At 32.9% G+C, this 217,377-nt stretch overlaps 33 protein-coding genes, 5 long non-coding RNA genes and 1 pseudogene across 51 annotated transcripts; 13 read left to right on the plus strand and 26 right to left on the minus strand.

The window, feature by feature from the left end:
* Positions 1–5,554: 5,554 nt before the first annotated feature.
* LOC112539128 (uncharacterized) lies at positions 5,555–6,517 on the minus strand. Its single transcript, XR_003082728.2, has 3 exons — positions 6,375–6,517; positions 6,208–6,286; positions 5,555–5,788 (listed from the first exon to the last, which is right to left on the minus strand). It is a non-coding gene; the product is annotated as an uncharacterized LOC112539128 (long non-coding RNA).
* Positions 6,518–8,965: 2,448 nt separating this feature from the next.
* On the plus strand, positions 8,966–10,758 carry LOC149093587 (uncharacterized). The gene is made up of 3 exons (XR_016200003.1): positions 8,966–9,113; positions 9,193–9,629; positions 9,796–10,758. It is a non-coding gene; the product is annotated as an uncharacterized LOC149093587 (long non-coding RNA).
* A 172-nt stretch (positions 10,759–10,930) lies between these two features.
* LOC107364719 (neuropeptide CCHamide-1 receptor) lies at positions 10,931–13,246 on the minus strand. Its single transcript, XM_015932156.3, has one exon. The coding sequence runs from the start codon at positions 12,966–12,968 to the stop codon at positions 11,526–11,528; it is 1,443 nt and encodes a 480-aa protein (XP_015787642.1). The 5' UTR covers positions 12,969–13,246; the 3' UTR covers positions 10,931–11,525.
* A 1,400-nt stretch (positions 13,247–14,646) lies between these two features.
* Positions 14,647–16,874, plus strand: LOC107364707 (uncharacterized). Of its 2 annotated transcripts, none has more exons than XM_015932137.3 (3): positions 14,647–14,782; positions 14,865–15,150; positions 15,221–16,874. In XM_015932137.3, exons 1-3 carry the CDS (start codon positions 14,669–14,671, stop codon positions 16,807–16,809), a joined length of 1,989 nt encoding a protein of 662 aa, XP_015787623.2. In that variant the 5' UTR covers positions 14,647–14,668; the 3' UTR covers positions 16,810–16,874. The 2 variants fall into 2 exon arrangements, with proteins under 2 accessions (XP_015787623.2, XP_089125616.1); XM_089269490.1 differs by having other exon boundaries at positions 14,647–14,773.
* Positions 16,875–18,586: 1,712 nt separating this feature from the next.
* On the minus strand, positions 18,587–27,998 carry LOC107371064 (uncharacterized). The gene is made up of 5 exons (XR_016200004.1): positions 27,863–27,998; positions 27,702–27,798; positions 26,985–27,057; positions 18,761–18,855; positions 18,587–18,650 (listed from the first exon to the last, which is right to left on the minus strand). It is a non-coding gene; the product is annotated as an uncharacterized LOC107371064 (long non-coding RNA).
* LOC149093588 (uncharacterized) lies at positions 19,171–23,661 on the minus strand. Its single transcript, XM_089268707.1, has one exon. The coding sequence runs from the start codon at positions 23,659–23,661 to the stop codon at positions 19,171–19,173; it is 4,491 nt and encodes a 1,496-aa protein (XP_089124833.1).
* Positions 27,999–29,586: 1,588 nt separating the features above from the next.
* LOC107364718 (ribosome assembly protein METTL17, mitochondrial) lies at positions 29,587–33,314 on the plus strand. The gene is made up of 10 exons (XM_015932154.3): positions 29,587–29,780; positions 29,921–30,065; positions 30,144–30,275; positions 30,339–30,535; positions 30,665–30,904; positions 30,975–31,256; positions 31,320–31,421; positions 31,483–31,549; positions 32,447–32,570; positions 32,648–33,314. The coding sequence occupies exons 1-10, from the start codon at positions 29,679–29,681 to the stop codon at positions 32,727–32,729; spliced, it is 1,473 nt and encodes a 490-aa protein (XP_015787640.1). The 5' UTR covers positions 29,587–29,678; the 3' UTR covers positions 32,730–33,314.
* Positions 32,083–43,177, minus strand: LOC107364698 (uncharacterized). 3 transcript variants are annotated; one of them, XM_089269489.1, is made up of 10 exons: positions 43,034–43,177; positions 41,123–42,236; positions 39,139–40,975; positions 37,771–38,140; positions 37,430–37,590; positions 37,191–37,339; positions 36,758–36,852; positions 36,333–36,435; positions 33,619–33,747; positions 32,083–33,160 (listed from the first exon to the last, which is right to left on the minus strand). In XM_089269489.1, the coding sequence occupies exons 1-10, from the start codon at positions 43,079–43,081 to the stop codon at positions 32,691–32,693; spliced, it is 4,476 nt and encodes a 1,491-aa protein (XP_089125615.1). In that variant the 5' UTR covers positions 43,082–43,177; the 3' UTR covers positions 32,083–32,690. The 3 variants fall into 3 exon arrangements, with proteins under 3 accessions (XP_089125615.1, XP_089125614.1, XP_015787610.1); XM_089269488.1 differs by having other exon boundaries at positions 39,139–42,236; XM_015932124.3 differs by lacking the exon at positions 43,034–43,177 and having other exon boundaries at positions 41,123–42,802.
* A 960-nt stretch (positions 43,178–44,137) lies between these two features.
* LOC107364724 (SH3 domain-binding protein 5 homolog) lies at positions 44,138–46,202 on the minus strand. The gene is made up of 2 exons (XM_015932162.3): positions 45,367–46,202; positions 44,138–45,242 (listed from the first exon to the last, which is right to left on the minus strand). The coding sequence occupies exons 1-2, from the start codon at positions 45,951–45,953 to the stop codon at positions 44,564–44,566; spliced, it is 1,266 nt and encodes a 421-aa protein (XP_015787648.2). The 5' UTR covers positions 45,954–46,202; the 3' UTR covers positions 44,138–44,563.
* A 2,440-nt stretch (positions 46,203–48,642) lies between these two features.
* Positions 48,643–86,938, minus strand: fw (CUB and Sushi multiple domains furrowed). Of its 2 annotated transcripts, XM_015932125.3 has the most exons (8): positions 86,721–86,938; positions 85,679–86,212; positions 54,405–54,581; positions 53,334–53,636; positions 53,144–53,266; positions 50,500–52,587; positions 50,049–50,409; positions 48,643–49,966 (listed from the first exon to the last, which is right to left on the minus strand). In XM_015932125.3, the coding sequence occupies exons 2-8, from the start codon at positions 85,884–85,886 to the stop codon at positions 49,570–49,572; spliced, it is 3,657 nt and encodes a 1,218-aa protein (XP_015787611.1). In that variant the 5' UTR covers positions 85,887–86,212; positions 86,721–86,938; the 3' UTR covers positions 48,643–49,569. The 2 variants fall into 2 exon arrangements, with proteins under 2 accessions (XP_015787611.1, XP_015787612.1); XM_015932126.3 differs by lacking the exons at positions 85,679–86,212; positions 86,721–86,938 and adding an exon at positions 64,312–64,875.
* Positions 86,939–87,062: 124 nt separating this feature from the next.
* Positions 87,063–89,528, plus strand: LOC107364745 (uncharacterized). Its single transcript, XR_001569223.3, has 5 exons — positions 87,063–87,349; positions 87,445–87,528; positions 87,678–88,044; positions 88,239–88,529; positions 88,909–89,528. It is a non-coding gene; the product is annotated as an uncharacterized LOC107364745 (long non-coding RNA).
* Positions 89,529–90,384: 856 nt separating this feature from the next.
* LOC107364714 (serine/threonine-protein kinase 3 pseudogene) lies at positions 90,385–93,890 on the minus strand (annotated as a pseudogene). 2 transcript variants are annotated; one of them, XR_016200006.1, is made up of 4 exons: positions 93,767–93,890; positions 93,257–93,549; positions 90,965–92,941; positions 90,385–90,884 (listed from the first exon to the last, which is right to left on the minus strand). The product of XR_016200006.1 is annotated as a serine/threonine-protein kinase 3 pseudogene, transcript variant X2 (transcript). The 2 variants fall into 2 exon arrangements; XR_016200005.1 differs by having other exon boundaries at positions 93,257–93,552.
* A 233-nt stretch (positions 93,891–94,123) lies between these two features.
* Positions 94,124–97,495, minus strand: Usp5 (ubiquitin specific protease 5). The gene is made up of 5 exons (XM_015932131.3): positions 97,290–97,495; positions 96,959–97,084; positions 96,678–96,857; positions 94,815–96,608; positions 94,124–94,718 (listed from the first exon to the last, which is right to left on the minus strand). The coding sequence occupies exons 1-5, from the start codon at positions 97,383–97,385 to the stop codon at positions 94,386–94,388; spliced, it is 2,529 nt and encodes an 842-aa protein (XP_015787617.1). The 5' UTR covers positions 97,386–97,495; the 3' UTR covers positions 94,124–94,385.
* Positions 97,496–97,850: 355 nt separating this feature from the next.
* Positions 97,851–99,747, minus strand: LOC107364740 (uncharacterized). Its single transcript, XM_015932183.3, has 4 exons — positions 99,216–99,747; positions 98,852–98,965; positions 98,663–98,785; positions 97,851–98,403 (listed from the first exon to the last, which is right to left on the minus strand). The coding sequence occupies exons 1-4, from the start codon at positions 99,423–99,425 to the stop codon at positions 98,371–98,373; spliced, it is 480 nt and encodes a 159-aa protein (XP_015787669.1). The 5' UTR covers positions 99,426–99,747; the 3' UTR covers positions 97,851–98,370.
* A 1,615-nt stretch (positions 99,748–101,362) lies between these two features.
* Positions 101,363–103,269, minus strand: AP-1mu (adaptor protein complex 1, mu subunit). Its single transcript, XM_015932161.3, has 2 exons — positions 102,323–103,269; positions 101,363–102,168 (listed from the first exon to the last, which is right to left on the minus strand). Exons 1-2 carry the CDS (start codon positions 102,993–102,995, stop codon positions 101,573–101,575), a joined length of 1,269 nt encoding a protein of 422 aa, XP_015787647.1. The 5' UTR covers positions 102,996–103,269; the 3' UTR covers positions 101,363–101,572.
* Positions 103,270–104,263: 994 nt separating this feature from the next.
* On the plus strand, positions 104,264–105,268 carry SsRbeta (signal sequence receptor beta). Its single transcript, XM_015932180.3, has 3 exons — positions 104,264–104,544; positions 104,704–104,998; positions 105,083–105,268. Exons 1-3 carry the CDS (start codon positions 104,375–104,377, stop codon positions 105,215–105,217), a joined length of 600 nt encoding a protein of 199 aa, XP_015787666.1. The 5' UTR covers positions 104,264–104,374; the 3' UTR covers positions 105,218–105,268.
* A 98-nt stretch (positions 105,269–105,366) lies between these two features.
* On the minus strand, positions 105,367–106,776 carry LOC107364735 (vascular endothelial growth factor A). The gene is made up of 4 exons (XM_015932177.3): positions 106,532–106,776; positions 105,959–106,355; positions 105,689–105,893; positions 105,367–105,626 (listed from the first exon to the last, which is right to left on the minus strand). Exons 1-4 carry the CDS (start codon positions 106,658–106,660, stop codon positions 105,611–105,613), a joined length of 747 nt encoding a protein of 248 aa, XP_015787663.2. The 5' UTR covers positions 106,661–106,776; the 3' UTR covers positions 105,367–105,610.
* Positions 106,777–107,439: 663 nt separating this feature from the next.
* Positions 107,440–108,905, plus strand: LOC107364730 (uncharacterized). Its single transcript, XM_015932168.3, has 3 exons — positions 107,440–107,574; positions 107,676–107,865; positions 107,935–108,905. The coding sequence occupies exons 1-3, from the start codon at positions 107,470–107,472 to the stop codon at positions 108,624–108,626; spliced, it is 987 nt and encodes a 328-aa protein (XP_015787654.1). The 5' UTR covers positions 107,440–107,469; the 3' UTR covers positions 108,627–108,905.
* Positions 108,906–111,205: 2,300 nt separating this feature from the next.
* LOC107365032 (nose resistant to fluoxetine protein 6) lies at positions 111,206–113,716 on the minus strand. Its single transcript, XM_015932500.3, has 3 exons — positions 113,370–113,716; positions 111,874–113,273; positions 111,206–111,795 (listed from the first exon to the last, which is right to left on the minus strand). The coding sequence occupies exons 1-3, from the start codon at positions 113,626–113,628 to the stop codon at positions 111,289–111,291; spliced, it is 2,166 nt and encodes a 721-aa protein (XP_015787986.2). The 5' UTR covers positions 113,629–113,716; the 3' UTR covers positions 111,206–111,288.
* A 4,069-nt stretch (positions 113,717–117,785) lies between these two features.
* Positions 117,786–120,681, minus strand: LOC107365034 (nose resistant to fluoxetine protein 6-like). 2 transcript variants are annotated; one of them, XM_025161380.2, is made up of 4 exons: positions 120,251–120,681; positions 119,894–120,121; positions 118,435–119,825; positions 117,786–118,333 (listed from the first exon to the last, which is right to left on the minus strand). In XM_025161380.2, exons 3-4 carry the CDS (start codon positions 119,788–119,790, stop codon positions 117,827–117,829), a joined length of 1,863 nt encoding a protein of 620 aa, XP_025017148.2. In that variant the 5' UTR covers positions 119,791–119,825; positions 119,894–120,121; positions 120,251–120,681; the 3' UTR covers positions 117,786–117,826. The 2 variants fall into 2 exon arrangements, with proteins under 2 accessions (XP_025017148.2, XP_015787987.2); XM_015932501.3 differs by lacking the exon at positions 120,251–120,681 and having other exon boundaries at positions 119,894–120,244.
* A 132-nt stretch (positions 120,682–120,813) lies between these two features.
* On the minus strand, positions 120,814–122,017 carry LOC107364977 (CAAX prenyl protease 2). The gene is made up of 2 exons (XM_015932438.3): positions 121,780–122,017; positions 120,814–121,691 (listed from the first exon to the last, which is right to left on the minus strand). The coding sequence occupies exons 1-2, from the start codon at positions 121,890–121,892 to the stop codon at positions 120,992–120,994; spliced, it is 813 nt and encodes a 270-aa protein (XP_015787924.1). The 5' UTR covers positions 121,893–122,017; the 3' UTR covers positions 120,814–120,991.
* A 1,061-nt stretch (positions 122,018–123,078) lies between these two features.
* Positions 123,079–124,314, minus strand: LOC107364978 (CAAX prenyl protease 2). The gene is made up of 2 exons (XM_015932439.3): positions 124,102–124,314; positions 123,079–123,953 (listed from the first exon to the last, which is right to left on the minus strand). The coding sequence occupies exons 1-2, from the start codon at positions 124,206–124,208 to the stop codon at positions 123,254–123,256; spliced, it is 807 nt and encodes a 268-aa protein (XP_015787925.1). The 5' UTR covers positions 124,209–124,314; the 3' UTR covers positions 123,079–123,253.
* Positions 124,315–125,751: 1,437 nt separating this feature from the next.
* tweek (transmembrane protein KIAA1109 homolog tweek) lies at positions 125,752–151,608 on the plus strand. Its single transcript, XM_089269374.1, has 11 exons — positions 125,752–126,000; positions 126,187–130,100; positions 130,172–138,113; positions 138,300–138,659; positions 138,853–142,587; positions 142,698–142,897; positions 144,069–144,482; positions 145,544–146,399; positions 146,589–146,948; positions 147,141–150,875; positions 150,986–151,608. The coding sequence occupies exons 1-11, from the start codon at positions 125,930–125,932 to the stop codon at positions 151,185–151,187; spliced, it is 21,789 nt and encodes a 7,262-aa protein (XP_089125500.1). The 5' UTR covers positions 125,752–125,929; the 3' UTR covers positions 151,188–151,608.
* Positions 151,609–155,184: 3,576 nt separating this feature from the next.
* Positions 155,185–157,965, minus strand: LOC107364809 (E3 ubiquitin-protein ligase LRSAM1-like). 2 transcript variants are annotated; one of them, XM_015932247.3, is made up of 7 exons: positions 157,640–157,965; positions 157,318–157,569; positions 156,920–157,217; positions 156,751–156,842; positions 156,621–156,650; positions 155,523–156,560; positions 155,185–155,451 (listed from the first exon to the last, which is right to left on the minus strand). In XM_015932247.3, the coding sequence occupies exons 1-7, from the start codon at positions 157,715–157,717 to the stop codon at positions 155,341–155,343; spliced, it is 1,899 nt and encodes a 632-aa protein (XP_015787733.1). In that variant the 5' UTR covers positions 157,718–157,965; the 3' UTR covers positions 155,185–155,340. The 2 variants fall into 2 exon arrangements, with proteins under 2 accessions (XP_015787733.1, XP_015787734.1); XM_015932248.2 differs by having other exon boundaries at positions 157,666–157,829.
* A 1,046-nt stretch (positions 157,966–159,011) lies between these two features.
* Positions 159,012–159,894, minus strand: LOC107364993 (calcium release-activated calcium channel protein 1). The gene has a single exon (XM_015932452.3). The coding sequence runs from the start codon at positions 159,892–159,894 to the stop codon at positions 159,217–159,219; it is 678 nt and encodes a 225-aa protein (XP_015787938.1). The 3' UTR covers positions 159,012–159,216.
* Positions 159,895–160,566: 672 nt separating this feature from the next.
* On the plus strand, positions 160,567–162,544 carry Ccdc58 (Coiled-coil domain-containing 58). Of its 6 annotated transcripts, XR_016200008.1 has the most exons (8): positions 160,567–160,770; positions 160,879–161,007; positions 161,087–161,221; positions 161,384–161,443; positions 161,523–161,684; positions 161,774–161,869; positions 162,077–162,165; positions 162,272–162,544. XR_016200008.1 is itself a non-coding variant. In XM_025161423.2 (7 exons), exons 1-6 carry the CDS (start codon positions 160,723–160,725, stop codon positions 162,131–162,133), a joined length of 525 nt encoding a protein of 174 aa, XP_025017191.1. In that variant the 5' UTR covers positions 160,567–160,722; the 3' UTR covers positions 162,134–162,165; positions 162,272–162,544. The 6 variants fall into 6 exon arrangements, 3 of the variants coding, with proteins under 3 accessions (XP_025017191.1, XP_025017192.1, XP_089125618.1); XR_016200007.1 differs by lacking the exon at positions 161,523–161,684 and having other exon boundaries at positions 161,971–162,165; XR_016200009.1 differs by lacking the exon at positions 162,272–162,544 and having other exon boundaries at positions 161,971–162,238.
* A 299-nt stretch (positions 162,545–162,843) lies between these two features.
* Positions 162,844–164,342, minus strand: LOC107364995 (leptin receptor overlapping transcript-like 1). Its single transcript, XM_089269494.1, has 3 exons — positions 163,782–164,342; positions 163,507–163,702; positions 162,844–163,276 (listed from the first exon to the last, which is right to left on the minus strand). Exons 1-3 carry the CDS (start codon positions 163,868–163,870, stop codon positions 163,163–163,165), a joined length of 399 nt encoding a protein of 132 aa, XP_089125620.1. The 5' UTR covers positions 163,871–164,342; the 3' UTR covers positions 162,844–163,162.
* Positions 164,343–165,660: 1,318 nt separating this feature from the next.
* LOC107364970 (uncharacterized) lies at positions 165,661–168,138 on the plus strand. Its single transcript, XM_015932430.3, has 4 exons — positions 165,661–165,694; positions 166,014–166,226; positions 166,387–167,398; positions 167,470–168,138. Exons 2-4 carry the CDS (start codon positions 166,080–166,082, stop codon positions 168,036–168,038), a joined length of 1,728 nt encoding a protein of 575 aa, XP_015787916.1. The 5' UTR covers positions 165,661–165,694; positions 166,014–166,079; the 3' UTR covers positions 168,039–168,138.
* Positions 168,139–168,215: 77 nt separating this feature from the next.
* LOC107364676 (uncharacterized) lies at positions 168,216–169,820 on the minus strand. Its single transcript, XM_015932101.2, has one exon. The coding sequence runs from the start codon at positions 169,526–169,528 to the stop codon at positions 168,632–168,634; it is 897 nt and encodes a 298-aa protein (XP_015787587.1). The 5' UTR covers positions 169,529–169,820; the 3' UTR covers positions 168,216–168,631.
* A 979-nt stretch (positions 169,821–170,799) lies between these two features.
* On the plus strand, positions 170,800–181,224 carry htt (huntingtin). The gene is made up of 14 exons (XM_015932360.3): positions 170,800–171,021; positions 171,273–171,356; positions 171,554–172,916; positions 173,019–173,244; positions 173,325–173,704; positions 173,769–173,959; positions 174,031–178,265; positions 178,335–179,727; positions 179,794–179,908; positions 179,977–180,190; positions 180,253–180,521; positions 180,599–180,759; positions 180,850–180,937; positions 181,015–181,224. The coding sequence occupies exons 1-14, from the start codon at positions 170,921–170,923 to the stop codon at positions 181,129–181,131; spliced, it is 8,937 nt and encodes a 2,978-aa protein (XP_015787846.1). The 5' UTR covers positions 170,800–170,920; the 3' UTR covers positions 181,132–181,224.
* A 5,795-nt stretch (positions 181,225–187,019) lies between these two features.
* Positions 187,020–189,131, minus strand: LOC107364677 (ABC transporter G family member 23-like). The gene has a single exon (XM_015932102.3). It carries the CDS (start codon positions 189,129–189,131, stop codon positions 187,020–187,022), a length of 2,112 nt encoding a protein of 703 aa, XP_015787588.1.
* Positions 189,132–190,368: 1,237 nt separating this feature from the next.
* On the minus strand, positions 190,369–193,716 carry LOC107364981 (chitin deacetylase 1). The gene is made up of 5 exons (XM_015932440.3): positions 193,133–193,716; positions 192,809–193,018; positions 192,008–192,479; positions 191,578–191,929; positions 190,369–191,137 (listed from the first exon to the last, which is right to left on the minus strand). The coding sequence occupies exons 1-5, from the start codon at positions 193,254–193,256 to the stop codon at positions 190,685–190,687; spliced, it is 1,611 nt and encodes a 536-aa protein (XP_015787926.1). The 5' UTR covers positions 193,257–193,716; the 3' UTR covers positions 190,369–190,684.
* Positions 193,717–194,583: 867 nt separating this feature from the next.
* On the plus strand, positions 194,584–195,619 carry LOC107364982 (peptidyl-prolyl cis-trans isomerase C). Its single transcript, XM_015932441.3, has 2 exons — positions 194,584–194,692; positions 194,844–195,619. The coding sequence occupies exons 1-2, from the start codon at positions 194,618–194,620 to the stop codon at positions 195,396–195,398; spliced, it is 630 nt and encodes a 209-aa protein (XP_015787927.1). The 5' UTR covers positions 194,584–194,617; the 3' UTR covers positions 195,399–195,619.
* Positions 195,620–195,866: 247 nt separating this feature from the next.
* Positions 195,867–197,397, minus strand: Tbcb (tubulin-binding cofactor B). Its single transcript, XM_015932457.3, has 2 exons — positions 197,072–197,397; positions 195,867–196,952 (listed from the first exon to the last, which is right to left on the minus strand). Exons 1-2 carry the CDS (start codon positions 197,091–197,093, stop codon positions 196,255–196,257), a joined length of 720 nt encoding a protein of 239 aa, XP_015787943.1. The 5' UTR covers positions 197,094–197,397; the 3' UTR covers positions 195,867–196,254.
* A 991-nt stretch (positions 197,398–198,388) lies between these two features.
* Positions 198,389–201,553, minus strand: LOC107364678 (ABC transporter G family member 23-like). Its single transcript, XM_015932103.3, has one exon. The coding sequence runs from the start codon at positions 201,431–201,433 to the stop codon at positions 199,262–199,264; it is 2,172 nt and encodes a 723-aa protein (XP_015787589.1). The 5' UTR covers positions 201,434–201,553; the 3' UTR covers positions 198,389–199,261.
* A 606-nt stretch (positions 201,554–202,159) lies between these two features.
* On the minus strand, positions 202,160–204,372 carry Gcat (Glycine C-acetyltransferase). The gene is made up of 4 exons (XM_015932416.3): positions 204,209–204,372; positions 203,622–203,830; positions 202,657–203,521; positions 202,160–202,499 (listed from the first exon to the last, which is right to left on the minus strand). Exons 1-4 carry the CDS (start codon positions 204,264–204,266, stop codon positions 202,342–202,344), a joined length of 1,290 nt encoding a protein of 429 aa, XP_015787902.1. The 5' UTR covers positions 204,267–204,372; the 3' UTR covers positions 202,160–202,341.
* Positions 202,367–204,407, plus strand: LOC149093589 (uncharacterized). Its single transcript, XR_016200010.1, has 2 exons — positions 202,367–202,505; positions 202,618–204,407. It is a non-coding gene; the product is annotated as an uncharacterized LOC149093589 (long non-coding RNA).
* Positions 204,408–204,792: 385 nt separating this feature from the next.
* LOC107364960 (DNA (cytosine-5)-methyltransferase 1) lies at positions 204,793–212,480 on the minus strand. Its single transcript, XM_015932418.2, has 5 exons — positions 212,434–212,480; positions 208,939–211,150; positions 205,826–208,831; positions 205,531–205,676; positions 204,793–205,253 (listed from the first exon to the last, which is right to left on the minus strand). The coding sequence occupies exons 1-3, from the start codon at positions 212,478–212,480 to the stop codon at positions 208,739–208,741; spliced, it is 2,352 nt and encodes a 783-aa protein (XP_015787904.2). The 3' UTR covers positions 204,793–205,253; positions 205,531–205,676; positions 205,826–208,738.
* LOC107364959 (uncharacterized) lies at positions 207,539–208,642 on the plus strand. Its single transcript, XM_025161437.2, has 3 exons — positions 207,539–207,684; positions 207,798–207,938; positions 208,359–208,642. Exons 1-3 carry the CDS (start codon positions 207,582–207,584, stop codon positions 208,592–208,594), a joined length of 480 nt encoding a protein of 159 aa, XP_025017205.1. The 5' UTR covers positions 207,539–207,581; the 3' UTR covers positions 208,595–208,642.
* Positions 212,481–217,377: the final 4,897 nt, after the last annotated feature.

The raw sequence follows: 217,377 nt of genomic DNA on the forward strand, positions 1-217,377 counted from the left end.
AGCTTGTATTTACTTTGTATCAACTTTGTCTTATATTTGATTTAATCATTGTAAACATAATTATAAAGTGTTACTCTTGTAAGATTATATTTTTAAGGATTGTACAGGTTTAAGGATAGTTCATGACAATTCTGAGAGGAAAATTTACCGACTTAGGAAGTTGATTGGTTGAAGTACAATTCAACAGTAAATCACAATTAAGTCTAGGAACATTCAACACTCTATTAATAGCTTTAATCATAATGATGGTAAAACAAAAGTAAAATTCATCTAATATCATCTTTACTTGGGCGCATTTTAATTAGCTAATTGTAACAAACTCCAAGAAATTGGGTTGATTGTTGTTCTCGACATTTATTGGTAAAAATATCAAAATGTCAGAAGGTTTTTGTTAGGACTTTATGAAAAGGTATTAACATTTAAAGTAAATTAAAGTAACAATTTAAATTGAAAAATGCAAATCAAAAGATTGATTATTTTTGATTTCAATAATGAAAATGTCGAGAGAAGGTAATTGATCAATGTTTTTGTATATTATTGGCATAATCATTAAAATTGAATGAAATCCTTTTGCTTTGATCTACTTCAATTAAATGTCAATTGTTTAGTAATGACATTTTAAACATTTTGCCAAAATTTGACTGTTAAATTGTATCGATTAACGATATAATATGCTTGAAACAAAACACTTGTGAATATAAGTACATAAGGACATTGAGTTGCTAATTATTGTCGATGAAAATTATCCCTGAGCTCATTTTTATTAATAAATGTAAACCATGTTATGAAATATTGAAATAAGAAACGCCATAAAAATAGAAACCCAAATAGATTGAAAAATTTTAAAAGCATTGTTAGTCTAAGGTTAGGTGAACCCAATTGAATTTTTGGGTAACTTGCTACTTAATATTGGAGCTTGAGGCTGATTTTGAGTTGATTAAATGTTAATTTATCTAGATTATACGTTTCGATACAAACTGATTAATCAATTGTCCGAGAATCGAGAAAAGATTGTGACTTTTGAAACATTGCTCGATTCCAATCGATAAATGTCTCGAGATTCAGCTTTTCTGGTTCATATTTTGCCATTTATAGAGTTGACTGCAATAGTAATCGACTTGGAAAGCGAGATTTGTTATTGATTTAATTATTATGAAGACAAGCAATTTAATAAGCAATTTAAGTCATAAGAAATATTTAATTTAAGCAAATGTTTTATATTTTTAATGATGATCTTTAATAAATATCATTATTAAACTGTATGTATTAATGCTCTCATTATTTGGTTTATTGGATTAGCTTTTCCATGGATTTAAATTAATTCCTTTGATGGAGATATTATTGAATTTGCTTTACATTGTGGTAATTGAGAGTCACTTGGTTGTTAACTGTTTAAATAATGATTAATACCATTTAATCAACAGCTACAGCTCTTAGTTCATTTGTACTTGATAGTAACTCCATGCGAAAGGTGAATGCCTGATATTAATATTAACACTTGAAGGCAATTTTTAGTTGTGTGTTGTTGCTTATGTTAATGTTTTAACACCCAAATGTATCCATTCAATTGTTGTGGTGTTACTTAGAAGACATTATTGTCACATTTATCCACAAATTTCAACAAATGGCACATGGCCTAAATCGAGAGAACTATCGATAAATTGAGCAAAGTGCTCAATTGCTATTGCCACCCAAAATGTTTTATAGCCAAATAATAAGTTTCAGTCATCCGCCTTTAACGGACACAGAATTATGTCACTTAAACTGAAAATCGTAGTTAACGTTTTTGTAGAAAAGACAAAACTTTACTTCTCGAAATAAGTTCATTTTATGGTTGACCATCAAATGTTTTATGAGAAAACTAAGTTTGATGGACGAATTTGCTGCCAGAGTGGCACAAAAGGCGATCGAAGATTCAACTTTAAACTCGCTTTTCTTGAGCGCTATTGATCAGAGAAGCTTTTAAATCGCTCGAATAGGCTTACCTTTTATGTCTCTTTAAACCAACTGAGTCTAAATACGAAAGAAGTTTATTTTTACCCGCTTTTGTCCATTTTTCTGTCAGTATTGTATCAATTTGTGCATAAATGTGCACATTTGTGTTAATAGTGTCTTTTTAGCAAAAACAGAATCACTTATGTTAAAATCATCAACACAATTGACACTAATGGGCGCAAATCGGGTAAAAAATAATTTCTGTCGAATTTAAACTCTGTTAGTTGGTAGAGAAATAAAAACTGAATTTATTTGTGTGTGTTATAAGTTTCTCTGGTGAACAGTTCTCGAGAAAATCGAGTTCAAATTTGAAACTTCGATAGCCTTTTGTGCGCTTCTGGAAGCAGATTTATTCATGAAACTTATTTCTCTTATAAAACTTCTTATGATCAACAATAAAATGTACTTATTTCGAGAAATAAAGTTTTCTTCTTTCTGTAAAACCGATAACTTCGATTTTCAGTTAAAGGGACATAATTCTGTGCAAGTTAAAGTTAGATGGCTGAAACTTATTATCTGGCTATGAAACATGTTGGGTCACATTAGCGATTGAGTACTTTGCTCAATTTATCGATACTTCTCTTGATTTTTGACCATTGGCCTCAAAACTTTGAACATAAATATTTCGAGAATGGCTTCACCAACGATTCAAGTTGTTTGATCAAACATTAGATTTTGTTATTAGCTATAGCATTATGTAACTGGAAATTGAATTAATATGAGCCAATTCATTCAATAATGATTATTCTGCTAACACATAATAAGTAACCATTTACCTTTGTTTATCTTGTATCAAACCAGAAAACCAAACAAATACAATGTTATAACTTTTTTCGTGGTTTCTTGAATGATCTTAAATTTGAAAGCATCATAGACCATAATACAATTTAATGTTTGGCCAAAGAATGCTGATATTAGATCCTATCATTTTCAAGATACTAACGGTCAAAGTTTTGAGGCCAATGGTCAAAAATCAAGAGAACTATCGATAAATTGAACAAAGTGCTCAATCGGTAATGTGACCCAACATGTTTTATAGCCAGATAATAAGTTTCAACCATCTAACTTTAACGGGCACAAAATTATGTCGCTTAAACTGAAAATCGAAGTTATCGGTTTTACAGACAAGAGAAAACTTTATTTCGCAAAATAAGTACATTTTATGGTTGATCATAAGAAGTTTTATAAGAGAAATAAGTTTCATGAATAAATCTGCTTCCAGAATTGCACAAAAAGCACTCGAAGTTTCAAATTTGAACTCGATTTTCTCGAGAACTGTTCACCAGAGAAACTTATAACACACACAAATAAATTGTGTTTTTATTTCTCTACCAACTAACAGAGTTTAAATTCGACAGAAATTATTTTTTACCCGATTTGCGCCCATTAGTGTCAATTTTGTTGATGATTTTAACATAAGTGATTCTGTTGTTGCTAAAAAGACACTATTAACACAAATGTGCACATTTATGCACAAATTGATACAAATACTGAGAGAAAAATGGACAAAAACGGGTAAAAATAAACTTCTTTCGTATTTAGACTCAGTTGGTTTGAAGAGACATGAAACGTGAGCCTGTTCGAGCGATTTAAAAGCTTCTCTGATCAATAGCGCCCACGAAAAGCGAGTTTAAAGTTGAATCTTGGATCGCCTTTTGTGCCATTCTGGCAGCAAATTCGTCCATCAAACTTAGTCTTCTCATAAAATATTTGATGGTCAACCATAAATGAACTTATTTCGAGAAATAAAGTTTTGTCTTTCCTACAAAACCGATAACTTCGATTTTCAGTTAAAGCGACATAATTCTGTTTCCGTTGGAGTTAGATGGCTGAAACTTATTATCTGGCTATAAAACATGTAGGGTTACAATATCAATTGAGTACTTTGCTCAATTTATCGATACTTCTCTCGATTTAGGCCATTAATCTGAAAACTTCGAACACAACATATCTCGAGAATGGCATCACCAACGACTCTTCATCAATTGACCAAACATTAGATTTTGTTAGTTCTATAGTATTCTAAGGCTGAAAATTGAATTAATATGAACCAATTCGTTTAATGATGAATATTCTCTTAACACATAAGATTCGCGTTTGAGAAACTATTTAACTTTATAAAGAAACTCAAATCTGGCAACATAAGTAAAACAATACTACGATTTTGTTTGTAGAATCTTGAGTAGTTTAATTTTTCAGCATAGTATAGCCCATAAGGCAATCTAATGCTTGGTCAAAGAGTGATCATTGTAGGTGATGCCATTTGCGAAATATTGATGTTCAAAGTTTTATGACCAGTGGCCAAAAACAAGAGAACTGTTCAAACACTTAAAAAACTGTTCACTCCATTATGTCTACCAGCACTTTTTATGGACCGATAATAAGTTTAAGCTATAGTTTAAGTTTTATTTCTTATAATGAAGTACATTTTCTGGTTGACTATCAAAATTTGTAGGACAAGAATAAGTTTGATGGACAGATCTGCTTCCAGAATGGCACAAAAGGCTATCGAAGTTTCAACTTTGAGCTCGATTTTCTCGAGAAATGTTCATCAGAGAAACTTTTAAAACATACAAATGAATTCAGTTTTTATTTCTCTAACAACTAACAAAGTTTAAATTCGAAATAAATTTATTTTTAACCTCATTTTTGTCCATTTGTTTCAATTTGTGCATAAGAGTGACAATTGGGTTAACTTTTTAGTTATAACTGATTGCTGCAGAACATATTATTGAAGTTTAACATAATTGTCTTTAGAGAATCGGTGACAATGTTTAGTCAAGTCCAGTTTTGTACCTCTACTGGACTTGGATAATATTTTTTTATTCAACAAAATGAACTATCGATTTATGCTTATAATGATCTGAATTGCTGAAAAATTATTTCTATAAGTTTTTATTCAGTTGCCATGAATGTAAGTCAAAAATGAGTGATTGCTTTACATTGATAATATTCTGATTCTTAAATATTTAATGGTTTTCTGTCAAACCCATGGTTAAAATTAATCAAACCAGTGACTTTGAACCATTTGATCAAATTAAATCAATATATTACCGCAACTATTTAATTAGCCCATTATGATGACAAGCTATTAACATTAAAAAACAAGTGAAAGCCATTTTGTTGCTCAACCAGGGAACCCAATTTAATTTCAATGGATTATAAAATTTGTTTCCGTGATTATTTCCTTACCTGTTATTAAATGTGCTCTAATGACAATTAACTAATATTGACTTTCCAATTAACTCGCCCCATTGTAACCAATCCCTGATGGTTATAATTGTGCCAATTAATCAGTGACAATACGCAAGGTAGAGAGGCTGAGCGCTTTGTATAACCGATGTAATGAACAGTTGATTATAACTGTTGCTGTTTCTATGGCTCTCAATGTTGATATAATTTTGTGTTATTAGAAAAGGTTAAAGCCTGTAATCAACAGTTTTGATCATGTGTGTCAACTGAAATGACTGAACTGTTCCTGAAATTACATCAATAAATATTGAAATTCCTATCATCACTGAAATAGATTGAATTACATTGAAAAAATGTTTCACTTCAATTTAAGGGAATGCAACTGTTAATAATCAATGATTTTGATATTGATTTGGAGAGACAATCATAGGTTGATGAGCAAACCCGTAATTACTAATTCTTGCGATGAAATTTCCATCTTTTCATGTTTCATCTTTTGAGTTGTCTATCATTTGGAAACCAATATAAATGAAATTCAATCATCAATTGGCATTTTACCTTTGAAGATGAATTCCGAGATTGGTGAAATAACCAGGGAAACCTGAAGATGGAGAGTTTAAAAAAACAAAAAAAAACAACAAATCTGGTCAAACAATCAAACAATATCAATTTCGAGTTTTCAATTCAATTTTGTTTCTCGTTTCAAGTGATTGTAAATACTGTTATAATGCTATCAAAATGATTCAGTTTTGATAATATCTTTAGATTCAATGATTAAAGATTTTACGTCAATTGTGACCATTTAAAGCGAGCTACTTTAGCAAGTATTGAAGGATGGATTTGGTGTAATTACTTGCAGTTAAACATTACACTTTATATTGTATAAGAAATGCTATTGATGTTGTTTTTGTCAGTTAAAAGGTGGATTAATGAACAAGGTTGAATAATCGAGGTTCAAGATGGTGAGAGACATGATATTGGCTGATATTGAATCTTGCTTCGTGTAATGGGTAGACTTACCTCAGCGAATGATGCAAATGATATCGAGATTCAACCTGAATCATTTATATTTCAAATCCGTAAAAATAGCCTCTGATAACTGGAACAATGACAGGGAGAAAAGGTTAGGAAACCTGTTCAATGTTATTGAATCTAATTGGATAAATTCAGATGACAACGTTTCTTACCTTTTACCAATGATAATTGGAGTAAATTACAAATACAATCAATTGAAGGACAACCTCTCAAGTATGTTTACAATTACCTTTACAGTAGTTAACAGGGAATCCAAGAAAACAGGAAAAAATGTTTTCTAAAAAATTGTATAAGTAAGTGTTTCATCAGGGAATAGAGATCAGGGAATCTGAAATTTATTTCCTATTCTGTGACTCTACACACTGAGATATACTTTGATGAGAGAGGAAACAGATTGACCAGAGGTAAAGATGATCTCCAGAAATGTTTGTTTTCCAGTTTTAATAGTCAAACCAATTTATCATGAATATGTCTTTGAAAGGATGAAGACTGTAATGATTTGAAATGTTCATAACAGCCATTTACACTTACACTGGTTTCATTTGTTTTGATACGTTACCATTTATTAATACCCAAGTCTAAAAAACTGGTTTTCTGGTTAAACTCTTTGGGTTAAAAAGCATTTAAATTTTCAACCAAAGTGGTGAAACATTTTTATTGTACAGACAAATTGAAAAACTTGATACTCAAACAATTTAGCAACAATTGAGGTTGAAATAAAGGTAACCACAAAGGATGATAAAACCTTATTAATGATAAACGTATTCAATATCAAATTGAATTTATATATTGATAAATTGTGAAACTATTATTAACAATCGATGTAATAATATCATTATTGTTAATGATAATCACTTGTTGATCATCGCTACCAAGGTTAACCCAAACTATCAACTTGATAAAATGTTAAATTGAATGTCAGTTTGAATAAGGTTTCCCACAAAACGGTCACAATTAACTTGATCAATGCAAGTAGTAAAAAGGTGAACCCAAAATTTAATAATAGTAAGCTATTAAACAATCAAAGATTGACCATGATTTTCATGCAATTCATTGAACAAATGAGTAGCCTTTCCAATTAACATACGATACCTGATTGTAACCTTTTTTTTCTGGTTCTATGGTTAACAATTGAAAACAATGGAAAGGCAATTTACTCATGGAAACAAAGCATAAACTCTAATCGATTGATTGAAGTTATCAATCTAACTCTAATAGAATTGACCTTTCCAAAATCAATGGTTGGATTAAATTAAGAAATCAAATTATAAGTTAATTTCCTTGATTATTAAGCAAAGCAAACCCAATTGGTTGGTAAACATTGGTTGTGCTTAAACAAATACAGGATTATTATCTGGTAATACAGATTGGCTTTCCAACTATCCACAACGAGGTAATCATTTACCAAACAATTAGACGATCGACCATTATCATCATCACAATTAATATCAATTGATTGTTGAATGTAACAACCTAACCCAATTCATCTTGGCTTTAACCTGTTCCAGTAACATTGTAATGCGATACAAAATACATGTCAACCCAAAACTAATCAGGCCTAATAATGTTTACTCATTATGATAATTTCTGGTCATCATTTTTCATTTGATTATCTGATTCAGTTTCAAGTCTATTTTCTCAACTAATAGACACATAAATAATATCAATAACCAATAGGATAAAATAAACAATTAACACAGCAAACAGTTTAAATGAAGATTCATTATCAAACATTTGAGTTGCCCTGACATGGCATGGTTATTGGTTTATTATTCAAGAATCTTCCTAAAATCAATGATACCAGGTTGATGATTTTGTCTGCAAATGTAATTAATTGTTGAAATATTTATTACAAATGATATCTATAATGATAAAATAACATCAATGTAACGTAAGCATGTAACAGTTTGAAAACAGCAAGGCCTAGCAAACCTTGTACGTAATCAATTTAAAACAAATTGTGGAGGATGTTTGTGATTGAAATATGTATTGTATACAATAGAAGGTAAAAATTATTAAAATTTCTTGCTTGATATACTGATATACATTGATTCATCAATAGAATCAAAGGAATCCTTGTAAATTGTTTGAAATTATTTGGGTTACCAACGGTTATTGTGATGTATGCCATGGAAATCTTGTCAAATCAAACTGACAGTTTTACCTTATAAGACTGGTATTGTTATTTATGTAATGACATTGGCCATTCCTTTATTGTAATCCTAATTCAGAAGCTATTGTAATAAAGTTGAAATAGCCTTACACTTACGTGGATTATAACGCGATAGTCTTTTAGGCTGAATCGCCTCTGGCTTTTTTATCCAACAGTGCATTATTTGTTGTTCATTTATAGAGCAAGCAATGATTACTTTGAATATTCAGCTGTCAGGATTAATAATAGGTTGAAAGATGAATATTTGATTAAATTAACGAGAAAAAATCAACCCAAAAATATTACTTTGTTGAAAAAAAACTGTAAGGATGTTATTAGTTTACTGTGTTATCCAGTTAGCTGTTCAAGTTGAAGTTTTACTTTTACTTTTCCATCAACAGAATGTTATATTTAATTATCTTTTCTTATAACACTAGATACGAACTGAATTAAAATTTAATAATTAATTTAATTATTTGTTTCTTGTGTTTTAAGATGGAAGTCTAATTTAACCGCTTTTTTGCTCGTTTTTTAGCACCAATGCTTTCAAAGATCATACACGAACACTCAGCTGATGTCATGCTTAAGTACTGTTAATATTTGTTTCGTCTCAAGTATTGAAGCTTTTGAGTTAATTGTTAAAGTTTAATATTATCATTTTAAGTTTATTCAATAATTAAACAGATTTATTGCGTAGCTCTCTACAACTTTAATTGCATTGACTATATTAATACTTAAAGTGGGTATAATATATGAGCTAACCTAATGAATTGATTAACCTTATTTATTTATCTATATTTTTTTGTGTGTGTACTTAGTTTAGCTTGCCATTGGTGAATTTATTAACCCCGTTATCCTGTGCTATCATAATAATCACACTCCGATATAATACCAAGTTTGGCTTACGGAAGGAAATTTGATCTGATTCGGAAGTGGCTTCATCTTAAAGAGATGCAAATAAGTGAAATGAATCCAGTAATTCGATATTTTTCAAGATTGGAATATTGCTCTTTTGTTTTGAGTTGTTGCTGCTAAATTAATCATCCTAAAAGGGTATTCTCATGTGGATCGTGGTAACTGTCGACTGATTTAAGAGGGTAAACCAGAGAGTTTCAAAGTGTCTGGATGGCAATAACAGTACTCTGTGCATCTATTAGCTGTATACAACTGGTCGACTTTATACAATTGCATCTTATGATTGAAAAAAATTCAAATTGCCTTTTCAACGTTTTTAGTTGAATTTTACTATTATTATGTAAGTCTATTATCCTTATGATGATACCGTTTGCATCTCTTATAAAAGCTAGTAACCAAAACCAAAATCTGGCATAATATCAAGATATGATTGTGATCAGTACCAGATTTGAATTTTTACCCTGTTCTGATTTAATATATTTTTTTCATTTTGTTGTCCTTTTTAGACTCACCATACTTTGGATAGCTCGAGATAAAATGGATAAAATCAATAAAATGGATGGAAATAAATTTGGGATAAAAAAACATCGATATTATCATATTAAGGAGACAAACCATTTTAAATCAACTCTTGTCCACGCAGGAAAACAACATCAAATTATAATTACATTATAAATTGATATAATCATTATCTCATTGTTACATTACGGATGTTTTGATCACTCAAAGACTAATTGTTAGACTTAATGAGTAAACAAGCGTTCAAGTTAAATAACTTGTTGTTCAAGTCTAAAGCGTAATTACTAGTTAAAATAAGTGTAACAGTGAAATTGGCAGAGTAGATGACAAGACATGGAAGTGAAAGTAAAGATGGAAACGGAAAAAAATCCGGAGATTGCACCTTATTTTACATTGGCTTATCCTCATCATTATATTCCCATAATCATGATCAAGTTCAACAGATGAGTTCAAATATCTTATTAACTCAAGTTCATTACCCTTGCACAGCCATACACAATCATAAACTGTCATTTTGTTGACAAATATAAACTTGACATGAATGACGGTGATGGTGATATAATAAATTGGGCAACATTAATTTTGACCATTCGAGTAAATCCATTGAACCAGCAGAAATTTGCTTCCCTTTTTCAGGTCCAGCAACATATCAAGATCATGTCAATGGCTAATTGAATCATTAATTTGGCTATTTTCTTACAAACAACTTAATTCTCCTTTTATTACCTCAGTATTTAATTGTAGTAATATCATTTTTTACTTTTACCAGAAAAAAATATCCCGCAGTATCTCATCTCTTAGGGTCAACCTCTTTGACTTTCTGGTATCACATTTGGTCAATTTAAGATTCAATTGACAATTTCAATTCCAAATATTGCCTTGAATAACCTTTTGATTGGCAATTTTTTCATCAAAATTATTGTTCATCAAACCCTTCCGACTAAACCTTACTCAAATGATTGCCATTTATTGAATTATTGATCCTTAAATTTTGTTTATTATCGTTATGATTTACAAATTGAAAAGCATATTATAACAAAAACTCCGAGTAACTGTTGAATGTTACATTATTTTTACAAGATTGTCTTGTTTAATCAACTGTTATACACCATTGATAGTCTCTTCAATGATTAACTATTACATGAGATATCACTTTATTGCTAACTAGTTTAGTGGGCCTTTAAATCATTAAATTCATCATTAGATTATCGATTGTATTGGAAGTTTAAACAAAAAGTTTACTTTGAACAAAAGGTGAACCAAATAGACGATAAAAATAAAGTATTATATGATCAAGTAAAATAAAAATTTGAATCAACAAGAAATCATGAAGAGGAAACAAATAAATTACAGCTTATTACAATAAAGACCAGAGTTGATTAAGTTTATGATAATCAAAAGTTCCCATAGGAATGCGTGAACATAAATACATATTAATACATATTCATTGGCAATTTTGTTACATCGTTTTCAATTGACACTGAATCAAATAAATTCGGTCTGATTTTTTTGGTTTGTTACATTATTGGATTTCAATTCAATTGGTGCTTAATCAATATGTTGACAGTTGACTGAAATTTGTAATTTAAAAGCACAATTCAATGTTGTTACGGACAAAAAATTGGCATCATAATAAATAAAGCAGTGACAAATCGAGAGATTTGGTTATTTGTTTTGGTTGGTTGTTTAATGAAAATTGGCTTAATAAATTAAATAATTAGTAAGTTCTCACCGGAGAATCACAACCTTCCGGTTGATGTTGTTGATGTGGGGAATCGTGGTTATGATGATTATCATCTTTATAATACTTTTTCATGAATTGGGAGAGATAATTTTTCGTCTCTGCTCGAAATCTTTGAGACGTTAAATACAATATGATTGGGTTGAGGCAGGAATTTGTAAAGGACAAGATGTAACCAACAATACGCCAAACATGCCAAAAGGCTTGATTGCTGTTGGTTCCATCGGGATTCCAATAAAACCAGAGCAGGTAAACATGATTAGGAAAGAAACAGATTGCAAAGGCAACCACAAAAAAAATCACAATTCGCCTTCTGAATCGATGCCGACGAGTTAACGGGTCACTTGTGGTTAACTTGAATCCACTTTGAAGCCTAGAACCTTCAGGATTGGCCAGACTTGAATTGGTTTTGGAGTAATGGTGTAGTTTCAGGCTTATAAGTGTATAACAAAAACAGATAACAGTGAGAGGAATCAAATAGAGGATGAGAAATTTGACCGAGATTACAATTTTTGGATACCAAGTGCCAAGATGAACTGGAAAGGGATAGCAAACTTGGATAATTTTACCGTCTGTCAGGTCAAGGTTCAATATAAAGGCATTAATGGCTGGAAGTCCAATGATTGCGGACACAATCCAAATTCCTGTTACAATGTTACCATAGCGAAGAGATAACAGTTTAACATGGAAAGGTGTTGGACCAATTGGTGGTGGGTGACGACGGTTACCCGTAGTAGGCCGTGAGTAATTTATCAGGTTAGAGCGTGGAGAGAGAGCAAAGGTTGCCTTGTATCGATCATAGGACATAACTGTTAGAGTGAAAACGGTCACCGAAACGGAAACATCACGTATAAATTCACTTAGCTTGCAAACTGTTTCTCCGTAAGGCCATGATTCAAAGGTGTAAATGGTGGCCGCAAAAGGTAACGATCCTAGGATTACAATGAGATCACCCAGCGACAGGTTAAGGATAAACAAATAGGATGGAGAGCGGTAAAGGCGTTCACGGAAAATGATTAATATGGTTAAACCGTTGCTTATTGAACCGATTAAAAATATGAAAGCAAAAATGATAGGAACCATATAGGTTTCAACTCGTTGTTCATAGGGTTTATAGTTGATTGATCCATCTTGGGAACTTAAATTGTTGTTGTTGTTGTTTTTATAAAAATTATTAATATCATTATTATTGTATTCGTTGTTGCTGGTATAAACATTATTCTGGTTACTATTACTTTTACTGGAGATCGTTGGTGGCGTTAAAAATGATGGTGAAAGGGATGGCGGTAAATTTAACGGTGAACTTGATGATTGGTAATTTGGGTCCACAGATTGTTGCTGTTGATTGTGATGATGGTTAACATTTTCAGATGAAAGTGCTGTCATAATACACATAATAAACATTATCAACAAAATCATTATACAATTAGTTTGATGTTTGTACTTTCAATTGTCAACTTTTGGTAGCTTTTTTTGTCTCAAGCTAAGAGTTTAGCCAGTGACAGTAATGATCCGTTTGCTTGTTTAATTATCCAATGAATGTGAACAAGTGTTGTTAATTTAACCATGTAATTAACCATAAAATTGTAACTTAAAATGAACATCATTTTATTCACTACTAATTGGAGTCTTGATTGGAGTCTCTGGCTGACATTCATTAGACACAAAACCAAAACTTTAGATGTTGCTGTTGAACCTTTCCAATGATAACTGAAGTTGAAACCAAGGAGTTGATAGAGCCAAAAAACAGGATAATACTGAGCAAGCTTGAACTCACCAAGTGAAACCTGAGTGACAGAAGAATGGAAACAATTAGTAAATATTATTACAGAACAAAATGAAGACAAATTGTAAATAGTAAAAAATTGATTATGATATCAAACAACAGACTGAGAAAAAACAAATAAGTTAAAACTGGTGAGTTGTAATGAAAAAGGTTAGTTATTCTGGTTAATCCTTGGAGCTTTATAAGAAATTGAAAGATATAATTGTGTGTAAATCAACCCAAAAACATGGAAAATATTTAAATTGTTGCAACATTTTACAATCAATCTCCTTGGATTTACAATTGATCTGCTAAGCTATTCAATTCCTAATAATCTTTTTCTTGTTGCTTCAACAAAATTCCAGTCTCAAGACTTTGAACTTTTCCCTCTTCAATTTGAGCCATTTAACCTGGTTCCATTCATACTGAATTATTATGTCAACTGTTTGCATGAAAATGAATAACGTTGACAACTCAAGATTCAAGTTACTCAAGTTGAAATGCACTTGTTAAATAATTGTAACATGAGAGACGGAAAAAGAAACAAATGAATTTTTCATTAAAAGTAATAACTTTCTAATTCTGCTCTCAAATCATTTGAAATATTGAAAAAAAGTGAAACATTTATGGTTCATAAATTTTTTGTAACAATTTTTTCTTCTCTTTGAACCCAAAATACCCAAAAATTGACAGTTGATGTCTATTTTGCTTTGTTTTTCCTGAGCTTTTCCGTATATAAGTAGCTAAACATGGATGACATTAAATAATCATTGTAAATTGTTACCATTTGTTGAAAAATTTGCTACATTTCACTGTTGCTTTTATACGAATGGAAATCTAGCAAAAAATTGAGGCTTAAAGTACATTTCTGTATATTATTTATGTTTCCTTGATGTCTTTTGATTTCAGTGTTTCAATTATTAATCTCAATGTAACTGTTAATGTAATTCAACTAATCAATACATTAATACACTCTAAGTGGTTACAATTAATGACTGTAGAGCATTTACAATTGATTAACGAGACATTATTGTAATTTTATTATCAATGCAGGTCAATAAATTTTAAGCTTTATTTTCCGCTGAATGTTCACAATGAAAGTTAATTTAAGTCCAAAAATATGAAGATAATTACTGAATAAAAATGGTTGTCTTGCAGATAATTATCACTCAAGAAGCATAAATCGGCAAATAATCTATAAACTGTTTGAAACAGCAATTTATTTCAAACCACTTGATTAAAATTAAAGGTTAACTGCGTAGCGACAACATCTATCTATGAATTTAATCATAATGATACTTTTGTCATGAAACCAACCTTATTAACTTCAATTGTTTATGCTTGCTAGAAAAATATGACTCCATTAAAATGTGTTCATTTAAATTCAGTTACAAGATTCATTCTAATAACAATATTGTTTTCCATATTCAGCCAATCATTTGATTGTAAACCAGCAAATGTAAGTAATGTAAGTATCATAGTTAACAATCAGTCTCATCAAAGATGACTTTAATTTTGTCATTGCTACTTCAATTTTGTTCAACCATTAGCCTGTGACAGGGGAAACCTCGGAACAAGGAAACATCAGTCAACCTATTGACCCAGCAATAACTAATGATAAACCTTCAAGCAACAACGATACCAAAAGTCTAGGAAACATCAGTCAACCAATGGACGATGACACCAGACCTGAAGATTACTTAATTAACACACCTGACTGTCCTTCGGATGTTTGTATTCAAATGGTCCCACCAAAAACTACTGAAAAACCTTCAAGAAACAACGATACCAACGGTCTAGCTCGTAAGCGTCAAGTCCTAGATCTTCCAACTAACGGTATGTTTGACTAATTTCAGCATATTAAGCCTTAAATATTAACTGTTGATTCATTTTAAATTAATTTCAGATGATTTTGGTGACAATGCAAATGATGATAAATCTTATGGAAAGGATGGACCCATTTCGCCTGAAAATTTGTTGTTTTCTTTACAAGATTATAAAATTGTGATGGAACCAACGGTAGAGAAGGTTAATGATTTAGATTACAAAGTAACTTTGAATGTGAATGTAAGGCGAAAATCAGATGATCGAAAAGTTATGGAATTGCCTTCAATGGAAATGTATCCAAATAATGAAAATGCGCTCGTTCCTAATTCATCAATAGTTGAGAGTTTAAAGAAAGAGTTGAATGGTACACTTTCAAAATTCGATAGCTCTTTTGAAAACAATAACCGAGATACATCAGACAATTCTACCAACTCTGCCCCAACCGATTTAAGTGTAAATCTTAAAGAAGGTAAAGAAGGTAAAGGTGATCTAACCCCTGATTCATCAAGTCAGAAAAATGAAACCACCGATGCTGTATCTTCACCATCATCGAGTACCAGTGAAAGCAAGAGTTACAGGGAGAATAACACTTTCGTTGCAACATCATCTACAACAATGGAACCTCTAACAACCGCAGAACGAAGTTTGACACCGTTACCGCCAAATGAATTCGATAAGAGACAAGAAAACTCAACAACTCAGCCTGAAACTACCACTACATCAAAGCTTGAGATTACAACGATTACAACTTCTAAACCGATTGATAAAATTTCAGCTTCAACTTTATCTAGTCAAGTTGAGTCGAGTGAAACATCTCATGTTTCATCAAATGCTTTCACTGCATCAACTGAAGTGCCCAGAGCTGTTGAAAGTCGAACTATTTCGTCAACTTCAAATCCAATTCAAACCTCCAGTAGTTCATCAATGCAACCAAAGATGAGCGAAATTGAACTAAACCATTTAAAAAGCTTGTCTGACAAACAAAATTACAAACCAATAAAGCCGATACCAGAAACACCATGGATTCCAGCATATGAAGTAAAGCCAATTGGTACCAATAAACAGGACACTGATAATCATATTGAATACCGATTTACTCAGCACGAAGAAGAATTCAATAACAGACGAAATATTCCAAGTAACCAACCTAAACTTCAACCTCAACCTCGACCTCAGCTTCAACCTCAACCTCAACCTAAACTTCAGCCTCAACCTCAGCCTCAACCTCAGCCTCAACCTCAGCCCCAGCCTCAGCCTCAACCTAGACCTGCACCTCGTTTGCCCCCTAAATCACGATATGAACCTGGTATGGATATGCGCTCATATAATGATCGTCAACCACAAGTAGTTAAATATGATCCTTATGTACCAAGGAATCCTAGCGTACCATTGAAAGATCTACGAGCAAATGCACCTAACAACAGGAATGAACCTTATGCAGTTGAAGAAATTGTTCATTTTGAAGGGCCAATGCAGCGGTTAAATACTCGCCAACAAAAGCCGTCGCCAGAACTTTTTGTACGCATTATTCGCCATTATTTTGAGAATGCTCTAAGTCCTGCTGAAACGATATACACAACTAAGCATAAGTCACCAATAATTGCTCCAGGACAGCCTGTTTATCAAAGATCACCAGCTTCATTGAGTTACCAAAATTCAAAGCCATGACCACCAAATGTTGTCCTGTAACTATTGAGTAAATCAATAAAGAAAAATGGTAAAAGTAAACTTAATAGCAATCGTAATAACAAACATTCATTTCATAAAAATTGCATTTTGATTAAGAGCTAAAACCTTTCAATTGCTTAAAATGACAGTTTAAAATTTCAATCAATAACATTGATCAGTCCAACAAGGGAATTGAAAATGAACAAAAAATATGTTCAACTGATGGTTAACTAAGTGATAGCTAATTCAATTGCCAGTTAACCATCTAACAATTACCCATAAAAATAATCAAGATTTAGTTTGCCATAATAAAATTGGTTAAAATTTGAGCTCAACGATTTTTAATGAACACATTAAAATTCATCAACTTGGACAACAAATTAACATTCAAACCAATCAAACTTATTTCTTCTATCAAAGATTGCCGTTACAAATGTCTGTGATCAGTATGAATTTTCATTTCCTATACAATATATAACATTATCACAATATTTAGGATCAACAAGCGGATTCTCCGATCATGATTGATCCCTGTAAAGTCTTCTTTACTGTGTATTAAACAACATATCCACATCGAAAATACCCAAATTCCTAATGAAAAATCATCGCCAGAATAAGATAAAATAAAAATTTTTCCATTAATTAAAAAACCTTTCTTTAAGTAAAAACTTCGTTTAAGTTGGGTAGTTGATGCTTTTGATGGTTATATGGGTCGAAAGTTGGGTCTATTAGTGCAATAAAAAAATCCTTTTGATCGAAAGTCTTCGACGAAATTGGGTTCAAAGTTACTTCAATCTCCTTTTGTACATTCAAGGCACCAGATTTTTTTGTCAAACTCTTTACTTGTTACTCAAGAGACAAAGTTTTACATATAATCCTAATCTAACAATAAACCACCAACCTTAATAACCAAAATAGTTTCCGTCTTTTAGAAATGTTATTGAATATGGATTCTGTAATTTCCCAAAGCCTTTATTTTCATGAATCTCTCAGAATCTGAATTCTGAGATTAGGTTTCACATTTTTCGTTGTTATTGTTGAATCAATGTTTTTGCAACAAACATTAGTTTTGTGCAATTTTTTCTTCTTTTTGTCTGCTTTCCGTTTGGCCACAATTTTGACCTAAAAATTTGATACATTGACTTTTATACATTGTGTGTATGGATCATCCATAATGGATGTATAAATTGAGTTGGATTAAGCTTTTCTTGCTCAAAGTAAAAAGACTAAAAATACATCCATTATAATCTCTTTTCTCAACGGTAAATGTTATATAAGCTATTGGTGGAAATTAATAACCTTTCAATTATTAGTTTCCAATTATAATTCAATTGATTCAGCTAAGAGTTGGAAATCAAAATACAACACTTACAAAGGATGAAAGACTACGTTCGATAACCTTATAACAAATTTGGTTTAATTTAATCAAATTAAAACCATTACTGTTAAGTCACTGGTAAAAATTTGGTGCTTATCGGAAGAGGATTAAGAATCAAGTTACAGTGACTACAAAACCAATTTGTATTCATGATAAACATGATTATTATAAATATTAATCATCTTAAGACTAAATCGATATTCAAATGAAAACCTCTCAACGAGTAAACCCATTTTTCATCAATTTATACTAATTTCATCTCATCTCTAAGCTAATTCAATATCAATCTAAAAATAAAACTGAAATTTATAAGATTTTAAGATTTGTGTCTAGACTGAAATGTTTCAAAAATTGATCTTCTTTGAATTTACATCAATTGATAGATTGCTCTTGATTGCATGGTAATTGATAAATCAGTTTATATGATGTCCAGTTCAGATGTTGGTTGAAGACGGAAAAAAAACTGGAAGAAAATAAAATTTTAGTTGAAAAATTATAAATATTGTGATAGAATGCAAAATATGCTGAAAATATACTATTTTAAGTGAATTGTATTGATATTAAAAAGCTTACCATTGAAAAAAGTGAAGGAATTGAAAGCTTTTAACAAAATCCTAAGCCAGTTGAATATCACAGGCTATAGTCAGGGTGACAGGTTTGAAAGCTAACTGTATTCACATGTGAAATTTTGAACAATTAGGAGGAAAAAAATTATTAACTAGGTCAGCCGTGAAGCGGCGTAGTCTGAGCGAGCGTGCAGAGAAATAAGGGGACTGAATTCTGAGGGTTTAAAAATTTGATTAGTCCGCATGCATAATGGCAATATAACATAAAATTCCGAATAAAAAATACAAAAGTATTTGTAAATTTGAATAATTTTTATTGATAATTACAAAAATTAAAACAAAATAACTTGACCATTTCAATATAGCAATTATTCAGATTCAAACTAATTTTTAAAAAGTCATTTTGAATGACAATAATCAAACAAACTTTCTGAGAAATTCACTCCTTGAAGGCATCATTTTACACTTCGAAATATTATCAATCCTATTTTTCTCAAATGAATGAAGTAGCATCAAACCTTGCAATGTTTTCACTCGACTAAGTGCCACATAAGAAAGCCCTAACATCATTTCTTTATCTCCAATATCTACTACTGCTTTATCAAGGGTAAGGCCTTGAGACTTATGAGTCGTTATAGCATGTGCAACAATTAAAGGGAATTGAGTGCGTGTAAGAGAAATTTCACCATCTTTCCACTGTCTTTTAAGTGGAACAATTGGCACACATCTGTTGCTATAGTGTGGACCGTTGTAATTTTCAAATTCTACCATAACAACTACCGGTAATGAAGGTGGTCTATCTCCTTCTTTGTATCTTATTTGACGAACCATGCCTAATGCCCCATTTACAAGACCAACTTCAGTCCATAAATTGGACCTCAACATTACTTTACAACCAACTGAAAGATATAATTCATTAGCTAGACCATGTACTTGATCTTCTTTAGCTCTTGCCCCCTGGGGTGCATTATGCATAGCTAAGATTCTAGCCACAGGATTACCTGTTTGTCTAAGGTGGTTTTCATTATGATTTTTAACCATATTTTTCTTTGGAAAAATGTTAATTGCTTCGTTGAATGATCTAACAACATCAGGGTTCAAAATTGATGCCCTTCTAGACATCAATAGTGAATACGACGTATCTGAGATTCTACCCATTGCTATTTCATCTAATAATACTCGAAAATCTCTTTGATCATCACCCGCTTGTCTGTGACATGTTGTAAGTAAAAAATAACGTTGAATAGAGTCAGCAATGAGTTTACCCATTGAACCCAGACTATATTCTGACTCATCGTACCATGGGTAATCTTGCACTGGAGGCAATTGCTGCATATCTCCAAAAAAGTAGACGATGTAACCACCAAAAGGTTCATCAACAGAACCTGAACCTTCTTGTAGCCTTATAGATATTTTTTCTAACAATCTTAGTCCTATCATAGACATCTCATCGAAAATTAGAACTTTGACGTTTTGCATCTTAAGTTGAAACTTTCTCAGAGACTCGCCCTGAAGACGCTTGTGTTGTTTTTCAATGCCTATATTAAGATAGGAATGTATTGTTTTCCCATTTATGTTTATTGCAGCAACTCCTGTTGGAGCTAAAATGGCCACCGAATCTTGTCCTACACCCAACTTAAACTCATTTGCGATTTGTTCGATAATGAAGCTTTTGCCACTACCCGCTTTACCTTGAACCATTATGCGTTTCACTCTCAACCTTGCGTTTTGATTCAAACCTCTTATTTGTCTTCTGCAAAGCTGAATAATCTTCAACTGATCTGCAGAAAAGGATGTCACTCGATTCACAGAACGTGAAGCAGTGTGAAAATTTTGCTTCTCAGTTTCTAACCAGGAATCAATTGCGTTTTTCTCAGCCTCAGAAACAGAATTCTCTTCCCAGTTGAACTCTTCATCTATTTCTCTGGTACCTAAAGACCTAATTTCATGCTCAACTGGAGCTGCTCGAGAGATTGCTTGAGCTGGGTCTCGTTGTTCACGCAAAGGATCTATTGGAATTTCTTCTTCAAATAGATCATCTGGCAATGGGAAATCTAATCTCATATCAGGTGGGACTTCTGTTGGGAGATTTTCACATACACTTAACCATGGTGTATTTCCTGAAACATTCTCTATCAATGTTTCAGGATTACCTCTCCATGGTAAAAAGGCAGTAGCGAGTAATTTGTGGTACTTCTCACTATCGTTAACAGTTGTTCCCAGTTTCAATCTTGGGAAAATACGAACAATTGCTCTTTTCGAGCGCATAGTATAAGCACCTGACGAGTATCTGACTTCTCCTGCAAAATTATATAGAGAAAGTCCAGAAAAATTAGTTGGTCTATCGATATAACGTTGAATAATAGCCGCATTCTGATTGTCAGAATGCAGTAAATTTACCCAAGAATCATCTCTGATAACTAAATTTACGACTTGTCTTGATGAGTGGTAAAGTGGCCAGCTCATCATTAAATGGCAGCATTCTTGAGCTGAAAAATCTCTCTCAGCAGTTGAAGCTATCAAAAGTTTACTTATCAAAGATTTGGCCATGGTGGAATCAGCAGAGTTAGCGACTAAATCTCTTAGTGTTCTCTTGTGCACTACAGAAGCTTGTTCACATTTAGTTGCGTATCTAGCAATATAATTGAGTACAGCTTCTTTTGAAGTGATGGGAGAAAAATCTGTATTTCCTCTCCATAATTGAGTAATAAATGGATTATATCGTGCCATCTTATCATCATTTCTTCTTGGCTGAAATTGCCAGTTTCCGTTTTCTTTCACAAGAAGGTTGTTATTACAAACAGGCTTAGGAAAGCCATAGCGACATTTCAACACTCCTGTTCGCTTTTCTTTCCTTAGGCAATGGCGTCCACAGCGCGTATGCCTCTGCAAACAATTCAAAAGATCATTGAGATCTGTTTCTTCAGACATTTTATTCGTAAATGTATATCTAGATGGGTGATTACTCCCAGCCTGTGTTTGCGAATCGAAGTTCCATGCGGAACAGAAATTCGCAAACCACTGGGCAATTCTATCACGACTTCCTTCACTGATATCATCCAACTTGCTTACATCAGGTGCTCCATCAATCCACAGCACACCGTGGATATGAGGACTGCCCCTCCACTGCCATTCATATCTATACCATAGATCATTAACTGGGTAAATTTTTTTCAACACTTTATCAATAAATGTTTCAGCACGCCGCCTAAAAAACCATGAAGTTATCAATGGATTTTTATGCATAAGCTCAATCCTCTCTCTTTCAGATAAAAGATTTGAATCATTATCCGGAGATAAGAGTCTGAATAGATCAGGCCAGTGATAATCAGCAGCCGATAAAGTAAAGAAGATTGTAGGTGTACCTATTTGTTGTACCATATCAAGTAATTCACCGCAACGCTGACTCCAAAAACTCTGTGATGCTCTAAGCTTACCAACATTGAACATAACTTTTGATAACAAATTCGGATTCTCTTCTAACATAACTCTTAAATCCTCTGCATTTACGTTAGCAAAAGCATTACGCTGGATGAATAAATTACCCTGTTTTAATGCTTGCCATCGCATGATAGAGTCGAAAGCTACAAAACGAAAACGTGGGTGGCGTGCAAATCTTCCATCATGATATCGCATTAAATACTGAAAGTATAGTAAATAATCAATTTTTTTAGCTCTAGGTTGTCGTAAAGCTGCTGTACCTTTAGGAAAAAGTGTAGGAAAAGCCTGCGTGAGATAACCATCAGTTGTAAACTCACTTATAGGCATATTTTGCATCAACGGCCATTCTAAATCTGAACCTAATGCAGCAGAAATAGCAGCTGCTTGATCTAACTGAGGGATGCTCGGATAATTGCACTCATAAATGATATTATCTAGGTCTTCTTGTTCAGGCTGTTCTTCTTGAGAACATTCAAGTACAGGGACATTGATGTCTCCATCAATTGGAAGGCTATTTAAGACATCTTCATCAATTATTATGTCATGATAATATTGATGATTATGCTTTAAATACAACAATGCATTTCTGATTTTTCCGCTCCTTACTCTTAAATTGGCAACACCACTTGGAGTTGTTCGAGAAATTATAGCAATTGCTTGGGAAAAGGATGGATCTATTGGTAATTTACTATATAAATTGACAATATCTTGTTTAAAGTGAATGACGTGACCTGAGTAAGACATTTGCTGTCCTCTAATACGATAAAAGCATACCACTGGATGGATCTTTGCTATTAGCATTTCTTCGATGGGAGTCAAATCTTGCAATACTTCTGGAATGGGACCAGGGTCCATTTCATTACCGCTTGTGAATAGCCCTTCAGAACGTTTATTCGTACACAAACGACAGGAGTTTTCTGATCCGCCTTCATGAGTTATACGTTTCAAGAAGAGATCAGGAAACTTCTGACAGCATGTAGTGCATGAATTCCATCTGATCTCAGACATTATTCTATCGAATTTCAATGCAGTATCTATCCAAGAATTTGGATAAGAGTCTATGGCAGAACTCATCCCAATATGTCTATTTAAATAAACGGGTTCGGTTACAGGAGAATATACTTGCGTATCAGAGTCACTATTATAAGGATGCGAGGGTAAAAGAGGTGAATACACTTGCGTTTCACAATCACTGTTATAAGGGTGATGTTCAAAAGCAGGTGGATTCCCAACTATGACTGGCCCAGCGTGAGATGGACCAGCCACCTGACTGGAAGAGATATGATAATTGCGTGGAGGTCTAAAACTTTCTTCACTTTCAGATGATGAAGAATATTGGATAGGATTGATAATATTAGGAGAGTTTGAACGCTCCTCCAATGCATCCTCTGCATGAGGAATTGTTGGATTATTTCTATTACGATTCACGAAACGTCGTGTTTTGGCAGACTGTCTTTTAACTCGCATATCTTAGTTGAATAATACTGAATAATTGCAATTGAAATGGTTTACAGTGAGATTGTTTATAAAACGTATATTTCTACCTTGGGGCTTGTGAAGTCTTAGATTATGCCTATCTGGCTCCTCAACTTTGTGTGTTCCTTGTGAGCTTTGTCAATACCAGTTTGAACTCTCGTGGGCTTTTGACTATAGAATTTGTTGCAATTCGCTTTTAATATAAGTACGTAGTTACTGAAACAAAAGAAAAAAAGACGTTAAAAAGTGTAAATTCAAAAATTTTCAAAATTTGGGAAAAATTGGTTTTTTACTTACATTTTCAAAATGTTTGATTTTTATGTTGTTTTTATCGCTTAAATAGCTTTAATATGATGTAGAGTCACTGTTTTACACGTTAAAAAGAAGTAGTAAGTTGAAATAAAAAAGTTGAAAAAAGTCACAAAGTAATAGGTTTTCACCTCACAGACCAAAATCTTTTGGTTTTAAAGTTGTTTAAAGCAATGAAATATGCTTAAATAAGTGCGTAGTTACTGAAACAAAAGAAAAAAAGACGTTAAAAAGTGTAAATTCAAAAATTTTCAAAATTTGGGAAAAATTGGTTTTTTACTTACATTTTCAAAATGTTTGATTTTTATGTTGTTTTTATCGCTTAAATAGCTTTAATATGATGTAGAGTCACTGTTTTACACGTTAAAAAGAAGTAGTAAGTTGAAATAAAAAAGTTGAAAAAAGTCACAAAGTAATAGGTTTTCACCTCACAGACCAAAATCTTTTGGTTTTAAAGTTGTTTAAAGCAATGAAATATGCTTAAATAAGTACGTAGTTACTGAAACAAAAGAAAAAAAGACGTTAAAAAGTGTAAATTCAAAAATTTTCAAAATTTGGGAAAAATTGGTTTTTTACTTACATTTTCAAAATGTTTGATTTTTATGTTGTTTTTATCGCTTAAATAGCTTTAATATGATGTAGAGTCACTGTTTTACACGTTAAAAAGAAGTAGTAAGTTGAAATAAAAAAGTTGAAAAAAGTCACAAAGTAATAGGTTTTCACCTCACAGACCAAAATCTTTTGGTTTTAAAGTTGTTTAAAGCAATGAAATATGCTTAAATAAGTACGTAGTTACTGAAACAAAAGAAAAAAAGACGTTAAAAAGTGTAAATTCAAAAATTTTCAAAATTTGGGAAAAATTGGTTTTTTACTTACATTTTCAAAATGTTTGATTTTTATGTTGTTTTTATCGCTTAAATAGCTTTAATATGATGTAGAGTCACTGTTTTACACGTTAAAAAGAAGTAGTAAGTTGAAATAAAAAAGTTGAAAAAAGTCACAAAGTAATAGGTTTTCACCTCACAGACCAAAATCTTTTGGTTTTAAAGTTGTTTAAAGCAATGAAATATGCTTAAATAAGTACGTAGTTACTGAAACAAAAGAAAAAAAGACGTTAAAAAGTGTAAATTCAAAAATTTTCAAAATTTGGGAAAAATTGGTTTTTTACTTACATTTTCAAAATGTTTGATTTTTATGTTGTTTTTATCGCTTAAATAGCTTTAATATGATGTAGAGTCACTGTTTTACACGTTAAAAAGAAGTAGTAAGTTGAAATAAAAAAGTTGAAAAAAGTCACAAAGTAATAGGTTTTCACCTCACAGACCAAAATCTTTTGGTTTTAAAGTTGTTTAAAGCAATGAAATATGCTTAAATAAGTACGTAGTTACTGAAACAAAAGAAAAAAAGACGTTAAAAAGTGTAAATTCAAAAATTTTCAAAATTTGGGAAAAATTGGTTTTTTACTTACATTTTCAAAATGTTTGATTTTTATGTTGTTTTTATCGCTTAAATAGCTTTAATATGATGTAGAGTCACTGTTTTACACGTTAAAAAGAAGTAGTAAGTTGAAATAAAAAAGTTGAAAAAAGTCACAAAGTAATAGGTTTTCACCTCACAGACCAAAATCTTTTGGTTTTAAAGTTGTTTAAAGCAATGAAATATGCTTAAATAAGTACGTAGTTACTGAAACAAAAGAAAAAAAGACGTTAAAAAGTGTAAATTCAAAAATTTTCAAAATTTGGGAAAAATTGGTTTTTTACTTACATTTTCAAAATGTTTGATTTTTATGTTGTTTTTATCGCTTAAATAGCTTTAATATGATGTAGAGTCACTGTTTTACACGTTAAAAAGAAGTAGTAAGTTGAAATAAAAAAGTTGAAAAAAGTCACAAAGTAATAGGTTTTCACCTCACAGACCAAAATCTTTTGGTTTTAAAGTTGTTTAAAGCAATGAAATATGCTTAAATAAGTACGTAGTTACTGAAACAAAAGAAAAAAAGACGTTAAAAAGTGTAAATTCAAAAATTTTCAAAATTTGGGAAAAATTGGTTTTTTACTTACATTTTCAAAATGTTTGATTTTTATGTTGTTTTTATCGCTTAAATAGCTTTAATATGATGTAGAGTCACTGTTTTACACGTTAAAAAGAAGTAGTAAGTTGAAATAAAAAAGTTGAAAAAAGTCACAAAGTAATAGGTTTTCACCTCACAGACCAAAATCTTTTGGTTTTAAAGTTGTTTAAAGCAATGAAATATGCTTAAATAAGTACGTAGTTACTGAAACAAAAGAAAAAAAGACGTTAAAAAGTGTAAATTCAAAAATTTTCAAAATTTGGGAAAAATTGGTTTTTTACTTACATTTTCAAAATGTTTGATTTTTATGTTGTTTTTATCGCTTAAATAGCTTTAATATGATGTAGAGTCACTGTTTTGCACGTTTAAAAGAAGTAGTAAGTTGAAATAAAAAAGTTGAAAAAAGTCACAAAGTAATAGGTTTTACGTGTTTTCTCGAAAACGTGGGCATACAAACCGATTTCTTTAACAAGTTTTCATAATAAATTTAAGAGCTCTTTCAGAAAATGACTCGGACAAAAATGTAGAATCAAGTGTTACAGACTTCCGTGAAAATGGCCTTTTATTCAGTTGTTCCGGAACCGGATATTTTAAATCCGGAAATTCAGTTTTGCAAAAGCTGAAAACCATGCTTTGAATGTACAGTAGAAGTACGCAAGTCACCGACGCGATTTTACGCACTCTATGATGATTCTTGTGAAAAACCCTTTTTAGCTTATAAAAGCTTTTGCTTATTTTTTTTCTTCATAAAAAGCCTTTCAGAAATTCTTCATAGTAGTATGATAATGTTGTGTAAGTTTGAATACAGTGGGTGCAATGGTTGCTGTGATAATGTTTAAAATAGGTGAAATTTTGGTAGTATAGGGAGGGAAATTTTAAGTCTTTGCTTCGCTCAGACTAATAAATGTCAATATCGTAATAAAGAGTTACTTACATTATATCAACTGGTGTCAATTTCCTATTCTTATTGTAATCAGTCGGTGTAAATAATATGTAATAATATTGATCTATTCATGGAAAGGATAAAGGAGAGATAAATAAATGAATAAGTAACATGGTAATTTCAGTTGATGGCGAGTGAAGCCTGTAAGTTGGTATCAAGTTAGACAACATCAGAGGTTATATGCAGAAATTGTGTTGAAATTATGGTTAAATTATAAATTGTTTTGCTGTTTCAAGATCAATTACATATCCACCTACTTGATTTTATCATCATTTCATCAGCATTTCATTTAATTATCATTTCTTAAGGCTATTGGATTGAGTTAATCACAGTAATCCACGTGAGCCTGATGAGATTAGTGATGAAGAAAGCGAAAGAATAACATTGAATTGAATCTAAATCATGATAATTATTAAGTTACCCAACGACCAGCAAGTAAAATTGCTAGGAGACATTGGATTTGCCTTATCCATGTAAATATTAATCATAACCATCCATGTTACCTGCACATTAGCATCATATTAAAGTGATATTAGCAAACATTCAGATCTGTTGCTATCTTGAAGGCTTGTATTATATTTCAATTTAATAATGGTTATTAAGATGATTACTTTTAACCTCTTCCATGATTAGTATCTTGTATCAAGGTACCAATTTACTGTTACTCAAACCATTCGTGGCTACCTTATCATGAGTTATCATACATACGTTTTTAGGCGAAGATAATGAGCTTTTTTGAAATTAAATTTTTCTAAATGTTCCTTTGATTCCAATATTCAGAGCAAGGTTTTGCAATGCCAAAAGCCTGGAAAGATGATGATAGTGTTGGGCTTATTGGAAGGTTTGTTGTCCTCTGATTAGTTAAATACCTTGTATTAATACATTAACTCCATTATGGTTGTGGTTTATAAATAAATTGAAGGTTGAAGGTTATCATGAAGTTGGATTGAAAATGCTGAGGATTGATTGAAAAGAGTGAGGATTACTTGGAGTGAGAAATCACTTGAGATCAAGTTTGGTCATAAAGTTGTTGACATATGTACGATTGAATAGAGTTACAGGAAATCAAATTCGTTTCCATGATTCGATTATTTTTAGATTGATCCATAATAGTTGAACACTTTACAATCATGTAAATTGAAGTGAATCGAGCAATACCATGTTCTCATTTTGAGTCAAATTTATTCAACTAGCCTACACATACAGTTGAGTTGAAAGGAAGTGCAAGAACCTGATTTAATGAAAGAAGACATTGAAATTAACAATTCTTGTTTAATTTTCTCTGAATAAATAAAGTTAACTTACCTTGTCTGAAGTGATGATTAGATTGAATAACCTTTATAGTTTTGGTTATTGACTCTCAACACTATGTCAAGGTGATTGATATTACCGACAATTTGGTTGAAGCATTTGTCAGCTTCACCAAAGATAATGTCATTAACACCCTCTGAAAGTTAAATTAGATTGACTTGTCCAAATTGACAAAGTAATGACCAGTAACTCTGGAAAATTATGGTTCAGGCAATACATAAATTGAGGTCGTTGGCAGCATCTATAAATGAAATTCATAATTATCAAAGATTGGACATTTGACTTGAAAATTTTATCAAACAAATCGAGGAAACAGCATAACAATTAAAAATTAAACATTTATGTTTAACATTTATATTGTAGCTAGTGTGACTTTTATACATCCAGTTGGAAGAGAACCATTACAATATTTGAATTTGAATTCCAATGACTCTTATTTAAGGATTCCACACCAGTATTAGCCTTCCTATGATTATATTTCCTGTTGGCAATCTTTTGATTGAATAAACACAGTCACCCGAATATCAAATTCATGTAAACTATTCCAGCTCGTTTTGATATGTTTCTTGTCATCAAAGTTGAGCGCTAAGGAGTGATGCCAAAAATTTATGGATTTGTAAGGACATGAAAACTGAATCCAGTGGCGCTATTAACAAATTTTAAATATGTCATTAATCAACTATCCAATTCAAGACATTCATGTTCGAGTTGATTTAGACGCCAATAGTGACCAAGTCGGATTAGCAGCAAGAAGTTAAGCCCAGTTTATTCAAAACAATTCAATTACACTGCGATTTGGAGTTTATAACTCATAACTTCTCGGCTTAACACTTGTTAACCAGGTTTAACAAAAGAGGCACAATTTTCAAAAAAACGTTTCATCTTTCATCATTTATACTTCTTCTTCGAGGCTGTGTGGACGAAGATTGTACAGGTGAACGAGGTAATAAGGACGTTGTTCTTGAGCGAGATCGTTTATTCGATGAACTTGCGTTTTTCTTTGTATAGTTTATTCCAAGCATTGCTTTAGCCGGTTAAACACATGAAAGATAAACTATAAAACAAAATCAAAAATCAATTTTTTACATGTAAAGTATTACAGTGAGTACACAAAACAAAATCACTGAAACAAAAGGGTTCATCGACATAGGAATTTATCATTGCTACCAAAAATTAAAGTAATTGTTACGTTACTCTTTGCTTTGATTGCTACTATTAATGCTTGTAAAAAAAGCGGTAAAAAAATCACGTGACAAATCATCTGTTGTTTTTAGAAAGCATGAGATTTTTCTCGTGTTTACTTTAACTAGGTTTCTGTAATAACTAAATTCAATTAGCTGTTCTTTTGTGCCGATTTTACTAATTATTTAATGAATGATGTTTACAAGAAATCAGTTAAGACTATCATCTTTCAATTACTTCACTGATAATCTATTTAGTGTCTATACAAGCCAGTCAATTCGTCAAGTTACTACGGTATGCTATCATTATTACAATTTCACCAATTAATTGGATGCTATTTATTATCACTGGTCATCATTTGTTTTGCTAATTTTATTGAATTAACTCATGAAATTGATATATCCTTTTGCTACAATCTCTTTAATTGAATCAAGACTGTCAATAAAGTTGAACTTCATGCGGACATTGATGAAAAACTGACTCAAGGATTACGTGCTAGGGCACAGCCTGGAAGACGTGCATTACCTACTGTCGATTTACCTGTTACATTAGAGTCTGCATGTTACAAAGTGATTTCAAGTAAGTACGTTCCTCGCCATGTGTTTTAAATTATTATTTTAATTTGGCTCATAGTTTTGCTTTGGTGATTCATTCCAGAATATAAGAGGCCTGCTTTCAAAGATGATGTATTCCGGGTCCACAACCAATTTCACCATCGACAACTACCATCTGAGCCGGCCGAAATTCAACAGAAATATAAGGAAATTGAATATCGATATGTACAGAAAGGTATGTAGTTCTGTGCAAAGTTTACACTTAACTCATTACAAAAATGTTTTTATTCATTTCCAGAAAATTTTGTTCTCTCTGAACTTGACCCAATCAGCAGAGAGGAAGAACTGCGGAAAAGAGAAGAGAAAATTCAAGCAACGCTTAAAAAGGAAATTTACAATTGGCAACCAGTTGAATATGATGAATACAATAGTATTGTCTATATGGCTGCTCGACTCGCCCCAAACTTCGCCGCGACTAAATTTGTTTTACATGATGTAATGTTAAGTCTAACCTTTAGGCCTTATTTCACATTGCAAAGCGTTACTTCTATGCTTATACTAATTCAATTCATATCCCTTTTTAATCTATCAAACTAATTAACTTTTAATTTTATTTCTTTTTAGATAAAATGCACTTATCCTGACTTCAAGCCAAAAACACTGTTTGACTTTGGATCGGGTGTTGGCACAACTATTTGGGCAGCAAACGAAATATGGCCAAAATCATTTTCAGAATATTTTTGTGTTGATATCTCTAAAGAGGCCCATGACATAGCTCGCTTGCTGTTAAAACAAGGTGATGACACCAAACCATTAATTTATGAAGGAATTTTTACTCGTCAATTTTTACCCGTAGCATCTGATGTGAGTTTCATCTTGTTCTCATCAAAATGATAATGATAATTAATAATATTCGTTTTCTTAAAACATTTAGATAAAATATGATCTAGTTGTTAGTGCATTTTCCCTATTAGAGCTTCCGTCTTTGCGATCTCGTGTTAATACCATTGAGAATCTGTGGCACAAAACTGACGACTTGCTTGTTATTATTGAACATGGTAAAAAAGCTGGATTTGCCGCCGTTTTAGAAGCTCGTAACTTGGTTCTTCAAATAACCGGACACAAGGTCACTGATACATTTAATGTTGACAGTGAAATTAGAGGAGTTACTGAATCCGATGATAATCAGGTCCCATCATCACATATTATTGGTCCAGTTAGTAAATGTACATCCAGTTTTTATACATTTTATATTAATTTTTATTTTCTTTTGTTTCAGTGTCCACACAACTATCCGTGTCCTAAACTCTTTACTGGTCAAATTGAACCTTGTAATTTTTCTGTCTCTTTCAACCATTTACAATACGGCGAATTAAGCAAGGTATGAAATTGAGAAATCTGTCAATCCATTGCTTTATTTAATTAATCTTGAAATTTTCCAGATTCTCTGGGGTAACCGTGAAGAATTTTCTTATTGTGTGATTCAAAAGAAACCAAGGAATTTTAAAGGTATAGTATTAAATCTACTGCAGTGTTAGCAACATCTAGACTTTCATAGATACTTGTGATTGAATGATTTCAGGTAAACTCAGTCAAGTCAATCGTGAACATCAAACTTGAACTAAATCATTTTATGAAAACTCTACGAGCGGAAAACTTAGAATCTAAACTCATTTATCCATAAGGAACAATATTTGAGCATTTAATGGCTATCATTTGTGAATGAGGAATCGAACGTGAGAATTTTTTTCCATTCAATTCCAAAATGATTTTTGCATCTAAATTTTTACCATTCAATTGACCATTAGAGTATTTCCTGGTGTGTTAAAGTTCATGAGTGACAGTCCAGTATAAGTTGGTCTTGTCAAATCTCCAATAACACTTGAATTCGTTTTCTAATCTTAGCTGTCTCGTCGAATGAAATTTTTGTATTCACATTAGAGAAGAAACTGATTTAATGGTTCATTTACTAATCACGATGCATAAAAACGATAAAACAGAAAACGATTTTATATAAATAGATTCGCGAAAAAAACAGCATCTTGAAACAAAATCAACGTATATTTATATTTTTGAATTAGTCATAAAAAAATGAGTTGCAGGTTAAATTTTAAGTCCGCCAGGAACATCGTCAGAACTCAAAAAAGCTTATAAACAGCGACATGGACATGACAAAAATCATGCAATTTGATTTGAATCAAAAATTATACAGCATATCTACACCCACCCATGAGCTTAGGGGATGGATATTTGAAGAGAGATGAAGGGTCTTTTTAGTGCGCTGGAACGTTGAACTTCATCTTAATTTGTCTGTCCCAACTTAACTGACAGACAAATTAATTCAAGAAAATCACGGTTTTCCGATTTCATTAAATTGAATCTTTTGAATTGATCTTTTTTTTCCAGAAAATCCTCCTTGGCCTCGAGTTATTTCCCCTGTAATTAGGAAACAAGCCTCTGCTCTGTGTAAATTATGTTGTCCAGATGGGACAATTAAAAATATTAGAGTTGGTAAACAAAGAGATACTAAGTAAGTTATATATGTTAGATTTTTTTTATATATATGATTTAAATGTTCTAATTTTCATCATTGCGTTTTTGTTTCAGAAATCTTTACAATTTAGTCAAGTTAAGTAAATGGTCTGATCTGTTACCAGTGACAATTCACCAAGTCGAGAAATTGGATTGAACTTAAATCCAGATCAGTCTCATGATCAGCTGACTCTCCATTTTCGCCTCCCTCTAATATAGTTGAAACGGCGAAATCGTTTTCATTATCATATCTGTTATTCCAAACATCGATTCGACGATTATTGGACACAAAATTGGTACCCTTCCATTCTTCATTATTATAAGCCATTTCTTGAGTCCCATTCCTTTGAGTATATGGATTGTTTAGTGAATTTACATCAGTTGGAAGGGCAATTCCAGGATTATTACTAAAATCTGGATAATATCCTAAATCAGGCACAGATTCTGAATGATGATTAGAACCTAGATATTTGGCTATATCTTCAGCTGCATTTTCTTCCTCATCATCCTCGTCCTCACTATCATCTTCATCGTCATCTGTATCACCAGATTCACGATCTTCAATATCATATTTTTTAATTTCGGTACCTTTGGAATGAGGAGAAAGAAAGAAAGAAAAAATTGTGAGAAAAGGTCAAACAATTAATGTAACAATCAAATATAAATGAGCACTTTTGGATTTACGCTCAATCTAAATAAACTTGTTAGCTCTTTGAAAGCTGCTAACAAAAGCAAAGTTTAATTCAATGCATCTAATTGAGAGATAAACCAATTGAAAGATAAAAAGAAAAGATAAATAAAATAGAAAATTGGATCATTGATTTTTCTAACAATTAAATAAATGCAACAAGTAAGTGTTTAATTAAATGCAATAACCTAAAAAAGCAAAACTCAAGTTACGTGTGACGAAGATATTTACATAAAACTGAATAAGTAAACCAAAGAAAAAGCGTTGATAAACAAGTAAACTAGTAAAGCAACTGTAAATTATCTTGTAAATCCTTTTAATCCTTAAGCTGCAGCTCATTGTCAGATTATTAACTTACAATCAGCTAGAAAATCTTCGTCCAGCGCAGAAGATTTTCTCTTGCGATTAATTGATAGTTGTTCTTCTTCTTCGAGACTGTCTCTGATGATTTTTTTCCAACTTTCAGGAGGCGGAGGTAATTCAAGCTCTGTAATGGAAGGAAGAAAAATAAATAATTAGAACGAGGTTAATTACAAATCATAAGCAAAAGAAAAATGAAAGAATCAACAAATCATGAAATCACATTCCAATGAGTCTTAATTCATCGTTCAACACGTCAGCAAGACAGTTTAGTTTCCCCTCAAGCTTTATCTTGCTTTTCTTTCTTTCATTTCTAGCGTTTTTTTTCAATGAAAAATGTGGTTAGAAATGAAATTCAAACAAATGTGAAATTCAGCAAAAACGTTAGAAATTCAAGTTTTTTAAAAAAAACCATAAAGTCTAAGATTTTGTGAGCCTCCAAAACTTGAATCAGATTAGCCTAAAGGTAAGACAGCAACAGCTAAGGTGAACTATCACAATTACCTGGCCCATTCCAATGACCTCAATTTTTCAACTTTTGTTCCTGCTAACCTCCCCTTCCTAATTTTCAATTTTATCCCCAATATGACTTCATTTTTTCACCATTCCTCCTTCTCTCTCTTTTACTTGAATAACGTTTTCAACATCTTTTTATTTAGGTCTAATTTTTCATTCATACAGAATACGTATCTTCCTTTCCTGACCTTTACAAGTTGTTCATGTTTTTCATCTTTTAACTTTTTCTGAAGCTCTTCTTGCTCTTCATTTAACCTATTCAAAAGCAGTAACTTTAATCAATAAATATGGATACAAATTTAACCAAGAAATTGACTGACCAATGTGAAGTGATCAAAATGATCGTCATAAATGTCATCTAAACTCATCTAACCAATGGTAAAGTTCAGTTATCAAATGGTTTCCTTTTCATTGTAACAAGGAAAACAAAAAACAACAATAGACTTGAAAATAACCTTATTTACGAAAATAATCGGTTAGGTAATTGTCATAAAAGGGTATAAGTAAAGTAAGCAAAGTCAAAAGACATGAAGATAAAGACAGGTAGGGCTTAAGGAAGGTAAAGAAGACAATGTTCAAGTGAAATGAAAGACTTGACTATTTTTTGGCGCGCATAGGTAACATTGACTAACAAAAGAGCAGTTATACAAGAAAATAAGAAAAGACTAGAATGGAAGAGATGATGATGACAAAGAGAAGATAAAAAGAGACAGAGAAAGGACAAGGAGGAAGAAGGTGGTGGAAGAAAAGTAAAAAGGCAAAAAGAGAGAAATGAGAAAATATAACTAAAATATTTCCCTGGAATATCGATCAAAATTGTAACCAGCAACTGTGTATCTCTTTCTTCACCTTTTTACTATAACAAATAAGCAAACAATTGAAAAAGCTTTCACTTCCACTTTAACAAGGGCAGAAAGAAAGGGAAAAGTTCATGGAAAGCATGGGAGTTACGAATAGTTTTCATCTGTTACAACACACGAAATTATCAACTCCTCTTTTTTAGTTTTTTTTATTCAACCTGAAAGGGAACATGAGCATAAATAACAACAACACTGGCATCAACAGAAAGCCTCTTGATTTGTTCAAAAAACTATGGGTATTTGGATAAATATTTGTGCTTGAATAAAACATTCATTTAACCAGAATTTGATGATCTTATGTCTAGTCAATGGGTAAATATGTTAACACAATTGACTGTAAATCACTTTCTTTATCAATTTAATCCGAGGTAATCTCATTCATTGGATATTTATTGGAGGAGGAAATATTTTTTTTTGTATTTGGGTGAGAAAAAGAAACTGCTACCATGAAGAAAAGGGAAGAAGAGGGGAAATTAAAGAGAAACTCAGGAGAGTGAAATATGGGAAAGATGAATAACATTCAGAGAGAGAGAACGAAAAGGTTGAAGATGAATAGGATGAATAGGATGACGAGAAATGAAGAGGAAAAAGAGTGTGTGTAAGAGAAGAAGAGAAAGAAGAAGAAGAATAAAAAATAACAAAAAAGTTTTTCTCTTATGCTATGAGGTAGACATGAAAGAGATGGAAACGAGTGAAGATGAAAAAGACCGAAGAAGAAAAGAGTAAGAAGAAGAAAAAAAGAATGAAGATGGAAATGGATTCTTTCAGGATCAAGATGAAGATGATATCCATCTTGAATGGGAGAGTCGACTCATAACCAAGCATGATTCAAAATAAATCGATATCATGTCTACAAGTCCTGAGAGTGACAGGGAAAAATGAAAAAAAGAGAGAAACATCTAGTGGAATAGGAAGAATACAGAAACGGAAAAAGAAAGATGAACAGAGAAAGAAAGAGAGCATGCAATCAGAACGAACTGAAATACGAAATCCTGAGCGGACCTTGACACTTGATGGATCAATAAAGCAAGATGAAGAGAGAACTGAAGATTGAAAAAGAGAGAGAGAGAAGAGAGAGATAATGGGAACATGAAAAAGAGCCACATATTGACACATATTCACTTGATAATGCACAATAAGAGAGTGAGAAATAAGAAAATGAAAGAAGGGAAAAATTGTTCCTTTTTTTCACTTGAATTAAGGGAATCTGGGATTTGTCTTTGCTTCCTTCGAGTTTTTTTGCGAGTGTTTTTGTGTACTTTACAACTTCACTGAACTGTTGACTCAATCATAGTTGTTGATGTAGCTTTACAATAAGCTTAGAGTGGATTCTCACCTTTCCCCTGAGCAACTAAGTCTTTATCCCTTTGAAGTGAAATGTTTTCATCGTTTATGAACAATTTGTTTAACATTACGTACTCTGCTTTAGGCGTTTCAATCTGTATCAAAAAAAAGAAAGAAAAAAGAGACAAAATTAAGTTAAAGTTAATCAGATTATTTTTAAAGATTAGGTAAAATTGTGACGTTTTTTCACTCTTATCCATTTACTCTTTCACTAGATTCAACCAGATATGTAGATAGGTAGCAATTTATTTATAAACATACATTTAAATCATTTATTTATTTATTTATGAATATCGTCGAGTCACTCATAACGAGAAGAGTTAATTTTTCAAATTTTCCTGATTTTTTGCACTAGTCTTTCATTCATAACTCTGATATTTAACACTAAATAAGCACAAAAGTTGAAACAATACTTACCATATTAGATTTCAATAAATTATAACGGAATCTATTGAAGAGTTCATTTTTCCTCTTTAATAAACTTTCAGATATCACCTCGAAATCTCGATCAACTGCAATGATAAATATTGAGAAACAAAAAGTGTATTAGTTGTGGAACAGCACCAAAGATAATTGTAAGAAGTAACAAATTGTTAGTAAAACATACAGATAATTAAATTCATTGTTATTACGATGATAAAATTAACAGTTAACAAGGAAAGGATAATGATGTATTGAATTGCTCAATAGCACAAGCTAACTTATAATCTTATTAAGAGTGGTTTAAATTGAGTGTAAAACCTGTTAACATGTTATCAAATTAAGCTTGCTAATTTATTGCTTATCCCAATCAATTAGGTGAAAAAATCAGCTGAGAAAACATTGAAATTTAAAAGATAAATTTATTTACCTTTGGACAGTTGCTCTTCAGTTGGGACTGGAGCATTAAAAACATGGTAACGCAATAAACGTTTACATGCATCACTTCGACTTTTGAAAGGTGTTTTTGTATCGGGTTTAGTTGCGGCAGCTTGATCAGCAGCAGCTTGTTGTTGAAAACTGAAACAGAAAAGCGTAAAAGTTAAATTGTAAATAACGCAATTGTAAATAGATAATTTTGACTCGTTTCATTTAAAATTCAATGCTTACAATCGACAAATTTTAGCTTTGGTTTTTTCACTTTCTAATTGTGGCGATTCCAATGGTGCTTTAAAATATTTGTTCACTGAATTTGTACTTGAAGTGGAAGTATTCGGTGTTCCTATCCGTACAACTTGAATTGTAGTTGCATTTGATCCTCCACTTGATTGCTGAATTTGCAAAATCGATGAGAAGAAAAAAAATTAGTTTAAAATTAGTTTCAAATGTAAAATAAGCAGTTTCCTGAAAGTGTTGCTTTTTTCCTGAATTTTTTGTCCAGACAAAGTGGGAAAGATTTTGTTTCAATTTGAATCATGAATTTCAATCAATTGTATCAATTAAAAGCTTACCTTTTGATGTGAAGTTGTCTGTAAAGAGGATTGGATTGAAGGTTTAACAGGTGAAGCAGCAATCGTTATCAATTGAGTTCCAACCTGAATTGTAGTATTACCATCTAGATTATTGGCATTAGTTTGATTTATTAATCTAACGTTTTGAGCCTGTTGTTGAGTTGCTGTCACTAGTTGCGGTTGATTTGGATGAAGCTGATTACTATTAGTGCTACTGTTTAACTTAATGATATTGAATTGCGGATTAGGTGATTGGGGTTGGTTTAATTGTGATGAGGTCTGCAGATGTGCGGTCTTTGGTAAAATTGAAGGCATAGAAGTATGTTGAGTTTGTTGTTGGTGATGCTGTTCAGTTTCATGTTGGGACTCCCTATTCAAACAAAAGGCAAAGAATACACAAGAAAAGTTAAATTGTAGCCTTGGAATTCAAACAAAGATTCTTTGTGGGAAGAAAGGTAAAAATAAAAGAACGAAATGAAAGAGGTAAAGAGAGTAAGTTATCTTTCTCTCTCTCTCTTTTCTGAGTAAAGATAGCCACGAATGCTACCTTAATTGAGCTTTCTTTCATGGTCATCAAGAGAACAGAAAAGGTATCACGGGAAAGTTTCAACTCTTTTTGTTGTTCTTCACAGGTTGAACAACACTTACCATGAAAGTAGCAAAATTATTTTAATAAATTCATAACTAATATCTTAAATTTTAGATGAAATAAATGCTAGTAATGAAAGTCTCATTCCACAAAATAGACAATTTGTTATCGATGTTTTTCAATGTATTGTACAAATTATATTTCATGTTAATAAGCTTCACTATTAGTGTATATTGTGAAACTTGATTTACTAGCATTCAAATGATCATTGTAAATATAGTTTATCTTTCTTTCTTGTTTCACTTTCTCTTTCTCTTTTACCTAACTTTCCTCTTTCTGCTTATCTAACTGAGTCATAAAAATCTCGCCAAACCTTGAACAAAAACACTCATGAAAAAATGAAGAGAAAAGTGAATTAAGTCTTTCCATTGACTCGTCACAGATAACAATAGAGCTGATCTTGAATGTCTATGAAAGGTTTATGCAATGTTGCAGTAAAAAGTGGATTTTTGACTCAGTGATGTTGAGCGTTTAAAAAAGTAAGAAACTTAAATATCGCTAATTATCTAGTTAATTTAGTTTGAACAATATTTAAATAAAGTGTCGGAATAATTTTGGTGAAAATAATGTTAAGTGTGACAAAAGATTTTAAACTTGAAACAATTTTCTAACAACTTTAAACTAAATTGCCTTTCTTTTAAATAGTCTTGTTTTTTTTTCGTTTGTTTAAATTTCAATAATTATCGATAGTAATTAACAATATAAATTGTTAAACTTACGAAAACATTTGCTGTAGATGTGATTGGATTTCTTGAGGTAAAGATTGTGGACCGGGACTTGATATGGGTTTTCGTTGTAATTGTTGCGGTTGTTGTTGAGTTTGTTGTAACTGTTGAGGTTGAGTTATGAGCAGCTCAGGTGTATGACTTGGTTGACTCAAACTCGTTAATATGACTTTACTCTCACCATACATTGAACTTTGCGGTTGAATTTTGGCTTCGGACATTCTTTTTTGTAGACTGAGTAACTCTTGAAGCAATTTCTTTTGATCTTCTTTAGGTGATTTTAAGGCGCGTAAATTTTTTATCTGAGCCTCCAGTCTCTCGATAAATTCTTGATTATTTAAACTAATCTGTACAAATTGGAAACCATTTTGATCAACAAGAGTTGGTGCTGCAGAAGATGATAAAGATGAAACCGAGCTCATCTGTTGACCTGAACTTAGACTAGGTATGGAATTTGTTAACGGCGAAGCTGAATTATTGGTATTGGTTGGTGTTAAAACATGACTTCGATTATTTGATGGTGCTGATGGACCACTGGAAAGTTTATGGTTACTATTATTGGTACTTGCATCATTATCGGGTATAATTAACGATGCGTTGGTTAAAAGGACCGGCATTGAAGGGTTTTGTACCAAACTATCACAGTTGCTCATGGTTAAAGTTGTAGTTGACGTTGATGTTGATGAACTTGGTGTAACTGAAACATTACAAGGATTATTTGAATTCAGCATATCGGTCAAAGGAACGCTGACTATTTCTGTTTTGGATTCACTTGAAGAATGGTCCATCATAGACTTAGAGGATGATTCTTGTTTAATCGTTGTTTTGTGATTAGTTGACTCTCGAATTGACTCGCTTGTAATTGTCAATGGAATAAATGGTGAACTTGATTTTGAATCATCTCGATATGATGGACCCATAATAGGTGTAATGGTCATTGATGTCACACTGTCACCAACTTTCATCGTTGACCCAGCATTCAAATGTTGCATTAAAGTTTGTTTATGACTCAGAACAGGACTTGATGCAATTGTAGTGATAGCTGGTGAACTTGATTTTACATTGGTTAACGATATTGTTGAAATGGTTGATGCTGATGTTGGTGTTGACGCATCCAAAGTTGGTGTCGTTGAATCAGGTGATGGTTGAGATGATCCTGGTCCACAAGAATCTCTAAGTGTATCAATAAACTTGGAATTGCTTATTGAAGCCATAGACGTTGACCCTAAATCTTGGATAAGCTGAGTCGATGTTCCTGTTTGGTTTGTTAAATTGGATGGATTCGATAATATTGTGTTGGCTGTAGAAACACTGGGTCCCAAGTTAGGTTGAAGGATAACACTTCCATCAGCAGCCAGTGATAATCTCAATTGATGAGTTGTACCCGGAGTCATACCATGTCCAGGAGCTATTAAAATGTTTGATGCTTGCGATCCTTGATCAGGAAACGTCAACATTGTTGGTTGTGCTTGGTTGGCATGAGAATTGTCTAACATTGTCGGTGTTGTTCCGGGTCCAAGTGAGTTTGCCTGTGTAATATCAGTTTGTGATAGTAAGCTATTGGTCAAATCTCCATCAGTTGAAGTTTGTCTAATAGTAATTGAGGAAGGCGATTGAGGTGGAGAAGAGTCTTGTAAAATACCAGTCTCTTTCAATAAATCAGCTAAATTTAAACCTTTCGGCTCTTTCCTAGCTTTTGAGTTACCTCTGATCGAGCTGCTATGAGGAGTTTGTGGATGGTGCTGGTGTTGGTGTTGATGTTGTTGATGCTGATGTTGATGAGGTGTCAACGTAGTACTTGTTGTTATTGATTGAGAAGTTATCACATTACCTGATTGAGAAAAAATTATACTATTAGCTGAAAGAGGAGCACCAGATTGTTGTGTTAATGATGATTGGTTTAAAGATTCGGCTGATGATGTTTGTAAAATAGTGTGCAATGTGGGATGGTTCGAAGCATTTTGATTACCAACAGTACCTGAAGATTGTAAGGGCATGATGGTGCTTGTAATTGGAACGGCTTGAGGTGATGGAGTTACATGAGTCTGAATGATTGGGGATCCTCCATTTGGTGGCCCAAGTGTAGGAGTTGTTTGCAAGGCAACCAACATTGGACCGTTAGCAGTTTGAATTTGAATGAATTGAGGAACTGTTTGGGCTTGATTAGCGGTGGGTGCTCCTGTTCCAGGACCTTGAACCATAGAGCCTGTTTGACCAATCAAATTAGGAGGCCTGGTGAAAATTATATTTTGACCTCGAAAGTTATGTTGACCAGACATAACCATAGTTGGTGCAGTAGTCCCAGTCATAGTAGACCCATGATTAGAGAACAAATAAGTTGGTGTTGAATGGGTTGATCGCTGTACAGATGATGATGTTTGCCCTGCTAAAGTACTTATTAAAGGAGTAGACGAACCTTGAGATGAGGCAACACTAACACTAGTACCGTTGGCACTACTAACAGTCACTACTGATTGAGGCTGTTGTTGCCGTAACGTCAATTGTAAAGGTCCACCGATATTATTTAAATTTCCTTGAATCAAAATAGGTTGAGATCCAAGGCCTGGAATCACTTGGTTTAGTAGAAATGTTCCGGGTGGGTTTGAGGTGATGAAGCTCATTTTTTGATTTCCTGGAGGACCAAGAAGAATCTGTGGTGTTATTGTTGTTTGTCCAGGACCTGTTGATAAAGGTCCTGTGGTAAGCGTAGTTCCAACTGAGTTAACATTTGAAGGCATATTAGTGACCAAAGAACGAGCTCCATGGTTTCCACCGTTATTATTACTATTAACTGTGGAATTATTTGTTCCAGATCCATTATTATTGGCTTGAGAATTGTGCTTTGATGACCCACCCGATTGACTATTAGCTCCATTACCTGGAGGTTTAGGTAATATCTGTTTCGTTGAACGGGAACTATTAACAGATGAGTTCTTATTTGAACTAGCGGAGACAACAGGCTGTCCGCCACCGTTACCATTATTACCTCCACCAACAGCGTTATTATTTGGCGAAGAGCTTGTAGTTACAAGTTGTGTAGCTCCTGAAGGTGTTTGAATCAACTGCACAATTGGCCCAGATAGAACCATAGGCTGAGGAAATAAGAATGTATCCATTGACAATGAAAGAGGGATATATAAACCGTTAAAATGATGATGATGGTGATGATGATGATGATGATGGAGATGAAGGAGATGGAGATGTGTGTGATGCTGATACTATCAACAATAAGATTATCAGTTACGTTGTTGGACAAACAGATTTAAGAAAAAAGAGCAAAACAATAATAATAATAATATTAATAATAATAGTGAACAGAAAAGAAGGAGAAGGGAAACAAATGATAGAAAGAGAGAAAAGAGTACACGAGCAAAGAGTAAGAAAAAAGGTCTTTTCCCACTTTAAAGCTCGACTCTAAACCAGACTTGAAATAATAAGTTTGTATGTTATCAATGTATATGTATAAGTGTGTGTATAATATATATATATAAATATAATATTAATGAATATATTTATATGATGAAGAAGCTGAAGCAGAAAGGAAAAAAGTGTCTCTCCAATTATACTTTAATCCAATGGCCAATTGATGAAACGTTTAATCCAATACAAGGAATAACCGAGTAACTTTAAATTAACGTGAACATCGATGGAGAGAATAAACAAGCAAACAAATTAAAAATAATAATACTAATTAAGAGAAGAAGAAGCAAAAAAATGGATAGTTGATTGATAAGTTGTTGTTGTTTAGGTAGTAATAGTAGTAAGTCGTGTATATGTGTGTGTGTTGTTTTTGTTGTGATAGGTTAATAAAAGTTGATTAAGGTTAACATTAGTTGATCACTTTAATTGTTTCAAAGGCCATTCTACTATGTAGCCTGGCCAAACTTACTACGTTATTTAAAACACATGATTTTATTATTACACCAATTAAACACATTATTAATTAATTAAAGATGTCAACATTCTTCTCTCTTATACTTTCTTACAGTCTTTTTGCTTTCTTGCCACTTTTTTTGTTACTCTTTCAATGGACTCCATTTTGCTTTACCTTTAAGCCGCCGCCGTTTACACCAAATTATACTATTTATCCTGTAAGTCGATATTCAGCTTTGCACATAAGCTAACCAAAAAACCGCTCAATTTGAATAAATTTAGGTCATTATTGAATGACCTCTTTTTATCTAATAATTTATTAAATTGAACTAATTGTTAACCTTTAAGATAATCCTAAAATCCTTCTCAAATCTTTATTATCTTGTTTACTCTTTAGATTATTTTCATACTTAGTATAACTAATTATTGAATCTTTCTTATTGTTATCATTCGAGTGATTATTTCATCATAATTTCAATTCATTGCATTTTATTTATTTTACGTTGACGGTTAGTTAATTGATATTCAAGGATCTTGATACAGTTTTTATTTGAAATAACCTCTCAGACTGAAATGTGGTAACGCCATCTTTTAAAGAATCACAGGTAGATTGGATTGAATGTCAATTTAATTACGGATACTATTTGATTTTCAACAATTCAGGTGAAGTAAATAAACATTTACAATGTTACATAATATTATTCAATATTATGACCCATGAATCTGAATTTAAATGATTAAATGGTGACTGTAAATTAAATCAAAATATCTTATTCGCTTTTGAAAAATACATTCAAATTTTACAAATTGCTTTGGATTTGTTTTTCATCAAGTCGACGGTTATATGTAAGCTCTTTGAGGTCCTGCTATTTTACAAATTTTGACCACTCGATCTGTCCATTTCTTGCCCTTAATAATCTTCATAGGGACAAGCTTCCATGCAAGTTCATCATTGATTGTGATCAGGTCTACAACAGGTTTACAACCTGTAAAGATGAGGGATTAATGTGATTTACTATTTATTCATAGCATAATCAGCTGATTTTAATGATCCTAGTGCGAAGTGAATTAATTTTCTGGTAAAGTAAAATTGAGGAAAAAGATCAAGATTGAAAAATGCTTCTTAATGGACAATAGAATTTTATTCTAATGATTAGCAAATTTGATAAGATGATTAAAATTTTATACAGTACTAAGAGCAAAATAAAAGTTCTACATTTGATGAATAGATGAATGAGAATTTCAGCAATCAAATTACATAATATACCGGGAACGACTGGTCATTTTTTTGACATTTAGTTTGTTTTTTTCAATCAAATTAAACATTTTTCGTTTTCAACACAATAGAACAAAAATAAATATTATGGGTTAAGGTGATGACATTAAAAATTATACTTGAGATGGTAATTTGATTTCACAATATTTACAGGGAAAAGTGCTAAAAAATAATAAGCATAAGCAAAAGTTGAACTTGAAGTGAATTTTAAAATTTGCAATGTGAATAGAATCCCAAGAAAATGATTCACAAATTTCTAAATAGAGACAATTAGTGAGTTTCGTTTAGATTGATACTGGTCAAGTCGGGCAGCGTTTTAACCTCTTCAACATCTTGATATTCATCTTCTCCCGTGTCTTCTTCTTTATCTGATTCATAGAATTCTTCTGAAGTTCCATCTTGACTTTCATCTGAATTTTCAGATTTCGAGTTGTCTTCGCTTTTCACTTGGATTTCTTTTTCATCTAATGCATCTGATACTGATTTGGTTTCTTGGTCAGCGCATACGTCATCTAAAACTTTGCGTTTATCAGCATCATTGACTTCAGCGTTTTCATCCTTTGTAAATGCATCTAAAGAATGGGAGTCTTTTGTATAATTGATGGCATCGGAAGTAGAGGCTTGGCTGTGTGAATCATTATCACTTGATTCAAAATGTTCAGTTTGTTGGCAGTTGAATGTTTCGGAGATTTGCAAATCAAACTTATCCAATTGAGTAGGGCTCAGCATCTTACATGAATCAAGTGTAAGCATGTCAGGTTTATATTCAGCTCCAACTCCAGGCTCTCTTTTGAGATGCTTCAAAATTGAACAATTACGTTTCTCGTGAATTTCCTCAGAAATTGCCTCCAATTCTTTCAATGTTGCAGCATAACGAGCCTTGGAACAATTAATTTGACTAATGGTTAATTCAATCTCTTCTTTGACTAGAGCCAATTGCTCTTGGAATCTAAATGAAAGAAAAACAAATGATTAAACATTAATGTAAATGTAATAGACATCTGCATGTCATGACAAGTAGAAATGATTCAAGTCAGATAGAAATATCTTCAATTTTATCTCTATGAGTATACCTTCTTTTTTCATCAAAATAAATTTTTGACCGTTGAAGGGCTCCTTTGAGCTTCTTTTCGAGCTTGAAAACGACAATCTCTGCGCTGTGAAAATCTTTCATCGATTGCTGGTGGATTCGTTCACTTTGCTTTTTCATAGTTTCAGCCTCCATCAATTTGATATTAGCTTGATTCAACATTTCCTGCCATGTCGTATCAAACTCATTGGATGCTGAAGCAAATTTTTTCTCCGCTAATTTAATCCGATCTTTTGCTTCAAGATACGCTTGACAGGCTTTTTCATAGTTTATTGCTGCTCGTTGACATTTTATTTGCACTTCAATCAATTTTTCTTTGGCTTCATAATAAGGCCTTGATTCTTCAATTGATTTACCCAACTTCGATGCTAATGATTTGAGTCGATCCGTAGATTCATTTAAAATAAGACGAAAATTGGAATTAGCTTCCTCGAAGCTCTTCTCCAAAGCGTTTATTTTACCAGTCCATTTATTGAGATCTTCCAGTCTCATACCAATCCTGGGATCCAAATTGGCACTTGAATCATGATCCGTTTCTTCCATAAATTTTCCATCAGCATTTTGATTCATTCATTTAACTAATCAAGGTTAGCAGCTAAAAAATAAATAGGAAATGTGAGTTTACAAGCAAGGATAATAGATGAAATTGATGAGATGGAATAAATTGGATCGACAACAGAATGGAGAGATTACAGATGTAAAATGATTTGAATTAAAATAAGAAACTGGATCAAGTTGAATCATAGAAAACAATGGAATGTTAAATATTATTAAAATAAGTCACTGCAAATCAAAAAGACTGGACCAACTGGAGCACCACAAATAAATTAAATCAAAAACCAATTTGACAAATGACAATCAAATGCTATTTTCATTTCATAACAAAACTGTTTTCTAAAAGAGACCACAGAGAGCACCACTGAAACTCCGCTGAAATTTAAATGCAAAATCAGATGAAAATCAATTTTAAAATCAGAGAAACCGTATTGACCTCAAAAAATGTGCTGAAACAATCTCTAAGAGACCAAACTCCAATGCCTGGAAATAAGATCAAATGCCGTTTATGAAAATGGAACGAGACTTCTGGTTTCAAAGTCGATCAACAAAATTGTAAATGTAAGTCTGAACAATGTTTAAATGAAACTGACTCAACACAGGATCAGAGTTGGATACACTCACATGCAATGATGTTACAAGACCAGATTTGAAATGACGTAAGAAATGGAAGAATTTGAAGATAAAAAAATCATCAGAACAAGAAAAAAACGATTAACAATGGCTTCTAATTTGAAACAATTTCATGGACAAGAAACATATTACGTGAATGTTTTGCACTTTTAATACTCACATGGGCATTGATCTAACGAGAAGAAAAGCATGTTTTATAAAAGGTCAAAAATTCAAGCTTTACTTAACCGAATCTAAGCGAAAACTTGAAAAATCTTTTGATTGAAACTTTCATTTAATCCTTGCGAGATTAAATTTTTCAGTCAAATTGATCAGCAATAGACAATTTAATTACTTACATTTCATCCTTTCTATGGGAAACATTCATTCAAAATGAAAAAAATACACTTGTTTATTTTTTCAAATCATTTTATTTTTCAATGGCAAGGAGTTGCAAATACAAAGTAAACCAAGAAGGTAAAAGATTACACGAACGACTGTTGTATAAGTTGACTGGTATTTGATTCGGGTTCAGCTATCGGTTTCTTTGATTTCTTGTATTTCTATCATTTCTATCATCGCGTATATGGTCTGGGAGGTTGACGTCATGTGGTGATCTCTTGGGTATGAAGACTATTCTACTAGCTTCTGCTGCGATTCCCGCAACCGATAGGTTACCAGGATGATTAGGATTATCATCCCAAACAGGGGCTGGCCCGTCAACTTCCCTTCTACCACCTCTTCCTGCAGGAGGGTCAGTTGGTCCTTCAGGTTTTCGCTGTTGTGGTCTTCCATCAACTTCGTCACCAGATCCGTTGGCCATTTGATCACCATTAGAAGACATGATTAAGAGAAAAGATGAACACAAATTGAAATGAAAAATCACTAGAAACAAATTCAATGTAACTCAAATTCACAATGATCAAGAAATGTAAAAGATCACAGTTTATATAACAACAATGAAGACAACAGTGAGAGTTCACAATGATTAGGAAATTCAATATTTATAATCAATACTTTCGAAATTAAATTTTTGAAATCAATGATGCGTTTAAACTATTAAGAAACTGGCGCACTAACTCCAATTAAAACTGGTTAAAAGCTATATATATTATGGGGAAAGCTTCTAAGAAATATCTTATTAAGAAAGACTTTGTTGCATAATTCACATTGCTGAGTCTTATTTCCCAATCATTGTGAACCCTGTCTGTTGCTTTCCTTTTTGCTATATAAACTGTTACATTTCTTGTTTTTATCAATTTGAGTTACATTGAATTTGTTTCTAGTGATTTTTTATTTCAATCAATTTGTGTTCATCTTTTCTTTTAATCATGCCTTCTGAAGATCAACAAGTGCCTCCTTCAGCTGCCAACAGATCTGGTGACGAAGTTGATGGAAACGAGCCACAACGAAGACCTGAAGGACAAGGTGGCCGGCCTGCAGGACAACCTCCCCATCCAACACCCCAGGATCAAGAAGACATCCAGCCTGAAGCTTGGGATCCTGATCCAAATCATCCTGCCAACCTATCGGTTGCGGGAATCGAAGCAGAAGCTGGTAAAATAGTTTTTGTACCGTTTACCAAGAAATCACCAAATGATAAACAGAAAAAATGATGGAAATGCTAAACAATGAATTCGAATACCAGTCAAATTATTCAACAGTGGCTTGTATAATCTTTTGCCCTCTTGGTTTACTTACTGTATTTTCAACTCTTAAGCATTGAAAAATAAATGAATTTGAAAAAATAGACAAGTGTGCTTCCTTCAAATGAGTGTTTCCAATACAAATGATCAAATGTAAGTATTTAAATTTGAATAGTCTATTGCTGATCAATTTAGCTAGAGTTCATTTTAAGAATGTATCTTTTTTGGAATCGGTTACAAAGTCTCGTGAAATTTTTAATTAGTGTTCAACAGTGTAACAGTCCAACGCTACAACGGTCCAATCAAATTGGGTACTTTGATTACAAGAGTATCATTATTTTGAAATTGCGCGTAAATCACTAAGACTCATTACTCTGTTTTTTATTTAGCATGCATATAATTTGTATAAAAGTTAAATAACCGATTTTTGATGAAAAAACGACGAGTTTATGTAAAAAACGGTGAACAATTTATTTAATGACAAAAGTATGAGGACAATTTAAAATCTAGTGTATTAACAGATGAATATTTTTTAATTGTTCACCCGATAAAATTTAACACAAAAAACGGGTTCAACAATAGTTGATGAGAATGAGATGACGAAGATGAATATGATGGAGAGAAAAATGATGAAATGATGATGACAAATGACTATGAATAAAGTTGATTCACTAAATTTTTTTGATTGATGGGAATCTTATCGCAAACCGATTGGAGCTTGCTTGATATCTCGCACCAAATTTCACAATATTTTAGGTGAACTTGACGGTCACAATCGCATGTTTTATATCAGGTTATCGGCTTGCCTAATCAAATTACTTCCAATCAATTTGGGCTTAACAGACGAGTCCAATCATCCCTTGCAATTGGTCAACTTTAGGTGTATGATAATGAACGAGTTGAGTTGTGATTAAATTGCAAGTCATTGAATTTAAATCCAACCATGAATCACTTTTCAAGCTCCAGGTATACAAGAAACAGATTTAATATACCAAATAATTAATTACAATTACGCATGAAAAAAACGTTGTGATTTAAAAATATAACTATTCAAATTTAAATACAAATGTGAACACAGTCAGCAACAGTTGGATGGTTGTAGCGGCATATTCAAGTGATTGATTGGATGATTTGAAAGGACTTGAGCAAAAAAATTAAGGTCCATTTTAATTGTTGCCAAAATTGGGCTGGTAAAAGTATTGCCGTTGCTGTAAATTTTTCGAGTTGAAAATTGATTGGAGTCACTCTTGGTCGGCTTTTAGATGGTTTTACCATGATATTGATTTTTGTGGTTATCTTTGAGATGTGTGGAACGGACGAGCAGTTTTGTAAAAAAATAGTGTCTCGATTTTTGAAGAAAAAAATAATCACAGTTACACTTCTAATGTAGCACTATTATTGTTACCATTACGATTTGCGGCGGCAGCCATAAATCTTGGAGTTGTTGTACCATTAGAGAGACCATGAGAGTTTCGAACAGCAACCGAAACCGTGCTTCCTGGATTACTTGCTGCTCTATAGCCATTTGTATTGGCGTAGATGGGCTGGTTATTTGGATGATTGTTTGCCGTTGAATTGGCTGATGGGGCGCTAAAAGTCACCAAACCATTCGGATGATGACGAATTGGACCCGAAGCAGGCAAACTTGCGGCTGCTGCTGCTTCAGATTCCAGACTTAATCGTGAATAAGACATCACGGTTGCAGTATCTTTGTCCGGGGGACGAGTTATCTCAACATTTTCAGTATTTTTTACAGGCTTTGGTTTTTTACTGTTGAGAAAAAAGAGGAACACAGAATTAACAATTTTATATTAAGTCATTTTTTGATAGAAATTAATAAAAAAATATTTACGTTTTAAGGCAAACTATTGTAATTGTAATAATTAAAACTAGTATAACACCAATGGCGACACTGATGCCGATTCCAATGGCTTTGGAAGATTGATAAATGGGTGAATGATTGGTAAATGAAGAGGTTGAGAGATCAAAATCGCCATCAACTTCATTCTTTTCCATGTCCATTAATTTACGATCGAAACAGCGTGGCAGTGATCCAGACCAGACTCCAGAGGACATACATCGACGAGTTTCTTCGCCAATAGTCTTGAAATCGGGTAAACAGTGATATTCAACAAGACTTCCATAAGTAGTTGATCCATTCAACAAGACTCCACGTCCGTTAACTGGTATAGGAGGTTTACCACAGTCAACAACTATGAAGAGAGAAAATAAAAACAGTTAAATTATATTGTTTAAAGTTTGATTGGAATATTTAATTGAATTGATTTTTGTTTGATAATTACTTCGACAATATGGGGTATCATTTGTCCAGAGTCCATCTGAAGCACAGGTCCTTTGCTCTTCTCCAACAAGTTCATAACCATTGACACACGAATAGGAAACCTTTTCACCAACTGCAAAAGTGAAGCCACCTTCGACAATTGTTTTATCGTCTCTAACCGGAGGTTTTCCACAATTAACCAGTGAACAAAGCGGCGCCACATTGGACCAGGTTCCGTTTTCCAGGCAAATACGACGAGCAGGACCTTCCAATCTGAAATTGGATGAGCATTCATACTCGACGGTGCTGCCATAATGGGTTGAATTGGATGAGAGTAACCAACGACCCTGTGGTATGAAACCAGGCAGGCCACAATCAATGTAAACACAGATTGGTTGGCTACCATCCCAGCTACCGTCTGCTTCACATGTTCTCAATGATTGACCTGAAACAATGTGACCTGAAGCACAGCGATATTGTACCGTTGAGCCAACCTTGAAGGAATCTGAGGTTGACCTATCATTTCCTGAATATACAACAGAAGAGTTTTTGGGTTTCTCTGGTGGTAGACATCTAATCTCTTCACATTTCGGTGTTGATCCTGTCCATTTACCGTCAACTGCACATTCCCTGACCGAGAAACCTTTTACTCGGTACCCAATTGAACAAGAGTAGGAAATTTGTGAACCAAGAGATGTAGTGCCATTAAGATATTTGACTTCACCCTTGAAAATTGTTGTAACTCTACCACAGTCAATAAATCGACAAGAAGGTGGTACTCCAGTCCACTTTCCATCTGATCCACACGTTCGTTTTGATTCACCATTGGACATAAGATGACCCGGTCTACATTGGTATTCAATGACGGAATCAATTGAGAAAGTATCACCAATTAAATCAGCTCCAGAAGGTATCTCGGGTGGACCACAGTCTATCATCCTACAAACTGGTTCAACACCAGACCAAGTTGCGTGTTCTGTGCATTGGCGTGTTTCGTTGCCAGTTAAAATATAATTTGGATTACATTCATATTTAACGAGACTTTCATAAGTTGTACTAGAGTTGAGGAGAGAGTAGCGACCAAATCTAAGGTCCAATGGCATCCCACAATCAATATATTTACAAATGGGTTCTTCACCGGTCCACTTGCCACCAATTTGACAAACCCGGGTTCCATTGGATAAAAGCTTGTGCCCCTTGAGACAAGAGTAGGAAGCAACCCCGTTAAGAGTACGATTGGTTACATTAAGGATACCATTTGGAATAGGCAGCAACTCTGGACACCAGCTGTAAAGACATTTAGGTTCAGTGTCAGACCATGAACCATTGGCAAGACAAACCCGTGAATCATTACCAACAATGGTATAATCTTGATCACAAACATAACGAGCGGTTGCATTGAAAGTAGTCCGCGATTGATTAACCAGTAAAACGCGACCATGTTCAATATCATTCAATGCACCACAATTAACATATTTACAGGTTGGCGGACTACCAGACCAAAAGCCATTGGATTCACAGTGACGAGATTCATTGCCAACAACAACATGACCAATGGGACATCTGTAGTGAATTTCCCTGCCAACTCGATAATCTTTCTCCAAAATGGTCGAGTTTTCCGCCTTATCAGGCGATCCACAATTGGAAGGTGTATACTGACATATCCATGGTAAATAGTCAAGATCACAAGTAACATCGTTCCACTGCCATTTACGGCCACCATCCAGGACAATACAATTTTGCTGTCCATTGTAATTGTTGGGTTGATCATCGGCCCATAAAAATTGTGTTATCAATCCACCATTTACCCAGCGCCAAACATTGGATCGACTTCGATGGGTTACTGGTTGATTGGCGGGTATCTCACGCTTTGCTCCTAACCAAACAAGGCGACTTTTCAGCTTTGCCTTTAACCGTTGCAGTTCATATTGGAGAAAATTTTGCGTCACATCGCCGACCGAGTTAACGACCAACCCACCACGAGCTTTACAATAATTTTCTGCATCATTAAATGAGCCACCTTGCTGTGTTTGAAATTCATAACAAGTTTGATTGAAACTGATTAACTGTTGATGCTCCATTTGAGTACCACAGCGATCCTCGGAAAACTCTGCAAGGGACAAGTAAATAAAGGTAAGAAATAAATAATTTACAGAAAATACAAATATTTCAATTTTATTGTAACCAACATTAAATCCTGTAAAATATTCTGATAATCTTTTCCAATTTAGTTTCAGCCTTCATTTCCCAAAAAGGCTAGTCAGATCAGGTAAACCTGATGAAAACATGCTTTATTTATTAATTTTCAAATTTCGTTTCAACGGAAATTCAAGCTTTTAACCGTTTTTTACCTTCTCCTGTACCATTCTAAATCTGCTTTATACTGTTGTATGAATATTGACTTAATCAATGTGAGTGTAAAAATGTGAACACGCAAAGTTTTACTTGAATATACCAAATTGAATCAACTGTACTCGTCTCTTACAGTTACCGTAATTAATAAAGTAAACTAGTTTTTAATATTGATACACTTTTGAATCAAATCTCTGATTTAACATTAATAATTTAGACTTCAATAAATCAAGAATAGCTAAAAATCAAGTCAAACAGAACAGCTTTTATTACAATCAATATAACCTGTAGACCCACTGTTACCAGAACCTTACCTTTGGTTGTAAAAACAAGAACCTCGCACAATGATAGTGAGGCTTCAACGCCAACCATTTGGATATAAACATAACGACCACTTATTGGATGAGCGCATTCAAGATCTTTGGTAACTCCATCATCTAGAGAGTTGATAAAAAATTGAAATTAATTTAATTGATTTCGATGAAAAGCTTTTATTCACTTTACCTAATGTTCCTGGATACCAAGCACAAAGACGATTTCCCGAGACAACTGAACTATTTCCCACTCGTATTTCAAGATCGTGTAAAGGTTGATGACCGCAGCAACCTCGGGTTATTATACGGACAACTCGAATCTCGTAGGGTTGAAGTAGATCGACTTGCCACCAAGGCGAGTTTTCATTTTTAGTTTCAGTACAATACCTATTTTCATGGATTGTAACGATGTTACCATCATTGGCGTTGCGCGATTCACCGCCTCGAATGGTGCTTGACTGATCACTTGGTTTACCATAAGCTACATTAACGGCTATAATAGAGTAAAAAATGTAAACAATTAATAATGTTACCAACAAATAATGAACCAGAAAACAAATCAAGAATCAAACTCTAAAGGTAAACCAATTTGATATTGAAAGTCGCAACAAATGTGTTTATTGATCTCTTCATCAACTATAATAATTATTACGATCAACTGATGGATTAATGTTGAATTCATTTATTTTGACCTTTTTGTATATCAATTGACTTTAGTGCCTGAAAAGGTTTCAAATCAAGAGTCAAATACATTTAAACATTCATTTATATTCCCACTCTTTGATCACTTTCAACATTAAATTATCCCCCAAATTATTTACAATTTTTGATTATTTTTCTCTCTCTTTAGTCAATCACTTGTCCTTACATTATGACACTCAACAAGTACCAAACACGCAAACAAAATACATATTGAAAGACACGAACAAAATAACGTGTTTAAAATGTTTATCAAGATGCAAGTGAAAGCTTTTTATGTAAACTTGAGGTCAAACCTTCAACTCAGATCATTTAATATTAAACTGCAATCCTAAACAATTAACAGCTTTGGTCAGTAAATACTGATTACAATCAATTGTTACCGATTCTCATTCACTTTACAACAAATTGACACAATACTGATCTAGATATTAGAGTGTAATTGTTTTTACTAATTTCAATTTCATTGATATTCACTTTATTGTTAATTTTGATAACTTGACAACAAAACGTTTTATGTTTTTAGATCAATCCAGAATCTATTTTTCCTTATTCAACTTACCACAATAAGGCAAGTCCTCTGTCCATTTACCATCAAAGTTACATGTACGAACCGATGGACCAAACAATTCGTATCCATCATCACAAGTGTAAGTAGCTTTTGAGCCAGGTTGAAGATCATCGGAAAGGTTAACTTGTGCGTACAAAGGTACAGCTGGATTGGGACATGGTTTACCGTCTGAGAGATGAAAAAAATTGGATGATTAAATAATTGGCAAAAGCAGTGAAAATTGAACAATTCAACAATTCCTTCACAGTTGATTGGTTAAACATTGAAATGTAAATCTAAATTGAGATCAAATTTTGGTCATTTACAAATCACTTGCATAATAACATGTTGATCAACCAAACTACAATTGGATCAAAAATGAAAGCATAAAAAAAATGTTATCAAAAATTATTAAAATTGGCCTCAATTGAAGGTCAATTTGGCAAGTCCAATGACAATGAGCAAGCAACATGAAACACTATTGGGTGTTTGCTTTGATTTCAATATACTATGATTTTGATTGAATGAGTGCAAACTGAAACATAATCATTAAAAATGGTCAACATTGATTAATGTTGTTGTTTTTGTTAATTGTAAGAAAGTCAATTTACAAAACAAAAGGTTACAATAGGCAATGTTTTCAAGTCCATTAACAATGTATTCAGGCTTCAATCAATTTCAATATTGAAAGTATTTCCAGTGCACTTGATCCATTGATTGAATCAAATTAACAATTAAAACATGGTTAAGTCTAACAATTTAACCTTGATTTAAACAACATTTAAACACCAGCTGATGTCCGGGTTTATTGTAATTTTCAACTTGAATGTTTCAAAGTTGATCTTAAGGGCGGTTGAATCACATTTTTCAACCTTTTAATTTATACTTTTGCATTTATTGTTACAAAATGATTACAATCAACAACCACATCATCATCATCATCCATATCATCAACAATATTCATTGTTTACATCATTGTCATGCTAACATTTGAATCTTTTATTACATTTCAATTGACAACTCCTAACAATTACAGTTGAATCCTTAACCATTTTTATATTGTAAACTTGACCCTTTTAGATGATAAAATAAATGAAAATGATTCAAATTGTAAATCATATGAAAACAGTATTACACTGTGATTTAAGATTCATTTTATAGTTAACAATTACTTGATAGAGAATTGATTGATTTTTTGATTTCCTTTTGATGGATTCAGAAGGCAATGTTAATCAATTTTAACCAAATAATTTAATCTTGATAGGAATTTACAATTTAATTGTTTATCCTTGTTAAATAAGTAGCCTTAAGCTAATAACAATAATAGTAACAATAAAAACCGGTAAAGAGATGCGGAAATGTAAAACCGGTCATAAGGTCATCAAGATCATCAATTAGACCATCATATAACCATTGGTTTAAGTAAATATTATTACAACATGAAACGTTGACCAAACCGGTAATTGATTTATAAAGCAATTTGTTAAGGTTAACAAAAATATCAATCACTTTGGGTTAACTTTTCTGGTTAAAAATAAATTTTGGGTTCAAATGGAAGTCAATTGTAAATTAAAACAAATGATAAAAAGGTAGCCAAAGGAATCGGCCTTTGTTTTGTTCGCTGTTTAATTGCTAGATTAAACTGATTACAAATTATTTATGAAATTAACTGAAGGAGTGGATAATAAAGAGATGAAAATTGAAACTAAATATGAAGGTAAATAAAAAGGTTAATAAATGTGTAAATCTCATTGAACCTGTTGAAATGTGTAATGATAATGGCTAAGCAACGGTGAGAAGGTTAATTTAATAATACTAATGATATGATTATTTCAAGGTAACTTTAGGTAAAACAATACCAGAAACACACTGGTTTTCACTGAGTTTCTGACTAACGTTTGAAACAAAAAGCAAAATTGAAACTGCTATTAACCTGTTCATGTTCACTTGAGTAACACAAAAGAGCACCAGTGTAATAATACATCAGGTAAGTGAGAGGTACACATAGGGAATTAAAATGAACAAGTCACAATTAGTTAATTACCTTAATTGAGAAGAGCGGTGAGAATCGTGCGAAAGATACAAAAATTATTTGTAGTTGACGGTCGAGGTAACACAGTGCTTATCAAACATGAAGACAATACAGATGGCAACAGATTGCAATGGTCATAAACAGGTAACAGACTTGAGATGCAAACATTTTGGGCTCAAAATTTTACCCACCTTTTGTTTTAAACTTGTTCAATTTTTGTAGCAACAGTGCTGTCACAATCTTGGCTTTTTGTCAACCTCAACATTATTTAAATTTTAAGCTTTTCAAAAGCCTCACATGCTGTCTGTTCATGAGCCATGAATGTTAGGATTCATTTGTTTCGATAGAAGCATACATTTCATCAGTTTCTTGTCACAATAAAGCCAATGATTGATATCAAGTTTAATTTTTAGGTAAACTTGAAAGTCTGGGAAAATGGCATTTTTGGTCAACTTGACTATTTGTTTCAATCAACTTTAGCCATCAAATTTACAACCTTTTCAAACGTTCGTGTCTACAGTTTTATCAACTTTTTGTCACATTAATAACGCTAAACGATGATAGTGAACCTTTCATGTAAGCCTGAGAAAACAGACTTTTATTTTGACTACTGTAGTCTTGAAATCAAATTTTGTTGTTACAATCAAAATAGTCAAATGAATATTAAATTTTATTACATGAAAACCTGTGAGTCTGAGAAAATGTTTCACTTTATTTTGAATCATGAAATGAACAGTCGATTAATGAAAACTTAATATTCCTGTAATCATTTCCTAGTTCATTATTATTTCCCCTAAATCACTATTAATGGTTTAAAGCATCAAGTAAACCCTGAAGAAAAATTAACAGATCACGAATAAACTAGCAAGTGTATCATTAACAAATGATTAACTAATCATTGGTCAGTCTTTCCCTCTTTCATCTAATCACTAGGACAAAGTTTACTTTTCCAATTGTTTCAATTACCAAAAATTATCTCTGAACAACTCAAATGACCAGAAGTAACAAAAGTCAATTTTCATTCCTAAAATGTCCAGACAATTGACTGAACAATTAATCCAAGATTACTTTTTTTGTTTTACTTTTTCAACCCAAACCAGCTTCCTAATAACACACAATAGAGCAGACAAAAAAACTGGTTCATTAATTTAATGAACAATTTAAAGCATCTTAACAAAATTTTAACCTTTACCTGAGAAGTTATCAACAATGAAACCAAGAATGGAACCAAGAAAGTAAATGAAATTCAGCAAATGGTTAGAATGCAGATTTTAATGATAACAATATGAATAGCAACATTAACAATGATAACAATTGTGAATGTAACTCGAAAGCAAGAGTTAACCGTTAACCAGGTAAAAATAGCAATGGTAATGGACTGATAATCAAGCCTTTTTTTATTGCCATTATTAACGTTATGATTATAATGATTAAAACGAAAGAGCATCAACAACAATTGCGTATAATAATGAAGCCAAAAAGATCAGTAAATTATAACTGTAACGCTGAAACCAGGAAACAAGATTCAAGAGACTCACCATCAGAATCTGAGAAATTATTACATGTTTAAACAACGTGCTATGATACAGAATTAAGAATAAAATTGAGGTTCTTTTCTTGAGATAAAGGAATGGGTAAAAGAGCATGAAAGCGTGCTCAAGTTGGCCTTAAATGAACAAAGACATGAAATAGGAAGAGCTCTCATGTAAGGTTAAATGTTGAATATAAATAACTTTTCGATCAACATTGCGAGTCGTGATCGACTTGGAAATGGCCTCAACACTGAGAACATTTATTGAAACTTTGTCTTGTTTTATCCATCATGTAATACGAATACTGTAATGTAATCATTAATAGTTATAATCATGATAATCATCACCATGATAATGATAATGGTAAACATAATTACACAATAACAATTGAACAGTTTGTTTCGCGCTTAACCATGAAAAGTTCATCAAATTCAATCTTCTTTCAACCTTTTCTTACCTTAAAATCAAGGTTCATCATTCAATATGAATTTTGATAAAGTTGCAATATTTATATAAAAACACTTTTCACCAAACAATTAATAATTCACCTGACATTGAGAATTGTGAGAAACTTTTCAACTCTATCCTTAATTATCATGAAATGGTGTAAAAAGTATACATCATTATGATAACTGTTTTTCATGGAAACCCTTTTCAATTTTGAATTTCATATTTTCAAATGTCTTTTTCAATCAAATTTGAGAAAAGATTTTCCAACTTTTTTCTTTGCTGGTTTCCTCAATTCAGCTCATGGAGTTGGAATTTAATTTGATGAAAAAGATTGGAAAAGATTAAACGATTCAATCTAATCATCTTAACCATTTCAACATTAATCTAGATTTAAAATGAACTCTGGAACCTTTTCAGCAACAATTTTCATTTATGCTAAAAGTATTTAAATTTATCAAAATGATAGGAAACTGTAACATGAAATAGTCTACATTTTGTATTGTTACAAGTGACAATGATTCAAGATTCAGTTGAAATGGACATTCAGGTGTTTTTCATGCAAAAATGAAACTTTAAAGGCATGATGTTAAGTGGCTGGTAAATTGGTGTACATTCACGATAACCAAGAAATCACCAATTCTTGGGGTTTACAATTTACTTTTCAAGTTGAGTTTCTTTACAAATTGTTATTTGCCACTTTCATTGTAACGTAATTACAAAGTTCAACCAAATTACCATTGTAATCATGAAAAGAGGTTTACATTTGAGATGCAATTTTGGCAACTTGTCGCTACTTTGTGTTAACTTCAACTGAAAAGTTTGCCAAAAAAGGAATCAAAATTTTCAAATGTAATAACAAAATTGAACTTGAATAACAAAACTTTTTCATACAAAAATCTCAACTCGCAAGTTTAATATTAAACTTGAATTTTTATCCAAAATTAAATTAAATTTCATTTCAATTAGCTTTAGCATCCGGAAATGACCTTCAATTCTGGTATAAACTCGGAATAATCAAGTTCATGATAGTCTTGTTAGAGTCGATAAAAGTTGATGATTTACTTGAAAGAGTTTTAATCAAATTTCAATTGTCTTTGATGATTTAAAAAATGGAAAAATTTTGCTTATGAAAAGCAATTTTTGCAATTGGAAACTTTGATGAAAGATGAAACGTTTCCAGTGAACTTTTACAATGAAAATTTGTTTCACTCTTATCTGTATTCAGTTGATCAATTCTGGAACTTTTCTCATGAGAAAAGGAACAAAAAAGTTGAACGCTTTTTAACCTTGACTCTTCATCCTATGTAACTGTAATCAATTGGATCAAAGTTGATCATTTTTTCAGCAACAAACAAACCTTTTTGTTTTGATTTACTCTCTTTAACTGTTAACAAAAAAAGGTAACATTTGATTGTAAAACAATGAAACGATTGTCAAGTTAACTGTAAACTCGGAAAATCTGAAAAGATCAACTTCTTTTTTCATTAAATTCATTAAAATTAACTGTAAAATCTTTTGTTTTTAAATTTACTTTTAAGGTGAGAAACAACCATTTCTGATTAATTCAGATTGAATGAGAAATTAAAATATTGAGACTTTCCTTGATCGGTAAAACAATAGATTTGATGAAAGTTGTCATTAACTTGATATTGTCAACATTTTTACAGCTTTACGGAAGTCGATTGCCTTTGCATAAGTTGACCAAAGTTTCTAACTGGACTTAATGATGATTATCAAGCTCTGTAAACTTGGTTAATTACTTGGACAATACAATAATAACATGGTTGTTCAGGTCAACTTGTCCATGAAAGCGTAAAAAGTGAACAATTAAAAGGTTGAAGAAAAAAGCATTTCCTTACAAAAAGATTTCACTCATCTTTCAATGTCAATCAATATCAGTGAATCTGAATATTCTGGATAAATCAGGGTTGAGAATAAAATTCAATTTCAATTGATCAATAAGTCAAACGGTAATCAAATCAATAGATTTACATATTAATGTGATCAAAAATTGAATGTTACGCTTTCCAATTTTAAATCACTTCTCCAATTGACATGCATATAATGATCAAAGGCAATTTACATAATCACATTGATAGTAAATGGATCAAGAAATGTTATCTTGAAAATCTTCCGCCCTCAATGAGCCAATCTCAGGTCAGTTCACATATGAGGCCAACTTTTTTTGAGACCGCACTTAACGATTCTCAACGTTTCACTGTAACCATACAGGTCATCATAATGATAATAATGAAAGATAATGATATGAAAAGGTAATGCAAGTGGACATGATAAAGATGCCTTAAACAAGGTCAACTAGCAATAATTGTTGAATCAGTTGAAAGGTTACAATTTTCATTTACAAAAATAGTTTCAATCAAAGCTTGTCATCTTTTGACCTGTAATTGAATCAATTTCAATTTGTAAATGATAAGTGATTAAAGTTGATTTGAAAAGACAAAAGGAAAATGACTTTTCTCAATTTATTTGTTCAATTTGATCAATGAAATCAATTTTTGTTTAAATATTAATATTCAATTTGTTACCAGGAAGTTTCACTTTCTGTCAATATGCTTGAAAATTGATTTAATTTAGCAAAATTAAATGCAACAATTAAAGACATTTATGTTGATGTTTGGGGTTCAACAGACACTTTACACACACGTACAGTACACAGTTAATTTTGTTTAATTGTTGTACCCTAAATTTAACAATTAAACATGAATAAGGTTGAATCAATTTCTGTTCATTCACTTTTCTTACCAAACTTTCTAATAACAAGCACAATTAGAGTTACAATTAATCATGTTCAATAGATAAATTTAGTTGTAAAACATTCCAATTTGTCAAATTTTCTGAATCAATCAACCTTTATGTATCATTACTTGTGCTAATTTGAATATAAAGCATTTCACTTTTTTCCCTTCCTACTCCTCATCTGAATCCTCAGTTGACATCCCCTACTCACCACCCCAAAGGGTGACAAACAGTGTTTACTGAGGATAAATTTACATGAAAAGTAAAGTATAAAAGTGAATTGATTTTCACTTAAAAATCATTCCAACTCAGTGTTTCAAACAAACAACAACAACAAGTAAAAACATTTCATTCTCTTTTGTTTATCAGCAACAAAAAAATCAACAGTCAACATGAACACCAACATGATCATCTGTTTAACCCTTCTTCTTGCCATGGTTGCCATCGCTTATGCCGGTGACAAGGGAGGCTCAAACATCATCATCCAAGACTGCTGGGGTAAAACCATTCTCAATGACGGTGGAAAGGGCGACAAGAAGGGAGGTGGAAACATCATCTTGAAGGAAGACTGCCACAAGAAGGAACACCACTACGAACACATCTGGGGTGAACCCGTCTGGGGACACGAAGAATGGGGTCACTGGGGATGGAAATGAATAACCAATAATCAAAGTCAGTAGTTCACCAATCAAGGGTAATGTATACTCATCGCCACCCAACCATCCTTTCATCAACCCTTCACTCCTTTCCTTCCACCTCCCTGTCTCTCTGGTATTTACACCTCCACTTGCCATCCTCATCGTCATTCCTCTCGCCTTCCCTCGCTCTCCTTCATCCTGTTACGGGTTTAATGGTTACCATGAAAGAGGATAACAATGTTTATTTCACATTTCAATACTGGTTTACCCATTTTACACCAACACTCATCAACCTTTTGCTTCCCTCTTCCTTTTTGGTCTTTCGCGGTTTCCACACTCCGGGGTTAACATGGTCATCCTTTCCCTCTTCCTCTCTCCTCTGATCATCATTCATCATCTTTCATCACCCTTTACCATTACAATTGAGAACTGGATTCTCTTCAAAAGCAACTTCTGTAATTTCAACACTTTCATTCACTACTAATCACAGGTTTGGTTAAATTAGATGAAAATAAAAACATAATTTCTAGCTTTAAAATCAATTGTTTCAATTTATTTTTTTCGGTTAACAATAACAATCAACTGAATCATCAATTTCAATCATTGATCAAGAAAATTAATTCACAACTTAAACAACTATCATTAACTTTAAACAACAAGTTGACTTTCAATTGAATAAAACGTTGACTCCAAACTCGAAATATTCAGAAAATGTTTCTCAGTAAATAAAATCAGAAATCAATTGAAACAAAAATATTAATAACAACGATTAATCATCTTAAATAGCAGTTAATTTGGTTGAAAAAATGCTATAAATTTCAAAAGTTATTAAATCTTGAAATGTAAAAATACGAGAAAACAGTGAACGATAAATTTAAATGATTATCAATTCATCATCACCTTTGAATGATGAACGGCAAGAGGCGATTCAAGTCAACAATGAAAACAAAAATCACCAACAGTGAAGTCAATCACTAAGCTAAAATAATTGAACAAATCCTGATAGTTTTCAATTAACATTTTCAAAAGCCTTCAGTGATAATACAATGATAAAGGTAAGATGATGAGAAAAGTTGGCAAACATAAAAAAAAAGATCAACTTGAGAATCTAAATCTTGGCATCTTCAGATCATCGCCATCATCATCATCATCCTCTTGATCAATGTAATTTAAGCTGCCACAGTTTGCAAAGTATTGGGTGCTAACGTAATAGTCTATGCTTGAGTTGCCATAACATTGGCTCATCTGCAAGGCCTTTTTCAACAGAGGCTTTCATCAACCTCTTACCTGTTCAACCGTCAAAATAGTCTTTTAGCAAAGTATCTTCAAAATCTTTACCTTTTTTGACGATCAAGTAAAGGTATAAGAGGTATATTTGAACAATCATTTTAAATGTTAAAGCCAACAAACTCAAAGCTCACCACAGCTAAAATGTGTATCATTAAGTGAATAATCATCAGAGGAATCATCGTCATTTTGGTTACGCCAAGTTAATCATTACCACTAATTTGTTAACCAATTCATTGGTAGAAACCGATTGACAACTAAATGTCCGTTTAAAGTGTTTACTGTATCAATTCATCGACAGTCATTAAAGAGATAATTATTTTAATCACTACAAATGTCTTCAACTTTTGTCTCAAAATAACCTCAAAATTTAACTTTTCACCAAACCTGAAAATCTAGTAAAACTGAAACTCTTTTTCATCAACTAACTGTTCAAATTATTTAGCAAAGTTAAATCGATTTAGTGATTGGAATCAGTTTTAGTTTCAAGTTTTAATCAGTTATGATCAAAGCTTTGAATTTGAATGTAAAATAACTCGATAGTGAGCGACTAAAAAAGTTGAAATCTGTGATTCTGCGAAAGTAAACATTTCTGGCAATATTTATATTCATGACCATAAAAAGGTCAATTTTTACCCTTTTATTCATTTTTGGTTTCTTTGTTGACCCAAATTTCAATGTTTACCACTTCTCATCTTAACCAGCATCTTACCTTTTCTCATCTTATTCATCATCACTTCACGGGAAGATGATGAAGATAGATTTTTAGAGTAGGTAAAAACAAAAAATGGGCTTCACCGGACTTGATGGATAAGTTTATGTTAGTTTTTTTTGCTTTTGTATTTTGTTTGGTTTACCTTAAAGAGTACTAACCTTAAGCAGTAAAAAAAAGTTGAGAGCAAGAAAAATTGTGCGAAAGGAAGAAACGAAATTTAGGTTAAGAAGAAGTGAGCGAAATGTAAAAATTCAAACAAATGACCAAAACAAATTACTGGTCATTTCTTTTTGCCTTTCATTACAATTACCTTGGCCTGGTTCACTGTTTACTGATTCACATTGTTATTACAATTAACTAATCATCTAAATGATTCTACGGGAATTAAGGTGACAATTTAACTTCAATTGAAGTTAAGCTTTAAATTGGAGGGAAAAGTGAATATCAACTTTTAACCAATTTGCAAACAACCGCAAACAAAATGATTAACTTAAATTGTTCAACTTACATTGATTGCTATAACGTCGTCCACTACTAATCCGTATAAATTGTAATATACAAAGTAATCCAAAAAGTGGTTTAAACTTCATTGTAATTGTAAGTTAGTTAATGACACAAAATGTAACAATTAAAACAAAACTTTAATCACCAACATTGGAATCATGATTTTATCGTAATCCAATGGAATCAGATTTTTCAAAATTTTCACCTAAAAATGTCACATTCTAACCTTTTTATAACAATAATCAATAAATCCAATGTTAAGCACAAATCACTAATTTAAACATAATTGGCATAAATGGTTGAATAATTTAAATGGAGGTAAAGTGAAAGGTTTAAGGTGAAAAAAGTGATAAACGGAACCAAAGTAAGGCATAAAAGGTTAGATGAGTTGGAACATGTTGAAACAAAGTTGAACGATCACTGAATTAATGATAAATGGTCAACTCGATGGTCAATATAATCATGATTAAACACGTGTAAAAATTTAATCAAAGTTAGTTGGAAAGAAAAGTTTAATTGAACAAAAAAATGTTGCTTTCAAGTGAACGGCAAAGTCTGTTGTGTTGGTCTGATGGAAGATGAAAAAAATCTCTCTCTCTTCACGCTCTTTCTCACTCATCTTCTCTTTCGCCATTAATCATCTCTTTCGCTATTTACCTTTCTCTCTTTCAACTTCATTTTCTGCTGAGAAATGAAAGATCGTGTCAAGCATGAATCGCAATCTTCCGAGTCTAGTCTCAATCTTCTCTTTCATCTTCTCTTTCATCTTCTCTTTCATCTTCTCTTTCATCTTCTCTTTCATCTTCTCTTTCATCTTCTCTTTCATCTTCTCTTTCTTTGTCCTCATTCAATGATGATCATGATGAGAGAGGAAAGAAAGAGAAGATAAATTTGGTTACCTGTAAAGGTTACCAAAAATGTTGATTTTCAAGTTGAATCAACTTTTCTCACCAACATATGAATAATGGTGATGATCAACTTCATCTTAACTCAATGAAAAGTTAATATTGAACGATTACAATGAAAAGTGTTTAATTAACAATTGAAATTGTGTCGAACCATTTTCTTGATCATTTATATTGATGATTATTTCATATTGAATACGATGAGTTTGAGCATTTAAATTGTTGTTGCATTTGCACTCCCAGTGATTATACAAATGATAACAATTGTAATGAAAATTTGCATCATTGATAACAATCAATAACTGTTAATGTTAATCATTAACTTTTCATTAAACTTTCTCCTTTCAACATTTCCTATTGAACTGGGTTCAATTAAAAGTTTTAAAACATTTGAAATTGGAGCAAAAAACATGACAATAATTAAACTAATTGTTAGTCAAAATCATGGTCAGCTGAGTGTCTAATTGAACAGTTAAAAACACATCAATTTCATGAATTTCATCGAAAAAGTTGAATTTTCAAAATTTCAGCTTCAAAAGGCTTGAACTTTATCTTCAAATCTGTAACTTATTTTGCCATTTCATTCAGTTATTCAAAGTTTTTGTACAAAGTTTCATATTACAATGAAGCTTTATTTTTTGGTTGCTTTTCCGATCAACTTTAATGCAAATGTTTTTGTTTGAATTTTTTGATACTTGCACTTTTTTGCACCCAAATGATCACAATTCAGGTCATCAACCTGTTGGACTCGGATTTCAACCTTTGAATAAACATGATAAATGATATTTTCAATTGTTATTGATCAATGAATAGGTGAAAGGTAACTACAATTTCATATGAAGATAAAGGTAAATATCGGATAACAGCAATGGTTAATCATATGCAATCAACTTGTTGGTTATGATGGTGAATTCAATAAGGTTAAGATGAATCAAATAAAACAAAACACATGGTCAATATTCAGACCAAACAGACATGAAGTCAAAATATTCAATTTAAACAAGTTTATTCAAAATTGTTAAAGATGATGAAGAAGCAATTGACAGATTCAACTAAAAGTAAATTAACACCAAGAGGACAATACAGTAATGATACAAAAACTAGTTAAGTTTAAACAGACGACAAAAGTACACCATCGACATACAATATACACCATAACCTGTTAAGGTGACATTTTAGGTATTTATAGTAGGCAGGTAAGACAGCCCTTTTGAGTCCTCGGTGAGTAAGAGTTTGTTTGACGGTTAAGATGGACAAGTGGAAGAAAACCAAGGAATGTGAGTTCCTCTAGGGATTTGTGTTTGTTGATAGCAAGAGGTTGAAAATAGCTTAAGCAGGTAAAAATGGTCAAGTTGAAGGGTCAAAATAGCTTCTAGCTTTAAGGGGTGAAATTGGGTGTTTTAGTAAGTTAGAATAGGTGAATAGTAAATGATTAAAAGAAAGATTAAGTTATTAGGTTGAGTGGTTGAGATACAGTGGACACTTTCCCTAGGACTTTGAAGGAGTCATAGTTCATGGAGAAACTGAGGTTTTCTCATGAACTATGAGTCGTACAGGTAAACAAATGTTACCACCAGATTTGTCTCAACGAGAGGAAGCTAACGATATGTAGAAATATCGAGGAATAATAGAGGTTCCTGATTCAGTAGCTACATATGGAGAAAAAGTCAAAAAGTCAAAAATTGAAATGAATTTAGATTAAAGGTAAATCATGACTAATAAGTCATATTGAACATTTAGATAGATAGAAAGGTTAGTTTAAGTTATAGTAAAACAAGTAATGTTGATATTTTCAACCAACAGCCTCCCTTGCTAGGAACAAACACAATTAACTGATGTTGAGCAAATTGATACATTTACTCAAATTTGCTGGTGTTAACGATTTGGTTAACATATCGGCTGGTTGTTTAGTTGTCGGAATGTATTCAATTCTTATTTTACCATTCTCTTGATGGTCTCTAATAAAATGAAAACGCATATCAATATGCTTGGTCAGTTTTGGTAAGCAACTATTTTTCGATAAAAGTATCGCTCCTTGATTGTCGCTGTAAATGGTGATTGGAGTGGTCAAGTTAACATGTAATTCAGTTAGCAACTGAATGTACCACAAAACATCTTTAGTACATTCACTAATTGAAACGTATTCTGCTTCGGTAGTTGATAGGGCAACACTTTTCTGGAGTCTTGAAGCCCAAGAAACTGGTGAATCTCCAAGTGTCACAGTAAAACCATTTGTTGACTTTCTTTTAACGAGATCACCACCAAAGTCAGCATCACAATAACCATTTAATTGAAGATCAGGATTGGGATAATTGTAGATGATGCCATGATCAATTGTACCTTTAAGGTACCGGAAGATTTTCTTGATTGCTCCCCAGTGAATGTCATTATAACACGAATTGAATTGACTGGCTTTGTTAACCTGAAAGGTAATATCAGGTCGAGAGATGATGGACAGGTACAATAAAGCACCAACAGCTTCTTGGTAAGGAATTGATGCATCAGGAGCATCATTAGTTGCAATTAATTTAAGGTTAGGATCGCCATGAGAACCAATTGGTTTACAATTTTCCATGTGGAATCGCTTGAGTAGTGATTTGATGTAAGCTGATTGCTTGATTTTGATTGATGAACGATCTGGACTCTGAACTATCTCCATACCTACAAAAACTTGAGGCGATTGGAACTTCATATCGAAAGCTTTGGATAAAGAATTAGTTAGTTTTTCAAGTTCATTTTTGTTATTACTAATAACCAAACCGTCATCAACATAAATGACACAAATAGTTAGAGCATTTTGATTGTTAACAAAAATACATTGATCAGCTTTACACTGAGTAAATTTATGGTTTGTAAAAAACTCAACAATTTTTGCGTTCCACTGACGTGGAGCTTGTTTTAGGCCATACAAGCCTTTCTTTAATTTGAACACTTTATTACTTTTATCGTCAAATCCAACTGGTTGCTGCATATAAATCTCTTCATAGAGATCACCATAAAGAAATGCAGTTTTAACGTCAAACTGTAGTAAATACATTTTGTTAGCAGCAGCAATTGAAAGTATTGCTCGTATTGAGTCGTAACGAGCAACTGGACTGTAAGTCTCGAAGTAGTCGACTCCATATTTTTGAGAGTAACCTTTAGCTACCAATCTAGCTTTAAATCTCTCAATGGTTCCATCACTTTTACGTTTGATTCGGTAAACCCAACGACAGGAAATTACTCGTTTACCTTTTGGAAGCTCAACTAAATCATAAACATTGTTATCATTTAAAGATTTCATTTCATCTTTCATTGCATTCAACCAATTAGCTGCATCTACTGAATTCATTGCTTCGTCATAACTCAATGGTTCCAATGAATTATCAGCAATAGAAGCAAGACATAAGTTAACAAATGAATTTCCTTTTAAATTTAGGTTGGTTACTTCGTCCTCATCAAGTGGGTCATAAATGATAGTCTCATCACTATCAGAGTCATTGTCATCTTCATTTTCATTTTCATCATTCACTCCACATAATTTTTTCAAGTTAACAACTTCGTCATTATTAACACTATCAATTGTAGCTTCTCCATTGTCATCATTTTCGGAAAACTTGACATTACAAGTTACACTAATTTTGTTTGTAAAGGGATCGTAAACACGATAGTTTTTTGTTGATTCGGTGTAACCGATAAATATACACTTCTTAGACTTTGCGTCCCACTTCTTCCTTTGTTGATCAGGTATTTTAACATAGACAACACAACCAAACACTCGAAGATGGTCGTAACAAGGTTTTTTATTGTACCAAAGCTCATATGGTGTTATACCTTTATGTTTTTTGTTAATTACTAAATTCATGACATAAACAGCAGTGTTCATGGCTTCGGCCCACAGTCTTTTAGGTAATTTACTTCTGAACAACATCGATCGAGCTAATTCAGCAATCGACCGATTCTCTCTCTCAATCAGTCCATTTTGTTGAGGAGTATAAGGACAACTCAACTCGTGAGTAATAACATGGTTTTTCAAAATTGCTTCAACTTTACAATTAACAAACTCTAGTCCATTGTCGGACCTCATTATTTTTACCTTTGAACTGGTAACCTTTTCTGTTTCTTTAACATATTCATCAATTTTAGTAAAAGTATCTGATTTATGAGTAATGAAGTAAATTGATCGAAGTGAACTGAACTCATCTTTAATAACTAATGCATAATTTGAACCTCTGATTGATGACACTTCCATTGGACCAACTAGATCACAATGGAAAGCTTCACCAACCTTTATCTCTCTAGGTACTGCAGTCTTGAATGACTTGGAACACATTTTACCCTTCATACATCCATCACAAACAAATTTATTAGGATCACAATCAATCTTTATTCTAGGTAACAAACCTTCTTTGGACATTTCAATGATTTTATGGACATTAACATGGGCAAGTCGTTTATGCCACTCACTTAGTGATGCATCTCTAGCAATCAAAGCAAAATTATTTTCATCTTTTCTTGTCTTCAAATTTAAAACAAAGGAATTACCAACTGGTCTGCAAGTCATCAATACTCTACCAGTCTTACTATCAGAAATTTCAGTTCCTTCTAATGAGGAGAATAACTTGTAACCTTTTTTCATTGCTTGCATCCAGGAGAACAGATTGAATTTACCAAGTCGAGGGGTAAATAACACATTTTCAAGTTTACACTTATTCCATTTTTCACCATCAAAACATTCAGCTAATACTGTACCTTTAGCTATACCAGTAATTTTATTTCCATCTCCAATAGTCAAAGGTATTGGCTCTTCCAATTCAACAAATTCACTAAAACTATTAATGTCACTGGTACAGTGATAAGAACAACCTGAGTCCCAATACCAAACTAACTCATTTGATCTATTTTCATGAGCTGTATAAGCAATATCATGTTCATTACTCATTTCATTTTCATTGTTATTCAAAGCTAAATTAGCTTGTTGATCGTTATTTCTGTTTGAATAATTATTTCTATTGGAGGGTAAGTTAACATTGTTAGGACGTTGAAAGTTCCTATTTCCTCTGAAATTATTGTTGTTATTATTTGAGTGATTTTGTCGGTTAATATTGTTGTTACTGCTGAAATTATTGTTACTTCTATTCTGATTGTTGAAGAGGTTTGAATTATGTTTGAAGTTACTTGATTGAGCATTCCAATTGTTTCTGTTATTGTTATTTATGTTATTTCTAAATGAATTATTGTTATTGTTGCTGTTTGCTCTTCTTCTACAGTCATTCTTCAGGTGTCCTTTAAGACCACAATTGAAACAAAATTTATCTTTCACATTATAATGAATTTTATTCGCAGGTTTAACTAACAAGGCTTCACCTTTCTTACCAGGATTACCTTCATTCAAGCGTTTCTCAGTTCTTAAAAGATTTGCTTTCAACTGAGCTAAGGTAATTGAATCACCTGTATCAATTCTCATTTCAATATTTTGTCGGAAATTTTCATAAACAATTGGTAAATCGTCCAAAACTTTCATTACAAGATTTTCTTCATCAACATCAATTTTACGATCTTTATTTAACTTAATAGCAGTCTCAAGTTCGGAGAAATAACTAGAAACTGTGTGAGCCGAAGTGAACTTTACTTCAATGATTTTTCTTCTGACACTGAATGAACTTTGTTTAGTTCGCTCTTCTTTAAAATTAATGATATTGGTAAACATTTCATGAGCAGTGGTAGCATTAATAAATAAACTTGTTAGACTTACATCTTCGGAATCGATGCTAAGCATGATTAATTGTTGAGCAGTGGAATCCTTGACATCCCATTCATTGATTTCGGTGTTTCTTCTGGTGATGTCACGTTGAGTGAGAGTAAGAATCTCATCAGCATTATATTCAGATGGACGTGATGATGAACCGTCGAGGACTTGAAGTATTCCTTTGGATTTACAGATGGTTTCGATGGATCTTTTCCAAACATAATAATTTGATTTGGTTAATTTAATTACTTGGATATCGTTGGTAATCATGATGGTGTTGTCGGTGATGAATATTCAGAAAGATGATGTACAAATGTAAACACAATAGCCAATATTCAGGCTCAAAGATTTAGTATCAAAATACTGGTGACAAACAAACACAAGTCAGCAAAGCGTGACTGAGCCCATAACCTGTTGGTTATGATGGTGAATTCAATAAGGTTAAGATGAATCAAATAAAACAAAACACATGGTCAATATTCAGACCAAACAGACATGAAGTCAAAATATTCAATTTAAACAAGTTTATTCAAAATTGTTAAAGATGATGAAGAAGCAATTGACAGATTCAACTAAAAGTAAATTAACACCAAGAGGACAATACAGTAATGATACAAAAACTAGTTAAGTTTAAACAGACGACAAAAGTACACCATCGACATACAATATACACCATAACCTGTTAAGGTGACATTTTAGGTATTTATAGTAGGCAGGTAAGACAGCCCTTTTGAGTCCTCGGTGAGTAAGAGTTTGTTTGACGGTTAAGATGGACAAGTGGAAGAAAACCAAGGAATGTGAGTTCCTCTAGGGATTTGTGTTTGTTGATAGCAAGAGGTTGAAAATAGCTTAAGCAGGTAAAAATGGTCAAGTTGAAGGGTCAAAATAGCTTCTAGCTTTAAGGGGTGAAATTGGGTGTTTTAGTAAGTTAGAATAGGTGAATAGTAAATGATTAAAAGAAAGATTAAGTTATTAGGTTGAGTGGTTGAGATACAGTGGACACTTTCCCTAGGACTTTGAAGGAGTCATAGTTCATGGAGAAACTGAGGTTTTCTCATGAACTATGAGTCGTACAGGTAAACAAATGTTACCACCAGATTTGTCTCAACGAGAGGAAGCTAACGATATGTAGAAATATCGAGGAATAATAGAGGTTCCTGATTCAGTAGCTACATATGGAGAAAAAGTCAAAAAGTCAAAAATTGAAATGAATTTAGATTAAAGGTAAATCATGACTAATAAGTCATATTGAACATTTAGATAGATAGAAAGGTTAGTTTAAGTTATAGTAAAACAAGTAATGTTGATATTTTCAACCAACACAACTAATTCAAAGGTTTCACCTTTTCAATTGTAATATTGTAATACAATAAAAGGTTGAAGATTAACAAATTGGCCAAACTTGGATTAAGGGCAACATTTGATTTTAATCAAAAATGCTTAATTTAACATTTGTAATTGTTGTTGTAAATGATGCTAATAATGGCCAATGTTTCCATATAAAACTTTGATTTTGTGATACAACAAGCAACAATTAAAGGTTAACTTTTAGACACTTTAATTGTTAATTTATTCATATCAACGTTTATTGATCAGTTGCAAGATAGTTGAACATAATTTTGCAATTTGTTAATGTTTTTTGTTTCAAACTGATGAGTTAAATTTAATTGTTGCAAACAAAGAACAGAAAAAGTTGCAACAATTAATTTTGACCGATTAAACTGATTTACCGTAACCAAACCATTTAACCTTGTCCAGTTGCCGGGAAAATGGTTATAACTAGATTAAGTGACCCAAGTAAATGTTGTTAAATTGTTGATAAAAATCAACAATCTGTAACTGTCTAAAACCTTTAACCACGTAAAAGTTTGATGAGAATTTGTTAATCACTTTAATCAACAATTTACTAACAAGTGTATGAAAGAGTGATGAAAGTGAATCGGTAAATTTAGCTGAATAAATTGTTAATCAAATCAAGAGCTTAGTCAATGGTTAACTTTTTTACTTGAAAGTTAAACTTGATTTTTAATCATAATTGTTGTCCAAACATAATGGACATTAATAGTGATCAAGGTTTACTTTTTTAGATGAATCGTGTTTGACGGTTAATTGTTATGAATTAACCTTTAAACATTCACACAATTAGAGTTGAACATTGTTGGTTAGATGAAGACAATTATTGTTACAGGAATTATTTAGATTTACTTTGAACAATTTGATTGTAAAATGGTGAAGAGAAAATTGTGATTAATCTGAGAAAATTGAATAACCTCTGGTTGCAATCAGAATCAAGTTTAATGTGAAATCACATTTTTAATGTTCATATCGTAAAGGGTTGAATAACTGCAGAAACTTTCATTACAATGAGATGTCAATTTTGCAAATTATTTCAACCAAATTGTTATTTAGATTCACATGAATCCATGTGAATCATGAAAAGCGTATTGACATAAGAGTACTCACATCATCGATAGATGCACAATTATCATGGTTGGTGTAATTTTTTCATAAATTATGAGATAATTTCATAAAGAAGTAATCAATTTAACAATGATATTGTTATGGATCAATGATTGGCTTTCAATAGTTGATCCAAGAAATTTGCATTTCTTGCAATTTTTAAACCAAATTGAGTGAAACTTAATTGTGAATGTTTCTGGTTTTTATCATTGAAATCTCTGAACAAATTAGACTGAAGTTATCGAGTTGTTTGATTAAATCTTAAGCGAGTTGATTGAGGTTTTGTTATCAATCAAATATTGAAATTTTACTGGACTTTGGGCAGAAATTTAAATTTGATTGCATGAAATAAAAGTCTCAATTTGATTTGGAAAATCAAGTTCAATCAATTTAATTTGATAATCAAAGTGATCAATCCAACATCTAATTAAATCGTTTAATGGACAGTTACATTTGTTTCAAGTGAAAACAAATAGTTGTGTCAATTGAATAACCGTAAGGAATAAAGAGTCTGAAGGTAAATCATATTGAATAACCTGTTGAATACAATAGCAACAGGTTATTTGATCGTCTTCTTCCTCTTTTTTCATCATTTAACCCTTTACTATCTTTATCAACTTTTTTCTCTTCCTTCTTCATCTTTTAACCTCAACCAGGTTCCCATGCTCTTTAGTTGACTCAACATTTCAACAGCCTCAAGATGATCATCATGAAGAGGTGGCAACATTAACACTATCAAGGATTAACATCATTTGAAAACTTGATTTAACTCGTTAAATCGTTAATTAACAGTAAAAGGTGAATTGATTGGTTAATGTTTCAATATCATTGAATAATTAAATGCAATAGAAAATTCAAAAGACTATTTTACTCTGAAATCCGTCAGATTTTGACCTTTCAATATAAATTATCAATTTCACAGAACAATTAAGATTGTTGTTAACTGCAATAATCAAGAAAATGTTTCAATTTTTAGAAGCAAAAATAGCCTTAAATAGTCTTTAGTTATTGTTGTGTTTCATTTCTTGACCGATCTAATAATTTAGTTAATCAAGGTTGACTTGTTGACAGAAATGGTAATTATATCTAATTTTGATTGGTTTAGTTTAAACTTTTCTTTGATTCTCTAAATTGTATTATTGCAATCAATTTGAAGGACAATCAACAAGGAAAAGGGAAATTGATGAGTTTTCATTGATCAATGATAACATTTTCAGCAAGGTTGAATCATGAATAGAGACTGTTATTGATCACAACTTGAACATTAAATTGAGTATATTGGTCAACCTGTTCAATGCATTAAACGAAGTCAATCTTTGCTGGTTATTTGTTTTGCTCATGAATCAAGTTAATCAAGGTTAATCAGCATATTTAACTGATTTATGATTAAACGAATATATAAGATGAAATCTTTGAAGTAATTAAAAGTGATTCAAATTTTGTCGGTGAAACCAATTTGAATTGATTTTACTTTTATCAGTCTTTCAACTCGCTTCTTCATATTTAAGAGTCATTTGTCTTAAGTCAATGGTTATGTAAATACATTCAACTTTTCAATTTTTAGTACTTTTTGTGTGTTTGCTGTAAAAATTCACTTTTTATCACAACAATTGACTAAAAACAGTTAACAATCAATAGATGAAGCGAAGCGCAAAATAATTATATAACAATGAGTTGAACATTATGCTAACGGAAAAGGCCATCAAACTCATTTGTTAAACAAAAACATTGAAAACAAAAAGGTTTACAAAAATAATCACAAAAGCTGCAAGGTTGAACCAGGTTGAGATAACAGTTTGAAGCTATCAGGTGTTAAGAATCGCATCAACATCACTGGCCACTTTGGTCAATCCTTCAAGTCTAAACAATATTAACTTCTTGTTACAATAATAACGCAAAATATAATAATAACTCAATGATTAAGATGAGTTGGTTCCAGGTTTTGGCTGAGAAAAAGGAAGACTTTTGGTCAACTAAATTATCGAAGAAACTGAAATTTTTGAGATGATCAAATTCATGAGATACAATTGAATTATTGTGACAATAATGCAAATCTGATGATGCATGGTAAACCTGAATTGAGGTCAATCAAATTAGATCCTATCGAGAGCCATTGTTCATCTCATTTGCAACCTTATATCAAATCAAATTTATCAATCAGTATTGCTATCAGCATCTTTTTCTTATCACCAATTTCAATGGCTCATGAAAGTTCTGAATCAAATTAAACTTAAACTGAGACTGAAAAGTTTAAATTCAATAAATTAATGCTGATTGATTGTCCAGATACAAAAATAGCAAACTTGTTGACCAAATTGATGATTGATATAAAAATCCAGTTAACTGGTCAACCAAAGATTCAATTGGTGAATAAATGCAAGTAAAATTGAAAAAAGCTTCACAATCCTAAATAAGCAATCAAGTGAAACTCAACTTTTCAACAAATGATACAAATTTCATCCGGAAACTTCTTGACCATTACACTTATGTTGGATTAACACTGATATAGCTTTTAAACATTAAACAAGTTGAACAGCAAATTGTTTAATTGTAATACAAGAAGAGCAAAAAAGTTCAATTTTTTGCTAAACATTTCAAGCTTCATTACGATGACATCAAAAGTACAATTAACTCAATTAAGACACAAATAGAATCAACAATCTTAATTAAACTGCTTTTTTCGGGTGAAATTTAATCCTTAAATTAAAACTTTTAAACGATTAAAATATCAAATTAAGACATCATCATTGTCCAACATTTTGCCATTTCTGGTTTATATTTGTAAAACCAGTAAAACTATCAGAACCCAAAATTGGGTTTACAAAAGTCTCGGTTAATCTCATTAACCTATTGAACTTGTCTTAAGACATTTCAATGTGATTACAATTGACCATTTAATGGCCAATAAAACTTACAGTAAATCATCAAACTCATCATTAGAGTTAATCTTTGGTCTTAACTATTTAATATTAAGGTCAGCATCATCATTACAATCTTAATCAATTGGACAATTAACTTTGTCTTTCAATTTAAATTTCAATCATTAATATGAACACAATTGATGTAGACTGAGTTTAATAATAAAAATGCATCAATTCAGTAAATTCAGTAAGTTCAGTAATACAATTATCTACGACTCTAAGTCATTAACAATGGTTTTTAAACATGATTATTATACAATTATAATAACCATCAAAATGATGTTTAAATAACGGTCAAAGTGTTCATCATTTGAATAACATTTGTTCCAAATCTATTCACTTCTATGGATTGTGATTTAAATATAAATCTGTTTATCGTTAATCTATGAAAAGGTCAATTTTGGCTTCATTCTTGCCTTAATCGTAAAATTAGATTAACAAGATTACAATCTTGACATACAAATGTATTTAATCGAATCAAATTGTGTTGGTATTTTTATCTCTTACCGGTAATTATTAAACAATAGAAGTCACTATTTGTGAATCCAATTGGGCTACTGATCATCTTTACCATTTCTCATAATCAACTTGATTACAGTTGAAATTAACCTAATAATTGAAATCACGATTAACTGATGAGAATTGATTATGTTTACATTTGCTTCTGTACGAGAAAAGTGTATTAATAGTAGACTGAATCACGAATTTCAATTGTTTGAAACTCGTCTAATAATATGATTATAATTGTTAACAATCTGTATTTCACGATTAATGTGCTTTATATTTTTCAAGTTAAAACATTTTTACATGACAATTGAGTAAAAATTACAGAATTTTCTTCATTGATTGGTTACAATTATTAACATTTGCGCTACTAATCTGGAATCATTAATTACTGGTTTACAGGTCAAACAAAAGTTTCATTTCAACCGACTCTAGTCAATTGTTTCACCATTTAATTGGATTCAATAGGTGAGGCTATTGTATCATCGCGATTAAACTTCATCATCATTCTGATTAAAGATGAGGAAAAAGGTTTTTCATTATTTTTCAACCGAATACATTTTATTCAGGAAAACAAAGAACTTGATAATTCATTAATATCCAAATAATGAGCAATTTTTTTGCATCTTTACTCGGAAAGTGTATTTCAGCAGATCTCAATTACATCAGTAATTGTTGTTCAAAAGTCGATCAACTTTCACTTGAATTATCTGTTAATCTGAATTTGAATAAATTGACGAATCAAATGTTCTGTAATTTAAAACCGAATCAATGTTGGAATCACAGTTTAATCAACTTTCTCTCATTATTCAATGAATACATTTACACCATGAGTAAGCTGGTTATAAATCAATTCCTGGTTCAGAGCAAATGTTTCATGATAAACTGTAAGATAATAGATTTGAATAAAATTTCAAGCTAAATGTTTATTAGAACTGAATCAATCGCGAAATCGTCATCTTGATCATGGAACAGCAAGATTCAACCAATTCAAGATTGATTCAATTTTGAAAGAAGCTTCAAGTTGAATTGGTTGAGATGAACAATTATCATAATTGTGATCAAAGTATTATTCATAAAATGATCAAATTGATCAATTGTTTGAAATTGAAAATTTGACTAAATTAAAGACAAATGTGATTCGAGTTTTCTGTTGAAAATAAATTGTTCAAGATGATTTAGCAAATTGAGTTTCAACAATTTGGGTTAACCACAATTATAACAATTGTGATTGGAAACAATGCCAATTGAAAGTCCAGTTAGTGAAGGTCAAGTTCAAAGTTAATCCTTGATGGATCATCAGCAGAACCCATCATCATCAATGTTCATCATCAATATCAATGAAGAATCAGTTAACTGTTGAATGTAACATCAACTTAAATTGTTAATGCAAACCTTTTAATCTGAAAAGTTAATCTGGAGTCACCCTTTTTTTAGGCCTTTAACAGACAGAATAATTCAGTCTCAACTTCATTCCGAACTATCAACTTGCTTCCTTTCATCATCACATGTCAAAAGATTAAACCAAAGATGGACATTGAAGGAAAAGATTAAAATAGTTTATTAATTTTTTCAACCTTTTGTTTAAACTTTGTATTGTTCAACTTCACATTTTATGGTCAACTCTCAATTAAAGTTCAATCTTGAAATCAGCTTTTATTATCCTAGTAAATCTCATCAAAGGTAAAAGCTTTTAATGGTCAATGGGCTTAGTCTACTTCTTACACTCACCTTGAATCACTTCATCACTTTCAATCCAATTGTGCATCTCACACAATGATACTAGTGAATGATTATGGGTCATTTTTCAGCCCATTTCCGGACAATTATTCGCTAAATTTGATCCATTTTCGGGTAAAATATCAACGATAATTTGGTTAATCAATGGTTGAGTAAAGCCATTGAACCAAAGATGAAAGGGAAAGTCTAGTTGGTTTGAGTGAATCAATGAAATTGATTGAAATGAGAATAATGAAAATCAAATTTAAATCAAGGTTATCAAGAGGTTACAGGTTAACTAACCTTGCTTTTGTTTCAAATGATCTTAAAACAATACTTTTGTTTATGATTTATTGTAAACTAAAAATTGATTGAGTAGCCTTTCAATTTGTTCAATATGAGTTATTGTAATTTTAGTGAAACATTATTAAATTATCGTTACAATCAGACAATCAACTTTCAATTGGATGGATAATTTGAAACAAAACATTCTTGTTATTCAGGTTCAATTGGGTGAGGTTAATATTTTCAATTATAACCATTTCCAGAGGCTCTTTGATCATCATAAACATCGTTAAATTCAATAAAGGATTGACTCTAAATCAGGTCAGTAGTTAATTTGAAGCACAATTTGCAAACATTTCATTGAAATAGTAACTTTTTTTGGGATCAACAATTGATTTTTGATTGAGATTAATAATCAATTAAAGCTTCTGTTTATTTTCATAGATTTAGCTTAGTAATTGAGATTAAATTGTTTCAATTAATTAAGATATTAGTGAATAATTTGGATTAAAGAGTTGTGTTCATGTAAATATTTGAAAGGTTAACATAAAATAATAATTTGTTTCAATCAGTTTATTGAACTTTTCAATTTGATCTGAACGTGTAAAAGCTGAGAAATAGTTTAATATCAATTTTATTTTAAGATCGTCTGGCAATTAACTCGATTGTTTAAAAGTAGATTTACAAATCATTGAGATTCAATTTACAGTTGATGAAATACAATTTAATCAATTGATTTGCAACCTTTTTCACTCGATCTTCAATTAATAAGAATTAGACAATTTCGTTGATTAACTCAACTACAGCTGATATTTTCCCACAATCAGTTTTGATGAGACTGTTGGATTGATGATTAAAAATTGACTTTTAAAATGGTTAACTCAATTGTTCTGTGATAAGTTGAATTTTAGGTTAAATTGTTAAGTCTAATTGGTGCTTCAATGTCTCCATTCAAATAATGAATTTCACTTTTAATTTTCCTGAAACAAAAAGTAATTTGGTCAATTGCTAGCAATCATTAAATTGTTGCCTAAAGTTCAACTTAGACATTAAATCAATGAAGATGTTGAGACATTTTCCCTGAACTGCATTTTACAGAGTTATTTGATTGTTGATTAACAGTTTTAATCTTGAAATGCGCAAGCAATGATGATGATTAAAGTTTAATTGTTTGTCCTTTAAATGATTAACTAGCCTCAAGTATTGTGAATGTAAAAATGTTTAATTGTTGAAACTAACAATGAAAATTATTGAAATGAAACACCTTTAAGTTGATACAAGCTTTGAATGGCAAGATTTCCAGTTACAATGAAAAGGCATTTCTCTTCAATAAAGATGTTCATAATAATTATAATTATCATGGAAATAATCATGATCATGGAGAAGAAAAAGTGGTTTTTTGAAGAAACCATTGTAATATAATATTACAATAAACCAGTAACTAAAAAAAATAATGATAACTTTGAGAAATGATTAAACGTTTGGTTCATGTTGGCAAGCACCAGTAAAAAGGTGTAAATCGGGATTGCAGTGATTTGTGTTAATCAAACGATGCTGTGTTAAAATTATGAGCAATCAATGAAAAATAAAGTAAAATTAAAATGAAAGTAACATCAATGAAAAGGTTTTGCTCTTCAACCATTTTAATGGCCACAAATGATTGGTACCAAAAGATGAACATTATTATCGGGTAAAAATGAGTGTATAATTTTACCTGAAAAAAGGCCCATGTAAAGGGAGAAAGGTAACAAAGTTGATAATTTAAGTGTTTCAAGTTATCATCAGAAAATAAGCTGGAAAGATGGTAAAGGAACCCAAATGGCAACCCATAATCAGAGGAATTTTTTCTTAAGAAACTGTAAAAAATGCATCAACAAGCTGAATGGTGAGAGGAAATTTTGTGGAGACGATGAAGAGGATGATGAGAGGGGCGACTCATCCATAGGAAGAGGGAGAGGTTTGGGTTCTTTATGGGTTACCATTAAGTTACAATGAAAAGTGAGGATTATATCCGTTTTATGGAGGAGGTTGAGAGGTGGAAACAGAGAGGTTAGGAAGAGGCATTCATCTAGAGTAAGGCTTTTTATCAAATGGGTCATTTTGGGTTGAAAATGGTTCTTACCTAAGATTGACTTTCTCAGTATGTGATATCGTCACACAGTAAGACAGGATTCAAGGAACAATGCTTTTCTTAGATTATCATTATTACCACGATTGCTAATATTACATTGATAAGTGAGTCAAATATTTGATGAGGATGTACGGAATAATTGTGATGAGACTGTAATTGAAATTTGTAACGATAAGGGTAAAGCTTCAATTGGTTTTCACGTTTGTTAGACTTTCGTCAATTGATTGCTAATTATCCATGAATATACATGAATGTAGTTAAATGATTGTGGGTTTGATTTTTACCATTTACTATGATTAACCGTGTTTGATAAACTAATTTACAAAATGATTTTCTTCATCGAATTAATTTTAATGATTCTTTCAGTTTTAACACGATTGACGTTCACTTGGGAAGGGTGATCATGATTAATGTGATCATGATATTGGTGACCAAATTGATCAACCGTGTTGATCTCAAAGTTAAATATTGAGAGGAAAAGATGACCGCAATTATGATGCCATTGATTGATTGACATTCAATTTTAGATGATTTTCATTGAAATTTAATTAGATAATCAAAGTTGCAACAAAAGGTGAAAGTGAATTGAAAGTAAAATTTGATTAAAGGGGATCAAAGTGGGATTAAACAGGTCAATTAAGTGGACAATCAGAGTGAAACATTAATGAGTAAACAAGCAATTTTTGATTTACATGAAAATCAAGAGAAAGTCAATATTCAATCACAATATTGATTCAACTTTTAAGATGTTTTCACTTGATATTTACATATTAAACGTGATGTAAAGATGGTAACAATTAACTGTTAATTTGTGAACCAGTGATGATGAGGATGAAACAAAGAAACTGACCTCTATTAATACAAATGGGGAAACTTGAGGTGAGGCTATTTCCGTTGAGGTTTTGTTGACTTTAAAAGTACTGTTGATGAATATATAAATAGTGCTATTAAAGAGTTCATTTTGTATTCAACGGTTTTTTCACTGTTGACAGACTTCTTTTTTTGTTATTCACTTCTGTCTACATTTAGACTGGACATTGTTCAAATGGGTTGAAACTTTTATGAATTAATATTTATCATCTTTATTCATCTTCACCAAGAGTAATCATAATATCATTTATCCTTCCGTGCAACTTGAATTCATTATTGACTTGGATTGATGATTGACACAAAAACTGAGTAACCCTGTTAAGATGGGAAACAAATCAAATTATCTGACCAACACTTAACAATTTAAATTTACAATTCAATTGTGAACGACAAAAGAAACGTCTTCTCACCAATTCAATCAGAATCCATCAGTCTGAATCAATTGAAAGTATCTCTCAACATTCCTTTCAATTTTCACAGAAAAGAAGACTTTTTCAGCAATTCATTTCAATTTTATCAATAAACACGATTCAACATGATGATGACAAAGAAAAACTCATTTTTCCTTCGATGGTTAACCATTTGATTGTCCGGTTAAAGTTTACCAATCTGCAAATCTGAAACAATTTCACATTTTTCAGGGAAAAAGAAATTTGAAATGAAAAGTTTCAACGCAAATATTCAATCAATTTTGGTCTTCAATTGAATCAGATTTGAGTTCACAATCAATTCTGAACTCAATGAAAGTTAAATGTTTACAAATATTTCCTAAAAGCCTTTCAAAGAAACAAATGAAAAACAAAAAAAAGCTCAAAATCAATGGGAAATCAAGTTTTGTTGTTCGATGACAAGATAACATTGTCACAGCTGATTGTTAATTGTCATACTCATGATCACCATGACCTGAGTTTTAAACCCGAAACCCAAGTGACCTGAACAATGTTTACAAAAGTAAAATGAACGTTTTATCAATAATATTTGAACAAAAACAGGCAAACAATGTTACGAGTTAACTCTTTTTTTTCATCATCTTCTTCTGGTTTCACTTGGATAAGTTATTTAATTCATTGGAAAGAGCAAAGTTTCCGTTCAAAAAATTGGCCTACAGATTGAAATTGATTTTAAAGATACTTTGGTACATTGGGATACTTTTGTGTACCATTTGGTCAACAAATGTTGAACAAAAAAGTGCAAGTTGATTGATATTTTTTAATCAACTCTCATTTATTGATAGTTTCATATCAGGAAGGAGTGAAAAAACACACTTTGATAATGATATTTACATTTGACACGTTTAATTGTCAATTTAACGTTCAATCTGCTTCAATAATCATTCAGGTTGAAATTTAGATTTAAATGTATTTCAGTTTAAAAAATTCATTCATCTAATTCATGATTGATTTTACCTTCAGATTTAGCCTTTTTTGATAGAAATTAAAGAAAAATTTACAAAAAAATAAAGATATTTTTCAGTTGATATTAATGACAAGTTAATTGCGACAGTTTAACCTAAAATATCAAGCAATCCTTGTTAATCAAGTTGTAATGGTTTAACAAAGATTTAATGAATTAATCAAAATGAACAAACCTTGCAAATGAAAGTAAATTTGGTTTCTAATGAAATGTAAATTAAGATTAATTTTGCTAAATTGCATTTAGATTGAGCCTTAAATGAAACTGTAAAATTATGGAAACGGTAATCAAAAATAAACTCAAATTTGGTGGAAATGTTTCAAGATATTTTGGGTTTCAAATGTTTGAACTAATAATTTAATTCTGGTTAATTGAAATTGAAAGGTTGACTTTTGCAAGTCGATTAATGAAACATTTTGTTTTTGAAAAGTGAAACAATTGAATTACAAAGTAACATGACAAGTAATATGTATTAGATGGCGATGTAGATGATAATGAAGTCAGGAAAGTTGAATTAATAGGTTCACAGTAATTTGTTGATTCATTCATTTTTGGCGGTTAACTTGATCATAATTATCATCATGTTGATGCTATGTAACAATTGAACTAGGCAAAGCTTAGAGGTAAACAAGGTTTGAAGGAAAGATGAAAAGAGCCAAAGCAAGAGATGAATAGTGACCTTACCCAACAAGGTCTGGACCAATATTTGGCACAACTAACTGATATCATAGGAATGCTGAGATGCAACAACCAGAGTAAACTTAAGGAGTGGAGAGGTTAAGACCAACCCACAGGTAACCTTAGGATAACCTTTAGTCTATTTTTCATCTTCTTTTCTTTACATTATTTTACCTTTTCATCATCATCGTCGTCTTCCTCTTTTCAATGAAAAGATGTACAGGAACAAAAAAAACCTGCTCCTGTAACAACTAACTGGAAAAATATGCTGCCTACAGAATTTTTGTGGTCCTTTTTTTGGATATTCACTTGGGCCAGGTTCAGTTGAAGCAATAAAGAGAAAATGAATTTTCTTATTCTTGGTGAAAGGTGAAAAAATTTGATAATCTTTCAAGTGAATCGTAATGCATTTAAATTTTGATCAATTGGAATCAAAGGTTGACTAAAAAAATACATCATTAAACAAACCATGAAATATCATGAAGCAGATTCATCTGTGAAAAATGAGAGAAAAGTGGGAAAAATTGGATAATTTTACTATCAACAGCCAATGATCCAAGTTAATTTAATAGCGATTTTTATGTTGCCACAAAAAAACATAACTAAATTAACTTTCACCTCTTCAGTCAATCAGAACAATGAGATGAATCATTACCTGGTGCTTCACCATAATCTTACATGAGTAAAACGGAAAAGTCGATTCAGTGTTAATGATCATCTTTCCTCTGCTAATACCAATAAAATTGAATCATTGAAGAGGAAAGAGTCACACAGAATTGACAGAAGTCAGAAATGATCATGGAAAGTGAAATATCCAGCAATAAAATTATTAAAAAATTTGCTAATGATTTGTAGGAATTGGCTGCTTGTGTCAATGTGAAACTTAATCAGTTCTGGAGTCACTTTTGTCTAAACTTATTGTCTGAAATGTAACAATAATGATGAAATTTCAAGTGAGTTTTGCGGGGAAAAATTCACAAGAAAAAAAGATTGAAATGAAGTTTAATGATGATGATCAAAATTTTGGCTAAATTTTTAAAATGGATGAATGATATTGAAAAAACATTACTATCGTTTGTTATTTTTTTGGGTTTTGTAGCAAAAAAGGTGAAATTCAAGTGTTTGCTTGTCAACAAATGATCATCTTAAATAACGAAGAATCTTGTAAATTAAGAAATCTGAATTGGCTGTTTAATCCTGCATTTGGACTGAGCAAAAATGGCGGTTACAGGTGATGTGGATGGAAAAAAAGTTTTGATCAGAGTCCAGCTTAAGCTGATGACCGTTTGAACACGCCAACAACTTGAACAATCAAAAGGTTCTTTGAATCTCACGCAACCAAGTATACAATCCCCAAGAAATTTCATCACAATCATCATTAGCATGATAAGTTGGGGTCAATTATTGAATAAGATGATGAACTTGAAAATAATGTAGACTGTAAAATAATTATAACAGGTAAAAAAGATGGCAAATCAACATCATTACATCATTAATTGTCAATAGAAATAATTGTAAATAGAAATGTTTTAACGTTTGATGCAAATGCAATGGAAATGGAAAAAGTTGATTCGCTCTTTTTTTCAATTTTCTGAATGTGTGTTTCATGTATTGCCTTTTATACTTGATTTAGCTATGGATATTATTCAGTATCGTCATTACATTAAATAGTAATCATGACTGTGAAATAAGAGGATAACCTTTTGTTGAATTGTTGAACGGGGATAAGGAATAAACACACGCAAACAATTACTCACCTCGATCGGGTTCACAAAGGATTGGTTGAATTTGATTATTGACCAACACAAGGCACAGTAAAATTGTTAAATATGATCTAGTTGATAACATTGATGATAATAATGAACATGCAAAGTGTGATGATTTAAAAGATCTCAAAGATGTTGATGTTGGTGATGATATAAAAGATTGTAACACTGGAGTTGATTGTCTTTTGATTGTCCCCATATTGTAATCCAAATCACTTTGGAAAAATAATCAAACCACAAATCACATTGAATCCATTGAGAAAAGGACGCTTTTTTAAAAATAGGTTGATGTAAAATTTAACAAAACAATCATTTAAGCTGGTGAAACAAAATTCTGGTCACAGTCCATTGAATAATCAACTAAATGTGTAGAAATGTTTCTATTTGAAATCCATATTTATGTCTCATAACTGGACCAAAATGGTTGAGCGCAATTATATGAGACAGTTAAAATTGTGTAAAGTTATCCGGTAATCCTAAATGGTACACATGGTTTTACATGATTGTTTCTGGTCATCAGAAAACCTATTAAAGAAAGGAAAAGGTAACAAAAATTAAAACATTTCACAGTTAATGACCAGAGTATAACCCGAAAAGAGTTGTTACTGTTAAGAAAAAATTGGTAAACAAAAAAGAAAAACTTATTTTAAAAAAAAGGACAGACAGAAAATGTAAATTAACAGTAAATATAAGCATAATTGTTAATCAACTCTACATTTCAGACATAAAATGAATATAAGTTAGCAACATTAAAGTTGATGGTTAAAGATGAAAGTTAATTGGGTAGACTGAAGCAATTGAAGTAAAGGTAGTTTCAATAAAATTGGGTTAACAATTGGTAAACCAGAAAACCCGAAAAAATAAAAACAGACACAAACAGAGGTTACAACACAGAGGAAAATACAAGAACCAGAAAAGACGCTTCATTTTTGATCCTTGGATTGAGAAAAAAAACATTAAGATGATTTATCCTGATAATGGCAACCATTTAGGTACATTAATAAGTTTTGAACAAATAATTGAATCAACTAACCATTTAAATTAATTAATAGGTGACCACAAATTTGTAGGTATATTAAAAAGATCCACAGAAATAAAAAAAACACTCTTGATGTATTTTGCTTTTGGTTAAGATGATAGGTAGAGCTGATGCTTTGAAGTAAGCACCGAACATGTTAAAACAGGTAAACAGCTTCTTCTTATCTTCCTTCTTTCTTTCTCTTCCTTCCCTTCTCTTTCTTTCATTACATTCTTTTCTCCTTCATTCTCTCTCTACTCTCTTTCTTTCATTTTAGCACCAAAAAATGTCTTACAGAAAGAAAAAAAGAAACCGAAGAAAGAGAAGAAAGAGAAGAAAAATCAAAGAAAGATAAAAGTGAGAAAGAAACCTGTTCGGTTCGTCATCAGGTTATTCATCAGGTTATGACTTCTCTGTCTACTTGCTTTTCTCTTTCTTTTTATTCTTTCGCAACTAACCATTGGTAAGAGTTCAATGTTAACATGAGACCCATAGCCTTTGCTATGGAAAAAGCGGGAATCAAAACCTAATGGTGAAAGTCATGCTTTTTTGAAGTATAACCTTTCTGTTTACCTGTTTTCTCTCTGCTTTTGAACGGTTCCTCTCTGCTCTTTGACCCTCTTGATGTATGTAAACAATATCTGGTAGGTAACCTTTAACCTCACGTTTTTGGATTAGTATAAAGTAAAAACGAAACAATCATTTATATCTTTTTCCCACTTTTTTCCCAATTTTTTAGAGTTTACCATTTTTCTTGTGTTTCGAGTTAATGCTTTTGTTTTTATCCCACGAGTTGAGTTTTTTATGCTTTTTAATCAAAAAGGTAAGCCATTTTTTTTCATTAATCACTCAATTAACTATTCACCTAAACAGATTTTACTTTATTTTGATTCAATTTCACTTTTTTTCCATTCCATTCTCTTAATCTGTTTCTGTTCTTCCGACCTTACGTCTGCAATCTGGTTATTCAAGGAATGTAAACAATCAAATTCTGGTCAAAGTGACGATGGTGACAACAGTAAAAACATCAGCGTTACTGTTATTTGTGTCTAAACTTGAAGCTCTACTTGGAGTTCTACTTGGAGTTCTACTTGAAAGAGAAGCCTACTCAACTGGTGTTAATAACCAAGGAAATTTAATTGTTAATTGTAACAATTAGAAGAATCAAGAGTTACCAGAAAGCAACGTGATTGTTGAACAAAATGAAAAAGACAAATATAAAGACTATAAAAGGTGCTTTTAATAATGATCATCTTTATCAACTATTTGCACGTATTATTAAAAATGGGTAATCGCTATGCTCTGAATATTCATCAATTGTTGCAATCAATCTCTTCTGGTAAGTTTAGTTGCATAATTAGAAATGTTTGTTTGACATTGAAAGATGCTACAAGCAACAAGAAGGATCAATTTCAATGTTCAAACAAACAGTAACGATCAACAACAGTTAATCGGTTCATTGAGGATGCACAAATTTTTATTTTTATTTGTAAAATAATTTTCATTCTTTTTCTTTCTTTTTGTAACATTCAGACAAAAACATATGATAATCGTGATGAAGACTATGACAGACTACAACTGGCAACCATCATCATCCACTACATCAATATCACCATTTAAATCATCATCAACCGTCATGCAGAGAAAAGTTAACCCGTTCTCGATCTAATAATTTACCATCCTTGTCCTTTAGATGCTCTTCTGTAATGCATTTAATCTCATCCTGATCTTTGTTTTCATTGATTTCTGAATCAAACCTGGTGACAATGATAATCTTGAAACAGTTAACCAACACAATCATGGGCTTGCTGTTGCTGATCTCAGGTTTGTTTAATAAATTCAGCCAATTGTTATTGAAGACTGATAAAATTACAAAAGGTTAGAATAAGAAAAATATCTCTTCTTCTCCTTCCAAGGAGAGAGGTTATTTTTCTTTTTCTTTCCTTTCTTCCATTATATTAATCAACAGAATTATATCATTCTCATGGTTACTCATTTGAAGAATGAATTGATTAATTCGGGTGCGGTTACCTGCTATTTCTTAAACATTCATCCTAATAGTACATAAATAACGTTGTATTCATTTTTCTGGTCCAGCAAAATTATTCAATATCATGTTACTTTGTTTGGATTTGCTTGCTTCTTCAACCTTTCAAACATCTCTTACGGATTCAATTTTTAACCAACTCTTTCTCTTCTTTAGAAATTCATCAACACTTATCCTTAAACTATTGGTGTTTGAAAAGCCGGAAGAATCAACAAGTAACAACAATTACCAGCTTTTAATGCGAAAACATTCATTTATTGAAGTCCCTTACCATCAAACAAATGGTGGATACCCAATTCGTTGACAAATATACAGTTTAATGTAAATGTTGACAATAAAAGACTTGATACTTCAACAAAAGTCAAATTAAAGTGGTTTTGCTGGCGTTTTACCTGGTTGGACAGTAACAATTAACGTTGAAACAAATGATAAAATTTATAAAATTATATCATTCGACTGTTGATCATTTACATGTTGATTTACTTGTTTAAATGTTCAACAGTGAATTTGATTGATTTGTGCGGCTTGCTCGAGTAAACTGAACCGTCTTTGACAGACAAACTCAATTACATAATTTAAATAGCAAGCCAAATTAAACTTAACCTTTCCTTGTGTTTGTAAACAATCAAGAAATACTAAAAGTCGATTGGATTGTTTGGCAACTTAATGGATTTAAATAATTGACTTATCAAGTTAACCAGAAAACCAGAATTTGTATGTACTCAGAAATTAAATTAAACTGGTTAACATCCTTGGGTAACACCCAAAAAAAATAGTGTATCCCATTCAATTGTGGGCTGTTTAATCATGATGGTGGTAGTGAACCTAGAAGTGTTTAAGATAATTAACTACAGGGTAACCTTGAATTAAACTCGGGGAGTTTCAGTAAGCAACTGTGGATTTAAGTTTCAATCGTTAATCATTGTATATTTACTTGAATCCATAGTCTGTCCAGATTATCTGATTCATCTAGTAACATGTTTACCTTGGCTCCTTTTATCTGTTTTTTCATTTTGTAAATGCTGATAATTATCCTACTTTTTCCGAATAGTGCGAGTAAAATTACCAGACTAAACCTCATGAAACTCTTAAAATCATGAAAATTCTCAAGCTTTTTATTTATTCCAAGTATTGACTTCATTGAGTAACCTTTCGAGATGACAAGGCTTTTATAAGTATTGAAAAATCAGGTTAACATCGGGACAGTTTGTACATTCAATATGTCAATCATGCTTCGTGCAGTGATTATTATAAATTAACTGTTAGAGAGTGAAAAGATACAATTTTAAGTTAGTTAACTGAATCAAGAAATATTGTTTGAAACGATTTAACGATCTCTTCAATCTCATTTACCATCGAAGACTTGAAAACAACATCAATGTTGATTAAAAGGAGATAATTTTCTTGAACTAAATATTTTCAACTTTCCTATTAAAATCATTATTAATGGTGTTTCTAATGTTGAATAAATATTTGATAAATCTATTGCTAATAACAATTATAATAAACCGCGATAATCGATCACATTTTCACAATTTTTACTTGAATCAAAACCTTTCCTGTCACACCTTTATCACAGTTTCAATTCATTATGAAACTTGCTAAATTAATTGATTAAACACAGAACACTGATTAATACTGTTGATGGGTTTTCCTGTTTATGATTCAAATTAAATTACAGTAACACTTCGAAAGGTTGTATAAAATTTAGTAACGGCGTCTTTGGATATTCAAGATTCTCCTCGCTTTTACATTTGTGTTGGATAAACAATATCGCTAGGCAGCAAGACCGCTCACAACCTTTGCGAGGTTTCACTATAGTTGGATAACAAAGTCAATTGATTATAAATATTGGCAATAAATTGGCATTTTCAGATTTTTATCACTTTACATGTTGCTTTTCAAATTCATGGATTATAAGAAAATAATATGCAATCAAATAGTCTTTTTACATGTTAACTTCTGGTGTTGAAAGTTCCCATATAAATTAGTATCAGCTTATATTTTTCATTTCCATCTCGCAATCGACGAGAATCTGAAGATGCAAAGATTGGTACGGCGTGACATTTGGAATATTAAGAGCATCAACTGTATCTGATTCATCATGATTAAAATCAAGTCAATAGTTATTCCTAGTGAGAAAGAAAATTTAAAAACAGAAGTTATTTTAACGATACATGGAATATTGAAATTTTGATAGGAAAATACTTACAGTTTCTTTGAGTACACAAGTAACTCTAGTACTTTTTATATGAATTAATCCAAGGCGATGGAGTCAGGAACAAATTGGTCAATTGTAGGTTGGGTGAAGTTTGTTTGAATATCAACATTCAAATTTAAAATATTTGATTGATTTTTCATCTATTGAGAGTTCATCTTGATTTATCACTCATTTATCAATATGTTGAATAAGCAATGTAATATGTGTTACTAATGAAATGATAACCCATCTAATTGTAAGCGGATATTTAGATTGTTCATATTATAGAATGGCAAGTTATTAGATTTAGTTGAATCTAAAAATTTTGCTGCTGCTTTCTTTTAGCATTGATATCATCAATGATCGGTTGTCTTTTGGCCGCATATCGTCGTCTTAATTCGTCAATCTCATTTTCCATTTCATAGTCAAGATTAGCCATTCTTTTGAGCAGCTCTTCAGTAGGCAAATATCGGAGAAATTCAAAATCACTTTCTAGCATAGCTGCCCGCGACATGGGTTGATATTGAGGAGGTTGCTGAGGCTGCTGTGGTTGATAGTGTTGGTGTTGTGCTTCCTGAGATTGTAATAGTTTTGAATGAGTTGAGTGTAAATTTTGTTGAGAAGCAGATTGATGAATCTGGTCTGTTAATAGCATTGTTTGAGCTTGTGCTGGATTGTGTTGTAATTGTAAATTATGAATTGGAGTAATAGAAGTTGAAGTTTCTGCCAATTCTTTATTTAAATTTCGTTCCTCGCTGCTTGTTGTATTTACAGGGCTGTTGTATTCTTTATCTAATTCTCGGGTCCTTTCGAAATGTTGCATGAATGCTGGTTTCATTGTTTTACCGTTTTCATCATCTCCAGACTCGTCATTAATTATAAGTGTTCCAAGATCCGACTCTATATCTGAAACTGTTGTGTTTGTTTTAATAGTTTCTGATTTACTACTGTGACAGAGAGCATCTGAAAAAGACAACTTAAGAGTCTGATTGTTCAAATCAGAAACCATCGTTAATGAATTGATATTATCCTTAACGGTCAAGTCTTGTTTATAATGTTTTTGTTGGATTATTTTCGCTTCTTGGATTATACTAATCAATGAGCTGACCGGTAAAGCTCTTTTAATGAAATCGTGTTTGAGTAAACTGCTAGCTGAAACTCGGTGTTCAGGATTTTTGACGAGACAGTGAGATACAAAATCTATAAACTCAGTTGACCAGCGGTCAGGATCTCTGAATGAAGGCGGTGGTTTGGTGGGTATCATAAAAATTGCTCTCATAGGATGAATATCTCCATAAGGTGGTTTGCCTTCAGCCATTTCCAATGCTGTTATACCTAAACTCCAAATATCAGCCAAACAGTCATAACCAATTTCTTGTATAACCTCTGGAGCCATCCAAAAAGGTGTCCCTATAACAGTATTTCTTTTGGCCATAGTATCTGTAAGTTGACCAGCGACACCAAAATCAGCCAATTTAGCATGGCCTTCACTGTTTAATAAAATATTTCCTGCTTTAATGTCTCGGTGAATCTTTCGTCGAGCATGAAGATACTCCAACCCGAGTAGAATGTCTTTTAATATGGTTGCGATTTCCTCTTCGGAGAGTGTTTTCTTTCTTAATCTCATGATATCACTGACACTTCCACCTCCACAATATTCCATTACAATCCATAAATCGCTTCCTAGAGTTTTACTTTTGAAATAGCTTCCATAATATTTAACTACATATGGCGAATCACACTGCTGCATGATTGATATTTCTTTGATTATCTCTCCAAAATCACTTTCAACTGGTACTTGTTTGATTGCTAAGATTTGTCCCGATTCCTTGTGTAATGCTTTAAATACAGATCCATAAGAGCCTTCGCCTAATTTACAAATAATGTCAAAAACTTCTTCAGGTGGACGAGTTAAGGCTTCTTCACTTAATTTTTTGAGTGTTGCCATTGTGAACAATCAATCCTTATGTGTCGATGAATACAAATTATCTAGAGAAAATCGTAAATTGATTAAATGAGTAAAATTGGTGGCATGAAATAGTCTTTAAATCATTGATTGTCAATAAAAATGTTGAACATCAGTGAAATTGCAATGTGAAAAGGTTAATTCGCTCTTATTTCAATTTGAATTTTCTGGATGTTATGCTTTCTTGTGTTGCTTTGTATTTTATTTAGCAATGGGATATTATTCAAAAAGTATCATCATTACATTAAATAGTAATCATGACTGTGAAATAAGAAGACAACATTTGAATTGAATTGATGAATGGAAGGAGTTGAAAGATAAACACATCAATTACTCACCTCGATTAGGTTCACAAAGAGTTTATTGGATTTTATTATTGACCAACACAAAGCGCTGCGTAATTGTTGGATATTATCTAGTTGATAATACCAATCAAATTGAAAGAGCTGGAGATGTTGATTGGACTGATAAATTATGATCACCTTTTAATTATCCTCGATTGACAAGCCTGATCATGCCAACGAAATTTTACACAAAAAATCACGTTGAACAAATTGCAATTATTTAAGTTATCCGGTAATCCTAAATGGTACACATGGTTTTACATGACTGTTTCTGGTCGTCGGAAAGCCTACTGAAGAATAGAAAAAGCAACAACAATTAAAACATTTCACAGTTAATGACCAGAGTACAACCCGAAAAGAGTAGTTACTGGTAAGAAAAAATTGGTAAACAAAAAGGAAAAACTTATTTTAAAAAAGGACAAGCAGAAAATGTAAATTAACTGATTATCCTTATAATGGCTACCGGGGACATTACGGGGTAAACAAATAATTTAACCAACTAACCATTCAGGTCAATGAATAAAGAAGCACAATTTTTCATTAGATTAATTAGATAACAATCGTGAAAAAACGCTGTCACAACTTTGGATAAGGTGTTAGTAAAGTTGAAGGTGCAGTTGTTACATTGATTCAATTATGCTGCATGAAAAAATGTTAGCGCCGTCAACAAAAAAATTTTCGCTAATAGATGGCTCTGAGTATAGAAAGTTAAAAATTAATAAATGATATCGATATAAAAAAAATTAATTGATTGATTAAAGCTCTTGCTAAATTGTTGAAACATTCAAATTAGTGGAATAAATTGGAGAATAATGAACGTCCAATGATAGGAAATATTAATGAAATAACAGAGGCAAAGAATTGAATCAAAGATGTCATCAATTTTAATCATTTTTCTTGTTTTTTTTGTCAAATGAATCAACTAGAAAATATTGATTGGTTAAGTAAACAATGGATTGGTTGACAATTTGAATAGAAAAAACAAGAACAGTTTCAAATATCGGATGATAATGTACTCGTTTTTATGGATGTATTATGTGACAAAAAAAGATGCTGATGTTAGTTACCGAGATAACTTTACACACTGGGCTAATTGATTTGATTATCACAATTTTTTTTTTGATCAGATTCTTTCATATAGATATAGATAACCAAGATCTTTAGGTAAATTTTGAGAGATAGCAACTTTATTGTCATTGAAAATCACCCAATGACCGTCCTTAAGGATATGCGAAACATAATGACCACACATAGGCGAAGTTCCCATATGACTTATAATAGCTATCAGCTTATATTTTTCATTTCCATCTCGCAATGGGCGAGGAGAACCTGGAGGTTTTGAAGATTGTTGGTATGAAGTGACATTAGGAACAGTAACAGCATCAACTTGCATTAATCCTTCATCTGATTCATCATGACTAAAAATCCAATCAATAGCCATTTCTACTGAGTTATTCTGAGAAAGAAAGAAAAGTAAAAAAATGGATTAATAATTTATTTTGATGATAATATTGAAGCTTAAAAAATTTAGTTTCAGTAATAGAATACTTACAGTTTCTTTGAGTGCACGAGTAGCTCTTTCTCGAGTGATTCCCATATTAATTAACGAATCCAAGGCACTGGAATCAGGAACGAATTGATCGATTGCAGGTTTTGGTGCAGTATTTCTAATATCAACATCCTCATAGAAAGGTTGATTGACTTCAGGATTATTGCTATTTTCTAAGAGCCAGTTAAGAGCAGCCTCAACACCAGTGTTGTGAGTTCGAACTAAAGCTCTTTTAGCAGCATCCAAACTGAATCCACATTCCCTTAAACTGTCAATATGATTAGAATCTAGTACGATGATTTGTTCTGCTACAGGAGCTTGTTGGGGTAATTGTTGAGGATGTAGATGTTGGTCACTACCACCGGCTGCTGCACCGGCTACTGTATCTTCAAGAAGCTCTTCACCTTCTTGCAATCCTCTTCCTCGTAAATGAGAGATGTCGATTTCATCGGGAATTTGAAGAGAAACGTCAAGTTTTTTGGGAACCCAATTAGTGTCTAATTCAAATTTTTTAATATGTAACATTAAATAATCTGGAAAAGTTCGCAATTTGGTTATTTTGGAGGCTGTTGTTTTAGAGTTAACTGCTGTACTGTAAAAATCTTCAATAATTTCAGGTTCAATTAATGAATCATAACATGCTTCTAGAGGAACAATGTATCGGACAAGATCTATCTTTTCATCCTTATCAGCATTCTTTTTCTTCTCCTCGTATGCAGCTACTTCTTCCTTATTTAGTGCTTTGTGCAATGGTATTTGCAATGACAAGATGTATTCTGATCTGGTTGTGTAAGATACCTTGTGAGATTGATTACATTCTATACGTTCTTCAATCTCAAATTTTAGGCTATCTAAAGGATTCAACGAAGATCCATTGCCGGTTTGATGTCTTTCTATCAGGTTAACCAGATGAAGAAAATATTCATGAGCATCTTGCTGACGCTTTGTTGAAAATTCACAATGTCCTCGTCCTATCAAATTTTTAAACATGGTAGGCTTGATTCCAACTTGTTCAATACAATTATCATTTCCAGGTTGTAAAGGAATACTATATTCACCAGATAGTAAACCATGAGATAATTTAGCCATTTGAGTGGTAAAATCATTTGTTGGGTCACAAGGTGATTCACAGAAGATATTTCTATCATGATATTTGTGTTGAAAATCAGGAATGGTAAAAATAACTTGCATAACCGAATTGAGATAACAAGAGTTACCCAAGTTAACCATGCCCGTAAACCCAGGTCCAGTGATTGGAGTCAATTTAGCATCAGATTCTTGAATGATTGCCCATTCACCAATACGTTGATTATAATCCAACTCTAGCTCTAGCATTGTCTTTTCCGTTTTTCGCAAAGCTTTAACATCAATACCAAAATGTGCTAAATGATTATGTAAAAGTGGATCTTCGACCATGCTATCCTCATCATATGAGTATACATCAGCTGATACTTTCTCTTCGGTAAAAGTGATGGTACCCAGTTTAACTGCAAGCGGATATTTAAATTGTTCATAATGCTGTACAGCGTGATTGTTTCCACCAGATCCGTCGAAGAATCCTCTTCCACATAAAATAGCACCATCAGTTAAATTTAACCAGAGGTTATCTTTAAGGTCGCATTTTTCACACTTCCAGCCTTCTGGTTTAACTTTAACACCATTTTCAAGTTGAGGAAGGTTATAGGCATGTTTGGTAATCTGCCTTTTCTCACCATCCCATGTTCCACTCAGTGAATTTATTTCTTCAGACAAAAAAGCAGAATCAGAAGCAAGTATACTGGACACACAGGCCAAAACCTTTAAAGAGAAGAAAACATTAATATACACTTATTGCAAACAGAGGGGGCAGAATGATAGGATAGTCACCTTTTCTGGTAGATTTTCATTGGGCAATGGGATTCTTTCATATTCAGGAAGAATAACTATTTCGTTTTGCTCATGATAAGAAACTTTACCAGCACCACCGGGATTGTAACCTCCTTCGAGACCGATAGCAAGTTTAGTAATCTTCTTTGGCTGCTCTCCATCACCGGTTTCGCTAGGTTCCTAAAAAATAAAGAAGGAAAGAAAAGATAGGCTTAGAATTAAAAAAGACGAGAAAAAGGCTGTAACTTGGTTAGCAAGATACATTTTTCACCAATGCTTACATGAATTTTAATCCTCTTAAGTTTAAGGTATACTCTAGACCTGGTTTTCTCGTAGTTTAAGTTGACATATTTGGCGCTAAAACCAAGAAATGTTCGCATACAAACAAATAACCCATCCTCGGATTCCTGGATGAAAAATGAAAGATGAAAAATCAAATATTTTTAACAGAGAACATAGTAAAACAGTTGTTTTGCAGAGAGTTTTATTTCTTCTATCGATAAAACCAACTATTGATTGGCAACCATTTATGACAACTCAATATTTAAGAAAGCAAACAATACCAAAAGCAACAATGATTCACATTTTTTGATAAATAATAAAATGAATTACCGGAGTATCATAGCTGTAGACACATTCATCTTTGAAAATTTTATCACCAATAGCTGGAACCCGGATATTTGGTAAATTTTCTACAAGTAGATCCATAATTGACACTTCAAATTAAGTGGAAGGTTATTAATGACAATAAGAGAAACAAAATAAAAGAGCAATATTGCAATAATTCAAATTAACCAACTCATGAGATGATCAGAACAGCAATTTTTAATGAAAAGTTAAATTTCAAGTTTGATTTGCCAAGATTCTCACCGCAAAAAGGGATCGTTATGTAATTACGTAATATAAAAAAGATTAACCAGTCAAGATTTGTCTGAATTTTCTTTGGAAGAAAGATTCTGAGATTAGATATTTAATTTATTATATTAATTATCTGAATAATTATTTCGATTGTAGATAATTTTCTCAAGACAATTTGAACCGAATCCAAATCGAAATTCTGTACCATAACTGTTGACAAAATTTAATAAAAATCTATGCTTGTAATATAAATATTGCACATTTGCTATTAATTGTTAACAAATAGGCCTCTGCTGATGAATAAATCAAGATTAATATCTTCCATTCATTTTATTTTGCTTTTGAAGAGCAACATGATTCGTATTTTTAGATAATACTTTGATTTTCACGGTTAAATGTACTCAATTCTAAGAAATTTGGTCCTTATTTAACAATGAAATTAAGTACAAATTATCTTTTTTGGGGTAAATAATGGTAGAAATCAATAAATTAAATGACAATTACGCATTTCCGTTCTCGCTACGAGTATGAAACGCATTTATGACATCTCAACCTCTAATCATTGATTTTGGCGTCAGGGTTAAATCAATCAACAAGTTTGTATTTTTTCATAAAAACATAACAAAATAAACGCTCAATTAAAAAATTACAAAAAATATGAGCTTTGTTGACAATATAATCAGATAAAAGAGGTAAAAATCCATTCTCAGTTGAATTATAGATAATTTCCAGGTTAATCGTATGAAAGGTCGTACGAAAGGTGTTATTAAGATAACAGAATGGAATGGAGTTTAGGAAGCAATACCAATAGTAATTTCGAGTAAGGTCAATTTGATCATTTGATTCCAAGAATATTGACAAAACATTTCTAGAAAAAAAGACAAAATACAAAAAAAATATTAAAAATGTAATATAGTAAAGGGAAATTACATCTCTTTTGAATGTTAGATGTTTAGAGGATGAATAAAAGGAAGGTTGATGTATGATTACAAAAGATGTGAATTGCTTGAGTTAATTTCAGTAAAAAATCAGACAAAAATTAGCTCAATTTGGAAATTCATTATACACTCGTTGCGAAAAATTGCTTTGATTGGGCTCTCGAGTGTATTGTAAACTTGTTAACTAACCATTGTATCTCTTTGCATTTTATCATAACAGTTTTCTCGTTTTTTAGATGATTTGATTAGTAAACATTTATCCACAATATGTCCATGGTTGAGGCCTTTACCTTCCCTGATGCACATAACGAACTGTCGGAGAGAAAATTTAAGATCATTAAAAGCGTTGTTTATCACATAAAATTTAATAAAATATACCTCTTTCAAAGTGATATCTTTGGTACAAACAGCTTTCCTCATTTTATGGTAAGATGTCTCGAAATCATCAGATGGAAATGACTTTTCAACACAATCCCGAATCTCATTTGGTTTCTGTTAACATGGAAAAAACAGTTTAATAATAAACATCCAAGATAATAAATCAGACTATTGAATATTGGTCAGTTGAAATACATAAATTAATCTTCACATTTACTGATTATACGAAACATTCACTTCAAACAAATTCAGAGCAAACATTTTCAAATTTAATCAGCTGTAAGCTTAATTTCAGACATCAATGAACGGAAATTAACTGCTATGAGTAGAAGAAAAATAAATTGAAATCAATGCAAAGACTTACCACATGAGTTGGTTTAAAGATGCATTCAAAAATTTGGTGATTCTGTTCATCGAGAAGATAGTTCTCCAAATTACAGTATTTCTGCTTTATCATAGGGTTCAGTCCTGTTTTACCGAGCTTTTCATCACGAGAATAAGCCTTTTTACTTTCACAAATTGTGATTAAAAACACCAATGTGAAGACACATAAACACAAGCGAAGTAAAACCATAATGGCTGACGAGCGGCAAAAAAAGGTAGAGAAAGAAAAGCTTTGCCAAGAAAGTAAAGGCAAAACAAATGATGAACTCTGATGAATCAGGCGATGAGTTGATAACAAATTTTTGAATTTAAAAATTGACAACACATTAATTTAACCACTAAACTTGAAATTATTAAAATGAGTTAATCCATTAATCAATTTTTGAACCTTTTACTGTTAATTACAACTAAATTTTGATAGAAACGTTTGTTAACAAGAAGAAAAGAAAGGAGAAAAAGGAGTTGAAAAAAATGAAGTTGTAACACACGTTAACTTGAATCGACTGTTACAATGAACATAATGAGCCACCTTATTATCTCACACCCATTCAAGACACTCAATTGTTGATCATGTTCTTGTTGTTGACGTTGTTGTTACTGTTATTATAATTATTATTATTGTGTTTTTGCTGCTACTGTTGGGTTGAAGAACCACAATTAGATTAAGAAAAGATCATCAATTTGATGTTACTATTGTCAGTTTGCTATCTGTTCAACAAATATGCAACGCTCCAATTAACCCAAAGACTTCTTTTCAAATATAATCATCACCGTTAATTCTCAGCCTGATGAATCAATCATGATGAATGGAAATAATCTACAGTTACACTGAATGCAGTTCTAACCTCTAACCAAAGCCAAGTTTCAAATTTTTGGAAGTCCATCCAGTTTTAACCCAATCTTTACATCATCTGTCTGCTTTCAATGGTGCAATCTGTTATTCATTTACCAGAACTTGAGACTCAACTCTAATTTCATTCGCAATAGTTAATCAAGGCAAATCAACCTGGCTACAGATCATTCGAGTTATATTATTCAGTAAGGCACTAAAACCGATCAGATTCAATAGAGCGAAAAAAACATTCGACCCCAATTTTCTCTGTTTATCATTGGTTCATTGATTCTTGGACTTGACTATTATTTTTCAAGCTTAAGAGTCCTCATTCCCAACATTATCAGTATTTCAATAATAGCCAGGTGTGCATGTAATAGTGATTATCAATAAGTAAAAAGGGAGATTTTTGATGAAGCATAATTAATTAAAGATCACACATTAAAATATTGAATGAATGTTTAACCATTTTAACATGAAACTTTCACAACTTTACATTTGATTATACGAGCCATTGAATTTGATGATCTACTAACAAGTAAACTGTAAGCATTCATAACTGAGCGGACTTTAGTAATAGTAAGATCGTAAGATCATAAGATCATAACAAGCTTCCTTGTCTATCATTAATAGATTGAGAATTTTCTCATTTAATTGTAATCATTTGTTTTCAGTTTTTCCATCAAATGCGTATTGTCTCTTTGTTTAACAAAGTGTATCTGGTTTGCGTTCAAGAAACACCAATGAATGGATGAAGAAATTAAAAGTGACGAGGAAATTGTTACGGTACCGGTTCGCTCAAACAGATTTTCACCTTCCGATAATGAGACCTTGAATTACCCACCTTGTGAACCAATGGTAATGCTCATAACGCTATCGGAATCATCTGAGGCAACAGAAGATTGAAATCTTAAGCCAGACGATGAGCCATTCTATTTTTATCAAGCCTAATTTTATCGATCCAAATCTTAATAAACTTAAAATGTATTTGGGAAACGTTTGAACACTTTAATTGTCATAATAAGGTCTAATAACAAAGATTAACACTCCGATTGAGGCGAGATTTGAATCAGTGGGGAGGAATCAATTCTCTTGTATTTATGATTGTCTCTGCATCTAAATGTGCGATTCTTTTGAGATAAAATGAACACGATTCTATTTAAGCATCACAATAGATATTTTATCTAAATTTGTATTTGGTCCATTTCTAACTCTTTTTTTCTTAATATATTCTTGAATATTTGTATCAATAATACTTGCAGAAAAAATAACTTATGACTTAATATTTGAATATACGAAATCGAAAAATTATAAGTGCACTATTCTTTTGAAATAAAGAGTGAATTACAATAATATGATGATTGATGACATTATTTGGTTTATAATAAATGTTTTTATATTTATGTATTTTTTGTATAAGTTTCTGATAATAAATTGAAAATCTGCTCAGTCCCTTTTGTGAATAAATGTAAATAAATTGCAATCGGTCAAAAGTACAATTTTAACTAGTTTGTCCGCAATTGATAGTCACCATTCTGAGTGATATAACGAACCCATGGTAAAGCTTGATAACCACTTTTCTCAATTATCTTGAGATATCTGACTTGAATACCAGAAGTTGTGAAATAGGGTATTTCAAATTTAACTTGAATCGGTGGTTTACCCTCTGTTTCTTCACTAATGACTGAAGGCAAACCAAAATGAGCCCTCATTAGAAACTCTTTACCACCGGGGAAAGACTTTATACTCCAAATAATAGCATCTTGTTCAGGCGCATATTTAACAGAACCTATGGATGTCTTAAACTTAGGTGAATCAGCATCATGAGGCACAGGAATTACTATTTCAACATTATTTGCGGTTGATCTCCTTTTGAATTGACTTCTTGCTTTTATCATATAAGCTACTCTGGAATGGGGATGACGTTCTATGACTGATTCGATCCAAATTAATGGTTTAACATGGGTATTCAAGCGATATGACATCAATTCAAATTCACCATCAGGTGGAATAAATGAAATGGTTCTGTCATTTTCAAATCGTGATAAGCGAACACATTGATGGAATTTGACATCTTCCAATTCAACCGATTTACTTTTACCTGGTGAGAAAAAATAGAGCAAACAGTAGATTAGATCATGATAACAAGTAAATAAAATGAAGATGAGCTGTAAAGATACTTGAAGAAATGATTTAACAGAGCTACAAATGTGTGCAAAGTTAACATCAAGAGGACAAATAAGTTGGTCAATTACCTCTACCAGTGCTTTCAAATAAAACTTTATCGTTCAAGCCTAGTCTTAATTCGGGCATACCAGTTAGATAAACTCTCATTTTTATAGAGCCAACAATCTCTGATCTCAACACATTTCCACTGGCATTGGCCAACAAATTAACTGATTCAATAACGTCCAGGAAAACTTCATTTTTTCGGTATTTAATTCCTTCTGATCTCCAAGAGACTGCATTTGTAACTGCCATGGGTGGCCTAGGTGCGACTTCCATTTTATGGCTCTCTTGTGTTATATATTGCTGTAAAATTTTTGCATCGGTGGTCTGAGGATATCCAAAATCCATGAATTCATCTAACAATTCATAAATGAGAACAAAATTATCCCGAATACTTTCTTCTTCCAATTCTTTTAGGTAGTCAACTAAGACGGAGACAATTTTGTGTAAAAATGCAAATACTAAAGCAATGTTAGCATTTTTTTTAGTTGATGCAACGATATATAAATTATTATATTTAATCCACATGAAGGTAACGTCATTGTACTTTATAATAGGTGAGAGGCAACCTTCCTCCTCCTTCTCCATAATTAAAGACATAAATTTTTCAATCCGATTCATCTCGATTTCTCCACGATAATTACGAGATATCAGAACTTTGCCCTTAAGGTCTAAAAAGTATAAACCCGAGGCAGACATGATTCACTTGAAACCAAAAAAATATCTATATTTATAAATCGACGGGTGAATAAAAATAACACTGAATCACAGAATGAAGATATAATGAGTAACAAGGCAAAAATGGAGACTGAAAGATATTTAAATGCAAATACAGGTATCACTTGTTCCTCAGAATGGTAAAACTAATGGGTTAGAAAAATTAACCATAACTGAAACAAAAATTATAACCAAACTATTTAAAAAGAAAAAAGGTAAACAATTAGGTTGATTTTGAGTTTTTTAAAACTCATAAGTTGATAAAATTGAGATGGTCATAGGCTGTGACTCATAGCCGCATAAATTTACCGTCACTGGATTTAGATAGTGGATCTGAATCCTGAACAAGTATTCAGTCAAAATTATTCACTGAAAACTCTTGAACTAAATTCCAATGTTCAATGGATAGTTCATATTGTTCAATGAAAAGCTATGTAAGCAAACGGTTGATCATAATGTTCAAAATCTGATGGTAATCACGTTGAGTTGGTTAAACATTCACGGTTTGTGTCACTTATTGAGAAACCGCACTTCACTTTTCCATTGATCTCTATGGAAGAACATTAATTTTGAATCGAATTTGATTTTAACCTTTACGATTATAAGTTTACATTATTAAATTTCCATTCGTTGAATAACAATTATCATCCTCATGAAATCAATCAACAATGATAATTTCACCTTAAGATCTATTAAGAAAGATTGCAACTCATGAAATGACGCTGCTCGGTGAATAGTGAAAATAAGCTATTTCCAGTGAAGATGAAAAGATATTTAAATCACATTTTAATGTTTATCTTTCAGTAATTGAAGATTTCAATTGAACTTGTGATTATTTTGCAGTTTTGATTTGTAAATCTTTTCTTTCTAAAGTTCTGTCTTGATCTTGAACTATTCAATTAAATTATCCATTTTAATAGGTGAAGCTTAGTTGAATTAAATATCAAGAAGAAAGTTTGAAGCGGTCGAAATCTTGGAGCTTTTCTTGCAACCTAATTTTACCAGCATTTAAATTTCTCGATCAAAGTTAATTAATCGTGAGTATATTGTTGTTTATTATTTATATTGCATTAAATTTGTTTTAAACATTTCGAGATAAGTGTTTTATTAATATCAATAATAATGATCTCATTCTTAATCAAGTACAATGAGTAAGGTTTTTATACTGTTATGTGTATCGGTTAGGTGGCGTTATCTGTTCAAAGATTGAGTGTTGAGAAAAAGTGTACGTGGAAACTCCACGGTGGAATTAGGAAGTGTTCATCAATCAACTTATCTCTATTTTAAACTGTATTTTGTTTCTTATTTTTGATTGTAACCTTTGTTAGTTTTTTTTCTTCTAATTCATAGAAAATTTCAAAATGAGATTCATCACTGCCTTTGTATTTCTGCTTTTGGCTGCCTTGTGTCAAGCTGAAGGAGAAGCTGTATCACCAGCCCGGCTTTTGGTTGAGAAAAAGGTTCTCAATAAATACTTAGTTGAAAATAAAGATTTAATTGTGAGCTACAATATCTACAATGTTGGTGAAAGGTATGTATTTGGTGGTTTGTGCATTGCCTATTGTGTATTGCTCATAAAACTCTATTTCTTACATGTCTTATTACCATGTTGAGAAAAACATGAGTCTATCCGCAAAATTAGGAATGAACAGTTTCAGTCATGTTAAAATAATGTTTTTTGTCTTCACAGTGCTGCTGTTGATGTTACAATCAAAGATGTAAATCTTCCTGAGGAATATTTCCAAGTGATCAGTGGTATCAGCTCATTTACCATTCCTAGGATTGCACCAAACCAGAATGTTTCACATACAGTTGTTTATCGTCCAAAGCCTGGTGTTTGGGGTCAATTCAACTTCACCTCTGCTGAAGTCAGTTACTCACCTCAAGAAGATTTAAAAGATGTCCAAGTTGGTTTTACCAGTGAACCCGGTGAAGGGTATATTGTCTCACTCAAAGAATTTGACAGAAGATTTTCACCTCACATTGTAAGTTTTTTTTGATTTTTAGACTGTCTACCTCAATTCAATCTTCATTTCAATCTAAAATATTATTTTACTTTTTGTTTACAGCTTGATTGGATTGCATTTGCCGTTATGTCCATGCCAACTTTAGTGATACCTTTCTACTTGTGGTTCAGCAGTAAAAGCAAATATGACGCGATCCTAGCAGCTAAACAAGAAGCTAAGGCGGCTAAAAAACACTGATCGTTAATTTAAAATTTTAGAATTTATATTAAAATTATTTTCCATGGGTAATACTGAATTCTTCTTTCGTGTCACTTTCATTAATTACCAAATGAGAAAAATTGTCCAATCAGGAGATATTTAGCCGTTCAAGTTTAGTACAGACGAGACAAGGTTTTAATTTATTTATTGATAGGCGATTATTTAAGTGAACGCTTTGATTTTAACTTTAGATTCTGACGAGTTTCCTATTTAAGACAATCATTGATTTCGTGCTGAAGATTAAAAGACAGCAATTGTTTAAACAGATTCGTACTTAGGGATTTGCTTGGCTGAAGATTGTTTCACCCATAAGTAATTGTTTGATGAGTAGCATAGTGGACCATCATGAATGACTTGACCATTTTTACTTCTTTAAGAGGCCTCACAACTGAAAATAAATTAGCAATTAGAAGTGTGTTGAATTGAACTGAATATTACATCTGAACTTACTTGCAAGTATCATGACTGAACTCAGTTCCTGATGGACAATGTTTAACGTCTCTACATTTACATTTGCATTCGTTATTATCCCATGATTTGGCCGGAGCCATATTACGACAAGCGACGGCATCTTGTTCATTATTACAAGCACATTTACAAAGATCTGCTTGGTAAACATGTAAACTGGGATTGCAATGCTCTTCTTTTACTTTACCTAAAATTGAAATGAAGGTAAATGAGAAAGCTAGTGAATGCGAAAATTGATCAAAATTGACTTACACATGCAACGACATTCATCATGCACTTCAACTTGAATAGTCTGTGAGGAGGCGGAAGGTGTTGTTGATCGTCGTAGCCGTATTTTTGCCCGTTTAACATCTCGGTGTGATATTTTGGTTGGTGTACAAGCCATTCGATCACTGATATCACAGCAACCGCCACATCTCAAGACTCGAACACATCTGGGGAAAAATATTTCACCCGATTCAGTTCTTTGATCGCCAACTTCAACAGTTCGTAATTCAGGTTCACAAACAGCTTGTTCAGCATAATTTGTTTTCTTTCGCCCTGCAAGAGGATCTTCATTTTCTTCATGAATACCGAGAGTAGCAAAGATATCACTCACATTCCTTAACCCAGCAGTCCTTAAAAGAGCAATATCAAATGAGTTTTGTTGCTATTGAATGAATAAAAACAGAAACAAATTTATTAATTATACCTTGAAATTTTTGAGGTTTGAATGATTTTAACTCTGAACTTTCAACTATTTATTAAGTAAAATAATATTCAACATCAAATGACTTGAAAAGACTGTAAGCTGAATTGATTATTAAAAAGATGTGATTGACTTACACTTTGAGGTCTCTGAGCACTTGGGAAAACAATTGCACCCGATGAGCCGCTGGAACTAGATGTTGGTTCACTGAGCCGAGCACTGAATGTACAATGAATAGTTAGTAATAGGATAATTAGATTAAACATGATTTTTAATGAATTTTAGCGATGGTACAAATGATGATAATAAAAGACAATTAAAATGGTAAATAATTAATGGTTTTAGTCAAAAATCAGCGGATTTTCAACCATTTTGTCGTTTTTCTGAGCAAAAATAACTGGAAACATGGAAAACCAGTTTGATCAAAGACCAAGACTGATAAAAAAAGCTGGTTGAGTAAGATTCACGGAAGAATGCTGAGTAAAATAAACGAAGCCAAGGAAAAAGGAGGAGAAACGAAGGCTTAATCAATGAAAATATTAATAAATTTAATAAATTTCATGAACAAAAATCAACATGACTGGTTGAAAGCAGCCAAAAACAACCGAATGACGTTGGTTACTCTTAATACTTATCGCTTGTTATACAAAATTTATTCAAAGTCTGAAAAGAAATATTTTGAAATAAAATTCTAGAAAAGTTCATCTATATTTAGATTTGCTAGACCACTACATAGAGGATATTCAGCGCTCGAAAGCTTAATCCTGAACATCTACAATACAGGAACTTTTAAATTCCTTGGGAATGTTCACAATGAAAGTTAATTTAAGTCCAAAATATGAAGACGATAATTACTGAATAAAAATGGTTGTCTTGCAGATAATAATCACTCAAGAAGCATAAATCGGCAAATAATCTATAAACTGTTTGGAACAGCAATTTATTTCAAACCACTTGATTAAAATTAAAGGTTAACTGCGTAGCGACAACGTCTATCTATGAATTTAATCAGAATGATACTTTTGTGATTAAAGCAACCTTATTAACTTCAATTGTTTATGCTTGGCAGCAAAATATGACTCCATTAAAATGTTTTCATTTAAATTCAGTTACAAGATTCATTCTAATAACAATATTGGTTTCCATATTCAGCCAATCATTTGATTGTAAACCAACAAATGTAAGTAATGATATTATCATAGTTAACAATCAGTCTCATCAAAGATGACTATAATTTTGTCATGGCATTTCATTGCTACTTGAATTTTGTTCAACCATTAGGCTGTGACAATTGGAACCTCGGAACAAGGAAACATCAGTCAACCGATTGACAATGGCAGCAGACCTGAAATTAATTTAAATAACACACTTGAATGTACTTCGGGTACGTGTATTTATATGGCCCCACCAATGATTCATGATAGACCTTCGATAGACCGTAAGCGTCTAGTCTTAGATCCTCCAACTAACGGTATGTTTGACTAATTTCAGCATATTAAGCCTTGAATATTAACTGTTGATTCATTTAAAATCATTTCAGATAATATTGGTAACAATACAAATAATGATAAATCTTATGAGAAGGATGGACCCGATTCGCCTGAAAATTCGTTGTTGACTTTAGAAGATTTTAAAATTGTGATGGAACCATCGGTAGAGAAGGTTAATGCTTTAGATCACAAAGTAACTTTGAATGTGAATGTAAGGCGAAAATCAGATGATCGAAAAGTTTTGGAATTGCCTTCAATGGAAATATATCCAAATAATGAAAATGCGCTCGTTCCTAATTCATCAATAGTTGAGAGTTTAAAGAAAGATTTGAATGATTCAATTTCACTCTCAAAATTGAATAACTCTCTTGAAAACAATAACCGAGCTACATCAGGCAATTTGGGTGTAAATCTTGAAGAAGATACGTCAAATTATCCAAACCCTGATTTAAAGAAAAATGAAACCACCAATGCTGTATCTTCGCCATCATCGAGTACCAGTGAAAGCGAGATATACATTGAAAATAACACTTTAGTTGTAACATCATCTACAACAATGGAACCTCTAATAACCTCAGAACGAAGTTTGACACCGTTACCGCCAAATGAATTAGAGTATAGACAAGCAAAACCAGACGATCAGCCTGAAATTACCACCACATCAAAGCTTATGATTACAACTTCTAACCCGATTGATGAAATTTCAGCTTCAACTTTATCTAATCAAGTTACGGCCAAGTGAAACATCTCATGCTTCATCAAATGTTTTCCCTGGAGTTGTTGAAAGTCGAACTGTTTCGTCGACTCCAAGTCCACTTCAAACCTCCAATAGTTCATCAATGCCACCAAAGATGAGCGAAATTGAACTAAACTATTCAAAAAGCTTGTGAGCATTATTTTCAAAAGTTATAGTCATCAAAGAAAGGAAACAATCTGCCAATTGTGAACAATCCTGATCGACTCTAACAATAGTCTTCTTGTACTCATTAATATTAATAAATCAATTATATTTGACATTTAATCACACAATGCTTTGATGTTTTGTCGTCGAATGTTTGGTCGAAAAATGATGATTGTAGATGCTATGATTTTCGAGATACTGAGCCTAGTAGTTTTAAGGCCAATGGTAAAAATCGGGAGAACTGTTACAAAATTGAAAAAAGTATTAAAAGCATGATGTGTATGAGCAATTTTTATCGACAGATTATAAGTTTAAGACGTCTAACTCTTACGGTCACCGATTGCGGCCACTTTAACTGAGAATCGAAATGATCTGTTTTAAAGGAACACTAAAATTTATTTCATATAATAAAAGGCATTTTCTAATCATAAAACCAGCAAAAGTTACATCGATGCAATGATTTTCATGAATCTACTTCCATAGTTGTACAAAGATCGATCGAAGTTTCAACTTTGAGCTCGATTTTATGAATAACTACCGATCAAAGAAATCTTTAAACGCACAAATAGACGTAGTTTTGATGTCTCTACAAACTAACAGAGTCTAAATTTGCAAGCAATTTATTTTTACCCGATTTTTGCCCATTTAATTTGTTACCATTGTGTCTTTAACCCGCTTCTTGTTATTCAATGAACAGCAAATTTTTAAGCATATGCTAAGGCCTTGGAATTGAATTGATGAGGAATGAGTTTAGATGTACCTTGAAACGAAGGTTTGAAATGATTCTAATGTTATTTGCATGGACAATGTTTTGGATATAAATATTTTTAACAATGCATTTGGTTCGTGCTAAAAAGACACAATGAACACAATAATGCACATTTATTCACAAACGGACACAAATAGTGAGAGAAAAATGGGCAAAAACGGGTAAAAATGAATAAAATTCAACTTCAGACTCTGTTGGTTTGTAGAGACATAGATTCTGAGTCCATATGTGTAATTTAAAAGTTTCTCTGGTCAATAGTTTTCGATAAAATCGAGCTCAAAGTTGAAACTTCGAACGCCTTTTGTGCGGCTATTGAAGTAGATTTCTTCATGAAACTCATTGGCATTGATGTAACTTTTGATGGTCAATCTGAAAATGCCTTTTATTATCTGGAATAAAATTTAATGTTTCTGTAAAACAGATCACTTTGATTTCCAGTTAAAGCGACTTCATTCTGTGAACGTAAGTTTTAGTAAGCTCAAACTTATGATTAGTCCATAAAAATTGATGGTAAACAATATGAAGCTAATAATTTTTTCAATTTATTGATAGTTCTCTTGATTTTGGCCATTGGCCTTAAAACTTCAAGCCTCAATATTTCGAGAACCATAGCGTCCATAATCATCATTCTTTGACCAAACATTAGTTTTCATTATGAGATATAATATATTGAAATTTCAGATCATTTAAGAAACTACATCAAAAGTTATAACATTGTATTATTTAGGTTGTCAGATTTGATATCAGATTAACAAAGGTAAATGGTTACTTATAATGCGTTAGAAGAATATTCAATATCGAATGAATTAGCTCAGATTTCTTCTGTTTTCAGTCATATCATGTTACTTCTCATAACAAAATTGAATGTTTGGTCGCAGAATGATACTTGTGGGCGCTACCGTTCTCGAAATATTGGTGCTTAAAGTTTTAACGTCAATGGCCAAAATCAAGAGAACTATCGATAAATTTAAAAAACTATTTGCGCCATGATGAGTACCATCAATTTTTATCGACAGATAATAAGTTTGAGCTCTCTAAAATTTACGGTCACAAAATGAAGTCGCTTTAACTGGCAATCGAAGTGATCTGTTTTACAGGAACACTAAATTTTATTCCAGATAATAAAAAGCATTTTCAGATTGACCATCAAAAGTTAGATCAATGCCAATGAGTTTCATGAAGAAATCTACTTAAATAGCTGAACAAAAGGCGTTCGAAGTTTCAACTTTGAGCTCGATTTACTCGAAAACTATTGTCCAGAGAAAGTTCTAAATAGCAACAAACGAACTCATCTTTAATGCCTTAACAAATTAACAGAGTCTAAATTTGAAAAACATTGATTTTTACCCGATTTTCGCCCATTTGTGCATCAATGTGAATAGTTGTGTTAATTTTGTTGATCGCGTCTTTACAGTAGCAATCAATTGATTCACGTGTGGCTGAGTAAGGTCTTTGGCTCATTAATCAACCATCAATGATTGCGACCAAATATTTGAAAATTTTGTCACAAATCTAAAGCTTGATCAATAATTTATTAGAAAGCTCAATATGTCGATATTTGACTTAAAGTTTGACTACTGATCTTTTCTTTGATTACAAAAAAGTAAATTTGATTTGGTACAAATCTCTCTACAAATAATTAAAATCGATGTAAGCCAAAACAAATTTATTGTTATTATATTATTGTAATACATATTGTATAAGTTAGACAAAATTCATATTAATTAACAGTCGTCATTTCGGTGAATTCATTTCACTGTGATTTGAACTTTTAGATTCCGACGAGTTTTTATCCAAATCAATCATTGACTTGATTATATTTCTCGTCGGAGCTTCAATTAAAATCGAGAAAAGAAACGCAACCGCATAAATCGTTACATATATAGGGATTCCCACGCTAAATGTCTGTTCACCCCAATTAATGTGAGTAGTTGTTTGATAAGTGGCATTACGGATGGTCATTATCATCAGATTTACCAATAAAACAGATAAACTTATTCTGGAGAGAACAGTTAAAGGATAAGAACTAAGAAAGGAATCAATTTTAGGCGATATTAAACCATGATGTAAACAACAGATAAACCAAATGAGAATCAAACTCCATATTATTTTAGCTGTCCCTGCAAACATCAATGAGATACCAAATCCAATGGGTTCAGATCGCTTATTGATAGCAAGATCATAACTGAACAAAATACACCACAGAATGAACCAGGAAATCCAGATAATTGTACTAGTTACCTAATGGGAAATACAAGAAAATATCTGTCAGTTAAACAAAATAATCATTATGTTTACATTGTATCATTAATGACAAACCTGTTTAAATTGTGGTTTAATTTTGTTTACAAAAAATGCTGCTAAAACACCCATGAAGTATGAACTGAGATGAGACCAAGGTTTGCCATGAATAGCAGCTGCATATTTGAAAAAGGCTCGGTTAGGGAAAGTAGTTGTCAACCAGGTATGGTGAGTTCCGTGTAGCTCGATGATTAAACAAGTAGTTATTGAACCGAAGATGATCATGAAGAGCGCATAGTAAACGGAGAGTCTGGGTTTACCACGTAAACATGCATATATCACTGGAATGAGTGCTAAATGGTAAAGATAATCTGACTCTAGGTACCAATCTGGAAGAAGACAGTAACCAAAATCATCGGCAGAGTCGAAAAAGTGGGCAATGAAGAGAACATGGTAGAACCAATTATCTTCACAAGATTTCGATATTGAACCAGCAGCTCTTTGATGGCCCCAGAGTGGACCTCCTATTAAATTTTGAGAATGGCGAGAAAATACCAAAATACTAACGACTATGGTCCAGATAATTGAAGGGACAAATCGAAACCAACGAAGAATCAAGTATGGAAATAGTCTGAATGCAGATGCGGCTGATGATCTACTCTGTTGATTGTATGTTCTACTCAATAGTGTCCAAGTTGATTCGAATCCAGTAATCAACAGAAAGGTATCGGTCATGTAGTCACCGATGAAAAATATGTGGATGGATGGACCTCTAGTCAAGTCGTACATTGTAAATGATGTTTTTAGGTTGGTATGAAGTATGGTAATAGCCAAATGCACAAAAATCATGAAAAACATTGTTATTGCTTTGAGTCCATTTAGATAGGTTAAAGTTGTTCCTAAACAATACGTCTTTTTAATTTCATTATTATTATTATTACTTGATATCACAGGGGCAAACAATTTTCTACAGTTGTTTGTGAAATTGAAATGATACATGAAGGTTCCTGGAGTCGACCAGTTAGTTCCGATTAGAGTGATAATTATAACTGAAACAATGATAGCCAATGATATAATTTGACCCCAAGTAACTGGTACATGTTCATATCGGTTTTGGCATAAATCAACATTCACAATTAATCCAGTGTTTAAATAATTGTTAGCTGTTTCATTAGCTAATGTTGTGAGCTCTGTAGGTGAACAGCCTTTAGGTAAACACAATGCTGATGTTATGTTCATGTAGCGAAAAAAATGAACATAATTAGTAACCGATTGGAATAGACGAGTTGAAAAGTTGAAATAAGCTGGATTGTAAGGTCGGTCAAAACCTTCAATTTGATGTTCATTCATCAGTGGAAGATGAGCCATCAAAAGACAATATTGACTATTATCCAGAGATAAACATTCATGAAAACCACCATGATCAATCCATCCACCAGACATTAAACCACTCGGTATTCGTCCCCATGAGTCGAATTCTGGAGACAAAAGAAACACACAAAAATTGTGTTAAAAAATGCAATAGAAATACTACAAACTTTAGATTGAGACACAAAAATAAACTGTTTACTAACGTTTAACGGCTGTTGGGTCAGTTGATTTCAGATTATTAACCCATTTCAACAATGAGTTAGAGCACTCTTGAGATACATTTGAATGATTTAAGACATTCTTTAGATGATAATCCAAATCAGTGGCTATGTTAGTGACCAAAGAAGAAGTAAAATTTTCAAATTTAGACCATGATTGGAGGTAATCACTATTGGGATTGGTTGCTGAGACTCCATAACTGAAGAATAAAGAAAAAAGTGATAAAATAAAATAAAAAACCATAGATGTTGAGTAAAAGTTTACACAAATGAGGCTCAGTTAATCGAAATGTAATTTTACCATCAAAATCCGCTGGAGCACTAATGATCATTTAGTTTGATCACTCACTCAATTAGATTGGGAGAACCAAATGAAACCCTTTTGACAAAAATAAAATATCCTTGAAAGATCGCTATCATTAAGTTTCGTTAATCTGAATATCAATCAGTACAGGAAAAATATGGTTAGTCTATTGATTGATCGATTAAAACAGGCACCAAATCGGTCTGAGAGCAAAGTTCTTATCAAAATAGCCTCTAAAAATGTTGCCGGCGCCAACAGCGAATATCCTTTCATTAAATCAACCATTATTTGAAAAGTTAGCTTAATAATCCAGTTTATTTAGATGCATATAATTGTCATTGTAACTTTTAATTGCAATGTAAAGCTAAGATCGGGTTTTATTGATAATTGGTTTAGATTTACCGTGACTATAAAGGGATCAGGTGATCGATAAATTTATAAAAAGGGCCTCTTTGAATTTAAAAATTTAAGATTGCAATAGATCGACTGAAGGATTTCAGGTTTCAACTGAAAACTTGTAACCATGTTTCTTGTTTATGAATTAATTTGTTTTTCCTTTCTTAATCGTAATTTTATTGCTCTTGTAAGCATCCATAGGAATTACATTATACAGGTGGACTCCCGATGATGACTGGTCAATTTGTTTCGTTAAATGAAAACATGCAAAACTGTGTTAATAAATATGATTGAAAACAAAACTTTCACTCATTACAGTAATTTTATTCAACCATTGGACCTTTCCAGTGTAGATTCAGGCACAAACATGATAGAACTGTTTACTAACGTTTAACGCGTGTATGTTCAGCTAATTAACAATGCGATTGATGTAGCAAAAAGTGATTGATGCAAATTACCCGATGAAAAACCCGATTTGATATTACTATTCAGTCAGAAATTCTTGCTGAATGCACTAGATGATACATTTGTTAAAGTTAAAGTGACAAAGTTTAATAATTTTTAGAAAACGATTCTTATTTTTCAGAATGATACTCATTACTAAATGTATTAAATCGAAATTCAATCGTATCATGTTATTACTAATAATGAGATCTAGTGTTTAGTCAAAGAATGATGGTTCTAGGTGATGCCATTCTCGAAATATTTAGGTTCAAAGTTTTTGGGTTAATGGTCAAGATCAAGAGAACTATCGATAAAATGAACAAAATATTCAATTGCTAATGTGACCCAACAAATTTAGAAGCCAGATAATAAGTTTCAGTCATTTAAATTTATCGGGCACAGAATTATGTCGCTTTAACTGAAAATCGAAGTGACTTGTTTTGCAGAAAAGAGAAAACTTTATTTCTCGAAATAAGTACATTTATGGTTGATCATCAAAAGTTTCACAAGCAAAATAAGTTTGATGGACAAATCTTCTTCCAGAATGTCACAAAAAGCGATCGAAGTTTCAACTTTAAACTCGATTTTCTTTAGAACTGTTCATCAGAGAAGCTTTTGAATCGCACAAATAGGCTCACCTTTTATGTCTCTACAAACCAACTGAGTCTAAATACGAAAGAAGTTTATTTTCACCCGTTTTTGCCCATTTTTCTCTGAGTATTTGTGTCGATTTGGGCATAAATGTGCATAATTGTGTTAATAGTGTCTTTTAAGCAACAACAGAATTACTTATGTTAAAATTATTAACACGATTGACACTAATGGGCAAAAATCGAATAATAATTGATTTCTTTCGAATTTAAACTCTGTTAGTTGGTAGAGAAATAAAAACTGAATGCATTTCTGTGTTTTAAAAGTTTCTCTGATGAACAGTTCTAAAGAAAATCGAGTTTAAAGTTGAAACTTCGATCGCTTTTTGTGCGATTCTGGAATCAGATTTGTCCATCAAACTTATTTTGCTGGGAAAACTTATGATGATCAACCATAAAATGTACTTATTTCGAGAAATAAAATTTTCTCTTTTCTGCAAAACAGGTCAATTCGATTTTCAGTTAAAGCGACTTAATTCTGTGCCCGTTAAAGTCAGATAACTGAGACTTATTATCTGGTTTCTAAATTTGTTGGGACACATTAGCAATTGAATACTTTGTTCAATTTATCAAAGAATGATCATTGTAGGCGATGCCATGCACGAAATATTGAGGTTCAAAGTTTTTAGATTAATGGCCTAAATCAAGAGAACTATCGATAAATTGAACAAAGTATTCAATTGCTATTGTCAGCCAACAAATTTTATAGCCAAATAATAGGTTTCAGTCATCTAACTTTAACGGGCACAGAATTATGTCGCTTTAACTGAAAATCGAAGTGAACTGTTTTACAGATACGCAAAATTTTATTTCTTATAATGAAGTACATTTTCTGGTTAACTATCTAAATTTACATCAGAAAAATAAGTTTGATAGACAAATCTGCTCCCGGAATCGCACAAAGAGCAATCAAAGTTTCAACTTTGAACTCGATTTTCTCGAGAACTGTTCATCAGAGAAACTTTTAAAACACACAAATGGATTCACTTTTTATTTCTCTACAAACTAACAGCGTTTGGATTCGAGAGAGATTTATTTTTACTCGATTTTTGCCAATTAGTGTCAATTGTGTTAATAATTTTAACATAAGTGATTCTGTTGTTGATAAAAAGACATTACTAACACAATATTGAACATTTATACACAAATTGAGACAAATACTGAGAGAAAATGGACAAAAACGGGTAAAAATAAACTTCTTTCGTATTTAGACTCAGTTGGTTTGTAGAGACATAAAAATTGAGCCTATTTGTGCGATTTAAAAGCTTCTCCGATCATTAGCGCTCAAGAAAATCGAGTTTAAAGTTGAAACTTCAATTGCCTTTTGTGCGATTCTGGAAGCAGATTTTTTCATCAAACTTATTTCTCTCATGCAACTTTTGATGATCAACCATAAAATGTACTTATTTCGAGAAATTGAGCTTCCTCTTTTTTGCAAAACCGATAACTTCGATTTTCAGTTAAAGCGACACAATTCTGTGCCCGTTAAAGTTAGATGACTGAAACCTATTATTTGGCTATAAAATTTGTTGGTTGACAATAGCAATTGAATACTTTGTTCAATTTATCGATAGTTCTCTTGATTTAGGCCATTAATCTAAAAACTTTGAACCTCAATATTTCGAGAATGGCATCACCAACAATGATCATTCTTTGACCAAACATTAGATTTTATTATGAGCTATAGCGTTTTGTGACTGAAAATTGAATTAAAATGAACCAACTCATTTAATAATGAATATTCTCCTCACACACAAGATTCTCGTTTGAGAAACCATTTAACTTTATAAAGCAACGCAAATCTGTCAACATAAGTAAAACAATGCTACGAATTTGTCTGTAGAATCTTTAGTAATTTGATTTTTCTGTATATTATAGTCCATGATGCTATCTAATGTTGGTCAAAGAATGATCATTTTAGGTGATACCATTCTCGAAATATTGAGGTTCAAAGTTTTATGACCAATGATCCAAAGCAAGAGAACTGTTCAAAGAATTAAAAAGTTGTTCACTCCATTATGTGTACCAGCACTTTTTATGGACCGATGATAAGTTTAAGACAGCTAACTCTTACGGGTACAGAATACGGTCGCTTTAACTGAAAGTCGATCTTATCTGTTTTACAGAAGACAGAAAATTTTATTCTCCGATTTAAAGCCATTTTCTGGTTGGCCATTGAAATTTACATCAGAAAAATGAGTTTCATGAAAAGCTTGCTTCCATAGCTGCACAAAAGGCGATCGAAGTTTCTACTTTGGCCTCTATTTTCTTGAAAACTGCTCGTCAGAGAAACTCTGTAATCTCATAAATGGACCTAGTTTTTATGTCTCTACAAAACTAACAGAATCTAAATACGAAAGAAATTTATTTTTACCCGATTTTTACCCATTTGTGTCAATTCGTGTCTTTTATTAACTCTTACAATGTGTCGCTTTGTTGCTTAAAATTATGTTACTTAGAATTGATTTATATCAAATCAGCCCAATTTATTTCAGTGATCTAAGTTAGTTGACAACTAAATTCACATGCAGACTTATTGAATGATCTAATACTCATTACCGGTAGGAAACTTTCTCTAAACAGATGAAATCAATTAATGGAATACAGTTTAGACAATTTGCAATTTATTTATTTATTAAGCATAAAGATTATTTAAGAGAATCCATCTCACTTTGATTTGAATTTTTAGATTCTGACGAATGTTTATTTAATACAATGATTGACTTGATTATATTTCTTGTCGGAGATTCAATTAAAAGAGAGAAAAATAGAGCAACTGTATAAACAGTAACGTACATAGGGATAGCTAGGCTAAATATTTTTTCACCCATAACCATGTAAGTAGTTGTTTGATAAGTGGCATTACGAATCATCATCAGCATCAGATTAACCAATAAAACAGATAAACTTATTCTGGAGAGGACAGTTAAAGGATAAGAGCAAAAAAAGGACTCGATTTTGGGTGAAATCAAGCGATGGTGTAAACAATAAATGAACCAAGTGATGATCAAACTCCATATTATTTTACTTGTTCCAGCAAACAGCAATGAGATGCCAAATCCAATGGGTTCAGATCGTTTATTGATAGCAAAATCATAACTGAACAAAATTAACCACAAAACAAACCAGGAAAACCAGATAATTTTACTAGTTACCTAAGGGGAAGGAAAGAAAAATGAAAAAAGTAGTTTGTCAATATAAAAGAAACAATATAACAAATTATCACTACGTTATGATTTTGTAATTAATTGCAAACCTGTTTAAATTGTGGTTTAATTTTGGTAACAAAAAATGCTGCTAAAACACCCATGAAATAAGAGCTAAGATGAGACCAAGGTTTACCGTGAATCGCAGTTAGATATTTAAAGAAAGCTCGATTAGGGAAAGTAGTTGTTAACCAGGTATGGTGAGTTCCGTGTAGCTCGATGATTAAACAAGTGGTTATTGAACCAAAGATGATCATAAAGAGGGCATAGTAAATCGAAAATTTGGGTTTACCCCGCAAAAATGCATATATCACTGGAATAAATGCTAAATGGTATAGATAATCCGATTCAAGGTACCAATCTGAAAGAAGACAGTAACCAAAATCATCGGCAGTGTCAAAAAAGTGGGCAACGAAGAGAACATGGAAGAACCAGTTATCCTCGCAAGATTTCGATATTGAACCAGCAGCTCTCTTGTGACCCCAAAGTGGACCTCCTATTAATTTTTGGGAATGGCGAGAAAATACCATAATACTACAGACTATGATCCAGATAATTGAAGGGACAAATCGTAACCAACGAAGAATCAAGTATGGAAATAGATTGAATGATGATGATAATGAAGATCTACTATGTTGATTGTGAGTTCGACTCAATAGTGTCCAAGTTGATTCATAGCCAGTTATTAAGAAAAAGGTGTCGGTCATGTAGCCACCGATAAAAAAGGCGTTGATGGACGGATCTCTTGTCAAGTCATACATGGTAAATGATGTCTTGAAATTGGTTGGTAAAATTGTGAAGGCCAGATGAATAAATATCAAAATAAACATGGTTATTGCTTTGATTCCATTGAGATAGGTTAAAGTAGATCCTAAGCGATACTGCTTTCTAACTACGTCTCTATTTAATGTCACAGGGGCAAACAATTTTCTCCAGTTATTTTTGAAATTGAAATGATACATGAAGGTTCCTGGAGTCGACCAATAAGTTCCGATAAGAGTGATGATTATAACTGAAGCAATGATAGCCAATGAAATAATTTGACCCCACGTAACTGGTACATGTTCATATCGGTTTTGGCATAAATCAACATTCACTATTAATCCAGTGTTTAAATAATTGTTAGCTGTTTCATTAGCTAATGTTGTCAGCTCTGTAGGTGAACAGCCTTTAGGTAAACACAATGCTGATGTTATGTTCATGTAGCGAAAAAAATGAACATAATTAGCAACCGATTGGAATAGTCGAGTTGAAAAGTTGAAATAAGCTGGATTGTAGGGTCGGTCAAACCCTTCAATTTGATGTTCATTCATCAGTGGAAGATGGGCCATCAAAAGACAATATTGACTATTATCCAGAGATAAACATTCATGAAAACCACCATGATCAATCCATCCACCAGACATTAAACCACTCGGTATTCGTCCCCATGAGTCGAATTCTGAAGACAAAAGAAACACACAAAACTGTGTTAAAAAATGTGATAAAAATACACAAAACTTTACTAACGTTTAACGGCCGTTGGGTCAGTTGATTTCAGATCATTAACCCATTTCAACAATGAGTTAGAGCACTCTTGCGATATATTTGAATGATTTATGACATTCTGTAGATGATAATCCAAATCAGTGGCTATGTTAGTGACCAAAGAAGAAGTAAAATTTTCAAATTTAGACCATGATTGGAGGTAATCACTATTGGAATTGGTTGCTGAGACTCCATAACTGAAGAATAAAGCTAAAAATGATGAAATAAAATAAAAAACCATAGATGTTGAGTAAAATTTTGCACAAATGAGGCTCAATTAATCGAAAATGTATTTTTTCCATCAAACTTAGCTGGATTACTAAAGTTTTTTTACTTTACCTCACTCAATTTGATTGGGAGAATTAAATAAAACCATTTTGACCAAAAAATGTTATTGAAAGATTGCCATCATCGAGTTTCGTTAATCTGACGATTTAAATACTAATGAGTATTTTCAGTCCAACTATTGTTTTGGTAACCAATTATGAGATTCAAGTTCAGTAAAATAATTTGGATTGACATGTTGGTTGATTGTATAAAGATATTAATCAAAACAAGGAAAAAATGTGGTTAACTTAATGATTGATAAATGAAAACAATGACTTAAGTTGATCATTAGATCCGTTAGGATAAAAATACCTTATCAAAATAGCATCTAACAAACTTGACAGCGCCAACATTGAAAACGCGTTTCAAATTTCATCACAAAGCAATATTTTTCAAAAAATTACTAAAATTACAATTTCGTGATTTATTGATCAATTGATGATTGATTTAGTGAAAATATTTATCAAAGGTTAACCAAAATTGGTAAAACTTGCCCTTCCGAGGTTAAAAGGACAAAAATTATTTGAAAATTGTCCTTCATTGTAAATTCATCATTTCAATAATTACAAACAGTATTGTGTTTTTTTCAACTAATTTAAATTTATTAAGTTTCAGATTGTTTTAATGTCATAGATCATTATCACAGTTCTTAAAAAGTCAGAGTTCGATGTGAAGCTATTGATGATAAATGTAAGAAATTTTGCGAAAAGCTTCGTCAAGTATATGAAAATTCATGATTGGTGTGATATTGAACTATCCATAATAAATCAAAGCGCGATATTGAGTGTAATCCTTTGTGAAAATATATAAAAGAGTAAATCCAGAAATCAGGCCAATTAGGGTTGCAAAGAGCTTATAAATTTTAGTCCAGAGTCGACTATATCTAACTACACTCATCCAGTTACAAAAGGCATGAATCAATGACAAACAGACAATTGATTTAGTCCTAACGAAAAGAAGGCCGGAATACAATCCAAAGAGGAAGGTTGATAGTGAATGGACGCCCAATTCACTCCAGTCACATGAGCCACTCCGTAACAGTGCCATATAATGATGATGAGTATGGCTGAGTGAGAAAAGAATCGCTGTTATTAAAATTGTGGACTCAACCGAGTAACATTTAATCAGTAGTGATGTCAGCAAAAATCGATACAAATATTCCTCAATTATTGGACCAATGATGTAACTGCGAAACTTTTCTTTTATCTGATAGTGTGTAGGTGCAGTGAAAAGAGTTCTGCTCAAGACTCGATCAGCAAGAGGCCCAGTGAAAAGCATTAAAGTTATCCCAAGGGGAATCACCATAGTCTCAAGGAACAGTGGAATTGAGTATTCAATACTAGGAGTAAGTTCTTTTTCCGTTATAAAACCAGCAGACTTAAGAAATAAAGTCGAAAGAAGTGCTGACATGAACATACCAAACAATCGTAAATTGATTCCTAAAGTAGTATTCCTTTTAAAAAACAAAAAAAATACACAAAACGAGTTGTAAAGTATTGTTGGATCTATTATATCATGGTGGCAATTGGGAAAACACTTACCTGGGAGTTCTACATGAAAAAACGTATATAAGGACTATAGTAAACACAGCGATATTAAAGGCTATTACAGCGGTTAAGTTAAAGCAAGACGTCCTTATTCTGCCCACGAACATGTTTAGAGCAAAAGTGATTAAAATTGAAATCAAGTCAACACACTAGAATAATTTAAAATTGAAATTGTTGAAAATTAAAATGAAATGCTTAACTAAAACACCATTTGTTAAAGTGCATCAGACGATCAGCTTTTCTTGTTTAAAATAACCCCAACTCTTTTGATTAGCCAATTTCTTAATCCATTTCTTAGCCAATGAAATTTAAATTTAGATTACACTTGATTTTGCTGCGGCAATTTCAATTTTGATTGGAAGTAAAGATTTGTAAATGTTTTCTGATAAAGTGGTAAATTCAAAGATAAACAGTGATAACCATTGACTTTGTTTACGTTGAAATTCATATCAGTTGCGACAAAAATCAATTTTCACAATAAATCCAGTGGTCAGATGATTGTTAGGCAACATTAGCTAATATTGCAGACTGGTTCGGTCAGTAACCCTCCAAAGCAAAGAGTATAACTCTTACCTTTAATTCATGTCCATTAACGGAAAATGAAATCATCAAAATAAAATATTGACATTATCCAGGGATAGACATTCATCCACCCATCAGACTTTGATTCTCAAGTGGTGAGTCAAATTCTGCTTTTGGATTGAATCAAAATTCAGCGTATCACTAATGATTATTTGCTTTACCTCAATCAATTTGATTGGGATAATTAAATAAAACCATTTTGACCAAAAAATGTTATTGAAAGATTGCCATCATCGAATTTCTTTAATCTGACGATTTACTAATCAGGATTTTCAGTCCATCTATTGTTTTGGTAACCAATTATGAGATTCAAGTTCAGTAAAATAATTTGAATTGACATGTTGGTTGATTGTATAAAGATATTAATCAAAACAAGGAAAAAATGTGGTTAACTTAATGATTGACCAATGAAAACAATGACTTAAGTTGATCATTAGATCCTAACGGATAAAAATATCTTATCAAAATAGCATCTAGCAAACTTGATAGCGCCAACATTGAAAACGCGTTTCAAATTTCATCACAAAGCAATATTTTTTAAAAAATTATTAAAATTACAATTTCGTGATTTATTGATCAATCGATGATCGATTTAGTGAAAATATTTATCAAAGGTAAACCAAAATTGGTAAAACTTGTGTTAAAAGGACAAAAATTATTTGAAAACTGTCCTTCATTGTAAATTCATCATTTCAATAATTACAAACAGTATTGTGTTTTTTCAACTAATTTAAATTTATTAAGTTTCAGATTGTTTCAATGTCATAGATCATTATAAAAATCAATAATTAAAAAGTCAGAGGTCAATGTGAAGCTATTGATAAGTGTAAGAAATATTGCGACAAGCTTCGTCTGGTATAATGAAAATTCATGGTGTGATATTGAACTATTTACATGGAATCAAAGCGCGATATCGAGTGTAATCATTTCCGAAAAAATATAAAAGAACCGTTGCAGACATCAGGCCAAAAAAGGTTGCAAAGGTCTTATAGAATTTAGACCAGAGTCGACTAAATCTAGGTACATTTATCCAGTTACAGAAGCCATGAATCAATGACAAACAGACTATTGATTTACACCTAACGTAAAGAAAGCCGGAATACAATCCAAAGAGGAAGGTTGATAGTGTGTGGACGCCCAATTGAGACCAGTCACATGAGCCACTCCGTAACAGTGCCATATAATGATGATGAGCATGGCTGAGCGAGAAAAGAATCGCTTGTATCAAAATTGTGTACTCAACCGAGAAACTTTTAAGCAATAGCGATGACAGCAAAAATCGATACAAATATTCCTCAATTACTGGAGCAGCGATGTAACTGCGAAACTTTTCGTGAACCTGATAGTGTGAAGGTGCAGTGAAAACAGATTTGCTCATGGCTCGATCAACAATAGGCCCAGTTAAAAGTATTATAGTTATCCCAAGGGGAAGCAACATAGTTTCAAGGAACAGCTCAAATGAGTATTCAATGCTAGGAATCAGTTCACAAGCCGTAATAAAACCACCTAAATGAAGAAATAACGTCGAAAGAAGTGCTGAACCGGCCATACCAAACAATCGTAATCTGATTCCTGTAGTAGTATGCCTTTTAAAACACAAAAGAAATACACAAAACGAGTTAAAACAATTTGGTCATTCAAGTTTTTGGTTTAGGACAATGTAATCAACTAGATTTAGGAAAACGATTCAAGTATTGTTGGGTCTATCATGGTGGGAATTGGGAAAACACTTACCTGGGAATTCCCCATGAAAAACCGTATATAAGGGTTATAGTAAACACAGAGATAGCAACGGCGATTCCAGCGGCTAGTAGCGGGTAAGGTTCCACCATCTTGAACATGTTTAGAGCAAAAGTGATTAAAATTGAAATCAAGTCAACACTAGAATAATTTAAAATTGAAATTGTTGGAAATTAAAAATGAAAAGCTTCACTAAAAACACCATTTGTTAAAGTGCATCAGACGATAATCTTTTCTTGTTTAAAATAACCCCAACTCTTTTGATTAGCCAATTTCTTAATCCATTTCTTAGCCAATGAAATTTAAATTTAGATTACACTTGATTTTGCTGCGGCAATTTCAATTTTGATTGGAAGTATAGATTTGTAAATGTTTTCTGATAAAGTGGTAAATTCAAAGATAAACAGTGATAACCGATGACTCTGTTTAGTTTGAAGTTCATATCAGTTGCGACAAAAATCAGTTTTCACAATAAATCCAGTGGTCAGATTGTTAGGCAACATTAGCTATTATAATATTGCAGACTGGTTCGGTCAGTAACCCTCCAAAGCAAAGAGTATAACTCTTACCTTTAATTCATGTTCATCAACGGAAAATGAAAATATCAAAATAAAATATTGACATTATCCAGGGATAGACATTCATCCACCCATCAGACTTTAATCAATTTGGTGAGTCAAATTCTGCTGTTGAATTGAATCAAAATTTAATGTATCACTAATGATTATTTGCTTTACCTCACTCAATTTGATTGGGATAATCAAATGAAACCATTTTGACCGAAAAATGTTATTGAAAGATTGCCATCATTGAGTTTGGTGAATCTGACTATTGAAATACTAATGAGAATCTTGAGTCCAACTATTGTTTTGGTAACCAATTATGAGACTCAAGTTCAGTGAAATAATTTGAATTGACATGTTGGTTGATTGTGTCAAGATATTAATCAAAACAAGGAAAAAAATGTGGTTAATGATTGATCAATGAAAACAATGACATAAGTTGATCTAATGGATAAAAATATCTTATCAAAACAGCATCTAACTTGACAGTGCCAACATTGAAAATCCGTTCATGATAAATCAATGTTGGATAAAATAACAATTACAATTAAAATTTACTTGATTTGGAAATCGAAAAGCTAGTCAGATTGTTTCAATGACATTCAATAGTCTAATAAATGTAATAATCTTGGCATCAGATTCAAATGAGTTTCATTTTATTACAAATGCTGTAAATAACTTCAACTCTTCATTGTAAATTGTTCAAATGTTGATGATAATAAATGATGAAAATGTCATTATCATGATCTTTAATTGATTAGATAGCTTTATGTGGAAAAATTGAAGAGTTCATAGCAAAGCTCCTCTTTGGTTCATAGTGATTATGCTTATTTGTATTTTTCTGCATCACTTTGTCTCATGAAAGATAATTAATAATGAACAATATCAGGTGGCTGATAACAAACAATTATTAACCGAGTAAATTCAAGTTATCCTTTGACAGTTATTCAGGGCATAAATAAATACCAATAAACTGATCATAATTAACAATCTATTTTCATGTCTTCAATTTAGGCGCGATTATGTTGTTGCTGTTAAAGGCGTCATCTGGTGAACCTGTTTATTTTAGGGTAAACTTTGCTATATTTGTAAACAGTATTTTATTGAAACAAAATGTGAATTACTTTTTTTTATTGCTAATTGATGAATAATTTTTTGTTTTTTCATTTTAAATAATATTAATTAATTATTTGTTGATTTCTACCCTTTTTCGGACATTCACCAATCTAGGAAATTTTCAACCATTAACCTTTCATCTGATGAGTACCTCCGGAGTGTTTCAATTTGGTGTTTTAGACAAAAATGATAATGAAGAAGAAAAAACTGATGTGTAAGTAAAATTTTTAATTAATTAATGACAGTCGGGTAAATGTTTAAAAAATAGACTGTCAGGTCATCATTGCTTTTGATTATTCATCGACTGAGTTGAAATTTTCTTATTCATTGCTTTTCTAACATTTTTTCATCATTTTTTTCCTCTTCTGTACTTTTCTTCTGATTTTTTCCCTTGCTGTAGATTTAAAGAATTCAAAGGTTTACTTCCCAACTTGACTATCGGTTATGATGAAGTTCCTCTGGATGCAGATTTTGCATGGCTTCTATTCTTACTTCTTCTCTCAACTATTTGGTTAACATATTCATTATACTATAATTCAAGATTATTTGGTTTTATTTTGACAAAATTTGTGAACAATTTTATTATTGCCCGTTATCTTTATCCTGATACCAAAAGATGCGAGCAACCCTATTTCCGAGTCTCTTCATTTTCACTTACATTCATATCAGGCAAGATTATGTTCCGAGATCTTGTTTGGATAACAACCGATTACTCTTTGCGAATTCAAGATGGTTGGATCATTCTACGATGGTGGATCCCTTTTGAGCCTAGAGATGTACGGAAAAGTGATTTTAGTCATTCTGATGCTAGACTATCAATGTTATTCAATGGTTTTGAACTGCATATTTATAATAGATCTCATATGTATTCTGAATTGGAACGTTTGTTTGGTATTAGTCCACCTAAATTTAATCCAGATTATGATAAAGGAGGAGGTAAAGCACCTCCTGAGCCGGGAGGTTATTCGTCATCATCTTCAACAGCTTCACACATGAAAGCATCGGATAATGATGAACTTATTAGTGTTTACTTGTGGAGAAATTTTTTCCCTCTCACAAAGATTGAAATACTCACTGGTCGATTTGTGTTTGGCAATCATACTATCCCTAGTACCCTGTTGATCACTTTTGAAGAAGGTCATATTACTTACACATCCCGCCCTACCGTTTCACCTCATGATCTCTTCACCCACATAGCGAAAGCAAAAGCTGAAAGTTTCAAAATTATTTTAGCTCCTAGTCCTAAATATATTGGTCTCGTTGAGGAACCACCCAGATTTATGGGAGAAGGCTTTGTTGTTTTCCAAACGAATGCCATTGATTTGTATTATTACCAAGATGAACCTGGTCTGGCAGGAAGTGTCCCTGAAACAATCGAACTTGCCTCTGGAGATGTTATTGTTGACTTCACTGCTCCAGCTTGGGGTTTAGATATCAAATGCGGAAAGGGAACACATTTTGGTTACGGTCCATGGGCAGATCGTAATCGTGATCATCTTTACAACTTTTTCTATCCACCAGATTATCAACCTATTGTACCAACATCCAAGCCCAAACCAGGAGAGTTACGACAGGCAGAAACATTTTATATACGCTTAAGTACTCTAGCAGATGCTGCTATTGATATATTGTTCATTACTAAAGAAAAAGAAACCAAAGCTCTCCATGTTAATGCTGGACCAGGTTCATACCTTGAAATATCCATTCCATGGACTTGTAAAGAAGATGGCTATCAATCCCATATCTGGGGACAAATACTTCATCTTGATGCAACGACCAATCTAAACTTTCGCTCACTAGCTGAAAGTGAAACGTTGGAATTTGATTTTAAAATACTTTACCCGAGAGTGTGGAATCATCATCAAACTTGGATTTGTTCACTTACTGGGTGCAAGGCTACAGTTGACCTAATATTTGCCCATAAAATTTTCTTCTGTGATTTAATTGATGACTGGGCTGGTAAAGATAGGCCTGATATTGTTCGTTTTATCCCATATACTTGGAAATTTTCTGTGAAATTGGTTGATTTTGAATTAATTACTTTGGCCAATGAATATAATTGGATTGATTGCTCATCAAAGTTGAACAGTGAAAATGCTCAGCTTGCCATTGTCGGTGATATTTATGATATGTCTTTTGATTTACCTTTTAATGAATTTCTTCCTCCTAACGTGTCAATTAAAATATGGATCCAAGGAGAAAGTCTCAATGCTGCTCTTTATCTTCCTGAATGTAATCCTCATCGCGAAACTCTCCACATGTTAGATAAATATGCCAAATTGTGTCCACCTCTTTTCAACTCATCTAACCAAGAACCATATTTTACCGCCATTCGAACTTCTGATCTTTTCTCTTGTGATAAAAAATGGCACCGTTCGGTGAGTCGTGCAAATGGATGGATTGATTGTTGGTCTGTAAGAATTGTAGCTCTCTCCATTACCTACACATATCATCCTTGCCCACCTAAGACTCATTCACCGAAAGCTTCTGAGATAACTACTCCAGAGAGAGAAGAACTCCTTTTGGAACCCATAAGACCTGAAAGCTGTTTGTCCGCCAAAGCCTTGAATGCCATTCCTCCTGATTTTAATCCAGGTTCTATGGACCCTGATCTAGTCGAGTTGGAGCTTGAAGTCGGCCCGTCTAAAATTTGTCTTTATGGTACATTATTTCGAATGCTTTGGAATTTGAAAGAAAATTATATCGGTGAATATCAGACATTTACAGACTTCAATTCCAATCCAAGTGTTACTGAGCCTTATGAATTAAACAAAACACCTTCCAAACCATCATCCATGTATGGTGAGGCTAATAAACCATTTGACGCTCGATTATACCGACCTTTAGCAGTAAATGTTTCAGTAACTCTGCATAATATACAAGGTCATATTATGAAAAGCTGTGATGAAAATGACTCCAACCCCAATATTCCTCCCTGTCCTTATCTTTACCTGGAAAGACTTTGTTTTGAAATGGATAAACAGTACTCTGAAACGAAAATGCAACTACTCCTTTCACCTTTAATACTAGATGCACCTGAATATATTATGTCTCTAGGCAATCGTACATTATCAAACACTGGTCATCTTATTTTAGATTCACTACAATTTCGTGGACATGCAATGTTTTCTGGTCTTGATCGTCCTCTTGATAGTGAAACATTGGAATATGCTTGGCTTATTGAAGTTCATCTCGGCGAAATTGCCGGTCGCTTGAGTTTACCACAATTTCAACAAGTGTTTGTTGGCTTTGAAACACTTGCTCTTCAAGTTATGCAAGAAGATTGCTCCCTTCAACCACCCACACCCTACCAAAAATGTCTCCACGATATGGTTCAGTCATTATGTCCCAAGACACAAGCCAGTGGAGACAATAAAATGTGCCCTTATTCAGAAGATCTGAAATATCGCATGGTACGGATTGATTTGGATTCAATTCAACTTTTCTTTACCGATGTTAATACTGTTTTAGCACTTGAACTAGATCAGATAAAATTTTGTACCTGTAATATTCATAGTTGCCATACAAGTAGTGGAATGACTGCCTTATTCAAAGAAATCACTCTTCATCACTATATTTCTATGAGTAGCTCATTGAGTAATTTTAAAAGTTCAAAGCTTTATTTAGCGCCAACAAATAACCAGCAACATTCAGACTCAGAAAACACATTCTATGAAGTCTGTAAAATCAACTTTGGACCCATCTTCGTAGATTCAGCTGAACTTCTCTCGGTTGTGGATAATTTTACCGTTAGTCAAGATACTTTCCTTCGTACCCATGATGAGGCAACCAAACGTCTCTGGTTTTTGTGGCCTTATAAAACAAATGAAAATAACTGTAATGGTAAATGTGGATGTGTTGGAGGTTGTGCATTTTTCGGGAAAAATTCTCGCGGAAACGATTTCTTTTCTCTTGGTAAACATGATCCCACGGTAAATTCAGAAGGTAACATTCTTTGGGGAGAAAGTCTTTTAAGACCAGGTGAACCTGTGGCAGGTTTCGAAATAAATACTGTTTTTCATATGGAAGAAGAAAGCGAAGACGCTTGCGAGTTAGCTCCTCTCTTTGAGCGATCAAATTACTGTGTTACAAGTCCATTATCACCTTCAGTTCGAAGTAATTCCTTAATAGCTGGAAATGATTCGTCCTTGCAAAACATATCATCATTTTTATCAACTAGTCAAACCAATAAATCAGGAAGAATTGGTATATTCTCACGGCAGCTTTCAAGTCCAGCAAGGTCCAGTCCTTTTCCATCCAGAGATAATCGAAGCATCACCAATCTCAACACATCATTATCTGTTTCATCAGCTGGTAAGAAATTTGTTTTTTATCTTAAAAAAATATCGATTTTTAATGAATGTATTTTAATTTTTAACTTATAGTTAATGACAATAGACCAAAGTTGCCCATACCTGATCGTTTAAGGAACCGCAGTCTTAGTGAAAGTGATGATATTGAAATCAGTAAAGATTTGTTTAAAACCGAAGCTGGAGTTGAAGATGAGTTAAAAAAGATCGTCGACTTTAAACCATCAAACTCGCGAGACGATTCATCAAGAAGTGGAGCTTCTAAAGCAACTGAAACTTATTTTACTGTTACCGATCCTTATTTTTCTGCCAGCGATTCCTTTTCGTCATCTTCAAAAGAAAGTAAATCAACAGCTGACCGTACGTTAGTTACTGCACCTACACATCAACCTGTTGAAGCAGTTAAAAGTGATGACACTCTTGTTTCTATTATGTCAATTCCTGGTTCAGGACCATCTGGTGCAACATTCCGTGAACAGTGTGGCTCAATGAGTCAAAGTGCTCTAAACAGATCTATAACAAGTTTACAATCAACCTACAGTGCCCCGCCTGATGCAGGTCAGGCAACAATCACTGCAACCATAACGCAAGGTAACACTGCAAATGATGCTGAATCAGAGACAGACAATCATTCCATTTCAAGTTCATCATTTCTTTCGGCTGTTTCATCGCAAGAAGAAATTGGAATCAATGCTTTAGTAGATCTTCGTAATCAAATGGAAAAGTCAATCATTGAATCTCCATTATTAATGTCTTCCTACACCAACCATCTAACTCGATTTGAATGTGCTAATTATAAAAACACAAATTCATCAATTGATATTTTAACTTTACGAGGAAGGAAAAAAGTTATTCCACGTTTTGTTCGATCAACCTCAAATGGATTATCTTGCATTAAGTTAGCGGAAAAATCAGGACCAGAAGTGTCTTCTCATTCAAAAAGCGCCGAAAAACAAGATTCAGAACAAGCAAAGTATATGAATGAAGGTCGATTTATTTTCACTCCAGGTTCTGTTTATGAAAAAATTGAAAGTAAAAATTTAGATCCAAATAATCAAAAAGATACTGATGAAGGTGATACCGATGGCAGTTGTGAAAATCTTGCTTTCAAAAAGCGAATGGAGAAACAATTCAGTAAAACTGTTGAATTTAGAAGTGAAAAGGTGACCATTTTAATCCGAATGAATGGTGAAGCTTCTGTTCGCATATCACCATTAAGTTTAGATGGTCTCAAAACATTTGTTGATAGCATTACAGAATCATTAGCTCATGTCCATTCTTTGACAATCATCAACCATTTGAATGTTAAATGTTTTACATCAGTTGCTCGTAAAAATCAGTTAAAGAAAGAGAAAACGTTGGAATATGGTCAATTAAAACATAAAGCTTGGAAAAGTACATTGGATCGTGAAAATCTAAATTCAACTAATCAACAAGCAACAACCAGTGGAGCACAAAGTGGAATTACAACTGGTCGAACTCGATTTGGTGAAGCTTTTGAAGATGTTAAATCACAATTTAAATCACCTCCAATCGAATCAACAGTAACAGCAAATCAATATGAGGAGAATAAAAGATCTAAATTTCAAGTTTTTGTTCAAATCTCAAAGATAAATATTATTGTCTTGCAAGCTTCCCTTGTTGAGGAGTTCATTACATTTTCAGCTTTAGACGATATTCGTGACTTAACCTGTGTATCGATGTTTTCCGCATCTCTATCAAAAACAAATTTTGATTTTTATAGCAGCCGTCAAGAGAGACGATCTCTTCATACTGTTATTAGTAATAACATCAGAACTCAGCCAACCTCTGCTTTTGCCCAATTTGCTCAAAGTGATATTGTCAGTCGACTACTATTCCGTAAACCTAAAAAGGAAAGAGCCGAAGTGGAACCTGTGACCATCGAGACCCATGAGCTTCTAGAAGAAGAAACTGTTGGCAGTGGAGGGATCGGAAGTTTACATGTTCAATTAACTCGACTCAAGAATAGTAGTTCAATATTGAAGGAAGCAATTCTAACTGTTATCCCACTAAACCAAAGTCGAGTCAACTTTTATCTCGATAAAACAATTATTGTTGACCAGCCTGGACTAAAAGTGTTGACATCTACAGGTCGAAGACGATCAAGTGGTACAGCCAGAGTATCCCTTCGACGACAAGAAGTTGCTGAAGAAAAGATTGAAACAGAAACTGTTTCATTGGATACAAATAAAATTGGTGATGGTTCTAGTGGTGAAAGTGACAATCCATTATATTCAGGATTTATCATGTTTGAAGGAGGCTTGGAGCATATTGACTTAAAAGCTGTCAAAAAACGAGAGATGCTAGATTCTAGTTCTACTTATCCTGACCAACCGCACAACATAAGCGAAAATGTTGAAACCAAAGAAGATGGTAACACTGAGAACAAGAAAGATCGAAAATCGTACAAAAAGGAACGAGATAAAGGAGCTTCATCATTTATCGGTGAAATTGGTGTTATATGGTTAAATTTTGCCGCTCCTCTTAAGACCCCCAACACTCGCAAGATTGACTATACTCGATTAGATTGGCATTTATTGAGTACGGCAACACCTTCCATCAACGCTTGGCTGAGTGTTGGTGATCGTCTAGGAGTTGCTGTTAAAAAAATGAACTCTTTGTACGAACAACGAGTTTCCTCTGTAATTACATATTTAATGATTTCTGGCCTGGAAGTTGAAGGAATTCACATTCCGCCGCAAAGTAAATGCTACATTCGAAAATATACACCTTATTCTAAATCATTACAAGAAGATCCTTCCTGCCAACTGATGAATGTCCTTCGTCGTTATCTCAACCGTCACGCAAATCTAGTTGAAGTCGAAGCAAACCTAAAATCAACTTTAGTTCCTCCCCTTCATGTACTAAAACGTGGTGTTATCGCTGCAAGTCGTCAATGGAAGAATGCTCTTTACATGCCACTTTTAGTTGAACAAAATATTCGTCTAACGCGAGGTGAAAGAGATGCATCCTCAATTTATCAATCGAGCATACCTTTACGTTTACTTTTTGGTTCCTCTGCTCCTCAAAAGCCTCCTCAAGAAGCTCCACTTTCTTGTATGCCTGAACCATCTCAAAGTGATGAAAAGATTGCAGAAAACGTAGACGAGCAAACTAAATTACTTTCTCAAGTAAAAGAATCAAAAGAAGTTATTCATCTTGAATTGAAACAAACAACAAGTAAGGGTGAGGAAACATCGCATGAACGAGTTGGTTTTGGTTCTAGACGTGATCGAACCTCAAGTCAACCAGAAATTATAATAAATAGTGGAGTTAGAGGCTCACAAGCAGAAGAAAATGGCGTTCATTCAACTAGACGGAAAATGTCTACTCTTCCTAATATCTTTTCCCGTTCATCTCGGGGATCAGTTCCATTCCCTTTATTGACCTACCCATTAGAATCATTAGGATCTGGTGTGAATAAAGCATACGGATTCCTTTTTAGTCCCAATAGTCACCAAAGCTCTTGTGTAAAGGGTAATAAGCGTCAAGAAAGTCAATGCAGTTTAAAGTCAACTTCCAGTTCATCAAGTGCTGCTGATCCTGCGGCCATGGGAGAGTCGTTATTTAACCCAAAAGGAGGTGACAATGCTGATTATCACGAAGAAAATCTATATTTATGGATGTCACGGCAACAAGATTATATGGAGGCGAAAAATTTGTACCAAACTACTAACCACCATCGACGAACCTCATCACTTAATCCTCGTAATGTTACCATCGATTCAACTCGGTACAACACTCTTGGCTCTGCTTATTCCTATGAAGAAGAGACTGCTGCTGCTTCGGGTGATCCAGTCGTTGAAGTTCCTCCTGGTTTTGTTTTTGTACCAACTGGAGTGCAGCTCAATAATGTTCGAATTATATTTCAACCTCTTTTCTCTTCTCTTGGCGTTGAAAATTTTACTGAAGAAGGTGAAGCAAGCATTTCTTTTGACCAACTTGGACCTAAAATAACTCTTTCAGCAGCCATTAAAATGTTTAAAGTGAACATTGTTGAAAGTGAAGTTTCAGATGCCAATAGATCTCGATCATCGCCAATATCATTCACTTCGTCCGCTGACCGTCCAATCAATAAATCGACCATGACTGCAACTACTTCGTCTCATATTCGACCAGATTTCCTTTTTACATCTTTCCCAGCGAATCAAGGGCTAAAATTAGAAACATCGGCATTTATTTGTGATGGACTCGCTGTTGGTCTTGATTTACGTAAAGTTAAAGACACAATGTCTGCGGGTGAGCCAAGTGTTAATGATGCTTCTAGCGTACCTCATTCCAGTGTCCCACATCCAACTGGAATGGATGACAAAACCAGTGAGCATGATGAAAATGTACCAATTGTCATTGTTGGACCAGATGGTGGAATCAATGAAATTACAACTACAATTAATTTCAGTGTTGATGTTCACCAAATTATTCAACGAGTAAACTTACCGTTACTACGTTTATTACACCAAGTAGCATCCATGTGTGAGAGTATAAAGGAAACTCGTGAAGAGTTGAAAGCAAACAGGATTGAAGGAACATCTTCACCGGGCGTTAAAGTCGGTGCTTTTATTTCATCCAATACTAATGGTAAAGAGTTTACTGGGGAAGAAGATGGTGAAATTGTTGGAGACACAAGTCGTACACCATCATTGATTAGTTTACAACCAATCGATCATACTAAACAAAATAAGAGTCCACAAGGTAGCATTGTTGATATTAAGGAGACCATTATTGAGATTCCCACTAATGATGAAGATTCCGTTGAAATCAAAATGTCTGAATCAGTTATGGAAGAATTGCCATCAATAAATGTTGAGCAACCTAAGTGTTGGAGGACAATGTATTATTTGCTAGATCTTTATGAAACTACACCAGAAACTAAAACAATTATTGAAAGATCCGAACGACCACCAACAACAATTCAACAAATGGAAACCAAAATAACCATAGAAGATGATGATGTTAGAAATCGAGGTAAAGGTGGATATGAGCAATTACGTGATAATTTTAGTGATGTAGATGATTTGAGTACACCAACCACAGGTGGACGAAAAGTCAGCCTCATTGAAAGTGGTGCTCAGCGAAAATCAATGATTAACATTGTATCAAGTGACAAATTGAAGACATACACCCAAGCACTAATTCATCGTGAGCTTACACCTCTAATTGTTTTTGGCGTTGTCACCATTCAAAAAGTTAATCTAATGGCCATGCTGGGAGGACTTAAATTAGACGGAGAATTATCATCTTTCCAGGTCAGTTTAACCCACAAAATAAAATCTCGTGGAGCAGCCGTTCAGATAAAGAAATGGGAAGAAAGTTCATTAACCGGACAATTGGGTCAATCAACCTTCTCATTGTTTGAAGAGGTTCCCCCTAATCAACAAATGGTTGTTAAAATGACAATCGGTAAATCGCAGACTTTAATTTCTTCACAAAATCGAAAAGGCAAAGATGCCAATTCTGCTTTATTAACAATCGGTCCAATAATGATTGACATCCCTCAACACCCTGTTGCATTACATGGAATGATGACCCGATCAAGTCGCCAATTATCTACAACGTTACAAGAGTTAAGGTCATCTCGTCAACCATCACGATCCAGTCGTCAACAAAATGAATCTGAAAATATAACAATGACTGGTGCCAATTTGGGTCCCTCTTTTAGCTCCAATTTAATGTCATCCCCAACCCGTGATTCAATGACTCGAGAAGTTAAGGAAAATATACCAACCACCACCGCTGAGCCAATCGGTGTGAAACCAGAACCACCCAAATTAATCAAACCAATTGTTTTCCAATTCAGCATTGTATTTGATAGTTTTACAATTGGTGCATCATTGCTTCCCTCTCTTCGAGCTCAATATAAAATTGGTCAAATAACAAGCAATGGATTGATGGGAACCAAGGCTAAGTTTGTTGTTGATGTCAGGGAACACACTCTTAGTTTCAATACCAATCTTCCATCAGCAGATTCAAGTTTACCATCATCAGCCAATGTTTCAATGCCTCCGATTCATGTTTCAGCGGAATACATGGAGGATCCACCAAATCGAGGTAAAGTTGCCGGCTCCAATAGGCCAGATAGTTTTGCTGATGGGATTGTTTTAAGGAAAGGAAGTTACCTTCATGCAATTGCTGACATTGGCTCTTTTGAACACAGTTTAACTACTGACTTGCTCAATCACCTGTTATTGGTTCAAAAGGTTTTCATGAAGGAAGTTAATGAAGTTGTCCAAAAAATGTCAGGTTGTGAAAGTAAAATATTGGAACCAGAGTCAAGTGAAATGGATAAATCTATGAATGACTCTCTTCATTCAGGTCTAATGACGGCAACAGCATCTTCAAAGGCGCGTTATCTTCTTTTCTCTCTTCATTTAAGACTCGAAGGAATTCAAATTACTGCAACTACTCCAACCAATTCGGCAGTTAGACTTGAAACTGGCGCTATGGAACTACAATTATCAAATAGAGTACAAAACATGTCATCTACTTTCCGAGGATTACATGATGTTAACCTTAAACTATTCATTAAATTGCAAGTTGATCTCAATGTTGCCCTTGGACAATTGATACGGAATGCTTTGTTTGAAGAAGCTGATCCAGAATTTCAACAACTTGCTTACTTCAAGACTCGAATTGTACTAAGAAATGCTTTACAAGACGAACTAGTTTCATCATCAATGACATCTGCTGAGGGAAAGGAAGCACTTCTCATTACTCTCCATCGTCCACTCCTCTATATTCAACCGCTAGCACTGGATAAAGCTGTCCTTGTTTGGTTAAATTATAAGAATGCTTATGAATATTGGAATGAACAACGAGCTAATTTGAACAAAGAAGTTCTCATAACAACTCAACAGGTATTGGACAAAATACCACAGATACCTCAAATAAGTCCACAAAACTTGGGAACACTGTTTCTACAATTGACCATTGACGATCTTGGAATATGTTTACCCATTTCTTATTCCAATACTTACCAAACATCTGGATTAATTAATTCCAAACCTTATGATGCTGAACTAAAATCAGCTTTAGTTATTACTCTTGAATCGACACGAATATCTGCTTGTTCTTGCGGTTCACTGGTGTCCAAAGCTCGATTCACAGGACTCTGTTTTAGATTTGCTGATGACTTTGAAACATCCCTTGATGATTGGAAACCCGACCATTCAGATCCTTCTGTGATGAACTTGTGTATTGTCTCTGAAGGAACCTACGAAATGTGCTCTAAAACAATTACTCATATTGTTCCCAATCATCCTGCTCTCTCTGGTAGCGATGCTAAATGGTTACTCAATGTATCCTGGAGAATGGAGGGTTTTGACATTCATGTCGACACTTCCATTGGAAAACAATTTTCTGCTTTATTTAAAACTCTTACTGCCATTGCTGGAGATGAAGATGAGATTGACACTATTGATTACTCATCAATTGACGATACAACTAATGAAGGAGTTGAGTTTAAAGGTGACGGTCCAAATGTAGAGATTGAAATGACATCTCCTCTGGCTAATGATCCAGAACTGGCCAATGTTAATCTTCGTCGAACTTCGTTGTTTAAAGATACTTCAATGGACACTCGTAAAAGATCGAGACTAATTGAAAAAGAGCTGAATGAGCAAGCAAAAATCATCAATGATTTAAAGACACTGGGAGCAAGCCAGAGTACAATTGAACAAGAAATTAAACGACTCCATGAGTTGGAATCGGCTGTCTTCAATGACTTTAAAAGAGATGTAATCAAAAAATTGAGACGTCAATCTGTCAAAAGATCATCTTTTAGAGACAAATTGAGTTTGGTGGACAGTAAAATGACTCCTTCGATAACGGAAACTTGTCTCAATTCGGACCCTGAACCTACAACAGGTCTTACTACATCAGAAAGTGAAGGAAACAATTCAATCGATAAATTAAGACAATTTGAAAATCATAACAATGGTGATTTTGCAGCTAGAAGCATCTCTCTGGATTTAAATACTGCTGATCAAGCTGGAGATGAGTAAGTTTAACATATTAATTCAAATTAAACGTCTAATTGTTGCCTTTGCCAAGCTTTTTTCTTAACTATCTTAAGATGCTTTTCATTGTCACATCTATATTTGTCTTAAATCCATATTGTAATTGCTGATCCCCTAATTGTTGCTTTCTATTTTCCAATCTCTCTTTCTCTCTCTCTCATTTTCAGCCCGCTTTTTACTACTTCGTCACTTGATGATAAAGTCCATTTCGCATCACAATCTAATTCTCCCAAAGCACAGTCTTTGGGTACAACACCGCAAGATTCATCAAAATCAACCTCACTTTCCGCAATTTCCCGTAGCTATTCAAGTAGTCAACAAACTACAAATAGCATTTCATCTGATCATTTGAATACCTATTCTGATTCATGTAACAACACTTTCTCATCAACCAGTGGTTCAAGTAAGATTGATTACACTGGATCGTTAACAACATCTTCAAATGTGTCTACTAATGCTTCTCGCGTCAATAAAAATAACTGTGACAATTCTGATGATCATTCATCTCTGCTTAAGCGTCTTAATAAGTATGTTTATTTCGTCTCTCATTTTCTTTGTCTCTCTCAATAATTGTTAGTCACTTGTGACTTGTTATTTATTATTTAAAACTTACAATTACTTAATCACTTGTTAGTTTAAATGTTTTGCTTTAATCCATTTCTTTTGTTGTTCCATTTTACATGTTTACAATTTAATCTTTAATTTTTCATCTTCAATTAGAAACACACAACCAACTGGGAATAAAGAGACAAGTTTTGTTCCAGACGTTCGGAGTATCCCAAATATTCAAGTCAAACCAACGAGCTATCAAATTCAAGAACCTTACATTGATTTTGAATTGGATATTAAAGTATTTTTCAACAGTGGTAAATGTGTTTTTCACACTCGAGAATCAGTCAAAGATGATGAATATTCTCGTAAAAATGGTTTACCCAAGGAGCGAAGTTTCACGGGAAATCCTGATGGATTGTCGTCCCCATTGGGTCACATTCCTCGACAAAGTGCTCTACGATCTTCTTTGACAAACAATAAACATGGAAATTCTGGAGCTGGATTGAAGGCAAATCTTTCTTCAAATCGGTTGAGATATCCAACCACTGCTGGTACAAGTACCAGTCAAATGGATTATTCAATCTTTTTAATTCCAGGTTTAGATATTAAAGTGCATTATAACTCAAAAACAGTCTTTGGGTCAACACCAGGACAACAGCAACTGTCAACATTTGGACCTGGAAATCTGAAATCTGTACCAGAATCTCGAGACTCTGAAACACCACAAGCAAACATTAGCTTTGCACCTAATCCCGCTAAACGAAGTGGCTCTAAGAAAGCCTCGTGTTATGCTTGGATGACTCTTCACAGTATCCCAGAAGAGACCATAATATCACCTCATATTCTTGATTTCATGGAACAAGCTCTTGAACCTATTCCAATTCAACCTCCTTCGTCCGGTAAAACATCTTCACCAGCCTCAGATGGTCATCAACTCAATCCTGATGATTTTTCACGACCAGATTTAATTACATCGGCTCCTGCTCAATATGCCGTTTATGGTTCTTTCCCAGTAGATGTTATTGTTTACCTTCACATGCAACCTTCCGTGCTCAGATTTAGTTGTCTTCCAGTTTCTCGTGTTGAATGTCTTCTCCAACTTCCTTCTGTAGACCTAGTCTTTTCATCTAAAAGATTACAAGATGAACTTGACATGAGTTTGCCTCAACAACCATTGGGTAAAAATATGCCTTTCTCATCATCGTGTGGACCTTCAAGGGCAGGCAATATTAAATATGGCCATAAAAGATCGGCTTCTGATTTCCGTCACCCTCAACATCAAACAGAAACCTCAATTGGTGGACTTAGCATGACAGGTTGTCTTGCTGACTTTTCCTTGTACATTTTTCATCCTTATGGTGGTCAAAAGAAAGCTCCTGGATCATCAATGGTCTCTGAAGCATCATCAACAACTTCATCACCGTTGCCCAAATCCAATTCAGATCGTAAAGATGCCCTCAGCTTACAAGTTGAATTTGTTAAAATAAACATATCTAGAAGTCGCCGACTTGTTCTAAGTCTGGAAACATCTCCACCAGTCACTAGATCATCCCACTCTGCACAAGAAAAGTTTAACCAAACGGTGATGATTCGATTTTCTGCTCTTTGTGACATTGGTTCGGCTTCTTTTAAATATGATATGCGTCGTCTCACGGAAACCCTTGCTTTCCCTAAAGCTTGGTATCGTAAAGCAATTTGGAAGAGAATGTTTCTCGGTGATCAAGGAATCGGTGGTCATAGTATCTTTTCAGATCAAGATTATAATCTGTCATCGTCATCAACATCGTCATCATCATCTAAATCACCATCAGCCTCTACTTCAAGCTCCTCGACCAGTTTGGATGAAACTGGCTTGCCATCTTCATCTAAAATAATAACATCGAAACCTTTTAATAGGTCTCCAGGAAATCGAAATAGAGATGCTCTTTGGTTAAATATTCAAGACACTGATCCCTCATCATCTCAAACCAATCATCCTCACCACCATCGAATTAAACATAATCAACTTCACTCATCAGTATCTTCAGAGGGAACAACGCAACAACAAAGACAAATTATGAACGCTCCATGGAAAACGTTGATTCTTTTTGGAGTTAACCTTTGTAAGCTCAATGTACACATGAATATGGCAAATGTCATGGGTAATACAAGTTGGTTAACTCGAGGTTTCCGATCAGAAGGCAGAGTATCAATCGACTCAAATGGCCATAAAAGTGTCAATGTTAGTTTAGGTTTGGATGGTTCATCTTTAGATGCCAAAGGAGGTATAATTGGAGGTATCTTTGAAATCTCTCAAATTCAAACCAAAGTCAATATCAAGGAAAATTTCGGCAAAGAACCTGATCATATGATAACCCTTAAATTAGATGCTCTTGAGAAACGACTTGATTACATGGGTACATCTATATTGATGTTACGTATGTCTGATCTTGATTTAACTCTTCGAGATGAATGGAGGATTGATGAAGGCGCTGGAAACAGTGGTAATCATCCAACCAAACGACCAGCTTGTATATTCATTCATTGTAATCTTGCTTGGGATCAACTTCAATTATTAATGTCTAAATCAACAACACCTGATATAATGAAAATTATTGCTAAATTGGAGGAATTTTTTAGTCAACAATTTCACAATTCTAAAAGAGTATTTTCATCATTTCAAGCAGTTTCATCTAAAAACAAAGCCTCTTCATCTTCATCATCCTCTACAATTAATTCATCAGTTCCAGGAGTACCAACAACCTCAACAAATCGACATTCATTTAACAAGGAAAAAGCATCAACCAGTGGAAGTGTCCGAATTAATAAACCCTCAACACCAACATCAACATCCAGTGGTAGCGGTTTACTTGATGGTGGATCATCTAATAATGAAATTTATCGACATCATCGTCATTGGCAAAAGGTTTTACGACTTGTTTCTGGTGCATCGTTATCCACTTTAAGTAATCCACTTCCACCCAAAGGCACCATTCTTGGTGGAACATTTGAATTAATTGGAAACAACATTTCACTGGCTTGTTTCTATGGAATTAACTTTCGTTCCAAATCTTGGGGACTTTTCTCTATGTTGAAACCATCCATATCTTTTGCTTCCGAAGCTCAAGATGTTGTTAATAATGAAACGGGTTCATCTGATACTCATATTATTCAAAATTTTACTTTTTCATTGGGCAGACGTGATCGTCGTCGTGATGTTGACGAGGCTAGTTTTTCAGTTGACTGTATTTATGCTCAACATTCCAATATGGCAACTGTTTGTAAAATATCTCGAACCGTTATGTTTCCTCCTCAATTCAAGTCACTTCACGAGTGGTTCCAATACACATTTGCTGGCAGTGATTTAGATCAGATTAATCGTTTTCCCGTCATTGAATTCGAACGTTCTGGTGATGGTTTTGGCTCTGCAGCCTCAGCTGCCTCAGGAGAATTTCATTCACGTAAATTTTCATCAAATCCAAAAAGCAATGAATGTCACCACTCTAAAGAAGTAATCTTTGCTTTACCAAGTTTTCAAGTTGATCTTAAAACTGAGCATCTTCAAGCTCTTCGACCACCATCTGTTATGGATCTTAAACCTCGAGTTGATTGTACATTTGTTACCGATTTTGATGATCACATTTTTGTTGCAGTTGATGCTGAAGCATACTTTTTCCTCCATGAATTAATCACCAGCTATTTCAAAGAGAAGCAAATTTATCACACTCGAAGTTCAACAGGTAGTCAACTAATTGATAAATCAGATACTGGGGAAATCGGATCAAATTTAGGTTCCTCTGAAAACAAAGAACCAACTAAAATGCCAGAAACTTCAGCAGGATCTTCATCAAATCAGACGGCCCTTTACGAGCGAGACTATCGAGAATTTAATTGCCAAACTTGGCATCTAGAACCAACTGTTAGGTAAGTTGATTTTCAACTCCTTTATATTTCTTTTTTACGATTACATTTACATTTCTGTATTTACTTGATTGCTCAGTTAAAACTAACAAAATTTTATGCATTATTTACAGATTATTAACTTGGGCTGGTAAAAACATTGAACCTTACGGAGTCGATTATATTCTTCAGCGACTTGGCTTTACTCAAGCTCGGACTACAATACCTAAATGGATTCAAAGAGGTGCCATGGACCCTCTTGATAAAGTCCTTTCAGCAATAATGTTCAGAGTTATTTCTGCCTCCAAAAATGAATCATCTCCAAACTCAAGATGATCACCTTAGACCTTTATTTAGATTACAATTGCTAGTCTTTTTTTTCGATTGTTTCTCCTATGTCAAACCCTTATTTTGAAGATATTGATGCGCTTTGTTGAATGATTGATCTTATCCAATTTGATAGATTACAGTAGATTCATTTAACTTAAATTGTTGAGTTATTTGTAAAAATATTTACTCCATTATCTATGATAAGAGCACCAATATCTTATAACAGCTCACTGAAAACATCTTGTAAATAATCTGAATATTTTCTTCTTGATTTTCTTGCATGAAACAATTTCCTAAATTATTCATGTTTATATTATAATGTGAAAGTTTGAATTTATTATATTATATTAATGTCAGCATAATTAGCATGTAAATATTGAAAACACAAAATTGTGTACAGTAAAAATTATTTAAATCAAAAAATTATTCATTTTATTGTTAACCTTCATAAGTCAAGAATAATCAAATGCTACCAATTGCTTGAATTATCTTTGATTCTTTTTCGCTTTCACTGGATTTGGATTGTTTTTCATTTAACAGCTCTTTTAAGACCGATGCCAAAGCTATCCTTTGTTTATTGATGCTGTTCATTTGTGTAGCAAAATTGGCTTTTTCAAATCCATGAGAATCAGCAAAGCTATTTGTTTGTAGTTCAGTTTAAACAGTAATAATCATTTGAACAGACAAATGTAACATAATCAACTAGTGAAAAACCGAATGGCTTTAATGGCTTTTGCATATAATTATGCTTGAATTACGATCAAGTGGGTGACTCACTGCTCATTAATAGTTATATATTCCACTACATAATATCCACTGTATAATGAAAAAACAAAACTGACTCCATTTTCTTATTTTACGAACTTGACTAATTTGATTGTATTGGATTATGCATGAACAATAAGGTGAGCTAGGTTTGTTCAGAAGCAATATCCGTTTCCTTATTGTAAGTTATATATTCCACTACATAATATCCACTGTATAATGAAAAAACAAAACTGACTCAATTTTATTATTTTAATGAAAGGTGCATATGCTAATGAATTTAAAAGTTGGTATATAAGCATTGAGCTCAACAATTTCACTTACTTACTCTTTTGATTAGTTAGATTTACTATTACTAAGTTATACAATGTATTTCAATTTATACCAAGTTATTTTCTTTTTGTTCATAGTCAAAATCTATTCTGTTAACAGTGAAACTTCAGATGACACCTCAGACATACTATGTGATGTTGTTGAAAAATTGCCGTGTTCATGTTCTGATGGTAAACAAGTTGACATTACAAAGCTTAGAAGGTTTTGCTTTGTAAGAGATTTGGATACTGCTGAGTCATACGACTGTAAAAGCATTCGTCATATACAACAAAGATGTTATGAGATGTATTATGAGGGTGCTACGTACTATGGTCAAAAGGACACTGTTGCAAACTATTGCAGATCGACAAACTTTGACGAAGAATTTAAATATGCACGAGAGCGTGCATTGAACTGCGAAGAACCTGTCGAGAAAGTAGTCTATAATGTATATCAGGCATCCAAACCAGTTGATCTCGACCCTCTCACTGTGGCGTTTAAGAAATATCACGGTAAGGATCCACTATACAGTAGTGGCTGAGATAATGAGACAAAATTGCTAAACGGTACCTTATCTCAGAGGTGTTTATTCAATGTAAATTAAATCTCATTTTACAAAAGAAGTTAATAAATTATTTTGAACTGTTTTCATTTCAAGTATCCGTGAATTGATTTATTGCTTTCCCTTGAATCAGATATTTTAGTATTTTTTCTTATCAAAAATAATACAGTTCGATCAATAAAATTGAGACTAGCTTAAGCTAGCTACGCAGTAAACGAAGATATTTAAATTCAGGATCATTGTAGGGAAAAACTGGTAAGGCATAAGAAGTCCTCGTCGGCTCACTTCTCTTCTCAATAGCCACAGCTATTTTCGGCTCAAGCCGAGTAGCTAATTGAAAAAACTTAATATTTTAGGGTTAAATTCAACAATTAACTTTTTTATCCGGTCTAGTCAATTATTTTAAGATCATCTAGTATGTAAAATCATTTCTTAGTACTTAAAGATCATCTCTGAATCAGTAATGCATAGTAAACATCAAATTGCATCATTTGAGCAATGAATTCAGAAAAACTGAAATTTAAACAAAAATTACAATTGTTAAACCTGTGGGATTGTAATTCTCTTTCAATTAAGCTAATAAAACAGTTATCTGTTGAATTTAACCCCAAAATATTAAGTTTTTTCAATTAGCTACTCGGCTTGAGCCGAAAATAGCTGTGGCTATTGAGAAGAGAAGTGAGCCGACGAGGACTTCTTATGCCTTACCAGTTTGGTAAAGCATAAGAAGCAGTGTAAAGGATCGACTCCAAAAATCTATCTTTTTTAGCTTATCTAACTTTAAACTCAGGTTTTTTGGGTATTGACTGCGAGTATGACAAAAAATCTTATTTATTTGAAAGGCGGGTGATATCATTAAGCACAATAGAATTATAATCAGGGTAGAAATTCTTTATTAACTTTTCAATAAGCGCGGTTAACCAAAGAGGGGACCAGTCAGCTCACCAAAAATAAACCATTAAAGAAACTTGAACCTAAGCTAAAAAAAGTTGTCGGTAAAGTGTTAAATTTTGCTAAAATTATTATACTCAGCACAAGATTCAACGAATTTTCAATTAACCATAGAAGATGATGATGTTAGAAATCGAGGTAAAGGTGGATATGAGCAATTACGTGATAATTTTAGTGATGTAGATGATTTGAGTACACCAACTACAGGTGGACGAAAAGTCAGCCTCATTGAAAGTGGTGCTCAGCGAAAATCAATGATTAACATTGTATCAAGTGACAAGTTGAAAACATACACCCAAGTACTAATTCATCGTGAGCTTACACCTCTGATTGTTTTTGGCGTTGTTACCATTCAAAAAGTTAATCTAATGGCCATGCTGGGAGGACTTAAATTAGACGGTGAATTATCATCTTTTCAGGTCAGTTTAACCCACAAAGTAAAATCTCGTGAAGCAGCCGTTCAGATAAAGAAATTTAAAGATACTTCAATGGACACTCGTAAAAGATCGAGACTAATTGAAAAAGAGTTGAATGAGCAAGCTAAAATAATCAATGATTTAAAGACACTGGGAGCAAGCCAGAGTACAATTGAACAAGAAATTAAACGACTCCATGAGTTGGAATCGGCTGTTTTCAATGACTTTAAAATAGATGTAATCAAAAAATTGAGACGTCAATCCGTCAAAAGATCATCTTTTAGAGACAAATTGAGTTTGGTGGATAGTAAAATGACTCCTTCGATAACGGAAACTTGTCTCAATTCGGACCCTGAACCTACAACAGGTCTTACTACATCTGAAAGTGAAGGAAACAATTCAATCGATAAATTAAGACAATTTGAAAATCACAACAATGGTGATTTTGCAGCTAGAAGCATCTCTATGGATTTAAATACTGCTGATCAAGCTGGAGACGAGTAAGTTTAACATATAATTAATTCAAATTGAACGTCTAATTGTTGCCTTTGCCAAGCTTTTTTCTTAATTATCTTAAGATGCTTTTCATTGTCACATCTATATCTGTCTCAAATCCAAATTGTAATTGCTGATCCCCTAATTGTTGCTTTCTATTTTCCAATTTCTCTTTCTCTCTCTCTCATTTTCAGCCCGCTTTTTACTACTTCGTCACTTGATGATAAAGTCCATTTCGCATCACAATCTAATTCTCCCAAAGCTCAGTCTTTGGGTACAACACCGCAAGATTCATCAAAATCAACCTCACTTTCCGCAATTTCCCGTAGCTATTCAAGTAGCCAACAGACTACAAATAGCATTTCATCTGATCATTTGAATACCTATTCTGATTCATGTAACAACACTTTCTCATCAACCAGTGGTTCAAGTAAGATTGATTACACTGGATCGTTAACAACATCTTCAAATGTGTCTACTAATGCTTCTCGCGTCAATAAAAATAACTGTGACAATTCTGATGATCATTCATCTCTGCTTAAGCGTATTAATAAGTATGTTTATTTCGTCTCTCATTTTCTTTGTCTTTCTCAATAATTGCTAGTCACTTGTGACTTGTTATTTATTATTTAAAATTACAATTACTTAATCACTTGTTAGTTTAAATGTTTTGCTTTAATCCATTTCTTTTGTTGTGCCATTTTACATGTTCACAATTTAATCTTTAATTTTACATCTTCAATTAGAAACACGCAACCAACTGGGAGTAAAGAGACAAGCTTTGTTCCAGACGTTCGGAGTATCCCAAATATTCAAGTCAAACCAACGAGCTATCAAATTCAAGAACCTTACATTGATTTTGAATTGGATATTAAAGTATTTTTCAACAGTGGTAAATGTGTTTTTCACACTCGAGAATCTGTCAAAGATGATGAATATTCTCGTAAAAATGGTTTACCCAAGGAGCGAAGTTTCACGGGAAATCCTGATGGATTGTCGTCCCCATTGGGTCACATTCCTCGACAAAGTGCTCTACGATCTTCTTTGTCAAACAATAAACATGGAAATTCTGGAGCTGGATTGAAGGCAAATCTTTCTTCAAATCGATTAAGATATCCAACCACTGCTGGTACAAGTACCAGTCAAATGGATTATTCAATCTTTTTAATTCCAGGTTTAGATATTAAAGTGCATTATAACTCAAAAACAGTCTTTGGGTCAACGCCAGGACAACAGCAACTGTCAACATTTGGACCTGGAAATCTGAAATCTGTACCAGAATCTCGAGACTCTGAAACACCACAAGCAAACATTAGCTTTGCACCTAATCCCGCTAAACGAAGTGGCTCTAAAAAAGCCTCGTGTTATGCTTGGATGACTCTTCACAGTATCCCAGAAGAGACCATAATATCACCTCATATTCTTGATTTCATGGAACAAGCTCTTGAACCTATTCCAATTCAACCTCCTTCATCCGGTAAAACATCTTCACCAGCCTCAGATGGTCATCAACTAAATCCTGATGATTTTTCACGACCAGATTTAATTACATCGGCTCCTGCTCAATATGCCGTTTATGGTTCTTTCCCAGTAGATGTTATTGTTTACCTTCACATGCAACCTTCCGTGCTCAGATTTAGTTGTCTTCCAGTTTCTCGTGTTGAATGTCTTCTCCAACTTCCTTCTGTAGACCTAGTCTTTTCATCTAAAAGATTACAAGATGAACTTGATATGAGTTTACCTCAACAACCATTGGGTAAAAATATGCCTTTTTCATCATCGTGTGGACCTTCAAGGGCAGGCAATATTAAATATGGCCATAAAAGATCGGCTTCTGATTTCCGTCACCCTCAACATCAAACAGAAACATCAATTGGTGGACTTAGCATGACAGGTTGTCTTGCTGACTTTTCCTTGTACATTTTTCATCCTTATGGTGGTCAAAAGAAAGCTCCTGGATCATCAATGGTCTCTGAAGCATCATCAACAACTTCATCACCGTTGCCCAAATCCAATTCAGATCGTAAAGATGCCCTCAGCTTGCAAGTTGAATTTGTTAAAATTAACATATCTAGAAGTCGACGACTTGTTCTAAGTCTGGAAACATCTCCACCAGTCACTAGATCATCCCACTCTGCACAAGAAAAGTTTAACCAAACGGTGATGATTCGATTTTCTGCTCTTTGTGACATTGGTTCGGCTTCTTTTAAATATGATATGCGTCGTCTCACGGAAACCCTTGCTTTCCCTAAAGCTTGGTATCGTAAAGCAATTTGGAAGAGAATGTTTCTCGGTGATCAAGGAATCGGTGGTCATAGCATCTTTTCAGATCAAGATTATAATCTGTCATCGTCATCAACATCCTCATCATCATCTAAATCACCATCATCCTCTACTTCAAGCTCCTCGACAAGTTTGGATGAAACTGGCTTGCCATCTTCATCTAAAATAATAACATCGAAACCTTTTAATAGGTCTCCAGGAAATCGAAATAGAGATGCTCTTTGGTTAAATATTCAAGACACTGATCCCTCATCATCTCAAACCAATCATCCTCATCACCATCGAATTAAGCATAATCAACTTCACTCATCAGTATCTTCAGAGGGAACAACGCAACAACAAAGACAAATTATGAACGCTCCATGGAAAACGTTGATTCTTTTTGGAGTTAACCTTTGTAAGCTCAATGTACACATGAATATGGCAAATGTCATGGGTAATACAAGTTGGTTAACTCGAGGTTTCCGATCAGAAGGCAGAGTATCAATCGACTCAAATGGCCATAAAAGTGTCAATGTTAGTTTAGGTTTGGATGGTTCATCCTTAGATGCCAAAGGAGGTATAATTGGAGGTATCTTTGAAATCTCTCAAATCCAAACCAAAGTCAATATCAAGGAAAATTTCGGCAAAGAACCTGATCATATGATAACCCTTAAATTAGATGCTCTTGAGAAACGACTGGATTACATGGGTACATCTATATTGATGTTACGTATGTCTGATCTTGATTTAACTCTTCGAGATGAATGGAGGATTGATGAAGGCGCTGGAAACAGTGGTAATCATCCAACCAAACGACCAGCTTGTATATTTATTCATTGTAATCTTGCTTGGGATCAACTTCAATTATTAATGTCTAAATCAACAACACCTGATATAATGAAAATTCTTGCTAAATTGGAGGAATTTTTTAGTCAACAATTTCACAATTCTAAAAGAGTTTTTTCATCATTTCAAGCAGTTTCATCTAAAAACAAAGCCTCTTCATCTTCATCATCCTCTACAATTAATTCATCAGTTCCAGGAGTACCAACAACCTCAACAAATCGACATTCATTTAACAAGGAAAAAGCATCAACCAGTGGAAGTGTCCGAATTAATAAACCCTCAACACCAACATCAACATCCAGTGGTAGTGGTTTACTTGATGGTGGATCATCTAATAATGAAATTTATCGACACCATCGTCATTGGCAAAAGGTTTTACGACTTGTTTCTGGTGCATCTTTATCCACTTTAAGTAATCCACTTCCACCCAAAGGCACCATTCTTGGTGGAACATTTGAATTAATTGGAAACAACATTTCACTGGCTTGTTTCTATGGAATTAACTTTCGTTCCAAATCTTGGGGACTTTTCTCTATGTTGAAACCATCCATATCTTTTGCTTCCGAAGCTCAAGATGTTGTTAATAATGAAACGGGTTCATCTGATACTCATATTATTCAAAATTTTACTTTTTCATTGGGCAGACGTGATCGTCGTCGTGATGTTGACGAGGCTAGTTTTTCAGTTGACTGTATTTATGCTCAACATTCCAATATGGCAACTGTTTGTAAAATATCTCGAACCGTTATGTTTCCTCCTCAATTCAAGTCACTTCACGAGTGGTTCCAATACACATTTGCTGGCAGTGATTTAGATCAGATTAATCGTTTTCCCGTCATTGAATTCGAACGTTCTGGTGATGGTTTTGGCTCTGCAGCCTCAGCTGCCTCAGGAGAATTTCATTCACGTAAATTTTCATCAAATCCAAAAAGCAATGAATGTCACCACTCTAAAGAAGTAATCTTTGCTTTACCAAGTTTTCAAGTTGATCTTAAAACTGAGCATCTTCAAGCTCTTCGACCACCATCTGTTATGGATCTTAAACCTCGAGTTGATTGTACATTTGTTACCGATTTTGATGATCACATTTTTGTTGCAGTTGATGCTGAAGCATACTTTTTCCTCCATGAATTAATCACCAGCTATTTCAAAGAGAAGCAAATTTATCACACTCGAAGTTCAACAGGTAGTCAACTAATTGATAAATCAGATACTGGGGAAATCGGATCAAATTTAGGTTCCTCTGAAAACAAAGAACCAACTAAAATGCCAGAAACTTCAGCAGGATCTTCATCAAATCAGACGGCCCTTTACGAGCGAGACTATCGAGAATTTAATTGCCAAACTTGGCATCTAGAACCAACTGTTAGGTAAGTTGATTTTCAACTCCTTTATATTTCTTTTTTACGATTACATTTACATTTCTGTATTTACTTGATTGCTCAGTTAAAACTAACAAAATTTTATGCATTATTTACAGATTATTAACTTGGGCTGGTAAAAACATTGAACCTTACGGAGTCGATTATATTCTTCAGCGACTTGGCTTTACTCAAGCTCGGACTACAATACCTAAATGGATTCAAAGAGGTGCCATGGACCCTCTTGATAAAGTCCTTTCAGCAATAATGTTCAGAGTTATTTCTGCCTCCAAAAATGAATCATCTCCAAACTCAAGATGATCACCTTAGACCTTTATTTAGATTACAATTGCTAGTCTTTTTTTCGATTGTTTCTCCTATGTCAAACCCTTATTTTGAAGATATTGATGCGCTTTGTTGAATGATTAATCTTTATTCAATTTGATAGATTACAGTAGATTCATTTAACTTAAATTGTTGAGTTATTTGTAAAAATATTTACTCCATTATCTATGATAAGAGCACCAATATCTTATAACAGCTCACTGAAAACATCTTGTAAATAATCTGAATATTTTCTTCTTGATTTTCTTGCATGAAACAATTTCCTTGATTATTCATGTTTATATTATAATGTGAAAGTTTGAATTTATTATATTATATTAATGTCAGCATAATTTTTTTCTATGTAAATATTTAAAACACAAAATTGTGTACAGTAAAAATTATTTAAATCAAAAAATTATTCATTTTATTGTTAACCTTCATAAGTCAAGAATACTCAAATGCTACCAATTGCAAATTAATCATGAAATGGCAATCAACAAGTGACGATTCAAATATCAGGTATTTCATAGGTATTCCATTTCATGGACCGGTTAGCTTCTAAGGCACCGTCTAACCCTTGCAGCCTAGGTGTTTTACCAACCCATATGCGCTAGGCTTTATCCAGCTTAGCTGGGAATCCATTAGGAAGGGAGGATGGTATAGTCCAGGGGGCTTAACTCTGAGTAAGCACTACTGTATGTTGCCTTGACTCCAGGACTCCAGAACCCCAAGATTCAGAGTACAACATATGAAACTTAGCAGTCTTATCGCCAACACTAACCACTGGGCTAACGTTAAGTTAAAAAAATAGGACCAGAGTTGATTTTTAAGTGTCGCCATCTCGAGCATATTTAGCTGTTGGAGACAAGAAAAAAACAATGCAAAACTGGACAAAAAAAGTTCGCTTCGAATTTATTGTTAGATGGCAACTATGAGAAAATTTGTCACTTTTGTTAACTGTACCCTAACCTTTACTAAACAAAAAATCTATCTCATTCAATGTGAATTAAACAAACGTGACTAATTTGATTGTATTAGCTGAGGCATAAACAATAATGTGAGCTAGGTTTGTTCAGATACAATATCCGTTTCCGTATTGTGAATTTGAATTATCTTTTTAAAAATTAAAACAAATTTCGGTAAGTCTTAAGAAGTCCTCGTCGGCTCACTTCTCTTCTCATTAGCCACAGCTAGTTTCGGCTTAAGCCGAGTGGCTAATCAAAAAAACTCAATATTTAAGAGTTAAATTTAACAATTAACTTTGTTATTCACTTAATTTAAAGATAATAGCAATTCCACAAGCTTATCAAACGTAAATCTCGTCTTAATTTCAGTTTTCCTAAATTCAATGATGAAAATGATGCAATTTCATGTTGACAATGCATTAATGATTCGGAAATGATCTCTGAGTTGTAAAAAATGATTCATAATTACTAGATGATATTAATATAACTGACTGGGCTGTATAACAAAGTTAATTGTTAAATTTAACTCTTAAATATTGAGTTTTTTTGATTAGCCACTCGGCTTAAGCCGAAACTAGCTGTGGCTAATGAGAAGAGAAGTGAGCCGACGAGGACTTCTTAAGACTTACCCAAATTTCATTGTCTACAGAAAGATCCCAGATAATGAGAGTCCTACATAATGAGATAAATTTATCAACGATCCCTAAGTTAACTCAATTTGAATTTCATCAAATTTCATTTTGATTTCTGCAATTATCAATTGACTTAATTCAGTTTTCTTTCGTGCAATATTAATCTAAAAACTCCCAAAATCCTCTTAAATTAAAATTTACGATTAGATTCGATCTATTAAGGAAGATTGAAAATCATATAATTAGCTGCACGATGGATAGTGAAAATAAGCTATTTCTAGCGAGGTGCAGTTTCTCAATGGTGACTGTATTCCACAGTAGTCTCATTATCTGGGATCTTTCTGTACTAATCAAAACAAACAGTAATACAATTTAACAAACAAATGTAACATAATGAACTATTAGCAAGAAAGAATGTTTCAATGGGTTGACAAAACAAAGTAACTTGAGAATACGGGGTGTCAGAAAATGAACTTTCGATGTTTGCGATCGTCTGGGATCGTCAGTCAAGCCTAAAGTTTTCATTCGAAAAATGCATGAAAAACCTGATTTGGACTTTCAGCTTTTCAACGATGCCCAAAATAAAAAATGGCCCAGTAATTCCGAATCTATTACAGTAAAACTTTTTAAAGGTTGTGAGCCATCTAGAGAGATCACTATCGCACTAAGGATTTATTCATTAAAAACTTATTCATAAGCCGGGTTAAACTTCGAATCCGCTAGATGTGGGAGTTCAATTTCTCACAACCTTTGAGAGGTTTTACTGTAACATCTACTATTAACCTGTAACCTCTAGAGTGCATTTTGGAACCACTTGTAGGAAAATCTGTATGATTGAATAGATAGCAAAACGTGACTAAACTGCTCTACAATTGCTGTGTGCGTAAACAATAAGGTGAGGTACATTAGGTTTGTTCAGATACAATATCCGTATTGGGAAGAATTAATTTATAGAAAATTAAAACAAATTCCAAGGTCTACCAATTTAAGCAGCCAGTAATTGACATTTGTACAAACGAATGTAACATAATTAACTAGTGACAAAAAAGAATATTTCTATGTCTGAACTTTTGCATATAATTATGCGTGAATTACGAGCAATCGGATGACTCACTGCTTAGTAATATTTATATTCCACTTTAATGAAAAAACAAAACTTACTTTATTTTCTTATTTTAATGACGTGTGCATACTCTAATGCATTTGAAAGTTGGTATATAAGGATTGAGCTCACTGCAACAGTTTCACTTCACTTCACTTACTCTGTTGATTTTTTAGATTTACTTTTAAGTTATACAATGTATTTCAATTTGAAAAAAGTCATTTTCTTTATGTTCATAGTTGATATCTATTCTGTTAACAGTAAAATTGTTAATGAACAGCTAACTAAAGAATGTCTTATTGTTAAAGAATTCCCGTGTTCATGTTCTGATGATAAAAAAGTTGACATTGATACTCTTATAGATTTTTGCTTTGTAAGGGCTGTAAATACTGATAACAACCTGAACTGTGAAGTTGCTGGCATTATATACGAACGCTGTTCTAAGCTTTATTATATGAAGCCTACGTACTATGAAAATGTGGTCACTGTTGCAAACTATTGCAAATCGAAAACATTTGCCGACGATTTGGATCGTGCAAGAGATCTAAATTCGCGGCTTTGCGAATCCGATTCGGAGAAAGACCGAGGCTAAAGAAAAGAACTGTACAAAAGAAGTTGATTAAATTATTTTGAACTGTTTTCATTTCAAGTGACCGTGAATTAATTTATTGCTTCTCAGTGAATCAGATATTTTATTTTATTCAGATTTTTCTTATCAAAAATAATACGGTTTGATCAATGGAACGAGACTAGCTTGAGCTAGCTAATCTCAACTTTTTTGCGGATTGACTGATTAGTATCGCAAAAAGTCTTATTGATTTGAAAGGCGGGTGATATGGGCGAAACTCTTTTCTAAGCTGTATTAATGTCAGCACAATTTTTTTCTATGTAAATACAGTTTGATTCCGCATATTTTGTTTTTTTGGAGTGCTGACATCCAGCTTTAAACAATTACAGGGTGTAGCGAAAGTTCGTGTAGGTGGGAGGGCTTAAGAGATGAAATCAGTTTCTCAATCGAGAAATCAAAAAAAATTAAAATTGGTTTCTACGCAGGGGGAAATATTTTTTGCCTCCTACACGAACTTTCGCTACACCCTGTAGTCCGGTCTAATGACTCCCCCTAAAGGGAAAAGGGTAGAAAGGCTAAAGGGGAATCACTCATCATCATCTAATTGTTTAAACCATAAAATAAATTGTTTCCCCCTGTAGTTCACATAGATGTCAGCACTCCAAAAAAACAAAATATAAGGAATCAAACTGTATTGAAAACACAAAATTGTGTACAGTAAAAATTATTTAAATCAAAAAAATTATTCATTTTATTGTTAACCTTCTAGGTCGAGAATAATCAAATGATACCAATTGCAAATTAATTATGAAACATCAACAAGTGACGATTCAAATAAAGCTTGAACTTCTTTGTTCAAGTTCTGTCTTTGTGTTTAAGGTTATCTTATTTTTTCACTGATTTCAGCTCGACAAATGGGACACAAATCGACCGACGAAGAACATTCTATGCACGCGCAAACATGTCCACAAGGAATGAAAATTATTTTGCTCTGAAAGAAATAGAAACAAATAATTAAATTTTTTCTAGCGATCATGAATTAGTTAATTTTTGGTAACTTACAAGTTCATCCAAGCAAACGACGCATTCAATTAAATACCATAATTTCATCGGAGGAGCACTGGGTTCAGTAACAGTTTCTGACTGTGGAGCTTTTGGTGAAATTGTTTCAATTGATTTACAAAGAGAAATGTGCTTTCGAATTATTGGAATATGTTCTTTTTCGATACCAAACAATTTAAGTTCATCATCAGTTCCTTCTGCCAATTGTTTGAAAGTCACTGAACCACTTGTAAATATTGGTAAATATAGTTGTACCAAAGATTCGTCTAGATCTTCCATTAATCTTTTCAAGCAAACATCATCCATAAATCCAGGAGCTGAGGTGGCCAAATCTTCCGTCAAAGCTTGAATTATCTTTGATTCTTTTTCGCTTTCACTGGATTTGGATTGTTTTTCATTTAACAGCTCTTTTAACACCGATGCCAAAGCTATCCTTTGTTCATTTATGCTGTTCATTTGTGTAGCAAAATTGGCTTTTTCAAATCCATGAGAATCAGCAAAGCTATTTGTTTGTAGCTCAGTTTTTGTAAGATGGTAAAGTTCATTTTCAATCAAAGCAATTTGTTCAGACAAGATGCGACTTTGGGTATTTTTCATATTCATGAAGTTGCAAATAGCTCGGTACAAAGATTCATCTTCTTTAACCAGTTCTGATTGTAAAATTTTTTTAGTTTCGTCTTTGGAAATCATTAGCTGGCGAATTTTTTCTTCTAAGGTCACAATTAAACCATCCTGATGTCCACTAGTCTCATTGGTTGGTTTATGTTCAGGACATTTTGAACTTAAATCAATGCAGCTCAAATGGTCCAATAACTTGGCGGAATGATTTTCGACCAAGTTTAACGCTTCCATAATGATTGATTTGTCTTCAATCTTTTTAAGATTAAAAGCTTCCAAATCTTTGTGCAGCATCATCTGATCTTGTTTCATCTTGTTTAAAATTTCCTGTCTTTTGTCAATATTGTTTGTGATTTTCATGAATTTGTTTTCATCCAATAATCGCTGTTCGAACTCTATTAGTCTCTTCTTACGATCATCCTGTGGAAGGAAAATATTTATTAATCATTGATGGTTATTTTTAGGTTTTTTAATAGTTACCTTTTTCGTTAAATAAGCTTGTAAGGTGTCCTTTTATGCCAAAGTCATAACAAAAATAAAAGAAATGAAGAGTAATAACGAGTTAAACATTAAGATTAACATAAGATTTAAGTTTGTATTCAGTTTTTACCTCAGGAATTGATTCTTTAGCAGTTGCATGACTAGAGGCTTGTGAACAATTTTTACTATAAACTTCAATTTGATCATTCTTCAATACATCACCTGAAAGAAAATTCAATTATCGTTAACAATACAATTGATTGGGTTAGTGATGATAGCAGTATTTAAAATATGCTTACCATTGAAGAATTTGAACAGACTTTCGATTCCTTTATCACATATGCGTCTAGGAGGATGTTTGATGCTAGTCTCGTCGATTAGTAGCCTTTCAAGATTTATTAAATTGCAAATTTCAGCAGGGATGTGAGTTATCATTTGATTATGTGAGATGTTGATGTATTTGAGAGCTGGAAGTCCGCAAATAGACAAAGGAAACTGTTTCAATTGATTGTGACTTATATCAAGTGATTCTAGGCCTTTTAAACCAACAAATGAGTCGGGTAAAGATTTTAACATGTTATTTGATAAATTCAGTTCCTATAAAATTTAAATGAAAACATTGTGAATAAGAAATGTAACTTTCTTGTGATTTTTCACATTTTCTTATTTATGAGACTGAAATGGGAAAATACTGTACCTTTAAATTGACCAACTTAGATATATTGCAAGGAAGACTTCTGATGGCATTTTTTGATACATTCAAAATTTTAAGGCACTGCACCAAATCATCAAGACAGTTGTCGTGATCATCAGGAATTGTAGTGAGATTATTATTATTTAACAACAGCGATTCCTTCCGGAAGACTCGACATTGGCTGTAAATTCCTTTGGGAACACATTGGAGTGCACAATTGCTCAGATCAAAATCAGGTCCTGGGTTAATTTGAGCCTGTAAATTAAACAAAAGAAATCAAAATGTAACGCTTTGAGCCTACAATTGCTGGTAGGTTTTAACATACCAAGTGGAGTTTTCGTTGCCACTTACTTCTTGATTCCTCATGTTCCTGATTTTTGTTGATCAGTTTTTTGAAAAACATTGATTAAATGAATAAAAATCAACATCTATTTGCATAAAAAAAACAAAAACAAAAACTGAGCTTTAAAAAAAAAAGTAAATGCAAAAAAGTTTTGATTCATATGTCACATTTGTTGAGCAGATTGACATTATCGGATTCGCTAACTATTATGGATCAGAATCTATACAAATTTGTTAAGAGTAAAGGAAACTGACTTTTTGTTTTATTTTAACAGTTGGCATTATTAAGGGTATTATTATATCTATGAGTTGCTATTATAAATGGCAATCTAACCAGACTCAACTCAACCTAATTTAAGAGCTATTTACAGATTCAGTGACAATTAATCTAATTAAATCCTATTGTATCATCATCAAAGCACATTGGTATCTGTATCCATGTATCTACTTTCACTTATCTGGATACTTGAAAAAGTCTAATTGTTGTGACCGGTTTAAATGGTACAATATGAGTTGATATAAGCGTTTTTGGCTTTTTGACCAATTCAATGTTAATAATGAATGGTATCAGAAGCCTTAATCATAAACAAACAAAGTATCAAACAGCTAATTTATGTGAATAGTTAATGACAAAATTTTTATTCAAAAAGCGCGTTCAGATGAAATCAAATAACAGCGTAAATAATCACTATTTTACTTTGATTACGCTAGTTTGGTTATAATTAACTCTTATAAAACTTGTGATTTTGAAATTCGATATGTATTGCTTTGATTTGACTTGAAGCCTTTAGAATCTTGGAATATATAAATCACCGTCTAGCTCGTGAAAAGCAAATCCTTGACTACCATTGGCTCAGCCAAAAGCGAACCAGGCTAACGATCCAAGAGATCGTATCCATCATTTACAAGGTTAAGTTGGAAATCATGTCATTCACAGGACAAAATTGTGATAAAATTCATTTCAATTACAGGATACTCCAAAACATCTACATATGGCCGCTGCTTCTAACGTTTCACACCATTTGTATAAGTTATTGAAAGATGAGAAGATAGGTAAGGAATTGGATCTTTATTTACCACAGAATCAGTTTAATTTATATTTTTTCTTTTCATTTCAGAGTCGCCTGATGAACTGCATTACTCGCTGAAAAAGCCAAGCATTTGACTGAATAAAAAAGACCTTCACCAATATTGTTTATGCTTATTATTTTTCTATTGTACATCTTCCCTTGTGATATTATGAGAAAAGAGAGATAGAGATATGCTTGAGCTCAATGTTTATTCTGAAGTTTCTCTTGGAATATGTATCTACTGTTTTATATGATGAATTTACTGTTGGTGAGAGCTTAGTTCGAATACTTGTTTAAGATTTTATTTGATTTTTCTTTCAATAATTCATTGCATTTAAATATTATACAAATTATACAATAAGTTCAACAGTGGATAATAAAAAGTCAGTTTTTACAGAATGAAGGAAGAAATGTAAGTGTAATTTGGCTATAATCATAAATAAAAATGTATTTTATAACTTAAAAAATTTTCCAGGTAAATTATGGCAATTTAAATGCTCATGATTCTTGATGGACCAAAATCGGGTTTTAGATTTGAAGTTTCAATAGGAAATACAGTTCTCAAACCAAGGGCAAGATTTTCGACTTCTTTCAATTGAAATGTTGATCTTTGCAAGTTATATTTAACCAGAGAGCGATAAAAGTGATTCGCAAAGAAAACAAATGTAACCAATATAGGAAGGAATAGAATGGTTGCAGCAAATGCTACGTGTTTTCCTGGTTCCCCTCGAGGAGAACCATTTTCCCAAAATTTAAGCCAGCAACAGATGACACATTCAATTAGAAACAGTAGAAGACCAACAACATTTGACAATATCCAAGCTATTTCGATAAAAATACTTAACTCTTCAGCAGGAGATGAATTTGGATTGATTTTACCGAATGAGTTGGCTTCACAAATTTCGTCCAGACTGGGCAAAATGCAGATTGATATCATCAATGCCAACATATGAACGGAAACAAGAGTAATAGAGTTGATACCAAATATCATTAGAAGATAAGGTGGAACTGGATTATCTGGTTCATTTTGGAAACTCACTTCAACCATGGCTACAATGGCAAAGCCAGCCAACATCGAAGACGTTTTAACAGATGATTTTAATTTAGATCTTTTCAATTGAATACGTTTCCAGGGAATGGCATTTTCATTGTTGATGGTTAAACACATTTTGCATTCCACTTTTCAGTCTCACTTTCAAAAGCAGTATTCGTTGAAAATTGTTAACCACAGTCTATGAAGATTTGTCGATTCTCATTAAACTGATTTTCCTTGGTTTCGGTTGCAAATGATGCTTCAGATCTATTAATTTTTCCTTATTGCATCGTGAAAGTATTTACTTTAAATCGCGTGTAGATTGGATATCAATTGGTAGACTTACAAAAAATACCGTATACGAACCAGGTTAATCCATTTAATCGGGATAATTCCACCAAGAACCAAAGGAAAGCAGCAGTAAATTCAGTTTTCGATAAGATATCCAAGCTTAGTACAAACAACAAGCAATACTACTGATAGTTAACATTTAACTAAACAATCATTGTGTTGTGATTTGATCAATTTAACAACCAAGTCTGAATAAAGGAGGATAAAATAAAATAGTGAATTAATTGGTTAACACAAAGCAAGTTGAATTTTTAGAATCACAAAGTAAATATTTTCCTTTGAATGGATAGAAATTTCAATTTCATTACTTACCTTTAGTTTTTGCTATTAAATATAACTTAAATTCACACCAATTTGTTTTGAATAAAAATGATTTACCGCTCTAAAACATATCCATAAAATCAACTCACTGGTATCAAAAAGCAAAACAACTTGCAGAAAACCATGTGGTTTCCCTCCTCATGGTCATGTGAGCATCTCGTATTTTCTTAATTGGCTTTCATCTTTTTATAAATTAGTGATCAATTGTCTTTGGTTTGATCTATTTTATTGATTGCTTTATTCTGAAAGCTTTAGTATTGAACTTGGTTCTGTTCTGATTTGCATCTTAAAATGAGTGAAACAAACTTATTGTCCTGTGATGATCTACTCGCCTTTCAGGTAAGTCTAAACCGGTTACCGTTGTTTATACCTAAATTTGACATTTGTCTTTCTTTGACACCGATCTTTATGGATTCATATTCAACCAACATGTTTCTTTACTTACAGGATGCCATGCTGAAGATGAGGAAGGTAGATGACAATATTATCTATGCCTTAAACAGTACAATTTCAATTGATGCACACAAAAACGATGTCTCATTATTGACCAGAGATTGCAAAGACTTGTGGCATCAGGTAAGTTTGCATTACCTCTAAGATTCCTGTTTACTATTTTAAAATTAATTGTAACACTGTATTGGTTTTATTTTTTCAGTTGAATGAATCTTACAACAACAGAGAGAAAGCCATTAAACACTGTATCTCAGCTGTTACCGAGAAAATGAAGCAATTGAAAGCAGAAAAGGATAACACTGAAGTATTCAAAAAGCTAAAGAAGGAACAGTTGCGAGTAAGTTCATCATTCCATCAAGAAATTTCATCAAATTTCATTTCATTTTGGTTTTATTAGCTCAAGCAGTTCTATGCTTCAATCCGTCCTTACAATTCACTACACTGACATATCTATCAACCATTTTTAACAACCGTTTCACCATGTTTATTGTTTCTACAGCTAAGATCTTTTCAAAAGGAACTGAGTGTCGAAGAAGTTGTCAAAGATAGAAGTAAAAAGGTAAGCACTTAATAATAAACTATATAAGCTGATAAACTGTTTACATTTATTGTTACATTTTTCTTTCCTATTACTCCAGGTATTTTATGAAAGATGTCGGAATTATTATCGCCCTCCAATCGATACTGAGACTTGACATTGCATCTTTTAGATTAGTAGAGATGTTTAAAGTTACAAAAAATAGATATGAAATGTACACTAGAAGACTTTTGGTATACTCTTAATGATATTAATAAACAAGGTTTAGTTGTTTGAAACTCAATCATTATCGTTTTTCTTCGGACTAAACTGATCTTCATTGTATGTTTGATTTGTGAACTCTATTTACAGTTAGATGTTATTTTTGGAATCCTGGTAATACAATGCACTTCAATTGATTATCAAAAATGGGTAACTATTACAACTAATACAAACCAAGCGCTACATGTAAGTATTTAGAAGAACCATCTTATAATTGATTTGATTTATTAACTACCCGTTATATTTATATTATTTTTACTAATATCCCTGCAATCATGGATCAATAGGATCTCATGAGAGCAAGATCTTGAACTGTATATTGTGATCAAAAAGATTTCCTTGAATACAATTCTCGATTTGTAGAGCTTCTCAAAACTTCTTATCTTCACACAGTTGGCTATCAATTCATCGTTCGTTATCGTTCACATACCCCATGATCGGAGTTTTTAATATTTCCGAATCTCGGCCAAGTTCTATAGAAAGTAAGTCACAAACTCGTCATTTTAGTTAATTTTTTAATATGTAAACAATAAAGGGCTACTTTTTCTGATAAAACGGTAAATCAATTTTTAATCTAAAATAATCTAGATTCACTACCTCAGATGGATTTGTGTTGGTTCATTTTTCTCTTCACTTCATGGCAATATTATCAGCATTCAGATTGTTTTTCAGTCGATTTATCCTATTCTTCTACACTGTTGTGTATTGACATGATACATAACTAATAAATGACACATAACACACAAGGAAAACTTAACCATATTTAGTACAGCAAATATTTGTACTTGTTTGAACCTCATTGGGTTGAATTACAAGAAAAATGAGAAAGTAATGTTAAAATAAATTCAACTTTGAATTATATTTCTTTAACAGTACAATGTACTTAGCAATTGAAACCACCAGTGAAATTCATCGTTTCACATTAAGTTCCAAGTAAATGTTTCAAATCAGTATTATTTTCGCCTTGTTTGTAAAAAGGTTTGAAATGCTTATAGTTGCGTCCTCTTCATACTAATTTCCTAACCATTGTGTTAGACTTACAGTAATTCCAGCTATTATGTGACTACTTAAGAATGGACATTTTAGAGTAGATAAAAGAACACAATTTAATCTAAAAATACAATGTTCGAAAGGTTAAGGATTAAATTAAATGGAAAATATTTAATATTCGTTAGATTTAATTTATTTCTTCGCCTTTAATTTGGAATTTATTATATTTTGCTTTGATTCAGAATTTGGTGGATTAATATTGTTTTGATGAGCCAGAAGTTGATAGTTTCAAAACAAGGTTTACAATGTGTGGCTCATGTTATTACTATTAATATTAGTAGTATACGAAAAAGTTAATGGAGAGGTGAAATTGCATGATGAGAAGATCGATGAGGTTATGTTCATATTTGCCTGAATACTTCAGGAAATGGAGTGAATGCTTTGTTAAGTTATGTTATACACATGTTGATGATGTCGTTTGTTATTCCTTTACCATACACTGTAACCTTCATCATCGTTATCGAAAGCAATAAAAAATCCTAATATAGTGAGGAATACCACCGCATTTCCGGACAGTGTTAAGATACATGCTCCTGGATGAATCTGCATAAAAACGGAAGAAAATTAATTTTTTGAAAAACCATTAAAGAGTTTATATACATGGGTAAAATTGGTAGCAAAAGGTGTGAGACACTAATCGGCATAAATATGTCACGACAACCTTGATTAGTCAACTGAGGTTGGTGTTGTCAGCTGATCATAACCAAGACAAAGCAACATGATAACTATCTTTTTTTGTTTGTCTGAACCATTATAATAATAATTGAACATACCACAGGGGCTGAAGCTGGAGCTCGGGCCAGCACTAAGGGTAAACCAAATGCTGATATGACAATACCAGATGTGATGAATAGTGCCAGTTCTTTACAATAGTTACTAGATCCCATGTCATCCTGGTACCTTCTTGCAAGCATGGTGGGTAACGGAGAGATTATATAAAATAATACCACAAAGAACGGCCACCAATTGCTACAGAAGAAAATATAGAAATTAAAACCAATATATTGCTTGTAGCAAACAGATGAATGAAAAGGGAGAAAAAACTTACGAATAAATTGGTAGAGCACATCCGAGTATAACAAGAGTCATACCAATTGACCCGGAGAATGCAAGAACGATTAGACTAGATTTGGACATGATTAAAAAATAATAGAGAAGTGGAATTAGCGACAAATATTAGAGGAAAGAAGGCATAAGGAATGTAAAATAGAAAAGTGTATGAAAAGATTACTGAAATAGTGAGCTACTCACTCTATTGTTTCCAATGGATGAAATTTTCATGGCGATGATAACAGTATTGTTAATAATATTGATATAAATTGATAAATCATAAGAGGGTAAAATATAAAAATTAGAAACATTAATTAATATGAAAACAGTTGACAATATGCTTCAATATAAGACAAACCTTTGACATCAGCCATGTTTTGTTGAAAAAAAGGACCAAGATCTATGTAATATAAAATCAACTGACAGTCCTTAGCAAATAACGAATGATATTGTTAACTATACAAATAAACTTGACCACTGAATAAATAATTATACACCAATAAAAGAGTTAATTAAATAAGCAGACATAATTGAAAAAAAAACCAAAACAGTAAGACAAGTTGTTGAAAAAGAAGAAGCAAAGGTAAAGCTAAGATTGTCTGTAAAAGATATGTTTGGATCCGAAAACAAGATTCAATCTCAACTATCAGTTGGACTTACCGCTTCAATGCGCTCAATGTTGAAAAAACCTCGTTTATTATAAAAACAACCTTTATTTTCACCCTTTTCTGGTTAATATAAATTTCTATATAATTTTTTCACCTAAAAAAGTGTTGAAAGTGTTCTCTGAAATTGAAGGTTGAGGTAATTCAACTTTTTATCAATTTGGCTGCGCACTTTGATCCACTAGATCAACCAAATTGTCTCCTTTTTCAAACTCAACTCTCAATAATCGCAAGACTTATATTGACCATATCTGAAAACTTTTCAGTGAAAAGTGTTAGACAATTTAAGGCTGATTGTACTGTTAGTTAGCTACTTTTGCTAATTTAATTAGATTTTTGTAAACAAAGTCAAATCGACAAAATGCTTTATTTCAATGTAACACTCCATCAGAAAGTGTTTGATCTTGAATTTGTCTTTTGATCTTTTGATGATTTAAGACAGCAATTTTTCATAAAATTTTAAAACATCGGTTTTGGTTGAGTTTTACATGCTCAACTAATCAATTAAACCAAATTCTTGAACCTAACCTCGACTATTATTTCCACAAAGCAGAAGAGCCAATTCAACCTCTCAATCAGAAGCATTGAATTCAAACAACTGAAGCTGCCACTGGATTAAACGGTAAGTTGTGAATAAATGTGAAAGAACTTCGATATTTATAACAGATATTTAATTACACTCTCACTTTTTTATGTTTTTCAGAGGCCATTGATCATCCTTCACTCGTGTACAAAAAGTACCCTGTTTACAGTCAGACTAGGCGGCGGATTGGTTTAGTTCAAAAAAAGAAGCGTAAAAATATGCTAAGCGCATTTGGAATTTGAATTTGGCTTTACAAATGTACCTGAAATATAAAATTACTGATGAATCTTGAACCTTTTTTTACAAACTCGGAATATTGATTAAATAATTAATGCCAATGACGGAAAAATTTGTGGAAATCTCTTATTTTGTACCATTTTCGATAATAAATTTAGCTTGTATCACTCTGGAAACACAACGAACTGTCAATCTTGTTTCTGGTACACTGTTTTTTTTTAATTTCATTGACTTATTCCGAAATGTATCATTTTGATAATAGCAGACTAGAAAGAAGAAACAATTAAACTTGAATTTCGTTCTGTTATAAAACCGTTGATATTTCACCTGGTAAATGTATGTAATTGAAGGATCACCCCTAATGATGTGGTTTTTAACAGTCAGTGGAACACAGTTTTCCGTTAAGCCAACAATATTGTTTTTATCTACAGTGGAGTACCAGATACTGTCAGTAACTGGAAATAGCTTATATGCACAGCAAGTCTATTAATCGAGCTAAAATTTAAAATTAATTACAATGATTAATAAAATTAAAGTTAGTTGCTGGAAAAGTCTAACAAATTGATGTCATTGTGCTGAGGATCGTTAGTTGAGTTGAATTTGTCAGAAATATTCAACTTTTTTGATAATTTCTTTATAATTTCAATTAAAACTTTCCTTATAGGGAATGTAAACAAAGGGTTTGAGGGGCTATTGAATAATCTACTGACATTATCTGGTACTGACACTATCTGGTACTCCACTGTAGTGAAAATATTATAATTTGATTTGTTAATTGCTGTCTCTGCTATTTATATTTTAACTGAACAAGATGGGTCTATCGTCAAGCTCTCTTGAAATTCCTGGTGGTGGAAAGGAAGGTTATCATGTTCTTAAAGTACAGGAAGGATCACCTGGAGCTGAAGCTGGCTTACAAGCATATTTTGATTTCATTGTATCCATCGGCAATACCCGTCTGGTAAGGTAAATTAATTCAATCTTTAGGAACTTTAGTATTTTTAAAGCGATTTCACCTAATGTCAATACGCAGTTTAACGAATTTTTTCAATTTAATTTATCCTTTCTTTAGTATCACTCATTTTCATGTCTGTCTGTTTCTTCTTGCTTGTATTTTCTAGAATCAAAATAATGAAACCTTGAAAGAAATACTGAAAGCAAATATCAACCAGACTATCAAAATGACTGTTTTCAACAGTAAAACTAGTACAATCAGACAAGTTGATATCAGGCCAAGTAGCGATTGGGGTGGAACGGGTTTAATTGGTGTGTCCATCAGATTTTGCTCTTTTGAAAACGCTAATCAAAATGTTTGGCACATTCTGCAAGTTGAACCCAATTCTCCAGCCGAACAGGCTGGTCTTCAGTCTAATTGTGATTATATCATTGGAGCAGATTCAACTTTTCAAGATTCAGAAGATCTATATTTATTGATTGAATCCCATGATGGAAAACAATTGAAATTATTTGTTTACAATTTATTAACTGATAACGTTCGAGATGTTTTAATAACTCCAAACAGTCGCTGGGGAGGAGAAGGATTACTTGGTTGTGGAATCGGCTATGGATACTTGCACCGCATACCTTACCAACCCTCAAATGATCAAGACTATTCTGATAAAGCACAATTGTTGCAGGGCAGTCAACCAATCAATACGGATTGCACTCAATCCGTACCTGCGGTAAATCAATCACCAACCCAACAACATTCAAGTCAAATTGAGCCGACGATAAATCAATCACCAACACAACAAGATGCACCGCGATTCTTATCTGAGACAGATTCATCCTCAACACAAGATTCACCTCGATTCTTAGTTGAGACAAATTCATCCCCAACACAACAGCAACCAACACCATTTGACATGTCAAGTTTTCTCGCTGATCTTAATCGATCTCTTCCTCTGGATGAATCCATAGCCTTTTCATCTGCACCACCAGGAACATTCACTCCAATGGTTGCCACGAGTAGTGTGAATACCTATACGTCATCGATGGATAAACCAGTGTTAACAGCATCCAATCCTAACCATTATAATTTACCATATAACACTGGAACATTATGTTCAATGACGGATAATGTTACATCTTACACACCAGCCAGTTCAATTACAACTCCTATTCCAACGTCTGGTGAGAATTTTTTTAGTAATTCTAAACAAATTTTCTGTTACTAATTGATATCAATGTTTTATTTATTTCAGGTATGCCTCCGTCAGCGGTTAGTGTCCCTTTGCCATCAGATCTGAAAACAGTCAATATCAACTATGATGCTTCGTCAAGTCAACTTAACCCACTAGCAAAGGATTTCATGAACATGTCTCTAGCTCCGACTGCTACTTCCGAAGTGAAACCATATATTTCAGCGTCTTTATCCAACCCAATAGCTAATCCTTCGATGACTTACTCTTCTCTTCATAATGCACCCTCGATGCCTCAGACTTCACAATTTTTTAGCAATTTAACAGCTTCATATAGTCAACCCGAATCAACTATGAATTTACCACAACGAACAAATATGTTTCCTTTACCAATGAAAACGACTAACATCAGTTTTCCAACTCCAGAGCCAAGTGGACCTTATAGTAGTTCAGGATTTGTTTCCAGTAACAATCCATCAAGTCAATCAGCTTTACCTATTTCTAGTGGTTTTATTAACTATACAAGTGCTCCTTCTTACACGTCAGTTGAATCAAGTATGCAACAGCCAACAACAACAGGAAATTTAGCACCTCTAACAACAATTAATCTAAATCAACCCCCTAATATATGATTTTTATAAAATCTGCTCTTTCTCCAGTCAAATAAACTATTCAATTCCTTTGTCAATTTTATGCAATACCTAATAAATATAATAAAGCTATTCTAATTTATTGATCGCCTGTTGCTTTCATTCATTGAAACAATTTGGATAAACAGATGTTAGAAAATTGAAATGTCAATTGTTAAATTACCTTGCAATCCATATTTTTATTAATGAAATTGATTTACAGTTGATTTGTTAAGTATGTTTTCCCGTTATTTTGAAAGATTAATGGCAAGATCACATCATTTTTGGAGTTAGAAAAAGTAAGATACAAAAAGAAATGATTCTAAGAGTTGCAGAATATCATACAAAAACTAATCGGCCAATTTTCGGTACTTGCTTCACAGCTGTTTGATCGTCAATGTCTTATATAATAACGGTGAAATATTTTAACTGCGTCTATTGATTTAAGTATAAATATGGGACGGTTTTCAAAGGTTTATAAATGAAAGCAGTGGTTGACTATGTGGAAGATTTGATGCATAAGATGATTGCTCAAGTGCAATTTTAAAGCAGAGTTTATGTAGGAGATTTAATCAATTGTTTCTCCTTACGTAGGTTCACTCCATTTCATCAAAATTAGTCATTTCAGCTGAATTAAGGAAGACAACTTCTTCAAATTTTCTCTTGGTTGTTATTACAGTCCAGTTAGTGTTAACAGTTAAAATGAAATTGAGTAAGCCAGTGACGAGAAGAATCAACCCGGCAAAGCACATCTGGACATAAACCAATACTGAGGGAATCAACTCATCGCAAAATTTGGTCAATCTGGATCCTGTTAAGATAAGTAGTTGTGTTTCATTTTGAGGCAATCCAATGAAAGGTTGGAATATGAGTAAATTTAGTGAATCTCGAGTTTGATTGGAGTTAGGTGTAATATCAGCATCGGTATTGATGTTTCCATCGGAAAAAGTGTTTGCACATAATGATGAAGTAGTGTAAGCAGCAAATAAAAATATACCAAGAGTTAGAGTGGCAGCAATCGTTATTACCAACAGAATATAGTTGATAATAAAAAGTGTTTTAACAACACAATTTGAGGCTGGAGTGCATAAGTTGTCATAACAACTGGTGGTAAAATTGTATCTTGGTCTTTTTTGGGTATTGGTGGTACATCCAATGATTAAATTTATCAATATAAGAAGAGAAATAACAAAACCAAGAATAATTATACCAACTTCCAGGTCATTTAGCCAGATATATTTACGATTAAAGAGATCATAAGTAAGTTGATCAGAAAGAACAGTTGATCTAACCAAGGAGTAACAAATTAATCCAATGCCATTAGATGACATGAGTATGGCAAAAATTATGGTCCAAGGCAAACGGGCACATGATTTAAGGCAAGATTTAAGTTTTAACCATGGATGACAGCCACAACACGGATTACAATATGTTCTTCGAACAACACCAGCTCGATTAATAGATGAATATGAAATACCAGTTGATTTATTCATTTTGGAGTAAACATAGCAAACACTGAAGTCTCAGAAGATAAAATAACAGATGTAGGAGGAAAGAAAAAAGAAAAGTTTCATCAACAAGTTTACAAAGCTTATGGAAGATAAAGTTACACAAAATATAGACTTGTATCAGCAGAAAATAAACTTTCTGAATATCAGCACCATCAAATAAATTATAGTCACTAATTAGTTTCCCTGAAACGGAGTCTAAATTAATTAAAACAATAAAGGTGAAAAGTAAAAAAACTGAAGCAGAATCATAAACTCTTTATTGCTCTAAAGCCAAAAAGTAACAAACCCGTTTGGATACAGAGAGCTCTGTTGACATTTTGAAGAACTAATTAGAAACAGCACAAATTGTTCAATGCTGTTAATTGTTGGACAATCAAAAGAAGCTTAAACTGAATTGAGATATTGATTGTTGATTTAATGGGCACCAAGATATTTGAATGCAACCGTATAAACTTTTGGCAACTCCAAACAAAATTGTGAGTCTAAATCAATGATGTTATTTATCAATCATCCAAATCCGAGAACAGTTAGTGAACCAAAATTATTCAAGCTTGCATGGAAAGGGTCACTTCCTATCTTCCATGAATACTGAATCAATTTCCTGATCATCATTAACCATTCTCCTTGAATGAAATAACTTTCAATCTATCAATCCATTAATGTAATAATTACTAATGAGTAAAACCAGACAAGTAAATCAATCGTTTGACAACTTCAATATAAATATCTGTGTATAAAATTCAAAGTCAATGCCTCTAATTTTTAAGTTAAATTGTAATTGAACCAAAAGGGTTCTAAAAACCTCTAATTTTAATTCCACTCACAGTAAACTTCTGAGGCTTTTTGTCAATCATCTCTTGATGCTCTTTGTTTTTAAGTAATCAAAGTAGAGTTAGGTGAGTGAACACGTTTTTTGATAAATTGAAATGTCACAAACATTAATTGAGATTTACTGAGCTTTTTGTTCAATTTAACACAATTTTGACTAAAATGGTTCAATTGGTTCAGTCAAGCGATTTCCAATTTCATCGTCTTGCTACATCTTAGCCTAGAACGTAAATTCATGCTTTAAATTGTGAATGACTAAATTTTTGTATTTTTAAAGTGATTATATTTTTAATAATATGGATTATTTTATTAATTATTAAGGATTAAAAAATAAATCAAAGAAAAAAAATTACACTTTGGATTTAATCCTCGTTAGATGGCGATATTGCATGAGAGACTGTTTTGCGGCTGTTTGCAAGATTTGTTGATACATTGAATCTATTAATAAGAGTGATTTTCTTGTTTTGGTTTTATTTTTAAATGTCTATTATTTAAATTATTTATTGGTGATTTGTTTAATTATTTTAACTATAAATTAAGAAGGACATGGCTTCTATTGAGAAGCTGGTTAAATCGCTGGAGGCTCTCAAGGTACTCCAGGCATCTATTGACAAACCTGAGGAGCCGCTTATATCAACAAAATTTATGTAAGTAACTATTACTGTATTCATGTTTTGCCTTCATGGTTATATTCATAACATTACCACTATTGCTTGTCATTGCGATGAGTTTTGGCAACACTGAGTTATTCGTTTTTTCTCACATTCACCCTGAAATTGCATTGAATTTTCCAATCAACCTAGAAATCCATTGTTACCGTTTTATCCTATCTCATTTTTCACAATGATTTTATAACTCTTTTGTATAATTATTTTCCTTTTCTGCTTTTTATTTTCAGCAAAAAAGAAGCTTCTATCAGTAAAAAGGAGAAAATTTCACACTGTATCAATATTGCGGATATAATATGCTGCTCTCAATTAAGGTACCTTTATTTTCTCATCACCAAACAAAACGACATTTCACGGACAATTAACTTAATATCATGATCTTGAAATTTACATTTAAAAATTTCTCTATGGCTGTTAATTGTCATTTTCCTGTCATTTTGTTTATTTTATTTTCCAATTCTCAATTATGTCAGCTAAATTTGATAATTTATTTGATCTTTTATTATTTTAGGAGCATGGAAGATTTTCAGAAATTTTTAGGGATAGCAATAGAAACCATGCTAGCTTGTTGTGATGATCTTGATGCTGACGTGCGCTTAAATGCCGGTGAATGTCTCAACCGAACAATAAAAAGTAACATAGACTGCCATCTCAATCGGATCCATGTTGAACTATACAAAGAATTGAAGAAGAACGGATCAAGTCGTAGCATTCGTGCAGCATTAACTCGTTTCTCGGAGCTTGCTTATCTTTTAAGGCCATCTAAATGTCGTCCGTACTTAGCTCAATTAATACCAGTTTTGGAAAAAATTAGTTCACGAACTAACGAAGAAAGTATTCAAGAGACGATTGCTCAAGCTATGAAAAAATTGATGCCTGTTCTTGGTCGATATGCCATTGAAATCGAGATACTCAAGCTTCTTAACTGTTTTCTACCTAATCTAAATCACTGCTTAGTCTCAGTTCGTCGAACTGCCGCTATATCATTAACAGTTGTCTGTCAACATTCGAAGAAACCGAGTTATTTTTACTCATGGCTTATCAACAATCTTCTCAAATCCTTTCATTCAAGTCAGAATAAGTTTAACCTCAACCATAATCAGCTCCCGGAATCCAACAATAACCTCTTATCAGGCATCTTTTTATGCCTGAAAAACCTTTTTCCACTCTTGAGTAATATTCCACAAGACGGAGAGAACCAAAGTTTAGTGATCACTCCAAAGCAAAAGCAGGTTTTTGAAAAGCAAATGAGTAGCATGAAAGACAATCTACTCCAAATGTATGAATTAATCCTACACAGTCTCCGCTATTCAACGGATAATGGTGTTATTGTATCTGCTTTGGAAGCTTTGCTTCAACTATTACGTTCACCTCCAAAGCTTATCCTCAACAATCTGTTAAGTATCAATGGAGTTGGCCAATCTCGGTTAAATGATCAGTCAATCACGGCTTCCATTCCATCATCACCCTCGATGTCCATTCGTCGAATGAAAGAAGGCTCATCTATTAGTGAATTAGATAATGTCGCTTCCTTGGAGGACGATGAAGATATTCTTATTAGTTCATTCTCACAGGATTCTCGATTATCTGGTGAAAATTCGTTCAATCTCAACATAAGAACCAATTCTGGTGATATTTATCGTCCAGATTCCAGTCTCAGTGAACCCAGTGAAGTTAGTGAAAGTGTCCTTGATGATAATGGTAGCATCGTAAAAGATTTTATTGAAGAAAAGGGCCCAATTAGTTATCCTTCTAGAATTGTACCATTAATTACAGAGCAAAGTAAAGAGGAGGATTTCTCGCAATCTAATGAAGTACCTTTATCTCCAGCACCATCATTACCTAGTTTTTGGGATTCTGATATGTTATTTCAGGTAAGTCAATTGTTTCTACATTTTCCTTATTATCATACCAAATTGATTATTTGTAAACATGCAATCTACAATTGTTATTTCTCTACTCTTCTAATCTATCAGATTGAAAATATCGGAGATTTCACTTCAGAAGATACCATTCCGTTAGAATATTGCACTCGTCTACTTTGCGTCAAATTTTTGTTGAATAGTACAAAAAGTGGACTCATTCCAGATAAAAGTGTCCGAGTTAGTGTTAAATCTCTTGCCTTGAGTTGCTTAGCACCAATCGTTCAACTTTATCCAAAAGCTTTCTTGCTGGACCTTCATTTATATCGTCATTCACCAGGTAATAATTTTAATTCATCCAACTTGAATATATTTGATAAAAATTTTTACATCTTATTCTCTTTTTCCATTTCTATTTAGAACCTCCGCAAAAAATTTGGGACATAACACTTTATTCATCTCATTCTGATCCTCACATTCGAAGTCAAATTTCCCTTGTGATAGCAACTTACATAAAACATGTTTTAGATTTACCTTTAAGTTATGGAGAGTTCATTAGTGTCAATTGTGCTCCTTCGGATATAAATGAAGTACCAAGTTTGGAAACATTAATCATGAAACATATTTATCCCATTCTCCACGAATCGGGCAATACATCATCGAGCATTCGCAATGCTCTACAATCATTCCAAATTTGTCTCCCTGTTTTAATTAAATCGCAAGAGACTATAATTAATATTTTACCTAAAATTTTAAATCGTCTAATTTTGTTAAAAGATCACAATTATTGGCTTGTTAAGGTATGTTGAAGATTCATTTCTATTTCTATTCAATCATTACATAATTATTCAATCATCTTTTCAGGCTGGTCTTCTCGAGCTTCTATCGAATCTACCTTATACTGAGATATTTTATCTGGAAAAACGCATATCTTTGGCTCAAAACTTTAATTCATTAACAAAGTTCCAAGACATTGTCATTGATGAAGTATTTATGCCTCTTTTATCCGATGAAGATTATCGTATACGCAGTTCGGCATCATCTTATCTTGTTGGGTAATTTTTTAATTTTAATTGATTAAACTAAGCAAATCTAAAATTTACTTTTATTCTTTCTATGATTACAGACTAGTCAAGAATATATTTATATGTTCAAATCAAAATAATGGTGACCCAGTGATTGGAACTACTCAAAACCTTGCTGAATCGTACATCAACTTTTTCTCTGGATCTTCTATGAACATTCTTCCAATTCGTGAACCTTTCCCGACCAAATTACTTCCCGATAATTTTGATTTTGATTTTCCATTTGTAGATAAAAAAGGATCCTGTGATTATAATGTTTCCATTGAATCTAACCTTAAATTAATAGTGGACAAACTTATTAATAATTTAACTAAAAATTCTGCCTCCAAAGCTACTCTTTTTGGTTGTTTTCAAAGTCTTTGTGAGCTCAGTGAAGAATATCCAACCACCAAATTCGGAAAAGCTTGGGGATGCAAAACTGAGGACAGTTCAAAGACAATTTCTCTTCTCAAATATTTGTTATATTTACTTTCAAACTATCCTCCTCTGATCAACGATCTCATTGCTCATCAATGTCTCAACACTTTAACTGGAAACCTCATCTCTGGTCTAGCTTATCAAGTAATTAGTCAAAGTGAACTTGATGGAGATACAGTAAACGAATCAGATTGGGGTTCAATAAGCAAAGATGCACCACTTTTGGAACCAATTTTAACTCAAGCAACTCAACATGCTTTGAAAATTTTAGGAATCTTTGCTTCTGTCTATGATGAATCAAATAATCTTTTAAATTCATCAACCCCGAATTCTGCTATTAAACCACAAATGATCTCATCACTATCAAATGCCACTTTGAGTCCATTGAGAAAGAAAACTGCTAAAACTGATGCTGATAAAAGTGATTCACGAAAAAGTGGCCTAGATAAGGAACGAAATAAAGCTTTACAAAGGCAAATCAGCATAACCAATGATCCGCTTACATGGCGTTTATATGAAATCATGAAAAGTACTTATCAATCATCTAAAATAACAATGGATATGAGCGAAAGTAAATTAGGTCCACTTCTTGAATCAGTTCTCAACTTGCTCTCACAGCTTTTGGAAATTGGAAGTTTTCGTTATTTTATCCGTTTTTCTGAAGAAATTTTAGATTACATTAAAATTGTAATCAACCATGAACCTAAAGCTTCTGTCAAATGTGTCCACCAATTGTTAAAATGTTTATTTGGTCTCAATTTTATTCATTTGATCTCTCACGATCGAGAAGCAACCACCGATAAACTGGATATCATTAAGGGATCCCACACTGGTCATCAAATTATGGAATATTCAGGATGCTCTTTTCCTCTCCCTTCTTCATCGTCTGGCCTTTATCAGGCAGTTATTGCTCGACCTTATTCCAATTTTTCCGATTACGTCTCATCTCGAGCTCCCTCTCTCAATTCATACACTTCTTCACCTGGTTCTTCATCCGAGGATCCCGAACTTTGGCAATGCTTTTTTCGTAAAGCTGTTGAAAAGCAAGTTTCCTTTGTATTGGACAAAAATTCGGCTCTTTGTCTTTCAACCTATTCAACTGGGACTAATCGCATCACGTTAACTAGTTACATTCGTTTATTTGAACCAGTGGTAATCAAAGCTTTACGTTTATACACAATGACAAGTAATCTTGATCTGCAGTACGAAGTTTTATCTTTCATCTGTCAGTTGATTAAACTTCGAGTGGATTATAATTTGCTTGACTCGGATTCTATTTTTCTTGGATTTGTTCGAAAACAATTTGATTTTATTGAAAATGGACTATTGGGACCTTGTGATCGATTAATTGGAATTATATTCAATTTCTTTATTCTTCTCTCCTATCCAAGAGAACATTCTAATCAAAGTAAACCCATCATAACTGTTCCCAAAATAATACAAATGTGTGATGATCTTATGGCATCAGATCAACCTCCTGTTTTTTATGCTCTTCCCGCTCTTCGGCAAATTGTTGAAGATTTAATGTTGTACCGTTTACCCTCCAAAGTTGAATCTGCCAAGGAACTTGATGCTCAACGAGAAGTTGCCATTGCGGCTTTGCTTAAGCTTGCTCATCATCGTAAAAGCCTTTATCTGCTCAACATAATTGTTCACCAATCACGTAAAGAAGGTGAAGATAAATGGAGGAAAATATCTCGTCAAATAATCGATGTTCTTCTTCCTCTATTAACTCGTCAAAATTTGTACATTGAGTGTTACCCTGATCTGGAAGTTGTTCATCATCTCTTTGAATCTGTATCACCTGCTGTCTATCGACCTGTTGATTATCTTCTTAAAGCTCTTTTCACTCCACCTGATCCTAAATTTCTGGAAGATCATCACATCTTTCAACGTTGGATTTCATCGGTTCTTGTCATTTTACGTGTATTAATCATCCATGCCAAAGAAGAAATTGTTTTGGCTCGACTCGATGATCTTCTTCCTTCATCTACTTTCTTTAATCTCAAATGGATTCGAGATGATTCTCTCATGTCAGATGAAATTTTTGATGCCTCTCAAACTACCGAAAATGCTTCAGTGACTCTAATTGCTGAATTTATGTTTAATGTTGTTCGTGTATCCGCAGAAACTCTCATCCATTATCGTGAATCAACTAGTCCTTTGCTTCGTACTCGTTCAACATTTTTAGTTCAACAAATTTCTTCTTTTCTTCTTTATATGACGCATATGTTTCAATCAGGTTCTTATCGTCGTGTTGCCAAGCGCTCATCTGAACTATTGAAAGAAATGTTATCTCGTAATTCAATTTTAGGTTCAATTAATTCAGCTTTCAGTAAAATTGATGCACATTTCCCAACACTTATGTTTCAATGGTGCAATGTATTGATGCTTCTTGGTTTCGATGATCAAGGTACTCATCGTTTCTGGTACAAACTAATCAAAGGCAATGAGCTTACCAAACTTGATTCAGGACCTTGTTCCATGGTGGAACATGAATCACCTGATGAATCCAAAGATGATTCTCGATCATCATCAGAAGAATCAACTGTCCATCAATCATTGAACGTTGAGATTATTCATCGATCAGCTCTCATTTTGATGTGTGACTTTGTCTGTGAAAATATGAATGATGTCGAGCAATTAACTTGGTTAATAATAAACAACATCTACGAGATTATTCGTTGGTCTTATGAGCTTCCAATCCGTGACTTTATTCATGCAGTCCATCGAAATCAAGCTTCATCTGGATTATTTCTTCAAGCAGTTGGAGCTCGGTGTGATAATTTTCGGGATGCTACTTTTTTGAATCGTCTCTTACTCTGTATTGAACTTTCTCACGAAACTCAATCTGGTTCATTGATATCTCTGGTGGTTGAAAAGATTCTCACAAATCCTCAAACTAAAGCCTATCTGTCTATCCGAATGTTGAGTAAACAAATTGCCATTAACAAGATAAAATTTTTGTGTAAAATTGATTCCCCTGAAGATGCAATCCTTCAACTATCTGTTGAAGATACTGACAAGATTCTCCATTCCCTTGATGCCAGGAAACATCGTGATTTCAGTGATCTTTTGCTTGATTATCGTAAATTTATTTCTCCAACAGAACAAGATCATCCATTAAATGAAAAGGAACCAATTCCCTTGACAAATTTAGAGTTAAATCGATCCAAAGATTGGTTTCTTCACTTTTTCCCCAGCAGTTATAAATCTCAACAAATTGATTGGATGGAAATTGCCACTTCGTTGAACAAATGTTCTCCTGAAGAGTTATATTCACTCTTTGGTCATAAAACATTTGGTCTTTCAATTCTTGCCTGTTGTTTAACAACAGCAACTAAATTAACCTTTTTCAACGAAGAACCATCAAATGAACAACCATTGAAAGGAAACATTCTCCTGAAAGCATGTATGGCATCATCACAGCAACATCTTCTCAAAATTCAAAGTTATCTTCCTCCCCAACATTCACCCTTTTCATCAATCGGTGAAATGTTTACTGCTCGTGATATGAAACACAGAGATTCTCTTATTGAATTGTTTAGCCAAAAATTTGTCAAAGATTATATCGTCTCATTGATTCCCGTTTACAATGCATTCGCCTGTTATGCTGATGAGTCTCGATGCTTTGAGAATAAACCCGAAGCTAGAGAATTGATTCTCAGAGTTGCTATTCTCTACGCAGAGTTGCTTTATTATGATCTAGAGCTGCGTGATTTTAATGATATTAATTTGTACATTACTCTATTACATGATCTTACCAAGCGTCCATCTCTCATATCTCTTCTCTGTGAACCCAAAAATGTATCACTTCTATGCTCTTTTATAGCTGCAATCCATTTTACTTGTAAATTAAGTAAGTATTTGTTTAAATTACGTTTTTTTAGAAGAATCGCTTTAATTAATCTTTTCTGTATTTATATAGGTTTCGGTGATTTATATGAGATTTCATTGCGAAAATCTTTCCATGAAAAGGAAACTCTTACCAAACAGGAGCGATCTGATTACCGTCATTTGGTTAAAGCTTGTGATCGAATTGTTGAGCTTATGATGTTTCTCAAATTTAGTGAATCTAATTTATCTTCATCGGCTTCATCTTATACTTCTAAATTACCTTTAAGTTTATTGAGAAAACTAAAGCGAATCATTATCTCATTGGGCAGAATTCCTTTTGTCAATTCAGTAGCCATGATACCTCCGTCCATTTGGCAACACGAGTTGTGGTCACCCGAATTTAAAGGTCACTTTGGGACCGTTTGTCCTACCATTCCATCCGACTATTTACGTGATAAAGACATTTTGATACAATTGATAACTCGAATTGGTTCTCTTGGCTGGATCAATAGGATACAATTTGAAGAGTTGTGGATGTCTTTGTTGGGAGTTATTTCACCAATTCAAGATTCTTATGAAACGTTTGAAGATGCTCAAGATAAATTATTAATTGCAAAAATTGGTATTGATGGGATAACAACTTTACTTTTACAATCTTTACGATATCCTATTCCAGGAAATCCACTTAGACCTTTGTATTCATTTAATCCTACTCGAGCAGCAGCCTTTATGCACACCAAGTTTGGTGAAAAATTAAGTCAGTTAAAATGTATATTACCGTCAACTGGGACTGAAGAAATTGAAATTGATGATACTTCATATATCAATTCAAAGCATTTATTTTCTGTTGATTATCTTCGTAAACAAATTGGTATTATTTCATCTAATGATTTAACCCCTCCAACCTCATCAGGTTCATCTTCGGAAACGTCTTCAACTGTTCAAAGTCCAACCTCTCAAGGAGTCCCTGATCCTTACACTCCTCGAACTCCATTGAATATTCCTATCAAGGAAAACACTGAGATTGACCTTTCTTCATGTATCCATTTCTTGCTTGAGCTTTATGGTCAACTTATTAATACTCATCTTTCAAGATCACCTTTAATAATTGAACTTTGTCGATCAATTGCTTCTCTAATGGACCTTTTCTTTGAAAAAAGTCAATATGAATGGGTTTTAAACATTTTCCTTGAATTGTTTCGCCTTTCAATCACTGATGAAGATGATATGGTCACTCAATATTTGGCTTTTGGTATTTGTAAGTCAGCTGCTGTATTGGCCATTGAATCTGATCAACTCATTGAAAAATGTAAAAAGTGTGTTGAAGCAAGTCTCAAAAGTTCACTTTTACCAACACGAATCAACACCTTATATGGAGTTTGGTATCTATTAGAAAAGAAGAATACTCTTCCCGGAGGAAAAGAGACTCAATTTTTACCTTGCGTCTCTGATTATTTAGTCAAACATCTTGGCGATGAAAATCTGTAAGCATTTAATTTGTCTTTAAATAATCAATTCAGATTACTTAATTATTATCCTTTATTTTGCAGCCCAAGTAGTCATAACGAGGAACATGTGGTTCTTATGTGGGACCTTTCTTTCCATCTCATTGAAACTTTTGTTGACTCATTTTCTGATAACGATTTTGCTCAGAAAATTTTCTTGGTAAGTTGAATTTTTAAAGATAGATTTGGACTTGATTTAACAGATTTATTTTCATTTTCTTTCAACAGTTAAGCTTAAAAACAATTAGCAGCCAGTGTCATAATGTCAGAGTTTACGGAACTGTTAGTGATGGTTTAATGCACTTATTGGTATGTGAAACTTTCAGCATTAAAGATGCTGAAGCTATTGTCAGAATTTCAACCGAAAAGCTTAAATCACCCAAATTGCCATCACAAGAATCAATTGCTTCCCTTCGCCTTATGATTACATCAATATATATTTGTGAGTAAATACACCTTCATTTTAATGGAAATGAATTAACTAGCATTTTCTTTCTGTTTCAGACGGACTTTCATTTGCCAGTGAAACACCTTCATCGACTGTTAGTACAAATGATACCAACGAAGACTTGTTATTTGCTATGGAAAGGGTTAGACTCATTTTTGATCGGCTTAAAATATGCAACAAAAAAGAGGCAGATATGATTGCTTCCATCATTCCACAAATACTTTGCGATTTTCTTCCCACTCAAGAAATACTCAATAAAATTATTGGAGAATTTTTATCAAATCAAAATATTTATCCACAACATATGGCAACTATTATTTACAAGGTAATGTTTTATTCAATTAAAATACATTCACAATAAATCATGAATCTTCTATTAACAAGCTTTTCTTAATTTTCTAGGTTTTCAAAATACTGCGACAACAATCAGAAAGCTCAATGATTCAAGAATGGGTTTTACTTTCTCTATCAAGTTTTACTCAAATCCAACCAATTTCCTCTGCAATATGGTCTTTATCATGTTTCTTAGCTAGCTCATCATCTAATATTTGGATTAGAAATTTGTGAGTTTATTTCTTTCCTCGTATATCATATTTTTACATAGTTAGTATTCCCATCATCGTATTTAATGTCTCATCTTTTTTTATCAATAGGTTTTACTGCCTTGTTGCCAAACCTGGTCTGTATGAAACTAGAGACGAAGAAATCTTTTTCCTTTGCTGTTGTAATTTTTACGATGAGGTAAATTAACATTTAAAAATGTTATTATCAATACAGAATCTAATTATCCTTTTGTTTTTATCATTTTTAATGCCCAGCTCACTAAGGACCATCAAAAGGAATCATTTTTGTCAATATTTGAAGATGCAGCAAAACCAAACACTCCTTATACTAAAGTGTTAGCTAATCTGAAAAAGTATAATTTAAAAGATTAAAGTGATTGAATTAAATTAAACAAGATGTAAACAGTTAATCCTGAAGATTAAATCTGATCTCACAAAAATTGGGACAAAAATTTGAAAAATCAATGCTCAAAATGGTATTTTTATATTTGTAAGAAAAACCGTCTAAAGTTTATCATTGACATGGTTGACCACTCTAGTACTAAATAGCTGTATATCTCAACCAATCAACAGAAAAAGTATGGTTATGATTTAAGGTGTTTCAATTGTAACAATTGAAATTGGAAAACGATTAAAGCACAAAAATCAGTCAAGGTATAATAATCATTGAGGTTGATGCTAATTGAATGTCCAACTTCTTAATTAGCCACAATGTTTCCTCAATGTGTTTCTAATTTCATGGCTGTATAGCCCATCAACTTGTCAACAGCTCGGTCATTTACCTGATCTTGTTTATGATTTGATCTTTACCGCAATTAGTTGACCAGTCATTAATAGACTGTATTCCCGTATATAAAGTTGTGTCGAGCATCTTTTTTCATCATTAATTTGTTGGAAGTAATTCAGAATACATATTCACATTCAACTAGTCTCCATTTGAATATCAGAGATACATCGAATCTCTTTCAATTAAATCTCAGTGCCTATCATTATTTGGTGATTTATCAACTCTAGTTCAAAACTCAGTTGTGATGCAAATGATCATGAAATGGTCACTCAAAACGACAATGTTATATGTTATTTTATATACAATTATATTCGTCTTGATGGCTCCAACAACAACTAGCTATAGACTTTCTCATCGGGAAGCTCGCAAATTGCTTAAATTTGTGTTAACGGCTGCTGCCCTTTCACCTCCAAGAATAGGATTTTTACCACTTCCATTACCAGTTCCGATTCCATTCACAATTGAAACAGTTAAACCACCGATTGTTGCTCCATTCCCTCATCACCATCATCATTGAAAAACAACTTAAAATCAATAAATCTTCACTTTCAGAGTTTATCCAGATACAGATGGAAAGTTGATTGGTCAATAGTTTTGTATAACTTTCGACTGAATTTTGATGGATTTATCTAAAAATCTTTCTGTGTATCTTGTACAATACCATGAATTGTGCTTAATTCCTAACTGAAGATGTAAAGATTCAGTGTCCGATGATCCGTGAATCTTGTTAATGATAAACTCAATAAATCATAACTTTTGAACAAATTTTAATGCTGTGTACTTTTGTTATCTAATTTATTTTTAATCTATTTTGATCGTTAGACTAAACGCGCATTTATGATCTATAGACGCTAAACATTGATTTCATCGATTGAATATAAAAATTTCATAAATAGAGAAAAATATTCAACGAAATATCAAAAGTTTATTAAACGGCAATTTTTTATAATATTTGTTCCTAAACAATCAGATTTATTCATAGAATTGATTTCACATCCAGTTTGAACTTCATGAGCATATCATACAAAATTGTTAATATTTCTTATTCAAATATTTCTTATTTCTTATTGTAAATAAAAATTCAATTTAATGTAAGGTTTAGCATATTTTGGAGTAACTTTAAGATATTTTGGATATGATTTTTTGAGCTTACAGTTCACAATTTGTATAAAATTTGACGGATTTGCTGAGCAAATTTTAGGCTTCTTATTCATTAAGTTGATTTTTAATTTCGTCAGCTTGACAAAAGATGCAAAAGTTCATTTTGCTTTTGAAAAACTAAAAGTATGAAGTCCAATCATTCCGATTCCCTTCAATAACTTCAAACCAAATTAATAATTTACAACAAAATATCTATTTCAAATCAATAGTCCAAATTGGTTGAGATGAAAGTTGAATGATTAAGATTTTTCCATCATTTGTTTATTTACCATTCGTTTTATCATTTGTTGTTGACCTGTTACGAGCTGAGATATTCAGAGGCCGTATCTTCTTTTCAATCTTCTCATACTCGAATCGTCAAAAAACTTGTTACTGCAAAAGATGGTTTAAACTTCGCAATCAAGCCCCAACAAACAATTAAGGATATAATTAGGAAGTTCTCGAGTTTTTGATTCCTTTCCAAACCGCGATCATTTTAAATCTCTTCCTTGACTAGGTTTTTACATCATCCTTATTCATAATATCTGTATCTAACTGCAACCAAAGTAACTCCACCATCTATTCATGAAGACTGTCTTGGGACTGGTGGAGGTGGAATTGAAGTGTCACCGATTCTTCCTTTCCAAACAAAATAACCAACAACTCCAAGAGCTGCCAATGCTAGTAAAATAATTGAAGTAATCAGTGCAATCCAATTTGTCTGAATAAAGTTTGCCTTCGCCAATGCTTCAGAAGATTTCACCTCATCACTCGTCTCGACAGACCTTATAGTTTCTTTAATTTCCTTGGGCACTGGTTCACTGTTAACATTCCCAGCAATAGTGCCGAAACCACGAGTTGGTATTCCAGAGTGAGAAATGTAACCTGGATGACGATAAGGCAACATTGGTCGTTGAGGATACAAAAACTGTGGCGGAGGTGAAGCTTCCACCGATGGTCTAGCAGGCGAAGCATCTGATCGCGACTCTTCACTTTTGTTTTCATCAAATCCAACTTCATTAGAGGTTGACTTATCTCCATTTGCAACCAGAGGACTCCATGAACTTGGTAACTCTGAGACAGGCGAAGGTGCATCAGGACTACGGGACAAATGTCCAGGCACAGGTCTTAAAATTGGACTCAAAGGAGGACTATAAGTAAGATAAGTTCCAGTTGGAAGTCGAGCCATTGCTCTGTGTCCTGGGCTTCTGTGAAAATATCCCAAAATTGGATTTCCATGGATAAGGAAAGCAGGATGACGGAAAGTCTCTTCAGCATTCAACTCAATTTCATTCACCGATTGGGTTCCCTTTTGCAGTAGCGGTAAAGTTGTACTTGAATCAACCGTCAAATATTGTGAAAATGTAACAGCTGCGAAAATTTGAACAGCAATAAGTAAACTTATGATGAACATATCACTAGACATGATTAACTAAATGTGAACAAAATTAAACGTTTAAAGATTTCTGTTGAACAGCCGAAAAGATGTTAACACAATAAAGAAGCGAAAGTTGATCAAGTTGTGAATCTCCCTCAATTTGTCACCTCTGTCCAACCCTTTCCATATAATTCAAAGCAAATTATTTTTAGATTTCATTCGGAAGCCAATTATCATTTCAATTAGACGATTTAAACAGAATTAGCAATTTTAAAATGTATCATCAAAAAGCTAATTGTTACCAATTGTGTGGCTGAAAACAGAAAAAAACAAAACTCAATTGTGTTTTGGTTTACTTCAATCTGATGAACAGTAAATTTTCCGGCGATCAAATAACTTTTACATAATGTGACCTGGTGCCAAGCGATATTCATCATTATCTTCCAACTCTCTCCTCTCTCTTTGTCTCCTCCTTTACCTCACTTCTTCCTTCCTCAATCAGAATTTCTTTGAAAGTAAACTCGGCGCTTCAGTGACTTTAAATTAAACTCCAAACCATATCTAGATTCATTGTTGTAACAAAATGCTTGTAATTGTCTTATGCGAAATATTTCAATCTCAACTGATAACTTGCTCTATCGTAAGACTTTTCAAGTGACACCAATAGGCGACACAACAGAGCGAAAGTAAAACTTTAGATTGTGTAAGGACGGAATCGCTTAGGTGCGTTTACTATTATCCAAAGTGAAAACAAAAGCATGAAAGTGACAAACGGATAAAAATTGAAACAGTTAATAATATATTTCCGATTCTTGGTGAAAAATGGAATGCTTTTTAAGGTGATCGCAAAAATATTAAGATTTATTAAAAGGCTGAAAACTGGTAAAAATGAAAGGAAGTAAAGCTTTTCAACTGATTTTGTCAAGTCTCAGCAATTGATTATTATTAATAGAGCATTGTGAATGCAGCTAAAAATTAGCAATACAATGATATTTATTAACTATTTGTTATTGAGAAGTGAATTAATAAAATGGTTTAATCATGAAAATGTTTCCTGTGCAATGAAAACAAGAGAATTAACAAATCTTTTCTTTCAGAGTTGGCATTCTAAATATGATGTAAAGTTGGTTCAATCCAAAGAAGTACTTGAACATAGAGCTGTAACTTTGTGGATTTGTAGAGACATAAAAACTTACAAATAGTTAGTCTTGTATTGATAATAAAATAAGTAAAAATGAACACAGGACGATGAATGGGACTATAATGGACAGAAATTTGCTCACATCGATTTCCTTTGGTAAATACATCACAACTTGTTACTAAAAAGACACAAGCAACACAATTGTTGCATTTATGCACAAATTGATACAAGTACTGAAAAACAAATGGACAAAAACGAGGAAAAACAAATTTCTTTCAAGTTTAAACTCTGTAGGTTTGTAAGGCCATAGAAACTGAATCCATTTGTGCTGATAAAATATTTCTCCGATTGTCAGTTTTCGATAAAATCGAGTCCAAAGTTGAAACTTCGATCGCTTTTTGTACCTTTATGAAAGCATATTTTAACATGAAACTCATTTTCCTAGCGTAAATTTTAATGATCTACCAGAAAGTGAACTTATTTTGAGAAATATAACTTTGTTTTTCTTGTAAAACAGATTAGTTCGATTTTCAGTTTAAACGAACTCTTCCTGTGACCATAAGAGTCAACGAGCTGAAACTTATTATTTGTTCAGGGCAATTGTTGGTTCAAATCATGGCTTGAATACTTTTTTCGATTTACTGACAGTTCCCTTGATTTTGGCCTTTGGCCGTAAAACTTTGAACATCGATTTTTCGAGAATGGTTGCACAGACAATCATCATTCTTTGTCCAAACATTAGATTTCGTTATGGACTATAACATTATATGATTCAATACCTAAGAAAGTCTGAACTTGTTCATTAACTAACACATCATAAGATTTGTGTTCGATTCACTATTCAACTTAATAAATTAGGTAACAAGTCTGACAGCATAAGTAATAAAAATGCTACAACTTTTTTGTTTTATCTGATATTTCAATATATCATTACTCATACTAAAATCTAGTCATTGGCCAAAGAATGGTGATTGTCCGTTCAACTATTCTCGAAATATTGATGCTCAAAGTTTTTAGGTCAATGTCCGAAATCAAGCGAACTATTGCTCGAACGAAAAAACTATTCAAGCCATGATTTGACTCAACCATTTCTAATGGACAAATAATAAGTTTCAGTTCTCTAACTCGCCCGGTCACAAGAAGGAACCGTTTTAACTGAAAATCGAACTGATCTGTTTTACAGCAAACAGAAAGTTATATTTCTCAAAATAAGTCCACTTTCTGGTAGATCATTAAAATATACGCCAGGAAAATGAGTTTAATGTTAAAATATGCTTTCAAAAAGGTACAAAAAGCGATCGAAGTTTCAACTTTGGACTCGATTTTCTCAAAAACTGACGATCTGAGAAATATTTTATTAGCACAAATGGATTCTGTTTCTTTGTATCTACAAATCCACCAAGTCTCAACTCTTAACATTAAATGTTCGAGCTTTAACAGTACTTTTTGTATTACATTTGTAAGGTAAACCAGAAAATTGGTTTATTTACCAAGAAATGGGTTGAGATGAGTTTGTTTTGTTGAACAAGTTGTTGCTTGTCCATTTACAGCCCAAAAATCATGGACATCGTGCTAATGGAAAGCTAACAAATTGCATTGAATTGTTAATTAGCAAAGAATGATCATATTATCATTATTAGCATGTATTAGTAGTTCTGAAAAACCAATAAACCTTCTAAATTTTATTTTATATCACAATAATCGACTTAATATGACTGTGAACGCATTTTATTAATTTTTATTGATTTTGTTGATCTTCTTTTCGATAGAAAGAGAAGGAAACATTGAAATGAAAAAAGATAAGTACTTATAGACTAGGAATGAACATGCTTCGAAAATGAAAACCACGAAACGATAAATAAAGTGGTTATAAAGGCTTGTGCCCAAGCATACAAGACACCAGAATAAACTTGAGGTGTTAACAAAGCATCACCATAAATCATGGCTCTAACAGCAGATAAGCCAGATTCCGTGTATGGATAAATGTTTCTCAATGGAATCATAAAGTAAGGTAAGCTTTCTAGAGGCCAGAAAATGGAGCCAATAAATATGCCAATGAATCCATAAGAAGTAGTGACGAGAATTGCAAAAGTACTTGACGGTATCATGGATCCAATCCAAATGGCTTTTGTACAGCCAGCAATGATTATGGCTGGAACGACTAAGGCAACAAAAAGCCAAGCTCCACTGACAGGGAATCCAGTAGTCCAAGTAAGGATTACACATGACATGAATAGAATGGGTGATAAAAATAAAACTGTGATTGTTACCAAAGCACAAGCTAGTTCAAGTCGAGTTACACCTGAAGCAAACAGCCTTTCAACTGTTGGCTCATGAAACTCTCGAGTTACCCAAAGCACAATCATACCAACGGTAACAGTTTCAACAAGTTGAAAGAAAAATTTGACAATGACAATGTTTGTCGGTGCAAGATCATGTAATCTACCATTTGTTTGAAATAATGGTTCCATCTTTACATATTGAAGTCTATTGAGGTAATCGTCTGATGAATATGAAGATGCATCGGAAAATTCAGATGACACTGATTCTTTGATCAAATTGTGAAGGAAAATGTAAGTTGTCAGCTCAACTGAATCAGCCTTAAGTCGATTCACTGTATCTTGAGTCAATGTGATGAGACCGCTATGTAAAAGTGTCTCATCAATGTATTCACTTAAACCCAGCGAGGCCAGTTGATTGAAGTTGTTTGTAAAGGCTGGTCCAATCGTAAGGTAACCCTGCAATTTTCCTACTTCGATGTCATGATGAGCTGACCTTTCATCTTGATACAATGGAAAGGACCAATGGTTTGGGTTTTCTCGCAATAAATCAATGTATCTAATTGCAAACGAACCATTGTCACGGTTAACTATACCAATGGACAAATCTTTTGGGAAATGACCGTAAAGTAAACCACAAAAGGTTATTATCATTGCATGAACCAGACCAACTCCAATCAATCGATAGACCATGTGTTTCATCCATCGATGATAGTAGCGCCATAAAAGCCAAATGTAAACATGGAAAAATGTTTGGTTACATTTAATTTTTAGGTTTACTGGTTTAATCGACTTCTCTTCTGGTAAAACTGGTTGACAGGTTAATACTTTCATTTTGTTGTCCATTTCTTTCTTGTATCTGCATGAAATGGCAGCCTCCAAGTTGAAAGAACCCGATTTAACGATAAATTGGTGGGGACTGTCTTCGAATAGGACAAAACCTTGAGCGAGAAAAGCAAACTGATCAGCTCGCCTAACCTCTTCAAGGTAATGAGTCGAGACGACAACAGTCATTTTCCATTCTCTTTGAGCACTTTTCAAATAATCCCAAATTTTGTTGACCAACAATGGATCCGAGCCGACTGTGGGTTCATCCAGAAGAGCCAATTTGGGTTGATGGAGAAGAGCACAGGCCAGGGAAAGACGGCGTTGTTGTCCAATTGAAAGATGACTTACCAACCGTGAAAAGTTGTCAAAGCCCAAAATGGCAGTTAACTGGTGAGACCGATGTGAGATCACTTTCGCTGTAAGCTTATTTAATGAACCGTAAAAGTAGAGTGTTTCTTGGACAGTCAAGTCTTGATCAAGTGCAATATCTTGTGGCATGTAACCAATCTCGGGTCCAAATTGATGTAACCCGTGTTTAGTCAGGTTAACACCGAGAACTTGAAGGCTTCCCGAGGTAATTTTATAGCGACCCAAAATGGTTCGGAAAAAGGTTGTCTTGCCGCATCCTGAAGGACCGATAAGTCCAAATATTGATCCACTTGGAACAGTCAATTGTAAACATTTAAAGACTTGATTAGATTCACCAAATGAAGTTAAATCCAACTTCAATGAATTGGCTTTTATTGCAGCAAATTCAACACAATTCAAAACATCTTCACCGTTGTTGTTGTTTACAACACTTGATTGATCAGTGGACATTTTGATGGTCACTTAAAAGGCTAACCTTTGAACAGTTAATTCCGAGTAATACAACATCAAGTTGAAGCAAATTTAAAGTAATCAATATTGAAATGTAAATCTGTTCTGAAAATTTCTAGTAACACATGAATTGACAAGAGTCCATTATTATTAACCTGTCAATCCTTAATCAGCTTTTTTCTGTGTTAATTATTCTTTTTATTGTTTTGAATTGAGATTCATTGGATCGCAGCAATCAAGGTTATCCATCAATGATCACAGGTAAACAAGACGTTAACGGGAAGCAAATGATGAAGTTAGGTTAACTGATAAAGTAAACAGCTCTAGGGTTTACTCAAGTTGTAACGAGTTAAACAACTCAAATCAAGTTGGTTTATCATTGATTAAACTCGTAAACTTTTCATTTTTTATCATGAAAATATTCCAATAGTGGGTTAAATGATCATTTATTTGTTTCTCATTCTTCCTTTTTCATCTCATATTTCCACATGATTTTGTTTTATCCAAATCAAATCAACTCCTAACTTTACTTTTGGTTGAATTTAACTTGCAAATGATCAAAATAGAAAAAGAAGAACAAAATCATGCAAATCTGGAAATTCCCTGGAAATTGATTAACCTTGAATCGACAGATTTTGTACTCGATCATTAAGTACGAGAAAATCACTGAATTTTCATAATTGATCAATTATTCCTCTAGCATCTCAACCGTACCGATTTACATCTGGATTGTTCACACAAAATAGATATTTTGTTGTTAAATTATTACCTTTGAAGGGAATGGGAATCATTAAGCTTTTGGTTATTCAATAAACATGGAATTTTTGGTTGCATCTTTAATGAAGCTGATGAAATTGAAAACCACCTTAATGGTTAAGAACATTAAAATTAATTTTCATCAGCAAATCTGTTAAATTTGATAAATTATAAGCTCAAAAAATCATTTTACAAAATGTCTTATAGTTGCTTCGAAAGATGCTCAATCTTTAGATTGAACGTTTGTTATACAACATGGAAGAAATACCAAATTAATTGTCATTATTAACATTATTAGCTGTTCCTTAATTTAAATTTAGTATCAATAATTGTGGAACAGTTATCAGGGTTTTTAAGGAAGGAATCGTTTGATCTAGAAGTCGAGTCTTCTACCATTTTTCAGGGATAACCCAATATTTAAAACCAGTGAATTGTATTTGATTCTTGGAGTATCAATCAATCAAATGATAAGCAAACGATGTAACAAATTTGAAATTAATTTATTAAAAAAGCTTTTAGTTTTCGAGTCAATCAATCAATATGAAAATATTTATCAGTAATTGATTAGTTACGTATTCATTGAACTGCTTGTAGCAACTATCATCATTGATTTTAGTTATTGGCTGCACCAAGATGAGAAAATTTTACAAGAAAATTGTCTTGTTGGTGATTACAATGCAGTTAATTTTGAATAATAAGCTAAATTAAATGATTTTTTCATTATTTGAAATTAATTAAAACATATTACGAGTATTTTGGTCACAAAAAAAAGAAAAATTATTTGGTCAAAAGTGAGATTACTTGAATTCTAGGCCAAACTCATTCTTAACCCAAGGATAAACCTCTGGACATTCAAAGCAAGTCTGTAAATATCTTTCACCTCTCAAATGTCTACTGTGCAATTTACACAATTTAGGATGATTACAAGCAATTAGGTTAGGGTCAATATTTTTTTGACACTTCCAGGGTTCAAAGTTGTTCAGTTGGCTTAATGGTGTTGGAGTTCGCATCCATTCAATGGCTTGATAATTGGTAACAATGTAAACATCTGGTTTCTTGATCAATTCATCGATAAATTGCAGGAATACCTTGAAGTTTTTCTTATCCTTAAACCATGTTGTGTGGAAGAATAGACCAAATGGCGCTCTATTTGTTTTGTAATGGCGGTTGAAGTTATCAAGGAACAGAGTGAATACTTCTTCCTCTGAAAGATGGGTTGGACAGGAATCAACCATGGCACAAGTATGACCCTATTACAATTGTTAATTTGATAACAAAAAGAACAATTAAATAAAAAAAAAGCAAAGAAACAAAAATGAGAAAACAGTTCACAAGAAAAAATCAAGACAAGCCAAAATAGATCAGCATAATAATCAATTGGGTTGGTATTGTTTTTTTGCTGTTCAACATCTTTTTTTAGAGCTAACATCACTAAAAGGGTAACTAAACAATTATAATTGTTTGCTTAATTATTCATAATGTTGTATTGTTAAACACTAATGATCAAATTGATTGTTTCTTTTCATTCCACTTTTTTAGGTTAAACTTGTTTATTGTATTAAGTAAGCGGTTCATTGCTATTGTTGGGTTATCTCTTGATTATTGTACTTTGTTTTTCATGTTGGTGGATTGATTATCATGAGATGTAAATGGTTGAATGTTATTTATATACTAATGGAGTATAATTTACCTCAATATCCAATGGATTCATTGCCATCTCCCACATTCCTGGGAAAGACCGGGATGGACATTTTTGTAATGAACCTGCACATTTGTGAGGAATCCTAAAGTCAAATGTATAAGGCCAAATTGGTGGATCTGATTTAGGAGGAACCATTGAAGAATCATAAAGAAAACCAAATTCTTTCATCATAATCAACTGTGTATTCCAACCAACTCTGAGGAAAGGAACCCGAGTTCCTCTCAATTCTTCCAATGGTATACCAGCAAATTTGTTGATAATATTGGCCATACCAGCAAACTCGTCAAACCAATCTTCAATTGTAGCATTAAAAGTCCACCAAAGCTCAGGCTGGCGATGACTTTACATAAAAATAGACAAATATAAGGTTATAATCAACAAAATGGTTGGTTAATTTTACTCTGAGTAGATTACTTACGTGATTGAATGAACAGCAATTTCATGTCCATCGTTCCAGAGCTTTTGGACATGACGGTAATTTGTATACTCATGACTGAGGAAAAAGGTAGATCTGATTGGGCAACCATTAGCATTGGTTCTGTTTGCAGTGAATATTGTCTGATAAATTTCCCAATTTTCATTGTTAACAGCATCATCAAAGGTTATTATAACCATTTGTGGAGTTTCCTCGGGTTTGAGATTATTTGGAATTTGGGTTCCATCAACAGAACAGAAACAATCAGGTAAAGTACAATTATTAAGATCACATCGACCTGGAGCGTTTGGATCATTTTCTGGGTCACACCAAGATTCATCTGAACCATCATTACAATCAACTGTTCCATCACAGAAGACATCACGATTAAGACATTTCCGATCAGCACAAGCTAATTGACCTTCAGGGCAGATTGGACTTTCAGTTGCCAAAAGAGGACGAGGAGTTGATGCATCTAATCAATATAATCAAAAGTGAAACAATTAGCAGCAAAAAAAAACATTGTAGATGAAAATGTTGAAACCAACCGCACTTCATGAATAGATAATGTTGATTTTGTGAAACAATCGAGTCAATGACCGAACAGAAATGAGTTTGCAAAAAGTTCAACATGCTAATTTCAAGTTTATATTCACAATCTTAATCGAGTTGATAGATGATCCAAATCTTCAATCTTTTCAATCGAATCAACATAATCATAAGACTCTCTTTGTTGGTTTGGGTTCTGACTTCTGGGTTGGTCAATGAAAAGAAAGTTAACGACAAAACGGTGAATCGACTTACCATGAGATTTTTCACAATTTTGAGCATTTATCTTAGCTTTGAAATCACAAATTTGTCTATCGATGTCAAACCAAAGACCAGATGAACATCTAAACTCAAGAACCTTTCCTCGAGGACACCAGTAATATTTGGCACAATCACGGATACCAATTACCTCAGGATTACGATAAAATTTACCATTAGAAACACAAGGAATTCCCTCAACAGAACCTTAAATCAATTAAACAAAAAGAGCACAAATTTATATTAAAATAAATAGAAATTAAGATTTAATAGAAGCAATTTTATTGGCAAAATCACTAAATCACACTAGCTTTTGTTTACCTGATTCAATGAAGTCATCACTTTTATCAACAAGCGCGACAATTTGAATTACATAGCAGGTAACGATGAAACACAAAGAAATTGCCCAAAAATCAAATTTACGTTGATTGTTGGTTTTAACCATATTGGCTAAATTCAGTGGTGATTGCAATTAAAGCAATCACTATTTAAGACGTTACAATCAATCTTTGTTAACCAAGGAACCAAAAATGAAAACAAAAAATAAGAACGGGAAAGAATAATGTTGGACAATGTTTCACTTATTGATTTATTTATAAATGCGAAGCAAACTTAAACGTTTAAAATTAAAATGCACAACAATGAAGCTCACATGAAAATGATTGTAGAGCGAAACATTAGCGTTTTACAAATGATGTTCGGGATCAGTAAGAAGAGGGAAGAGAAAGAAGAGAAGACAGAAAGAAGGAAAAGAAGCTTGAAGATGGGCCGTAAGATTTGGGTGGAATAAGGTCAACAATATAAAGGACGATTACACCAGTTTTTGTCGATGAAATCGGAGCAAATCAGGCTTCACTCATCAACATAATCAACATAATCATCATCCTACACGCTGTCTTCAGTCACTTTTTTTGCTAGCTTTTTTCATTTACTCATTACCTGAATCTTAACATCATCTTTTTATTTTTGTTTTGCTTTATGCTTTCTGTGATTCAGGCTTTGGATTTAAACAAATCACCTTTAACATTATCCAATTCAGTCTTCTTTCTTCCTCATCAACTTTCAACTGAATATTACTGATTTAAAATACATTAAAATACTGATTTACTTTTGATATTAGCATCTTTGAATAACAGTTTGACTGTTTTCAATAAAATGTCATTTCAAATCTGCTATCAAGCTAAAATATTCAAAGCTGTCTCGAGATGAACAAACAAACTAAATAAAATCATTAATTGTTGAAATCAAAAATCAATTTGAATGCAAAGAAGCAATGTAAGTCTTTAAGATTATTATTTTCGAGGAAATTGAGTGAATCAAGAAACTAAAGTAAAACTGAAGATATTGAATTGAACAATGAATTGAAGTTTACCTGGAAGCATGTTTTTGATCAAATGAGAGCAAATTATTACATTTCTTGGTTGATTTAACAAGCAATTAGTTTGATTTCTTAACTGTTTATCAAAAGTCAAGATCATGTTTCTATATGAAACCAGAATCACAAGGTTCCATAAATCATAAAATTGAAAATTAGCAAAAAAAGAGGAAAAAATTGGAAGATAACTGCGGAATGATGATTATAGACAGAGTTTTAATGGTTCATTCACACAGATGAAGTTGGCGATGGCGATAAACAAGATGAAGATGGTAAAATGAATTCACACAGAATGTCTGAGGAGGGTGAAAGAAGAACCAAAACGTCTAAAAATAGCTAAATTTAAATTAAAATAAACATCGCCATTTTGACTTAACCAATTCTCCACAGTCTTCACCAACAGTTTCACCAGAAAACAACACTCTTTAACCATGTTTAAGTTAATTTACTTGATTCTTACAATTTGCTTTGCTATCAATTTCTCATCACAATCAGAGAATAATAAGGTAATTAACTTGTTACACAATTTAACAGAAATCAAAAAATCACCCAAAGACAGATCGGATTGTCTAATCTTACTGCTGTCAATGGCTTTATACTTTAATATTTTCTTGATTTGCTTCTAATTGTTTTTGATTTTACGTTTTCGTTTCCAAGCCAGTGAAAAGTTTACAGGTTCAGGTAACCAAAAAGGCCATCTTTAATGTGACAATCGATGGAGTCCCTAAAGGGTTAATAACCATTGGCTTGTTTGGCAATGCTGCTCCAAAGACTGTTAAAAATTTTGCTGCTTTGGCCAGTAAAGAGGGTTACAATGGGTTGAGCTATAAAGGAAGTACTTTTCATCGAGTCATTCCAGATTTCATGATCCAAGGAGGTGATATTACTGAAAAAGATGGATCCGGATCAATTTCAATTTATGGTAAATATTTTGATGATGAAAATTTCAGACTAAATCACAGTGAAGCAGGATTGATATCGATGGCAAATGCAGGTAAAGATACCAATGGATCACAGTTTTTCATAACCACTGTAGTTACAGATTGGTTGAATGGTAAACATATTGTATTTGGTAAGGTTTTGCAAGGAATGGATATTGTTAAATCAATTGAACAATTAGCAACTGACGGTGAAGATAAACCATTAACAGAGGCGCGAATAATTGATTCAATGGTTATCGATGCTAACGAAGTGATTAGCTTAAACCAATGAAAATTAAGCTATCATGGATAGATTGAAATATAAATCAATTAATATCCTTTCTCACCCATTTTATGACCAAACTGATTTTTGTTTACTGTTTTAACTGAAACTGTTGTTGATATTATCAACATCAAATTGTATTGATGATACAACTTTACAGTCTTCATAAGGAGTAAAATTTCTTGCCAATAATGATTAAATTTTGAATAAATTATTGATGGAATTGATTATTTACAATGTAATTTACTCTTAATGTATTTTTATAACATTGGTATGAAAAACGATTGAATCTGATAAACTATTTCGGTGACTATTAAGGTAATTAAGAGGTTTATTGAGAGGGGTGAAACAAATTGCTGTTGATAGATTATTTAGTTACCAATAGGCGTTTTTCTTGAGCATTTTCTGTCATGTTCCTCAAGACTTACAGCAATGCTGAAATCGTAGCATGTTGAGCAGTACAGTAAATAATTGAAATTTATAAGAGCTCAAAATAACAATTTATTGATGCTACATTCATTGGATTACTGGTTTGTTTCCTTTTCAGATCATTTTTTTTGGCGATTATGAATTCATTTTTTTATCAAAACTCGATGTTAAAACAATAAATACAACATATCAGTTATGAAAATAAATTAGAGAAAATTAATGTCAACTGTTATCAATCCAAAATGTTGCTATTTTTGGATTAGATTTGAATCTCGGATGCAATTTATAATGAACTTTTAATGATAATATTTTGATTATATTGATAACATCTCCAGACATTATTGTATTATTGTTTTTATACCAAAAATTGAGATTGTTGCAAGCATAGTAAATTTGGTATTTTGAATAGCGAAATAATGGAATCCTTGATAAACGATCATTCATTGATAACTTTGGTGTCGGAAGGTCGGACAAAAGCTCCACAGCCTGGTTCACATTCGAAATATCTCACACCTTCAATGCATCCATCATGTTTTCCCACTGGCTGGTCGTAGATAACTCCAACCCAAAGACCTGGTTTGAGATGCATTTTACCCAAATAGGCGATAACTCCTTTCTTAACTGGCTTGCCCTTGATTGTGATTTCTACCTTATCATTAACTTGAAGACTTTTTAATAAAGTCCAATCATGATCATCATTGGAATTTCCGTCTTCTGAAGTGGTACCTTCTGAAAATCGTCCGAGTTTGTTTTGCATTTTATACTGCCTCAAAGATTTGTCTCTTTTAGCGTATTCATCATCAGGCATTTCAAACTTTGGAACTTCCTCAAGATTACTGAATTCATCAGATGTGCCACCGCTTTTACCACGAACATCAATAATGTGTAATCGATTCTCCTCAGCGCCAATATAAGGTTTCATCATGCTACCTATTAGCATTTCATCATTCTCTAGTGTGCCAATGTTCTCATTGTCTGCATAATATTGTACAGCCATATTGTTAATTTCAATACCTGAAAGCATCTCAAGACGCATCTTAAGATCTTCCACGGTTATTGTCAATGGATACTGTTTCTCCCATGTTTTACCATCACGAGAATTGGTGATAGAGAATTTGAGAAAGGTAGGATTATCTGAAAAGTAAAAGGAAAAATGAGTGATCAAATTTAAAATGACGGTCATGCAGGCAAAAGACAGTATGAAATGTTTGTAACAGTCAAACAAGCTATTTAATAATAAGATGATTCCTTACCGCCAGAGGTTCCAATGTTCATAGTGGTCCAAATGGATTAAATGGCTTCACAATCAAAAATTGGGGAATAGGATCAAAAATTGAAATAAGATAAGTAATAAATCAGATTTAGTTACTGTGGAATGTAAGGATTGACAGAAGAGTAATCAAAAGATTTAAGCAAGATTATGTTAAACCTCTTCTCTTGAAAATTGTCACTTGAAACTACGAGGATATGGAAACACAGAACAAAATTAAAATGACTTTAACCAGCAATCAATATTCTTAAATTGATTAAATACCCGTCATAAGATAAAAACACGAGAACAACAAATTTTTATTAAACAAAATTATTTGTGCTTTTTTTCGATTATCGATTATCGATACTATCAAAAACTTGCTTGAGTACAAAAAATTACCGTTTACCTGAAATTATAATATTAATGTTTAGCTTGAGATGTTTGAAGTAGCTTGTAAAATTAATAGATAATTAAACATTTAAAAGAGTTGAAGGTTATTGAAACCACTTTAATTGCTGTTTATAATTGTGTATATCAATTGCTGTTGAAAATACAAGTATTTTAAATTGTTTAATGTGTTAACAGTTTTTTGTTTTTTGTTGTTTTTGTGATGAAAATGTACTTTTGTCCGGTGGTTAATTTGTGATTAACTTTCATTTCTCATGGATTCATCCATGTGTCCTTGCTGACCCAAATCATCCAAGGATCATTTAAAATCAACATATTATCAGGTGGTGAAAATGCCGTTACAATTTAGCTGCCATAATCAATTTTCATCCTTTATTTACTTTTGGTGGCATTTATCAATTCCTAAAACGTTATCAAGCTTGTAGATCATAGGCTCTACAGAGTTATTCAGAATTGGTTTCCAAGTTAATTTGACTTCTAAAAGATAATATTTGCACTTTCTATCGTCTCCCATGTATTATAAATGAAGCTCACTGATTAAATCAAATGAAAGTTATTTTTATTGATTTTAAATTTCAAGCGATAAATAAAAATTTCTCTTGAGGCTACTCAAGATTGGATCTTCAAGCAACTTGGTCGTGCGTAATTACTTCAATCATTGTCATCTCTCCTTTTGTTTTTCAAGTTTATATAATCACCAATACAAATAAAAGTTGATTCAGGGTATGCTCAAGCTCAAGATTTCACTTCAGGTAAAAGTACATCAGTTTATTTGGATAAGTCGATAAGTAATAAACTTGATTGTTATCTAAATCTTATTTTAATAGTGGTAGCTAGGGTAGAAAATGTTTCGACAGTTTTGATATTGTTAGATAAATAAATGGAAATAAATCATAATGAGAAGTTATTTTGAGTAAATCATGTTTACTGAACAAAAAGCTTGAATATAAAAATCTGTGGTTCATTGGTCATATAAATGTTCAAAATGTTTATCCATAGTGATTTTAACAAAAAAACATAAAATTATCTGAAGTCGGTGGAGGCACTTATTAGTATTAAGCTGGTCTTATCTAATTATTAACAAAATAATCAAGATCAAGATGAAAACTGATCTGGTAAAATCAGAAGAAGTTGATGATTCTTATCAAATAATTAAATTGTCCGAAGAAGCTTTACGATTAGATTTATACTGGGCGTCCTTGGCGCGTTGATTACTCAGTAATCTTAAATGCTAGGGAACTCATTTTTGCGTCAATCTATAAAAAAAATCGATAAATATATCTAGATAAATGAATAAAGCAAAAATTTAAATAGATACAGTGAATTCATGTTGATTCGGTGTAGATTTCAGAATGAATTGTAAGTTTTTGCTAAAGAGTTGGAAGTTAAACTAACAGGCAAATCCTCTGATCATGGTTGATCTGTAAGGTAAAGTCCATAGGTAAAACCATCGTAAAAATGAGAAATCTAAAAAATAAGATTTCCAGCTTTTGTCCCATGATGATATTCATATTCAGCCTTTTTTTGAGATTCCAGATTTTTCCCCAAACTCAATAGTTTGCAATATGGATTCAGCGTTTTTCCCCTCCATTTACACGCATTTCTCAGAAACCTGAGTCCTAAGAAAGCTCTGGCTATTTTTGGTGAATGTATTTTAATCATAACTTTCATAAGTCAAAATTTTCCTCGGAACTCGCTCAGTTTAGCCACAATTTAGCGCAATCGATGTCACTTTATATATTGTATAAATGTTTGGATCCTTTCCAAATAATTAAGTAATATCTTAATGCAATCTAATACGAACTAAGGTTAAAACTAAGCAAATGTAAATGAAATTTTCCAAGAGTCCCCGTCTAATTACTGAATCTTCCCATGTAGCTCCGTGAGCTAAGACTCTTATCATGGAGTCAATGTTGAAAGTGAATGGAAATATGGAAATGTATGGTTTTACAAAGTATGGTAACGCTTGATAAGGCCAAAGTATTCCAGCTGTAGCTATACCACTGAAGATGTAAGCAGATATTAAAATATAAATGAACCCAATTGTAACGTCAACAGCAGCCAAAGCCAATGAAGTGGCAACCGCAGTGGCACCGTTACTCATGTAAATTAACCAAGACAAAAACAGTGAACCTTTACACGGAGCTCCAAGCAAATGAATGGTAATAAAAAGGACTGGCCAACTATTGAGCAAAGGGACAATCATCGAAGATAGAAAGTGACCAAAAATAAATTGGGTTTTCGTTAAACCAGCAGAAAGATTGCGTTCAAATAGAGATTCGGTACGATCTCGATAAAATGAAAACGAAGAGAGCATAACAATTGTCACAAAAGACCAGAAAATAAGAAATTTTGGCATCCAAAAGTTATAAGCATTGTACATATCATCAGGTGACACTGGTTCAGCAATTGGATCAACTTTGACCACAAATCGTTTTCCAAGATTGGGATTCAATCCAGAAGCGTTAAATATTGATGGCAAGGCCTCATCGATTGCTGACTCCAGGATTACTGTCATTGTCTTGACTACAACTGTTCGTATGCTGTCACCATGATAAATGACTGGCGATGTAGAGTGGGTTAGTAAAGGATTGCTTGAAGCAAGTGTATCAAAATGCTCTGTAAAAGTATATTGATCAATGAGCTTGGAAGTGAAATGAGATGAAATCATAACATAACCATCAAGTTTACCCACTAAAGAGTCGTGAAGAGCAGCTTCACTATTATTGTAAGCAATGAATTGAACCAAATGTGGACTGATTTTGTTCAGAAAAATGTCACTTCCTTTCGGGTTGTCTATTTCATTATTAACTAAACCAAGAGTTACCATTGGTGTACCACCAATTCCTATGTTGGTCAAGAGAACCAAAAAAGGAACCACTAAAATTGAAGATAAGAGGACCATTTTAAGCTTAAATAGACGAAGACAAAGTCTATTTGTTACAGCATAAGTCAATTGTATGCAACAAATGGAAGCAATGACCAGATCAAACCAATTGACTGAAAATTTTTGGGTTTTATTTGGGTTCGCTTCTTTCAATGGAGGATCATTTGGAGGATCAAATTTTTGTTTTGATGTTGATGGAAGACAATTAGAAGGTGAATACTTTAATTGCTTGGGATTTTTGTGTTTACTTTTTTTGTACTGTAGACACATAAAGGCGAAAGCAGCCTCAATTGAATTTACCTTTAGACGGTTAAGCACATTGTCGGGTGTCCCGTGTTCAAGCAATTGTCCTTTCCTCATGAACCCGATAACATCAGTTTTACGAGCCTCTTCTAAATAATGGGTTGTGATTATAATGGTTGACTGTTTAGAGGCTGTAATTTTATGTAATAAATCCCACATTGAACAGATAACTAATGGATCACATCCCACAGTTGGCTCATCCAGAATTATCAATTTTGGGTTATTGAGAAGGGAACACAAGAAGGAAACTCGACGCTTCTGTCCACCACTTAAAGAACTGATTAAAGTTGATTTACATGGAAGAGATAGAGAATCTAAATGTTTGTCAAAATTGTCACCAGAAACAATTGATTCGTTGATTGGAGGCTCTGCATTTTGTTGAATGTTTTTGTCTCGCACAGTTGTTGAAATGGTCTTGTTTAACCGCACAAAATACCTCAACATCTCATCTATGGTTAAATCATCATTTAGGGCAACCTCTTGTGGCATGTAACCCAAATCACTACCAGGAATTAATAGGTGTTTATGGCCCAATGGATAACCGTAAAGAAGTGTTGAACCAAATTCAACTTTAATCAGACCAATTAATGATTTTAGGAAAGTTGTCTTACCACAACCAGAGGGACCAATTAAACAATAAATACATCCACTTGGAATCGTTAGGGTTAAATGGTTGAGAGCAGTTACTCTTGATGAACCTTTGGTATAAGCATAGTAAAGATTTTTAGATTCAACGGCATTTACAGTTGAACCTTTCGCTTCCATCGTGAAAATTGGGTAAAAAATCACAGTAACTAATGAGGAGAAGCGTTTGTCAAGATTCTTTGGTGTTTATCAAAGTAAAATGAATACACAATTAGGCATGAATTAAAGTTCCAAGCTGCTATCTGTAACCCATTACTCATTTCAAGATTGATCTTGTATCACCAAGTTTTCAAAAAGCATTAATTGTCCGATTATCAGGTTGAATATCTGGTGTAAATGATGCGTAAAGACACAAATGTTTAGATGGAAATGATTAAACTTGATTACAAATCAGTATCTCATTTCAAATTAATGTTTTAACCCTTGAGTTTGAAGGTGGTAACAATTTAGCTTTCTGGACAAGGTGGAGCTAAATTGTACCAGCCTTTAGAGACTTTCAACTTTCTCGTTTTTTACATCTATTGAGTATTGACCCTGAATTTTCAGAATATCCATGGATTTTAAAATTGTTTAATTTCAATTTCAACTTTCATGACATGTGACTGCCTCTGGTTAAATTTAGATACTAAAGTGCTCATTTTATAACAGACAAATTGTGTTTTTGGTTATGAAGTTAAATTAATTGCTAAGTTTCAGGCCTTGCATAGATATTAACCTGGAGTGGAATAACTGGATTTATTTCGGAAGTAAATTGAATCAGATATTTTTCTCTTCAGGGAACAAGGAATCACGTTAAGGGTTAAGGAAACCGATAACGAAAAATTAAACGTTATAATGATGAACAAGTTGAAGGATGAAAATTTTTATTAAAACAGATTTTTTCATCGACTTCAAATTAAAGTACATCTAAACAACGAAGGACAAGAAAGATACATTTGCAAAGATGAAAGGTCATCTCAAAATTTTAATATTCCCATCAATTTGACTTTAGGTAATTCGGATTATTGGTAGCCAAGTTAGGTTTGTAATTATTTAATTGCCCCTAACTCTTTGCCAGTCTCGATGAAAGCATTGACAGCTTTGTTTATATCATCCTCAGTGTGTGATGCCGATATTTGAACTCTAATTCTGGCTTTTCCTTTGGGTACCACAGGATAACTGAAACCAATCACGTAAATACCTTTATCTGTACGTAAGTATAATAAGAATAATTTTTTGATAAAAGAATGGATTCAATCTGAATTTGTTTTCTATCATTGATCAGTTAGATATTAATGGTTTGAATTATTTTCGACTCTTTACAGTTTTACTATTTAAAATGGTCTGCTTTTTGGTCAACTTACCTAACATTCTGTCGGCAAAAGCTGATGCTAATTTGGCATCAGCCAAGAAAACTGGACAAATTGGATGTTCATCGCCAAGAATAGTGAATCCTGCTGATTTCATTTGCCCTCGAAATAATTGAGTCAACGAAGTTAGTTTTTGTGGTAAATCAGAATTTTCTGTAAGCATGTCAAATACTTCGGAAGCTGATGCCACAACGGGAGGTGGAATTGAATTTGAGAAGAGATAAGGTCGAGCTCTCTGTCGGAGCAAGTCAATCAATTGCTTAGGCCCAGTGGTATAACCTCCAGCAGCTCCACCAAGAGCCTTTCCCAAAGTGGAATTTATGATATCAACGGAACCATTTAAACCAAAATATTCCTCAGTCCCTCTTCCTGTCGAACCAAAGAAACCAGTGGCATGACATTCATCGATGAAAACCATGGCTCCGTACTCTTTGGCCAAGGAAACAATCTGATCTAATGGAGCAACATTACCATCCATACTAAAGACACCATCTGTGGCAATAAGTTTACGTCGAGCACCTTTGGCTGATTCAAGATGGTTCCGTAAATCGGCCATATCACGATGTTTGTACCGGAACCTTTGAGCTTTACATAATCGTATACCATCAATGATTGAAGCATGGTTCAGTTCATCTGAAATGATAGCATCTTGTTCACTCAATAAAACCTCAAACAAACCAGCATTGGCATCAAAACAGCTAGCATATAAAATGGCATCTTCACGACCATGAAATGAAGCTATTTTACGTTCCAAATCTCGATGAATACTCTGAGTTCCACAGATGAATCTGACTGAACTCAAGCCCGCTCCGTACTCTTTTAAAGCTTTGATTCCAGCTTCCACTACTCTTGGGTGACTCTAGTTGAACAATGGAATGCAACTATCAAATTTTGGAAATTTCACCTTGATTGACTAATGATATCAATCTTTATATTAATGCTGTATTAGTCAAACTCACCGAAAGTCCAAGATAATTGTTGGCACAAAAATTGAGGACCTTTTCTCGTTTACCTTCAATGTTTATCCATGAGTTTTGTTCACTCGTTATAATTCGTTCTGTTTTGTAAACACCAGCCTCTCTAATTGAAGCTAACTCAGTATCTAATGAGGGTTGAACAGAGGCCCAAGCATGTTGATTACATCGTGAAAGTACAATCCGACTCAAACCTAATAGGTTGGGAAAAGAGTTGATTGTTTAAAATATTTATAAAATATTTCAAAATTGATAGTCATTGACATTTACTAATTGTTTGGCTTCATAAGTGCTGATCTTTACATTGAATGTTATAAATATAAAGAAAGATAACACTGATAGATTCAACATTTTTATCTGAAAAGTTGAGTAAGTCAAGAAAGATTCAATATTAATAATACTTCAATAAATGTCTATCAAATTTGATAATGCACAGTCATGGAAAGACCTTTGATTTGACTGATTATTGTATGGATAAAACATCGACATTCATAATGTAAATCATGATTCATGACAAGTCAAATACAAGTGCCTAGAGATTTGAAAGTCAAGTTTATTTACAGTGAACTTACCATTTATTGGTGAAGTTGATGTATCCAAAAGTTGTTTAACTAGTCCTTTCACTAACATTTCCGGGGTTAAAAGTGAATCCAGAAATTTTCACTTGAATGCAATTAATTTATTGAGATCCAACTAACAATCTAAAAATCAATAAAACATACGAGAGCAAAAACGAAAGCGTTTGTAATCAATTGTTGCCCAATACGAAAAGTTTCAACATTGATACTATTCTTGCTACTCTGGTTTATCAAGTATTTTGAACATTTTTTGCTATACACCTGATTTACCTTGAGGCAATCTTGAAAACAACTTTTACCTAGTAACAAATTCCTAAGCAACAAACCCAAAAGAGAGAGAGAAACAGAGAGAGATGAGACCAGGAGATTGAAGATTGACCTTGTCTTGTCTATTCGTTTTAGTGCTGTACATGAAAAAATCCTATTCATTGGTGAATCTTCAGTTATCTCGACTGGTTTCGAGTCTAACTTGATATTGCTTGTTATCTTTATCACCAGATCTTTAGTTGGTCAACTGCAAAGAGTTGTTACCATATTACTCTTTGGTCAACTGGTTTTGAAATGATCACTACATCGGGTTGATATTTCAAAATTTTTGTATTTTATTTTGCAGAGTTAACTTGGATTGTTTATGGTTTACAGTTGAACGCTTTTAAATATATTCAATTTGTCATTGTAATTAACTTGTCTTTAAGATGCAATAGGTGTGAATGACACCAAATTTGTAGATTTTTGAGAAAAAAGGCAAATCCAGTTGATCCGATCTAGATAACTAAATTAATATCCATTTTCCATTGCAATAATATGAAGTAAAACTATACATTTGTTGTTTAAAGAAATCATGAAACCAAAGACCCATAACCAAAGGCTTAAAGTTTTTGAACTTGAATTGATTAATAACTTGTTTGGCAACGAGTACAAATGATGAAGCAGAAAAATATGATGTTGGACATGCATAATGTGATTAAGGCCGATATAATTTGATGCGTCATCAGAATTAATTATCCAATGGTATTGTGGATGATGATATAGCGCTTGCCTGAAATTAGAAGAAAAAGAGAGATAAATATAAAATGTGCAAATGAACTTGGGTGGAAAGATTGTTTCTTGAAGAGTTTAATCGTTTCTTCTCTGAGCAACTTTTGTTTTTGTTACCTATTGTAATCTAACAAGTTGTTCAGGTAAAGTTGGATAACCAATTGAAAAGATAAAACAAAAATGCAAGAGTTACCAGAAAACATAAACAAAACAATTCAAGAGTTCATTTTATAAGTACTGATCGTTTTTTTTTCAAGAGCCAGTGAAATTTTTCTTACCGCTGAACCTGATCCACTGGCTAAACAAGTTGTTACGGTGCGATTATATCTACGGCCATTTATATTGATAATTTCCGTCTTGGTTTCTGATGGAGTACAATTAACAGAGTTCTGTACTTGTTGATCTTTGATGTGTTGTGTCACAGCTGTAAAATAAGATATAATAATGGGATATTAATAAAATTGTTGACATCAACAAATTTTAAACGAAATATATAGAATAAGATAATATGCTAGAATTGAGTTGGTTAACTAAATGTCACTGATTAAAAAGACTACTAATCAATGTAATTACCCGAAATGTAGCTTTGGACTTGTCTCCTTATCTGGTCGGCACTGGGAAAATTGGGGAATGGAAAGCTTTGTTGAGATAGAGAAGGACCAAACCAGGGAAATGAAGATTGACCAAGATTAGTCGTAGAGGCTGGATTGTTCATTACTGGATCAAACAATGCTCGTCTTAGGCGAAAACCGGTTACTCCATTGATGACCAAAATGGTTGACAATAACGAGAAAACAATTAAATTAATAAGACCAAGAAATTTCATGTTGAATTCAGATGTGTTGGTTTGAGAAACAAAGTGAACCAGAGAGAAAGAGTCTAGAAAAACAATAACAAAGGGAAAAAGCTAAACTCTTTTTTTAACAAACTTGTCACAAAGGGAAAGAAATTTGATTGATGTATTTGATGTCACACAAGTGATTAATCACAAGTAAGAAGTGGAGTCGCAATAAAGTTTAACTAATTGAGCTCAGATAGGAATCAATTTTGATATTTATCCATTGTATCTGAGTTTAAATACCCAGAGAAAAAAGAGAGAGAAAAGGGTTTGATGATGATAATAATGAAAAGATTGTTATGGAGGGAACAGCAACAACGCGCTCTACCGTTGATGAAATTGTAATAAATGAAAACAAAGGCATAATAATTAGCTACATTTCAGAGTTGTATAATTAATAGTTTTATGTTAAATTGATTGTAAGATGAACAATCAGTCCTGCGAGGATTAACGTTTCCTGTAAAATAACCCAATAAACAGAATTGCCTACTGTACCATTAACGTTTCTCATATTTACTTGTATCTTATTGCCATAGATTAACATGCAATTTTGTTTTTGTCAACTACAACTGTGTCTTATTTAGTATTCAATTAATTCCATGTTAATACGTGCTTATATCCATTCCAATTTGTGATTTATACCTTTTCAAATCTGTGGAAACCCTTAAATTATCTGTGAAACCAGGATTTCTGCTACATTAACTTCGTTTGTGAATTATTGGTGAACAATTGGAAGACTTCAATTTTCTGTGGTTTGTCACCACCATCAATCAGCTGAGGAAATTATTGAAAAAATTATTGCTGATTACATCATGTAATGGTGTTTTTTTGGGTTGGTTTTAATAATAATGTGACTTGATTGTCTTCGGTTGTAAGAAATCTTAGATGAAGCCCACAATTTCATAAATGTTCATTCATTCATGTCATTTTTCATATATTTTTGTGACTATTACTACCTAGATTATAATCACACAGATGGCTTTGGTTCAACATCTATTTACTAACAATTAGTCCATTGTTCCCAAAAGGTGTTATCATAAATATCACAATTAACCTGTTGTTCATCTCAAGGTTACCTATCACCCCTCAATTAACCGATTGTTTGTGGCCATTTTATACGACATCATATCAGAAGCTTTATTTACATGTTATTTTACATCCCTTCGAGACACAATCGCAAATAAATGAACACAATTATATTATATTTACTGGGATGTAATTTACAAGTTTAATGTTATTAACATAACCTTTTGCTGATCGGTTAAGAAGCTAATCTACGATTAATAATTAGCATAACCTTACAGCGAGCCTTATATCGACTTATATCGCCAGCCAGCTTTATTATAATGGGCAACTAACCTCTCAACTGTTATGGTAACCAAATTAGTAAAACAAAATCAAACCAACTCTAATCAATTGATAAACAAATGTCCACACTGAGCTTCATTGTTTATTCATCAGTTTTAACCAAGATTAAAAGGTTGAGGCTGAATGAAATGCGCTTCACCGAATATGTTGATCAGTTTAATTATTAACACGAAATCGACTCTTGGATTGTCAGTTTTTTTGTTATCAATCTCATCATTTCAAACAGGTTGGTAAACCATTTTAATCAATCAGCATTTTACAAGTAATAAAACAATTATTTCATTATTTCTTGTTTAATCTTCTCAGTCAATAATTGATATTAATTTGGCCTTTTTACAGTTTACGGTGTACCTTGCTATTCATGTATAAGTTCAACTACCAACCGTTCCCAGAGTTGTATCGATGCTCCAAGAAATGGTGCACTTGCTGATTTGGGTTACTGTGAAGGTCGATTTTGTACCAAAATCTGGGGATTTTTAGGTGAGTTATATCAATTACTTGCATAAGATCGATAATATTGATTTTCCTAAAAAATGATTTCAAGTATGGTTGGTAAATTGAGAGCAATTATAATGACCGGTAGATTAATATCAGGAGAAATCATTTTCAAGCAATAAAATATACAATAAAACCAAGTGACAACCTTTTATGATATTTTACAATGTAAATAACAGACTGAGTTGTCACCAAATAAAACAATTAACAGTCATTATATACTTGATAATAATGAATCAATTTGAAATTGTAAACATTTTTCTCTCGATTTGCTTCAAAGACTTGAATTCATCAACTTGTTGCCATTATGCCATGTTAATAATTTTTGTTTGAAAAGCAAATGAATGGTTAAAATTTTTGTTATACTAATTGATCAAATAATTAATTTGAATTTACTGATTACAGACGATGGAACCGACATTTTAATCCGAGGTTGTACTGAAACGATTAGATCTTCTTGTAACATGGAAAGGATTAGTCTAAGATATGATTTAGCCTTATTTAGCTCACAATTGGCCGAGAGATATTTCACGAGAGGTTGTGCTAAGGCTTGTCGTTGGGCGCTTTGTAATGCTTCATCGTACCTAATCAACAATCCAATCAAGTTAATTTTATTGTTGTATCTTACATTAATCATATGAAATGTATCATTCTCAAATAAGATGAAATAAATGAACAAATTATCAGAAGCTTGATTATTATATTTGATGAAGACATGTTGAAGCATGTTGTGATATTAATAATAAATCCAAAGAGTTGAATTTCCCTTCCACCTAAATTGGACACTAAAGGCCTGGATTTGTGTTATGATTGGAAAGTGATTTTAAAACTTGTAATCCAATGGTGCGGGCCAATGGGATCGGTACTGCGTTTCCAATCTGAAAGACCAATAAAATAAAATATTTTGGAGTTAAAATTAGCTAATCATTGATAAAATATTGAAAACTGGATGATAAAGGAGTGAATTGAATGAAAGGCAACTAACTTGAACCTTAATTTCAGCCATGGAACCAAAGAAATGATATTTATCTGGAAAACCTTGAGATCGAGCAGATTCTCTGATTGAAAGGACTCTATTAGCAGATGGATGAAGGACACTTCCTTGTTTGCTACTAGGAACTGTTTTAGTAATGGTTGTAATAAAAAATCCGTCCCATTGAAGCCGACCAAACAGTCCTGACCATTGGTAATTACGATTGGCTGTATGAACCAAACCCCAAGGTATCAAAGTATTTTCTGGTCGCGAGATTTGCTTTGAACAGGTTTCTCCAGAAGCACAGCTACAAACTCCACGAAGTGAACCATTGGAAGATTTACCATTTTTTACATCATCATAAAGATATTCCAGTTTCTCGACGACAGTTCCATCAGATAATGTCAATTTAATATTGGGTAAATCTCTCCAATCAGCTCCAGGAATACAAGGAATCCTCTCGATGCGAGTTTGATTAAGTAAGCTCATCGCAGGAACAACATGCAGGCCTACCTGACCATCATCAAAATCATTTGCTCGCATCAACTTTTGGTAAAATGTTTTAACAGGACCATAGGAACAAGCATAATCCAAGGCATAACCAACAGTATCTGGTAAATCATTTATAGCATCAGCTACTGTATAAGATCGGAAATATCCATATTTATTTGCATGGTAAATTGACTTTGAACGTTTGTTGCCAATCACAATATCAAGCTGACAAGCTCTGTTTGAGAAACAATGTAAAGGCTTTGGAAGCTTTGGAAGCTTGATTGTCTGATCAGTCGCTATGATAAATGTACGACGACGAGATTGAGGCACTCCAAAGGATCCAGCTTGGAGTATGCCATAATTTACCTGATAATTCATTGTTAACAAACATGACAAGGTTAGCTTGAGAATCTTGCATTTTTCAAATTGAACAAAATTGCGGACATTTTCAAAGATTACCACTTTGGGTCGGTAATAGTCAACATAGCTTAGGAAGGTTACCAAGAGTGAATTTTTAAACACTGAATAAAGTCTATTTGAAAATCTATTCATTCCACTGAATCCTTGACATGGAGGTCCACCAAGTATCATTTCAACCTCACCCTTTTGAGGTAAAGGTTGGTTTGAGGATGTAAATTGTTCACCCTCAAGTAGCCTTTTCAACATGTGATTGGCATCTTCATTGTAAACAATTGCCGATGGAAAATTAAAGCTAAATGATTTGGCTGCTGAGGGTTCCTTTTCAATGGCCCATAATGTCTCAGAGACTCTACTTTCTTTAAAACCAGCGGCCAACCCACCACATCCAGAAAATAAGTCCAGTGTTTTCAATGGTGAATGAGTGTTGGACGATGACTCTGATGGAGGAAACTCTAATGTGTCGTTGGGTTCAATTTGGGTGAACTTTTTAGTGTAATGGTTGAAGCAATAAGTCATGAAATAACGATTAGGAAGCAACTTATGGTCGGGTCGAGATTGAGGATTGTTCAGATAATAGACTTTACAAGGTTCTCTAAGTGCTGTACAGTTGATCACTCGTTCATCTTTAGTTAGATAAACTTCATCGAGTGGAACCTCTAAAAGTAGATCGAATGTTTCAAGACAATTGTGTGGTCGATATAATAGCTGCACTTCAAGCTGACAATCATCATCGGTATCAAAAATATTGCGGAATATTTTCTTTATTTTCACAATTGAATAAGTTTTATTAGCATCATTCAATGATCCTTTGGTAAATTCAGTAAATCTTTTCCGATAGCGTTCGGGATAAAGAGACTCGTCGTAGGTTTGCTCATTGTTTTCACTGAGTTCACTTTGTTTGCTCAGAATGTCAGGTAAATTTACAGATTCGGGATAAATTAGTGCAAATGTATTTTCTTTAAAGGTTTTGCGGCCTATTTTTACTTCTGTAAAATAAGATCGACTGTCTGTGTCCATGTAGTGACCATACAGTTGAATTTCAGTCTTTTTTCGCTTCTTTTCTTGCAAATAACAGCCAATACATGATTTAGCTTCCAGTAAGTTGCGAGTCTCTTCACTAAAACATCTAAACCAGCCAAACTCTTTGGAATAAATTCGGTCACAGTGATAATCACATTGTCCGTTAGTTGAAAAGTCACAACAAAAGTCTACATCGACTTTATCAATTACTTTATACAATAAAATATCATCACATTCTTGAATTAAATACACGAAATCGGGCGAACCAGTTTCTTCGAGAATCGTACTTTCACTAAAACTGAAACAAACGATTTATATTAATGTTATGCCAATGCCTCAAGTTATGTTTATAACACAAGCAACACAGTTGTTACATTTATGCACAAACTGACACAAACACTGAAAAACAAATGGACAAAAACGGGCAAAAACAAATTTCTTTCGGGTTTAAACTCTTTAGGTTTGTAAGGAAATAGAAACTGAATCCATCTGTGAAATTAAAAAGTATCTTTGGTCAATAGTTTGCGAGAAAATCGAGTTCAGAGTTAAAACTTCGATCGCTTTTTATGCGACTATGGAAGCAGATTTTTTCATGAAACTTGTTATTTGCCTGTAAAAACTGTTGGTTAACATCATGGACTAAATACTTTTTTCAATTTAACAACAGTTTTCTTTATTTTGGGCATTGTCGTTAAAACTTTGAGGCTCGATATTTCGCGAATGGCATCTTCTACGATCATCATTTTTTCATCAATTTGATCCCGCACTAATTAGTAATTTGATGCAATTTAATAACTTTTCATTAACGCATTTGGTTCATGATATTCGGGTTGTAAATGTACATACAACAACTTATTTAACAAAACAAACTCATCTCAACCCATTTCTTGGTAAATGAACCAGCTTTCTGGTTAAACTTGCAAAGGGAATGCAAAAAGTACTGCAAAAGGCTCGAAAATTTTAGTAAATAGTTGATACTTGGTGGGTTTGTAGGGACATAAAAACTGTGTCTATTGGTGCTATTAAATAATTTATCTGATGAATACTTTTCGAGAAAATCAAGGACAAAGTTGAAACTTCGATCGCTTTTTGTACATTTTGTTGTATAACTAATGGCTCCAAGCCTGAAACACTAATGTCTAAGCTATATTTCCAAAGCCTCAGCTTTATAGCCTTAGAATCTCTATTCCTGACTCAACCCGGTTGAGTCAATTTTACTCACAATTCAACTCGGTTGAATATAAGTTCAGAACTTGAACCAATGTAGCTATAACAATAACTCACAAGTATAACAATTACACTAATAGTCCAAGACTATTGAAACACAATGATTCAACAATAGAATCTTCCAACCAAGTTGGAACACTGAGTATTCCCGGAATACTCTTAACCGATGAGAAGGTTCTCGGAACCTAATGAAGCTTTTAGACACACTTGATTAATCACAAAATATCTTTTACTTAACCAAAGGTCAGCAATCACAGAAGCTTAATTAATTACAATTTAGATTCACTATTTATACAAATTATAAAGGAAATACATTTAAAGGAAATACTTTTTAGAATAAGGAAATACCGAGTATTTCCAGTAGCAACAGCTATTGATGGCAACCGGGTTGCCATCCTCAATAAGCGCGAATCTTAAATCTTACAACATTCCCCCGTACTCAAATTAAACCGTGGGGCCGAGTGAACCAAGTGAAACTTCCATGGTTTGTCCATCCGTCAATCTTTGACCAGAAGGTAAAGCTATCCAAAAACTTGGACGATGCCCAACTTGATGTTGGCGCAAAGTCTGGTGACTGCCAAGGACTGTATAATCGACTCTAATTATTGAACCTAGTTCAGTACCAAAGGTGCGTTCGATCCGGGATCGAAGTTCGGTAGCTCGCATTGTAGGATCCAAATTAGCAAATCTCTCAGCTCGATCTCCATATCGAACAATTACGGTTGGTGCAGTTCGGTACTCACCACGAACCCTTATATTATTCATCATTCCTTGCGGCCGAGTCACATTTCTCAATCTTTCAACTTCAGCTTGTAGAGTCTCATTTTCCATCATCAGGTCGATTACCCTGACTGATCGCTCTTCGAGTTGACTTTGAGCAGATCGAGCTTTCTCTTTCAATTCCTTGATATAAGCTTTACAATCATGATTACGTTTAGGAACTTCGCAGGTTTCACAGAGTTCACATCCTTCAATATGTCGAGAATAATCTTCGTATAATACAATCATTCCACATGTAGGGAACTTGCACTTGATCTGAAGCTTATTCATTATCCGCATACATTTCTTACCATCTGGAGCGTCCATTGGTAACGGGACGATTGCTCCTGGAGTAGTCAAAAGTTCTTCACTACATCTGAGCGGACATTTAGGTCTGTGCTCAACGTTCGGTTGATTAGCAGTCCGAATGTAAGACTCAACACACTTTCGACAATAGATTCCAGCGCAACCGGGTTGCGGAGACGTTCCATGGATCACAGGATCAATGCAAAGCTGATAACACATTTGACAAAAATATTCTTCAGCACTTTCCGCATTCACTATCTGACTTTGATCGATGGCGTAAAAATTTTCTTCCTCTGAACTATCATTGACTTGAACAGCGTCGTTTAAGGGTGCTATTGGTACAGGTCGACCTCCAGGTCCAATCATCGTATACCTGCCAATCACAGTTCCCACCGGTAATGGTTGTCCATCAGCATCAGAGAGTTGTGAATCAAAGATGATTTCCTGCAATCCTGAGGGTCCAGGTACAGCATAATCATTTGGAATCCATTGAACATCATCATCATCATCAAAATCCATTTTTCTTTTCTCTTAACAGTTTGAACTCGGTTCAAATTGATCATAAAATTACCCAATGTAATAACGAAATGTATTCTCAGAATACAAAAGAAGAACACAAAAGTCTTGACTTAAAGTTGTTGTTGGAACTCGGTTCCAAATCTCGACTATAATAAGTCTTACAAAGACAATGTATTCCCAGAATACAAGAGTGTTCCCAGAACACAAGATGATGTCTTTCCGAAACACAATTAAACACCAAAAAAACTAAAAATTAACACCAAAAGAAATAAAACCCAAATTAAAAATGAGAAGTGAACTTAAAACAATGGTTTCTCCAAAGAGAATATTCTCCACTTCCATTTCCTTCGCAACGAGGGTAACAACGCAAGGGGTTTCCTTGACACCCTTGACCAATTAATCGATTGTTAATTCAATGTATCAAATTAAGTTAATATTTACAAAAATGAATTGATTGAGTTTTTGACAATTAATTTAAACCCAACAACTCCATAACTTCATCATCATCTTCATGGTTTTTCTCATTCCGGGAATGAGAAACATTTTCTCCATGAAATGGTCTCAATCTAGAGACATGCACAATCTCTTTCTTTATCGGCCCTTTCAGGTTAATCAATTCGTAATTAACCGGGTTAATACGTTTCACAATTCGGTAAGGTCCACGAAATCGATTCATGAACTTCTTATTCTTGCCCTTTACCAATAAAGGTTGTTTTAGCAGCACCAATGAATTCAGAGGAAACTCGGTTTCCTTGTGCGACTTATCATACAACTCTTTAGATTTTCCTTGAGATATGGAAATATTTTCCTGAGCCATTTGCCTTGCTTTAATCAATGCTTCTTCTCGAGTTTCGACTTTATTCCACTCGACAGGCAATCCACTTCTCGATTCCCAAGGAAGCCGGGCTTCCACGCCATGACACAAATAAAACGGCGAAAACTTAGTGACTCTGTGCGGTGTCACATTATATGCAAAAACGACTTCTTGCAAAAACTTATCCCATTCATTAGGATTATTATCACAATAAATACACAAACTGATACCAAGGTAAGAATTGAATCTTTCCGTTTGTCCATCACTTTGAGGATGATACGCAGAGGTCGGCAAATGTTTGATTCCAAAGCTCTTCAAAAAGTTTGTGAATTCTTCAGACATCAAATTTGTCCCTCGATCCGTCAAAAGAGTTCCGGGAACTCCGAATCTTAGAATCCAATCATCATACAATGCACTGATCACTTTTTCACTTTCTGTTGAACTAACTGCAGAAGCTACTGCAAACTTTGTTAGTCTATCGTTGATTACAATGCAATACTTGAATTCATTTTTAGATTTCGGCAGTTCCAAAATATCCAGACTTATATCTGTAAATGCATGTTTAGGAACTTTTATTGGTATCATCAAACCTTGGTTAGTTGTTGGATAAGGCTTTCTCTTCTGGCATTTTCCACAACTACGAATACAATCGCACAGATCTTGAGCCATACCAGGCCAGTATGCTCTACATTTCAATTTTTCGAGACATTTATTCATTCCAAGATGTCCCTCTTCATGAGCATCTTTCACTAAAGAAACTCTCATTTCTTTCGGGATAACAGGAACCAATTCCTTCCCTCTCTTGAAAAACAAAGTTTGCTGTAGGACAACAAACTTTTTATTCAATCTACATTTAGCTCTTTTGCTCAACTCGGTTGAACACAGAAGATCCCGGATCTTCAAGCAATATTCATCTTTCTTTTGAAGATCTTTAAATCTCTCAACTGGTTCAATGTAGCAAATCTTCAATTGATCTTTTCCATTAGAATTCAATCTTCCGGGAAGATTTATTTCTTCTTCTTCATCATTTTCGTTAGCTTTCAAAGGATAACGAGAAATACAATCTGCATCTCCATGCAGTTTTCCACTTTTGTATTTCACTATGAAGTTGAATTCTTGCAATTTAATTGCCCATCTCATTAATCTCGGTGTCAATCTCTTTGACGATGTAAACCAACAAAGTCCACAATGGTCAGTGACAACGACGAAAACTCTCCCAAACAAATAATGGCGAAGCTTTTGTAAGGCCCAAACAATAGCCAAACACTCTTTTTCGGTTACGCCATAATTCTTTTCTGCTGGATTCAGCGTTCGGGAAATGTAACAAACAGGCTTCAGCTCTCCATCAGACTGACTCTGATACATTACAGCACCAATGCCATAATCACATGCATCAGTATGAATTTCAATTTTCCCATCATTCTGGAAACATGCAAGAACAGGTTTGCAAGTGATAATTTTCTTGAGTTTCTCATAGACTTCTCTCTCTCTATCACTCCATACAAACTTGGCATTCTTTCTTAACATTATCATTAATGGTCTGGCGACTTCACTAAATTTCGGAATGAACCTTCGAAAATAACTGCACAAACCAAGAAATTTCCTTATATCCTTACACGAACAAGGTTCCGGGAACCTGAGAACAGTTTCAATGTTTGCTTGACTCGGGGAAATACCATTTTTCCCAACATGATATCCAAGATAATCTATGCTTTCACAATTGAACGAGCATTTCTCTTTTCTTAATTTAACGTTAAACTTTCTCAGTCGTTCCAATACTTTAACCAAATTAGAATCATGTTCTTCTTCTGACTTACCAAATATCAGAATATCATCAAAATAGATATAACAGGAAATGTAATTTAGTCCCGCGAGAACTCGGTTCATCGTACGGACAGCGGTAGCTGGTGCATTCTTTAACCCAAAAGGCATTCTAGTGAATTCAAACAAGCCTTGTGGAACCACAAAAGCAGTTTTACATTGGTCCACAGGATTCATCTTGATGTGCCAATACATTGCTGCAACATCCAACGACGAGAACAAAACGCATCCCTCCAACGAGTCCAAAGCATCTTCAATTTTTGGAATGGGATAGGGATCAAGGGCCGTAATCTCATTTAATTTACGGTAATCGACGCAAAATCTTGTTTGACCATTCTTTTTGCCAACTAATACAATTGGACTTGCCCATGTACTTTCACTGGGTATGGCAATTCCATCTTTTAACATATCAGTCAAAAGTTTATCGACTGCAACTCTTTCTGACATTGCGATCGGGTAATACTTTTGATAGATCGGTGGATGATCTCCAGTATCAATTGAATGTACTGCATCCGGGATGCATCCGACATCATTTGATGCCTTACTGAATATATCTTCAAATTCATTTAAATCAACTGTTGCAATAGAGAGTTCATTAGTATTTGCATTCGGAATGCTTGACGGAATACTACTTAATCTGCTTTTATGAACAACTCTTTTTGCAATGGGATCGAATACAAATTCACTGTTAATTCGTCTCCTCGTTTTCACTACATCTGAATGTGGTTTACATAAATTAATCACTTTCTTTTCTCCAAACGCTAATGTAATATGATGGCGTATACAGAAATCTGCACCCAAAAGAACGTCCATCGTCAACTTCTTCATTACAATAAACCGTATTGGAATGATATGTTTATCCATAAACATCCTACATTCAGTGTAACCATGCGGCATACATGGCCTTGTATCTGCCATTGTCAGCATGCCAAAGTTCCATGGCTTTAATTCCAATCCACAACGAATTCGAAATTCGTCACTCATTAATGATACTCTCGCTCCGGTATCAATTAATGCACTCGTTCTTTGCTCATTAATCTCAATAAGTAATGACGGCAAAGAAACTTCTCCAA

This window comes from Tetranychus urticae, chromosome 3, assembly GCF_039701765.1.
Source record: "Tetranychus urticae isolate SD_2017Ah chromosome 3, NJAU_TeUrti_SD_1.0, whole genome shotgun sequence".
Lineage (NCBI taxonomy): Eukaryota > Metazoa > Arthropoda > Arachnida > Trombidiformes > Tetranychidae > Tetranychus > Tetranychus urticae.

Coding starts and splice junctions, on each gene's coding strand:
- LOC107364719 (XM_015932156.3), bottom strand. CDS start 12,968: ATGATTTTGTTGATAATGTTTATTATGTGTATTATGACAGCACTTTCA.
- LOC107364707 (XM_015932137.3), top strand. CDS start 14,669: ATGACTCCATTAAAATGTGTTCATTTAAATTCAGTTACAAGATTCATT. Junction 14,783..14,864: donor AACCAGCAAATGTAAGTAAT/GTAAGTATCATA, acceptor TTCAACCATTAG/CCTGTGACAGGGGAAACCTC. Junction 15,151..15,220: donor CCTAGATCTTCCAACTAACG/GTATGTTTGACT, acceptor AATTAATTTCAG/ATGATTTTGGTGACAATGCA.
- LOC149093588 (XM_089268707.1), bottom strand. CDS start 23,661: ATGCGAGTTAAAAGACAGTCTGCCAAAACACGACGTTTCGTGAATCGT.
- LOC107364718 (XM_015932154.3), top strand. CDS start 29,679: ATGATGTTTACAAGAAATCAGTTAAGACTATCATCTTTCAATTACTTC. Junction 29,781..29,920: donor CAATTCGTCAAGTTACTACG/GTATGCTATCAT, acceptor AATTGAATCAAG/ACTGTCAATAAAGTTGAACT. Junction 30,066..30,143: donor ATGTTACAAAGTGATTTCAA/GTAAGTACGTTC, acceptor GATTCATTCCAG/AATATAAGAGGCCTGCTTTC.
- LOC107364698 (XM_089269488.1), bottom strand. CDS start 43,081: ATGTGTTTAATTGGTGTAATAATAAAATCATGTGTTTTAAATAACGTA. Junction 37,340..37,429: donor AAAGCTAAAATTTGTCGATT/GTAAGCATTGAA, acceptor TTTCTGTTTCAG/TTTTCAACAACAAGCTGCTG. Junction 36,853..37,190: donor TGAAGAGCAACTGTCCAAAG/GTAAATAAATTT, acceptor TTATCATTGCAG/TTGATCGAGATTTCGAGGTG.
- LOC107364724 (XM_015932162.3), bottom strand. CDS start 45,953: ATGAATCAAAATGCTGATGGAAAATTTATGGAAGAAACGGATCATGAT. Junction 45,243..45,366: donor TATTTTGATGAAAAAAGAAG/GTATACTCATAG, acceptor TCTTTCATTTAG/ATTCCAAGAGCAATTGGCTC.
- fw (XM_015932125.3), bottom strand. CDS start 85,886: ATGGGGACAATCAAAAGACAATCAACTCCAGTGTTACAATCTTTTATA. Junction 54,582..85,678: donor CCTTTGTGAACCCGATCGAG/GTGAGTAATTGT, acceptor TTCATCTCTCAG/ACGGTAAACCATGTCCCAAT. Junction 53,267..53,333: donor TTGGTATCCAGGAACATTAG/GTAAAGTGAATA, acceptor TCAACTCTCTAG/ATGATGGAGTTACCAAAGAT.
- Usp5 (XM_015932131.3), bottom strand. CDS start 97,385: ATGGATCTACTTGTAGAAAATTTACCAAATATCCGGGTTCCAGCTATT. Junction 96,609..96,677: donor ATGAAAATCTACCAGAAAAG/GTGACTATCCTA, acceptor TTCTCTTTAAAG/GTTTTGGCCTGTGTGTCCAG. Junction 94,719..94,814: donor CTCGTGCACTCAAAGAAACT/GTAAGTATTCTA, acceptor TTTCTTTCTCAG/AATAACTCAGTAGAAATGGC.
- LOC107364740 (XM_015932183.3), bottom strand. CDS start 99,425: ATGGTTTTACTTCGCTTGTGTTTATGTGTCTTCACATTGGTGTTTTTA. Junction 98,966..99,215: donor TCTTTAAACCAACTCATGTG/GTAAGTCTTTGC, acceptor CCATGTTAACAG/AAACCAAATGAGATTCGGGA. Junction 98,404..98,662: donor AAATGCAAAGAGATACAATG/GTTAGTTAACAA, acceptor CTTTTTTTCTAG/AAATGTTTTGTCAATATTCT.
- AP-1mu (XM_015932161.3), bottom strand. CDS start 102,995: ATGTCTGCCTCGGGTTTATACTTTTTAGACCTTAAGGGCAAAGTTCTG. Junction 102,169..102,322: donor ATTTGAAAGCACTGGTAGAG/GTAATTGACCAA, acceptor TTTTCTCACCAG/GTAAAAGTAAATCGGTTGAA.
- SsRbeta (XM_015932180.3), top strand. CDS start 104,375: ATGAGATTCATCACTGCCTTTGTATTTCTGCTTTTGGCTGCCTTGTGT. Junction 104,545..104,703: donor ATCTACAATGTTGGTGAAAG/GTATGTATTTGG, acceptor TTGTCTTCACAG/TGCTGCTGTTGATGTTACAA. Junction 104,999..105,082: donor GAAGATTTTCACCTCACATT/GTAAGTTTTTTT, acceptor TTTTGTTTACAG/CTTGATTGGATTGCATTTGC.
- LOC107364735 (XM_015932177.3), bottom strand. CDS start 106,660: ATGTTTAATCTAATTATCCTATTACTAACTATTCATTGTACATTCAGT. Junction 106,356..106,531: donor GTGCTCAGAGACCTCAAAGT/GTAAGTCAATCA, acceptor TTCATTCAATAG/CAACAAAACTCATTTGATAT. Junction 105,894..105,958: donor TGATGAATGTCGTTGCATGT/GTAAGTCAATTT, acceptor TTTCAATTTTAG/GTAAAGTAAAAGAAGAGCAT.
- LOC107364730 (XM_015932168.3), top strand. CDS start 107,470: ATGACTCCATTAAAATGTTTTCATTTAAATTCAGTTACAAGATTCATT. Junction 107,575..107,675: donor TTGATTGTAAACCAACAAAT/GTAAGTAATGAT, acceptor TTCAACCATTAG/GCTGTGACAATTGGAACCTC. Junction 107,866..107,934: donor CTTAGATCCTCCAACTAACG/GTATGTTTGACT, acceptor AAATCATTTCAG/ATAATATTGGTAACAATACA.
- LOC107365032 (XM_015932500.3), bottom strand. CDS start 113,628: ATGGTTTTTTATTTTATTTTATCACTTTTTTCTTTATTCTTCAGTTAT. Junction 113,274..113,369: donor TGACCCAACAGCCGTTAAAC/GTTAGTAAACAG, acceptor TTTTGTCTCCAG/AATTCGACTCATGGGGACGA. Junction 111,796..111,873: donor TTAAACCACAATTTAAACAG/GTTTGTCATTAA, acceptor ATTTCCCATTAG/GTAACTAGTACAATTATCTG.
- LOC107365034 (XM_015932501.3), bottom strand. CDS start 120,152: ATGGTTTTTTATTTTATTTCATCATTTTTAGCTTTATTCTTCAGTTAT. Junction 119,826..119,893: donor TGACCCAACGGCCGTTAAAC/GTTAGTAAAGTT, acceptor TTTTGTCTTCAG/AATTCGACTCATGGGGACGA. Junction 118,334..118,434: donor TTAAACCACAATTTAAACAG/GTTTGCAATTAA, acceptor CCTTCCCCTTAG/GTAACTAGTAAAATTATCTG.
- LOC107364977 (XM_015932438.3), bottom strand. CDS start 121,892: ATGTTCGTGGGCAGAATAAGGACGTCTTGCTTTAACTTAACCGCTGTA. Junction 121,692..121,779: donor TTTTCATGTAGAACTCCCAG/GTAAGTGTTTTC, acceptor GTTTTTTAAAAG/GAATACTACTTTAGGAATCA.
- LOC107364978 (XM_015932439.3), bottom strand. CDS start 124,208: ATGTTCAAGATGGTGGAACCTTACCCGCTACTAGCCGCTGGAATCGCC. Junction 123,954..124,101: donor TTTTCATGGGGAATTCCCAG/GTAAGTGTTTTC, acceptor GTGTTTTAAAAG/GCATACTACTACAGGAATCA.
- tweek (XM_089269374.1), top strand. CDS start 125,930: ATGAGTACCTCCGGAGTGTTTCAATTTGGTGTTTTAGACAAAAATGAT. Junction 126,001..126,186: donor GAAGAAGAAAAAACTGATGT/GTAAGTAAAATT, acceptor CCCTTGCTGTAG/ATTTAAAGAATTCAAAGGTT. Junction 142,588..142,697: donor CATCTAGAACCAACTGTTAG/GTAAGTTGATTT, acceptor CATTATTTACAG/ATTATTAACTTGGGCTGGTA.
- LOC107364809 (XM_015932247.3), bottom strand. CDS start 157,717: ATGTTTTTCAAAAAACTGATCAACAAAAATCAGGAACATGAGGAATCA. Junction 156,843..156,919: donor TCTGTTCAAATTCTTCAATG/GTAAGCATATTT, acceptor ATTTTCTTTCAG/GTGATGTATTGAAGAATGAT. Junction 156,561..156,620: donor AAGCTTATTTAACGAAAAAG/GTAACTATTAAA, acceptor TTCCTTCCACAG/GATGATCGTAAGAAGAGACT.
- LOC107364993 (XM_015932452.3), bottom strand. CDS start 159,894: ATGTGTTTAACCATCAACAATGAAAATGCCATTCCCTGGAAACGTATT.
- Ccdc58 (XM_025161423.2), top strand. CDS start 160,723: ATGAGTGAAACAAACTTATTGTCCTGTGATGATCTACTCGCCTTTCAG. Junction 161,222..161,383: donor TAAAGAAGGAACAGTTGCGA/GTAAGTTCATCA, acceptor TTGTTTCTACAG/CTAAGATCTTTTCAAAAGGA. Junction 161,870..162,076: donor ATACAAACCAAGCGCTACAT/GTAAGTATTTAG, acceptor ATCTTCACACAG/TTGGCTATCAATTCATCGTT.
- LOC107364995 (XM_089269494.1), bottom strand. CDS start 163,870: ATGTCCAAATCTAGTCTAATCGTTCTTGCATTCTCCGGGTCAATTGGT. Junction 163,703..163,781: donor TGTGCTCTACCAATTTATTC/GTAAGTTTTTTC, acceptor TTTCTTCTGTAG/CAATTGGTGGCCGTTCTTTG. Junction 163,277..163,506: donor CTCCAGCTTCAGCCCCTGTG/GTATGTTCAATT, acceptor GTTTTTATGCAG/ATTCATCCAGGAGCATGTAT.
- LOC107364970 (XM_015932430.3), top strand. CDS start 166,080: ATGGGTCTATCGTCAAGCTCTCTTGAAATTCCTGGTGGTGGAAAGGAA. Junction 166,227..166,386: donor CCATCGGCAATACCCGTCTG/GTAAGGTAAATT, acceptor TGTATTTTCTAG/AATCAAAATAATGAAACCTT. Junction 167,399..167,469: donor AACTCCTATTCCAACGTCTG/GTGAGAATTTTT, acceptor TATTTATTTCAG/GTATGCCTCCGTCAGCGGTT.
- LOC107364676 (XM_015932101.2), bottom strand. CDS start 169,528: ATGAATAAATCAACTGGTATTTCATATTCATCTATTAATCGAGCTGGT.
- htt (XM_015932360.3), top strand. CDS start 170,921: ATGGCTTCTATTGAGAAGCTGGTTAAATCGCTGGAGGCTCTCAAGGTA. Junction 178,266..178,334: donor CCATTTTACTTGTAAATTAA/GTAAGTATTTGT, acceptor GTATTTATATAG/GTTTCGGTGATTTATATGAG. Junction 180,522..180,598: donor TGGCAACTATTATTTACAAG/GTAATGTTTTAT, acceptor TTAATTTTCTAG/GTTTTCAAAATACTGCGACA.
- LOC107364677 (XM_015932102.3), bottom strand. CDS start 189,131: ATGTCCACTGATCAATCAAGTGTTGTAAACAACAACAACGGTGAAGAT.
- LOC107364981 (XM_015932440.3), bottom strand. CDS start 193,256: ATGGTTAAAACCAACAATCAACGTAAATTTGATTTTTGGGCAATTTCT. Junction 193,019..193,132: donor TGATGACTTCATTGAATCAG/GTAAACAAAAGC, acceptor AATTGATTTAAG/GTTCTGTTGAGGGAATTCCT. Junction 191,138..191,577: donor TGAATCCATTGGATATTGAG/GTAAATTATACT, acceptor CAATTGTAATAG/GGTCATACTTGTGCCATGGT.
- LOC107364982 (XM_015932441.3), top strand. CDS start 194,618: ATGTTTAAGTTAATTTACTTGATTCTTACAATTTGCTTTGCTATCAAT. Junction 194,693..194,843: donor CACAATCAGAGAATAATAAG/GTAATTAACTTG, acceptor TTCGTTTCCAAG/CCAGTGAAAAGTTTACAGGT.
- Tbcb (XM_015932457.3), bottom strand. CDS start 197,093: ATGAACATTGGAACCTCTGGCG. Junction 196,953..197,071: donor GAACATTGGAACCTCTGGCG/GTAAGGAATCAT, acceptor TTTACTTTTCAG/ATAATCCTACCTTTCTCAAA.
- LOC107364678 (XM_015932103.3), bottom strand. CDS start 201,433: ATGGAAGCGAAAGGTTCAACTGTAAATGCCGTTGAATCTAAAAATCTT.
- Gcat (XM_015932416.3), bottom strand. CDS start 204,266: ATGTTAGTGAAAGGACTAGTTAAACAACTTTTGGATACATCAACTTCA. Junction 203,831..204,208: donor ATCAACTTCACCAATAAATG/GTAAGTTCACTG, acceptor CCAACCTATTAG/GTTTGAGTCGGATTGTACTT. Junction 203,522..203,621: donor ACAATTATCTTGGACTTTCG/GTGAGTTTGACT, acceptor TTGTTCAACTAG/AGTCACCCAAGAGTAGTGGA.
- LOC107364959 (XM_025161437.2), top strand. CDS start 207,582: ATGAAATGCGCTTCACCGAATATGTTGATCAGTTTAATTATTAACACG. Junction 207,685..207,797: donor AATCTCATCATTTCAAACAG/GTTGGTAAACCA, acceptor GCCTTTTTACAG/TTTACGGTGTACCTTGCTAT. Junction 207,939..208,358: donor CAAAATCTGGGGATTTTTAG/GTGAGTTATATC, acceptor TACTGATTACAG/ACGATGGAACCGACATTTTA.
- LOC107364960 (XM_015932418.2), bottom strand. CDS start 212,480: ATGGCAACCCGGTTGCCATCAATAGCTGTTGCTACTGGAAATACTCG. Junction 211,151..212,433: donor GTTGCTACTGGAAATACTCG/GTATTTCCTTAT, acceptor TTTCAGTTTTAG/TGAAAGTACGATTCTCGAAG. Junction 208,832..208,938: donor TGGCTGAAATTAAGGTTCAA/GTTAGTTGCCTT, acceptor TTGGTCTTTCAG/ATTGGAAACGCAGTACCGAT.